This window comes from Zootoca vivipara, chromosome 6, assembly GCF_965207765.1.
Source record: "Zootoca vivipara chromosome 6, rZooViv2.hap1.1, whole genome shotgun sequence".
NCBI classification, from domain to species: domain Eukaryota; kingdom Metazoa; phylum Chordata; class Lepidosauria; order Squamata; family Lacertidae; genus Zootoca; species Zootoca vivipara.
In genome coordinates this window covers 46,399,611-46,602,024 of record NC_142589.1, presented here as the reverse complement: position 1 = coordinate 46,602,024, position 202,414 = coordinate 46,399,611, and the positions used below count along the sequence as shown (strand labels likewise).

The following is a 202,414-nucleotide window of genomic DNA, read 5'->3' as shown; positions in this document are numbered from 1 at the left end:
TCCATATAGTGTCATGGTAGAGAGCGTGGCTTGCTGTCTGCAACCCTAAGCAAGAAAAGCAGGGGGGGGGGAGTTGTACATGAAATGCTGTTGCTGGTCACTCTTTGTAGTAATCTTCGCCAATTTCTCTCAGCACATCATTTGCATCTTCACTTCTCTGGAATCGGCGTCCGTTGTTCATCCACTTTTTGCTGAGAGTCATATAACATCCTTGCCAAATTTCTACAGTCCATTGTTTTCTGTGTGGCCCTCTTGTGTTCTTTTCAGACCTGACTTGTGGTGATTGGTGGGGTTGTAAAAAAATACAACCAGAGCAGTTTGTCCAGTGTCAACAAGCAAAGTGCTATTGAAGCTTTTAAGGGCTACTCCGCCTGTAACCAAAAGCTTTCTGTTTGCAGGTTGGGCCTGTTTTATTGTTTATTGATTAGTACAGCTGCAGGTTTAGTGATGAATTGTCCCTTAATTAGTCAGCTGCTGTTCCCCCTCAGTCTTCCTGTGTGTGCTTTAGTTACTGGCTTCCTTGCTTTGCCCCCCTTTTCCCCTGAAACAAAATTATGCTCTTTCACTATATAAGAAATAAAAGGAGGGAAATAATGAAAGAAAGCAAGTGATTAAAGCACACACACCCGTTACAAAAGACGTCAGTTGACTAATTACAGTAGAGGGCAATTCACTCCTAAGTACCCCAGCCACATTGAACATGGAGCAATAACATGAACCGAAGATGCAAAGAGAAAACATTTAATTAGCATTTCAGGGGAACTTTGCTGAATAGATGTCTTTAATAATAAATATGGCAGAAGGGTTTTGACCATAAAGAAAGGCATTGCTGGATAATAAAGGGCGTCCATAGAACAGCCATTTGAATGCCACTTCGTTCTACTGAGAAAAGCATAATTGTTTCTAGAGAAAAACAAGCCAATATCAGGAATATTGCACAGGCACAACAAAATGATATTAAAATACAGAAACATGGCGCAAATATTTAACAAGTGACATCCTTGAAGAGGAAGTTTTCCATCCTCCTTTGGAAGGTAAGCAAAATCAAATGAGTCTCTTTAGGGATGGAATTTCATGACTGTGGTGCTATAACAGAAAGGTTTGCCACTTCTCACAGCTTCCAGCTTAGCTTTACAAGATGATGTCACACTGTGGAGCGTGGCCTCCACAGAAGACCTGAGATTGTGAGGAGGTTTAGTGGCTGTGAAATAGCTTAACAGAGATCAGCTGAATCTCACTGGGATAATAGAAGAATGAGCTGAGCCAGATAGATATTTCTCCTCAAAAAGGAGAGACTCCTGTTCACACTGGTTCAGCCTCTCCTAAATTGGACACCCCACCTTAAACAGGCCCACATTTCATTGGATCCCAAGACTGGACACCCACTTTCCTATCTGTCCTACACAGAGGAGAGGTTATGTCAGTGAGTGAGTGTGCAGTGACTGACATAGGTGTCATTCCCCCCCCCAACTTTGATAGGGCAGCTGAGTGTGGGCATTCTCCTCAATTGTGTCATACTGCCTCTTTTAGATGTGGCAGCCATCATGCCACGCACCCATGGCAGCCATTTTGTAACTGCCCCCATGGCAGCCATTTTGTAACTGGCTCTCACAGCACTTCCTCAAAATTCCAAATGTGCCCACTGGCTCAGAAAGTTCAGCAATCCCTGGTCTACAGAATAGTTGTGAACCCATTTGCCGAATGTGGATCTTTATGTAGCAAAAATGGCACTACCCATGTACAAAAGAGGTATCAGCAGGGTCAGGGGAACACAAAGTACAAGCAATATTTTGGGGCAAAGCCCTAAGGGGGCAGGGGCAAGACTCAAAAATAGCACAACGAAGACTAAAAGTGCTCTGTGGGCATGGAATGCTGGATGACTGGGTGGGTGGGAAAACTGAGAAGGAGGAAAATGGAATAAGGTATGTTGGAAAAGGTCGTGGCTGGCTGGAACCCTGAACAGGAGCACTCTAGGCTATACAACAAAATTTTGCTGCAGCCCTTATTTGTGTTCAAATAAGAACAGATACAGGTATAAGTAAAACATTAGCCTAACATATGTTGATTCTTTCATTTGCAATGCACAATTAACAAACGAAGGGAGTATGCATCTTTGACCCTGTGCTGTCAACTGTGATAGAATGGCGGGACAGCAGGACCTGTCTGTGGGGAGGGCCCCAGGATTGGAGTTTAGGCAGTGAGAGGGATGGGGCTCTGTCCTGCCATCACAGAACACCATGAGGGAAAAGTTGGTTGAGTCAGTCTCTACCCTGCCTTCAGAGAATGACCTTCCCAAGGGAGCTGAAAAGCTGGTTGGCCAATGGATGGAGGCAGCTAGAGGACTGGTCCGGTCTGGACTCAAGACCCTGTTGCTGTTCTTTGCACTAATGTGAACAGATCTAACAACCGCCAAAGAAGCACTTGCTCACAGCTTAGTCTTTTTGCTTAGCATAAGAACCATACAAATAATGTACTCTGCCCCACTCTTTAAAAGTGGGTGTGTCAGCTGTTGGGAAGATGTCCTATAGCTCTGCATGTGTCCGCGCTCTGAGCAGAGGTTCAGACCGTGTGCTGATTTCTGAAGTAAAGCTTTCAGGTTTCCTTGAGCCGGGAGTCCAAGTACTGTGTCTCTGAGGGCAGGAGCCAGAACAGCATGTTTCTTTCTCCTGGGAAGAGTCGGAGCGTCTCCCTCGTGTTGCCTTGCTCTAGCGAAGGATCCAAACAGCACACACATTCTCTGAGCCTTCCTGCTTTTTGACAAAGAGGCGGGTGATTCCCATTAAACCAATTCCAGCTCTGGCTGATATGTATGCCAGGCAGAACTCGGAAAGACCTAACAGAAACCAGATCAGTTTCTTTCTGGTGGGGAAGTAGCGTGGAAATCCCGAGAGGATTAGCAACCTAGAGATGAAAGTCTGTCGAGTGCGTTTCTGGACATTGCATAATGATTCCTGGACTCTGATCTCAGCGACGAGCATGGCAGGAGTATATTTTTTTTCTGGAAAGCTCCATAACCTTTTGCTCATCTCTGGCACTTACATGTTGCTTAGTATGAATGATTAATACCAGTTGCTGGGAATTGCAGGTGGGCAGAGGGCCGTTGTGCTCATCTCCTGCTTGCAGGCTTCCTGCAGACATCTGGTCAGCCACTGTGAGAACAGGATGCTGGGCTAGGTGGGACATTAGCCTGATGCAGCAGGCTCACTTTAGGTTCTTATGCTGCCAGCTTTCATCACTGCATCTCCAAGATCCCTTTGCTTTGCTAATTGGGCATGGGAAGGAAACAATATTTCATCCCATATAAATTGTGGGTTCCTTTTAAACATAATAACTGACTTTCTTGGATGATTCCAAGGACTAGAAAGCCCAGCATTTTCTTTCCAACTTCTTTCTCACAAGGGAGGCTTAAGAATCATAGGATAACATCTGCTCTATCAGTAGACATAGCCTTATGCATCAATAGGATAGAATGTACACTTCCAATATCCATCAATTTCACTATAAAAATCAATATCTGCAAATATCTGCACTAACATAACATACATGTTAAATTCTTAAAGCAAAGTACTTTTGCTCCCACCTCCCAATGCGAATAAAAGGGTATAGTAGCTAGGGGCACTTTTAGAATGCAAAGGGTGGAATATTTAGAAGTGCAATTAGTCACTGTAATAAATACATGATCATAGTGATTAACTGCATCCTTCTGGGATCTAGAACAAACTTGTCTGAAGTGCTGCCTGATGCTTAAATATATATACGTATATATCCACCAACTTGGATGCCTTTAAAATCAGATAAATTTAATGGATGATAGATTATCACAGGCTAACAGCCATGATGGCTGTGTTTTACCTCCACTGTCAGAAATGGTATGGCAGTTGCTTGGGAACCACAGGATAGGGACAGACCAACTTGTAGATGGAGCCAGATCCAGTGACAAGCAGAGCCAACTAGAAACATAAAATCACAGGGCCTCTAGATTTACCGTAGCTCCTTTCACAGCTCCTGTGCAACAGGGTTTCCCTCCAGATGCTGCTGGACTACAACTCCCATCATCCTTGACCACTGGCCATGCCAGCTAGGGTTGATAGGTGTTGGAGTCCTACAACAACTTTTGTAAGACTACAGGTTTCCCTTCTCCGACCTAGAAGCTAAGAGATTTAGTGGGAGGACGGAGGCCTTTTGTCTGTACCACACATCCATGGCAATACATGCACGTGAACACACATAAACCCCAAGGAATCATGCAGTGCACAGCCTGCCATTTCACACACTCCACAGCTGGCTGCTAAGGTACATTTTGAACTGTGGGTAAAAGATTGTATGACAATTGCCACACACACTCGCCACCGCCAAGATATCATTTCCCAGATGAACAGACACCCTCTGAGCTTTGAAATCAGTGGAGGATACGTGTTGACAAAGTATAATGCAGGTGGGACAGAACCTTCTGCAACTTGCAATAGTGGCCATGCTTGCTGGGTTCAGCAACATCTAGAGGGTCAAAGGTTCCCCGCACCTAGCTTGGGGGAACTGACAGGGTTTAAGGGAGGAAAATAGGAGTGAGTGGTGCAATAGAATTCCTGGAAAGCAGGAGCACTTCATACTGCAACATTATGTTGCAGCTCTCACTTATTACCTGCTTCCGTATACGAAATGTCAGAAGTCAAGGTATACAACAGGTTTAGGGAACCTCCAATCCTCTCTGTCTAGCTCTCAGGAGTCCCCTCAGTCAACAGCCCCTCCTCAGCCACACCTTCTGTTGACCTTGCTTTGCATCTTCTTTTAGAATTTTTGCCTGGCTGCAATTGGTCCTTGAACTCTGACACAGCTTTTTGCTTATCTAGATGGAGGATAGAGTATAGAGTGCAGTCTGTAGAAACTAGCCTACTGTACAACAGTAACATGTGCATTTGTTGCTCCGCCCACTTTTGCCTCCAGCCCATAGCTGCCAAGTTATCCCTTTTTTAAAGGGATATTCCATTATGCTGAATAGGCTTCCTCGCGAGAAAAGGGAAAACTTGGCAGCTATGCTCCAGCCCCACCCAGCACTGGCATATTACCCCTGGAAAGGAATGCAGCCCTTGAGCTGAAGGGGGTCCCTGGTATACTTGTACCCCATCTAGATGCAAAGGCTGGGAGGTGGACTGATATGCAAGTAAGAAACACCCCCACCCCCAGGGCTTTCGCTTTGCTATTGCTTCAGAAGTATGATTCAGAGCATTGTTTTCAACAGGAAACAAGTTTGGCCACTGAAGCTTAGATTGTGGGAGAGGGGAAGGAGGGGTGTGGTGTTACGCATGTAAGGCAAACATATCCAGCCCAGGCTAACAGTTCTTTGCAGTACCCAAATTCACTTTCAGGCGTATTTAAGGGGTCCAAACTTCTTTGAAAACTCAGCCACGGTAAACACAACTAGCATACCAACCAAGGTTTGGTGTTGGTTTGCTAGTTGTATTTAAGGGGTCAGCATGATCTAATGGGACGACATAAGGTTGCTCAATGCTGCCCATCAACACTAAGGGGAAGATTTTAGCTTTTGCACAACCAGCGGCAGGACTATGGTGGTATAGTCAGCTATGATGGTACAGTCAGATTTTTAATCTTTAAAATGCATCTCCTATGTTTCTGTGCTTGGTATAAAGACATGAGAGTGGTGCAGTGGTTAGAGTAACAGGCTGGGAGCTGAGAGGGCAGGGTTTGAATTCCCAGCTGGCCACGAAACTCGCTGGGTGACCCTGGGCCAGTCACTGCCTCTCAGCTCAATCCTACCTCACAGGGTTGTTTGTGGGGATTAAATGAGGAGGGAGAGAACCATGTATGCCAACTTGAGCTCTTTGGAGAAAAAAAGGGTGGGGGTGTAAATGCAATTATAAATCAATAAATAAGAAGAGCCTGACTGATCAGGCCAGTGACCCATCTAGTCCAGCATCCTGTTCTCACAGTTGCCAACCAGATGCCTATGGGATGCCAGCAAGCAGAGCCTGAGCACAGCACCACTCTCCCCTCCTGTGGTTTCCAATGACCTACAACAACAAAGGGAGAACGCAGTTGTCAAGGTTAGCAGTCCATGGTGTTTCTGTTCTCCCTCCACAGTTGGAGATAGTGATAGTATGCTTCTGAATGTCATTTGTTGGAAACTACAGCCAACAGCAATTGTTCTGTGGTAGTTTCACATTCAGTTTTCAGCTGGTTTTGGTCTTATTGGTTTGACTCTGGGGCACCTTTAAAATCATTCTGTAGGCCTCTCCCCTCCCTCCCTCCCTCTCTGTGCATCAAGAGAAGAGACTTTATCAGGCATTATCTTCAAAGCCTCTCCCGCTTATCGTGATCATGGGGTTTTATGCTTCTCACAGCATCAGAAAAGCGTAAATACTAATTGGCCATGGACAATAGTAACGAGTGCATCAGGGTTGATAACTATGAAGGCTACAGAGAGCAAGCCAGCAGAGAGAGAAACTTGTTTTGACTTGCAAAGGGAGTAAACATGTCAAAGGAATGATGGCAGTCATACAGGCCAGCAAGCCTCCGTAACTCTTCGTGGCCAGAAGACAGTAAACGCAAATCATTCATCTGGAACTAAGTCAGTTTCGCAACTGGCTTTTGAAGGAAGAGGTACAAAGGGATTGGGCTGGGGGACTGGAGGAAGGCAGGATCAGAAACCCTTTTGAGAAATTCTGCAACAACTTGCCAGGCATGGTCTACTAAAGCCGCAAAGAGACTGGGCTGCAAATCAGGCTGTCACTGGTTCCAATCTTAGACCCAGCAGACACACAACGCACCTCCCCAATTTGCTAAATGATAATATTAGGAGAATATTTCCAACTGGTAGTTGCCGCATCACTGGAGCTACATAATTTACTGGCAGGGCACTCTAGTCCAGAGCTGGAGAACCTTTTGTGGTCCTAGGGCCAGATTTTTATCTGGCCAACCTTTCAAGAGCCAAGTGGACAGGCCCAATGGAAGGCAATTTAAGTAACACACACCATATTCTTGAACTACTCTCCCACGCCATTGCTGTGTTTGTGTACAGGATTTATGCCTTTGGGATAGTAATGGATAGTGTACTTTACTGCAGTTTGTTTAAACTTGAGGTGAACAAAGAACTCCCCACCACCAATAAAAAGAAGACAGACCCTACCCACAGACCTATGGAACTTAATGGACACAACTAACTTGTGCCCGCTTCTTTCAACAGGTCAATTCTGAGTAGAGCTTACAACCCACTGGTTTCAGAAAATTTGGTCTATTGTGACATTGATTGAATTAACTTATTAAAGGAGAGCACAGATTTTCTAGCGAAACAAATTCATGGAAAGATTGTCTATACTCCTCCAAGAAACTCAGAGCTGCATGTGTTTTTCCTTCCCATTTTATTCCCACAAAAAGCTGTGTAAGGTAGGTTAGCCTATAAGAGTGACCAGCTCAGTGAGATTTGTGGCTGAGAAGGGATTTGAACCTTGTTCCTGCTACCTAAAGCCTACTATTGAAACTTTCTGTCAAAAGCAGGTGCTTGGCCTCAGCCCCCAGTTCAAATGAAATCTTGAGAGGTTCACATAAGGTGTCATGCTAATCTTCCTTCTTACCTCATCTGAAACAATCAGGTGCGATAAATTGTTAAAAGGAGAGGTGAGTTTCCAGGTAAGCAGCTCACCATCATCAACATGGATTAAGGATGATGGAGTTTCAGCCATAATTTCCACCGATAAAGTTATGGGGGTCATAAAGATACCTTGTGATTAGAACACACCTGAATCATTAACCTAGAGAACCATGTGGGTGTGGTTCTGAAACTGACAGGCATTGCGTATGGAGGGCTGGAATGCAAGTGGATAAAGGTGCTGTGTCTCTGATTCATAAAACGTCCCGGGGCTGATGCAATGTCATGAGTTGTGCTAGGATGCAATGAGCAGATAGCGCAGCATTTTTCTCCCCAGTGAAAAGTGCTTGCCCTAATAATAATAATTTATTATTTATACCCCGCCCATCTGGCTGAGTTTCCCCAGCCACTCTGGGCAGCTCCCAATCGAGTGTTAAAAACAATAGAGCATTAAATATTAAAAACTTTCCTAAACAGGGCTGCCTTCAGATGTCTTTTAAAAATAGGATAGCTGCTTATTTCCTTGACATTGAAGGCCCTCTGTCTGGTTCCCTGTAACCTCACATATCGCAATGAGGGAACCGCCAGAAGGCCCTCGGTGCTGGATCTCAGTGTCCAGGCTGAACGATGGGGGTGGAGATGCTCCTTCAGGTATACTGGGCCGAGGCTGTTTAGGGCTTTAAAGGTCAGCACCAACACTCTGAATTGTGCTCATAAATGTACTGGGAGCCAGTGAAGATCCTGTAGGACTGGTGTTATATTGTCCCGGCGGCCACTCCCAGTCACCAGTCTAGCTGCCGCATTCTGGATTAATTGCAGTTTCAAAGGTAGCTGCACGTAGAGCGCATTGCAGTAGTCCAAGCGGGAGATAACTAGAGCCCTTAGCCCTTAGCAACCTACACCTGAAGGGGTATTGCAGAATGCTCCCTTGTGCTGCTCTCGCTTCTAAAAATGTGGGCAGTTACACAATACACAGCAATCTGAGTTTTGCTTCTGTTTCACTTAAACAAGCCATCTATACTCTGTCTCTCTGGCTGGAGGCACTGCATTCTGCTGCCGAATACCAGTTGCTGGAAGCTGCAGGAGGGGATGGGGTTCCTGTGCTTAGGTCCTGCTGGCACGCTTCCTATGGGCATCTGGTTGGCCACTGTGAGGACAGGATGCTGGACTAGATGGGTCATCAGCCTGATCCATCAGGCTCTTATGTGGTTTAGTGGTAAGAGTGTTGGACCAAGACCTGGGAGAAACAGGGTTCAAATCCCCACTTGGCCATGAAGCTCATTGGGTGACCCTGGGCCAGTCACAGTCTCTCAGCCTAATGTTGAGATTAAAATGAGAAAGAGAGAAACCATGTACTTGAGCTTCTTGGAGAAAATATTGGGATAGAAATGCAATAGGTAAGTAAGTAGGTAAGTAAGTAAGTAAGTAAGTAAGTAAGTAAGTAAGTAAGTAAGTAAGTAAATCAGTAAGTAAAATGTTCTTATCTTACCATTTGGATTTCCATTTGTAATAAGAAGTTTTAAAAAGGAGCCAGGGACATGCTGATATTTCTGCTCTAGTGATCATTTTATCACCGAGTTTTTCTCCTTTTCTCTTTCAAGATGATCAAAGGAAGAACATGGAACGACGTGGGGGTGGGGAAGGATCACACACACACACACACAGACACACACGGAACTACAAACTTGATCATTGCTGCTATTATTGGACCCCAAAGGAAAGGGTTGCATTATTTTTCACTCACTGTTTTTGTGTATGTGTGATTTAATAAAAAAGAAAATCAATGTTTTCTCCCCTTTAAAAATGAAATAATGCAATTTAAGCATTGGTCAGATCCCAGGAAAAGATAATCAACAGCCAAATAATGAACCAATTTCCAAAGAAATAGGGTAACATCCTAGCCAGCTGTGCTTGCTCCAAACTTCCTGTATATGTCCCAAGAAGTAACATGTTCTGCAGCCTCTCTCCCAGTTTGGGGCTTTAGGAGTAACATAAAGACGTCTCCTCAGGCAATGGATGCCAAAGGGTTGCCATCAGTGTCGGATCTGTGCACAAGCTACCTAAGTAAGCTACCATGGAGAACAAAAATATCCTAGCCAGATGGATGGCAAAAGTCAGGTCTGTTTTATTGTTGCCACCTTCCAAACATACTGGGTGTGGGGCGGCACACAGAGAAGGGCTTATGGGGGGAAAGGGACGCATAAAGACTTTGTTTGACTAAAAATAAGAAGGAAATTTGTCTCGCGGTCCGTTAAAAAATGGCACCGATTTGTGAACGAGGTCTCTTTGTGAATGAGACGTTTGTAAGTAGAGCACATCCATTTACAAAAGGGACACCTCACTGAGAAAATGTTAGAAGCTTATGGTTTTGGCAGCCTCTCTTTCTGAGGAATTTCACAAGACCTAAGTGAAAGGAAGGCCAAAGAGTTTACCCCTCACCGTCTCTGACCTGCAGTCCTCTGTCTAAAAAGATGCTGAGGAGAAGATGCACAAGCCAAAACCTCAAAACCACCCCATCATTTCCTATACAGGCTGTTGGAACTGAGAGAAGGGGAGTGGGGGAAAGGGTTTCTCCCCCACTCCCTGCCATGCAATCCCTATCAGGATACCCAAGCAGAATAGCTGTGTGGCTTCTATAAATAACCATAAAGCTATTTTTAAGCCTCTGGCGGGACTTGCAATTCAACACTGTGCTTTGAAATGCTAAATCCTGTCAGAATGAGGATCTGGGCTACAGGGAGTGCATCGCTCTAGCTGCAGCAACTCCGCGTGCAGAGGACTGTGGCCCACTTCCTCACATGTCGAAAGGAAGCTCAGACGCAGCTTGCCTGTCCTTAGACAACTCCCAAGTCTCTCTCATTCATGTCAAAAGGAGCTTTGCCTTGTTTCTTTCCATTCATCCCCTTCATTCACATTTCTTCTTCACTTGTCTGGAGAGGCAGAGAAGGCGAGAGGGGTGGAGGGAAGAGGGAGAAATCATTTCTCCATCACGACCCACGGGCAATTTCCACACCAGCGGTTTCACAAAGCTCTTCGTGGGCACATCACATTCCTTCAAGCTTGTCTGTCTCGTGCAACTTTCACCTCATATGTTATGGACAAAATGGTTGCTTTTGCCCAAAGGGAGGAGGGTGGCTATGCTTTTAACTAGTGCCTGGTGATCTGGGCAAATGACAGATGCATAGTCTAAGGTAGAGTTACCAGACGTCCACAGTTCCCGGGGACAGTCCCTGGATTTGCAAATCTGTCCCCGGACAAATTCCGTCCCCAGAATTGCAAAACTGTCCCCGGGAAACGTGGCAGCGGCAGCCTCAGCAGCCCAGAGCCAGCCTGGTAGCGCAGTTGGCTCTGGCTGGCTTCAGGAGCTGCTTGCTGCCGTGGCGCCCGCCATTTTTCCTCACTGGAAGTCCCCATATGAAGTGTCTTGTGCGCAACACATCATATGGGGACTTCCGGTGAGGAAAAATGGCAAGCGTCACAGCCGTGATCAGCTCCTGAAGCCAGCCAGAGCCAACTGTGCTACCAGGCTGGCTCCGGGCCACTGACTGCTGCTGCCGCTGCCAAAGAGGGACCGGGGACGTCTGGCGGTACAGATCTCCTTCCCCCTTTGTTTTGACTGATTGGGGGAGGCTCAGGAGTTGCGGGCGGACGGCCAATGCCCAGGTTTTTTTTAAAAAACTGCACATTTATGTTTCACAGGGTGCGAAAGAAGGGCTTTGCACCTTGCCTGGCAGAGAAACCGCTCACCTTGCGCCCCTCCTGGGCAACGCCCACCCGCCCCGAGCCTCCCTCGATCTGTCACAGGGTGCGAAAGAAGGGCTTTGCACCTTTATACAATATACATGTGTGCTTGGGCCCTGGGTCTTTTGCCTCACCATCCCCACTACTGACACCCTGTTGCTACTCAGTTTCAAAAAAGAAGAAGAAGAAGAAAAGTGTGTCCCAGGATTCACTGAAAAAAAAATCTGGTAACCATAGGGTGTGGTGGAAGCTCAGTGGTACACACAAGCATTACATGCAAAAGGTTTCAATCTCCATGTAGGGTTGGGAAAAGACTCCTGTGTGAAACCTTGGAGAGCCACTGGCAGTCGGTGTTGGCAACATTGAGCTACGTGGAAAAATGGACTGCCTTGGTATAAAGCAGTTTCCTATGTTCCAGTTAGGACACACCTTTGCAGCATTCAAAGGCATTTGTTGTTGTTTTTCTCGAGAGGCATTTGTTTTAAGGAGAAAGCATGCACATTTAACAGAGTTCCATTGCATTACAAAAAGGTTTGTTGCCACCATTCAATTACCTTTATTTTGTTGTTGTTTAGATTTTGACTGCAAAAAGATTTAGATTTGAAAGACCCCGGAGTCTCTGGAGATCCCAAATATGGAGAGCTAGGCAGACTTCAGTATGTGTACATCCTCGGCTGAAACCAACTGCATCATAATTCTTATGCAGTCTGTCCCTCCAGCATTTCAATGTGTACCTCCACATTCTTACTCAACTAGCCACATATTTTACAGGTGGAAACAGATACCAATTGTTCACACATGTGCAGAATGAACACGTGGCAAACAATGTAGTATTTTAACCCTCAAATTCCATGGAAACTTTTTGTAACGAAATAAGAGGCCTTGGAAACATGGTCCCTGATACCGTATCTGAGACATCTGAATGCTTGAAAGGTGTTCAGGGGTAATTACTATCATGAGTCTTTGTGCTTCCACAAATATCAATATGGGGAGCTTCTTGGGCCAAACCAGCCACCAGAATTGTGCATGTGGTCCCCTAGCCATCATTTCTAAATTGAGAAGCAAAAGGTAAGCATGGTAGAACAACTTCTGCGGCAATGCCACCTGGCGGCAGACCACTCTGTGGCTGGGCAAGGGGCCATGTTCTGCAAGCTTCCGCTTCCTTGTCAAAGCAAGCCACAGGCAAAATCAGTTGCTGACTGAGATCTCACAGGTATACACTAACCCAGGCGAGGTCAATGCAGTGGTCTCTGTGTGTTGTCGGGCTCCAACTCCCATCAGCCTCAGCCAACATGGCCAAAGGTCTGGTCCGATATGACCTGTAGGCCAACATCATTTGGAGGGCACATGTTGGCTACCCCTGCACTAACCATTCATTGAAAGGAAACCTCCTGCTAAACACCTGACATGCCAAACAACCCTATCTATTCAAAATCCACATGTAATCCCCAGATTATTCTCATCTCATTTCTACAGCAGAGTAATGGCTGCTTGGGTCCCAGGTTTGCACTCAGTGATGCTGAGCTCTGGTGCCATCTTGAGGAGACGAAATCAATAGGCCCAGTTCAATGGAACAAAGCACAGTAATGGAAGAAAAGGCACAGACTTTTTACGGTCTTAATTGCCACAACATTTTTAAATTGTTTTAACTGCTATGCAAAAAAAATCAGGATTGGTTCTGGATCACAGGAACTAATAACAAAAGAATAGTAAGAGATATACACTCTGAGAATGCCCAGATTTAAATATTTCTGGTATCATGTGAACGCACAGAGCTTACTACTCCTGTAATTTCCTGTGAAGTGAGGTGAAAGGAGGTTTCTGTTCAAGAAGCAAGGATCTTTGTGGGATTGAGAATCATAGAATTGTAGCGTCGGAAGAGACCCTGAGGGCCATCTAGTCCAACCCTCTGCAATGCAACAATCCTGCCCCCAGTTTTCCCTGGGTTGGCTCGTACAACCAAACGTTCTGGTTAACAGCCAGATGCACTGACCCTTTGGGCCACTATTATTTCTCTCCCTCACCATTGCACACACAACTGTGAACACACCAAGCAACAGTACTGTATGTCTCAAACTGTGCGTGTATGGAGAGTTGAGATATCAGTGGAAATCAGCACTAAACATTAGTGTCGTAATTCTATTGAATATCCTGCATATCAATGCTGCTTCACACAGGTTATTTCAGGAACTCGGTTTGAGGGGGGGGGGGAACTGTGACAACTTTGATTGGTAAAACCTTTATTTTGCTTACAAGTGTAAGCAAGACACAACCACACTCCATTTTCCTAAAATAATCCAGCTGTACTGTAACAGGAAAGCTGTGCCAGTGGGAATTTCAGATCTGGGGAACGGACTCTTACCCTTTTCCCAAGATATAATGTTCAGCCTTTCCTGCTGATAAAAAGCATCCTGATGGATAAACACCAGTGCAGCAGTTTCTTTTGCTCTTAAATGATTATTGATCATTTCCCCATCTTTACCCACAACTGACAGTAGGGTGCTCCTTATAAATTGATTAATCTGCAAGTTTTCTATGTAATGCTGTGGCCAGGCCTGAGCACGTGTGCTCCTCAACTATGACATGCCTATAATTAGTGGTGCTGACTTGATTATACAGGTTTTAGGACACGTTGGGGAAGCTGTAGCCCTCCAGATGTTGCTGGACTCCCACCACTAATGCCATGATGGCGGATGCCAATGGGAGCTTGAATCTATTAACATCTGGAAGGCCACAGGTTCCCCAGTCCTGCTTTAGGAGATTGAGAGGCAAAACACACTTCCGTTTCCCGGAGCAAGTAATTGAAAATATCAAAACTGGTCTCCAAGAAGATAGATGCTGGCCATCTCTGCACCAAATTATGGGAAAAACTGATTCTACAACCACTCTTTTCTTGATCAGGGTGGCTCTCTACATAACTTCAGCTTCATTTCAAGACCATTTTAACTGTATCCTTATTTTTTAGTAAAAGAAAGAAAATATTTAATGCAAGAGACAATAAATGTACGCAAACCATAAAATGTTTATTTGGTTAGTTCAACTTTAAGACAATTCAATTTTGGTCTGCACCCTTCTATAAAATAGTTCAAGTTTTCAACAAACCTCCAATACATAAAGCAAAGTGACTTTACCGTACACAGATTTCAGGTCAAAATACAACACTCTTTTTCTTACATTTTATAAAACCCGGTCAATACAAACTACATTAAAAAATATCACACACTTTCACCTGTCCTTAAAACATCATTATACCAAATTTACACACAGTGGCTACAAAGCCCCTGGAGCACAATTTATGTGCTTTAAATTAAAATAAAAAAATAAAAGACCCTTACTTGCCCAACATTATACTGAACATGTAAACAAAGTGCTACTTAATCCAAGAACTGTTTTGTATCCCTTTTTTGCATCTTTACAATATGTAAACCTCAAAAGTATTACCAACAAGAATTAAGGAATTTTAATTTTTAAATGGCTGCCATGCAAAGCTATCCATGAAAACAGATTGATGGACAAAGGACATGTGAAAATGATCCTAAAGCAAATAAGCTCAGATATTCAGCATGATCCAACACCCCATAAACTCTGATTCACAGACAGGATTCTCTTTGATGACTGAAGGCTGACATAAACTTTGCAGAGCAATGAGCATGTGTATTTATCAGTTTAAGGCTTTCGATGGCTACTAGCCCTGATGGCTATATTCTATCTCCACTGTTGGAGGCAGTATTGCTCTGAATACCAGTTGCAGGGGTACACAGGTAGGAGAGTGCATCACACTCATGTCCTGCTTACAGATTTCCCATTGGGTGGCCACTGTGAGAACAGGCTGCTGGATTAGATGGGCCTTTGGCCTGATCTAACATGGGAGAAGGGTTGGGAGCATCCAAACAATCCAAGCATACAATTTTCCATCCCAGGGCAGGTGCACACAGAAAAGTCCTAGGTGAACAGTGCCAACTGGCTAGTATTTGAGATGTCACCAACACACTCCTTTCTTCCCCACAAATTCACTGTAGCAATACTGCAGCTGTTCATGAAATATTTGTAGTTTTGCTTTAGATAAGATTAAGATATGGGTGAAAGACCTTTTGTGACCTTAGTTCAAATGTTACATCTATATTTATTCTAGGAAGAGAAACACATTACGAGTATAAGGCAATTTCCCACTGGGAGCAGAGAATTCCACTGGTCAAAGAATGGGAGAAACCCCTGTACTTAAGTGTTACGTGTGCGCATCACATTGAATCACAGCCACTGTTTTTTCTCAGCTAATTAACAAAGTTGAACACAATTTCTTAGAAGCACAACATTTTTTAAAAAGAGGCATTGACAAAACACTTGAGAAGGATATACAGATACGGTAGCAAAGACAACACTACTTATTAATTAATTACGCATTAATATCATATGTTCCATTGCAAAGCCCATTTTTCATAAACTGATCACAAAGTGCTTTCAGAATTGCACGTTTTTCTTCTTCTTCAAACATAACCGTACAAGTTAGCATGCTTAACATTCAAATTAGCCCAACTTCAGCTGTTCTTACATTTTTATTTTTTAAAAATTAACCCCCCCTTCAACTAGCAAGAGATGTGGGATCCCTTACACAACAAAATCAGGAAAAAACAAGCCATGCATACTTAACGATGGATTTGTTCAGATGCCATATGAGTTTACCAAGAACCTGCTGGAAGCTTAAAATCACTTTGTCATTTGGGGGAAGAGCAGCTATGGGGGAAGAGCAGCATGACTGAGGGAGCCGGGAACACCTACTGCAGAGTAAATATATTATACTCACCAGCACTGACCGATAATTGAAACACAAAGGGTAAGCAAGGAATAAAAAACATAGCCAGCAGCATTCCACTAACTTTTTTTAAAAAAAAATTAAAGCAACTTCTTCTGCCTGGCTTTGTATGTAGATGCAGATGTGGTATGGTGGAATGTTGGCTAGTGAGGCTAGGAAAAAAAAACTGAGCCCGAGGTGATGGGAAAGTTGCTAGTGGTCCAAGTCTGGAGCACTGGGCCCGCTAGCTCAGGATTGACTCCACCCAACAGCTTTCAATGTAGTTTCTAGCCATATCTGCACATCCTGGTTTGGTTTCATCTTCTGTGCCATCTATTCAGCACAGGAGGGGGTTCCTCAGAGTGTCTTGTGGAGACATATGATATCTGAACAAACCCAGTTGACCGAGCAGACAAAACAAAAGTGATCTTGGAGGTCCACTAGTAAACACTGACTTCCCTTATGGTTTGCAGAGAATTGTGAATTAGCATCGACAACATCAAGGATATTAATATTATTACTGCTATTATTTTTTGCAATCTAAAGGCCTTACTTAGCATTGCAAACACTCCAGTGGAACTGCATAAATAACTTAAGGGACATTTACATCCCATTTTAAAATCTAACCCAGAAACCTATTCTTGTATGACTCTTCCAATTATTCAGTTTGCCAACATTTCCCCTAATGCTATCTAGTAGAATCCATAGACGAAAGCAAACTGAGCACTAACCAACAGAATATATGCATAGATAATTTTGTCTGATTCTATTCTCATACCATTAAAATTTCTGGATTTTTCATGTTAACTGTCAAGATGGCAATTACAAGCAGCAGCTATAGCAAGAAAAATAAAGTTTTTGGAAATGCAGGTCAGCCATAAACATCAAGAACCAAGTATCATGAATTTTAAAAAGGATAGAAAAACATTTGTTAAATACATTTTCCCCAAATTATACTCAGTTCCTATTTCTGGTGCCTTATTTTGTTTTTGTGTATCATCATTTTATTTTATTTTTATGGCCAGGGGTCTCAAAAGCTGGGAGTGGCCTGCATCCCCCAGGCTGGTTATGTGTAGTGATAACGTCTTATTTTTGCAAATTGCTTGCGTCTGACAACTCTGAAGCTTCTCTCTTCTTCCCCCAAGGGAAGACATCATACATTTATGAGATAGTTCTGTACATCTAGGGTCTTAAAGCTGCACTTCATGTCTACGATTCACTACTGTACCTTAATTTTGTAAATATACAAACTAAGTGGATGGAGTTAACAGCCTTCTCATAGACATCTAACAGCCCTGATACTTTGTAAGTCTCATATTGCATGGGAGGAAGGAGCTGGTCCATTCCCTTCACTACTAGGGAATAGTCTTTAGAGAATACACATGCCACTGTAGACTGTGGGGTTGCCCACAACATATACAGAGCCAAGCAAAATATATAATGATGGGAATTGTGGAATGGAGTATTTTGGATTTTGCCCATTATGTCTACACACTTCTAAACAAAAGAGCATATTATTTTGAAAAATGTATACAAATTCTGTCAATACAATACGAAAAAAGTTCCTCTGAAATTATACAGCTACACAACGTTAATCAATGTACTGTGTGCTTCCTCTAAAAAGGCCACTTTGACAAAGTACAAAAATTGTATGTTTCCTTAAATAACCTGCATTTCTGTTAACACACACTGTGGATGTGTCGGAAGAACAAGAAATGTATAATTACCTTTTGGCTTGGCTATACAGAGTCAAACTACGTTTAAAATCCTAGTATCTAATGCATTTTTCAATTAAGAAAAGAAACATTGTATTTAAATCTAAGTTCTCTTTGAGATCATTGAAAGAAAGCTGTGAGCACAATCCACAGAAAATTAGCTGCACTGAAGTCCTGTTGAAACAAATGTTGCTATAAATACAGGGTTAAAAACAGTGTTCTCCCATTTATTTCAACAAAGCTTATATGCATACAACTTTCTCTGGAACGCAATTTTTAGATTAACAAGAAACCACAAAAAATCAATAAATTTCATTTGTGCTAAGTGAAACAGTGAAGCAGCTCAAACACCACAAATGACGTGAAATACTTGCTCAGAGGTAAATGGAACACAAAAAACCACTAGCCAGTCTGCCTGCATTTCTGAATGCATTTCAGCTGAAATAAGAAACCAACTCCCTTCCAAATATGGACTAATCACTTTGACTGGAGATGCTAAATAGCCAAATGAGGTGAGGCAGAAGGCATTTCTTAGCACAGGTATTTAGAGAGAAGTTAGAGGTTGTTGCTCTCTTTTGTCTGCGTAGCCCTTTCAGAAGAGCATACAAACAAAAGTTGCATAGCTGAGCTGAACAAGGTGGAGAGGTGGTTATGGTTTACTAACCATAACCATGGGGTCACGAAGAGTCGGACACGACTAAACGACTAAACAACAACAACAACAACAACAACTTCCTCTTCACAGAAATGCATACAGTTCTTGTCATAGTTTTGCCCACTATGGATCTGTATAGGAAAAAAGAGATTTACCTGAATGTGCTATAAGCTGGCATTAGCTTATAAAGATAACATAAGTACGGTAGGTCTTTCTAAAGTTGAATAAACATCTTAAGTTCCAACTGGAAAAGAGAGGGTTGAATTAGATGCTGTATTTAAAACATATGCAACAGGCACCCAATAATACCCCCCCAATACACAGCTGCCTAGCAGAGGCCTACTAAACCTTTTTTCTCTGAAAACATGCATGTTTATTTATCATTAAATTGGGCCCATATTCTTTATAAAAAAAATTAAACCACACAATCTGTCTTTTTGCTATGATGTCCTCAGACTTTTCTAGTATTCAGGATATTTCATTTTTGTATCCAGTGGTTGGATGGATGCAAATGTGTAGCTGAGAATAGCAGGCAGCCTTACAGCACAGAGCAAACCAAACCTACACTGATGAAATACAGATCTGGTGGGAAACATCCTGCCAAAGTATGAACCAGCCTCCAACTGGTGGGGTTTCCTGTGCCAACCAGGAATGTATCTGTGCTTGAAGAAGACAAACTATAATTGCTATTGATAAAAACAAAGTTTCAAATCCCGGTGTAAAAACAAAAAACAAAAACCTAGTCAGAGAGGTGTCAATAAATGAGAGGCCCCACTAAGAGGGTTCAGAACACATGAACAAATTATTGATCCATGTTAAGTTCTAGTTCTTTCTCTCCCTTATCAGGCAATGATAAGAAAGTTACTAAAATAGCAGCCTTGCCTTGATGCAGTGAAATTGCAAGGACAACCTGAGGACAAAGAAGGAATCAATTTAACTGTATTGTGTTTTTCACCCCGATGGTTATAACATCTGGTTAAAAAATAATAATAATGAATGACTGAAAGGTTTTCCCCACACCGAGCCTACCCGGGGAGATCATAAATGGCATGGAAGATTATATTCATGTTTCTCCACTGTCACCAAAATTGGGAAGGGAACCTAAAGTACTGCTGCCTGCTTTTATCTTACCTCTACAAAAGCCTCCCTCTTCCTCAACTAGGCATAACAGGCACAACTTCCACTCAACTTCCTCCAAAAGAGACAAGTCACTGTTGGCCTGCCCTTTCTCCTTTTTAAGAACAGCAGCTACAGGTAGGCTTCAATCCAGAGTGGGACCATTATGCAAACAGGGGGAAGTGGGTGGGGAATAATTTTGCCACCAAAAATCAACCTGCCTAAAACTGCTCTGGACACGTTCCTTCCCCCATTGAATAACTTCAGAAAACTTGACGAACTTTCAATTTTCCACGCATTAATATCCTACCTTCACTGTATTTGGGGATGGGCAGCTTAACTTTCCATGATTAATTTGGTGAAATGGTATAGGACTTCTCAAAAGCCTACAAGAGGAAGGTACTGTGCATTCAAAGTACCAGTAACTTTTTTTTTTTAAGAATCCATCAGGTAAATGTTTCATACTTATCTGACACCTCCTGGGAACTGGATGCATCTCAAGAAAACTATTTTCACAGGAATGAAATACATGAGGAAAGATTCCTCATGTAAATTGAACACTTCAACATTTTACAGCAATACTTAGATAAAAGCCTATTGTTCAGTAAAGGGCAGCTATTTTATTCCATGAAGAGTGTAAGTATGGACAGTATAGAGGCTGTTCACAGAGAAAAGTTGTACATTAAATATGGACAATTTCCCTGACCTCAACTAAGAAAGAACAAAGGAGCAACCGCTCACCATCAACTGATAGCTAACATTCAAGTAAAGGATCAATTCAATTTTTTTCAAGCACAGTGTTAAAGAATTCAATAGTTATGTCAAAATAGCACCTTTAAAGAATAGAACAAGGCTCTTGGTATCAAGCAGAACAAAAACACAACTGACTGTACCACACAGGGTAAGCAAAGGTTATCTTTGCACACATGTTAAGCAATCGTTCTGCTTTTCCTGAGAAGCAAAGGCTGGAAATTCCTGCTTTAGCCTGTTGGTTGTTTTATTTTGCTATAGTTAATAGTAAAAATTAAAGCTATGACATAACACTAGTAATTTTTACTTCAGTGCAGTTGAAGTCAAAACATGATATGGAGCAGAATGCTGAATTTCATTTTTACACTGTACAGCTAACTATAGCTTTTCAGCTTACCGAGTTATATTTATACCCAACCACTTTTCAGTCTCAGTTGATTAACAAACTACTGTAGATATAACACAACTGGGTTAATGGAAACGGAAGGGCTCTCTCCCCTTTTTGCAGAGGGGTTGGTAAGTGATGGAGACTCAGAGAAGAAGGTCTGGATGGCAGCTGGAGCAGAGAAGTAGAAGAGGATAATGGCACAGTAACACCAAGACCTCTCTTCTGGGTGTCCTGCACACTGTATTCCTGGCAGGATTCAACATCTATGTGGTTCTGCACCCTTTGGAATATGCAATGCCTACTTTCACACACACACCACCACCACTATAATGACGGGCCTTCTGCTAGCTTCTAAAGAAATAACAGAAGAAAAAATGCCACTCCTCAATCTTCTTCCTGTTAAGCTAAGTAGCTGTTCCTTTTTGTGTTACTAAGAGTATTAAAGGGAACCCACAGGCCGCCTATAGAGAAATACCCAATTAACACATTAACTATCCAGCAAGAATACTTACAGTGCAATTCTATGCATGTCAACTCAGGTGTAAGGCCCACTGTGTTCAACGAGGCTTACTCCCTGGTAAGGGCTTATGGGACTGCAGTGTTAAATGCCAATGATAACTGGCATTGCCAAGCTTGTCCCAGGTGATTCAAACACACTAAATGGTTACATTAGCCAAAGCAGTATTAAAATGGTGAATTCTAGCAAAGAGGGTAAGGAATGTTTTATTTGGAGAATCTAGTGTGCATTAGGTATGGAATCTGAAGGGACAGCTAAACTTTCATTCCTAGTTAACAAACTTTCAAAACCAACCAAGACTTTAAAATCAGTCAGTATGATTTTACAATAAAAAGGGAAAGACCACAACATTAAAATCCTATGCATATCAAGTTGATGGTCAAACGGAAGACCGACTTTAATGACTCTGGATTGCACCCACATCAAGTAAAACATTTGTAATTTAAGCAACCAGACAACAGATCCATCTGGTACTTTTATACCAGATAAGTTGGATAGAGACCACTTGATAAAATAAGTTAAGTAACAGTTAAAAAACCTACCTTCCTGTTTACTATTGAGCCTTCTTTAGAAGAAAAATACCTCAAAACTATTTTAAATGTTGACAATTTCATAATGTTAACAAGTTAATAACAGGCTAATTTAGGATTAAGAACAAATTGCAGTTCTTTTCAGTTCCTCATTTCTGCTCATACTGATATTGCAGTGGAAAACCAAGGCCAATAAATAAATAAAATAAATATATAAAATCAAGACACGACCCCATCTCCAAATATGCCAGAACTCTCTGGAAGCATTTTCAACGTCTGACAATCAGGCTAGGGGAGAAGCACAATGATGCATACTCATTATGAGGTCTATGAATCTTATAGTTGATCCGTACTTCGTGCCCCTTTATGGTAACTCACATTTAGGGTTACAGAACCTGAGATGCGCAACTTTCCTTCTGTAAGCAAAATCAGTTAAAATAAATTGCACTGGACATGATCTGTTGCCCAGTGGAAAGAGCTGCAGATTCAGGAGGGGACTGACATGGGGATCAAGAAAGGACTCTCTTCTTTTTCGCTCTTCCTTGGCGTATGTGGACTGCTGCTCTCAGCCATAACCTGCAACGAGAGTCCTGTATGCAGCTCTCACATACACATCCAGCCACACCTCTCTTCTTCCAAGGGCCCTGGCCAATGAAATACTCATTGTGAGTAACAGGCTCTCATTAAGAGCAATTGCTGGCATGCCGCAGAGCACATGGAAAGGAGATGGAGAGAAGCAGGCTGCACTGAGCCCTATGATGAAGCCTTCCCATGAGTCCAGATACACCCACAGGGAATGGATCATGTTCACACTTTTAAATATTTATACGAAGTTAAAAATAAAAATGGTCAGCTGCCATTTACTATTTAAAGGCATGGCACTAGAATACCAATGGGGCAGTAGAGTGCCCATAGGCAGCGATGTTTTCTGAGGCAGTTTTGGAGTATAAATTAAGACAAAATAATAAGACCCTGCAGAACTTTGATTTGAACAGTTCTAAGATGTGCAAAGTTTCTTCACTAAAGAATTCCACCATTCTTTTTGTCTTAAACATCCCTGCACTCTAATGGATGAGATCCATAATACCTGCGTAGAAAGAGGGCTCTTGGCACTTATTTTCGTTATTGCATACTGCATTATGTGCAACTAATGCTTTCAGAAGCTTTATATTGACAAATGTATCAAGGAGAGAAGCTGTAACAAACAAATAAATAAATGTTTGTACCACTGGCTGTCTCTTTAAGGATTCTGACATACATCCCATTCTTTGCAGATTGCGGCTCATATTCTCTCCACGCTTAACTTTTAAAATTGTGAAGATAAAATTGATTATAACTGTATTTTAAATCAGGATTCAGAGATGATTCCAATCAGATTTTTAACAGGCTTTGATTGCTCTTTCCAAACTGAACATAAAGCAGTTTGCATAAGATAAACAAGTAGTTTTGATTTACATCCAGAAGCACACCTATTGTACGATGCTAACTAAGGCTTACTTCACAATCAAAATGAAGCATAAATAGTTGCTATGCAACCAAAGCACAGATCAAGCCATCATTGTTAGTGCAGGCAACATATGCTAAACTCAAAACCAAGGATTGGATATTATTCTGTGCAGGGTCCAGTGGAATAAACAGAACCTGCACCCTAGTCTTTAAGGGACCAAAACTAGTACCACAAGTAGAAAACCAACCCCTTTTCCAATGCCTTTCTCCTTGAAATTGCTTCTCCCTAGGAGAAAAACACACAGAGAGAGATGATGGGGGGAGAAAAGGTGGGGGCAGGTTACTTTCTGCCCTCACTCCCCCCAGCTTTAAGTCACTGCTACAACACCACTTTATGAGGCAGCAATCCAATTCCAAAACACAGGTCTGCTGTCACAACATCTAGTTTGGCTCCAAGATCCAAGGTGGCAAAATGTTTCTACATACTGACATGGCCATGATGGTAGACAGAGAAGCTTTCCTTGTGTAGCTAACTGTAGGATCCCAAGGCTGGCAAATGAGACCAGTTAGTCCTACTATACTAACTCATCAGCTGGAAGTTCCTCTAGAAAAGCTCAAAACCAAATATTAGGTACCTAAAATTGAACTGACTTAATTGCTCTGCAGTGACTGTCAATGGTACCCGTGTATGCAACTCATTACTAGTCATTTCCCAATCAGACGCTGCCTCTTTGTTCAACTACATGCACCCAACAACAGCTTTTTGTCAACGCTGGTTTGAGTGATTGCAGTCTGCAGTTACGGTAAGTGTGCTTTAACAATCCAATACATAGCAGTAGCAGCATCTCACCCTAAATATTTCCTGTGCAGCAGCTCAAAAGCAAGAAGACTAAGATATCTTCCTTAGGTATAAATTATGTTTTCTGTTTCTCTTTCAACAAGAACCTTGCATTTATTTTTTATTTTTAAAAGAAAACCAACACCAATGTTAGCGAAATCAAAATGAGATTCCTCCTCACAACATCATTAGATTCACCGTATGGAATTTTGTTCCTTAGTAAGGTGCAATAGCATTTCACTAGGGTACACATGGACAGGGCAAGGACAGCCTCTCCAAACAATTAGCAACCCCTCTCTCCAACCTGATGCCCTCCAGATTTTTAAACTTCCAACTCCCATCAGCCTGTGGCAGCTAGTCAAGGATGATGGGAGTGTAGGTCAAAACAGTTCCAAGGATGGCACTGGAAGGCTCAATTAGGATGTTCCCTGCTGCTTGGGGAAACTGGCAGCCTTGGGCCATGGAAAGGAGACTTCTTGGGGTGGTTTGGCCACTCCTGCACTCTTCCCAGTTTTTAACTTCCAAAGGGACAGACATGCAGAAAGCAAATTTAAGAGGGCAGAGCTGCAAACACACCAAAAACTCCACCCAAAAGAGCATGAACGAAAACAGGAAGTACCCTTAATCACCTCTAATGAACCAGCTTCTCACGAGCTAAGCAAACAATACACACATCTCTGCCTTTGTCAGTTGTCTCCCTCTTACTTGTACATAAACTGGTCTTCTTTGGTCCAGATGTTTAGACTGGAGTGCATCTCAGTTAACTCCAAAGGGAGGACAACACACAGGTAAGGATTCGGTTGGAAACTGTCTGCTAAGTTCCCTATGCTGCCACTCCAATAGGATCATAAGCAACTCAAGATTATCCATCACTAGTCCTTTGTTCTGCCTGAAAATGTTTGAAGAAGCCCTCAACACAAAAGCACAAAGCATAACAGGGTGGGGAATAGCGGCCTGTAAGGTATAAGTAGCTGCTACAGAAGAAGTTGGCCACTTGCTGATGAGGGGGGAAATTGGGAGACTGTAAAAGAGGGTGGATTAGTCAAGAATGGCAGCCTTTGGATTCTCTGCAAAACTTCTTAAGTTGACGAGAAAATAGTTTATAGTACAGGGGTTCCCAAACTAAGGCCCGGGGGCCGGATGCGGTCCAATCGTCTTCTAAATCTGGCCCCCGGATGGTCCAGGAATCAGCATGTTTTTACATGAGTAGAATGTGTCCTTTTATTTAAAATGCATCTCTGGGTTATTTGTGGGGCCTGCCTGGTGTTTTTACATGAGCAGAATGTGTCCTTTTATTTAAAATACATCTCTGGGTTATTTGTGGGGCATAGGAATTTGTTCATATTTTTTCCAAAATATAGTCTGGCCCCCCGCGAGGTCTGAAGGACAGCCCCCTGCTGAAAAAGTTTGCTGACCCCTGCTATAGTATTATATGAATGCACTTAGAAGCATCTCTCAGCTCCCACTGGGGCAGAGTTGTGGTTCCATTGCTTGCGTGAGTCAAGCCAAATGTTATTCTGGATTGTAACCTCTGAGCAGAGTCAGAATTCTGATACTTCAATTTCTGAATTGTATCCCCAATGGCACAAATGCATAGAATACACTCTATGTGTAAGTGTGACATGATTGACCTATCTTATTAAAAACGAATGCCATGATCAAGCTAACATGCAGTGGACATGTTGAGCATGTGCTTAAGGCTGCAATTTTTAACACAGTTACTGAAGAGCAAGACCTACTGAACTTAATGGGACTTATTTCACAATAGACATGCACAAAATTGTGTGGTAAATCTCTTCTCTTGAACTAAATGAGGCTTAAAGGGTAAAGGTAAAGGGACCCCTGACCATGACCGACTCTGGGGTTGCGGCTTAAAATGTGCTTAATCTTGTCAAAACTTCCTAGATTCTGGAGTGTCTCTTCCAACAGAATTAATACAGCATTGTTGTGTGGTACTAGTTGTCACTTCTCTTTCAATGTTACCAGAACAACAGGCACCCCTCTGGGTTCATGGTAGCGTAAACAAGAGCAACATCTGGCCCTGCAACACTGCAGTGCAACAGGCACAACTGAGGTCCTACAATTTTCCAAAGTGGAAAGCACTAAATCTTATAAGGATATAGTTTGCAAAGGTTGTAGTGCAAGACTGTGCCCTTTTCCATTTCGTATTTTTTTAAATTATTGTGTTTCACTAACAAAGTAACAAAATAAAGTTTAAGTAGTGAGGTAAACAGTGTTCTACCAGCAAAAAATTGCTATCAATTAAATATTATTATTTGTGAGCAAAAAGTTACAAAAAAAACCCAGAAAAAAAATCTTCACTATAACTGCACTCTAAAGTTCAACAGTACTCAGTAAAACTATATCTTAGAAATAGGTCATTTGTACACCAGCTTTTGATCCCAATATAATTCTCCAGAGCAAGTCTGAAATGTATTACTGCTTAATAGTTCCACCCTCCCCACAAGTTAAAAATCAGTCTTTTACATTCCTCACTTTTTGCACTAGTATAGGTATTAAAGTTTTCAGCCCTGTAAACCTGCAGCAACTTTCAAGTTGTTTGGAAAAATACTCCTTATTGTATTTCTCTTAAAAAAGAAAAGAAAAAAAGAATCAGAATCAGATTTGTGTGCTGCGTAAACTGGCTGATAGTAATAGCATGGCAATTCTGGAAAGCCCAGCCTTTACCTACCCACCCACCCAACCTCACTCACTGTTTTTCAAGTGAGTGGTTACTGCAGCATGTGGCTTTGTGCTGGTCCACATATGACACATCATCTTAGATCATTTGACATACACAAGGTTTACAAAAAAAAAATATCTGTGTATCTCTGTTCTCTACTGTACCGAAATCTTTAGCTCAGTTTAGTCCATTTTAAACATGTTTTTAAAAAGATTATTAGGAGTGAAAACACACTGAAAAGTGACATATGTACAATTCTATCCTTTCAGGCACAGGCCTTAAATTGTCAGGAAGGCCTTGAAGTAAAAGGTGCAACTGCCCATCTTTCTCCACAGTAGAGTTAACAGTCTCTTTTGGCATACTAGTGAGATCGGTTTTCATACAGGATTTCCTGTGTTATCAATGTCATCTAATGTCAACACACCATAGTTATTCATAACAATTCTCCTTGATGAAAATGTCCCTTACTGATTCCCCCACTGTCCCAATTTCAATAGGTTTCATTTTTTAAAAAGTCCACTCCTCCTGATTTGAAGCAAAGGAACTGCTTCAATAGCATGTTTTAGTATCTTTAGATAAACTGAACTTAAGATACCTCCTCAACCATGTTTCTCAATGTACAATGACTTGCCCCAAAGCAAATGCTGAGGCTTAAGCATTTAAGCAGTTAAGAAAAACAGGACAGATACCATACCAAAGCCGAGCATACAGTTTAAGTTTCTGCCGCAAGATGTTTGTTTCTCCTTTATATAAAGCTATATTGTAATGGTGGAGTGCCTCTCAAATTCTTCCCATCTCCTTTGTTTTCTGAAGTTCTCTCAAGGAGAAGGAACACGGATGCGGAACAATCCTTGCTGGAGCTGGAGCCGGAAAAGCTTGCAGTTTGCTATACGCAAAGCTGCACATCCAGTACGGCGAAGATCCGATGGAAAGAGCGGCTTAGTATGGTGCCAAGTTCCGGTGCTTCTTTTAAATTCTCGAACATAATCATAATTGGTACCTATTAGGAAATATATTTTTAGCTTTAGGATTTAAACAACACATGGGAAAAGATTTACTCAATAGCATCAGTGGAATTTGAAATGGAAACTTGTTGCCAAACTGGATTTCCCTCACTTTAAAAAAATGCAAAGCAATAGCAAGTTCAGAAACAAATGCATTTTGCATCTCACACTATTATTATATGGGAAGGCTCTATTGCAAATATGCAGATTAAGGTTATATTTATTTCTGACATTTTTACCCGACCCCCTCCCCTACTCGCTGTGCCCTAAACACACCAAGAAAGAAATAGTTGTTAGTTGTAAAGTGATATTTGAGAATACAGAATGTGGTATTTCAATGATGGACTATTTAAGAACAGGAGCTACCAACATATAAACTATTCAAATCCTAAGGACAACCCCTCCCCATTCAAGTTTGTATAGCACAGGTCTGAAAAGGTTTTATAGCAAAATGTTAAAAGGCTAAGATGCAACAAATGCAACTCTTGAGATGACATTTGGGCTTGTCTTTTGGGAAGAAGCCAGACAAGTGGTTTAGCAGTCATACTGCAGAAGGCTTCAAGATTTCCTTTTATGTCATAGTTTTCAGTGACTGTTTTTAAAGACGTGAGGAAAACACTGGATGGATGAGTAAGGCTGAACATGACCAACGGATGGTTTTTGGAGCCTATGTTGACTCCCTTGCCAAGCTGATGAGAGAATCCTGATATCCTAATCCTTTGGCCAGATTAACTGCTCTGAATATACAAAAAAAAAAAAGGCCTTGGCCAAAACAGATAAATGAATGAGGCAGATAAATGCAATTCAAGTAGTACATGGTGCTTTCAAATCCCAGAATACGCATTATTGTGCAATGAGTTTTCATTGACCAGAACCAACTTTATCACATGAGTCTTTTGTGAACTACAAGTGACAAAAGCCCATGCCATAACAAATTACTTAGGCTTTAAGAAGTCACAGAATGGTCATTTTTTGCTGAAGTGAACTAACTATTTTTTCAAATAGACTCAGGGCAGAGATCAGTAGCAAAAGTGAATTACCCTGTTTGGTTGAACAAGTCAAGCTTATTAGAACAAAATGCATGATAGAATAGAAAGAAAGCTAGGTTATACTTATTTTAAATAAATGAAAACAAGATAATTTGCTTTCCCAGCTATAATTTCACATCAACAATGTTCATGAAAGTGAAACACTTAGCATGGTTGCTCTCAAAAAGGCACTCAGATGGAAAGGTGATGAATGAAGTCTCCTCCTCTAATCTGCCTTATATATATTAAATGTGGGATGTAATTTTAAGCAAGTGGAACAAGTTACAAAAGAACTAAAGAATTAAACATGGAATCACAAAGTGTTTCATACTATCAGTACTCCAAAAATGTAAGTAGCAAAACTCTTGAGGAGCATATTAGCAACCTCTGCCTTACAGAATGTCCTCTGAGAAACAAATACATACAATAAAGGGAAAAAACACAAGATATATTGTTTAGAATCTAACCTGTATCAAGATCCCCAATCACATAGATACTAGCCCCAATGGGCACAGCTCCATACACAAACGAAGAACTGGCTGGGATGCATAAGTTCTGATCATTCAAGTAGATCCACCTGCAAGAAAAGGCAACCTTTAAAACATAATTTGTAGAGGGCGTTTCACAACCAAGAGACACATAGATGCCAAAGATATTTGCCTCACAAATTTACTCACCCCGGGCAAAAAAAATTGAATGCAAGTCCATGGATATCTTAAGAATATGATTTCTAACCTAATGTTGTGTTACACCTCAAGGCGTACCTCCCTATTCATCTAGGTTGGACCTTGAATGCATACCAGAATCCTTTTCAAGGATAAAGCAGGTGGATGTCAAAATGTCCATACAAGCTGTCTTTTGTACAATTAGTACCTGAAATACACAGTTTCCTGTGTCCTGCCCTTGTCAGTGCTCCACTTTTTTAGTGCAAATATTAGCAACTTATCTAACAGGTGTCAACCTTTACATGATGGGAGGCTTCATTACTCAGAGGATTCCAAAGGTCCTAGGTGCAATCTCATCTTCAAATGAAAGGATTTCAGGTGGTATGACAACTCCATCTGAGAGCTGCCACCTGTCAGAGCAGACAATGTGTTAGGCTGACCAGCAACTCAAACAAAATCTAAATATAGGATGATTCAAATATTTGTATTCATTTATTTCTTGCAATGTCTCTAAGCCTCACTGTTGAGCCACTCTTCCTCCTCTGCTATATTCACTCCAGCAAGTTTGTTGGCATTTGTTTAAGAGCAGAGAGCTGCTTGAGTAACTTTTAAGATGTGCACGAACAAAAGAGCAGCTTGCAGTTCCAGTATAGGAAGAAAGCAGGGACACAGAAATTGTTGTCTGGCACACAATTATACCAAGAGAAAAGAGAGCGGCACATCGAAAAAACAGTCCATCCTTGTAAAATAGCACCATCTTCTGGTTAACAGATGTAAACAAGTAGAACCACATGTCTAGAAATATTTACTGAATGCAGACATGCTCCCAGAACAGGAAGATTAACATTACACAATTAGTATGGCACCACTGCTAAGTATTCAGTCTTGCTTATTATTTCAGGCATAACCCACAGAAGCAAGAACTTCGAACCAGTTCTCATGAAAACTATGCAGACGCAGCTTGCAGGTCAAGTTAAGATTTAAATGAAAAACCAAACAAGGCTGGCATACACTAATACTTCATGAAAATAAATCTATTATTCTATTTGGAAAAAATGCCAGCGGTTAGATTTACTCATGCAATAGGGCACAGTTTTTTTTCCCAAAGGGGAGAGACCATAACTCAACAATGGAGCCCATGCACTGCATGCAGATTGTCCCTCCCTGGAATTTCAAGCTAAATAATATCAGGTTACAGCGTTGGAAAATATATATGTCTGGCAGCACCTCTGCAAACTCTCAGTCAGAGCAGACTGTGCTGGGCCTGACTCAGAAAAAGACAGCCTCTACAGGGCACCTCTGCACGTGCAGTCGCATTACAACTATTCAATTAAACTGTAAGTGATAAAAAGGTCAACAGCTATTTTAGAGGCTGTAAGATCATGTTAGTGAGCTATCTTAGCAGTTGTTACCTTTTAAATTCATCGTGATAGAATTCTGATTTACACGTCACCATCTCACTGGATTGATTGTCATCACGACTTCTCACTCCACCAAAGACATAAAGTTCTGAAGCAACTCCACAGGCCACAGCCCCAAACCTTTAAAAAAAAGATAGAAGAGGAATCTTGGGTGTCCAGGTTACCTCAGAATTCCTGCTCTCTTGACATTAAGCAGAATTTGACAGAGCTATTAACATTTTGAACTGGCACTTGAGGAGTGATTTAAAACAAACAAACTATGGCCTAATGCAGGGGTTCCCAACAAAATTTTCTCAAGGACCCCTCATCGAGCCGCTATTGTGACAAGGACCCCCATTAATTCCTAATCCTAAAATTAAAAAGTGAGAGCCAAATTAACAGTCTTTTATATTTTATATTTATACGTTTTTTACAGTTCTTCCTCTTCATCTGTAGGCCTTTGTCGTTTTAACAAACCACTTTTTAACCAACGGTCCATTTTTAACTACGCGAACTGTAGCTTCCGCGAAAAACAACGCTTTGTTTACAAACACTACTGTTTTGCAAAGAGGCAGCGCGCGCCAGGGAGGAGGGAGGGGAATGGAGAAGACAGGGTACCTGCGCAGTAGCGCACAAATGAATCGGACGCGCGCAAAGCATCTTGGGGAGGTGAGCGTTAGTAGAATGCGTGCACTGCCTCTTTGCAAAACAGTAGTGTTTGTAAAGCGCCACCTAACGGCATATAGCAGAACTACTGCCTCTATCTAATTCTAGTTTTGCGCTAGACTCTGCTCATGCAGGAAGCGGCCAAAACAAAAAATCTGTTATCATACGAAATATATTTAATATATTTTTTATTCTAATAGCATCTTGCGGACCCCTCTGGCATAGCTCAGGTCCGCGGACCACCTGTTGGGAACCACTGGCCTAATGTAATGAAATATATTCTAAAAAAGAGAGAGACCCCATCACTCGGAAAATAAAAGCAACATGAAGTCAAGGAAAATAATACATGCTGTATAGGTGAAGGCATGAAAACCAAAGAGGACAGTATGATCTCAATATCACACACATGTAAAAGCCACAACACCAGCTACCTGAGCTGACAAACCTTTCGCACTTGCTCGTCACCATTATTTTAATCTTAAAAGTTTACTGATTTTTTAGAAAAATATAACTATTTGTTAACAATACAACACTGTGGTTCTAAGCTGCCTTGCCATCCCCATTGTTCATCTGTCTCAATCTCATACCCACTGAAACCTACCATAACTCCTGAGACCTAACAAGTTCCTCCTTTGGTAGCAGCAACTTAAACACTAAGAATTATTTGCAAAGATGAAATTCAGTTTTCCAAAAAGGGAATAATCAACTACAAAAACTACGGACAACATCCCACAGATATAATCTACAACCATAACTGCCCATCAATAGACAGTGTTTTGAGTTGCAGCTTACACTCTGAAATCCATTAGTTCTTATGATGTTGCTGTTATGAGACTCTGTATTTTATTACATATTTCTTGTTATAATAATTTATATAATTGTTTTGATTTTCACATTGTATAGCTATCATGTTATGAACTTTCATTTGCATTCCATGTTGTAAACTACCCTGTTTGATGGACGGTATATAAATGTAAATTAGTAACAAAAACAACATCAAAAACAATACTGTGGTCAGTTAGGTAGACCATGCAAAGAGGAGGAGCCTTCAGCAATTGGGGAGATGTAGCATCTCAGGAAACTATCCTTGGTGCAAGAAATAAGGGTGGTTTATAAATACATATAAAGGTAAACGTAAAGGGACCCCTGACCACCAACTCTGGGGTTGCGGCGCTCATCTCGTGTTATTGGCTGAGGGAGCTGACGTACAGCTTCCAGGTCATGTGGCCAGCATGACAAAGCCACTTCTGGCGAACCAGAGCGGCACATGGAAACGCTGTTTACCTTCCCGCTTGGAGCAGTACCTATTTATCTACTTGCACTTTGACTTGCTTTCGAACTGCTAAGTTGGCAGGAGCTGGGACCGAGCAATGGGAGCTCACTCCATCGCAGGGATTCGAACCACCGACCTTCTGATAACCAAGCCCTAGGTTCTGTGGTCTAACCCACAGCGCCACCCGGGTCCCTATAAACACATATATGTGCCTCTATTTTCACCTGTGGAGCACTGGATGGTATGCAGGATTAAGGCAATGATACGTGTTACTAGTAATTTACTAACCTCCTCTCTTTTAGCGGACAGATAGCTGTCCACTGCTGGATCCTTGGGTCGTAACATTCAACAGACTCAAAAAGCTTGCCATACGAACCCCCGCCCATTGCATAGATCTTCTTTTTCATAGCCGCATAGCAACCAATCTTAAAAAAACAAAATCCGAAGCTATCATGCACCGTTTGTCACCTGGTTAATGTATATGTCACACAGTAATAATAGTAAGAAAACAAATAAAGTGAAGCACGAGCCATTTAAAATCAACATACTTCTGGGGGGGAGGGAGTTCTCTCACACATTAACCAACATATAATAAGTTTACCGTTCCTAATGCAATTTAAACAGAAAATACAACAGTTGGTGAGGTTAATGTTTTGAGCCATTATCTGGCTCAAGATTGCTCTTCTGGAATTCAACCTTGCTCTGTATCAGCTTGAGATTTAGCCACCTTTCTGAACTTAGGAACATGGGAAAGAAGTGTAGAAATGAGCAACCCAGTCAAGCAACATTAAACCAAATGCAGCAGTTTAGAAACAGTCTGAAAAATACCACCCTGTTTTTGCTTAGTTCCTACCTTCCTAATCATTGTCAGGTCTGGTTGCTTCGTCCAAGTCCTATTATAAATGTCATAGCACTCCATAGAGATGAGTTCCCGTTCTCCATCCTCGCCTCCCAGAACATATAACACTCCATCAATCTCTACCAAGCCAAAGTTGTGCCGTGCCTATTAGAAATAAGTAGAGTAAGATGAGGAGGTCAAATCGGTCATGATTAAATAGGCGCAAGATAGAGGATTGGAAAAACTGTGGAAAATATATTTGAAATTTACAGATTGTTCCCTTTTGAAGGAAAATTATATGAAAATGATTTACAGATGGTACATCACACCAGTAAAAATGGCAAAAATGTACAAAACTGGGTCAAATATATGTTGGAAATGCAAGGAAAAAGAAGGTACTTTGTATCATATGTGGTGGGAATGTAGAGAAGTGAATTGAAAAAAATGTTTAAAATTACATTTGTAAAAAAAACCAGAAGCATTTTTGTTAGGGATTTTAGGAAAAGACCTGCCAAGGAAAACAAAGAACTTATTTATGTATGCTACAACAAAGATGGAAGACTGATGAAATCCCAACAAAAGAACAATGGCAAGAAAGACTGATGAGTTATGCGGAACTGGCAAAGTTAACATACAAACTACGGGAGAAGGACAACCGTGACTTCAGGGAAGAATGGGAACTTTTTACAAATTATTTAAAAAGACAACAGAAATATTTTGACTCCTTGGCAGGTTTTGAATAAACATCCACAACTTTATTACTAAAATAGATGATAGATAGGTTAATGATATGTACAAATTTATAACATGCAGAGAACAATATGTATAAACAAACCAGAGAGGGGAGCTGAGGGAAGTCCATGGAGGGTGGGAGAGGGAGGGGTGGGAGGGAATAAAGGGGGGAATGTGATTGGATATATTGATTGTGAAATTGCTTTGGTAAATTTATTTTAATAAAAATATTTTTTTAAAAAGAAATAAGTAGAGTAGCATTTATTAAATTTACTTACAAAAGAAACTGAAGAATTTAACAGAAATAACTATCCTACAAAGATCTGATCATAACAAAACTGCAGAAATTGGGGTGGGTGGGGGCGACGGCTAATAAAAAGGCAGACTTGCCTCATTCATTGGTGGTAAAGAACTCCATGAATTGGTATCTGGATCATACTTTTCTCCAGAGTTTAAAGTGGCTTTATCTTCATCTTGCCCTCCAAGTACAAACAGGAACCCTTCTGAAAAACAGACCACAAAATGATTTGGAAATGCAAGTTGCACTGGTGGCACATCTAGCTGGTATTCATGAGAACTAGGAGCCTAGCTGGATCAGACCTGAGGTCTATCACCCACAGATGCCCACAACAAGGACATGGACGGCCATAGCCCTCTTCTGTGGTTGCTTCCCACCAAGTATTCATACTCCCTTGGAACATGGAGGTTCCAGAAAGCCATAATCACGAATGACCATCATGACCTTTTACCAGGTATCCAGAATTAGGGCAGTTACAGGTCCAAATCAGTGTTGATATTTCTTTCTTTTTGCTGCTTAGTATTTATACCTTATAATATATGTATTGCAACAGGTGAAAGGTGGCTTTATGCTTTATTTATTCTAGAACACTAGTTTGTGGTAATTATATTCCAATGAACATATAAAAATAAAAATGTTAAACTGGGAGCAGTTTTATTCTTCCATTTAGGAGATAACACACAGCAAGATTCCAGTTGTTTTAAAGCAGAACATTCTTGTAAGAACATGTTTAACAAGTTTCTACCAGATACCGAACAGGACTTCTAAGCTTATAAGAATACTTCAAAGCCATGGGTTTTGATACCAATTTTAAACCAATTAAATTCTTTCTTTCGATGCTTGAATATGTGGTGCAACACAGAAAGTCTGGCATGAGTGTAGTTTTCCTATTGCCAAGTTTGACAAATTTTATTTTATTTGTATACAGTATATACTATATGAGGAAGTTCCAAAGAAGTTGATAAAGATATGTTGTTGTTGTTTTGCCAATGTTATCTTTTGGTGCCAACACTTTGTCTCTCATGGAAAGTTCCCTGAGCTTTGGGGGGGGGGGACAAACGATAGATGCAGGGTCTACCAAATGTGTCACCAATCTTGACTTTAACTGAGTCTCCACCCTTTGGTTGTCCTCCAAAATACTTGAGAACATTGAGTATTTCACAGGTTATTATTCTCCACGGCTGTGATCCAAAGAAGCAAAACAAACAAACAAACAATAAATAAATATTGGCTTTGAAAACACATGGGTAGGCAAACTAAGGCCCGGGGGCCAGATCCAGCCCAATCGCCTTCTAAATCCAGCCTGTGGACGGTCCGGGAATCAGCGTGTTTTAATATGAGTAGAATGTGTCCTTTTATTTAAAATGCATCTCTGGGTTATTTGTGGGGCACAGGAATTCATTCATCCTCCCCCCCCATATAGTCTGAGGGACAGTGGACCGGCCCCCTGCTGAAAAAGTTTGCTGACCCCTGAGTTAACAGAAACAAATAACTTTCCTACCTGCTGAAAGCACACCATGATTTATCCTAGGTGTACTTAAAGGAGCCAGTTCTATCCATAGCTGTCTGTTAGGGTCATAAAGAGGGCACATACACCTCATTACTGCTGATGGTTTCCGGGATCTGAACAGGAGAAAAAGGATAAATTAACTTAGCAACCTTGCCCATACAGCAAATCTTGATTGGAACCCAGCAATGCAGAGGAGATGGGGTTTCTACTTCAGTGTAGAAGCATCCATTTGGTTTGTATGCTTTATGCTGACTTTTGTGTGAGATTTAAATCCTTTTTGTGTGTGTGGCAGGAGGGTGGCACAATAGGTCAGGCAAGTCAGGAGAAGCTCAGTGGTAGAGCACATAGGTTGCACACAGATGTTGTAAGTTCAATCCTTGGCACTTCCAGGCCCAGCTAGGAATGTCCCCAGTTGGAAACCCTGGAGAACCTTGAGCCAGATGTTATGACCTGCTAGAAAAATGCAACCTGTGCTGTTGATAAAGATAGTGCAATTCGTACAGCACGTTGGCAACAAATATTCACAGTTGTTCAGAAATAATTTTACACCATTTATGTAAGCACTATGTTAGCACTAGTAGACGCATCAATGGCTCGAGACTAGACTGTTGAAGAAGCCCAGAAAACTGTGCTCAGGGAGTGTGCTATCCGCCAACCCCAACAAATCAGCCCCACCGGGGGCGAAACAGCAGCCTCTAAACTGCATGGACGGCTAGGGCGAAACGGGGATAGAAGGCTGGCACCCTGTGGTTCCTGACTTCTTTATAACTTCATCCGCTGGTTCATCAGCACCTCACAGCTGCTGGGAACAATGCTGAACTTTCCTTTTTCTTGAATCTTCTTGAACTTATTTAAAAAACAAGAAAAATGAAAAACTGAGTCAAGAATTTGTAAGAACCTAGTAAAATCTGATATTACAAGTTCACTTTATTTTAGGTAGTTTGTAAGTTTTCATGGCACTTTGTAAGTAATTGTCTCTTTCTCACAAATTTGATAAATGGTGTAAAATTATTTCCTGAACAACTGTGTGAATTTTGTTGCCAACGTGCTGTACAAGTTGCACTACAGATGTGATGACCTGGCATATCTATTCTGTCAAGCATGCATGTTTAGACCAGGTTTGTAGAGAGCCATAAGTCACTTGTGGTAAGTGACAAATGCCTCTAAGCAACAAGTCACAGAAGCTGCACATTTCCCTTCTCTTTTTTAGGCTACTGTACGTACAAGTACAGTGAGCAGGCAGTTTTTGTAGACATGGTTGCAAGGCTATCTGGTACTCCAGCACGGTGAGATATGGGTTATGCAGTATTCCTATAGAAATAAAACATGATTTGTTCCCTCTTAGTGTTTTGAGGAGGTGGTTTTCCACAGGGCTTCATACATTAGTGACTTAGAGAATAATTCGTCCAAATATATGAACTCTGAATAAGTCAGTCACCTTCCATGTTTTTCAGCTCACATACCTCTGTCTTTGGCCAGTTTACAAGTTCTTTGTGTTGAATGGATGTTATAAACATCTAAATGGTAGTATGTGTAGTATGCATGTCAAAGGCATATGACCCTTTGCTTCAGAAGAAAAATGCCCGTTTCCTTGCACTGGTAACACTGCTAATGGGCAGGATTCAAGGAACAGTGGGCAAGAAGGATAATAGGTGCTAACCCTGTTGCACAAACATTTGCACATTAACTTGCGTAAGAGTGCACAGCACTGTAGCAGGTAGGCTTTTGAGTAGTTTTCATGCATCCACTTGTGCAAGAGGTGGCATAACAGAAGAACATATCTGGAATTGGTTTATTTATTTTCCTTGGTCCAACCACGAAACTGCTCTTTTGGTGAACAGAAGAAACCTCCCACAAATGGAAGTGCATCTTTGGACACAACCCATAGTTATGAGGCATACAATAAAAATTAAAGCACAATGTAGTTTTGCAGCTTAATCTCAAATATAACCAGCAATAGGACACTTACTCGAGTATCATCCCTCTCCAACCCCCATCCACTTCTGAAATAGCATGCCTGAGCCACTTACACTCTTTCTTCACCACCAACAGTGACAATGCACTCCGAGTATCCTCTGGGTTTAAAAGAAGCTAGCATTGCCTCCCCCTGCTGTGGCGGAGTGAGTGGAATGTTGCTACATTCTTTGACAATCTCCCGTACCAGTGGGTCATTCATCATTTGCTCACGCAAGTAGGTAGCATCTAGCCCAGATACCCACACAGCTGACATTACATCCTTCATGTGAACCTGAAGAGGCAGAAAGATATTTCAGGCAAACAAACAAGCCGAATCATAAAAAAGCGACAAGAGCATATGGCTTTGTGGAAAGCTTATTTCTCAGAATCACTGCTTATACAACACCAGGATATACTGACTTGGAAGAGGAAGCACTGACATGAAAATGCTACAGCATATGCATTACTTTGGTAATAGTGGTACCTCGGGTTACAAACACCTCGGGTTACAGACTCCACTAATCTGGAAGTAGTACCTCGGGTTAAGAACTTTACCTCAGGATGAGAACAGAAATCGCATGCTGGCGGTGCGGCGGCAGTGGGAGGCCTCATTAGCTAAAGTGGTACCTCAAGTTAAGAACGGTTTCAGGTTAAAAACGGATCTCCGGAATGAATTAAGTTCGTAACCAGAGGTACCACTGTATAGAGGGCTGTCTCTATTCTGCAATAGCACATAATATCACTAGGTGCACCAATCAGCTTCCTTTAATCTAATTTTTCATTTTAAAACAAGTTCATAGTCCTTATGACTGAGAAAATAGGCTAGAACGTGAGTGAAGAATACCTTCCTACATCTCAGAATGCCAAGGGGCAGCTGAATAGTTGGGGCAGGACAGGAGTCCTCTATGCAGCAACTTGCTCCTCTCTATGACTAGGCATTGATAGAATTATACAAATTACTAAAATGTAGAATGAATTAAGGAAAATAATGTAAATAAAATATGTAAAGTTCATTGGCCAGCTTAATCTATATATGCTGCAGAATCCAGCTTTTCTTGGTGCAGAATGTCTGGGTACAGACAGAATGATGCTGGTAACATCAGTAGTCTACAACATGGACCCAAATCCCACAATGCATTGCAATTTGAAGCACCCAAGTACAATGAAGTGCTGATTATTTTTTCTGAAGCAGCATTACATAACTTCAAATTCTGTACCTTTCTTAACTCAGGGTCATGGGAGATCCATCTAATAACTGCTTCAAAAACATGTCTTTCATTCCCAACATTCAGCTTCTCCAAGGACAGTACTTCTTTTGCTCTCTGAGGACTCAGTTCCAGAAACTCCTCCGTACTGCTAACATCCCGGAAGTGTGTTTCCAGATATTCGGAGGCAAGATAATGAACATGACGCAGACAATAGTGTAGTGCAAAGTCCCGGATTCCAATACAGTTCTCAGCAGCAATGCAACCTTCCAGAAACTCACAGCACAGAGTTTTCAGGTCTGTGAGCAGCAATAAATCAGCAGCCTGCACAACGTCCTGGATGGTGTCTTCACTTAGTTTGATCTGCAAAAGGTTTATTTTGGAGGAGAGGAAATTACAACTAGTTCAGTTTCAAGTATGAAAGTGCATCACTAGTGTCCATTACTGCAGCGTTTCTCAACCACTGTTGAGAAACGCTGGCTGGTGTGCGGCGACGTGCGGCGACGAGAAGGGCGATTTGCACAGCGCTGACCCACCGGAAAGCAATATTTCTCCTCCTCCTCTTTCCCAAAGCTCAGTGCAAACGAGCCTGGCGGCCGCCAATACACCACACTAGCCCGCAGGAAAGCAATATTTGGCAAGTGTTTCTTACAGTCATAATTATAATATAGGGCGGCACAGAGTTAAATTTTTTAACTTTTTTAATGGTGGTGTGCCTCGTGATTTTTTTCACGGAACAAGTGTGCCGTGGCCCAAAAAAGGTTGAGAAACACTGCATTACTGCAACTAACTGTCTTCCCCCTTCATAGCTTGGTGGAGTTTTGCCTCTACTTTAGTGAGAAGGTTAACAGCACAGCACTGGAGAGGGAAGTAGAAGTGTATGCCATACTTATGCCATGGGCCTTCTTTCCTCCACCTTCAGTATACTGCCTGTGTCACTTGTCACACATTTACATATTGATCTCTGATATAAAGTGACTCCTGGAGTCAGAGGTAGGATGACTTCAGTATGATACTGAAATTTGCTTGTTGCAATATGTGGTGAGAGCCACTTCCTTACATGGCTTTAAGACGGGGATCAGAAATGTTCATGGAGGATATGTCTGTCAAAAGACACTAGCCATGACACCTAACCAAAACCTGCAGGTTGATAGGTGGAATACTTTTGCATACTAGTCATGGGGGAAGAAACATGAGAAGGCATTTGCATTCACATCCAGGATTTGGACTTCCTAAAAGCTTCTAGCTAGCCACTACGAGAAACAAGATGTTACACTAGTTGGATCCGTGGTCTCATCCAGCAGTCTTCTTGTGCCTTTACTGTATGTAAGAGCATGTTCACAATGTCTCAACTGTTAAAACACAGCAATGTGCCCTCTTGATAAATAACGTATGGATCAGCTTCCACCTCATTTAGCAAATTTTGCAAGAATCTCAGCAAGCAGCAGGGATGAGATGGTCCATGGGAAACTAGTCTGCAATCCACTACAAGTCCACTTCAGGAGTAAGGAACCTCCGGCCTGTGGACCAAATTAGGCCTGACGATTTGGTTAACAATTTGGCCTGCAAGGCTATTTCCCCCAAACAACACCCACCCACCATATTTGACATTAGGTGTGGGAAAGAGGCAGATGCAGAGGAACCATCAGGAGGCTTGAAGTGTCCTCTTAATTGCAAGTGAGGCTTGTTATCGATGTGGCTGATTGGCAGTGAAAGCAAACCCCATGGGATTGGCTGTGTTATTTTGGATCACCTGCAATTAGGAACTTTGTAGCACAGATCATCTCTGCCCAAAGCAGGGCTTCTTATTACCATTGACCTGCTGATTGGAGTTTACAGGAAGCCCCACTGGGATCAGCAAACCCCAAAGCTTGGACTGAAGCTGGCGATATAAAGGAACTCTTTCTGTTAGAACAGCTCAAGCTGCACTTGTCTTGCATGAGAATTTTTTTACTTTGGCTGGGATCTGACCTGCCACTCAGATAATACGTCCTGCCCCAATCTACTTTCTGCCCATTCTACTTAAAGGGTTTTTTGAAGGTGTAGATTATGATTAGAACTGACGTACAGATATGTAGGAATAACCTTGGAAACACAAACCTGACCACTGAAGATGTAGTCCAAAATCTCTTTCATAATATCAACAGATATCCCTTCAAGTTCAATTTTATATGTGGAGCCATCATCCTTTGGAGGATTATAGTTCAGCTTTGTTCTGAAATCAGAAAACATAGCTGTTTTTACAAAACGATTAGAACAAGACATAAACAAAGGAAGATCACATACGAAAAATTCTCAGCTTTCAGAATAGGTTTTTCAATTACACATGAACACACACTACTAAAGAGAGGTACTAAGAAAAGGAGAAAGCAGCTGTTTAAGTCTGTAGTATCACTTAATGGTATCAGCCTCTGGATGTTTAGTGCACAGCATAAAATTATTTCATGCCAGCTGTTAAATATAGGAATTTAACTCTGTTTTCTTATCAGGAATTTTGATCACACATTATTTCTTATTTGCTATGCATATACTCCCTAAATCTGCTCAGTTCACAGCACAGGATTTGTACCAAATTATTTCAAGTGATAAAAAGATAAAGTTTCCCAAATCCAATCAGATATAAACCTAAGGTTGCAAAACAATTCACACATTTCCTGGGAAACAACATTAATTAAATCTGCTACAGTGGAAATGACCACACACTAATCTGGATGCCTAAGGGAGACCTCACTTTGCCAGACACGATGAAAGGACTGGAATAGGGAAAGGCGTAAGTTGTACTGGAGCAGATATAAGGGATAGCCAGAACAAGAACATAATATACTTAGCAATGCCTGAATTGAATAGTCTTGATATATGCTATACTGAGACATTATTATCCATCCATTAGGGGCATGTGAAGCCTTAGGTCTGTGAGCTGCTGGCTGCAACTGGGTGTGGGTGTGTGCATTGTGAATCAGTTGGTCCTTGATTTAACCCAGAAAATCAATGCTCATTCCCACATGTCCTTTTTGATCTGGAGACAATGTCATTTTATTACATTCATATCTCATCTCTCTTCCATGGAACTCAAGGTGCACATGTGTTGTCTCACTATGTGGTCCTCACAGCAACCCTGTGACGTAGGGTAGGCTGAGAGGCAGTGACTGGCTCAAGGTCACGCAGTAAGCTTCAAGGCTGAGTGGTGGTTACAACCCCAGTCTCCCAGGTTTCAGTCCAATACTGTCTCTCAGTCATGTTGCAAGTTCCATCTTATCACAATGTTGAATCTTGGACAGTTTATGACAGGGCCTTTGAGGTTTTATGCCAACAGGCCTCAGCAGTAATGAAGTAATCATCTCTGCCTGAAGAGGCCCATGTAAGCCTATTCTCAAGGAGCTTTCAATGGCAACTGAAAACAGCTCAGGAAAACAAAACAGCAAGGAGAAAGAAATGCACAGCAGGAAGAGTTTCCCCCTAATTTATTCCCATTTCATTTCTTTTAGGAGTAAAACTGACTTGAAGGTTTCCAGATTTAAACAATAGGCTTGGTTGCCTACTGGCCAGTAGATCAACTCACAAGTAATGACCTGCATTCCACTTCAAGCAGAAAGCTTACAGAGGGTATGGTCACAAAGTTAAATCCATGCAATCATTTTGCTGAAAGTTTAACAAGTCTTGTTCAAAATGGCCTTTGTTTAATATTTAACCTTTAGTGTCTGTATATATAACATGAAGTGGGATTTGCGTAACACAGAGCTACAGGTGGTCTGTGAAGTATCTTTAGGAATCTCTCTCTTTAGCTATCTCTCTGTGTGTATGCATATAGGAAGAGTAAGCTATACAGGTATACTTCTGAAATTATATCTCCTTATTAAGGAAAGATCAGTTACCAGGCAGGATATCAAAACACAAAGTAAAAATATCAGATATACAAATCTATTACAAATCACTCAAGTAAACATTGAGTCAGCAGAATGCTACTGCTTAAGGTTGAACAAAAGAATGGTATCTTTTTCAGTAAACACTGTAAACAGTAAACAGGCACAAATAGGACCTGGAATGAAGATCTCATGCCTATATTCAAAGGCAGCATTAGCCACTTTTGGAAACACCTCAGGGTCTGTTTAGATGTTGCAATTTAAAGAGAAGTCTCAGTCTGATTTGCGTCTCAGGCACACATACACCCCACTCCTTTACCACAGGGAAGAGGTAATTAATAATCCTGCTCTGTATCACGTGTTATCTTACTAATGATAAAGTTCAGGGCCCAACTACACTTGATGACAGAAGATACACAGCTTTAAATGACAACCTGCCTCAATTACAGTATACGTAAAACAATGGACAGGTATGGAATCGAAACTACAAAAGGAACACAAAGATTGAGGTGCTAAGCTTTCTCCACTTATGCCACTTTTACCTCCCCCTGCCACCTACTGTCCAAGGTCTCCCCCCCCTCCCCAAAAAACTAAGAATACAGGAAATTATCCTAGTCTGAAGAAAATCACCTTGAGGGGGCTGAAGGAGGGGCGTGAATAGCACTCTGTGCCAATGTTAGCCTTTTGCACTTTATATCTCACCCCCTCAGTTATTATGGGGGCAGATCCACATTGACACACACAGATCCAAAGCCATCAGGTACCCTTTGCTGCAAGTCAATGTAAATGACTGCAGATTTCTCTACTGCTGAAGTCTTTATGGTAGCTTTTGGTCTCAACCAACATGGCACCAAGACACAGTTAGGTTAACTTATTTCTATGAAGATTTGTGATCTGCCAGAAAACCATCCCCATGTTAACCTAATGAAGTATTGCTTAATTGTATTATATAAAAGATGACGAGCCATCATTATTGTTTTTATACCTGTAATGCTTCCTTGCTGTAAATTCTGCCTTTGGCTCATGAAAATGTTTCAGGGAGTATTATACCGTTATTCCACATCAACATGATACAGCACTTTAAGGTTAAACCCCTTCCCCATAAAGTTTTGTTCAACAAATTAACAAGGGTTTCTGTCTCCCCTCACCTTCTGTTCCAGGTCACACCCTAGCCCTTTGGCAGTGCACATTAAAGATATCAACTTTCACCACACCCTGCTCTGAGTGGCAATTTTCCCAAAAAAATTGCTTACGTATTTGTTTTCAGGTGCTCTGTACATGATGAGCAACTTCAGAACTCAAAGGAAATAAAAATAAATCCTTGCAACATCTCTGTATAAAAACCAGGGTACTGTGTCTCTATTTCTTCTCCCTCTCCATCCCTATGCTTCACTGAATGCATTGAGTTGATAATGGAATATTAAAAACCAAAATGCATGCAAAAAAGCCCTTTCTCCCTCCCCTTTTCAAAATTCAAAATGTAGCAGCTTGGTTGCTCTAAGGTGCAACCTATTATAAATATGTGACACCTTTGCTGAAATAATTGAATAGGGTGCCTATATGCTACTGGGCCAAGTCTAGGGTTTTACTTTATACAGTTATTAACAACTTGGATCTTGGCCTCTACATCCGTGGTTGTCTCTGCACTCAGCTGGTGGGGCCTTCCTGGCAGTGCCATATGTTCAGTATGGTGTCGTCAGAATTATCTTTTTTTTCTTCCCACTCGGCCCTTTCCAAGCTGAATTACTGTTTTAGTTTGCAGCTGATAACATATATGATGGATTTTTATTATGTTTTGTCATTCTGCTTCATTATTGATTTTATGTATTTTGTATACTCTTGTTAACTGCTTAGTTTATACTAAACAGCTTACAAATTCTTAAAATAAGGAATAAAAAAAATGGTTTTCAACTGGTGGAAAGCCAGCTTTTTAATCTTTCAGAATTTGTGAAGTCAAACAAGGTACTGTATTACTGTATAAAGTTTGCAATTTGTAGCATTTAATAGGCCAGAGCATGATGGCAACTTCACCTGGCAGCATATAATGGGTGAGACTTGCTTGCGCCTTACCTTTCTCCTCCTGCTTCCTCCCTTTGCACACTGGGTGCTGACAGCAGAGGGAACTGCAGCGGTTTCACCCAGCACCTCATGGGGCCAGGGCAATCCTCGTTGTTCCACCCTCCATGTGCTGGGCGCTGGCAGTGGAGGGAGGAGGCTGCCAAACTGAACAGGTATGGTCAGCACCCCACATGAATGACCACCCTGCAACATTCATCTAACCCCAGAATCCTCTGCCATGGAGCCCCCTGCATATTGCAGACACTAAAGGCATGAACTTGGAAAACCTGTTGTGTTCACAGCATGAAAATATGGTTATAGCAAATTAGGGTAAGAGCAACAGAGAATTTCTATCAAGGCCACGGGGTACATTCAGTGCAGCTAATGCACTTTCAATGTCATAAGAAAATGGGACTAGGAATTCCGCACAATTAAATGCACAACAAACACAAGACCTGCTTTTCTAGCAGGGCAGGATAAAACAAGAGAGATCAGCTAACACCTTCCTAAATTGACATTCCTTCCATTTGTATGCTGTAATTTCAGGGGCCACCCTGGACATTTTTCACAACTGAAACTGTATATATTACATGCAGGTCTCCCTTTCTGAACACAATGAAATTCCCAGGAAATCAATCATTAGGCAACTGTTCACATAATGAGCTGGCAATTTCCATTATTTCCTGTGGAGACATTTCTAATCCGTTATTTGTCCAATCTCTCCCTCTTTCATGGTTTCTTTCTGAAAAGGCTGCCGCTGACCAGCAAGGAACAAAAGTTTATGTTCAAAAGTAATCTTGAACAAATGTTCTTAGCTATATTTAAAGGATAAATAGGGGGAGATAAGTTTGTCTTTCAGATATTAATGCAAATTTGGATAACTAGCTCAAATAAAAAGGGTCTGTCTTCATTAAACAAACCACCACACAAAACCTCTGATCTATTAAGTTTTTTAAAAGTAATTATGCTATTTGGGGGTTTCAACTGCAACAGCCTACAAATCACATTAAAAAACCAAAATACAACCTAGTATGCCAAGATGTAACAGAAATGGTAATTCCACATATAAAGACAGAAGGGAATGTGCTAACCCATGTTGCCTAACACTTCCATTAGCCAAAAACACTCAAAGTAACAGCACGACTACCATTATTACTCACCCAGTTATGTTCTTACATAATCTCCAGAACTGAATTTAAATCTCACTCAGTCATTAAAATTAGGAGCCAAGTGATGCACACCACCAAATTTATGCAATGACTAAGGAGCTTTAGTCATCTGTCTTCTCACAAGCTTCAATAAAAACCAATCAAAATGCTATAAAAATCAGACAATGCCAAGTAGAAAGAAGAAAGAAGTCTGAGACAGAATAGGCAGGCCCACACCCTCTTTCAGGCACAGCAGATAGCAACAACTTTAGATCTATTTATGGTGCTTTTATGTTAGTATGTTTTTAATCAAGTCTTCTAGGAAGACATTTGTACATCAGAAATAACAAGTTTACAGCACAATTACGGTACTCAAGAATCATTTGAGCATTTTGGGCTAATAACAGGACAAAAACATTACATTAAGATGTAGAAATATTAAATCTATCTTTTAAGTATCAAGCACCTGTAAAAAGGCTATTTTAGGATCTTGGCAATAGGAATTTCACTAAAGAAGATATTTCCCTGACCCTGCAAACAGCAGCATTGTTAACTGTGACACTTGTGTCTTGAATGTAATCATAGTGTATTTGTAAACCTGATCTGGAAGAAGTAGAGGCATGCTAAAATTGTTATCACCTCTTTGCAGAACAATGCAGTTAGCAAGTGGGTTATCTGCAAATTATAAGCTACCACTTGGGCAATGATCATGAAGTAATTAATTGATATCATTTTTAACACACATGCTCTGTAGAAATGCTGGTTGTTTAATCATTCAGTTCTTGAAACATCAGATTTTAGAATTGTAATCCAAACAGTCTTACTGTACAACAAATCAGTGGGAACCCATGTTACTCTGCTCTACAGACCCACACCTAACAGAAATAGGCCAAGTAAAAAGAAAAAATGAAAGTCACCCACCCACCCCCCTCAGACAAGGCTCTCTATGGATATGCTAATATGCCGACTCATTGGCACACTCAGTGGTATCCAAGTCATATCAAACATATTTCCAATTTCTCAGAATACTTGAAGCACTGATTTAATATATGGCTAGATGTCTTATAAAATGAAAGAAAATTATTCTTATTATATCTTGGATATCTGAATAGTTTACACAGGATAAAAATAGCCTGAATTGTATTCTATTTGCCAACCACTAAACTCATACCTGCCCCTTTAGGATGTATGACAATACTAATAATTAGCATCCGTATAGCACATTTGAATGTTCAAAGCACTCTTTGCACATTAGTTTCTTATAATTCTTACCACCCAGGGTGGTCCATTTGCCGCCTAAGGAAAAAGGGAAAGGTGCCCCCCCCCACTCCTCCTAAGACTTGCTTACTGGGGTCACACAGCTGTGGCTTCTGGCAAGACTCATGGAACTCTTGTGAGATCTCATTGGAAGCCACCACTGCAGCTGCAGAACCATAGTAGAGGTGGGAGGACACCACCCCACAGGTGGCAGAGATGAAACTAGAACCTGGCTGGGACTTACTCACTGGCTGTGTTTGTACCTTCACACTAAGCCTAACCATGGAGTAGTACAAACATGCTGGTTCCTGAAAAGGAGATCACATTTGTTTTACCCCTCCCTGGGCTTTTTAGGCCAGCATAACACAACAACTAAGCCCAAGTATTGTTTGAACCCAAGATCATGGTGATGAACTTTCATCTTTAACCACTATCTGTAGCCAAGATTTGTTCTATGGTTAAGCAGGAGAGAAAACCCCCAGCTTTGGACAGCACACTAAACCAAACTGCGCTCACCTGTTGTCTTGCACTGACCTAGAGTCCAGGGAGAAACAAAGTTGGTGTGAGCTCTTCTCTGGGAGCCAACACATTAGCACAGTCATGGTAAGCCACATTCTATCTTATTGCAATATATGAACCAGGACTGTTATTTTGGGTTGGATGATATGGTCATATTATCTTGGATATAAAGGGAGGCTGTTATAGCCATAAAGAAAATAATGAAATTATAATGACAACTAGGCTGAGATTATCTTGCAAACAAATATGGCTTGCTTACTCAATCTAGATCCAGCATTAATCGCAGAAGGAGCATCCATAGGTGACTAATCCATACATCATTTTGCTGACTATTCCAAGTCATTCACAGGTACACATACTTCTCTACAAAACTGTGAGCTACATCAACCTTTCCCTTTGTTTTTTTTCAAAAACAGTAACAAACACACATTCCAAAGTTCACTGATCTTGGGATGAAGAGAAGGTGTTCTTTAAAAAAAAAAAGTCATTGCCAGGGGTTCTTGATTCTCTTTTGATTCACTTCCCTTTCTGAATCAAAATTTTAAAATGTAAACAAATCCAAGCTTGAAGTAAATTCAGGGGTGTTGTCCCAGGATGCCTAACTGTATAAACAAGTGTTTCAATTAAAAATTATAATGTCTTATTACTGTTGTTGTTGTTGTTGTTGTTAATAATAATAATAACATAGAAAACCAATCACTGAAACAGTAAAATGTTAATAGAATTAAAACTATATGCATATATAAAATCTGTTTAAAACATACAAATAATTACAATAAAAACAGCATGGCACCAGTCCTTTCATTAAAAGCAGTCAATTCTTCCCAGCTGAATCTGAAAACTGTTGTTCTGCATCTTTTACCAGCATCTTTGCAAACCTAGCCATTACAGTATCATAGGTACAGACATATCTCTATCAAGTCCTTATGATTTCTAGCAACTGTGCAGCCGGGATTTGTTCTCAGGCAATTTTAATTCTCATTCTTGTCCCCTTGCTTCAGGCAACAGGCTTTTTGTCTGGTTCTGGCCTCTCCCTTTCTTAATTAGACATGTGGGCTGACATTCATTTTTCATCCATCAGCATTTCCATTTCCCCATTATGTCCAGGGGCACATTACATATACTTTAGCAAAATGCCCTATTATAAAACATATCTTCAGGAGGAAAAGTTTCCTTACACAGAATCCTGATGCATTAGTAGGAAACCCTTTTGGTTTCAAATATGCATAATGGATTTCACTGCAAAAATACCCTCTAAATTATGCACAGTTATCCTTATTAAACCAGCGCTACCAGAATACAATAACCTTCTAAATAAAACCCTTCCTTATAATTTAGTAAAATCTATAAAACACTAGTTTTAATAATCTAGCTAAATTTAAATCTTATTTCTGAAATGGGAAAACAAAACTCTGAACTAACTTGAAAATGCAGGGGTTTTCTTCTAGCCTGGGTCCTTTGCAGATAGAATCATAGAAATGTAGTGCTGGAATGGACCTTGAGGGTCATCTAGTCCAACCCCCTGCAATGCAGGAATCTCAACTAAAACATCCATGGCAGATGGCAATCCAACCTCTGCTTAAAAACCTCCAAGAAAGGAGAGACCACAAGCTTCCAAGGGAGTCTGTTCCTCGCCTTTAAAGGACATTGTAAATATAAATGATATACAGTAAAGTAAAACTTAAAATAAATAAATAATTCATATGCTGCATTTCTGTTTGCCACAAACAATTAAAGGAATAGGTCCTCTGCTAGGCCAAAATACTATTTACTGTTCAATGAAATTTGCTTTAGTTTAGCTACTTTCCATGTTTACAGCAGGTAAAATCACATGTTATGATTTGTTGTTGTTTAGTCGTTTAGTCGTGTCCGACTCTTCGTGACCCCATGGACCATAGCACGTGTTGTGACGTGGGGTTTGTGATTTCAGCTCTCTTCACATAACATGCTGGAGACAGTTCTCTAGTAACAGCTCTTTATTAAAGTGAACAAGACTGAAGACTGAGGAGAGGAAAGCTACATTTATAGGGACAGGGGACTAGCTAGGAAGGGATACATTTTGGAGGGAACAATATCAAGCAATCACAGTGCTGCCTTTTGGAGGAAACCAATAAGACAGAGGATCCAAATACAGCAGCTTAAATGAACCAATAGTAGCTGTACCCTCTGGAACCAAAAGGCAGTTACTTTATCCTAATGCAAATACAGACAATAATAATACAGATATAAAATCCTTTGACTCAATACACAACACCCCTCCCCCCCTAGTGAGCACAGCAGACGTAATCCCTCAGGTACTGTGGGGTCCTACAACTTCTACCTGATCTCCTGACAACAGGTGTTGCAGGTTCTGGATTGGGTGTTACCTGTGGTGGAGGGGCTGCTATAGGGGTTTCATCAGGAACAGATGGAGTCCCAGACATCTCAGGGTCCCCGACCTGTACCTCGACATCATGAGGACTAGCAGACCCTGGTTCATTTGCTGAAGCCCCTGGTGACTGCACCTCTGGGCCATTTTCACTCTGGTCTCGCAGCTGTGCGTCATTAGCCAGGGATGAATTATCTGACTCCTCCCTGCTGAGCGCCCGGCGCCTCAGCTGATCTATATGTCTCTTCCAAACTTGCCCATTTTCCAAGGTCACATAATAGGACACAGGTCCACTAGCCCGGGTGATCACACCGGCCACCCACCGCGGACCTCGTGAATAGTTCCTCACCCAGACCAGATCTTCAGGGGCGAGATACCTTGTTGTGTCAGTCTCAGCCTGGGGGGTTGCTCTTGAATTACGGTTTGGCATTTTATCTGGGTGGACATAATCCAGCACCGTTACCAGTCTTCTACCTAAGAGCAGCTCGGCTGGCGACTTGCCCGTCGCAGTACACGGCGTCGCATGCTGCAAAAATAACATTCGCGCAATGCGAGCCGACCAGTTACCCTCCATTAAGCGCGCAATGGATTCTTTGGCTGTTCTTACCATGCGCTCAGCCTGCCCATTGGAGGATGGGTGAAAGGGCGCGGATGTGACCCCTCTTATAAAGTTATCAGCCAAGAATGCCCTGAATTCTTGGGATACAAAAGCTGCCCCATTATCTGATACAATGGTCTCAGGTAACCCGTGGGTAGCAAACAGCTGCCTCAACACCTTGATTACGGCAGCTGATGCCATGCTAGGGACCATCGCCACTTCTAACCATTTGGAATATGCATCAACGATAACCAAAAAGACCTTCCCTTGGAATGGCCCAGCAAAATCTATGTGCAGCCGGCTCCAGGGAGTCCTGGACTGCTCCCACCAGTGGACTGGTGCTCTGGCCACTTCTGGCCGCACCTCTTGGCATGCCTTGCATGTTCGTACCCATTGTTCTAAGTTCTGGTCCATTCCAGGCCACCACACATAACATCGGGCTAGCAACTTCATCCTGACCATTCCCGGGTGTCCCATGTGAAGCGTCTCAAGAACCCTGTTTCTCAGTGGTGCTGGGATGATCACCCTATCTCCCCATAGGAGACAACCCTTATGCATGGACAATTCGTGCTGCCTTGTCGCATAAGGCCTGAATTTTTCTTCATGCGGACCACCTGGCCACCCCCTCCCCACCCAAGTGAGCACACGGGAGAGAACAGCATCTTTCCTAGTTTTCTCAGCTATATCCGTAGCTGTTACAGGAGCCCCCGGAAGTGTTTCTAGCATCATAATGTGCTCCGCCGGAGCAGGATCCTCATTGCTCCCGCCAGGAAGGGGCAATCGACTCAGCGCATCAGCATGGCACAACTGTTTCCCCGGCACATGGGTCAAGGTGTACTGGAACCCATTCAGGAATATTGACCAACGCAACATTCTGGGGGAGAGAATTAGTGGCGTTTGTTTGTTTGGGTTGAACAACCCTAACAGTGGTTTGTGGTCCGTTTCAATGGAGAAATGGCGACCGTACAAATAATCATAGAACCTTTTGATTCCGGACACAATAGCCAGTGCCTCTTTATCAATTTGAGCATAGTTGCGCTCTGTGGGCGACAACGTACGGGAATAGAAAGAGATGGGCTTTTCCGACCCATCCGCTTCCCTATGACTCAGCACAGCCCCCAGACCGTATTGAGAGGCATCACATGCCAGGACCAGCGGCTTTGACTCATCATAATGAGCAAGGACGCTCCTGCTACTCAGCATTCCTCGCAAGGAGTCAAAAGCCTTCTGCTGCTCCCGCCCCCATCGCCACACATTCTTTTTCTGCAATAGTCTATGTAATGGTTCAGCTACCGAAGCTTTCTGGGGTAAGAACGAATGATAAAAGTTAATAAGTCCCAGGAATGACTGCAACTCCGTCTTGTTCTGTGGTCGTGGTGCCTCGATGATGGCCTTAATCTTAGCATCTGTGGGGTGGATGCCTGATGCATCAATTTTAAACCCCAAGAAATCCACAGTTGGCACCCCAAAACTGCATTTTTCTTTTTTCAGTTGCAACCCCACCTCCTTGAACTTGAGCAACACTGCACGGACACGCGCAACCAGTTCCTGTGGGTCTTTTCCAGCAATCAAAACATCATCAAAAAATGGCAAGACCCCCGGCAGACCTCTTAACAGGCGTTCCATGAGCCCTTGAAAAATCCCTGGGGCCACACAAACTCCGAACTGTAATCTGTTAACTCTGAACGCCCCTTTATGTGTGACAATAGTCTGTGCTTCCGCTGATTGTGGGGTTACTGGCAGCTGTTGGTAAGCTTGTGCCAGGTCAATTTTGGCGAACACCTTGCCCCCAGCCAGTTTAGCCAACAGATGTGATACGACTGGAATGGGGTATGAGTTTCCCCTGAGTGCCTTATTGATAGTACATTTGTAATCTGCACATATCCTGACTTCCCCATTTGCTTTAAGGGGCGTGACGATTGGAGTCTCCCACTTAGCAGAGTCCACGGGTGAGAGAACTCCCTGCTTGACCAATTTATCCAGCTCTGCCTCGATCTTGGGTTGCAGTGCAAATGGCACTCGCCTTGGTTTGAGTCGGATTGGAGCCACCCCGGGGTCCAACTCGAAGTCAACTGGGGGCCCTTTATAACAACCCAGTTTTCCATTAAAGAGACCAGCAAATTCCTTGCATAATACCTCGCTCATCTCAGGGCAGGTTTGGATTGAATTAAGCCCTGAGATACTCAGTCCCAGGGCAGGGAACCAGTCAGTGCCCAGGAGACTGGGGCGACTGCCCTTCGCAATCACCAGTTTGAGTACAGCCTGTTTGTCCCGGAACTGTACTCTCACGGCACACATTCCCATAACATGGATGCGGCCTGCTGAGTACGACTGCAAGGTTGCCGGAAAGGGCTCCAGAGGGGGCAACTTACCCCTGGGGAAGAATGTCTTCGCGGTCTGGTCCGACACGATGGTGAATGCGGATCCGGAGTCCACCTCCATGTCGCACTGCTGACCCTCAATCTTCACCTTGACGTGTGCCTTGCCTTGCGCTGGAAACTGCACGGCCCTCCCGTTGATCTCCGTTACGTAGTGGCAGTCCTTTAGAAAACGAGTTGCTGTGGGCGGTCTGCGATGCTCCAGTCTAGGTGCTCCTGTCGCTCCCGACGCCGCCGATCTACAGACCCTGGCGATGTGACCCGTCTTTCCGCACGTCCGGCAGATAGCATCCCTGAAACGACAACTCTTCCTTTCATGGTTTCCGCCACAACCTGGGCAACTGCCTCGGCGATCTCTGTGCACTGTGCAGGCCTGACGCACCGACTCGACCCCACAGACTGGGCTCTGGCTCGGAGTAGCCTCTAGCTCGTCCATGGCATGCGCAACTTCTATCTGTGGCTTAGTGGCCTTGCGACTGGCATCAAGCTCCTCTCTTTCATAATTCTCCGTGGCGGTGGCCTCCTTCAAGGCTGAAGCAAGGGTAACCTCTTCTTTAGCCACGATGCGTCTTCTGGCTTTCTTGCTGCTCAGACCACCAATAAACCGATCCAGGAGAGTCTCTTCCAGATTTTGGAAGCCGCAGTGCTGAGCGAGCTTCCGGAGTTCAGCCAGAAATGTGGATACAGACTCCCCAGCATGCTGCTGCCTCTTATAGAACTCCATCCGCCGGGCCATCTTGGTCTCAGTAGGCGCCAAGTGGCTTGTTAGGCAGGCAAGAATATCTTTGAGAGATGTCTCACTCAGCTTCGCTGGAGCAAGTAATGCCTTGGCCAGCTTGAAGGTCTCGGGCCCACAGTAGCTCAGGAATGTGGCCCTTCTTTTGCTGGCATCGGTGATCCCTTGAGCCACTGCAAAGAACTCGAAGCGTTCGACGTAGTCTTCCCAGGTGTGGGGCTCTGATGGCTGGAAGGGCTCCAATACCCTTGGACTCTCCATTGTCCTAGCGGGCAGGGTCGTCTTCTCAGCTGGCCAGTGAGTCTTGTTCTCAGCTGCAATCCGGACTCTGAGGCAGGGTTGTGTTTAACCGCTCCTCAGCATTCCGGATCCCACCTTCGTCGCCAGTTGTTGTGACGTGGGGTTTGTGATTTCAGCTCTCTTCACATAACATGCTGGAGACAGTTCTCTAGTAACAGCTCTTTATTAAAGTGAACAAGACTGAAGACTGAGGAGAGGAAAGCTACATTTATAGGGACAGGGGACTAGCTAGGAAGGGATACATTTTGGAGGGAACAATATCAAGCAATCACAGTGCTGCCTTTTGGAGGAAACCAATAAGACAGAGGATCCAAATACAGCAGCTTAAATGAACCAATAGTAGCTGTACCCTCTGGAACCAAAAGGCAGTTACTTTATCCTAATGCAAATACAGACAATAATAATACAGATATAAAATCCTTTGACTCAATACACAACAGCACGCCAGGCACTTTCCATGTTTACAGCAGGTAAAATCACATGTTATGATAAGCAGCTATTTTTAGAAAAAGTAGCTACACAGGTCCTAGATCTGGCCTGGGACTGCAGCCCATGATAAAGGGGTTAATCCTTTCCTCTCACATCATTTCCATCTGAAAATCCCAGCCCAGTCGCACAACTACATGCAGTAGAAAGCACCTTCAGAAGAAGTAGCAGAGGTGAATGTGGTTTTGTAAAGGTGTGGCACTGAGGGGAACAGGGTTGAAAGCTCTTCTCTGCATTCCTGATTACCGTAGGTTCCCCAACAGCTCCTTTTCTTACACTACAGGCAGTGCTAAAACACTTTAAAAATGTACACCTGGCATCAACTAACATGCAGTCTGACTAAAAATATGCATTTCTGTTCCCTTTCCAGTTACCATTCCATCAAATTAAAAAAACAAACCCTATGCATTAAAAAACACTTGCACACTCCTGCACCCACAATAACTCATTCAATAAAAGATCTTATCTTGTCCTTCTCGAATTCTCTGGAACAAATGTGGATACAGATGCCTACAACCATCTACAAATATTTTATTTGTTGTTCCTATTGTTGTCCCTAAAACTACTGTGTGTGTTGTGCCAATAAAAAACTACAGAACTCTTTATTTCACTAGGCATCAATACTTTAGCTCACTAAGGCTAAAGCTGAACAAGTCCCACTAGATAAACTAACTTTTCATGTTTCTGGACCGATACTGATTATAGTGAAATGTTTTTATATATTGTTATAATCAATTATTGGCTCATTTCTATCTGATGCTAAAATACTGTCAATTAAAAGACTGCTTATGCTAGGCATAATGTTTTTGATTTCTCCTGTGAACTCAAGCTACAGACTACCACAGTGGTTAAGGATTACTAACTGAGGCTTTAGAAGACACCCAAATACTGTTTAAGGTCAACACTAGTGCATTTTAGAGCATTTAAAACGCAGCAAGGTTGTTTCCTCCTGCTTAATTTCAAGTCTCATTGACATGCTGCTGTACACACCAGAGAGGGGGCAGGGATGTCTTCACCTAATGCGTATTACCCATTTATTTCTCCATGCCTGCAACACACACCCCACCCTCCTATTCATGAAGCTGTCATCTGTGCATGCACAATGGCTGTCACAAATGTACACACCTCAGCTTAACAGCTGGTTTGAGTGGAAATGCATCAAACAGCAGTATTTCTCAAGAATCTACAAAACAGATACGTATTGTGACTGATGTCATATGTAAAGGTAAAGGGACCCCTGACCATTAGGTCCAGTCCTGACCGACTCTGGGGTTGCGGTAGTCATCTTGCGTTATTGGCCGAGGGAGCCGGCGTATGTCATATGTACACAGCTTTAAACACTGGCAGTGGGAATGCACTAGAGGCAGAATTATCGGTAATGTGCACATGGCCTCGGTATCTAGGCTGCATATTCATTGGCAATCAGCATAACATGACATCAAATGTGTTGGGAACAAATCTAAATACAGTAATTTTAAAGCAAGCTTCTTCTTTTTCTACACTTAAACCAATAGTGGCACCCACCCTGTGGAATGCCCTCCCACTAGAGGTCAAAGAGAACAACAACTACCAGACCTTTAGAAGGCATCTCAAGGCAGCCCTGTTTAGGGAAGCTTTTAATGTTTGATGGATTTCTGTATTTTAATGTTTGATGGATTTCTGTATTTTAGAATTTCTGTTTTGTTGGAAGCCGCCCAGAGTGGCTGGTGGAACCCGGCCAGATGGGCGGGGTATAAATAATAATTTATTTATTTATTTATTTATTTATAATAAAGGAGGATAGTAACTGCCCTACAAGCTGCCAGAACCATAAACTATGTGATGAAATGTCAGTTGTCAAAATACCAATATTTAACAAAGCTTATTTGTCATAACACTTCAAAAAGAGGCAAAGTGGCCTCAATGCAAATTATGCAAAGAGTGATCATTAAATATTCAGCATGCATTTGATCTGAAACTACTTCCCTACTATCAAAGTAGGGAAAGCAGAGAACAATCTAATGCTGAAAATGTTGCGGACAGGCCTTTCCTGCTGGGTCAGGCAGCTGATGATGATGAGCTTATTTATTATTTCCTCACAAGAAGGAAATAACAAAGCACCACACACTCTCTCTAAGGGTGTCACTGTATTGTGTAAACACCAAGTTGCATATTATAATGAAGGATATCATTTTAAAGTAAAAATGTCCAGTCAGCTTTTAGACAGGTGTGTGTTGTTGTTTTTAAAGCATATTTAAAACATGTATTTAAAATGAAGCACAGGAAGTACATAGTTAAAATTATAAAGACAGCAACTTTAACCTTATGCATAAGTAGTGCATTTGCAAGATATATGCAACAAATTGTGAAACTCCCATCTCTACTATTTATTGTCATTCTTAATAATGTCAGTTTTCCCTTCTATAAGCATAACAGAACTTTTTAACACACAAAGCATGAATCTCCCAGGTGGCTGCCTTTCAGTTAGTAATTTCAAAATCACCCCTCACCATGAAAACTGCCACTTTCTATTTTTGCAAGAATCTGTTTATCACATCAAACAGGGGATTGATGACAGTGATATCAATAAGTAATGTCGCTAACTTCCTGTATACCTCTATAGCAAAAGGAAGCATACACGGCTTGTGAGCATGAATTTGGCAATAACCTCCTGACTGTGGCAAGCACTCACCCCCAGAAGGTACACACCTGTGGAATAGGTTCCATGACTATGCTTCTGCCTCCCTTTCTGAATCATAAAGTACATCTACATGCTTTCTCCTGTTTACAGCACAATGAGATTAATGTGCTTTTAAGTAGCTCAGAAATTTGTAAAAGGCATGAAACACAAGATGGGGTCAGAATGACAGCGCTGAGCTACCCAACTCTGTGTTTCTCTGTATGGATATATTTGGTGTTTTATTAAAACAGTCAGGACTTTGTCTCTACTTTTTAATGTATTCTCTTTCTATTGTTGGGGAAATGTGTGGATAAGAGGAAAACAGCAGGCCAGGTCAGGGCTGGGGAGAGAAAAAGGGAGTGAGTAGCTAGGTTGTTAGCTAACCAACTGGGTGAAGAAGAAATGAGAAAACCCATGAAAACTAATAAGGAGAAAGATTTGAATCCATAATGTGGTGGGTAGTTAATAGTCTTGTTCCTGTTACAGCTCCTTTTGCTGTTTTAATCATTCATATACTCTTTATCTAGTTTCCCATGGTCCCTGGGCATAGTTTGGAGGAAGACTGAGCAGTAATTTTGCAGAAGTTAAGCAGGTCTGGGCCTGGTCAGTGTCTGGATGAGAGAGAAAAAATAGGAACTGCAGGTCTCACTTTAGTTCTTTTGCAAAGCACTGTGACTCAGTGGGAGAGCATCTTCAGCGATCCCTACTTGAAACCCAATGGAGTTGCTGCCAGTCAGTGCAGACAGTATTGAGCTATGGTCTGTCTAAGGCAGCTTCCTATGTTTTACAATGGAAGGAGGTAACAACATCCCAAGATTACTAAATATGGTCTGTTTATCTGTAAGGAGTATTAACTATCCAGAGTGGTTAAGAGAGTGTAAAAAAAATTCTTCCACCTTTTAAATGCATGCTTAAGGGAAAACAAGCCAGGAAACACTTTCTGTCTGTCATATAGCAGTTTAAAAAAAGAGAGAGAGAGCTGGCAATGCAGTTTCAAGAAGAAGTCTTTGTTCTGTCAAAAGATATTGGGCTCAGCCATGGGGTTCAAGCCATCTTGGAAGTCTTAGTTCTTCAATCCTGAAGATGTGTTTGTGGCAGGTTGCAATTCATCTGTGTTAAGAAAGGACACTGCATATTCTCAGGAAAACTTTCCTCATAGTCAGGCAGAATATTTTAAAAGTTGTTTATAATACCAATCATATCTAAAGGAGACCTCCGTTTTTCATAAAAAGTATGTTCTCAGCATGCACGCACACACACACAATTAGAGATGGCCATCACTACCATCACCTACTTCTGAATTTCCCAGAAAACTAACTGAAAGCTGTTGTCAACGGTGGTCAAGAAGCTACATGCCTCTGCGAAGCTCACAAGCAGGAACACATTTTAAGAAACCATGATGAATCCTGTCGGAAAGATCAGGACTTGCAGGTCAAGTTTCCAGAAGCATCTGGTTGTTACTGTTGGAAACAGGATGCTGGGGCTTGATAGACCCACCCTGGTTTCATCCAGCAAGGCTCTCCTGCTGTCCTTAGCAAGTACTGCCTTAAGCTACAATTGGAAGTCCCTGGTCCAACAAACCAACTGTTTGATTCTTAAAACTAACAGGTGCTACCTGGCAGGTTCCCAGAGACATCTCATCACCCCCTGTTGCTGACAGAGAGCAGGACCAAGGACTCCTAGGGCTCAAGTTCCTTACTGAGGAGCAGAAGGTTCGCTTTGCATGTGTCCAAGGCAACCTTCCTCCTTTCATATTTCTTGTGCTTACATCTTAAACTTTCCTCCAAAGAGCTCACTGCGGCCTACATGGTTAAACCTCTCCTCAAAATTTATCCTCACCACCTTGTGAGATAGCTTCGACTGACTGCTCCAATGTCACCCGCGGTGCTTCGCGGCCAAATGTGGATCTGGACCCGGGTCCCGCCCCTACGCCCCCAATTTTAGGCGGCCGCTCTAACCGCTACACCGCGCTGCCTCGAGCCGAGCTTGCCAGTTAAGGCCGAGGTGGTGGTAACAACAACAACAACACGCGTGTCTTGCGCATGTGCAGCCAGGAAATGCTCTCCCCCTCCAAGCACACCCGCCTAGTGCACTCTGCACATGCTCGTGGGGTCAAGTGAGACCCAATGAAGAGGCCGTGCCTCACCTGATGTAAGGGCTGGCGGCCGCCAGGATGTTGGTCTGCACGGGGATCTCCTCGCCCTCCAGCACCAGATGGGCGTCGCAGAAGCGGCCCTCCTCGCGGAAGGAGCTCAGCGCCCTCAGGAGCCGGGCCGGGTGCTGGGGGTCCGACACGGCGCTGCTCGACATCGCGGCGTCCCCAACCGGACGGAGCCCAATTCTTAGCAGCAGGAGTTATGGGGTGGTGGCGGGGGGGGGGGTGGTCGCCGATGCCGCCGCCGCCTCCTCTTCTCCCTTCGCGCCTTTTCCTTTTCTCCTCAGGGGCCTGACTCCGCCAGGCCAAGGCGGCCTTTCTCCCGCTCCTCTTCCTCCCGCGCCCAGCAGGCCGGAGCTGCCTCCGGCGCCTCGCGTCCTCTCTCTCGCCTCAGCCGCTCTCCGGCTCCTCGCATCCGAGCCGGTGCCCCACCATACATCCCAGCCCCGGCTCTGGCCTTGACATCATATCCTCGCGCCGGCCCATCCCGGCTCCGCCTGCCGGGGAGGAGGAGGAGGAGGAGCCGCCGGAGCCGCCGCCGGGATGGAGGGGAAGGAACTGGGCAGGCTGGACGAAACGGAACACCACGCGGGATGACCGCAACAACTACAAGGACATCATATACGCTTTATCCTCTCTACTGGCGCGGGCGCAAAGCAGGGCGGGCGCTCTGCTTATGGTCAGAGGCACCAGGGCGACTCTCCATCTGCCTTGCGCTAAGCTTGCTCGTTTAGGTTATGTGGGGGGAGCCATAACCTGTGGCCCTCCGGACGTTGCTGAATTACAATTGCCCAATTGACTAATTTTGGATATAATGTAAATGGAGATTTGGGATATACTGTAATATACAGTAAATGGAGATTTGTAAAAGATGCAGGAGGAAATGATTGACAATAGGACCCACAAAGGGGAGGAGGGAAGTCCAGGAGATTCTATGGAATATTGTCTTTGTGTTGTATGTTGTGATCGTAAAACTGTAATTTGAAAAAAACAAACAAACAAATATATACACAGTATATACACAGTGTGTGTGTGTGTGTGTGTGTGTGTGTGTATAAATTACAAATACGATTGCCCCTGAGGCCGTGTTCGTGAGATTGATGGAAGCCCAGCAACAACATCCGGAAAGCCATAGGCTATTATTTATTTATTGTAGTTGTTTCTAAACTGCTTAATATTCAGAATCTTTAAGGGGCATAAGATTAGCCAGCCATGCCCAAACTCCTGATGTGTGGAGTGAGTGGAAGATACACTCTGAACATGCTCATAGCATTAAGCAACAAATAATGTTCAGAGATTTGCAGCACAAACCTATGCATATTTACTTGTAAGTAATCCCCATTGAACTTAATAGGACATACTTCTAATTGTGCATAGGAGTGTGTTGTTATATGCTGAGACTATGCATGTATTCTTTGGAAGAATGCTGTTGTAAACATCAGACCTGGATTAAATGGTGCCTGGTGTCTTCAGCGCCTCCATCCATTTGCTCGACTTTATTTCAGAGTTGGATCAATGTTTTGTATGCATGATTTATCTTGCCATGTAAGACAATGATTTTTCATGCTAAAGTTATAAAAATCTGTATTGTGTAGCATGAACCACTCCATTTCATCACATGAACGGTGGTGAAAATTGCCGCGGAAAATTCACACTATTTCCCAGGTGAACAGGACTGCAAACAGATTTTTTAAACATAGAAATGAGTGCTAGTTCCATTCGATTCCACTAGATTCCCAGATGTGACTTTAGCATCATGTGAAAGATAAGATAAAATGCAGAAATTGTCAGGTAAGGAAATGTTGGAAAAAGGGAATAAAGTGCTGTCTGAATGCAGCCCAAGTAATTTCACAGTAGACTCATTGAAATGAATTAACAGGTTCATTCTTTTCAGTGGGTGCATTCTGCATGGGATGTAGTTGAATACAACCCAATTATTACACTGGCCCCAACCAGAAGTTGGGCATTTAGTATTGCTGATCCCATGCTGTGGAACACGCTTCAAAGAGACATTTGGCAGACATCTCTTAAGACTTTTTTTTAAAATGTGGACAGGCCTATGCAGCCAATTAAACTTTTCTTGAGTAGCCAGTCTTTTTAATGATTGTTTTCTGCTGCTTTTATTGGTTTTAAAAATGTTTTTACATTGCTGTACACCACCCTGATGTTTTATTAAAGGGTGGTACATATGTAAATAAAACCTGTGTTTGCATTTGGACATGTAGGCCCATACTGAAACTTGTACACATAAAGGAGGAGGGATGCAATCCTCACCCTCAGGCTCATTCCCAAACATCAAAAGCCAGGGGATATTGTTGTTGCCCAGGTGAAGTCAGAAAAGGAAGCCTTTTATTTCATATCTATAGCCAATGGCCTGCATGGGTGCATTGGAAGTTCAGGAAGCATTTGCTGCCCTGGGCATGCTGTAACTCACAGGCCTTATACCTTGCCACATGGGCAACAATGCAGAGATTTGCAAGTTCTTAGTGCTAGTTCTGGCAGCTATCACCATAGCGCACCTAGAAGTTGATGTGGAGTGATTTAAAGTTTTACATTTTGTACCATTTTTATCTTTTATTTTGCTTGTGAGCTCCTTTGGAAAGGCATTTGCCCAGAAAACCAGCCTAAAATATTTTAAATAAAAAGAACAATTAAATAAATCCTAAGGCTCATCCTATATCAGGGCAGGGGCTATTTTTTAGCCCAAGGGCCACATTTCATTATGGAAAACTTTTATGGGGGTCACAAAACTTTTGTGAGGCCAGTAACAAAAATGAGTAGATTAATGTAAATTTAGCTTTATACGGAAGGCTGGTTTCTACACACTCACACTCACCCCTCTATCTTCCATCCAAGCAAGCAAGAGCCATTATCAGAGATAGAGGACATGTTGCAGCTAACCAGAAACACCCAAGGATGGTGAGGGATGTAGCTGGGGAGTCAGTCCCAAAGGCCAGATAGAGAGGCCTATAGATTCCCCCACCTAGACCTGAGATTTCCCCACCTCTGTCCTAGATTCTGAGGCTGGGTGTTGGAGTTGACCAGCTTTTAGTATTCTAGTTCCCACCATAAAGCGCGAACTTTGATACTCTGCATCTGTCTATAACATTACAAGAAGCAGACATTAGGGGCAGGATTCGCCTAAAGAGCCCTGTGCAAAGATTTTGGCTTGTGAAATGGGGCTTTCCCCCTCTCCTTCCCCAAAATTGGCTCTGGGTGGTCAGGAAGACCCCCCCAGAACAGTATTTAGGGATTACAGAGAGGGGGAGGTAATTCGATCAGGCAAGCTGAAATGCTTGAGCAGATAGAACATTTGGCATAGCACAACACTGAATTACACCCTACATATGCAATGCAATGATTTCCTTTGGGGGTGGGATGGGGTGTGCTGCACTGAATATGATCTGTCCCAGTCAGCCTGGAAGAGAAAGAAATGTGGAACAACCCAATGCCTCGTGCTCAATAAACTCCCAAAGCTGAGGACGCTCAAGGAACTGGACCTCTAAGAAGGCCTGTGTGTTTCTCCATTAATACAGCTGCTTTGGAAATTTCATAACCAAGGGAGTTGTGCTTTGACTGCATGTAATGTGAAAGCCAGTAATTTGGGTGACCTTGTCTTAATTAATTCAAGTAATTTGTTTCTGCTGTCACCTGTTAATAATTATGATGTAAGGAGGCAGAACTGTGTTTTTGGTTTTCCCTTCAACTTGTAAACAATGACTTGGCTTCTCAAGTCACCTATCTAGGTCAACAAGGAAAGCAGGTGATGTAACAGATGGATCAAGGAAGAACAAACCTAGATGCAAAAAAATGGGAAAGAAGCCTGTTGAAAACAAAACAGGAAATGGCCCAGCCATCCTCTCTCCCTTCAACCCTCCCTCCAGGAGAAAAGAATGGAAGGGTGAGGACTGAAGGTAGGGATGGGAGAGAAATTCAGTTCACAGTTACAGGTTAGTCTGTCTAATTCTCACTTTCCAAAACTACTTGAACCAAAGCACAGCTATCCTTCCAAATTTGCACTTTTCCAAATTTTCTCCAAAATTTAGATAGCAGTTCTTAAAGGTTGACCAGCTGAGGTGGATATAGCTGAGAGAACTGTTTCTCAGTAGAGCTGATTGAATGGCCTGGATTCTTTTCTCTTATCTCATTCTGCTACAGCCTGATGGAGCTGCTTTTGCTAAGTGACCACTGAGGAAAAAGGCTTGTCTGCACTAACCTTTGCTACATGCTTTTTAGGCACAGGTCCAGGCTTTCCAGGTCCGTGTTTGAGCAGGGTTTGTCGTCCGTCTGTCCCCCGGTCACTTTCTCTTGGGAAACCAGCATTTTACAGCGGAATCGGAGCACATGACAATCTGCGGAAAACCCTATTGCCAACTCAGGTTTTCCTGGGGAAAGTGCCAGGACAAAACAAAACAAAACAAAAAACCCCACTGATCAAACCTGAATCTGGAAAGCCTGGACATGTGCCTAAAAATGCAGCCCATAAGCAAGTGTGGATGAGCCCAAAGGCTCTCAGTAGATCTGATGGAGTAGCTCTGCTTTCCTTCTCTCTCTTTGTAACAGCCTACTGCTGTAGGCTATTGCTAGGTGACAGCCGAGGAACAGGAAGTAGGTAGGTAGGCGAGGAAGCCACTGTCCATAATAAACCCCAGCATTACACTTTAAATGCAAGGATGGAGTTGGTAGGGAATGTGTGCGTGTTTTTTAATGACCCATGTGCAGGAAAAACATCACATGTGAAGTAGCTTGCACTGCAACATTTGGGTCAGAGGGGAAATAGAGTCGTCCTGTTTTATTCATGCAAATTAATGTCAAGATCACCTGACTTACCGTAACTTTAGGCTAGTCATTGCAGTGGCATAGATTTGGTGTTAAGCAGGTTGTCCTGACTAGCCTTGCCCTGCTCCACAAAAACATACACACCCTTTTATATTGCCTGCCTGCAAGTGACGGTATGTTTTCAGCTTCACCCTGATTTTAATCCTCTGCCTGAGATTTCTTCCAGGATATTGGTGTATGGTGCAACTCCTTAAGTGCTTGTATTGATTTCAAGAGCCCTAATTGTATACTGAGCTTTATGTTCTGACCCGGCATCCCTAAAGACAAAGATCTGGCCATTTACTTCAGTGGCAATGGAATCAAGGCTCTAAAACAGACCCAAAGCAAGTTAGTCTGACAAAAGCTTTCAGTAGAAAGGGATGTTATTGGACTTAAGACTGTTTACATCAGCAGAGTGATTTGTGCTGAAAAGACATGACTTCCCCCAAAGAATGTTGGTGGAACTATAGTGTGTTAAGGATGCTGGGAATTGTAGTTCTGTGAGGGGTAAATTACAGTTCCCATGATTCTCTGGCATGTATGGATGTGACCTTGTGTTATGATGCAATCACTGATCTGAGGAAAGGCTGGATGTAGGGCTCTGGCTGTGATATAAGAGAGTAAAAGTCTGATGTTGCTGCAATACTGGCTTTCCACCAGGTGCCTTCAACCTGGATTTTCCAATTTCTTTATCTTATTACCCTACCTATCCTCTGCTTTCTATGGGAAATTGCTTCAGGACTGCCTTACCTGCTGTCCCAGCTCTTTATGCAGCCAAGGAGAGGAGAGGTTAAGAGCACACCAGCAGGAGTGGATTTAGGGCAGTGCAAGCGGTTGCACCGGGCATGCAACCAAGAAGGGCACCTTCTCAAAGCCTGGTCAGTGCTTGCCTGGTTTCAGGAAGGAGGCATGTGGGCTCTGACAGGGTCCAAGAGTGCTCCTTCTACCTTCCCAAAGCCATGCAAGTTCTTACTGGGCTTTGGGAAGGACATAGGTGGGCTCTAGGACCCTGTACCTCCTTCCCAAAGCCCAGCTTAAGCTGGTACTGTGAGTGCGTCAAATGGCCTTGCACAGGGTGGCATATTCCCAAGGTCTGCCCCTGACATCAGGTAGCCATCTGCCATAGAACACCACTTTTGGCCCACCAGTGTTGATTTCTAGTAGTACCTGCAATGGCACAGCTTCAAGGCCATGGTCGGCTGAGCTCAACTCCTCACACTTGCATTGAACCTGTTGGTTAGAGTAGCAGGTTTTCATGTTGCACAAGTAGAAAGCCCCAAAGGCCTGTAAGATCCAGCATATCCTATGGGTGTATGTTAATAGTCAGATCTGGGTAACTTGAATTCAAAGCCCTACTTAACCAATAACTCAGTGAGAATGATGTGGGGCAATGTCATCCATCCCTCTTTGGTCCAGTTTCCATTTCCAAAGCATGGAACTTCCAGGCAAACTGTTTATTGAGCATTATCTTTATTTGTTTGCAGGGGAATTAGATGGCACTGGCTATTTAATTAGCATTCATTCTGATTTGTTTGGAGGAAGTTAGACAATGTTGCATCAAGCAAATATTATCCCACATTTTCCTGTGCATTTCCCCATCACTTTACGTATTGCAAAAATTGAATCTTTCAGGAAAGCAGGTTTGTTGCATTAGATCTCCAAATTAGCTTCAATTGTGCAACCTACATTTTCCCAAATAGCATGTCTGGAAGTGCCCTATGTACCCAATTTTATCAATTAAAGGCTCACTCTCAGTATTAAGAACAAAATAAGACATTATTAACACTCAGGAGGAAATTAAAAACATTTCCTGATTACCCAGGATTTTGATGGTTGAAAGATAGTGGGTTGTCTCCAACTAAGTTTTACTCATAGCAAACCCATTGAAATTAATAGACCTAAATTAGTCATGGCCATTAATTACAATGGAACTACTCGGAGCAGGAGTAGTATTGGCTACAACTTACTGTTCTCACCAACCTTGAAATTATATGTGGCTATTTTAACATGTTTTAAGATATTCTTAATTGTATTTAATTGTTCACAACATGTTTTATCTTAATTGCATTGTTTTTACTATTTGACCAAACTGCGGGAGGCAGCGGAAGACAGGAGTGCCTGGCATGCTCTGGTCCATGGGGTCACGAAGAGTCGGACACGACTTAACGACTAAACAACAACAATTTGCCCATTGGGCTTCTTTGGGAGGAAGAAGAATGGGATAGTAAGAACCCTGCTGGACCAGAGCAAAAGTCTATCTAGTCCATAATCTAGTTTTTATTGTGATCAACCAGATGCTGGTTAGAAGCTCATAAGCTTTTTAGGGTGCTGTACACATGATGTCGCAGCAGTTTTTAGCCTTATGCTCCATGAATATTGCTAATTCCCTTTTAAAGTCATTAAGTTGGTAGCCATCACTACATCTTGTGGAAGCATAGTTTGTAATTTAACTATCCCTGCATGGTGAAAGTATTTCCCTTTGCCAGACCTGAATCTACCACCATTCAGCTTCTAGTATGATGGCAGGGGGAGCAAAATAGCTATCTGAGTGCTTCCACACAGCAGCTTATTGTGGATTCGGTGCTTCTCATGCATGAAAGTTTTACACAGCATTCACATGAAGTGATCCTCAGCAAAAATGCCATCCCATATGCTTTCCCCACTTAATCCAGATTTAACATAGACACATAAAATGCAGTAAGTCAAAACAAAACAAAACAAAACACATGGAACTGGTAAATCCAGAATGAATTGGGGAGGAAGGATGGGGTGGCGTTTTGAGAAAGACAATGTATTGTGGATACTGCAAAAAAGCTACCTGTGTGAGCAATGCAAACTCCACTATAAAATGCCCTGTGGAGGCATGCTCTATCCACTTCCTCCATAGTCCATGATGCTTAATTTATATACTTGTACAGTATTTCTATCATCATGACCCTTCATATTTGGCTTTCTTCCCATATGAATAGGAAGGCTACCCCCAAAACTATAACCTTCTTGATCTGCATGTTAACTCCTCTATTCCATCTATGGTCACATCCAAAACATTTAAAGCACATTCAACACACATTTACAGCACATGGGTTCCCTCAAAGAATGTTGGGAACTACTGTATATTGCGTTCAGGGCCGTCTTTAGCAGATGCGGCACTGGGGTGCAAATATCTGCTCAGCGCCCCCAAATTACCACGGATAGTGCGGGGGAAGCTGCACACTGCCAGCCATGGGGGGCGCAACTCCCCCCCATGCCACTGCGGGCCACTGACGGCCTCCCCTTTCCCTGCATGCCTGTCATATGGCTGGCGGGCATGCAGCTTCCCTCCCAAGCCTCCTTAGGAGGAGAGCAATCCCCGTGGAGGCTTGGGAGAGAAGCTGCATGCCCGCCAGTCATATGGCAGTCATGCAGGGAAATGGGAGGCCGTCAGCATAGCCATGCAGCTCCCCCACTCGCTGGGGCGCTCCTGAGAGGCCGGCACCCTGGCGCGATGCACCATTAAACCCTATGCGAAAGACGTCTCTGATTGTGTTAAGGGTGCTGGAAATCATAGCTTTGTGAGTTCCCCAGGGTTCTTTAAATGGATGGTGTGGCTGTGACCATAGACTGTTTTTGTTTTATTTTTTTAAATCGTGCTCAACAACATCTTTTCTCTCTCCAAACTTTCCTCCCTTCCAAATTTGTTTTGTCACTTAAGAAAACACAAAAGCTTGCATACTACTTCATGTCTCCCCCACCATTGGCCATCATAATGAAATTATGCTGCAGTATCGATATATACATTTTCACCAAATGAACTGACATAATTATCTTCATTTTTTTAAAAAAGTCTTACTCATTTTAGTCATACTCCACAAGGAATTGTAAATCTTGATAAGTTATTCTGAGAAAAAGAGACCCAAGTGAAACGAGCTCAAGCTATGATGCTACCACAAGCTTAACAATGGTTAAGGCTGAGCATTGAAACTGGGACTCTGCGAGTCGGGGGAACACTTGCACAGACCTTTACCTTTGTCACGTGAAATTCTAATTTTGTTAAAAAGCATTGAAGGATTGTGCAAACTGCCCTCAGTTGCTAACAGTCTAAAATAAACATATTGGTTTCTATTGAACATACCTGGGATTTTAGCTTCCCACCAGAAATTCCCTTGGTAAAAATACCATGCCCCCTGGAGTTAATCAGAACAAATGAAGCAAGAACTGCGTGATATTTAACTTAATTTCAATGGGTCTGACAGCTTACTGTGTTTATACACATTACGGTGATTTCCCAAATCATCTCTGGTCTGAAACATTCTTCAGCTCCAAAGACGTTTATCGAATTCTAGGGGGAGCCAAAGTGAAAATTAAGCTAGCATGAGACAGAATAATGCAATGGCACCTGGACTGTAATCTCCTTGCACCATGCCAAGTTCCTTGTTAAGACAGAATTACTGTACGTTTGATTTCTGTCCATGAATGGCCACCCAGTTAGAATATAGTATCCGAATCACCCTCCTTTCCAGATTGAGGATTCATTTGTTATGATACAGGCAATGTGCTTTTATTTAAAAAAATTGGCACGCTACTCTTATGGATTGGTTTAGGAGCCGTAGTCCAAAAACACCTGGTGAGTGCCATGTTGAGGAAACCTGGTTTAAATTCCAACTGTATGCATTTTTGTGTATGCAGCAGTACTGAGAGAATGAAGATTTAATAACAGCAGGAGGAACCTTATCTGCCTTCCAGAGGCTGTTTGGGAACATAAGAAACTGCCAGATACACTCAGTACTTTCTACACTGAGTAGCTGTGGCTCTCCAGGATTTCCTATGGGGGTCTCCTCTAACTCTTCCTGGAGATGCCAGGGTATTGAACCTGGAGGAAGGAGAGAGTCAAAATATAAGAATGGCAACGACCCTGCCACAAAATGGTGGCTTTCAAATGAGAACAGGAAGAAGTGAGAGCTATGTGTCCCTCTGCTGTTTTCCAAGCTTTATGGCTGTCACTTTTTTTGCTATAGAAAATGGGCAGTGAGTTATTGAATTAATGTCCATAATTTCAAAGGATCGCAGACAAATCAACTGCTATGGTGGCAGAATGCTATTCTAAATGGCTGGATCTTGTATAGTGCTTAAGACTGTATCCTTCTGAAGGATCAAGTACACTGATTACAGTGAAATTTACTTCCAAGTAAACATGCATTGGATTGAGCTCTAAGGAGGGCAGCGGGCTGGAAGAAAGAGGCAAAGGCTATTTCTCTACTGTTTCACCCACCTTGAAATTGGCTGTTTTGTTTTGGTTACATTTCAGGGGCATGAGGTGAAATTCTGGTTGAGGGGGTGGGTGGGAATCGGAGCAGTCCCTGTATTGCTTCCCATAGAAAACTATTCTGAGGTGCTTTCTGAATTTGGGGGGGATTCAAAATGGCTGCCACCTTTAAAAATGGCAGCCTTTTTGCCACTCATTTGGGGTCGCTCTTACAGTGGACAGCTGTTGAAAGCCTTGCCAACTGGCTGCTTCAAGACTGGATTACTGCAATGCGCTCTATGTGGGGCTTCCCTCCCACTTCTGCAGTTAGTGCAGAATGCTGACAGGTACGAGGCCGTGTCAGCCCATAACATTTGTGCTCAGAGATCTTCACTGGCTATTGATTTGCTACTATGCCAAGTTCCAGGAGCCACTATTAGCATATAAAGCCCGTAACAACTTGGGACCAGTTTACCGATGAGATTGCCTTATCCCACATGTGCCCACTTGACCACTTCAGTCGGTGAAATTGGCACTACTACAGATGCCACATAGCCTACCTATTCTGCCTTTGCAAGAACTTGATTGTTTAGCGTTCTCCCTGCCTATCAAGATCAAGTAGGCGTCTTCACTATACTCTTTTAAGAACCTGCTAAAACAAGCCTATCCAGATGCTTAGAAAGTCGAGGTAATTCTAATGTGCTTTAGTAATTTAACTTACACAAAAGTTAAATTACTAAAGTTTTGAAGTATGGTTGTGAATTTCTCTCTCTCTCTCTCTCTCTCTCTCTCTCTGTCTCTCTTTTTGTAAACCGCTTTGAGGTTTTTCAGAGTATATAAATTTCATGAAGTAAATAAATAAAGCCCACAGAACAACACACACCCTTTTACAGAATGGGTGAATAGTTTTCCCAGCAGCTCATTTTCTTTAAGAGGTGCAGAGTTAAATGCTCTTCGAAAGAAAAGGCAGTGGTTGAACTGTAGGCGGTTTGTTGCAGAACAACTAGAAAAATGCTATTTATGTTTGGCTACGTATTTGAAAATAATAACAAAAAGACGTGCCAGGGGTGGGGTGCAGTTGGGGGTGAAGGGGGATCTGGGATTAATAGTGCAATGCTCTTTATATGTATTCAGAAGAAAGACTTCTGCATGAGTATTTTACAGCTCACAAAATAACAGAAGATGGCGTTTGTTAAGCATTTGTGGCAATACTTGCCTATCAGGACCTTTACTTTTTAAAATCAGACATATTTAAAGTTGAAGTCAAATCATATTCTGGTTTCTTTTGCCCTTGGCTTCAGAACAGTGTGTTTAGCTAAGGTTATCTTTATTATATTACAATATTTTGCTGAATATACCTTAGGGAATACCATATGAGACAAGTATTTCTGTCTGCGCATGTAAAATTACTTTTGTCACTACTAATTGTTAGGTTCTTTGGACACAGTGCTTAGTCTTAGCTTGGTTATATTTCTCTTAAACAGACAAAAATATACGAACACAATCTCGCTTCTGCTGAAATAGCAAAGTATAATTCACTTATGAGACAGTAAGGACAGTAAGCCCACTGAACTTGTATTAGAAGTTCTTAAAGAAAAGATCTAAAAATAAGTACATCTGAAGGATTCAAAGGAAAAAGGCTTGCTTTAAATATAATTACAATATAATTAAAAATAATATAAAAGCACTCTGGATTTAAACATTTTTTTCCACACAGGAAGGAGGATGAGCCTTGCCTTCTTTTGAAATAATACAGAATGTCAGGTCAAGAAATCGTTTAGCACCTTAACTTGACATTTCACTTTGGTCGTTGGATTTAGCAAATGAAGCACCAAAGTAATCAGCTGACAATGAATCACAAATGAATTGCGATCAAACACCAGAATTTCTGACAAACTCAGATTATCGGGGTTTTCTTCTTCTAATTATGTGCTGAACACAATCCTGGAAGATTTCAAACTTTGGAAAGTGTGATTCATGTTGCACACACCACATTGTAAACACACTTTGTTCAAGCAACTAAGTCATATGTTCATTGCACAGATATCTTGCAAAGCTTGGCAAAAGCACCCAGGAAATACTGCAGACAGCTTGCACCATATGCCAAGAACCAGGCCATTAGTCCAGCATTGCAGGTAAATATAGAGGTGCATGTGCTGAGGACTGGAGTATCACAGCATTTTTTTCAGCAGTGTGCAGCAAGACTTAATGTTCGGATTATAACATGAAACAGTCTATTTTATTCGTGTTCGTTGTCCGAATCTGCCTCAGGCTCCATTTTCAAATCTTTCTCAGGTATGAAGAGGCCATGTAAGTCCAGGTGCAGATCTGTCTTGACCATGGCCCGAGCTATTTCCTTTAACGTTTTGGCATCCAGTATCAGCAGGAAAGGTAGCTTCTGGGGATCTGACGTTACGATGGATGACAAGATGATACCTAAAGTTGCAACAGAATATATGCTAAAACAGATTTTCCTGAAATAAGGCTTTTTTTGAGAAGATGGGGCAGTGGGGGCATGGAATGGATATAAATTTATGCTTAAATTTTGGAGCTTGCCCTAGCACAGTGAGTTAATATTTTCCCACTAAACTGCAATGAAAATGAAAGCACTGTTGCTGCATGGAAGAAATAGCCTGCTGGCCACTTAAAAAGCTAAAGAATTAACTGGAAACAAGCCAACTTTTATTATGTTATTATGTTGATAAAATACGAGAAAGCCAACTACATCACCCTGGGCTTCTTGAAAGATGTGCAGGGCACACATGATAAATAAATGCAATGGGGACAGTTGACAAAGGAAAGTGACATGTGTCAAAAGCCACAATGTGTGGATGTCAAGATTCCCAATTAAGTCAGCATTACCACGAGTATATAATGGTTCCATGCAGCTTCTTGGAATGGTTTCTCAACATGTGTGCAAATGCTGAAGCACTCACGTAAGCAGGAATGTAGCCCTGATTATAAAGACTTGTTTTCAGACTACATTAGCCAACATGCCATGGACTAAGTGAGTCATCAACAAGCCTGCAAAGTTTAAATCCAAAGAGTTGCAGCCTGGGACATTATGGTGAAGGGTAGGAAAGAAATTGAATTAATAATAACAACAATAATACTTTATAATATTACTTAGGAGATTTGAACCCATGCAAAGTTAATGGCACACATTATTATTATTGTTGTTGTTGTTGTTGTTACTGTAGTGGTTTTCAAACTCTCTAGCTTCAGGGGCACTTTGTCTGGCAAAGAACCCCTTGCACATTCCAGGGTTTGTTCACCCTGATAAGCTTCCAAGGACCACCTTCAGTATTTCGCTTGAAAACTGAAGTTACTGAAATAGGTAGAGAAACTATTAACTATGACTTTTCCTTATAATCTTGAGCAGGAACTTTTGTTTATTAAACTGGATGTTCTCACATCTCCATCAAAAAGCTCCTATGTTGAGGTTTTGTTGGTTTTCAAACATTTACATGTAATCGGTTAAATGAATATATAACTTAAAAGGCAGATATTGTCAATTAAAATATATTCAATTAGTTAACAGCCTTAGTTACTTATAGCATATATTTATGTCTTGCTCCTATCGGCAGTTCTTCCAAAACAGAACTGGCGGAGTGTGATGAAACAACTGCTGTTGTGCTTGCTGACTCTGCTGTTTAGCTTAGACAAAACAGCCTTAATCTCCAGGACTCTATTACACAGTTTAAGACGGGGCCCTTTGATGATAAGCCATTCCAATAGGCTGCTTGAAAGATCCATTGTACACGCCTCTGTGCCTGTCAAGGCGAAAAGTAGCTTTGCTTTGTTCTGAGTTGTGCAATGTCAGTGGATAAGTGGGTTGCATTGTCGAGAAATTTCTATTGGTGATACAAACAAGGTTTAGGGGCTGTTATGGAAGGATGACATGTGCCAATCTAGTCATTAAAAATCAAATTCTCCATTTGGAGTAGGTACCTTAGTACAGTACAAGCTTTGGGGAACTGCTCATAAATTCAACACTTCCTATTTGAAAGAATATCAGCTAAATCCCTCTGCCTGAGTTTCCGGACACTCATTGACTTGCAAGACCGGAAGATAGATTCCCTCTCCTGCACCTAAGAGTTGGTGGCTACTCATCATGCTGGTCGTATGCTGCATCCAGGATCAGAGGCAACATGTCTCTGAGTACCAGGTCCTATCTGCACTATACCTTAATACAGTTTGTACTTTTGCCATGATGACCAACATATTTTAACAAATAAATCTGGCTCTTGAGTTGGGGTTTTGTTTAGGGTTTTCTTTTTTGGCAGGAGGTTGTTGCTGTTATTGATATTTAATTTTTTTGGTATCTTTATTTTTAGATCTTAGGATTTATGTGGAAATTATTTCAATTTGGTTTTGTACTTTTCGATGTGTTTTATTTATTGTTTATGACTATGTTTGTTAGATTTGTAATTTTTTCCCCCCATGTTGTAAGCCGCCTTGAGCATGGTCTTCAACTATAAAAAGGCAGCATACCGATAAAATGGTGTATGTATGCATTTGAGATTCCAGCAGAATTTGAGCAGTTTCTTCTCCCCCAACAAAACCAGAGAGATAGAAAGGGAGAGAGAAAGCTGGCTGTCTAGTCACTGGTTTTGCAGGTTTCCGTAATGCTTCCAAAGCCTCCCAAACTTGTTTGACCAGAGACAGCAGCAGGATAATAAATGAGCATCTACATCACAATAAGGTAAACAAGGCCTGTATTATACTGCCTTCAAATCCCTTTTTAAAAAAACTGTTTGCCTCCATTCTTGGGAAAGCAGCTTCTTAAAGCCTGTTCTCTTTGTGAAAGAGAAAGACTTTAAATAAAAACATTGGTTTTTTGCAACTAATGAAATCCCATTCCCTTTAAAATGTGTCTTAACTTTCGCAGCTCCTGCCGACCTAGCAGTTTGAAAGCATGTCAAAGTGCAAGTAGTTAAATAGGTACCGCTACAGCGGGAAGGTAAACAGCGTTTCCGTGCGCTGCTCTGGTTCGCCAGAAGCGGCTTTGTCATGCTGGCCACATGACCTGGAAGCTGTACGCCGGGTCCCTTGGCCAATAACGCAAGATGAGCGCTGTAGCGGTCCCTTTACTTTTACCTAACTTTCGCAAATCTTCACACTTTCCCTCATTAGAACCATTATGTCATTTACCATCATCTTCCTCTTTGGCATTAGGACTAGGAACGAAGATTGGTTCAGCTGGCCAGCAATGTTCTTCCTCCCAATGAAGTGCCGTCTTCGTCAGAGTGTCAACTTTAACTACCTAAGTGAACAAAGAAGAGGGGAAATGCATTCTTATGACAGAATTCTTCAAATGTTTTCCTGATTTTGATTTGCATGCCTCCTCAAAATAAAATTAATCCCCACTCCAACTGCCTGACTCAGAGGGAGAGATGCTACAGCAAATCCCCACCCCCTTCAGCGTGTCTGGGGACAACTGAGGGAGATGCGAGACAGCAATGACTTCTCAGTTGACCTGGCTGGAACCTACAGTTACTACCATTTTGTTCCTCCCCTTCCCAGATCAAGTATTTTTCTTTTTCTTTTTCCCATTTTTATTTTATATTGCGTCTATTAGATTATAAGTCATGATTTTAAACTGTGATCCACCCTGAGCAGAAATGGGGCATATACAAGTAGTAAATAAAAATATATAGTTTCTTTAAATATACTGTATTTATTATTGTTCTAATATTTCATTGTGAGTCACCTTGGAAAGATTTATATCCTGAAAGGTGAGATTAAAATTACGATTGTAAGAAATAATCAAACAACATAAACATTTAACTTTTCTGTCCAACATCCCCATTATTATTTTTTTATGTGTAGAAATATTGAGATTGATTCAGATTCACATTCAAAAGTGAACCTACCTAATTTGCACTTCCTGAAGCAATGCACAAACTGAAACATAAGCATCCTTCAAAGTTTGCACTTTTCTGAATTTTGCAGTGCAGTTCTCAAGCCAAGTAATGTGTAGAAAATACACATATTGGGGTAAAGTGTGCATGAAATTGCATATTTTACATACAAAATGCATTATATTTGGAAAAACCGCTTCCCAAAAATGTGTGTATTATTTTTATTAAGGCAAAATTGCATATAACGTGTCAATTCGATGAAATTTGAACTAAAATGCTGGTGAATTTTCATGAGGACTTTAAAAATACACACACTCACAATTGAAAATTGAGTTGGAAATGTGGGGAACTGAACTTAAGATTGGAAAAATGGGAAACTGAGAGAAATTGAAATTGACAGATTTGCCCATCCCTAGATATTATATCTGCCATATATCTGGATTTTCCCAGACATTACCAGGATTTCAAAGGCAGAATTGATGTTTGGGAGGAATTTCCGAAAGGCAGCGCTTTGTCCTGGATCTTAGGCAAGTCAATTGAAAAATGCTCAACAACTTTGGGGGTTGTCTTAAAAAGCTCAAAAATTTTGGGGGGTGTCCTGGTTCATACTTTTGGAAATATGGGAACCCTAAAATGGAGTCTAGAATACAGGATATGGTCCTGACATAAGGATATTACTTCATGGTCCCACTTCCGTATCTCTGACTTGATAAATAAATATAGAATGAAAGTCACATTTCATGTAACTTTCCAAAGTTGCCAAAATAACTTGGAAAACTTTTGAACTCTGGGTCAGATTTGCTGCTGAAAAAGGAAGTCTCTTCTCAGCTCTATTTTCACCCTATTGTCCTCCTACCTTGACCTTAACTCAGGAAGAAGCAACAACCTTAATTAAGGGTTAACAAAACATGCATGTCAAGCAAATTTAACTCAGGCCTCTTTGGTTGTTGCTAAAGCTGTGATCTATGCATATAATTGTGTTGGGTGGCATCATCCATTATAAGAGAAATAAAATAGGCCACGGACAATAGAAACGGACGTGATTCAGTAAAGCATCTAAAGCAAGGGTGGGGGACCTGTGGCCTTCCAGATGTTGTTGGACTACAGCTCTCATCATCCCTGACCAATAGCCATGCTTTCTGGGGCTGATGGGAGCTGGACTCCAAAATCTGAAGGGCCACAGGTTCCCAACCTTGAATCTAAAGCACTTCTGTGGAGAACCTGAAAGGAAGGAGGTGCCACCTCCTCTTTAGGCAGCTCATTTCAAACTCTGCTCTGCTTGTACTTAGCTCCCTGGCCTGCAAATGGCAATCGGAGTCTCTTGCGAAGTTGGAGGTCAGAGGAAAGGTAGCCTTGGCTTTAAACAGATTTTGTGTAATAAAGGTCAGTATAATGTTTATTGGCATTGCACAATGACATGTTATAAGAGGAAGTGTGCTTTTAGACAGCATACCTGTGTGGGAACTGGACTCCATTTAACTTGAGTGGCATAGATATATCTGTACTTTTTGCCATTGTAGTCATAATTGATGCGAGGCAGCTCTATTCCTGCAAGGGAAGTAGAACAATTTGTACTCATAAACAAACAAAAAAGAGGAAAACGGAATCACTGCTGATATAGGGGTAAATATATTTAAAGAGACTATAGTACTAAATACAGTAAGACTGACTTCCTGTGTAATCCCTCTGCAACTGTGATCATATATGGAGTCAAGTTCCTAGAGCAGGGGTATCAACATGGCACCCTCAAAATGTTGTTGGACTCCAACAGCCATTTCCCATGGCAACTGGCCACGCTGGCTGGAACTAATGGAAGGGCACTGTCAGGAGCCAGGCCCCGTGACTGGTAGGGCCTTGCAGGACTGGGGCCTTCCTGAGTTTGGCCTGGAAGGGCAATGCTTGACAGAAGACTCGTAGCTCCTGGTGGCAAGGGCCGGGAGGGGTATATAAGACCAGTAATTCTCTCTGGCTTTTTGCCACAGCAACACACTACCCACCTAGCCTTGCTTTGGCTTCCTAACCCCTGGTATCCTGACTTTGGACCCTTGGCTTCCCGACTCCTTGTTTCCTGACCCTCGGCTTCCTGACCCCTGGACTGCTGACCCTGGACTGCTGGTTCCTGCTTCCCAACCTCTACCCTGGTCCCAACGTACCAAGCCGGGACTCTGACTGCTTGTAACCCAGACCATGACAGGCACCATGTTAGCTACCCCTGTCCTATAAGGTCGCCAATCATTTCAATGGGCATTCCACAAGGTAGCTGGTGGGATATTTTCAAGCACAGTCATATTTTATAGATCCCTGAATAGAAGTTATGAGACTTAGAAGATGCAATGTGGCTCCCTCCCCACTGCCTAAACAATGTCCTCTCACCTTCATATATTAATTCAGGCTGACAGTAGATACTTCCATCTTTTTCCTTCACTGCAGTTGCAGTGGTGGATGGGAGCTGGACCAAATTCGAGCCTACTTCTGCCTCCTGAAAGACATAGTGCAAAGGGTGCATTTCCAGTGCCAAATGAATACATAGGAACCAAGGAAGCTGCCTTCTGCAGAGTCAGACCATTGGTCCATCTAGCTCACACTGACTGGCAGCATCTCTCCAGGATTTCAGACCAGAGTTTCTTTCAGCTTTACCTGGAGATGCTGAGGATAAAATTCGGGACCTCCTGCATGCAAAGCAGCTGTTCTACCATTAAACTAAATGTAAAATTTGCACTAGGGTGTATTTCATAATAGAAAACAGCTCACAAAATTATGAATCAATGGATGGGAAGCAACTTGGCTGCAACAATGCCAATTTCAAACACAGAGATGGGTTATTTTTAGTAAACCCAATGAGGACTGAGCATGCACAGTAACCCTGGAATGCTGAGTGTCACCTTAAAAAGAGAATATAAACTGACCTGAATCCTGTACACATAATCTGAAGCCATTATTCGTGTGCCCCCTCCACAAGAGGTCCTGAGAGTAGCAACATGAGAAAGGGCCTTTTCTGCAGTGGCTCCCCATTTGTGGAATGCTCTCTCCAGGGATGCTTGCCTGACACCATTATTACATATATTTACGTGCCAGACAAAACCCTTCCTCTATAACCAGACACCTGGCTTTAACTATTTAAGTGGGTGGGATGTTTTTAATGTATTTCTCTTTCCTTTTTGGTTTTAATGTACCTATGTAGGGTGTATTGTCTAGTTGGTTGGTTAGTTTTAAGTTGCTTTAGGACCTGGTTGTCCTAGGCAAGGTAAGTGACATAATAAATAATAATAATAGTGATGATGATGAAACTGGGTCAGGGATGGGGATGGAATGGCTTGCAGGAGGGAGGGGCCTGGCTGGCTAGCCAGCACCCTAAACAGGATTTTTATTGAGAGATGATAATACATTAAGACAATGTGCTGTAGGATCCACTTGCCATAGTATAAAAGATTTGAAGGCATTGAGATTTGCTATGCAGATTTTTAAAGGGAAAATACTAAAAACAGTTCACTTTTGCCAACCCCAACCCCCGCCCCCATGCCTTTCATTCTTTACAGTTCAGGAAGGAAGAAAATATTGAGGGAAACAACTGATGCAATCTCAGTTATTAGTACAGAGCTGTGTTTTCATAGCATTAGTATAACCCTGTTTCAAAGGCGTAGCAAGGAACACTTTCTCAGCCATTCCACAGTGTGGCAGGCCAAAACTTGCCAGACAGGTTGATGGGCAGAATGAGTTACCCCTACAAAAGTAAAGTGTAAAGACAAGACAGTTTCAGGGCTGCTTCAAATGTGGTGGGATTCTTGACAAAGGTAGCACTTCCCTGTTGGAAATCATGTGTATGTCACATGAGATCTGCCAGTTAAGACTGTGAACTGGGAAATGCCCAGGGCAAACCTCACTGCAGCTGTGAACTCAGTCGGTGACCTCAGTGGTGCCATTGGGGGTGGGGGTAGAAATCCAGGGCTCCACTCAGCAGAAAGAGCACGAGGGTCCCAAAACCCAGCTTGGGTGGCTTAGTAAATTTTAAAGAAAGAGAATAGAAACATAGAAAGCTGTCTTATATGATGTCAGGCCCATCTAGACTGGCAGTGCCTCACTAGGGTTTCAGACAGGGGACATTCCCAACACTGCCTGAAGAGTCTTTGGATTGATCCTGGATCTTTGTGTGCAAGGCAGATGTTGTATCAACATCTAAAGTGGGGTGGCAATAAGGCCATTAAGCCCTGAGTCTAAAATTTCCAAAATGCACCATCATTGTATATCCCTTGATAACAATGCTGGTTGACCTTACAGGGGTGTTTTGAAAGCTACATTAGATAGTGTTTCAGCGCTCTGCAATGTCCTCCCACTTTCAGCCCTAACCTAACTCCTCCTCTTGCTTGAAAGAGGAAGTGCTGCAACTCAGGAATAAGGCATCAGCTTTGTATGCAGAAGGTCCCAGCTTCAATCCTCATCTCCTGGTAGGCTGGGAATGCCCCCCATCTGTAATCCTGGAGAGATACTGTCAGCCAGTGTAGACAGAACTGAGCCAGATGGTTCAATGGTCTGATTTATACTGAATAGGACAGCTTCCTATGTTCTGATGAAATTGGTACTAGATGCATAGAGGAAAATGTACACTTCAGTGGGAGGGGATTTAATACGGGAAACCAGCTCAGAGGCAAAGGGTTAGACTTCTCTACTCCCACCTCAATCCATCAACCCCTGCCTGCAGATACTTTTTAAGAAACAAAGAAACACAAAATTGCAGGGCATTCCGGTCTTGCAACCACCACGCAACATGCAGTTTGATTCTGGCGATAATAAATGCTGATAAATTTTGGTGAAGTGTTTTGCACTCCCTCAAGTACTATAATAAATGCTACGTAGTATTACATCATCGGTATTTACTTTGCTTTTCAGCTGCACAGGCACATGTAATAGATGTTGCAGCCGCCCTTGTTTGCCACAGCCCACTGAGGTTCCCCAGCGCATATACATGCAGCTAAACAGGCACATGTGCATTTGTTATGTATGACACACAAGCCACTCCCATGCCAGTGCTCCACCCCCCATTCTTCAGAGACATGAAGAAATACATTTCAAGTTACCTTAGAATTAACCAAAATGTGATCTTATTCCCCCTCCTCATTCCCATACAAATGGAATCTGATTCTTAATAAACAATTTAGAAATAATGAGCAGTTTTTTTCATGAACATACCTCACATTGCATTCACTTAAACTCATGTTTTTAAAAATAAATCTGTTTTCTGGTGTTGCAGTGTGCAATGCAGCCGAGTTACCTCTCAGAAAATGTAATTCTCAAGCAAAGTAGAGAAAGGTCACATCCATATTATAAGACTGAAAGCACATGGCTTCCCCCAAAGAAACCTGGGAACTGTAGTCTACCACTCATGCAGCTATAATTTCCAGCATTTTTAACAAACTACAGTTGTCAGGAATGAGGGGAGGAATAATCTGCTTTGAATGTATGGCATGGATGTGACCTTGAAATAAAACATGGCACAATGGACCAGCCCTGTTAAACAGGGCAAGGCGGCTGCCTCGGGTGGTGGATGCTGAGTGGTGGAGGAAAGTGGCAACAGACTCCATCTATCCTTCCAGAGGCCCCTTCTTCCAGCCATCTGCCTCCATTGGGAGATGGAGCTATGTGGGTCACATTTTGCACCTTCTTAACTAGACTGCTGCCCTTAAGCACTGTGGTGGACATTGTCCCATTGCTAATGTTAGAGTAAGGTTCAACTACAAATCTGGTCAGCTTCTGAACATGCAGTGAAGTGCAGTGATGTCTGTGGCCCATTGGGACTGGTAGATCAACAGGCAAGGAAGCCAGCAGTAGGTGGAGCCAGAGCCACTGAAAGGCGGAGCCAACTATTTCTAGTTCTGTCCCCATCCTCCTCTCTGCTGAATTCTACAAGGGGCACCTTTGAGAGTAAGCTGCTAGGAAGTGCGGCCCACTGGACTGTGCACAAGTAAGAAGGCAGGCATATAGGGGTTGGCTGAGGGTAGTCTGAAATTAGGAGGTCAATGTCCCATTAACCCCAGTGGATCCGGCTCCAGTGATGGTGAGGCACTCTCTTCCCTTCTTGATCCACCCCTCCCTGCACCTGCAATTCACTTTTAAAAAACGGTTCACGCAGTTATGAATGTCATGGATCGTATGTTCCTTTGGTGCTTATGGTGTTGAGACCTGGGAAGTGGGACCTGGGACCTGGGGCAGGAGGGAGTGGGAAAGAGTGGAGCTAGGATTTTGTGGGAGAGAAAGCCAGGCAACAGAGACTGCATGGGGAAAGGATATTCTCCCAAGTTGGGCTGATGGGTATAGGTGTGATTTCCACGTAGATCAGCCAAAACATTGGCTGCCAGAGTTATACAAACACGTTGCGCAGTATAAGTAAATAATGCAATGAATTAATTTCATTATTTGGCTTACCTGGGTTGTGCCCAGGTCATTCAGAAGGCAATGTGCTTCTGACTGTTTTCTTTTGGCTGACCCAGAAAACAAGCCAGGTCAGCTGGAGATTGTGGAAAGAAATGCATACCGTTTCAGTGATTCACCCACAGAGCCCAGGTCTCAAAGCCAGCCCAATACATTTTGTTGCCTGAGGCAAAGGACAATATGGTTCACACATGCACCCATTCTACATATAGCAGCAAATCCTATTTCAGGACTAGCAACCGGGCACTGCTCTACCCTGGAGGGAGATTAAGCGGGGTGGAGGGCAAGCTTTGTGACACACAGCTCTCTTCTCCATCAGAAGGGTATGATCAGTGAGCTCAGGAGGAATAACTTGAGGGCCACCAACTGCCTCCCAGCATACTCACCTCACTCTGACTAATCATTGACCTGGCCCTGCCAGGTCTTAACTACCAATGATTTGGGGAAGAAGTGTAATGTAAGCATTATCAACTATGGTATATCAGGCATGCTGCCCCTTTAAGAGAAATAGCTATGGCCCAGAGTCCAGCTCCCAGAGAGCTGATTCAGAGGTGTGGCCTGGCTGGAGAAATTTGTCACTACTCTCTGCAGTGCCCCAGGCCTCATCAGATTTTTTTTTTTTGGTGCTACTATTAATTCAGCTAATAGCGAGTTTCCATGTAAGCAGCAGAAGACATTGCAGGGAGCACCAGAAAGTTCTATATAAGACTGTTCCTGGGGAAACATGACATTCTAGAAGAGTACTGTTATCTAAGGTTGCATCCAGATAACCTGTTTATTGAGCATTCATCCTGATTTCTTTGCAGAGAGGTTAGATGACGTGTCAAGCAAAGATGCATTTTCCCATCACTTTGCTTATAAAATATGAATTTGTTGTGCAAGGACTCCAAAACAACTTTGATTTTGCAACCTGATTTTTACTGTATGCGATTGAATCCCATCCCAAAATAGCAATAGTCTGGAAATGTCCCTACTCAAACTATCCAACATTTAAGTTTTGCATTGCCTTGACAAAACTTGCACTCTCTGTTCTTATGCTTGTAGATGCTGTGTTCACCATTCACTATGTGAATCAGAACCAAAAGATAGTTTAGATTTACCTTGTCATACTGCAGAGGAATCACAAATCGCTTGCAGGCTGGTATAGAATTGAGTTTGGTGCTGTTTTCAAAGTTACCGCCCAGGTTTTTTAAATAAAACATCTGGTACAAGCTATTGTCTTTATAGGAGATGATGTCGAAAACCACATGGTCCTCCTCCTCGTAAGCATTCACGTGGTGAAAGAGGACCATGGCATCTGTGCAAAACTTGGCAGACACCGGTTTCTTGGTCCTTTTGTCAATAAGGTGGATCCAGGTCTACAAAATGGCAACACAACTTCTGGTTAAGAATGTTGCTGTCATAAAAAAATTGGAAATTACATTACTCAATCAGACTGAAAAATTCTGTATACAGTCATACCTCGGGTTACAGATGCTTCAGGTTGCGTCCTGCGCCAAACCTGGAAGTTCCCGAACGGGTTACTTCCGGGCTTCGGAGCTCGCACATGCACAGAAGCGCTAAATCGCTCTTTGCGCATCTGCAGAAGCGCTGAATTGCGACCTGCGCATGTGCAGACCTGGCGCTGCGGGTTGTGAACACTGCGGGTTGCGAACGTGCCTCCCGCACGGATCATGTTCGCAACCCGAGGGTCCACTGTATTCATTTTAGATATTTTGTTTTAAAAACTGTATATGGATTATATTATATTTTATGTTGTCTGCTGTTCTAACCCAACCTGGGACTGCTGTTTGAAAGGCAGCATATAAATCTCAATAGTTTTTATTTATTTATTACATTTATATCCCATCATTCCTCCAAGAAGCTGAAGATGTGTATATTGTTCTCCCCTCCCTGCTCTGTGCTTACCTTGTAAGGTAGGCTAGGCTGACAGACTGGGACAGGCCCAAGGTCATCCAATGAGCTCAATGGCTAAGTCAGAGTTTTAACACATGAAGAATAATGCCAGATTAAAGAGAGGAGTGGAATACAAGCTGACATTTTAATGCCAATGACATCAAGTCTTGGCTGGGGCTAATGGGAACTACAGTTAGGGATGGATGAAAGTGTCCATTTCAGCTTACCTCAGCTTCTCATTTTCCCAATCTTAAATTCACTTCTCTGTGTTCTCAGCCGTTTGTAATTATTATTTTAATCTTCATGAAAACTCACCAGCATATCTGATTTTTCTGGTAATATACACATTTTTGAATGCAGTTCTGAACATATACTGTATATATTTTTCATGAAAATGTGCATTTTAAATTGCACACTTTCCTGCAAATATATGCATTTTTAAAAAAAACATTACTGGGTTGGAGAACCGCATTGCAAAATTCATAGATATGTGCATTTTGAAGGATAATTGTGTTTCAGTTCATGTATTGGTTTGCAGAGTGCAAATTAGCTGACTTCCCATTAAAATGCAAACGGAATCAAATCTCTTCTCCATCCTAAGTTGTAGTCTAAAACATCTGAAGAACATAAGGTAAGGAAAGGCTGTTTTAGTCAGTGTTGGGCTTTTTATATTGTTAGCAGCTCTGGATATATAATTTTAAAAATAAAATAATGGAACCCAATGCAAGGAAATAAACTTCCAAATGTCAGTTAGACAACATGCAGATGTGACCACCTTATACTGCAGAGGTTACAGCCAAGATTGTGTGAATGTACTTCCAGAGGTTTGTTGATTTCCGAGTCATCACATCAAGAAAACTCACATAAGCAAACACCCTGCAAATTGTTGCTAGCCACGGTCTCATGAAAATATGGGCTTTGGCACCTGCAATTTAATGCGAGGTGTGGCATTCCAAAATAAATGTCCATGCTAATAACAATATGTTGGCTGGAGTAAGGGAGATGTATAAAACTAATAGCTAGTTACAGAAAATTCACTACTGTACTGCTGTACTCAGCAAGAAAGGAGGGGGTGGGGGAAAGGTGTATATATACCTTGTCATCCTTATGGAACACGAGGCAAGAGGCCCAGTTCACCCCTCTGATGTAGGCTGTCGCCATCTTGAGTATATCAAGTTTGAAGGGCTGCTCCATAAAGACGATGTAATTTTCCGAAAGGCCGAAGCTGTGGTAATAGCTCGGGTGGAGCAGGGAGCGAGAGGGGATGGAGCACATGACTTCCAGGTGTTTCAGGCACGACTTCTTTTTCCTCTTTTCACTTGCTAAGTAAATAAAAAGAACACATACACCGAGGGTCGTCAACATTTTGGGGCCTCTGAGCTCTTGTGCAAACCAGAGAACTGCCACACCAGTTCTTCCCTTACAACTGTACCCCCTGCCCTAATGAGACTTGAATAATGCTTTCTATCAGCTACAGAGGTTTTCTTTCAAGCATGAATTTGGGAGGGGAGGGGGCCAGGAAAACCACCCTTTAGTAGGGAAGGAAGAAATCCGTCAATTTTGGTTTCTCTCAGTTTCTTATTTCCCCCCAATCTTAAGTTCAATTTTGTATGTTGTTTTCACAATAGCATGCATTTTTAAGCATACTTGATCAAGCACGTGCATTTTTGTACACACAACAGCTGGAGAACTGCACTGGAGAATTCAATAAAGTGTGAATTCTTAAGGATGGCTTGGTTTGAGAAGTGCACATTAGGTAGTTTCCCTTTAAAATGCAGATTCAAATTCATCATTCACCCCCTACACCAGGCATCCCCAAACTGCGGCCCTCCAGATGTTTTGGCCTATAACTCCCATGATCCCTAGCTAACAGGACCAGTGGTCGGGGAAGATGGGAATTGTAGTCCAAAACATCTGGAGGGCCGCAGTTTGGGGATGCCTGCCCTACACACACACACACACACACACACACACACACACACACACACACACCCTGCTCACCCACACATCATTTTTTATTCATAGACCACCTACCCATACAACATGGTTGTTCCCTTGCTATGATCCTGGTTAAAATCCCCTCCCCAAAGCTGCTATTTCTGTTAGGAGAAGAAGTGCCCCTGGTGTTCTCTAAGCACAACGTGTTGTACAAATCCACCTGATCCTGCTTTATTTTGCATTAATAAGGACCTCAGAGATTCCAGCTCCTTGTGCCTCTTACCTGGTGCTGAAGAAGGGATATTAAAGATAACATATTTTGTCTTCCCCTTATCCACAATGGAGGTACCCATATTGAGAACATTTCCAGCACTGTCATAATGGGGGTGGGATGTTGACAGATTGATGGCCACGTACTTGGTGTAGTCAACCTACCGCAGGACAGCAAAAGAAGACAGAAGGATGGAGGGCTGTGTTAATGATCATCATTCACATCCCAGAAAGTGCTGGTACCTTTGCTAAGGAATCTCTTCACGGGAGGCTGATCCACTAGGGCAAATGGAACAGTGCCCCACCAGACTCACGTCTACCCACATGCAACTCCCACCTGCCCCCCCCTACTTAACTAACAGTTCAGAGGGTGGCACTGGCTGCTGCCTTCCTCTTCCTTAGTCTCAGTGTTGCCCTTGTAGAACTCAGGAGGAATATATTAGCTCTAACATTGGCTTTAGCTCCACCTACTGTTTGCCTCCTTGCTTTCTGTCCTACCAGTCCTAATGAGCACCAGCCTCCACTGAACTTACTGAACTTAAGGGACGCGGGTTAACTCTGTGGGTTAAGCCAAAGAGCCTAGGGCTTGCTGATCAGAAGGTCGGCGGTTCGAATCCCCACAACGGGGTGAGCTCCCGTTGCTCGCTCCCTGCCCTGCCAACCTAGCAGTTCGAAAGCATGTCAAAGTGCAAGTAGATAAATAGGTAGCCCTCTGACGGGAAGGTAAACGGCGTTTCCGTGTGCTGCTCTGGTTCGCCAGAAGTGGCTTAGTCATGCTGGCCACATGACCCGGAAGCTGTATGCCGGCTCCCTCGGCCAATAATGCGAGATGAGCGCCGCAACCCCAGAGTCGGTCATGACTGGACCTAATGGCCAGGGGTCCCTTTACATTTACTGTTTGCCTCCTTGCTTTCTGTCCTACCAGTCCGAATGAGCACCAGCCTCCAATGAACTTACGGCTACCCTTGCCAAGGATTCTGTTGGGCAATTGACCAGGAAGAGCAAAGACTAAAATAATGGCATTTAACCGGTGGCCTAATTTCATGCAAGAGGAAAGGACGGGGGGGGGGGGGAGAAGGTGGGATGGGGGGGGAAGAGAAGGAATGGCCTATCCAATTTGGGCTTTGGCCTCATCTAATGCTAATAGCTAAAGCACCAGACATTTTACCCCCAAGGGAATGCAGAAGAGATAAGGTTGCCCACCCCAGACTAAAGCATTGGTTCAGAATTATACTTCATTCAGATCCTGCAAGTTTAAGAGTCTGCTGGTTTCTCTTTAAGGTTTCCAGACTCAAAAGAGAGCAGGGCAATTAAAGGCACAGAAGTCCTGTCCTCTATCGAGTCTGGCAACCCTATTTGCTGGCCTTTTGCCTTATGAGGTCTACTTGTAAGACACCAATGCTTACCTTCTCCAAGGTCTCCAGAGTCCGAGGATTGATTTTCCTAATGAAATTAACCTCACTTGTAGCGTAGTAATCGTCACCATTTTTCATTATGTTGATGAGACAGTTGTCTGTGAACTCAGGTATTGTGTGGGATAAATAACAGAATGCCCTGTGGTCAAGGGGAGGAGAAATTGCACCACAGTGATAGTCTTTCCTATCAGCTTCACCAGGATACATCTTTAAGTGCCAAGAAAATGTGAAAAACTGGTTTGGTACATATGCATACACATTATTTGTAGTTACAGGTAGGTAGCCATGTTGGTCTGCCGTAGTCAAAACAAAATTTTAAAAATCCTTCCAGTAGCACCTTAGAGACCAACTAAGTTTGTCATTGGTATGAGCTTTCATGTGTATCTGAAGAAGTGTGCATGCACACGAAAGCTCATACCAATGACAAACTTAGTTGGTCTCTAAGGTGCTACTGGAAGGATTTTTAAAAAGTTTGTTTGCACATTATTTGGTTAGACAATGTGTGTTAATCTGCAGCTGAACTTGTGAATACACCACATTCCATAGAATGGTACTTCAGGCAGCAACTAAATTCTACCTATGGCTCCAGCCTCATGCTGCTCAGATGTTTTGGACTATGATTCCCACCAAGGCCAATGGTCAGGGATGGTGCAGTTGTTTGTCCAAATCATCTTGAAGACACCAGGTTGGGGGGGAAGACACCTGTGATGGGTCATTCACACATGCAAGGCACCACTTGTGCAATACTCAAGGGATGGTGTATTTGTGAATTAGGCCTATTGGTGGATTAAATGTCATAGATTTTATTTATCATACAATTTTTACACTTAAAAAGTGTCAAATCGACTTGATAAAGTAAAAATACAACAAATAGAAGCAATTTAAGGCCAGAAAAAATGAGAAACACTGGCAATGTAATATACATAAGATGCTAATTCAAGGACCAAGGAGCACCACCATAGGAGGCAACATCAATTAACCAAAGGCCTGGGTAAACAGAGAGGGCTTAGCCTAGCACCTAAAAACTGACAAAGATGGCACCAAGTGTGTTGAGCTAAGAACAGCAATCAGTAGATACTCTTGTGTGTCCTGTCTGCCATGTTGCTAGTATCTACTAAATTTTTGAAATTCTGAATAATGGAGTGTTGGGTAGCTAGGATGTCACATTCCTCTACTAACAGCAGCAAAATGCATGTTGTAAAAAAGCACCCAGGTATCTTTGTAATGCTGAAACATAAACACATATTTCCCACTCTTCTTTATGTGTTATGTTACATGTACTTGTAGTCAAAGATAGGGGAGGGGTCAGGAACTTCTGGCTCAAGATGTGACCCAAAGGGTCTCCCCCTCCAACTCACAGCCACTTCCCAGGCCTGCTTCCTCTCCTCCATCTGCCTCCCCTCCTAGGCCCCCTTTTCCTTGCTGTTGAACTGTTTCCCTCTGATCAGCACAGGTGGATTAGTAGAGAAGGGAGCTGTAGACTTCTCCCCACCACTCAGCTGATTAGTGGCAAATAGTATTTGTATCTGACAGGTACGCAGGGCTTGCCTTACAATTTAATCATTGTGACCTGGGCAAAATTGCATACATACATACGCTCCGATTTATGCCAATGCTGGTTTTGCAAGTGATATGATTATGTTAATTTGACTAAACAAATTCCTGCATTTGCTTATGTATGCAGAGGGAGGTGGAGACCTCTGAGTCAATGAAGGTGGGAGAGGAATCCTGTTCTCACGTAGGTATTTTTAAGGTGTCTGGACAACAATTTCCTTCGTTAAACCTATAGCTAGCAGTTAATACCCCATAATGGTTCATTGTGGTTCACCGTCAACTGAAGGAGCAGTCTGTGTCTATGTGAAAAACAGCACTTTGTAAGGAGGCATTATATTTATAAGTAAGTAGAATAGGGAGAGTAGGGACGAGTGTGCCAACTCTGTGCGGCGACAGTGTCCTGGTTCACATGTAATGCTAAGCCGTGGTTAATGGTTAATAAACAACAGTTTTACATAATGTTAAGCAATACTTTAATAAACCATAGTTTAGCATTAGGTGCAAACCAGGCTAGTGTCAACTTCCGTGAGTTGTGAAGTTGACCATCTGCAGCTTGCTGTAGCTCAGTGGCAGGGCATCTGCTTTGCAATGAAGAAGGTCCCAGGATCCATCTCCGGCATCTCCAGGTAGGCTGGGGAAAGACTATTTGCCTAAAACCCCGAAGAGCTGTGGCTAGTCAGTGTAGATCAGGGGTAGTCAATCTGGTCCCTACTGCCCACTAGTGGGCGTTTCAGGATTGCAGGTGGGTGGTAGGGGGTTCTAAGGCACATGTTACTGCAGCACTGGTGCGCCGTAAGGAAATTTTACCATCAAGAAAGATGCATTAGTGGGCGGTAGGTATAAAAAGGTTGACTACCTCTGGTGTAGATAATACTGACCTAGAAGTCTGTCTCAGTAAGGCACCTTCTTATCTTCCTATGAGCCTAGAAAATCAGGGTTCTATATTGCGTGGGGCGTTACCTTGAGTACAGGAGGCTCTGTGTTGCAGATGGCTGCCCTCCCACTCATGCCAGGTAATGGGGACAGTGACAAGGGGGTGGGCAGATGGCAACCCTGGTTTCTCCTGAAGGACCTGAGAGAAGCGGGACTGAGGAGCTAGGCCTCAAGGGAAGCAGGGAAGAGCATCACATTGTATATAGAAAGAATTGCTTACTTGGCAAATATATTTTTGCATGGATCTGGATAAGCCATTGTTCCAAATTCTGACACCACGATTCTGTTTGCCTCAATATTGCAATTGTATGTGTCGCTGCGGAGGTATTTACTTCGATAGAAAACTTCACCTGATAAGAAAAGAAAAAGCTTTATATGCACACGTAATCACACACATGGATCGATTAATTTCCCAATTTCCCACTTATTATGTGGACTGAATTTGCCTTTTGTATAAAAGGCACACCTTAGTTTGACATCAGCAGACATAGTTCTAAGCATGATTTTGGGACCACATATTAAGAACAGGAGAGGAACCCTGTTGGGTCAGGCCAAAGGGCCGTCTAATTCAGCATCCTGTCCTCACAGTGGCCAACCAGGTGGCCATGGGAAGCCTGCAAACAGTGCTTGAGCTAGTGGTAGGGGAGAGATTCAATGCACTTCACATTTAAAGGTGAGCCAGATGTTGTTGAACTCCAACTCCCCTCAACCCCAGCCAGTGTGGCCAATAGGAACTGCAGTCCAACAATATCTGGAAGGCCTCACATAGGCCAGGCATCCCCAAACTTCGGCCCTCCAGATGTTTTGGACTACAATTCCCATCTTCCCTGACCACTGGTCCTGTTAGCTAGGGATCATGCCTGACATATCCCAAATATTTGCCATGAAAAATACAAAACAAATCTCATGGTGCAGGACAAGGGTTAGAATCATAGAATTGTAGAGATGGAAGGGACCCTGAGAATCATCTAGTCCAACCTCCTGCAATTACAGGACTATGCAAATATCCCATATGGGGATTGAGCCTGCAACCTTAGCATCAGCACCATTGCATGTCAAGGCCCTGAGCCCTCCTCCATTTGCTGAATAATAAGACACACCGCCACCAGTATTTCAGGTTGATGGGATAATTAAGGCGACAACTTTATTGGTTACAGAATGTGAGTGGTATCGGCTTAAGCATTGGAATTGAACCGACTATACAGTCATACCTCGACATCCGAACGCTTCGACTTCCAAAGGTTTCAACTTCCAAAGTCGACAACTCCGGAAGTCTTTTCACCATGCGGGGGGCTGGCGCATGCGCAGAAGTGCAAAATTGCGCTTTGTGCATGCGCCGACCATGCGCTTTGACATCCGAAAACCTCGACTTACGAAGACGGCCGCGGAACGGATCATCTTCGTAAGTCGAGGTACCACTGTATCTGCCTCCTGCCCACCATGCAGGTAGTCTAGTAAGGGTCAACCACCAGTAGGGGGAGCCCTGTTGATGTACATCAACTGAGAGCTCTCCCAGGGTCCCAATGGGGTCGTGGCATGGCCCTAGCTCATACCCGGGCTTCGGAAAAGATCCACACCCCCGGATCCCTTTAATGGAATACCCTTAAAAAGGAGGGGCATGTGAAGGCCACAATCTCTCCTCCATAAACCAGGTTTGACCAATGCCTAACCGCAAGTTGCGAGCGAAGGCGACTGGCTGCTCCAGCACCCAAAAGAGGCAGAAACAAAGAAAACTACCACTTGTTTACGCAGTGAAGCGGGAAGCTAAGGCAAGCAGAGCAGGAGCAGCAGCAGAGATCCGATGGAGGAGGAGGTAAGAAGGGAGAACCCCCCAGCCTCGCAGCTGTTTAAAAATAGTAAGCCACATCCCCCAGTTGGCTGGATTGGTCGACCAGGGGGCATGACACAGCCGGTACTCCCTGTGATGCGGGCGGCATCACCACGTCCCCCGCTGTACTGTCTGCAACACCGCTCCCCTGGGAGGGGGAGCAGCCTACTCTAACCGACTGAGCTATCCAGGTTGTATAAGAAGGTACTGGGTCTAGAAAAGGTTAGAAGCTTTTATAATCAAAGCACACAAATGCATTTGTTTCAGAACAAGGGAGAAAACCCATAACAATTCCAGATCTGCTGGGCCTGCCAATGACCCTGATTAGAAAAATCAAACAAACTTCACTTCACTGGCTGCATTGTAAAAATGCAAATTGCTGAAACACTTTTGCAAACTAAAGAAAACACCAGAATAAGAATATGATAACAGTGAAATCCCAAATAAAGACAGCATCTGCTGTGCTGGAAACACACAAACTCTTCAAGCTTGTGCTGTGTTAAACAGAAAGCTCAGAGTGGTTACTTTTCAGGTGTTCAAGATGGTGGCAAAGTTCAGAGAAGAAGTAATTGGGAAGGCAGAGAAAAGGATCATGTGAACTATTTGCTCCTGACCAAGCCAAGGTCACTTTGTTTTGGCTGCTGCTACTCCCCGTATTGGGGTCATTCATTACTATATAATGAATAGGCTGAAGAGTGAAACCTGTTTCACAAGTGGCCTACTTTTGTGCTTGGCTTCAGAAGCTAAAAAAAAACTGCAGAAGAGCAGTTTAAATTGTTTAAGCCAGTATGGCCCAAGGTCAGGGATGATGGGCAGTATAGTCCCAAACAGCTGAAGAGCTGTTCAAGACTGGAAAATTAATGACCATCCCATCACCCCTCGGCCATGCTGGCTGTGGCTGATGGGACAGGGGTCCCACAACATCTGGAAGGACAAAGTTTCCACATCCCTGTTTAAAATATTGCACTGACTTTCAAACTAAAAGGCAAGAGCAGAGAAAATGCTGTGCCTCTTAACATATGCGGAGTTTCACTTCCCTTTATCACGCGGAAGTGAAAGTCACTAAGTACCTTCCCACCATCACATGTAGAGTTAGGAAGTTGTCTTATTCCAGGTCAGAATATTTGTCCTCTAGCCTAGCAGGCAATCCCCAGACCAGCCTTTGCCAACCTGGAGACTTTCAGGTGTTTTGGACTATAACTCCCATCAACCCCCAACTGATGGCTGGTAGGATCTCTCTAGGGTCTCAGGAAGAGGTCTTGCCCATCACTTGCTACCTGAGCAAATATCTGAAGATGCCAGGGATCGAACCTGGGCCCTTCTGCACCCAAACAAGCTGTTCTTCCACTGGGTTGCAGTTCCTCCTTTAAACTGCACCAGGGTGTAAGGAAACGGGATCTAAGTCGTGAGCCCAAACAGTGCTAGATATTTATAATATATGCTAAAGATAGGGAGATTGCTATCACTGGATCTGAAGTTGAGAAGCTGTCCCTTTGGATTAGATCTCAGCTTCTCCCCTAAGCTAGCATTCGCTGTCCAACAGTGGCTAGCCAATGCCTCTGAGAAACATCCATGCAGAGCTTGACAGAGATAGCCATGACCCACAAAAGCTTTAGCACATTAATTATGGCATGTCTCTGGCATCACAAATGACTAACGCATTTATCGTGGCATAAGACACCTTGCTGCTCATCTCCTGTGGTGTGTCTCCATCCTGTGGTAACTGGAGGTAAAATCTGCCTTTTGAGCACTCACTTTCCATTCAGGTGCATTGCACACTTGTTTGCAGAAGGGCTCAGTGACAGAGTATAAGCTTTGCATGCAATGTCCCAGGTTCAACCCCCAACATCTCCTGATTTGTCTCCTGTCTAGAATCCGGGAGAGCCCTTGTCTGTCAGTGCAGACAACACTGAGGTAGATGGACCAATGGTATGATTCAGTAGGAGACAGTTATGTCCCTCTTCAGTTTGACTATTAGCTGGTGGTGGGGAAGAAGGGGGCTTTATCCAACATCTGGTTGGACTTTGTTTTTGCAAAATCACTCAGTGGCACTCTGCCTATTTATTAGGGATAACAAAGATATTGTATTATACAGCAGGCTATGTTTTGTTAAAACTGGCATTAAATGTTTTTGTTGCTGAACTTGTATTTTGTGATATGGTGCAGAAATGTGGGATAACCCTAATAGAGGAATTCAGTTTAACCAAAAATAAGTTATGGTGTACACTAGTTATAGTCCCACACTGTACACCTGAGACATTATTCAGAATGGAAGTTGGCCTTCCTTCTTTAAAAGCACATGTTCATAAACCCATAAGTTATATACTGGACAAAACCCTTCTCCATGTCAGCCCAACACTTCACAAAACTGAATATTTTAAACCTGCAGAAAAGAGAAGGCTGGTCACAACCTTGTAGGCATTTGAGTTATTCAATTTTACCTGTATGGCATCTCAGGATCCCTCTGACTATAAGATCCACGACATAGTTTTAGTTGAAGATACGAAAATGGACTTTGAATAGATAAAGAAGGTGATACATGAAACCAGGGATAGTCAATAGGGTGCCCTCCATTTAATAATAATACTAATTAAACAACAACAATAATTATTATAATAATTATAAAATAGATTTTTGTACTGCTTCCGCCAGCCCAGAAAATACCAAGATAGATATGCCTTAAACTTATGCCAGAAAATACCAAAATAGCTTCACATAAATAAACAACACAAAATTCAATAAGAACAATATATTTTAGTAAACAACACAGTTACCAAAGGCAACAGGAACCCAGAGAAAGCCTGGATGGACAATAAAAAAATTCCTTCAGTAGCACCTTAAAGACCAACTAAGTTTTTATTTTGGTATGAGCTTTCGTGTGCATGCACACTTCTTCAGAACATAAGAAGTGTGCATGCACACGCAAGCTCATACCAAAATAAAAACTTAGTTGGTCTTTAAGGTGCTACTGAAGGAATTTTTTTATTTTACTTCGACCCAGACCAACACGGCTACCTACCTGTAACCTGGATGGACAGATAGGTTTTTACTATTATTATTACTACTACTAATAGATATGCAATACAAACAAGCTTACCATTTTTAATTGTAAAACTGTGCAACAAAGCCATGCCGTCGAACCAGTGATTGTATTGACTTTCCCCGATTGTATGCATGCCTGGACCGTTACGGAGAAGGATCCCCTCCATCCAGCTTGGGATCTCACCTGGAAAAGAAAGGGACTTTTTGCAGTTGGATATTCATTTCCACCTCAATGGAACTCCTGAAGTATTTCTGTTGAATGACCCCCAATTGCCCAGCCCTCACTCCTGCCAAATTAATTATGGCAGTCTGAGATCAATTTTGCAACATGTCAAGTTGTTTGGTGATCTTAGAAATGTAAGGATGCTACCAGACACATTAGGCATAAAAGGTGTATTAAGTCAGTAGGGTGGTGCCATCACAATAAAGAAACCATTCAAAAACCCCATACTACTCAAACTTCTGTTTCTCCCAACTGTTAGGATGGACCTACAAACTGCATATACTTCTGTAAGTATGTTTAGAGCCACTGGCAACACAGTCTGAAGTGGAAGATCACTGGAAGGGAGGCTTAACCCTTGAACCACTCTCATCCAGCTGCAGTCTGGGGATTAAAGCAGTTTGGCTGAGCAATTATCATGGATTACACAAATTTTTAGAGGGTAGGCCTATAATCTCTTCTATTTCTGATGTTGTGGTTGTGAGTGCCATTGCTTATATAGCCAACATGGCACCACCCACATGCAAGAGGGAGTTATCAGCAGAGTTGGAGAAGCCAGAAATTTGCAAGTGTAGCAAATAAATATTGAGAAATAACCTCAAGTGGGTGGGTGGGTGTTGGGGAACTATCTAAAGCGGACCAATGAGAACTCGGCAGCCACGGAATGCTGACTGGTGGCTGCAAGGCCAGGGGGCAGAAATGAAAAACCAGGGGGAACAGAATGAAGTGGCTGGAATCCTGAACTGTTTGTTGTAGGTCCTACTTGTTACCGTATTGGCCTGAATATAAGCTGCACTTCCCCCCCGAATTCTGACCATGAAAAGTTGAAGTGCGGCTTAAATTCGCTACCTTCCAAAAATTGACTTTTTTGATATCGCTGCTGAAACAGACATACGGTAAAACGTATGTGAGGGTGTGAGTGCCTGCAGAATTTTAAGGGAGCGGCTTATATTCGGGCCAATACGGTAACAAGTATGGATCATGCTGGCTCTATGAACTTTCCGTGTTTAGAGGCAGTGGTGGTGGACCATCCCTTATATATACCATTGGTCCACCATGAGAAACTGGATACTGGACTAGACAGGAACATAAGAAGCTGCCATATACTGAGTCAGAACCTTGGCCCATCTAGCTTAGTAATGTCTATACCAGGCATAGGCAACCTTGGCTCTCCAGATGTTTTGGAACTCCAACTCCCATGATCCCTAGCTAACAGGGCCAGTGGTCAGGGATCATGGGAGTTGTAGTTCCAAAACATCTGGAGAACCAAGGTTGCCTATGCCTGGTCTATACTAACTGGCAGCAGTTCTCCAGGGTTTCGGATGAAGGACATTCCCAGCCCTACATGGGATTAAACCTGGAACCTTCTGTATGTGAAACAGAGACTACCTCTGTAGATGTAGCTGACACCAGGAGCACTCCTCTTTACATCCTTACTTGAGTGGCAAATGGGGAATTCTCTCTTACTGTAAAGACAATCACACTGTCCATTTAAATCCACCTATATAATTTAGCTCTGTGTGCATCTGTAGAAGTGGATATCAACACATTTCACAAAGGCACTCATGCCGATGTGAATCCCAGATGAGCCAAGTCACAGTAATCATGCCAGGGCTAGACTTAGGATGCACTGACCATGGCAGAATTTATGACAGCAATATCTTCAAGCCGATGGTCATGTCAGAAAAAGGAAACCAGGATCCAAAGGCTCTGAAACTAGGCCAGTGAAACTCAAGGGAGCTTTAGATAATTCCCCTCCTTCAACAACCCTCTTCCTCATGCCACATTGCAAAGTGCTTTTGAAAATGATGGGGAACTTGGCTGTTCAAAGGAACAAGTAAAGAAGGAAAATAATCCAAGGGAGCTCGCTTCTTCTTGGATCTCACTCAGCCAGCCTTCAGCAGCCTGGTGCGCTCCAGATGGTTCAGACTACAACTCCCAGCAGCCCTCAGAAATACTACATATGCTTACTTATCCTGTCTGGGTTGCAAACATTTCCAATGATGTCAATCTCATAACTTGTGGGTCCCCCTAATTATTATTCCTTTTATAACTTGAGGCAACTTTTCTCTTACTTAACTATCCTTAGTGCCAAAATGTTTGCCCTAATATTTAACCCGAATCAAGCTACCCTCTTACAACAGCAACATATTTCTTATAAAATGGCTTCATCTAATCCAGTATAAATGCCTTACGAAAGAGCTAGGTTTATCTAACATGCTTATTTGCATTACATGATGATTGAAAGTGAAAGGCGCGCGCACACACACACACATACCAAGCAGGGAGATAGGAGGCAGGCAGGCAGAGAAGATGCTGTTCTTCTGTTTTTATATGGGGATTTTAGCCACATGCACAAGGCATTTATAGGGAAGGGCAGGTGGCGCTGTGGGTTAAACCACAGAGCTTAGGGCTTGCTGATCAGATGGTCGGCGGTTTGAATCCCCGCGACGGGGTGAGTTCCCATTGCTCAGTCCCAGCTCCTGCCAACCTAGCAGTTCGAAAGCAGATCAAAGTGCAAGTAGATAAATAGGTACCGCTCTGGCAGGAAGGTAAATGGCGTTTCCGTGTGCTGCTCTGGTTTGCCAGAAGCGGCTTTGTCACGCTGGCCACATACCCAGAAGCTGTACACTGGCTCCCTTGGCCAATAATGTGAGATGAACGCCGCAACCCCAGAGTTGGTCACGACTGGACCTAATGGTCAGGGGTCCCTTTACCTTTACCTAATGAAGTCCAGACTGCAGGATATGTTGGTGTTTCAAGTTTGAAATGCCAAACTTAGCTTTATTCTTGTGAGAGTCCCTGATGTGGATTGGTGCTACGGTTGGTGGGGTATCTAATACTTTCTCCCCACACCAGATTACCACCCCACCCCTATTAGCTATGGAGAGGAAGACACTCAATACAATATCAAAATTTACTAATATAATCCTGCCTACATAGCCTGCATGCAACCGCGTGTCATGATGCATGCGTCATGACACGCGACGCATGCACGCGACGTTCACCCCGCCCCCTGGCGGGGTGCCTTCGGGTTTGCCACCCCGGGCAGCCAGGCGGCTAGCTACGCCACTGCCTATACCTGTTGTCTAGTGTGTGTTGTTGGTTGTGTAAGCCAGTGCAGTGTACCAGTTGGCAAACCATGATGTGACTGAGGTTTACATCCCCAACTATATCTTTCACTGGGTGTCCTTGAGCCCCCCAGCCAGCCTCTCTCCCTCTCCCCCCCTCTCTCTGTGTACACAGCACACACAGAGAGCACACATTGAAAGCACATTACTTCCTCAAAGAATCTAGGATTCTCTTATCACAATGTGAGCATTACTAGCATCTTTAACAAACTACAGTTCCCAGAATTCTTATATATCAGCCTCATCTACCTCTCAGGTTTGTTGTTAGACAAGGATCACATCTGGATGGGTGAATAATCATGTATTCTGCCCTGAACTTCTTGGAGGAGCAGAGTGGTCTGGTTTTTGGGGGGGGGGGGGCGGTAAAGAAAATGTAAGGAAGGAGAGACCTTTCACTTCAATCGTCTCGCTAAACTTCTGCACATGTGTAAAACGTCCTTAGTTATTCCAGCGGGAATTTGAAGGTGATGAATTTTTATTCTGTGTGGTTTATTTCATGTACATTGCTTAGGTATATAAATGACTTAGAAAAGCATTTAAAGAAAAATGGAAAAATGGAAGGGGTGGGTCTAAGGATCTCTAGGTGCAAGCTTTGAGGAAACGGCCACTTCCTGACTAGGCAGATGAAAGCTCAGAGAGGCGAGGGGGAGGAAGAACCACCACTAGGGAAAAGTGAAAGTCCGGTCCCCTCCCCCTATTTCGCTCCGAGGAAACCAACCTGCCCCCAGCTGTTTTGTTTTGTTTAAATGTATTTGGGCAAGAGTTACGCCACTTGTCCACCTCAGCCGGACCTTGAGGCACAAGCCCAAGGGCAGTGAAGCCACATTCCCTCCCAGATGGTGATAGGAAATGCTCACAAACAGGAAGTGGGGAGAGAAATGTTCTAATTTATCTACGATCCCTAAAGTGCAATCCGAGATCTGTTTACTAGGAGGTGGACCCTATTCAGCTCAGGCAGACTTGTCTCTAAGTAAACCCGTATAGGGAAAAAAAATGAAAAAATAATAATTCAGTAGCACCTTAAAGACCAACTAAGTTTTAATTTTGGTATGAGCTTTCGTGTGCCTGCACACTTCTTCAGATACACTTGAAACAGAAGTCGTATAGGAAAAAGAAGTCTTCTCTGGAGAAAGGCAACGGAACACGCCCCCCCCCCCAAACTTAGTTCCTTCGCAATTGGCTAGCTGCCTGTTGCACTTACCCTGCACTTCTGCTCGGAGGGGCTCCGGGTGCTCCTCTTTATTTCTGGAAAATATCGCTTCCATCATCCCTACAGGTGTTGCCATCGTCCCAGCCGGCGTTACTGACGGTGCGATTTGCAGTTTTCCTTTCCCATCTAAGGGTCTGGAGAAGGAGGGGGGACCCGTCGGTTGTTCTGGTTATTTATATTTACGGGGTAAAAGAGTGAAGTCCGCCCCCAGGCGACTGCTAGTGGCTTAAGGGTGACCATGTGGTTTCTAAACGGCTGAGAATTAATCCGCAGGACTTTCTTTACTTTTCTGCTGAGCTTCACACTTTCTCTGGAAAGGCTAGTCTGGGCGCCCCGAAGTTTAGGACCACCTAATTTGGAGGAGAGGAAGTCCCTCCCAAATCGCCATTGGCTTCTCCTTAGCTTGCGAAGTTTGCTTCATTGGGCGTGTCTTGTCTCCACTGCTTCGATATTTAATAGATTACTACTTCTGCTATAATAATACTTTTATTTGGCAAGATTAATATACCACATAGTGGTTTACATAAAATGGTATTATTAATTGTTATTATTAGACGTGTTAGTTGCTTGTTGCATAAAGGTCTCCAAAGTTACCTGCAACACATTTAAAACAAATAAACATACATTATATGAGAAGAGAAGAATCCTTGGAAAAGACCCTGATGTTGGGCACAAGGAGAAGGGGACGACAGAGGACGAGATGGTTGGACAGTGTTCTCGAAGCTACGAACATGAGTTTGACCAAACTGTGGGAGGCAGTGGAAGACAGGAGTGCCTGGTGTGCTATGGTCCATGGGGTCACGAAGAGTCGGACACGACTAAACGACTAAACGACTAAACAACAACAACAACAATATACATTATACCACAACAATGGAACAAAACAAACCCCACAACAGCCACAGGAAGCTTTGGGAGTACACCAGTAACAACTTCATCCCCCAGCACCCCTTATCCTACTACTCTATGAAAAGCATTATTCAGTATAGCAATGTGCACAGCCCACTAAGGAATATAATAACACAATGAAATTCAAAACAGGAACCATTATTTGCACATATTCGAAATCCAATTAAAACTATGTACAATAGTTTAATTGATTCAATTAGTTTAATTGATTCAATTAAACTGATGAACTTGATCCAGGGATACCAGCTTTTCAAAGTTTGATGTCATTGACACCTCCAGCGCCCCATGCCGCCCGCTTACCTCTTAGCGCCTGCCTGGGTAATCCCACAGCACCACCAGTTTTGGGAACCGCTGTCTTATTGTATCAAAAGCCTTTGGGGGGAGTGTAAGCCTTTTCTTAGCACTGGAACAATGCCAACGATGGTGCCAGCTGGAGGAGAGCATTACACAGATAGGGGGGCCACCACACAAAGGGCGCTGCTGTCCCTTGTCACTACCCTCTGAGCCTCCCTAAGCAGCGCTGAGGCTGGAGAAGGGCCTCAGAATAAAATCTAAGGGTCTGAGTACATTATGTTCATATCAAGAGAGGCATATGAAATATCTATTTTAAAAATAGCAATAAAAACAGACTTTAAAAACAGCAGATAAAATCATCAAAACATAGATAAAATTAACAGTTTTAAATAAAAACACAAATGTAAAGAATTAAAGTACGCACCTGGGTAGGCAAGTTTTTAGCAGCCATTAAAAAAGTAGTGTACAATGAAGTTACCTGCCTAATATTCCAGTGTATCCCAGAGAATAGGAACTGCCACACTAAAATATCAGTTGCTTGCAACTGCACAGCAAGCATTATTTGACATTTATAAAATGCCTATTCTGCACATCAAAGTGGTGAAGTGGGAAACCTGTGGATGTCCAGATGTTCCTGAACAACAACTCTAATAATTGGCCATACTGGCCAGGGCCAGTAGAGTCCCACAGCATCTGCAGGAACCAGCCCTGCCTGGAGATGCCAGGGACTTGGTACCTTCAGCACGCAAAGCAGATGCTCTACCACTGAGTCAAGAACCTTTGGCTGCCTTCAGCTGGCAGTATTGCAGCCACACATTTGCCTGGCCCGTCCTCCTTAGTCTCTGTGCTTTGGCTATTGCTCAAGTCTGGGGTCATGAGACCAGATCCGTTCTACAAGGAAGGTACCAGCCTAAGTGGGTGAAAACAGACAGTTATGACAGGGAACAGGAAGCGGAGGGAGATGTAAGGGAAACTGAGGCAAATATGCGTACACTAACAACTTTTCAAAATTTGGCGCGGTCCCACCCCCATATCCATCCAACAGCGATTTACCAGTATTTTGTATCAGAAAATAGAAGATAGTCACAACAAAGGCTTTCAAATGATTAATAATAATAATAATAATAATAATAATAATAATAATAATAATTTAACTTTGAATGCTAGTCAAAGTAGCTCTTGTTGACACTTACACCTCCTTCTTTCCCTTCTGAACCTTCAACATCGCTAACTGTGAGGTTACATGCTCCACATGAAGACTCTTTGCACAACTCATTGCATCTCATGTGAATTAGACTTAGAAAATCAGAAGCTTATTAACCCCTGTCCCAGAATGTGTTTAAATCCCTCTTAATAACCAATTAAGCAATTAATATATATGTTTGCTAGAACTAAATGGCAATTTTTACTGAATAAGGCTCTTGCTGCATAAGTTTGAAACTAGGTCCAGGAATATTTTAGATCTGCAAAATTTGTTCCTATGTTGTTGAAGGGCAGAGCCACATATTATGCGAAAACCACAGGAGCCCTAATGCTGATCTTTTCCTTGGGCTGTAAAGTCAAGGCTAGGAAGATATGTTACTGTAGAAAATGAGCAAGTGGGAGCATCTCTGCCGTTTACAGAGAACCCAGGCAAATTTACTGTTAGTCTGTTGCATTTCTGCACTTTCTGTGTTGTCCTCCTGCTTTTTACACCCCCCCCCCCAATCTGTGGCAATGAATCAATATGTAAGATACACTCACAGCATCAGCCTCTCCAGTATAAACAAAACACTATTTAGGCTTTCACAAGTTATAGAATTCTGTCCATGGGAAGCTGACAGACTTTGTCTTTCTTTCCAATTTTATATGGTGTTCGAATATATTTTTATTCCAGGGGCAGGGGGGTGGGTGGTTTGCTGGTATTTAACACATCTGTACGTCTTTATTTTTTTGTTATTTCTATGCAATATTTTATTGTTATATTTTGGTTTTTGGTGGAAGTTGCTTTTGGGAAAAGCAGAGCACAGTGGTACCTCGGGTTAAGACCTTAATTCATTCTGGAGGTCTGTTCTTAACCTGAAACTGCTCTTAATCTGAGGTACCACTTTAGCTAATGGGGGCCTCCCGCTGCCACCACGCCATTTCTGTTCTCATCCTGAAGCAAAGTTCTTAACCTGAGGTACTATTTCTGGGTTAGTGGAGTCTCTAACCTGAAGCGTCTGTAACCCGAGGTACCACTGTAGACATAAAGCAAACAAGCAATGAACCTGGGACATTTTGCATGCCATATTTTAAAGTCGAGCTATCAGGACCAGTCAGTGTCTATAACAGCCTAATCCTAAAAATCATATCCAGAGCATGGCAAAGAAATGGAAAGCTGGCAACCTGTTTGGGTGCCAAAGGTGCACAGCCCTCTTCAGTGCAAAACACTGGTGGTCGGATGATGGAATGGAAAACGGAGTATCCTGTTTGGAGATCTGAGCAGGAGTACTCTACACTGCAACCTTTTTCTGCAGGTCTTACTTGTTCATTTCTTGTTCTATTTATCATAGTCAACAGCAGTTACATGACAACAGGTAACAGCTAGCTACCTTTGAACCTGCCATTTATCTCTGTTGCTGTATGGAGCAGAGGAGACTTAACTGTTTTAAACGTGGCTCTCTTATCAAGTGCACTTAAAACTGCATAATCCAGTAGTAAAAGCAGGGCCTGTGAATAAAAGTATTAGCAAGCTTGTTGCATATATGAATCTGCCTGGGCAGTGTGTTATGAGCCAGCAGATGCAACAGCAAAATTGGTAAGTTCAGAATATAGCAATATATTTACTGAATTGATTGGGAGTTGTTATCTCCTTGTGCCAGGAAATGCAAGGTCTAACCATTATCTTTGTTAGAGATTGCCTTGTGGACGTGATATCTGTTTGCAGTAAAGTAGAAGTTTATCTAATAGCTGGGGGCTGATCCAAGGTTCCTGATTTTGCTGAGGGGTTTCTGCGCGGACACTTAGGAACATCAGAAGACCCCTGCAGAATCAGACCAAAGACCATCCATGAGTCCAGCATCTTTTTCTCACAGTGGCCAAGCAGATGCCTATGGGGAGCCCGCAAGCAGGACCTGACTGCAACTCTCCCCATGGTCTTCAGGGCCATCCTGCCTTCAAGAGTGGAATGCTTGTACACACACAGGCTTTTTTTCAAACAAACCTTCAAACCTTCAAACAAACCCATGCAAAACCACTCTGCTCTCCAAGCATGCACTCATTCCACCCACAAGAGTCACCGGAACAGCTCTTTAGTAAACAGATCGTATATTTATGAGGCTCTTGAATCTTTCAATAGACAGCTAAGCAACATTTCTTTATTTATTAGCATTTATTTGCCACACTTTGAGGGTATGTGTCTAGGAGCTGGGAAACCACTCAGCCATTAAGTTCACTAGGTGGCCTCAGGTCTCAGCCACAGTCTTCCAGCCTAACCTACCGTTGCTAACTTTGGGTGCATGTACTGAGAATGTGTTGGTTTTTGTACCCAGTCAAGATAGCTTATCAACGGAAGGTTTATTACATCTTACCAATTAAGATAAACACCCCAATAACCTTGTGACAGCACTAGCTGGAGCAGCTGACTCAGCTTATACAATGCAGAAGAATGTATATTGTGAAACGAGCTTTGAGGAATCAAGGAAATCTCTTTGCTAGGGGGAAAAAAGGGACACGTTTCAGCACGGTGCCTTGGAAGTGGAGGGCAGGGGGGACATTTTGGGTGAATGGGAACGTGTAGAAATGAAAACGGCTACTACCAGTCCCCTTGGCTGTCTTTACCTTTTCTGATCCTCTCCTTAGGTGGGTGGATTAGCCTAGTTTCCTTTTGGTTAGCTAACATGGAAAGCTGCCTTATAGTGAGTCAGTCCATTGGAATAATTTAGCTCACTATTGTCTACAATGAATAACAGTGGTTCTTCAGGGTTTCAGACAGGACATTTCCAGCCCTGCCTGGAGATGCTGGAGAGTGAACCTGGGACCTTGTCTTTGTAAAGCAGGTGCTCTGTCACTGAGCCACAGTCCTTCCCCTCCAGCAGGAATAGCCAAAGTAGTGCATTCCTTCTATTGTCCAACTTCAACTCCCATCAGCCCAAGTCAACATGCCCAATGGTAAGGATGGTGGGAGTTGTAGCTAAACATCATCGGGGGGGATGGGACAAATATTGCCCACCCCTGCATAGAGGGATATAGGAAGCTGCCTTATATCAAGTTGGTTTTTCTAGCTCTGAACTGTCAACACTAGCACTGCAGGGGATTTTTACCTGCAAGGCAGGTGCTCAACCACTGAGCTATGACAGTTCTCCTACAAGAAAAAAAAGCAACAACTCCCATCAGCCTCTGCCAACATGCCCAACGTTCAGGGATGGTGTGGCTAATGGTTAGTAGAATAACAAAATTGTAAAACCGTAGAGTTGGAAGTGACCCTGAAGGTCACCTAGCCCAAACACCTGCAATGCAGGAATCTCAACTTAAAGCATCCGTGACAGATGGCCATCCAACCTCTGCTTAAAAAGCTCCAAGGAAGGAGTGTCCACCACCACCTTCCTAGGGAGTCTGTTCCACTGTCAAACAGCCCTTACCGCCAGAAAGTTATCTCTGATGTTACATTGGCCTCTCCTGTCTTGTAACGTGTATTCATTGGTTCAGGCCCTACCCTCCAGAGCAGGAGAAAACAAGCTTGCTCAATCCTCAATGTGACAGCCCTTTAGATATTTTAAGGCGGCTATCCTATTTCCTCTCAGTCTCCTCTTTACCAAGCTAAACCTACCCAGCTCCCTCATAAGGGTTTGTTTTCAGACTGTTGATCATCTTGGTCACCCTCTTCTGCACATGTTCCAGCTTGTTAATATCCTTCTTAAATTGTGGTGCCCAGAACTAGACATAGTACTACATGTGGGTTCTGACCAAGGCAGAATAGAGCAGGACTACTGTATTCCTTCCCTTTATCCTGGATACTATACATTTGTTGATGCAGCCTAGAATAGAATTAGCTGTCGTTAAGCTTGTGGTCTATAAAGACCACAGATCCTTTTCACATGTCCTAGTGGCAAGCCAGGTTTCTACCATCTTATATTTATGCAGCTGGTTATTCCTGCCTAAATGTAAAACCTTACATTTGTCCCTACTGAAATTCATTTTGTTAGTTTTGGCCCATTTCTCCAATTTGTTAAGGTCATCTTGAATCCTGATTCTGTCTTCTGCAGCATTAGCTACTCCTCCCAGTTTGGTGTCAGATTGATTAACATCCCCTCAATTCCTTTACCCAAGTCTTTATAAAGATGTTGAATAACAACGAGCCCAGGACAGGACCCTGTGGCACCCCACTTTTTTCCAGGATTATGAGCATTCATTAATGAGCACTCTGGGTTCGGCCAGTCAAACAGCTACAAATCCACGTAACAGTTACCTTGTCCAGCCCACATTTTACCAGCTTCTCAGCAATACTATCATGAGGGATTTTGTCAAAAGCCATTCTGAAATCAAGATACACTATGCCCACAGCATTCCCCTGATCCATCAAGTTAGTAACTCTATCAAAGGAATGAGATTCGTCTGCCACAACTTGTTTTTGAGAAACCCATTCTGGGTCTTGGTAATCACAGCATCCTTTTCTAAGTGCTCACAAGCCAATCGTTTAATTATCTGTTCTAGGACCTTTTCTTGTATCAGCGTCAAGCTGGCCAGTCGGTAGTTACCTGGGTCTTCTTTCCCCCCCTTTTGAAGATGGAGACAACATTTCCCTGCCTCCAGGACATATGGAGCTGCCTGAAACAGAGTCTGCCCAAGACTTCTTCCTTGACATCTCAGACCAGGAGTGTTTCTCCTTTGTGTTTTTCACAACCTACATGATACACCAGTAGCTGACACAAAACATTTAAGTATGCAAAGCATGTGTTCTGCCACTGAGCCATGGCCCCTTCTGGCTAAGGGAACATAATGAAAAACATACCAGGAGTCTACCAGCTAAACAATGCATGCCTGTGTACTGTGATGTGACTTACAATATAATGCTTTACCTTAAAGTCCCTTTGTCCTCTTATGCCCTTTTGAGCTGGCTGGAACGGGGTGGTGTGAGACAGTCCTTCCATTGAGGGCAGTCTATACCATGAGCCAAGAGGCTGTAAAGTATAATAAGAACTTGTGGGGAATGAGGAACCCAATTTCTTTGGGACTATTTGGAGTAAATGATTTCAGAACAGCAGGTGTTAAGTCCTGAAAAAATGCTCGTTCTGTGTAAGGGTCAACTCACACAGTTGCATATCCAAGGGGGTGATTTCTTGAAAGGATAGAGACATATGTAATATGAAAAAAGGATCTCAGTTATGAATCCTTTGGGTATCGAAAGCTTATTTTAGTTGTTGACTCACAGGAGCCATCATTTTATTTTTCCAGAATATCTTGTACATTTTGTCATTCCAGGATACAGTATTCTGAGAGGAAAATAGGATTTGCCACCAAAAAAATGGCAGCACTGACTAATGGCCACCATTCTGCCTCTTCCCTCATTTTCGGTGCTCCAGTGATTGTATATTCTAAATTTCGGAAAGCTAGAGAAGAGAAGGGAAGCATGACTAATAGTGGATGTACCCATGCAAGGTCAATGAGGGTAGATTTAGGCTTCTGCAGAGTTAGACTCAAGGGTGTCTGTACAGCAAGCCTTGATTCCATCCCTCAGCAGAAATAGTATTATGATAATCACAGAAGGCTGATCAAGCATTTAGCAGTCCCACCTAAGTTGCCAGCTGCGAAACTGGTTAGGAGCAGCACAGCTATAAAGACATTATGAGAGCTTAGCATCACAGAAGCATGTTATGTTAGGATGACAGGTCTGGTAAAAAGTATAACAACCACCAGGCTAGTTATCAAGGCAAGGTCAGAGAATTTCTTGTAAATACTTGTCAGTACCAGTATGTCAGAGGCTGAAAGCCATATAGGATGATACATTTCCTGTCACAGCGTGAGTCCATCTTTTGAAAATAATCTTCTTTTTTAACCAGTTATTGGTAATCAAAGCATCCTCTTCTAAGTGGATAAGTACTTGCAACCAAGTAGGAACTGACAAATCTGCTAGTTTCAGTTCCTCCCAGTTTCTCATTTTCTAGTCTGAGGTTCAGTTGATCAAATTCCTGCATCAGTTAGTGTTGTTCCCCCTGCCCCAATGTCACAAAACTATTCAAAAGCAAAGGTTTGTGTTTTTTTTAAAAAAAAAACCCAAAACACACACACCCATACACAAGTTGAATGTTGGGTTGACAACTGAATGTCATCTCTCTCCTTATGCATTTGATGGACTGTCTAGTTCAGGCATCCCCAAACTTCGGCCCTCCAGATGTTTTGGATTACAATTCCCATCTTCCCCGACCACTGGTCCTGTTACCTAGGGATCATGGGAGTTGTAGGCCAAAACACCTGGAGGGCCACAGTTTGGGGATGCCTGGTCTAGTTCCTCACTGGTGCTGGTAATTTCATGGGCACTGGCCAATACATCCCTACCACAGTTACAACTGGTATCAGGGGAGGAAATTGTCTTCTCCCCAGACCATCAAGCAAAGCCTGCATAATAAGCTTATTGCAGCCACCTCTCAAAATTCACACCTCTCTGAATTTTTCCATGCAGGTCTTCACCCAGGTAATATGTACAAAAATGCATATACTGGGGTGAAGTGTGCATAAGCATTGATAGTGAAAATAGCACGGAAAATATTAGGCAAAATTGCATATAAAATGTGTATTTCATGAGAAATTCACACTGAAATGCTGGTGAATTTTCGTGAGGTCTTCAAAATAAATAAAATTGCAAACGAATGTGGAAATGTGGAAAACTGAAATTCATTGGGGGGGAAACAAGAAGCCAACATGGAGGGATGCACCCTTCTCCCGCGCATGCCCTGGTTTACGCACTGAATGGAAAAACACAACTCCAATGTCTCATTGCAGATACAGAATTTCTGGCTGATTATTATGGTGCACCAGCTTTCTGAGTTTGTAAATGGTTATTTTGAGGTTGAATGCCCAGCTGCTAAGGTACAATAGCTTCTTTTACAGGGTCCTTTATCTTTGGTTGCCATATGTCCAGTGGGTGTGTATATCAAAGTAATCTTCTCTACTCACATGAAAGGCTATAAATTAAAGCCCACTGTGACCGTCTTTATTTGAACAATTGTACAATGGCCTGTCTCATATCCATTGGCACATCTTGGCATTAAGAAAAAAAAATGTTTTCCCCTGTGCAGTAACCTTTGCTTATTGGGAGCAAGCTATTCCGCAGAGCCATTGCTGGTATTGTCCAGGGAAGGGAAGGTTGAGGCGAGAAAAGCATATGCCAGAGTAGAATGACACCCCAAATATCTGCAGAAAAGGTCAAAAAGAGTGGTGGTCTGCATCTGTCCCAAAAGAGGACTTGGTAAGCTGCTGAATCGAACATGCAGCTCCTCATCATAAGCCTCGTCATCCCTCTTGTCGTCAGTTCTACTGCAGAGGATTTCTCCCTCGTGGAGGGTATACCATGTTCAAAATTCCAAGTGGCTTTCAATAGCTCATGCTATGAGTTTGTAAGGCTCCAGCGCACTTTCACGAGTGCCCAGAGCTGGTGTGAGAGAGGAGGGGGCCATCTGGTCTTTATTGAAAACGAAGAAACCCAGATGTTTCTGCAGGAGCACATCTCTCAGGACATCGAATGGTGGATCGGCATAACCTACAGTTCTTCTTCCAATGAAACTACTGAAGGTAGGAAAAAATAGTATCCCTGTTTTGTGAAATGTTGAGCAGGGGGACATGTTAGCATAGTGCGGTGCAGGGGTGGGGAACCTTGTAGTCCTTAATAATAATAATAACAATAATAATAATTTATAATTTGTACCCCGCCCATCTGGCTGAGTCTCCCCAGCCACTCTGGGTGGCTCCCAATAGAATATTAAAACAACACAGCATTAAATATGAAAAACTTCCCTAAACAGGGCTGCCTTTAGATGTTGCTGGACTACAACTCCCATAATCCCAAACTATTGGCCATGCTGGCTGGGACTGATGGGATTTGGAGTCTGACAACATATTCAGGGCCGTAGGTTTCTCACTCCCGGTGTAGAGGTTAGAGTAGGAGTAGCCAGTGTGGGATCCCCCAGATGTTGCTGGAGTACATTCCCACGACCCTTGGCCATTGGGGTCCCTTCCAACTCTAAGATTCTATGATTTTATGATTTGGAGAGCACCATGGTTGACTGCACCTTGGTTAGTTAGTGTACCAGACCAAGACTATGGAGACTCTGGCTTCTATCTCTGTTCAGCCATGAAGCTCGTGGGGTTGCCTTGGGGCAGCTAGTCACACTCTTTCAGCCTAGCCTTCCTCACAGGTTTGTTTTGAGGATAAAATAAGGGCTGAGGAGAACTTTATGTTGCTATCTTGAGATCCTTGGAAGAAAGGTGGAGTGAAAATGTAATAAACAAGCATGCTGCATTTATGCTAAGATTTTTTTCACTGTACTACTGGTGAGATATTAGCCAACTGGCGACATAGTCCTATTTGAGCTGAACCCATAAGATATGCAAAAATGTGACTACCTCCCACAATCAATATCTAACTAATGGAAAAATGCAGAATACTGGATATTTCCACTTTCATCTTATTTTCTTAAGGCAAGTTTCTGGTTTTAATGGTTGAATTTTAAAATTGAAGGGGGGAAAAACCCCCTCAGAAAATGCATATAACAGTGAAGATAACATACAAAAATGCATTATATTGAGGAAAATTGCTTGCTAGGAAAAGTGCACTGAAATGCTGACAAATTATCGCAATTTTTTAAAAAATTGCACCGTTGTGCAGAAATGCGCTAAACTGAATTCAGGACTGGAAAAAAGGAGAAAATGAGAGAAACATAAATTGACAGATTCGCTCATCCCAGTTGTTCAAGTAGGAGGGGCATGTGCACTCATGACGCAGCTTCCTTCCATGCAGGGTCCATGGTTTGGCTCGATACCTCGAATATCACCTACAGCAAATGGCACCAAGACCTGCCTTCCGTTCTCTCGTCGTCGTGTGGCTATATCCTGAAAAACGCCGGCTATGACTGGGGTGTAACAGAGAACTGCAGCCAGGAGTTTGACTTTATTTGCGAGTTTGGTAAGAGGTCCTGAACTCAAACTTAAGGGTAACTACTTGCACTACACATCACCCCAAAAGAGTTAAGATTTGCACAGAACACAGATCTGCGGCAAAACACATGTGCTTATTTATAATTATAGGTGCAACATAGGACACCAAATATAGCAGGCTGTCCTCCGTAAAGCAACCTAACCCATGCATTTGAGAATGTATATTTATAGCTCGCTTGATTAGTGCTACGGTATTTCCCTTACATTTGTTTATTAGCAGTTTCAGTGTGTGCACAATGCCATGCTCTCATTTCCTCCAATAATGAACTCAAGTGGGAAGTGTCAGCAGTAATGGGCCAAATCAGGCCCATTTCAGCATGCTCAGGTGACCCTGGGGGCTTGGAGAAGCACAAAAGAAGGATGGAGTCCCATTCAGTGAGCTTGGTCAGTGGCCACAGAACCTTTGAATGATTTCTGAAGAACCCCTCACCCAAATCAGGGGCTGCAGGGGATGTGGGATGAGGCATCCTGCAAAAGGTTTGTACCCTGAACAGAAGCATTTTACCTGTACACTGTCTGCAACATCTTGTTGCAGGTCTCACTCGTGGTTGCTAGAATTTTCTCTCCTGGTTCTTTTCTGAATCTTATTCATGCCACCTAGAGGATCATTCTGGAAGTGCTCTCAACTCTGAAATTCCCACTCAACTTTTTGGGAAAAGTAAAGGCATGAGATTCATCGTCTGGGGCAGGGAAGGGTTAAGAGGAAAAATAATGCTAGTGTGCTTTTCTCCAGGATTGTACACATTTTTAAAAATGGTCAGCTTGGAGCAACCCATTTAAATTATCACAATCCCATAGAGCACTATTTTAAAAGTTTTACTGATTTTATATTTGTTTTTAATGATGATAGTTCTATGTATGTTTGTTTTAACGGTGATGGCCTTGCTTTTAAGTGGACTGTGTCTTTAGCCAACAATGCCACACATGGTGTTTCTTGTATGTGTGCACAGAATCAGGCCAAAGCATTGCCTGCGACAACTTCAATGCCACAGTGCAGTGTGGCTCAGGAGAAGTAATTCAGATTGGAGAAAGCTTCTATGGACGAAAAACACCTCACTTCTGTGTGCTAGAGACACCCCTACAGTTTGATGTCGAAGAGGAATGTAGCTGGATAAGTGTAAAGGATGAAGTTGCAGGTAAGGTTTAAGGGACTTCAGTGTTTTGAACACAGATGGGGGGGGGAGAAAATTGATTCAGTGTGCATGTAAAGGCAAATATGTGATTTGCGCTTCCCAAAACAAGGCGCTAAGTGAAACACAGCCAACCTTCAAAACCCACACTTCTCCAAGTTTGCAATCCTGTTCTCTAGCCAAGTAATGCATATAAAATGCATACATTGTGGTAAAGTGTACATTGAAAATCATCATATTAGCGAAAATGACATACTGTTGCATCAAACCTTGCAGGGCAGTGCCATGGACTCCAGGCATGTCAGGTTGCAGCTGATGGGACCTTCTTTGGAGATCCTTGTCCAAGTTTGGGAAGCTACCTATCCGTTCAATACCACTGCATGGAAGGTAAGCAGCAGCACTTTCTCCACCCACACCCACAGGTACCACCAGCAGGTTGGGAAGCATCTTCCAGTGACCAACATGCACCTAGATGGACCAGTGCAGCCTGATTCGGTACAAGGCAATTTCACACGCCTGACCTCCCCAAGGATGCAGAGAGGTGCTATTATTCTGTGCACTATTTTACAGGCTTGCGACTGGCTGTGACAGAGGAAAGCTTTATCTTTGAAAACATCACCATATCAGTGAAGTGGCTACTCTCTCCTTATTCTGGCAATCTCTCCTGCATCATTAGCACCGGAGACGGAAACACTATTGATCCATACTACCCTCCAACGTAAGTCTAAGTTTTTGCAGCCAGACGATAAGGAGGTGAAGGTTTTGTTGTTTTCTTATTTGATGATGGTGATGATTGAAGACACCTTTCGAGTTGTCAGTGATGCCCCAAATCAGGAGAGCAGAACCTCATGCTTGGGGTCTGAATTCCCAACTGGTTCTCGAGACTCTCCCTGTCACCCCAGACCTTACCTCTGACTGGGATGTGTCTTTGAGATGTCAGACTGCATCTTCCTTGCCCGGATGCAAATGGAACGGTGTATGTTTGTTGAGACATCTTGCTTTTGCATGGCTGTTATGTAGCCCCCTGTACAAAGTAAGAGTCCCTTCCATTGCTCCGCCCACATTTGCTTCTGGCCACGCCCACCACCAGCATGCAGCCCCTGGAACATCAGAAGGATATAAAGTGAAGGGGATGGAAAGAAGGATGACTGGGATGTGAGTGTGAAGTGGAGGGGCCAGAAGGTATAGAAGCAGCTTCAAACAGCTCTCTTTTTCCTCTGCCTTGGTCTGCCTGTTCCATTCACCTCCCTCCTTCCCACTCTTCCCTTTCCTTCTCTCACACTTCTCTCCCTACTCTGTCTGCCTGTTGTCCATTTCCTCTCTTTCATTCCTTTCCTTCCCCTCTAGCTTTGCATGCTACAGCATGCTATATCTCATGTCTCTATGGGGCTCCCACATATGCCTGCATTCTGCATGTGCCAGGTAGGGTGCTGGCATCAGTTCAGCCAAAAGGCTACAGCACAAGCAGGGCAGAGTGGGCAGGCTGAAGCGCTGAAGCCCACCTGAAAGTGGACTGAGGGTCACTGGTTGGCCCCTGGCTCACAGATTGAAAAACACCGTTCTAGGTAGAAGAGAGAGAGCAAGGCTTTCCAATGTCACAGCAAAAGAATGAAATGAATGCTTTAAATGCTACAAAACTGATGCAATTTTAACTTGAAAAATGCATATATGAGCATTGTTGGAGAATGGAATGGATTATCCTGGAACAGGGTGTGGTTGCTGGTTGACTAAAAAATCCTAAACAGGAACACTTGCGCCGCAACATTTTGTTGCAGGTTTGGCTTGTTCTGCTTCTAACATGTTCCATTATGCACCTTAAGCCTGACTAGCAATGTGACCCATCGCTTCACATCTCCTGGCGAATTCACCATCTTTGTGGAGTGCACAACCAGCGAGTGGCACGTCACAGCTCAGAAACTGATCACCGTGCAAGACAAAATGGATGAGCTTTTGGTGACTGGGTGCTTCAGCAAATATGAAGTAGGGAACACTTCACATTGCAGGACTCTTTATGAAGAGGTGTTATGGATTCAAGTGGAACTTAATGGAGGTCAGAGCCATCACTTCATTTTTGTTTATATATTATTTTGCAGATCAATAGTAGTTTGAACAATGTACTTTCAGAGCACATAGGAGAGACTTCTGCTGGAACTGTCCTTTTAAAAAAAACAAAACACCTTTCATGCTTAGGGAGAAATTCAATTCAGTTTGCATTTGAAGGCAAATCCATGTAATTCAGACTTTTTTAAACCATACACGTCCCAAAGCACAGTCTTCCCTTGAAATTCACACTTTTCCAAATTTTGAAATTGGTTCTCTAACCAGGTAAGGTCCATTGAGTTCCCATTTTAGACAGGTGCAGAAAGCAGTTTTATTCCCAAAGGCATGTTGTAGCTGATTTCTGTCATTTAAAACTGTAAATTTGATGGATTTTTTTTGCTTGTTTCAGCGCTGCTGTGTTTGACATCTGCCTCTGCTTTCTTTTTAATCGGTTTTATTATTTTTATATTTGATTCTTTTGTAATGCCATGCACATGGATGGTGGCAAATAAGTAAATAAACCACATTGCTAAAGTATTACGGTAAATAAACTGATATAGTCTTTAGTACATACTGTAAAGGTTTAAATGTTTTGCAAAAGGATGCGAAACGAGATATAATTTACACCACATTTTGGAAACCATTTTTCCTTTTCAGGTAGTGGAGTGACCTATACCGTGCTGGCTGACAACAAAACTCTGATGGAGTCCAGGGTGAAGGAAGGAATTGCTCCTCACAATCTCACCCTGGATAGCGTATCCCAACGGCTGATTGGTCCTGGTGTCCATCATCTTGAAATAGTTGCGTCCAGCAACACCACGGAAGCAGATGTTTCAGAAATCCTGACGGTTCATTTAGTCGAAGCAATCTCTGGTCTTCAGGCCATATTAAGCTCCCACTCTGTGGTTTTAGGAGAAGATCTGGAGATAAAAGTCTCTGTACATCATGGGTCTCCTGAAAAACTGAGGTTTGAGGTGACCGGGCTGAATGAGACCTTTTCCCACTTGAAGGACTTCACCGAAGGAGACGCCGAGACCTACAGAATCCCAGTGAAGTCTGAAGGTACTTCCACACAAAAGCACAAACATGTAACTGAGAGCTAGATGAGTCTTCTTTTAAAAGTATGAAAAATGAGAGAGAAAGAGAAGGGAAGGAGGAATTTGCAGTGTACCATACATACACCACATGGGGGTGAGAAGGAGGAGCTCCCATTCCCTTTCCCCCTGAGTGGTTGAAGGAAAGCAAGTGAGCAACAGCAAGGAGGAGGACTGGGCCCACTGGGGGCATCTGGCACAAGGGGACCCCAAAAACTGAGGCTGGCCCTGAGACTGGTCAGATGGCCAGTATTTGGGACAGAAGATCAGAACCCAGCTGGATGAGACCAAAGCCCAATCTTATGAAGAATGGAGAACCATAGGAAGCTGCCTTATAATGAGTCAGACCACTGGTCCTTCTAGCACAGTATTGTCTCCCCAGCCCTACCCGGAGATGCCAGGGATTGAAATTGGAGCCCTCAGCTTGCAAAGCAGATGCTCTACCACTGATGTACATAGCTGCCAAGTTTTCCCTTTTCTCGCGAGGAAGCCTATTCAGCATAAGGGAATTTCCCTTAAAAAAAGGGATAACTTGGCAGCTATGCTGATGTATGGCCCTTCCCCACCCCTTGCTTCACTGTTCCAAGGGATGAGATATTTGATTTGTGTTTTAATTCATTATTATTATTATTTTACTGCCAACGTTTCACTGTGCGTTGCCAACGTTGATACGTTAAAAAATAATAGATATAGATATCACATAAATGAAAGCACCCTGTTCACTCAAAGTGCTATAAAATCATGGGTGAAAGGGACTTGTCTTGTACTAATATTTTTGGCTCCATTTTTTTCTCTTTTTTTGTCCATCAAGGCACATGAAGCCATGTCGCCACCCCCTTTTTACAAGGCGCTACACTTCCCTGATTGGCACCAATAGGTGTTCTACCTCTTAATCTGCCTGGCTCAGTGGCTCTTTGGTTTCCAACTTCTTATTCACCCTTATTTACCTTTTCCCGTGTTGTCTTTCCAGGTACTTTCCAGGTCAAAGTGTTTGCTATTAATGCCTTCTCAAACATGAGCACTGATGCAGGAACTGTAATCGTCTCATCTAACAGTTCTCACGAAGAAGGTAATAGCAGGCTCTTGATTATGCCAAATGATGACTTCATAAAATGAAGAGCAATCATAATTTTTAAATTATACTTCTGTCTTCTTTTCCTTTGCGTTTTATTCATACTGTTATGTGCTTCCCACTTCCAAGAGGTAAGAAGTCACAAGAACAGCATTACAGGATTTGGTATCCTTTTGATGCTCCTGCCAATCTAGCAGTTCGAAAGCACATCAAAGTGCAAGTAGATAAATAGGTACCGCTACAGCGGGAAGGTAAACGGTGTTTCTGTGTGCTGCTCTGGTTCGCCAGAAGCGGCTTAGTCATGCTGGGCACATGACCTGGAAGCTGTACGCCAGCTCCCTCAGCCAATAACACGAGATGAGCGCCGCAACCCCAGAGTCGGTCACAACTGGACCTAATGGTCAGGGGTCCCTTTACCTTTATCCTTTTGATGAGAGGGCACCACAGACTTCTGCTGTCTTTTTATTATTGTTTTAATTACAAGTACAGTGGTACCTTGGTTTATGAACTTAATCTGTTCTGGAAGTCCATGCTTAAAGCAAAACAATTCTTAAACCGATGTGCACTTTTCCCAATAAGGCCTCCTGCTGCCGGTGCCCTTCCACCATTCAGATTCCATTCTTAGACCGAGGTAAAGTTCTCAAACCAAGACACTATTTCCGGTTTTGCGGAGTTTGTTAACCAAATTGTTCTTAAACCAGACTGTTCTTAAACAGAGGTACCACTGTATATACTGTATTTTTCTGTGTATAAGACACCCCCATGTATAAGACACCCACTACTTTTGGGGACCCCAAATTTAGAAAATGGGCATATGCACTATCCGTGTAAAAGACGCCCCCAGATTTTTAACCTTAATCTAAAGTTTAAAAAAACCCTAGTCTTATACATGGAAAAGTACGGTAATCAGAGGACAAGGGAAACGAACAAGCACTCCTGCAGTTGGTAACATATCCCTGTGGAACTAGTTTCACTTCTGGTTTGATATGACACTCCCAATGTTCCCATTCTCTCTCTCTCCACCCCCCCCCCGGCTTCTTGCACACATATGCCTCACATCAGTGTGTGGACTCCAGAAGGTTCCTAACAAGGTAATGTAGCCACCAGGCTGGAAAAGGTTCCCACCTCAACACACTGGTTGAAAAGGGTTGCCCCTCCCCCTCTGCATTTGGCTAGGCATAGATTCCATATAATGGAGACATGGGACCAGATGGAACAGCTGGGTGCTTAGTACAAGGCAGCATGAGGCCCTGATAAATGAAGTCTTTCTCCCTCCTCCCCAGGAACAAACTGAATCCTTATACACTGTGATGCTTCGGGGAGCAATTTCTACCAATTGCTCTGTAACTTTCACACAGACCTGGAAAAATAACCTTGATTTATACAGAAAAGGTCAGCATGGCATTTGCAGGTGCTATTGAAGCCTTCTGATTTATTCTTTGTGTTCAACAGATCCCCTTGAGGACAAAGAGCAGTCCAATGTACATGGTGAAAAAAGAGTTGTGAGTATCTATTAAAAGAAAGAATGAAAATAACTGAAAAAATCCTTTTGAAAATATTTCACAGGGATTAATGAACGGCTTTTCTTTCTTCGTAATGTGATGACATGGTTAAGACACTGGATTTATTCAAGATGATACCTTATGCCCTCTTGCCTGAGGGTAATCCCCACTGAACGCAGCGGGATTTACCTTTAAGAAAGTATGCATTTGATTGCGCTGTTGTTGGGTTGTATCCAAGTAAGTTGTATTCAGAATAGATCCAGTGACATGAATAAACCTAAGTTAGTCGTGTCCATTAATTTCAGTGGGTCTACTTGGAGTAGGACCAATGTTGGGTATAAGCCACTGTATTTATTGAGGCTACAATCCTAACTATGCCTACTCTGAACTCAATGGGACTTCTGAACTCAATGGGACTTACTCCCAAGTGGGGTTAGTATTGAAGCCTACGTTTTATGTTTGGCTGTGCTTCGGCGAAACTATTAGGATGGCATCAAAGACAAAACCAACCAACCAACAAAACCAGTTAATAAAAGAAAATAGATGCCTAAAAAATTCCTGCATGTCTATGAAGTCGCTACGGAGCCTTCGGAATGTCCATTCTTCCAGCCTTCATTCCCTGTCTGCAATGTGGGACTGATAATGGCTTATATCATGACAAGATTTTAAAAAGGGAAAGTTCTCACCAGACATCAATGAGGCGAGAGGTACTTAAACCAAGGAAAACCTGTCCCAAGATGCAACACACCTAAGAATAAGACCCTTCTGGATCAGACCCTCTAGCCCAGCATCCTGTTCCCACAGTGGACAACCAGCTGCCTCTGGAAAGCTCACAAACAGCAGCTGGAATTCAGAGGCAGGCTACCTCCAACAGTGGTGGTAACATACAGCCATCTTGGCTAGTAGTCACTGATAGATTTATCCTCCAGGAACCTGTCCAACCCCCTTTTTAAAGGCTCCCACGTTGGTGGCCATCACTTCTCGTGGGAGCGAATTCCATGCTTCAGCTATGTGCTGAGTGAAGAAGGACTTCCTTTTGTCTGTCCTGAATCCCCTGCCAATCGGTTTAACTGGATAGCCCCAGATTAAGGTACCCTCCATCTTATTCACACCAAGCGTAATTTTGCACACGTTTCTCATGCCACTTCTCATAGGGGAGTTGCTCCAACCCCTTGTTCATTCTGGTTACCTCTTTCCTGTGTCTGCTTGCACATGGGAGATGCAACTGCTCTGACAATTACTTTTCTGGTTTAGGATGACAAAGGGAAAAACAAGATCTACATTAAGCCCAGCCGCCATGCCAGCCTCTTCACAACACTCATTCTTGGCTGGCCTGATGACAGCACTAATTCTACCTACACCTGGTCTTGCGGTATGTACGTTCTGTTTCACTGCCGTCTCCCCTTTACAATTGTGACCAGAACGCTCCATTCAAAAGAATATGAAATCTTCCTCATGTTCTAAGCGAGCTGATGTGTTTGGTTTGTTTACCCGAGTTTTGGGCTGGGAGATCCATTGGATTCAGTTCACATTTAAAGCGGAACCTACTCAATTCACACATTTTAGTATGAGCACCAAAACACAGTCACCCACTGACATTCTGACACCTCTGAATTTTGCAGTGCAGTTCTCCAGTCACACAATGTATACAAAAATGCATATATGGGGGTAAAGTGTCCAATATAAAAATACAACACTGGGTGCTGGGTTCTCTCAAATGATTCAGCTGAAAATTGTCTTTGAAGGTTACTGCTGGCCTGAATGGGACCAATGTGTGCAAGAGCATTCCATCCTCACAGACCAAAGAGAGATCCGGATCCCACCGGCCTGCTTACCTCCTCCCAGCTCTGCAGTGACGGTGAAAGTTACAGTCAAAAGTCCAGCAAAAGAAGAAAAACAGGATGAGCAATGCCTCTACATTACAGCAAAGCAGGATATGAACCTGCAAATCAGGTGTGCTGCGCTTTATTTATTTCCTTGTGCTCTGAGGTTCTGACAGTGTCAGGTGAAGGCCTCACACAGAAGCTGTCTGAGGCAGTTTGCTCCTGAATTCCACTTGCTGGGAATCTTAACTGACTAGAGTGCCAATGTGCTCAGGTCCTACTTGCAGGCTTCCCATTAGGGCATCTGGCTGGCCACCGTGAGAACAGGATGCTGGACTAGATGGGCCACTGGCCTGATCCAGCAGCCAGGCTCTTTTCTTAGATGCATGGAGAGGGTGAAGGGTGGCAAAATGCCACCCTTACAGGTCAGGTGTGCTTGGGGAAGCCAACTAGGCAACAGTAGATCTCTTCAACAGGAAGACATTCGAGAATCCCGGTTCTGAGTATCACAGATGCACAGCATCTATATATAAAAAAATGTAGAAGGTCCATGTTTGTTAAAGCTGACTTTTCTCCAAAACCGCTTGCCTGATCGCGTTCAAATTTGGCCACAATGTCACATGTGAATATGCAAGTGTTTGCATGCACTTACATTGGACAGATGTCACACCTATGGCAGGTAAAGCAGCTAAAACCCACTGTTCCCAAACACAAAACTCAGACAGCCGGGGATGCTGGGAGCACAGGAGATGTTGAAAAACAGCACCCCTAGCGACAGCTACACTGGTACAGCAGCTAGGAACGCTTCCCTCTCCACACATCTCGGCTCAGCTTTGCAGACTGTGCCCTGTAGAGGTGGGGGCTCGCCTGGGTGGGGGAGGGGTGGGATAGGTCATGGGTTGTGACAGGTGGGGCCAATCACAGGGATGAGCTGGGGGTGAGCGGAGGAGGGGGCGGGATAGGTCATGGGTCGGGACAGGGTATGCCCAGCCACAGAAATAAGCCAGGGGGTGGGGGGCGAGGGGACGACGTAGCTCATGGGTTGGGACAGGGTGGGAACAAGCACAGGGATGAGCCGGGGGGAGGAGGGAGTGGGATACCTCACGGGTTGGGACAGGGTGGGGGGGAGTCACAGGGATGAGCCTGTCTAAACAGAACACGTGTAAAACATTTCAAAAAAATGAAGGGGGACACTGAAGGTGAGGGGAGTCTGAAGGGGGACTCTGAGGGTCCATTTAACAGACTGAGCCACAACAACATGTGGCCGGGCCATCTAGTTGATTATATAATTCCACCCAAAAGCACAGAGCTAATTTGGTAAGCAAACACAGCAAACTCCCCTTAGCTTGTTCCTTGAGCTTGCTAACTGCATGTCCTGCATTCCTCCTAGCTGCAATACGAACTGCAAACCAGTGAATGTTACTGAAGATGTGACGCTCTTAGCATCTGTGGGGACAGACTCAAAGGCTACGCTGTACAAGTGGTACTTAGATCATACATTCCATAGAAAGGTGAGCCTGTTGCCCATGTCAGAAATTCTGTACACACACAAAAGCTGAATCAACAAAATTTGCACTTTCTGAAACAACATGAAAAACAAAATACAGCCATCTTTCAAAATTTATACTTATTTGAATTTTATGGTGCAGTTCCCCAACAAAACAATGTTTACAAAAACTCACTATATTAGGAAAAATTACTTGCAAAACTTCATTAAAAATTTGTTTATTTGGAGAAAATTGCATTGAAACGCTAATGAATTTTCATGAGAATTATTTACAAAGAAATCTGCAAATGGCTACAGAAATATGGGTAACAGATTTTAAGACTGTAAAAAATGAAAAACGGAGAGAACGGAAATGGACAGATCCATCCTGTGTGTGAGATGACACTTGCTTCGACATAACATCGTCTAACCTTCCCACAAACAAATCAGAAGGATGTTCACTAAATAGCCAGCAGCAGACAACCTGCTTATTGAGCGTTTGTCTTGATTTGTTTGCAGGAAGATTAGATGACATTGGCTATTTAATGACCATTTTATCTTTTAGCAGGCCTATCCAGACACATGATATAGTTACATCTCTTTTTAAATTTGTTTAATGTTTTTATTGTGCTTTTTGTTTTTGTATGTTTTCAGATGCTTTTAATTGTTTTTAAATGTTTTATATAAATATTTTTTTTAAAAAATACTGTATCATTGATGGATTTGCTGCCCCTGGCAAGATACCTATTTAATAAAAAAAAATTAAAACTCAAATTTTGATTTCTCTGTGAGGAGGCTAGATGACCTGAAATTAACCACAGTCTGGATGTGCCCTTAGAGATAGAAGGCAAGACTGTCGAAAGCTGGTTGTCCTTTTAAAAGGGACAGGGGAGAGATTAATGCAGCTGTTTGAGAGCTAGGTGAGAACTTGTTGTTTGAGAACTAGACATAGTAGAAAGGTGACCACAAACCCATGTTTTAATCTATGTTTCTTCTGCTTTTTCTCTCTCTTTCCCTTGTGGTTTATTCCCCTCACCAGCCCAATCCACTTCCACCATGCTGTAGCTTGCATGCTTTCCCACAAAGCTCCCTCACTTTGCTTCAGAGTGGCACACCAATGTTGGTGCTGAACAGCTCCTTCTTACAAACCCAGGGAGAAGCTTTTCGAATTAAAGTAACAGGTGGGAGAGCCAGAATTTGGATAATCTGCATTTACTATGGATTTAATAGTAATTGTTTGCTTCCAGTTGGTAGTTTTGATACTGCATGCTATTGAACTTTCTTTGTTTTCTACCTGTAAGCTGCTCTAAGCACTACGGAGTATTATTTTTATTATTAATTACCTGCCCTTCACTCTAAGACCCCCAGGGCAGTTTACAACAATTGAAAGACAATGTTTAAAACAGTTTAAAACACAGAAATCACAGAAATAAGGTGGGTACATCTCAGGTGTCAAAAACAAGAGAAAAGAGGTGTGCTTCAGCATTCTGGGGAGGGAGTTCCACAATTTAGGGGCTGCCACAAAGAATGCCCTACCAACTGAACTTCTGAGGGTGGTGGAACAACCAAGAGGTCTCTTCTGCCAATCTATAGGGAAGGAGGTTGTGTTTCAGGTTTTGGGGGGCTGAATCATTTAAGGTTTTAAACCATAAACCTGTTAATACATTGAATTGAGCCTGGAAATGAACCGGCAACCAAAGCAGCTGTTTTAAGACAGGGATTATGCAAGAACGGAATGGAACCCCAGCCAGTAAAATGGCCGCTACATTTTTAACCAATTTAAGTTTCCAAGACATCTTCAGGTAGAAGATTAGCATATTATTAACAGCATTATAACAGCAACAACAAATGTGCAGTTCAGAGTTCTCCGTGGCACAAAGAACGGCAAATATTTCAAAGCCCTGTAGGATGAAACCTACGATGGGCATTGAAACAAACTCTTCCAGGGCTCCAACCTTTTTCGGAACTGTGGGGACATTTGGAATGGCTGCTGGGAGATGTCTAGGCATAGCCAGGCAATGCATTTTGGGGGTTCTAAAATAGCTGCTAGCTGACACGGATGGGAGCCTGTATACAAATGCTGCTACTAAGGTGTGATTGGTTGGGGGGGGGGAGGCAGGGTGAAGCATGGCCACTGCATGACCACACAGGTGTTGCTGCAGTGCAGCAAAATGTATAAGTAGTATTAATCCAAAAAGCCAAGTGCTCCTTTTATGTCTCAACAGTATACAAACCATAGCAAACTCACTTTTGACTTGTTTTCTTTCTGAATTTGCCAGCTATGAGTGAGGACAAATATGGTGAAGACACCTATACTGTGAGCACGTTGCCTCCACCTGTAGCCCCAGTATGTACTGTATCTCCTGCTCAAGGATCAGTGCTCACCAGCTTCTCCATCTCCTGCCACTCTCCCTGTCTGGTGGATCAGTGCCTTCCAGCTGACAGCTCCTCACTCACATACTGCTTCTACCTGGAGACAAGTAAGAGTCAGGGGTGGCTGCTTGCATTCCCTGTTTGTCTTAAGGTTGGTTCTGGTCCACATGTTCTAACTGGAGGCACCTCTGCTCTGTAGCTGTATATTCTCATAGGGGTGGCATGCCAGTGTTTAGTGGGGTTAGAGGCAGAAGTGGTGTAGCAAAAAGGGTGCTTCTTACCTTTATACAGTAGGTTACATTCCAGTAAAAGGCACGTTTTGGGCATCCATCCAGGTAAGCAAGAAGCATTAAAAATATATATAAATAACTGAAATAAATAAATAAATAAAATAAAATAAAAAACATTCACAATTCAATGACACATCCCAGCCTGGCAAAATTATCCTAGAGGGTGCAGAGCAGGGGCAGGAGAAAGTGTGTCCTAGGAAAGGGGTGTGGCCTAGAGGGAGTCTCGAGGGCCAAATAGAGCAGCTTGGAGGGCCACATTTGGATGCTGGGTCTGAGGTTCTACAGTCCACAAGTAGCTTGTAGTAGCTAAGCTACTACTAAAGTGTGCAGAACTGAAAATAACATACGGAAATGGGTCATATCAGGGGCAATAGTTTTGCAAAATTGCATAAGAAATGTGTGTATTTGGAAAAAATTCACACTAAAATGAATTTTCATGGTGAATTTAAAATAAATATATCACAAGCTGATGTGGAAATGTGGGGAACTGAACTTAAGACTGGAAAAATGAGAAACCGAAACTGAGAAATCTGCCCCTCCCTACTCAGTTGTAGGGCATTGTAGTCCAGCAGCAACAGTAAGGCCACAGGCTTCCCACCCCACCCTGTGTTAGAACCATTGGATGTAAATAGAAAATGTGCACCTGGCCATTGCAATCCAAGTCTAACACGGATCAAGAAATGCCCTGCTGCTGCTGCTGTCAAACTGGGCCATGGAAAAATTGGTGCCCCACTCTGTCACCTGAACCAATCTCCCTCCCTCCCTCCAGATTCTCTTCTACACTGCGGACAAGAGCCTGTCCTACCCTCAGTTTACCTTCCACTTGGAGAAGCAGACAATAACTTTCTTTTATGGATTAACATTGGTGTGAGCAACAACTATGGTGACACCGTTTATACCAATGCCACTGTCAGGGTAGGTGTGACTTCACTGGCTTCTGCTGTCTGTGCCTAAACTTTGCTATCTATGTTATTATTATCACATTCTACTATGCAGCCGTCTTAAGGTGATGTTCAATAAACACAGTTAAAAACAAACAAACACACACACACGAGTAAATACATTTAAAACAAAACCGGTGCCATACAAAATAGACACTCAAGGCAAAGAAGTCCATTCACCCTTGCGGTGTTGCTAGACGGCAGAGTCTCCCCCAAGGAATCCCAGGATTGGCCTACTGTCCTGATGGGAGGAAAGGGTGGCTAAGGTGCTCGCTGTATTCTGGGGCCAGGTAGGAATTTGTCCACCAAGCAAATTGTCACCAGCTTGTTGGTTTTGCCTACCTCATAGCAATTGCCACAACTTGGTTGGGCATTGGGGCAATATCAATCTGGGATAGAGGGGAGGTTGTAGTCTCTGCCTGCCTCTCCATCTCGTTAAAGGGATCTGAGGCAGGGAGTGGCCATGAGGTGTGGATTGACCATTGCTTCACTTCCGGCAGGCAGGCTGGACGTATTTACTTGCCCCATGCCCAAGCCAAACCTCTTTCATCTGTATTCAATAAAGTTGTGGCCTGTTTCAATCCATAACCAGTCTCAGTTGTCTTTCATTTCTCGGGGGGGGGGGGGGAGCGCACTGGGGAGAACGACGACTGGGCCTGCAACCATTTATCCAGCTGGAATATCTTGTCAAAACAAAACTGTCTCCAATTGTTTCCAGAAAGTGCAGATAGTGAGTGGTTGTCTTTTCTCCACAGGAAGGCTCTGCCACAGAACAGATAATCCAGGGTGACGAACCCACACAGTTCAGGGGCTTGATCTGGTCCCCCTGAACATTTCCCCCCAACCAATATTCCCAATATCCCACCTAATATCCCTCTCAATATCCCACCAATTTTGATGGTGGGATGAAAAGAAAAGTAAAGAAAGTAGAGGTGACACAGCAGGTGGGTTTTTCTCAGAAAGGAAAATTCCACCTGCGGTGTCTCCTCTGTTTTATAGAAACATGTTGTCAATAGCCCATTTAAAATACTAAGCCCCTATCTGAAAACTTTCTTATTGCAAACTGCAGGTATTGGGGAACTTAAAGCCTTTTGCTGAATATCATGGTCCTGACCTGAACCGTAAGCATCTGCATCTGCTATTTGTTTTCTAGCCACACAAGGGCTAAGAGGAGGAGACCAAGACTAAGAATAACAGCACATCTACTCTGGCATTCAGCAGCAAGAATGTCCTTGGTGGTTATGGAATGAACAACTGTGTGCATTTTCTCCTTGCTTTATCAGGTTCAACATCAGGACATAAGCAGCGGAAACCGGACCTTGCAAGCCATTATTTCAGAAAAATCGAACACCATCCTCAAAGGCGAGAACAACAGCATGACCCTGTTCCAGCTGTACAAGTCAGTCTCTTCTGTCCTTAATCTAGAAACAAAAGAAGAGAGTGTTAATTCATCTCTGCGGACAGATACACGGAAAGAGGTTAGCTGCACATATTGCCTCCTGGAACCATTTTTACTCAGGAGCCTTGGGTGTATAAGCAGCATTTGTATACTTTAGCTACTACAAGCTACTTATCGAATGTAGAATCAGTATCTTCTGGTGCCATTGCTTGATCTGGGCAGACCACAGGTGCTTCCCCTGCCTCTCAGCTGTGGGGGCAGAAGGCTGTCCACACCCTCTGTGACATCAGTGCATTTTGCCCAATGGTAGTGACCCCTATGTAAACTCCCACTCAGCTAACAGCATTAAGAGTTGGGTAGGAAAGAAATAATTGCTTTAGCTGTTTACAACCTTTTGACCAGCCAGTTATTTTAATGATTACTTTGTTGTTTTTAATGGTGTTGTACACTGCCCTGATATTTTATGAGAGGGGGTACATAATTACTTTTATAAATACATATACATTTTTTTAAAAAAACACACACCAGTGGGCCATTAATTAAAAGCTAGCTGGAATAAAAAGTCCAGCAGATCTCCACCAGCAACCCCACAATCCCAGCCCCAGCACTGAGAAGGCACCTTCTCTCTTGCCTGCACACAGGATCTCGTATACAGGCACTACAGAGAGCAAGGTCTCCAAGGCCTGGCAAGCTCATGAAGGAGCAGGCAGTTTCTGAAAGGCAACCTGGCCTTAAGCTGTTCAGTTTTAAAGGCAATACTCACACTTGATGTTAATCCCGGAAACAAATAGATAACTACAGCAGGTGAAATAAGTCTGGGTTTATATGCTCTGATCTTCACATTTTGCACAAATTGAAGCTTGGGGTTTATTTCCGGAGTTGTCCCCGCATAGACACAATTGCAGTAATCTTGTATGGAATAATGAAATTACAACTCGTCCTGTTAATGTGTCCTTTGCTAATAAGCAGGATATCCCTCAGATATGGCCTTGTTCCCCAGTTCCTGAAGCATTCTTTGGGTTTGGAAAGCCAATTGTCACAAATAGGGTTTGTATTCTTTTAGTGCTTTGGGGATCCAAATCCTCTCTGGCACTGCCAAAATGCCTCTAGATGTCCAAATAAAAGAACCCAGAGAAGTGTAAAGAATTGTTTAATTGGCATTAATAATGATCATTTTGAAAGTCACAGGGAAGCTGGTACTTATGCTCAAAAAGGCTACATGTTCATCTCACTGGGAACTCTTGTTATTGTAAATGGATTTATTCCACATTCATAAATTCCCTTCACTCTCATGGAGTTAATATATTCCTCTATTTATATAGTCAACTGGAAGGTAAACTGGCAATTTGCAATTAGAGTGGATGTCAACTCAGATTAGAGAAAAAAACCACTTCCCACCCTATAATTTACAGTAGGGGTGGGCAGACTTTATTATTTTTTCCCCCAATCAGTATATTTTTTATTAATCGTTTTATCAACACACATCAACAAAGATACAAAATACAAAAATACAAATACAAAAAAACATCAAAATACAAAAATACAAAAACACTTTCAAACAACATACAACAAAAAAAATATATCATCCACAATCCATTTTTATATTCATTGTCTTCTGGCTTCCCCAGTTCCCCACTATCTGATTTTCCATTTTTATAAACTTCTGTAGCAGTTTCTAAATCATCTTTCTTACCCATCATGTAATCCCTTTAACACTTCAAAATTTCATCTTATATATCATCTACCATAGTCTCTCGCTTTCAATTTTATATTATCTCCCTATTGCCTTAACTTCTTTATTTTCCTGGATGTTCAAAATCTAATTGTCAAATACATTCCCTATATATATTTTAAATTTCTTCCAATCTTTTAGAACTTTGTCACTTGTTTGGTCTCGGAGTCTTCCTGTCAATTCTGCCAATTCCATATAATCCAACATTTTCATTTTCCATTCCTGCCTCGAAGGCAATTCCTCTTTTTTCCCAGTACTTTGCTATTAAAATCCTAGCAGCTGTGGTGGCATACATAAACAAATTAACATCTTCTTTGGGAATTTCTTCCCCAACTATTCCAAGTAGGAAGGCTTCCGGTTTCTTCAAAAATGTATTTTTATAAATCTTTTTCAATTCATTATAAATCATTTCCCAGAAGCCTTTTATCTTAGGGCATGTCCACCACATATGATAGAATGAGCCAACATCCTGCTTACATTTCCAACATTTGTTATCACTTTTGTGGTACATTTTAGCTAACTTGACCGGCGTCAAATACCATCTATACATCATTTTCATCAAGTTCTCTTTCAACACAGTACATGCCGTAAATTTCATACCCTTCTTCCACAATTTTTCCCACTCCGACATCATCACATTATGGCCTAAATCCTTGGCCCATTCGATCATAACCGATTTTGTTTGCTCATCTTTCAAATGCCATTCTAGCAACAAATTATACATTCTGGATAGATTCTTGTTGTCTGTCTCTAATAATTCCATTTCTAATTTCGATTTTTCTGATTGGAATCCAATTTTTTTATCTAGCTTGAATGCTTCATTTATCTGCACATACTGAAACCAATCGCTCAGCCTATCTTTCAATTGTTCATATGGCCTTAACTTAAAGTGGTTTCCCACCTCCATCAGAATATCTTTGTACTTCAGCCTATTCTCATCCATATTTGTCATTTTAGGTTTCTTTGCCTCTAGTGGTGAGATCCACCTAGGAGTTTTTCTTTCCAACAAATCTTTATATCTAATCCAAACATTAAACAATGATTTCCTAATTATATGGCTTTTAAAACCTTTATGCAACTTTACTTTATCATACCATAAATATGCGTGCCAACCAAATGCGTTATCATGGCCCTCCAAATCCAACAAATCGTCATTATCTAACAGAAACCATTCCTTTAACCAACAAAAAGCTGCGGCTTCAAAATAAATCTTTAAGTCTGGCAAGGAAAATCCTCCTCTTTCTTTTACATCAGTCAAAAGTTTATATTTAATCCTGGGTTTCTTCCCCTGCCAGACAAATTTAGACAATGTCTTCTGCCACTCTTGAAAACATTTCATCTTATCTACTATCGGGAGGGCCTGAAATAAAAACAACATTATCGGCAATACATTCATTTTAACAGTTGCTATTCTGCCCATTAAAGACAGTTTCAACCTTGTCCATACTTCCAAATCTCTTTGGATTTCCTTCCATAGTTTCTCATAATTATCCTTATACAAATTCAGATTTTTTGACGTCATATTAACTCCTAGGTATTTCACCTTTTTCACACACTTCAGTCCTGTGCAGTCCTCTATACTCTGTCTCTCTTGCATTGTCAAATTCTTATCTAGTACTTTAGTTTTCCCTTTATTTAGCTTGAAGCCTGCCATTCTGCCAAACTCTTGAATTATCTGCAATACTCTTGCAGCACTTTGTTCAGGGTTCTGCAAAGTCAGTACTAAATCGTCTGCAAAGGCTTTTAATTTATATTGTTTTGTACCCACTGTAATTCCTTTAACTCCTTCATCGCTCCTTATCATATTCAGCAAAACCTCCAGGACAGAAATAAATAACAGGGGGGAGAGTGGGCACCCTTGTCTTGTTCCTTTCTCAATTCTTATCTCTTCTGAGACCACATTATTTACAATAATTTTAGCTCTTTGCTCAGAATAAATACCATTAATCCCATTAACAAAATTTTGGCCAACCTCCATTTTTGCTAAATTTCTTTTCATAAAAATCCAAGAAATATTATCAAAGGCTTTTTCGGCATCCACAAAGATTAACATAGCTTTGGTGTTTATTTTCACTTCCAATCTCTCCAGAATGTCTATTATAGTTCTTACATTGTCCTTCATATGTCTTCCAGGCAGGGGGGTGGGCAGACTTTAAGCTTGGCGAGGCGAGGGTCTACTTTTTCCTATTGGGACTCTGAGGTCCCCAATTGATGCCAAGTGCAAAATATCGGCTCAAGAAGGTGCACATAGAATTGCAAGGCAAGATGCCTCTGAGCACATGCAGAGCTCAGGAATTTGTTTTCAGTAGCAGAAAACGGCTCGCATCCTAATTATTTACCCACGAATCTATTCCTGCTTTCTTAAGCATTCTTGATTTCTGCAGCCCAAATGAAGGGCGTGGGAGAGAACGACTTTTGGTTGTTGCTATTGTTAAACCACTGGGGGCCGGAAATTCTGTATGTATATTTTTATTTAAAAGTATTTCTAAACCACTTAAAAATCTTGAAGCTGTGTACACTATGTACAATATAAAAACAATATCCATTAAAACAAAAATATAAGCTAAAATCAATAGAAAGATATAAAAATATAAAAGCATTTAAAAGCAGATTTAGGAGATTCATACACAAAAATCAGGATCCAATCTTATGGCAAACAGGGTGTGCAAAAAGGTAAGTCTTTGTAAGACATCTGAAGGAGGAGATGCTTTATGTATGGCTGGGGGACAGACATTCCACAGAACAAGGGCAACAGCTGAAAATGCCCATTTTGGAGTCACCATCCTATGATATTCAGTAAAAAGGTAAATGACTGTTAGGTCCAGTTGTGTCTGACTCTGGGGTTGCGGCGCTCATCTCGCTCTATAGGCTGAGGGAGCCGGTGTTTGTCTGCATATACCGTGTTTCTCCCAAAATAAGACGGTCCTCAAAAATAAGCCATGTCAGGCTTTTTATTAGAAGAATAAATATAAGACATCCCCCGAAAATAAGGCGGGGGGGGGCAGGTCGGGATGGTGCCAAGGAAGAGGAAGAGGAAAAGGAAAAGGAAGTTTCCTGTCGGCGCCCGGAAACGGATGTTCCTGCCCCACCAAATCGCCCAGCAGCGTGTCCCACGTGGAGTCCAGACTGACCAGGAGCCGGCAAGAGCTGCAGCAGGACCTCCCGAGAGCCGACCAGCAGGACAGCGCGCTGAGCCCAGACCAAGCAGGACCCCACGAGGGCCGACCCAGGAGAGCCGGCAACAGCGCGCTGTGCCAATCCCCGAACCAGCGGGACCCGGCGAGCGGTGTAGCGCGAGCCACAGGAAGCCCCGACACAGCGGGACGCGGCTAGAGGCGCAGCGCTCGCCGACCCCCGACACAGCAGGATCCGGTGAGAGGCGACCCCCGACTCAGCAGGAGCCGGCAGCAGCCCCAGCAACGCCGCGCCGCACCGCTTCAAGCCCCGGGACCCAGCAGTGGGCTCAGCGGGCGGCGCGCGAAGACGCAGCAGCCGGCAGGAGCCGGCAGCAGCCCCAGCAACGCCGCGCCGCACCGCTTCAAGCCCCGGGACCCAGCAGTGGGCTCAGCGGGCGGCGCGCGAAGACGCAGCAGCCGGCAGGAGCCGGCAGCAGCCCCAGCAACACCGCGCCACACCGCGTCAAGCCCCGGGACCCAGCAGTGGGCTCAGCGGGCGGCGCGCGAAGCCGCAGCAGCCGGCAGGAGCCGGCAGCAGCCCCAGCAACGCCACGGCGCACCGCGTCAAGCCCAGGGACCCAGCAGTGGGCTCAGCGGGCGGCGCAAGAAAGCCCCGTACCATAGTTAAGGTAACAATGCTGTACCATGCTTAATTAAAAAAAAAGACATCCCCCGAAAATAAGCCGCGATGTGGTTTTTTATAGGAAAAATGAATATAAGACGTGTCTTATTTTAGGAGAAACACGGTAGCTTCCGGGTCATGTGGCTAGCATGACTAAGCTGCTACTGGCAAACCAGAGTAGCGCACGGAAATGCTGTTTACCTTCCCGCCGGAGCGGTATCTATTTATCTACTTGCACTTTGACATGCTTTCGAACTGCTAGGTGGGCAGGAGCTGGGACCGAACAACGGGAGCTCACCCTGTGGTGGGGATTCGAACCACCAACCTTCTGATCAGCAAGCCCTAGGCTCTGTGGTTTAGACCACAGCACCACCTGCATCAGTAGCATGTTGCAAATCACAGGGTCACCAGTGTGCAGCCTCCAGATGCAGTGGTGTTCCTGAGGTCTTCGTCTGGTGCCTATGAAACTCTGAGCCCCCAATTTCACTGTCCACCTGATCCTTTAGTGGCCAGGGTGATTAGCATTTTCTTGCTTGAAAAGTACATAGAGGAGGAAGATGGAAGGGACACCCTTTGCCACTTTCTGATTTCCCCACTATGTGCTTTTCAAGGTTCAGGTTAATTCTACTGGATCTGATGTTTTAGTCAGATCACATGGAAATGTGAAATGTGTCTCTGCACTTTCTCTTTTTGTGTGTTCGGTAGGGGGGGCGTGATCCAGGGGGAGATAGAGGGAAGTGATCAGAGTGGATGGTACCCACGGCACTCACTCAAAAATCCAAATGTGCCCATGGACCTAGAAAGCTTGGCAACTTCTGTACTAGCTGATCCTGTTCTGCCCTGCCAGGGTCTATTAGAAACACGACCATCAATAACCAGTATTTCTATGGTCTCTAATGATCTGTCTTTGCATCCCCAGCTGCGAGAGCTGATGCTGACAACCCTTTCTGGTGTAAATGTAACATCAATGCAGACGGCTCTTAAGATGTCAGAGGTGCTCAAAGAAATCACTTACAGGAGTGAAGAGCTCTCTTCCTCTGCACAGGTGAGTGTCTGGGCGATGTGCATTTCTTCATAACTGCGTGTGGTCCATGCAAAGAGGCAACTCATGTATTGACAATGTGAGAATCTGAGATTAGGGGTGCTTTTAACAGACTGGTTAGGGGGGTTGAAAGTGGGGTGGAGGGAGGGAAATTGAAGGAACTATTCTATGATTAATTCTTAGAGAAAGGCAGTACTTATAAAACTGTCGGTCACCTCTTTGGTGGCCTTAGACAACTGGAGTGGGACAGAAATTTCACAGGAAAAGGAACACACCTATGACTGATGGAATAATAATAATAATAATAAATTTATTATTTATACCCTGCCCATCTGGCTGGGTTTCCCCAGCCACTCTGGGCGGCTTCTAGCAAAACATTAAAATACAATAATCTATTAAACATTAAAAGCTTCCCTAATCAGGGCTGCCTTCAGATGTCTCCTAAAAGTCTGGTAGTTGTTTTTCTCTTTGACATCTGGTGGGAAGGCGTTCCATAGGGCGGGTGCCACTACCAAGAAGGCCCTCTGCCTGGTTCCCTGTAACTTGACTTCTCGCCTTTAGGGCTTTAAAGGTCAGCACCAACACTTTGAATTGTGTGAATTGAATTGAATGGAACCCTCCACCTTGTACCAAACATAAGAAGACCCTTGCTGGGTCAGGCCAAAGGACTGCCTAGTCCAAAATCCTGTTCTCATATTGGCTAACCAGGAGCCAACAGTCCTCTCCCCACCTGTGATTCTCAGCAACTAGTATTATCAGTAACATACTGCCTCCGACAGTGGAGGTAGAACATAGCCACCATGCCTAGTAGCCCTTGATAGCTTTATCCTCTATGAATTTGCCTAGTCTTTTAAAACCATTCAAATAGGTGTCCACCATCACAGCTTTTTGTGGGAACAGATTCCATAGTTTAACTATGCACTGTGTGAAAGGCTTCCTTTTCTTGGTCCTGACTCTCCCAATGTTCAGTTTCATTGGATGGGAGCGGAACGTGTGTATGTCGAGTACCCCCTGGCAGAGGGCCCTCACCAATCTACAGTGGGTTTGTGAGAGGTCATTTGCTTATCGCCTGAATTTGGGAAGAAGGGAGCTATGAAACACCTGCTGGTTTGTTCTCTTTAGCCTGGAGGGCTACGTGCGCTTAGAGGCCTCTTTTCTCGTTCAGGTGGAAGCTGGCAATACTTTGAAGGATGTCAGTGAATCCTTGCTGATTGTGAATGCTGAAGATGGCGAAGATGACCTGAAGCGCAAGGAGGCTGCCGGCTACCTGTTCAATGCAGTGAGCAACGTCCTTGAAGCTGCTGTGCGGAATGGGACAGAGGATTCTGCTGCACCAGAGACTGCACAGGTGGGCGCTTAACTACGAAAGGTCAAAGACCTATGGCAGGCAAAAGTGTATATATTATAGCATATTGTGGCTATGGAAGGGTGTCCTGGACTGGCTGGACACACAGAGGAATAGTGGGAGGCACCAGCTGTGGAACCCCTAAAGGAAGACGGTTCAGAGTGTGGTTTCTTTCTTCTTCATAGAGTTTGGTGTCACTGCAGCTTCTAAACACCATTGAAAACCTCCAGAGTGCTCTCTTGATTGGGAAGTTGCCTGACAATGAACCCATGGTGCTCACAGCCCCTTCTGCGGCCATGTACATCAACCGGTAAACAGATTTTGCTATACTGCTTTTTCATCACCTTCCAGGAAAAATGTAGCATAACTGCAGCAACTAGCATCCCATTGACTATGTGGCAAAGCAGCAACCCCAACAACAAAAATGACTTTGAATTTTCCAGTGGGGAGTGTTTCATTTGTAAGTCAGTTGAAAGATTGGAGTCAAACAAGGTTACCCAGAAGGAAATGTAGTCCTCAGGCTAAGAAAGGTTGCCCACCTGTGATGAAGACAATATAGAGCTAGATGGAGCAATAGTCTGACTTGGTTTAAGGCCGCCTCCTATGCCTTCTGCATTGTATGCAGGAGGTCCTGGATCCAACCCCCAGCATCTCTAGCTAGGGCTGAGAGAAACCTGCCTGAAACTCTGGAGAGCCACTGCCAGTCAGTGTAGACAATACTGAGCTAGATGAACCAATGGTCTGACTTGGTATAAAGCAACTTCCTATGTTTTGGTTCCTACTTCTGTGTTTTTTGTCTTCTTTGCTTTCATCTTTTCTGACTTTTTTCTCTGGAAAGGTTGCAGACGGACAGCGCAGACAGCACATCCATTCATATCTCTGACTCCAGCTCTGCCAGCTTCACTCTGCCCTCTGCCTCTTCTCTCAGCATCTCAGGAGACAGAGACGAGACAGTGGACATCAGGGCAAGTGTCGCGTTTTTACTGCGCTTTAGCTTGCTCTGGGAATTCATTTTCTTCATTTCTTATTTAGGCTTTTATTGGCTTTAATAACAACATAAACAATGGGACTACAGAAACTGACCCACCTGTTCCCCACCTGCCCTATAAAGGGTGGGAAAGGGGGGGGGAGGAAAGGTGTAGGGAACTAGAACAAATAGAAATAGGAAGTACATTTTATAAGGCTAAGTACAGAAAAAGAATACTAAAGAAAAAGTTCGGGTGCTTTGAGAGGCAAAGAAGAAGTGAAGCAGCAGCAGAATTTTTTATGCATTTGTATTTTGTAGGAATTTCATATGGTTTTGTATAAATGTGTTTATATTATATTTTACTTAATGTTTTTTAAAATGCTGGAAGTTGCTTGGAGACATCTGTGTAACAAGCAACTAGCAAGTAATAATAATAATAATAATAAGTAGTAGTAGTAGTAGTAGAAGAAGAAGTTGTTGCAGTAGTAGTATATTGGAGGTTTTTAAACAACGTTTGGATAGTCATTTGCATTGTGGTGGGGTTGTGAGGTCCCTACCAACTCTACAGTTCTCTGATCAAATCTTTTTGGTGCTTAAAAATCTCTTCCTGTAGATGGTGAGCTTGTCTGTGAACCCCTTTTCCGCAAGTGACAGCTTTGATATCCATGGTGCTGTGGGAGGCCTCTCCCTCACCAGCCTAGATGGACTGGTTATTCCGGTTAAGAACCTTACAGAAGACATTGAGGTAATTTTCCTTGCGCATTTCTGTAGGGCAGGAACATGTGCTTTTCTAAAAAAATAGGCCAGTTCATTCATTCATCATTACTAACGGTATTGTGATGAGGGGGAAAGCCCAGCCCATCAAGCACATCCAACATTAGTCTTACTTAGAATAAAGCCATGGAAATTAGTGGACATTATTAATGAAGATCTATTAATTTAAAAGCAAGACTTAGTAGACTACAAACCACAGTTCCCCGCCTCTGGCCTATGGTCAGGGTGATGGGAGTTGTAGTCCAGCACCATCTGGAGGTCCACAGGTTAACCACAGCATCCAAGACATGGTCTTAAGGTAGAGCTTTCCAAACTTTTCATGTTGGTGGCACACTTCTTAGTTATGCATCATCTCGTGACACAGTGATTCAGTTTTACTAGGAAATCGGAGGTTAAATTGACCTGTTTCCAGCCCCAGGAGGAGCACAGGGAACATTTACGCAACACACCTGCACATTGCAGCCAGCATACTACTCTGTTGCGACACACATTTTGGAGAGCTCTGTTTAAAGGTATTGATGCAGGCACCTTGCTGAAGCCAAACAAGTCTGAATCTGGTCAATGCTTGGCTTAAGACCGACTGGGAAGGGGAAACCCCATTAAAGACATCTGGAGTTCCATAGAAAGAAGGGGGGGTAGAAATGTAATATATAAACACACACACACACACACACTTGCATTTATACTTCAGCTGGGTCTCCCTGCTTGATGACAGCATAGGTTTTTTAAAAAATTTCTCAGGGTTTGGGGGCATTTCCAGAATTGAATTGTTGACGTTAAACGCAGATAATGCTGCCAAGGAATTCAGCAACCGACAATGACCTGAGTGTGTTGAATCTGGGAAACTTCAGTGCTCTCCAAGTCAATGTGACTTCCGTAAATGCATCTCTAGTGATCCATCTACAGCTGGACCAAGACATTCCACTTATCCTATATTTGGGATACGGCTATCACCCCAACGAGACTGACTATGAATTGATGACACGCCTTCCTCTCAACAGAAATTCAAGAGGTAAAAATAAACACTCTGATAGAGGTCTGGTTGCTTGCTCATCAACCAAAGGGTGATGTAAGCCTGCATAAAAAACTAAAAATCTTGCATGCAGGTTAGTTTGAGAATTAAGGGGTTTGTTTATAAAACCTTACTTGTCTGGGAAACCAATTGGAAGGTGGTAAAGTGAGTGTCCCAATGACAAGGAAGACAGCATTCCAAAAAAGGAGGAGGAGCTGCAAGTCTAATGCAAGATTCTTTAGAGAGAATGTTATATTGGGAGGCTGTTTAGTCTGAGGAAAAGCTGGGTGCATTTAACCTCTTTATTCCACTGGACTCTTATTGGTCCATATGGGGTTTGCAATGTGTACGTGTAACCTTTCTTCATAGCTGCCAAGTTTTCCCTTTTCTCGCAAGGAAGCCTATTCAGCATAAGGGAAAATCCCTTAAAAAAGGGGATAACTTGGCAGCTACGCCTTTCTTATGTTACAACCTTTCCCCCTAAGAACAACCTGTTAATCTTTTTAGTAGACTTTTAATCATGACTTATAAAACCTTTGTGGTCTCTTGTTAATGGTTCAAAGCCGCGTTTTAACCATCCGGGCTGCAGAGCAGCGTAAAAATGTTATAAATAAAGAAATAAGCATTGCTTAATATTGCTTAATATGATCATACTTCCCTAGACTTCAGCTCAACCTCATCTGTTCCAGATGTTGTATATTCCTGGATCCTTCACCCAGAAGACCTTATTTTTGGAGAAGGGACCTACTATTTCATTGTGAGACCAGAAACAGAACTGGATTCCATGGCCACCCATGACATAAACGTTTCTGTCACTTGCTTTGTCTCCCAATGTGTATTCTGGGATGAGCACCAAGGGAACTGGAACAGCTATGGATGCCACGTGAGTAGACAGTGCAGTGGAGGGGCATCCTGAGCCATGAAATTTGGGGAAGCAACGCAGCCTAGTGGTAGAGCATCTGCCTAGCATGCAGAAGGTCCCAGGTTCAGTCCCTGGCATCTCCAGGTAGGGCAGAGGGAGGCTTCTGCCTGGAACCTTGAAGAACCACTGCCAGTCAGAGTAGACTGTACTGAGCTAGGCAGAACAATAGTATGGCTCAGGATAAGGGAGCTTCCTCCATTCCTGTAAGGGAAAAAAATCTACTCACAAGGTTTGCACAAAGTCACAAGCTTGTGAGTGGGTGTTTTTGGATTCTTATAGGAATGTAGGGATAGATAGGTGGTCATAAAGACAACTATTCCTTGGCTTGCAGGTTGGCCCCAAAACAAACCCCAATGGCACTCAGTGTCTCTGCAACCACCTGACATTCTTTGGGAGCTCCTTCTTTGTGATGCCAAACTCCATCGACGTCAGCAGAACGGTGGAGTTGTTTGCCACCTTTGTGGACAACCCTGTGGTGGTGACAACTGTGGGCAGCATCTTCCTCGTGTACCTGCTGGTTCTGATCTGGGCCAGAAGAAAAGACATCCAAGATGATGCCAAAGTAAGTCTTGTTCTCAGTTAGAACTTTTCTCCCGCAATATGAAGCTGTTATCACCTGAGAAAGATGTGTGAAACAAGACATTATCTTGAAGCTGTTGGTTGCTTAGAGATTCTTCAATTGAGCATTCTTCAGTATAGTGGTACCTTGGTTCTCGGAGTCCATTCCAGAAGTCTGTTCAACTTCCAAAAATGAAACCAAGGCACGGCTTCCAATTGGCTGCAGGAGCTTCCTGCACTCAATTGGAAGCCACGTCAGCCGCGTTGGATGTTTAGCTTCCAAAAAACGTCCGCAAACCGAAACACTCACTTCCGGGTTTGCAGCGTTCAGGAGCCAAAACATTCGAGTCACAAGGTATTCCAGAACCAAGGTACGACTATACAATAATAAATCTTTTTCCACTGTGTGGCTCTTTGTCATCCTTGCTGAAATGTACACTTTGCAATTGTAATGGACTTTCGTCTACTTGATCGTAAACTTCCTCTCATTATGTTGATGTTACAGTCTTGTGCCTTTTCGGCACATTTTTGTACTTGTTACATAGAGCTGTGCCTTTGTATATGACTTGTTTTCATACTTCTTTAAACTGCTCTGAAATCTCTTGATGAAGGGTAGTTAAGAAATATTTTTAAAATATATAAGACGACTGGGCATATAAGGCAACCCCCCAACTTTTCCAGTTAAAATATAGAGTTTGGGATATACTCGCCGTATAAGAAATACGACCTGGCATATAAGACGACCCCTGACTTTTGAGAAGATTTCCCTGGGTTAAAAAGTAGTCTTATACGCAGGAATATACAGTATTTTTGAAGTGGTGCAAAGATGAAGAGGTAACCAGCATTCCATTTGAAGACCCTATGTGTTTCCTTTGAGGTGTGAATAAATTATGGGGTGTGGTGGGGAATCGGAGTTCATTCCTCAGCAAAAAAACAACAACCCACACCTGGTCCTATTTCCAGGAACATCGTAAATTCAGATCTAGTAATCATTCTCTTCTTCCCTGCATTACATATTTTCATTCATCATTTGCATGTCTTTGCTGATGCTGCCATAAAATCTCCAGGTGAAGATAATGGTGTTGGAGGACAACGACCCCTTTGCTCAGTATCGCTACCTGGTGACTGTTTTTACTGGACACCGTCGAGGCTCAGCTACAACCTCCAAGGTACCAATGGGGTCCTGGGCATTGATGCACATGGGTAAGGAGCTGTAGCTCGTGCCTGAAACCCTGGAGCCTATAAATGCAAATCATAAATCAGTAAATAGTGAAACAGCCCCTGGACGTGTTCATGCATTTGCTCCGTTCAGACACCTATTCACAGCTCAGGATTTGGTGGCCTGCAAGTACAAGCATGAACAATTGCTATTCCAGGTGACTCTGACCTTGTACGGCCAGGAAGGGGAGAGTGAGCCACACCACCTGGTGGACCCCGACATGCCAGTCTTTGAGCGAGGAGGAGTGGATGTCTTCCTACTGTGTACACTGTTTCCTCTCGGGGAACTGCAGAGCATCCGGCTGTGGCATGACAATTCAGGAGGCAGCCCGTCCTGGTATGCAAGGGGCACCCTTTAAACTAGGGCTGGGAAAGAGGAGCCAGCTGATAGGCTGGATTCTGAGCTCCACCATGGGCAGTAGCAGTCACTGAGGCAGAGCCGGGTCAGGAGACACTGCTTACCTGTTTTCCCAATGTGGAGGTTGCTGCCGGTAACTGAGAGGGAGAGGGGTGAAGTTGGCTTGGTAAATCATGGTCAAGAGTGGATTGGCTAGGGTGCCCAATTGCATAAGAACAACCACCCATGGCACACAATACTGCAATGGAGGCTCTGGTACACTTGTGTTGTGCGAACCTGTCCCAAGGCAGTGCCTCTAGCTTCTTTCTGTTGTTTTTGTTCACAGGTATGTGAACCGTGTGCTGGTTCATGATGTGGCCACCGATCAGAAATGGTATTTCCTCTGCAACTCTTGGCTAGCCATTGATGTCGGAGATTGTGTCCTAGATAAAGTGTTCCCCATAGCTACTGAGGAAGATATGACGCAGTTCAGGTATGTTAGGCTGGACCAGAAGGAGCAGTTTCCTCTGGCTGCTTTGGCCCTACCAGAAATGCTTCCACTTGTTATGAAGTAGAGATTCCCTTGCACATGGGTTTTGTAGGTAATGCAGAAGTTTGTGTTTGTGTGTGTTTGTGTAAATTCATAGGGTAGTGGGGTTGGTATGAATGCCATCTTTGTGTCCCCTGCAAGCCTGTAGCTTTATATCTGTAAATTATGGTTCTAGAGTGGAAGGAACTACTGAAGCGGTTAAGTTAATGGCCACCAAGACTGTTAAACATCTTTTTGCATGACTGAAGAATTGGCCAAGTATAGGTTTGTTGCCATACAAATGACTAGTTAGTAAAACTTACAGAAGGAGGCGGAAGGTCTTCTCCCCACTCCCTGGCCCCCTCTGGCTGGAGGTCGTTTCTCCCTAGGTGCAGGAGAACAACAAGCCAGGGGCCAGTCTGGGAAGACAGGTGCTCCCCACCCAGCTGGAGTTTATTAACAGGGTGAAGACTACAAGTCAGACCAGAATGATTTATGCGACTCTGGTGGTTTCATTTGTCTGTGTTGTCATGAAGCCATGTATCCACAAAACAGTCTTAAGTTTTAGCTGCTCTTCAGACTAGGTTTCTATTAAAATAAATGTTACTTGTGGTCCAACCTGACACCTTCTTTGCTCCTCTGCAGCAATCTGTTTTTCATGAAGACCTCAAAGGGTTTCCGTGATGGGCATATTTGGTACTCCATTTTCAACCGCTCGCCACGCAGCTCCTTCACGCGAGCCCAGAGGGTATCCTGCTGCTTCTCCCTGCTTCTGTGCACCATGCTGACCAGCATCATGTTCTGGGGCGTGCCTAAGGATCCAGCTGACCAGAAAATGGATTTAGGTAACTGCATGTCATCCTCACCACTTGAGTTGGAACTGTGGTGAGAGCTAAGATGGAATGCTGAACAAGGAAGGGGTTTTATAGATCTGAAGGGTTCTTCTTGCTTTGGATTGGCATCGCTACTAGGTGACTTTAAGCAGGCTGCTACTTTGTTCATTTCTTCGGTCATTTGGGAATAACCATACTGGCCTATTCTGCAGGGCTTTTGGCAAGATTTCTGAGAATATCCATGTGAAGCACTTTGAATGTGTGAAACCTGCTATATAAATGCTTACTAGAAAAGCTTTCCACCATGAACGGCTCAGCTTCTTAAGCAAAGCACATGGATTCATCAGGTCAGAGTGTTGGCACCCCAAATTTTGCAAATGAAATGCCTCTGTAATGAACCACATTTGGGATTTGTATTAGGAAAGGAGGATAGTTTGCTTGGAGTATGGAATGCTTGGTAGGGAGGAATGTTGCATATATGTTTGGAATGCTGGGACTTTAATAGGAATTTAGCTGGTTGCTGTTGCAAGAGGGTGGAGAGTAGAGGGAATAAGCAGGATGAGAATGGGTTTAGGAAAATATTAGTTCTAAAGACTTTCATCCCGGTCTTCAGTTTTCTGTGAATTTGTTTTCATTCCTGAAAGAAAGACTCTGTTGTTCTAGAAGTACATATTAGGTAGTTTCTCATTAAAATGCAAAGAAAACGAAAATTATAACTGATCCCTAACTGCAAGGCCTCTCTTCTACCTAATGTTGCCAGGTAAAATAGAGTTCACATGGCAGGAGGTGATGATTGGCTTTGAGAGCTCCCTCCTCATGTTCCCCATCAACTTGCTCATCGTCCAGATCTTCAGGAACATCCGGTCTCAGCCTAAGAAAGAGAAGAAACCAGGGAAAAGTGGGCGAGTGTCGCCTGACCTGCCTGCACCTCTGCACCAAGCTACCCAGAATGTGTCACTCACTCCGGAGGCTGTTATCAAGGCAAGCCACGTGACTGTACAAAGCTGCCTTAGGCTGAGTCAAACATGCTTTGCCTACAGAAGGTGCCATCTCCACTTAGAAGGGTCAGGGAAGGACAAAAGCAGAAGGTCGCAGTTTCAATCCCCGGAATCTGCAGGTAGGGCTGAAAACAAGCTCCTGCCTCTGGAAGCCACTGCTAGTCAGTCTTGAAAATATCAGGAAGCTTCCTATGTTCTCTGTTTGAGACCCTGCCAGTCTGAACAGACAATACTGACCCACATGAACAAAATAGCCTGACCTGGTGACAAGGCAAGCTTTCATGTTCCTCTTGCTCCACCTGACACTGGTGACTCTGATGAAATGGTTTATAAACTCTTCTAAATTTAAATAAACAAACAAACAAGACTCTGGGCATGACGATTTTATCCACACGCGCCCCCATTCTTCAAAGTGTAATGTGTATTTCTTGATTTGAAAATCTGGTAAACTGCCCTTCTGGTTTTGCAGACTGCCTTCCCTCTATCTGCTGAATGGGGCCTGGGATTTCTGCCCCAAAATCCTCCTCTGATGGCTCCACTGCGCCTGTGCAATCAAGGACACAATGCTTGAGCAGTATAGGCTCAATATCATGATCATGATAATATGTAGTCACTCCTCTCCTCCAGCATTTTATTTCTTTGGAAAAGGAATTAAAGTTTATATAAAGACCTCCCTGTTCTCTCCCTCAGTGTCTCCTTCCCTCTCCTCCTTACAAATGGTATATAGCAGGCACGTCCAACAGGTAGATCACAATCTACTGGTAGATCGCGGGGTGTTTCTGGTAGATACTGGCCAATCTCTGGCTTCCTAAGAAAAGCTGAACAAATTTGCCTCTCCCAAAAAAGCTCAACAGCTTTTGTTTTCCCAAGAAGCTCAACAACTTTGATCCATCCAATGACAGTGGGTAGAGCACGGTCAGTTTTTTTATACCGTGAGTACACTGTAGTCTATTGGGAGTTGGACGTCCCTGGTATATAGGAACAAAGGAAACTGCTTTATACTGAGCCAGATGCAACAGTCCATACAGCACAGTATTGTCTACACTGACTGGCAGCTGCTCTACAGTGTTTTCAGGCAGGGTTCTCTCCCAGTCCTAACTGGAGATGCTGGGTATTGAAACTGGGGCCTTCTGGATGCAGAGCAGGTGCCCCACCACTGAGCTATAGCATGTCCCCTAAATGCAAGATTCTGTTCGTCTTTCTTTTTAGGTGAGAGGGGGTGGTTTTTTAGGGTTTGGGCCTGGATCAAGGTGGGGAAAACCTTGCTTGTTTTCTGCATGAAACCAAGACATTGGGCATTTTCATAATTTTGGCAAATTTGGATTTTCCCTCCCATTGCCACCATATCTTTTGATTCCATACAGGATATCAGGCGAATTGCCAACTCCTTGTTCAAAACCCTCAAGGCCCCACTGCCTTCCCCAAACCCTGATTTTGGCAAATCGACTGACATCAACAAGCTCTTGGCCTTGGTTGAGGACATTATCTGCCAGCAGAACAGGATTGGACAGGAATTTTATGACGAGAGCAAGAAGAAAGATGATCCAATTATCATTACCCTTGGCTTGGTGGATTTACAAGGTAAGTTACAAGCTGGCAATTTCAGATGCGGCAAAATTCCGGTAAGTGAAGGTGATAACAGCTCCCAAGGACACAGAACCATCTGGCAGGCAACACAGTCCTAGCAGCTAATATTCTCACTCTCTGAGACACTTCACCAGGGCCAGCCTGAGACATTTTGCTGCCTGTTGGGGCAAAAAATAAATAAATCTTAATTTCCCACATATGTTCATTGGGTTGGAACTGCTGGTGGCTGACCAGGAACGAGACCTTGGGATTCTAGTGTGCAGCAACTGTGAAAAAAGCAGCAACTTTCATGTTAGGAATGATTAGAAAAATAACTGAATATAAAACTGCCAATATCATAATGCCTTTATGCAAATCTATGGTTTGACTGCATTTGTACCGTTCTGGCCACCTTATCTCAGAAAGCAAAGTGTAAAGTTGGGAAAGGTTCAGGAAAAGAGCAACCAAAACAATCAAGGGGTGGAGCAACTCCCTATGGGGAAAGTTTGCTGTGTTTGGGGCATTCCAGTTTACAGAAAAGGTGAGTTAGAGATGATATGCAGGAATCACAGCTAAGGAATCTCCCATAAGTAGCCATCCAACCTCTGTTCAAAAGCCTCCCGTGAAGGAGAATCCATTCCACCATCAAACAGCTGTTACAAATGATTGTGTTCTTTTAATTTCCAAGCAAACAAGTTTTAGTTCTCCCCTCCCTGTAGAAAAGACAAGGACTCCAACTCCAGAAAAAGGACTGGGTGAAAGGCTGAAGCATCGAGACTACAACCGCTGCCTCTACATGCAGCTGCAGCATGTGGAGCTGGAGCTGGAGCTGTTGGGGCCTCATAGATTCCAGAACCCACAAAGCTACTCCCAGGCTGTAAGGCAGGTTCGGCACATGAAGGACTTCCTGGAAAGCCAGCTGTGCTCCGCAGCATCCATCAGCGAGAGGTAAAATGATGAGTTTGGGGAAGGTCCGGGGCCTCATGCCATTGCCCACGCATTTATCTTACATAAGAGCATTTACAAGCTTTATCTTGTTGGCTTTTTCTCACAAGACTCCTATGAAATAGGTCTGTTATTCCCAGTTTGGGGAAGGGAAAATTGAGGCCAAAAATCCACCATAGGGCCATGGGTTGTACTCAACTAAGCTTTGCTCAGACTAGACCTACTGAGATGAATAGACCTAAGTTAATCATGTCAATTGATTTCAATGGGCCTACTCTGAGTATGAACAGCAATAGATGCAGTCCAACCAAAATGTCACAAAGTAGCATGCAAGTTTTTGAGTTCACTAGAACACTTCATCAATCTAGGGCAGGGGTAGTCAACCTGGTCCCCACTGCCCACTAGTGGGCGTTTCAGGATTCTAGGTGGGCGGTAGGGGGTTCTACGGCACAAGCTGAACCCTCCTTCCATCGAGCACTGGTGGGCGGTAAGGAAATTTTACCATCAAGAAAGATTCATTAGTGGGCAGTAGGTATAAAAAGGTTGACTACCCCTGAGCTAGACAGTAAACAGAGTGGGGGAGGGAAGCAGGTGGGGGAAATGAGAAAAGAGTTAGCTGATGTGAAGTCATGGAGTTTGCAGGATGGAATTAAGATGTTTTAAGATGGAATGTGGACGAAGGAAGCAGCCATTCAAACCCCTGTTTTGAAAATATGACATTCAATAGTTAATCTGTCAATTTTTTCATCCAAGGCCACACAGTGAGTGAATGGCTGGGGGATGACACGGACCATATCCGTAGGATACTTTTAAAGCACTTGTTATCTTTTTCATTTAACACTCTGGCCCCTCCCAGTTAAGATGCTTGTTTAGCATTTTTTTCACCACTGCTTTGAGCTGTTGCATATGTCGTGTGACCCCACTGCCCAGCTTTCTTGCTTCACCAGTGGCTCGCCAACTCCCAGCGTTCTCGGAGATGGCAGGAAGGAACCAACACCCAAAGGCCTGCCCCGGTGGTGTGTCTTCATTGGCTGGTCCCTGGTGGCCATCACCAGCGGCGTATCGGGATTCTTCACAATGCTGTATGGGCTGCATTATGGGAAGGACAACTCCATCAAGTGGCTGATCTCCATGGCCATCTCCTTCTTTGAAAGCCTTTTCATCACACAACCCTTAAAGGTAGGCTCCCCTAGGAACATTAGGCAGTGGTTCTCCAGGGTTTTGAGCAGGGGTCTTCCACAACCGTTCTTGGAGATTCTGCATGCAAAGCAAATACTCTACCACTGAAGACTGCCCTTCCTTTTAATCACAGGCTCCATTTACATGTGTGCACACTAGTGGAATGTCGGTGAATGGTCACAACAGGATATTCAGGGCTTGGAAATGAAGAGGAGATATTGCTCACCAAGGGTTTTGTTTCTGTGGTCCACTTGCAGAAGGGATGCTATGGGCGCCTCTGGATATGCACTTTCATTTATCTGCTTTTATCTGCTTGTTCCTAGCCTAAGGCCAAATCAGGGTACCAAGAGGCCATCTAAATATAGGTGGGAAGAACTGTGGGGCTTTGTTTCATCTTTTAATTTAATGTCTATACTACAAATGTACCGTAAACTGGTTTCAAATCTCTTTAAGCATGAGTCCAAACAAAGAGAAGCCTGCAAATTGTAGTTATTGGTTTAACTACAGAATTGCTGGCACCTTCAGAAACTATAGTTCTAATGATGCATTATCTTAATTTGATATGTGCACGGCTGCCTTCATTAACCAGTGGCATACCATTTGTGCCGTCTTCAGAAAGAGTGAAACAGATTCCTGGTGGCCAAATTTCCCAATATTTCACGGGCTTCATCTGCATTTAGAAAACACAATATATTTTCTGCCAATGCAAGGTGTCAGAAATAGATACCGTATTTTTCCATGTATAAGACATGGGCGACTCCAAATTATTTTGGGGGACTCCAAATTAAAAAAACACCCCTCAGCAACACCTGTGTATAAGACGAGCCCCAATTTCAAACCTATTGTTTTTGGTAAAAACAAACAAACAACAACAACAACAACAACACATAGCCTTATACACAGAAAAATGTGATATTTTACACTAAGCTTATCTGTGCCAAAATATGTTTCTAGATCTGCAATAACTGTTTTCCAGGTCCTGGGGTTTGCTGCTTTCTTTGCTCTGGTTCTTAAAAAGGTGGAACAGGAAGATGAGGAAAACACATCTATCAATGGCCCATTGTCTGCCCCAGGTAACTTATTGAGCTATTTCAATAACATGGCCTAGAATAACATTATCCTTCCCTAATCTGGTGCCCTCCAAATGTAGCTGAACTATAACTGTCACCAGCCCTGGCTACTAGACATGCTGACTGTGTCTGATGGGATTTGGTGTTCAAAACATCTGGTGGTTGGGGAAGACTGGCCTATAATTTATTTCCCCTGGCTTTGCAAAATGTCATGATCAGGCTTTGATGGCAGGACAGAGAAAGCTAGAAGTACTGTAGTTGTAGTTCCAATTTAAAGCCCTCCTTCTGTTTGCCACCCATCAGACTCCCAAAAGAAGGGGACCACAGAGAAGGCCTTCTGAGGACTTTCTTAACAGCTAGGCAGGTTCATACGGTAGACTTGCCCCTGAACGTCTAAAGGATTGAGGAAGAGCAAAGTGTGGAATAGGGGCAAGCCTACTGTCAGGGGGACTCCCTACAGGGAGCCTCCCCCAGTCATCCTGACCAGCACTTCGCCCAGCAACAGCACAAGCAGCGAGTCGGGAGGAGGGAATGAGGAATGGAGCAGTTTGGAGAGAGGGCTCAGTGAGGTGTCTGAGCCCTGGCAACGCTATGGAGGACAGAGAGTGCAGGAAGGGCTAAAAGACATGTCAGAACCCTGGCACTGCTCTGGTTGAGGGTCAGCGGATGAGGGACTCAGCGAGACATCGGAGCCCAGGTGCCGCCCCAGCCAGCAAGAGGGGAAACCTCTCCTTCTGGCGCCCGAATTGAGGTGTGCGCCCACACACAGGGGGAAGGGGCAGCGTTTTGGGGTGCCCAGGCTTTTATGCTGGCCGAAAAGCAGGAGGCAGCCATTGCCGGGTTCTGAATCGGACTAGGCGGTCATGTTCTCTTGTTATCTCTGCACTGCAAATAGTATGCACAATAAAACTCTTAAAGACAGTGCGGAGTGGAGTGTCTTTACTCGAGAGTAGCCGCAACAATCCCCTGACACCTACCAATAACTGCACAATTTGTGTTGCCTGCATATGTAAAGAGTTGCACGCTCATTTTATTCACATGTAATGTTCAATTGATGTACTGTCTGTGTACCTATGCACACAGTAGCTGAGCTGTACAGATCAAAAAATGTGCCTTCTTTCATGCAAGCACTGGAACACGGGTAGAAACGGTTGGAACTTGTGTTCAGTACACCATGCGAACAAGCCTGATATCAAGGGACATCCTCTTCTGCAATTTGTGGACCATAAGGGGCAACCAGGACTCAGGAGCATCAGGTTTCCCTTGTGAAATTGCCTCTCGTCACATCAGTTTCACTGGCAAAATTAGCACGCTGTACTGGACACCTGCCCAGTTTCCTTGTCATCTTTGAAAAGTGGAAGTTTCACTGCCTGTACAGCAGAGCTCCTCGCTCCACTTAGGCCCTTTTCTCGCTTGTGCAGAGATCTATTTTTATCTCACCTTAAGCCAAACATATTCTCTCCTGCCCATTTCAATAGCCATGATGGGTGTTAGATCACATGCGTTGTTTGATATCAGTGACCTTTTCTTTGCTCCAGTCAGTCTATGCTTTTTTGTCCATAATCCAAGGAACTAGGTAAGTTTGTGCTATTTTCCATTTTTTTAAATAATTCAGCTTCTCTATTGAAGTTCCTAAAGGGATTTTTTAAAATGTGTATCCTTTGTTTTCCTGGTAAGAACCCAGTGCAGGTTACATAAAACAATTGTCTCAAATAAGCATCTTAGCCTAAAACAGAACTGCAGCCAGCATTAAAAATCAGCTTACGGTTGGTGATGGAAGACTGAGTATTTATAGAGAGTTGGTTTTTTAAAATCAAACTATCGTTCTGCTGTTTTATAATTAACAATATACTGATAGATGTTGTGGGGGGCAAAGTGCAATCTAATCCATGTTTATCTGGAGGTCAGTCCCATAGTGCTCAGTGGGGCTTTCTCCCTAGTAAGTGCGTTTAGGATTGCTATACATGCTTAACCTAACAGTGAGTCACACCCAAGTCATTGGTTTCTCCTTCTGAGTCGACAAACATATATAAGATTGCATTATTAATCAGCTAGTGCCGGAGGGGGACGGGGAACCTGTTACTGGACTCCAGCTCCCATCATCCCTGACCAGTCTACTGGGGCTGGTGGGAATTGCAGTCCAACAACAACTGGAGGACCACAGGTTTCCCACTTGCTGAGGAAGTGACTGCAAGGAGATATACAAAGTAGCCTGCAATCCTTCCTGTCTGGCTGTCTATAATTGTGCCTGGAAATGGTCAAGAAACCAAAGAAGCTTTCATTGACTTTGTATTTGAAGGTTCTGGCCTTGACACACAGAGCTCTAAATGAGCTGGGTACCTAAAGGAGCTTGGGGCACATTGTACTGTTGCCACTAAAATGTATTTTATGTAGCATGAAAAATAAGTAACAACATTATACAAAAACAACCACCAACCCCGCCCCCAGACTGTTGCTATTTTGGGGTGGGATTTGATAACTAGAATGTGCCTTTGAGCTCCTGATGATGCTTCTTGCTTGCCTGGATAGACAGGGATGTGTGAGCATTGTTGCTTCCCCCACTTTTGCTTCTGACCCTGCCCACCACTGAAATGTGACCATTGGAAGGATACCTAGAAGAGAATGATCCATCAGGCTGAAAAAGTTGCCCGAACCCTGATGTAGGCTATCAAAACGAGCTCTAGGGCTAGTCTAAATTAGGCTTTCCCAATGGAAACTGCACTTTTCATACAGCCAAGAATGTGCTACCTGAGATTGGTGACATGGGCCTATTGTCATTGATTCACAGTCTCCAAATATTGTCCCTCTCCTATTGTTTTCAGCTGATAAATTCCAGGCTAGTAATAGGTTGCTGCCTCCTCTTCCTGTACAGGTGACTCAAACCCTATCTTTGGAGCCCGCAGGGACAGCGGAAGCAACATCTACCAGCCTCCCCCTTCTACCGACATTGAGAAAATGAAGAATAACCGTGTCAAGGAGCAGAAAGCATTTGCCCTGATTAGAGAAATATTGGGTACTTTTATGATTACATTCTAAACATACTGTGAGGGGGAAGAGAATGGGCTTTAAAAGAAGGTGTGAATTGGGTAGTTACTTATTTCCTCTTCAAGAAGAAGGGGACAACCACTGATTCACATAAAATTTCCTTGTCTAATTTATTTGTATAGATGTACATTCAGAAATGATTACTATAAACGTAAATAGAAATACAATAATCTCACCATGGGGAAGACAGATCAGGTGAGCTGTGTTGCTGGGTGGTGCTGTGGTCTAAACCACCGAGCCTCTTGGGCTCAATTGGAAGGTTGGCAGTTTGAATCCGCATGATGGGGTGAACTCCTGTTGCTCTGTCCCACTTCTGCCAACCTAGCAGTTCGAAAGCATACCAGTGCAAGTAAGTAAATAAATAAATAAATAAATAAATAAATAGGTAAAGTAAACGTAAAGGGAGTGGGTGGCGCTGTAGCAGGAAGGTAAACAGCATTTCCATGCATTCTGGCACTCGTTGCGGTCCTCCATGTGTCAGTAGCATTTAGTCATGCTGACCAGATTGTTGAGATATTCCATTCCACCTTAAGAGCAGACATGGGGTTGTTGCCATGTCTGCATAACACACCAACATTGCATGCTGGAACTTCCATTATGTGTATAACTTTCTGTTTTGCTTTGGACACGAAGGAGATCAGACATGTTTCCTTTTGTCCTGACTTGCGCTTAATAAACTGCTTGGAAATATGCTACCACAGTCTCTCTCTCTGGCTACTTCTGTTGCGCAGTGGACTCTGCTGATAAAGTGTGCCCAGGCTTCTGAAGCCTGTGTTGCTGTTTTTTGCTGCACCAAGGATGGAGATCACCCAGCAGGGCTGGAGCCAGCTGGGGGCCTGCCAGTTGCCCCCGTTTCCTTGGTTGCATGCCAACACAGATGACCCAGAAAGCTGTCTGTGGGCAAACTCCAGCTCCCTTGGCCTTGAAAAGCTAGATGAGCACCGCACCCCATAGTTGCCTTTGACTGGACTTAACCTTCCAGGGGTCCTTTACCTTTACCTTTTTTACTGCTCACTGTTCATGGACAACTTTCAATGCCCCCTTCTGCCATGAAACAAGGCCCTCTCTTCTTTATAGGGTTCTTTATCTTTAAACTGGATTTGGCCTGGGTAATAGGGAACTTTTCAAAGAATGTCCTCTGGGCCATTAAAAACAAACCAACAAGGACATGCCCAGTTTAGAGAAGCTATCTTCTTAAGCAGTCCACAAAGTAAACATGGGGCGTTATCTTAGGGACTATAAGCACAGTACAAATTTGTGTGTGTGCAAGACCTTAGTATTTAAAAATTAGAACCAAAAGGAAATGGATATTGCCCCTCATAAAAACATATGCCACAATCCTTATGCCGTAATCCTAACCAGTGGAATCTTAACCATATCTACTCAGAATTCAATAGGACTTACTCCTAGGTAACTCAATTAGGATTAGGGTAGCAATGTTTGCTGTTGTGTTCTTGCATACTTCTTGAATATATTTTTTAAAGGAGTGTTTGCAAAGGTACAGAAAAACCTGTGTTTGTGCTACAGTTGCACAAAGTAGAATGAGCCATTTGCAATGTATTAACCCCTGTCTGGAAGCACCTTTGGAAACCTAGTGGGTTTGTTCTTTGCTTCCATATTGCTTTGCTCTCCTCTCCCCAGCCTACTTGGGCTTCTTGTGGATGCTGCTTTTGGTTGCCTATGGGCAGCGAGATCCTAACTCCTATTACCTGAACAAACACATTGAGAACAGCTTCACAGATGGATTCCAAGACGTCTTCAGTTATCAGGACTTCTTCAAATGGGCCAGAACCACCTTAGTCAGCAACTTGTACAGCTCACACCAAGGTACAGAGATTCATTTTGTTTCGTTTCATTTCAGTTATTTATTAAATTTCTATACCACCCTTCATCCAAAGATCAGAGGCAGTTTACAATCTAAAAACACAGAAATGCATAACAGAGTAACAAACAGGAAGGCCATATATTGTTTAATTAGCCAAAGGCCTGGGAAGAGTTCCAAAGCCCAGATACAGAGGCATGGAGGGCTGCATTTGGCCCTCTGGGCCTTAGGTTCCCCATCTCTGCTTTAAAGGATCTCCTCTTCCAATACACTGTACCCCAAAGTCATCAGTGGAAGCCATTCTGCAAGTACCCCCTGAGAAAGTGGCTGTAAAAGAGAGGGACCTTCTCTCTTGTGGCTCCTCTGTTATGGAGCGCTATATCTTGGGATATTCACCCGGTGCTTACATTAAATTATTTCTTTGGCACCAGACACTTTTCAGTTCACCGAGCTGTGTTTTTTTAAGGGCTTTCTTGTTATAGCGTGGACATATTTTTAATTTATTACTGGAATAATTTTAGGCTCAGCTGGCTGTGTTTTTTACCCTTATGGTAACGATGGGGGAGACTCAAACCTAGGGGCCAAATGTGCCCCACCAGGGATCTCTGTCTGGCATTCAGACTCTGGCCTAGTAGGAGATGTGGCCCTTCGACTGAAAAAAGACCTGCCTTTTTAAGGATTTTAGCCTTATGAAGTTTTTATACAAGCAAATACAGTTAGCATTGCATTTTGTGCTGCCTCAGTTTCTGCTTCTTAGTCTCTGTTTGTTTGCATCTTGTGCTTTTGTTATGAGGGTTTGCTTGTCACTCAGACGACACTCTGCCATAAATAGAATAAATAAAATGAGTAAATATAAAACTGTTGGTGGGGTTCAAGTTAACTTCGAAAGCATTGCAAATGATTGTGGAAGGACCTGCCTTTTCAAACACTTTCTCTCCCCCTCCCCCCTTAAATTCCAACAAGGCTTTATCACAGATGGCAACTCCAAGCTGGTGGGCAGTGCCCGGATTCGCCAGGTGCGAGTGAAGGGCAACACCTGCCCAATAGATCCAAAACTGCAGCTGACGGTTGGCAAGTGCCATGCTTCTTATTCTTTCGACACAGAGGACATGGCAGACTATGGAGCACACTGGAACATCTCTTCCCTTGATAACTCATCAGAACTCAGTTCTGCATGGCAGTATCAGAGCCAGTCCAAACTGAGAGGGCACCCAATCTGGGGCAAACTGGCTGTCTACAGAGGTGGTGGATATGTGGTTCACTTGGGGACAGATGGCCACAATGCCTCCAGGTAGCTTATCTCTGCTTATTTGTGCCTGCACTGTAGTAGTGGTAGCAGCAGCAGTAGTTTAATCAGTTAGATTCATTCAGGGGTTGGGAATCCTTGGCCCCACCTGGTTCTAGGGTCCCATCCCACCCATTAGCGGTTCAATGGGAAGCAACCAAGCGAGAGAAGGTAGGGTGTTGATGTTTTGCAAAGCACGCAGTTGCAGCTCCAGATTTGGTGCAAGAAAATCAAAGCAGATTGGGAAAAGTCTTAGCAGAGAGGTGAACTTACGTTTCCTTGCAAATATGCCATAAGTGTTTCTGCATTTTCTAATTGCATACATGCCATTACCTGGGTGTGACTGCATTTTGAAGTGTGGGACTTTGAATAGCTGTTAGGCAAGGCTTGCATTTCAATGGTGTATTGATATTATTTGCATTCTTCTCTATAGAGAGTTCTTTTTACCTTTTGCACAGTCAAGCCAGATAAAGTGGGGTTGGGGGTGTCTATGCTGGCTGTGGCTAATGGGAGTTGTCTTTCAAACCATCTGGAAGGTGCTAGGTTGGGAAAGGCTAGTTTAGACCAATGGCTGTTCTAAGGGCATTTCGAATGTTCTGGATTGAATGCTTTGTTAGTGCAGGAAATGGGGTTCCACCCTCTTTTCTGCTGGATCTTCAGATTGGATTTGGCAACCTCTTGACTCCTTAGCATCTTAACATTTTTAGGACCACAGCATGTGATTGCACATTCCTCACTTTGTATTTTGGCAGAATCCTCCAGTACCTCTTCAATAACGTTTGGCTGGATACATTTACGAGAGCTGTGTTTGTTGAGTTCACTGTCTACAATGCAAATGTGAACCTCTTCTGCATTGTAAGCCTCATGTTTGAAACCAATGCCTTAGGTAAGAGCCTGACACCTGCTCCAGTGTTTTCATGTAAGAAAAAAGCAGTGTCTACATTACTCTGGGAGTTTGCCTGGCACATTTTGTCTCCACATTACTGTACTATAGTAATTCAATACCAACCCAGCATATTACATGGAAGTGAGCCAGACAAAGGAACAGGGTTCCCATACCTTTAACAGTGACAGTACATAGAAGAGGGCATTTCAGCTTTGTGCAGTTTGTCTTAACCCTCCACAATAAGCTGTACCTGCTGTCCGGCAGAACAGAATACTGACTTCTGCTTTGATTTCGCAGGAGCCTTCTTCACGCGGTCTGAGCTGCAGAGTGTCCGGCTTTATCCATACACAGACGGTCTGCATATCTTTGTGATAGCAGCAGAAGTCATTTATTTCCTCTTTGTCATATACTACATGGTGGGACAGGTAAGGATATCAGACAAGCCCTGCTGGATCAAGCCAATGGTCCATTTGCTCCAGCATCCAACAGTAGCCAGCCACATGCCTCTTGGTTCTCAGCGACTGGTACTTAGAGGCATGGTTCCTCTGAGCAGTAGAAGGCATTCTCTTCCACCCTGAGCCAGGAAAGCGAACCTTGTTGGTGATATGAACCTGGAATTTCTTGTGCCACAATTTAGAACAATGTTGCTAAACCAGCCTTCCTCTAATTAGTCCTTCCAGATGTTTTTAAGGGACACTCCCACCATCCCTTGGCCATTGCCCATATTCGCTGAGGCTGATGCTGGTTGGAAGTCATCAACATCCGGAGAATACACAGGTCCCCCATGCATTCTGGAGACCAGACTCCCATATTGTTTGGTCACATATGTTCCAGGGCTTGTGAATCCTATCAGCAGCCCTGGCTGCCACCAGCCCTGGTTCCTGATTATTATAGTGCTTGTAACTCCTGCTGCCAGTCAACTGCCACACCCTGATGGCTCTTGCTCTTGCATTAAAAATGCAGGCAGGGACTAAATAATTCAGACAGTGTAAATGTAAAGATGTCTTCTGAGATATAAGTCCGACACTTAGTTCTATGGGACTTTGTCCAGGTAGGTGTGCAGAGGTCTGCAGCCGAAGACTCGTAATGAGACAGCTGTCCTCCTTTTTGTGACCACCCTGAAGTTTTGGGATGCTGTCCTACAAACTGATTGGCTTTTTCTTTCTCATGTTGATTTCCGTGTTTTATGTGATCTTTCACATGAAGTAAAAGCCACTTCTGGAAAACAAGTGGGGAATCTAGAAGAAATTTAGTGCCTTCTCCTTCTTATTTGGTTCCAGCAAGATTTTATTTGCAGCCATGTTAACCCAGGAAATTGCATACAGTCCCTACTTGCCATTTAAAATTGAGGCCACCCCAAGTCTCTGCACTTGCATCGTGAATATGGTTGGGAATAGATAACAAACAGTTTGCAGAGCAGAACGTTCCTTGCTGAATAGGCTAGCCATCAGAAGTGCTTTCCCTAGCTTCTTTTCCATGTTGATTGAATCTCTGCAGGTCAGGCAGCTGTTAAAAAGCAGAGGCAGCCACCAGCCAGAAAAAGCTGGAAACCCTCTCTGCATTCCAGCAGCTCTCTCATTTAACTGACTGTGTGATCCTTGGATATGAGGTCATGCTTGGCTAGTCATCGAAATGAGGTTGCATTGTAGCAACACAATCTGCCTTTCTCCCTGATGGTCACTTAATGCATTCTTTGGAACTGAACACCTTGTTCCGGCAGGGAAAGCTCATGCGGGCTCTGAAATGGAATTACTTCCGAAGCAAGTGGAACCTGTTAGAACTGGCCATCATTTCCATCAGCTGGAGTGCCCTGTTGGTGTTTATAAGACGGACAATCTTGGGCTCGCGGGACATCAGCTACTATCAGGAGCATAAGGATGAGTAAGGGCATCCTGCCACTTTGCAAACTCTCCATCCCAGCAGGGGTAGAAAACGGAAGAATTTTTAAGCAGCCTTTGTGATCTGTGGAATGCTCCCTGTGGAATTTGATGTCTGCGAATTCCGATGCCAACTGACCTGATTTGCATCTCCCAAATATAATTATCCTTTGATTTTGGAACTTGTATAAATGCTGCAGTATAGTCCTTGGCATTAAAGAGTACCAAAATGTATTAAAATAAAAATGTATGGTTTCAGATAAAAGATCTTTAGAAAAATGTGGATTTAGATTATTATTTTTGAAAAAGTATTGAAATACAAGTCTTTTATATAATTTTTTGGAGGTTTTTTTAAATAAAAAAACTGCAAGCTCAAAATGGATGGGATGGGTCACATGAAATTCATATAGACCTTTTTTGCAAGGCATTTTTTCAACTTTGTAATAGCTACTGCTTGCATCCATAAAGATTATATAAAATACAATTAATGTGCAGCTCCCAGGTTTTTCCTCTGAGAGAAGCTGTCCAATTTTTAAGGACTTGTGTTTCAATTGAAAAAGAATGGATTGGTTGACTTGCCCAACTTGACCTTTCCTCCAAGAAGCAGCTCAAGGAGACAAACGTGATTCTCACATGCCATGTGAAGCAGATCAGACTGAGAAAGAAAGAGACTTGCCCAAAAAAATTCAGTGAACCTTGTGGCTGAGCCAATATTTGAACCCAGCCTGACACTCTAACCACTACACAACACTGCCTCATTGCCGGTGCTAAATAACAAACAGACAATCATGGGAATGTAAGCAAACACAAAACATAAACAAAAAACCATGGCAATAAACAATGAAAATATATTTATATGATAAACAGCTGTGAAAATAAATACCGTACTACAAAATACAAAATGTAAATGCAATGGCCTGACATATATGCTCAATAGTGCATAAATGCTACTAACAAATACTAGCCCATAGTGCAATTAAACACATAAAATTCATCAAGTGTTCCAGGTGGATGTAAAATTGGTGTACTATAGTATAGACGAGGGATTTTACTTGAAGCAGAATATTATAGTACACCAATTTTACATCCACCTGGAACACTTGATGAATTTTATTGCACTATGGACTAGTACCGGTATTTGTTAGGAGCATTTATGCACTATTGAGCATATATGTCAGGCCATTGCATTTACATTTTGTATTTTGTAGTATTTATTTTCACAGTTGTTTAGCATATAAATAGATTTTCATTGTTTATTGTCACGGTTTTTTGTTTTGGTTTTGTCTTTTCTTTCATTACCAGTGCTAGATGGGACTGGTAGAGGAGAAAGCAGGGAGGTCAATGACAGGCAGAGCCAACTAATTCTAGTTTAGGGAAGTTTTTAATGTTTGATGTTTTGTGCTTTTAATATTATGTTGGAGCCGCCCAGAGTGGCTGGGTAAACCCAGCCAGATGGGAGGGGTATAAATTATTATTATTATTATTATTATTATTATTATTATTATTATTATTATCCTCTTCCCAGGTGAGTTTTTAAAAAGCAACACTGAGACAAAAGAGGAGGAGGAAGCTGACATCTAGAGACAGTCCCTGGACTGGCTAAAAGGAAGGAAAAAGGCAGGCAGGCAAGCAGGTGGAGAGTAACTAAGGTTGGTGGAGCCATGCTCCATGTGTCATAACGATTCCCATATTCCTTCAGGTTTGCAAGCTTCAATCAGACAGCGACTGTTGATGCAGTTCTGGGCTACCTGATTGCCTTCCTGGTGCTTCTTGCCACTGTGAAACTCTGGCATCTCCTGCGGCTGAACCCAAAGCTGAACATGATCACCTCGACTTTGAGGAGGGCCTGGGGGGACATATCAGGATTTGCAACTGTGATTATAATCATGTTCCTTGCCTACTCCATAGCGGTGAGTACCCATGTCTTCCATTTATTCCCAATTGGTTTTCTGTCTCTCTCTCTTCCCCCGCCCCCTACCAATCCTCCATAATCTGGATTAGTTTGCTCAATTTGTTTTAAGAGTCCTGTCTGTTATACAGATGTAGTCAAAATGGTACCTTCCAGATGTTGTTGAACTACAACTCCCATCAGCCCCAGGCATCAAGGATGATGACAATGAGTTCAACTTACTACACACTCGTCACCCTAAGGACCCAGAGCAGGTTACAGCCATTTAAAAACAGCTTGAAAGAAATTACAACCAAAAGGTGGTTTCTTTCGGGGGAAGTCATGACTCTTAAAGTGATATGAGTGCTTTAAACATATGCAGAAGCTGAGACCTAAAGAGTGGGGGCTTGTGAAAGCAACTGGCAGCAATAGTAATTATGTTTTCAAGCAGGGCTCATTTCTCAGCTGCATCCTCAGCTTTAACCTGTCCTAAACCTTCATCTCTGCAGTAGTTAAGAGACGCCAACTGCTCCAACACACCCTGTCTAAGCAGAAAAATAATCATGTTTGTTATGGAGAACCTAGTCTGCCCAGTGATCAGTGTCACTTGCTAACTGGCCTTGTGATTTGTATAAAAAACTGTTTTCCTCCCATTTTTATAATTTGCAGACAAACTTGATATATGGCTGGAAGTTGAACTCTTACAAGACCCTGTTTGATTCTGCGGAGACAATGGTCAGTCTTCAGCTTGGAATCTTCAACTATGAAGAGGTAGGGTTTATCCTTCAGAGGTTTTTTTCCTGGTAACTAAAGTTCAGTTAAATGAAATGAACCACATATCTTATTTATTTAGCACCACCCACACACACAGTTTTGCCAACCTCATCTTAAACTATCTATATTTGGCAATGCCGTTCTCCAGGCAATAGGTAAAGGAACCCCTGACCATTAGGTCCAGTCGTGACCAACTCTGGGATGGCGGCGCTCATCTCGCGTTATTGGCCGAGGGAGCCGGCGTACAGCTTCCAGGTCATGTGGCCAGCATGGCAAACGCCGTTTACCTTCCCGCTTGGAGTGGTACCTATTTATCTACTTGCACTTTGAGGTGCTTTCGAACTGCTAGGTTGGCAGGAGCTGGGACCGAACAACGGGAGCTCACCTCGTCGCAGGGATTCGAACTGCCGACCTTTGGATCGGCAAGCCCTAGGCTCTGTGGTTTAACCCACAGCACCACCTGCATCCCTTCTCCGGGCAATAAATTTGTACAAAAGGCAAATGCTAGGGTAAAGTGTGTGAGAGCATGCATCTATCAGCAAAAGTAACTTTCAGAAATCTATAATATTAGGGGACATTGCCTTGCAAACGTGTATATTAGGGAGAAACTGCATATAAAAATGTGTCTATTATATGGGGGGAATGCAGTAAAATGCTGGGGAATTTTCAGGACTTTTTCTTTTTTAAAATGCAAACTAATGTGAAATGTGGAGAACTGAACTTATGAAGAGAAAAATGAGAAACGGAGAGAAAATTAAATGTACCGATTCACCCATCCCTGGTTATCAGAAGACAACCTTCCTCAACCTTGTTTGATTCCCATCTCCCATCAGCCCCAGCCAGCATTTATGGGAGTCCGAAACATCAGGACGGCAACAAATTGGGAAAGGCAGTGGATGGGTATTGGGACTAAGTGGTTTACCAAAGTCTTCATGAACAGGCGAGTTTTGAGCAAAGCAATAAAGGTGAAATCACCTTTTGGGTTTTTGAAAAGCAGTTCTGGGTATAAAGGAGAAGAAAGGACGAAAGTTCACTAAGCAGGAAGAGACCTTTGGGTGGGTGAGGGGGGTGGAAAAGCAGGAGCAAAAGTCACAGGCAAGGATGCACTAGGATGGGAGAGGCAAGAGGGAACACATTTTTTTTTACTTTTCATAATGCTACCCCTGCTTCCACTGAAGTACAGTAGTATAAATTGTACATAAAAAAACAGCAACACATATCTTAAGCATTACTTATCCTCAAAATATACAAGGAAACACTCTCTTCAGTATTAAGGCAGAGTGCATTTGGGCAAACACGATGCTTACACAAGACACCAGCAAACTGAAGTGTTTAAATAATTCACAAGTACTGTCCCTGAAAATGATGTTCTCTTCCCTGAAGAAGATAACAATATCCCTTATTGCAACATATATGTCTCTTTCAGGTCTTGGACTACAATCCCATCTTGGGCTCCTTCTTAATTGGCTCCTGCATCATTTTTATGACGTTTGTGGTGTTGAATCTCTTCATTTCTGTGATCCTTGTTGCTTTCAGTGAGGAACAGAAACATTATCAGGTTTGTCCACAGAAGTAATGTGAATTTCCCCATTTAAGGATGCCATCTGGCCTGGTCTGTACATGCATATGTATACTGGGAGATCCCACTAATCAAGGACCTGCACAGGGCAAGTTCATATGTAACACTAAACCATAGCTTAGTACTACGTACATGGACATCAGGCTTGCCTGCTCCCCTTCCACTCCTCCCATTACTTTCACTTTCAAAGAATGCCGTCCTGTTTTATGAACCAGGAAACCTGCCATACAACAAACTGTGGTAAATTTCAGAACAAGCCAGTTTCAAACTGTGGATTGTGATGCTGGTTTGTTTAAGTAACCGGTTTGTTTAAAGCCAGGATTCCTGGTTCATACAACAAAACGAACAGATATTCTTATAGAACAAACATCTGTAGATCTCTGCCTACTGGCTGTGCAGGAGGAGGAAAGGGGAGAGTCCAAGCCCAATTCGTTACTTGGACTCACCATAACTCATCCACATGAGACTAAACCATGGCGTTCGGATTAAGTGTGGGCCCCTGGCATGGTTCACATGACACAGTAATCCATTTTGCTTCTCCCCAGGCTTTTTACTCCTTCCTGCACTAAGCTAAGCCACGGTATGGCTCAGTGTGCTGTCCAAACCTCAGTTTGTGATTAAGCTTGCTAACTATGAACTGGAACTAAGAATACCACCCCCCGTACATTTTCCTGTTTGTCGTCCTTTCTTTTTGCAGTAATTTTCAGTATCTGTCTGCAGCCTAATCACATGCACATTAATCAGCAGGTTTAGTTGGGCTGAAACTCATATTCTCCTGGCCGCACTACAGTTTACTGCAGAGTGCGCTACTACAATGTTTAACATGACTGTTTTGTGTTCTACTTTTTCCTGCCTGTAGTTATCATCATCATCACAAATTCTACACAAGCCCAGGATGCAATTCACTGTTATGTCTATACTCATACAAACTGTATTTTGTGTGTCTCTGTGTGCTTTTTAGGCTTCTGAAGAGGAAGAGATTGTTGACCTAATGCTGAAGAAAATTTGCAGCTTCCTTGGAATAAAATGTAAAACTGACCAGAAACTTGAAGAACCTGTGATGACCAACTAACAACTAGTCTTCTTACCCACTTCAACTTACAGCTGTTGCAGCTGCCTTTAGATATTGTGGCTTCCATGTTTGTGAAATGTTGTGGCAGACAGCAGGATTACTTTCAATGACTGAGATCTTGATGTGCTCTCCAATAATTGTACTTTAGATACTGGCCTTAACTCTGTACTGATAGATGTGAAAATGAGTGCTTGACAGAACTATAGAACTGGTGGTTGCTTGATTATGCATACTGCTTTATTCTGTACTTATTCCACAGTGTAGTATAATAAAAGCTAATAATCCAAAGCGTTGTTCAGCTTCATTGTTTATAACAAATTATAAAATCATTACTAGTTCAATTCATAATTTATTCTTAGAAAATGCTTTATTTGGAAATGTATAAAATTATTCATGGTGTGGAGAAAATGGATGAGGAGGAATTAACCTCTCTGAGTACTACGTAGAACTTGGGACCATACAAGAAAGCTGAATGTTGGAATATTCAGGACAAAAGATAATACTTATTTACACAGCACATCATTAAATGGTTGAATCTGCTCCCCACAAGATTGGCCATCAACTCAGATAGCTTTATTCTCTTTGGATTTGCGCAATTTTCTTTTAAAGCTATCAGTGTGACTATTAGCCACAATGGTTACTTTCACTTTCCAGTGTCTGAGGCAGTACCACTCTGAATATCAGTTGATGGGGTGAGCACTGTTGCATTTATGTCCTGCTTGTCAGCTTCCCATGGGCATCTGGTTCACAACTGGGAGAATTGTTGCTGGACTAGGTGGGCATTTGGCCTGGGGAGGGCCATTAGAGAGGTCCAGAGAGCTACGTTTGGCCCTTGGGCCCAAGGTTCCCTGCCTCCGTCCTAAAACATTAACTGAGGAAGTGGTGTCCACAGAGCATAGGAAGACACAAACAATAATGCTACAACATGTAGTGATCACACACAGAGTTTGCATTTCAATGTATTACATTTATACGTATCTCACCTTTCCTTATGAGCATGCTTCTCCCCCCCCCCCATTTTATCCTCTGCTGCAAACTTGTGAGGTAGGTAAGCTGAGAGACAGTCCAAGGTCATCCAGGCTGCGGAGGGATTTGAACCCTGGTCCTTCAGTTCTGAGTCCTCACACTCTTAACTACTACACCACAATGCTCTTTGGTGCATACGTCCAGGAGCATGTTTGTGGTCGGCACACAGCTGCCTGCATTTTGGAACTCTCGTTAGGGGGACACAGGGCTGTATGGAGCTTGTCACGATGGGCTCCGAAAGTGCAAAACGTTCCACTCCTCCACTTATTATGGGATGCACTCCTCTAACTTGTTTCCGGTGGTGACAGGAAAAACAAAACTCCTAAGGTCTTTCCAGAATCGTGTTTAGGGCTTGAAACAAGCCGTTCTTTTTCAATGCTGCTGTTTTAGACGGATTACGAGCTGCTTCTGTTGGCTCTTCCTTCTGGGGTGACTGATTGGTGCTGAATGTTGTGTTTTAAAAAAACAACAACACGCCACTTTTACTTTTTTGCAAGCCGCCCCAGAGGAACACGGAATAAATGTCTAAAGTAAAATAAAGCAAGCAGCAGCTGCCGCAACAGCAGCCCCCTTCCCGCCGCGCTCTCCTCCTCCTCCTCCTTGCCGGCCAGGCCAAGCCAGGCCCCCTTCGGAAAGGCCCGCCTCCCCCTTGTCCTCCGCCGCCGCCTCCCTCGCCGGCTTGTCCCCTCTGGCCCCGGCCGCGTCTCTGTGCAGCGGCCCCGCCATGGCAGCGGCACTGGCGGCCTTGCGAGCGCTGCGGCAGGTCGGGCCTGGCACGGCTTCTGCCGCCGCCGCTCCTTGTGCAGCCGGCTTGGCCAGGCCCCGTCGCGCCTTAGTCGGCTGCTCCCAGGCCGCCTGGGTCAATAGCAGCAGCGGCAGCCAGGCCGCCCCGGCTCGGAGGCTCAGCACCAGCCCCGCGTTGCTGCTCGCCGGTGAGTCGCGGCGGGGAGGAGAGGAAGCGAGGGATGAATGGGCGCCGCGGGGCACCGGGGCGGAGTGGGCGGCGGAGGGTGCAGTGCAAGGGGCCCGATCCGGAGGGAAGGTCTCCTGCGCATTATGAATGGGAGCTGCGGAGGAGCTTCAGTCGCTCTCGTTGGGTGGAAGGAGGGGGTGCTGCTGCTGCTGCTTTGCAACCCAAGCCTGCGCGTGCCTTTCTCGGAAGCCCCTGAGAATCGAGAGGCGGCTTACTCCCATGGAAGCGTGCCTAAGAGTGCAGCTGGGCAGCCCAAACTTGTGCGGGTTTACCTTACTTGAGTTCAAAGTGGCTTATTCCCCCAGCATCCGGTCATAGATTTGCAGCTTGTTTTCTGCTACACACCATGCATAAAGCACATCTTCACCCCACCCCCAATGAATCCTGGGAACTGCATTTTGAGCGGAGCTACAATTCCCAGCACCCTTAACAAACTACAGTTCCTGAAGTTCTTTTTTGGGGGGGAGGGGAGAGGGATATGAGTTAAATGTGTACGGAGCCTCAGAAACTGCAGTCCTAAACACACCTGGGTGTGAGCCCCATTGAGTTCAATAGGACTTACTTTTGAGTAGACAAAGTTAGGATGGAGCTTTTCAGTACTGCAACCCTGAGCACATTTATTGGGAGTAAGCACAGTTGAACACAGTGGGACTCATTTCTGAGTAACATGCCTAGGATTTAATTATGCAAAACTTAACAGTGTTTTGTGGGTGTTACGAGATTTTGGGATATTTTACCAAGCAGGGTCGGAGGGAAGGGATTGCTTTGGTTGACCCAGCTGGGGTGTTCAAACTTAAAATCTGTCTTGTGTGCAATACAAAGTTTGTGTTCTTATTGGCTCATATGCTGGCTTTATGCACTCTTTACCCTGGATTTTTGCAGGATTTGAATCATGCTTCCTGCATGCCCAAGACCTAATCAAGGAATAGAGGTCAGGGTTGCATTCCTTCATTACCCCGTGAATGTTAAACATCCATGGAAGTACTGTTGTCTGTACAGGGTTAATTTTATTGCAGTATTTGCTTGGTTTGCCATTCATATCCAGTGACACTCCCATTCTGATTGGATCTGAATCTTTGGACTGGGTTTTGTGTTTGTTGCTGTGCAGCATAGTAATTTATTGCATTGCTTGTCATTCCCTATGCACCCTCATTTTTTCTCAGATTAAATTATGCAAGATGGGGATAGTGGTTTTTTTTGTCCACCCCCCCCCCCAGCAGCAGCAGCAGGCAAATGGAATTAGGGTCATGAGATTTTACACCACAGTAAATGTAACGTCAGGCCCAGGTGGCTGAATGTGACCCTCTATGCCTCTCTGTATGGCCTTCAGGGCTCTTTCCAGGCTACACCCCTTCCCTAGGCCGCATCCCGCACCAGCCCTGCTCTGTGCTGTTACCTGCTTGTAATGAGTCCTTGAACTCTGATAATTCCCGTTGCTTGCCTTGGACGGAGCAGGGGTGTTTATGTGGAAACCTCTGATGGCTGGAATGTAGCCTACTGTACAAAGGTAAGAGTTGCATCCATTGCCTACACCACTTTTGCCTTTGAACCCACCTGGAAGGTTGCCCACAAGGCAATGCAGCCCTTGGGCCAAAAAAGGCCCTGCAATCCCTGTATTATTTAAGGTGCTGCAAGGCTTCATTCCCTTGAGTGGTAGATTGTGCTGCAGAACTTCTTTCTAGGTTGCTCCCAAGTGGTGTATGCATATTAGTGGGGCCACTAAGTTGTACTTGCTCATGGTGGGGGAAAAGGGGGAGAATGGTTTAGGGAGAGGGTCCCGGGGGGGGGGGGACAGCTTTACATTCACAGAAGATTGGGCAAAGGACTCTGTAAGATTTCAAGGGTACCAGGCATGCTTGCCCAGGGTCTGTGTTTCCTTTTGGATAATGAGGTGCAGAAGAGACTGTGGTGTCTCGATCAAATGTGGTTTATTTACACATATATACAACCTGAGTCTGGGGGACGCGGGTGGCGCTGTGGGTTAAAACCACTGAGCCTAGGGCTTGCCGATCAGAAGGTCGGTGGTTCGAATCCCTGCAATGGGGTGAGCTCCTGTTGCTCAGTCCCAGCTCCTGCCCACCTAGCAGTTCGAAAGCACGTCAAAGTGCAAGTAGATAAATAGGTACCGCTCCAAGCAGGAAGGTAAACGGCGTTTCCGTGTGCTACTCTGGTTCGCCAGAAAGCGGCTTAGTCATGCTGGCCACATGACCTGGAAGCTGTACGCCGGCTCCCTCAGCCAATAACGCGAGATGATGAGCGCCGCAACCCCAGAGTTGGTCACGACTGGACCTAATGGTCAGGGGTCCCTTTACCGTTACAACCTGAATCTAGATAGAGGGAGTTCCCAGCATTGCACTCCAAGGGGGTCTCTTGCTTCTCTCATAGGGGCAGGAGCAGCTCTCCTGTTCCTGTCACGGCTGCCATGTTGGATCCAAAAACTGCCAGCAAACATTCTACTTGGCCTCCACTTTCCTGCTTGCCAAACCACAAGCCCACCGCAGTTGTGCTTGTGCCCCTCCCTCCCGAAACTGGGCTTTTGTCTCTGCTAACTCTCTCTCACCTCAGGAAGGATTTTCCCATTTCTTTTCCTGCCCAGAGAGTCTCTGTGAATAGCCTCTTTGATCAACCATTTCTTTGTGGTCTTCTAATGGTCCATCTCTGTAGGCAATTACTTCATCAGGAAGGCAGTCTGGCTTATTTTTTTTAACTTGGCTTATATTTTAACAGGCTAAATTAAGTGTTTGGCACCCCAGATTTATAAAGGGGGTCCAGAATTAGAAGGGGAGAACCTTTGCTCTCTGCAAAGGAACCATGTAATTTCTTAAATCAATCAATCAATCAATCAGATTTTATTCGACCGTCAGTCAGAAATAAACATTTATCCATACAAAATTTAAAACATCTAAAGGAACTTAAAACTTAAACCGACAATAAGAAGGAGGCTATACATTTAGATTTCTTAAATGAGATCGGGATGGAAAGTGTCATCCCACAAACCTATAGCACTATGGACTATTTTATGATATTTGACTGTGGTGTGTTGACTGGAATCCTAGCTTTTCTCGCTTGTTTTAATTAACTGCAGGGAAGTGCAAGCAATTCGTAGATGGGCGTTATCCAAAGGAGCTTCACTCCTTAGCCCTTCTGGTGTGTTAGTCCTGAACAATCATAAAAATCATCCCTGCAGAAATAAATATGTAGTAAATCAAATGTATTGAAATAATATGCGGCAAATTGCTTCTAAGACTACCAATTCAGACTGCAGGTTGGGATGGCTCGGGAAGTTGGATCTTTTACTTCTGCCCCATGTAAAAAGACTCATCCACTCTGAACACTGCTGTGCAATTTCCTCCTCTGAAATTGGAGCAGTTGAAAGGGAGGTGTGCCTCTATACCAGACTAAGACCTGGGAGACCTGGGTTCTAGTCCCCACTTGACCATGAAGCTCACTGGGTTACCTTGGGCCAGTCACAGTCTCTCAGCCCAGTCTACCTCACAGGGTTGATGTGAGTATAAAATGGAGGGGAAAGAACTTTGTATAAAACCACCTTTACCTTCTTGGAGGGAAGGTTGGATATAAATGTACTGATGAATGAATGAAATGGATGCACAGCTTGGATTTGGGAGTGGGGTTTTTTTGTACTTGAAATAGGAAAGCACACTATCTTTTTCTAATTCCTGCTTGCAAACTTGGAACTAGGAAATCAAGTGCTTTTTTATGCTGACACTTTGTAAGGTAAAACATTGAGGCAAAAAGCAAGGTGTGTTGAAATGTTCTGTTTGCTTCATTCAGCCCGTCGATTCACAGACAAGCATGAATGGATAACAGTTGAAAACAGTATTGGAACCGTAGGAATCAGCAACTTTGCACAGGTACTCTCTCTCTCTCTCTCTCTCTCACTTGGCTTTGTGCTGCAAAATTGACATCTGTTGGCCTTGGTCTTTGGCTCCTTTATTGCCTATTCTGCATGTAGAGCCAAATTGTAGACTTGGAACTCCATCATTACCGGCCACTTTAAACCATCATCTCCCCACTTCAGCAGTTTTGCTCTGTATCTTACACTTAGGACTCAGTGGGAACCTTGGCTCAAAGCATTTATTGCTTTTTGTTTGTTTAATTGTTGATCATACTTTTTAATGCAAGTGTTTATAGGGCTGAATACGTCCTTGTAACAGGGGTTGGAAAAAATCCCCAGGTGCTTGATTAGTTCCCTATGCACCTAAATATTTCAGTAGGGTCTATGATTTTGCAGACAGAACAACAACAAAATGACTGTGTGTGTTGGAGCCTAAGAAATAGAAATGTTTATTGCCCTGCTTATATATTTATTGCCTCATTTGCAGTGGTGGTGGTGATGGTGATGGATAGTACCTGAACCTTTGCTCTCTGCATAGGAGCCATGTAATTTCTTAAATGAGATTGGGACTGCAAGTGTCATTTGGTCTGCATCCAGCTTGGCTGGTCGCAACTCGTACTAAACCCAGAGCAGAGCTTTGCTGTGTCAAAAAACGTGTACAGAAATGCATATACCAAGAAAAAGCGTGCAGAATTAGATGTGTTGTATCGGTGAAAATAACATAGAAAATGCATCATATTAGGGAATATTGCTTTGCAAAAATGTGTATATTAGACAAAATTTTATACAGAAATTGGAGGAATTTGTGCTAAAATGTTGATTAATTTTCATGAGTACTTTTTTAAAAATTAAAAACTGATGTAAAAATGTGGAGAGCTAAATTTCAGAAAAACGGAGAGAAAATTGACGCATTCACCCATCCTTAACCAGCAGACAGGCTGCCAAATAGACAGATCCTTGCCCTATGCCTACCTTTGCCAATTTTGTGCCCTCCAGATGTTTTGGACTATACCCGTGGTTGGGGCTCTTGGGAGTTGTAGTCCATAACAACTGAAGGGCAACCAGTTGGCAAGGGTTGCCCTATGCCAAAGCCAGAGATACTGTAACCAGCAAAGTTATGGCCATGTTTAGTAAAGGGACCCCTGACCATTAGGTCCAGTCGTGACCGACTCTGGGGTTGCGCGCTCATCTCGCATTATTGGCCGAGGGAGCCGGCGTATAGCTTCCAGGTCATGTGGCCAGCATGACAAAGCCGCTTCTGGCAAACCAGAGCAGCACATGGAAACGCCGTTTACCTTCCCGCCGGAGCGGTCCCTATTTATCTACTTGCACTTTGATGTGCTTTCGAACTGCTAGGTTGGCAGGAGCTGGGACCTAGCAACGGGAGCTCACCCCGTCACAGGGATTCGAACCGCTGACCTTCTGATCAGCAAGCCCTAGGCTCAGTGGTTTAACCACAGCGCCACCTGGGTCCCCATCCACAAATCTTGTGGTGTTTCATTGCTCTTGCTCGTCTAAACCTAGATGTGCCTGGTGCACAACCTATTATTTATTTGTTTTCTCGAACATTTATAATTCACAGCATAACAAGGGAGCTTGCAACAGGTTAAGTAAAATCAGTCTCTAGCTCTCTGTAAAACATTTAAAAGTCAGTAGGTGCTGGTTGGCTTAAACAAAAATTCTTACAGCAAAGGCCTGTCTGAACAGTGCAGTTTTCGGAAGACATCTGAAAGAAGGGACGGTTCTTGCTGAACCTCTATGGGTGGGCAGTTCCACAAAGCAGGGACCCTCAGGGTCCCTTCCCACTCTACAATTCTATGATCAGAGGTCTCAGGGATGAAGGCAGAGTACAAGTGATCAGGCGGTCCCTAAGGTACCTTGGGCCCAAGTTGTGTAAGGGCTTTATGAATTAACACAAGAACCTTGAAGCAGGCCTGGTGGCAAAATCAGCAACCAGTGTTGCTCTCCTTGGGACCCTTGCAGTCAGTTGTTGCATTACAAGAGGGAGGTTGGAGCCATTGCTGCAATACAATTCACACACAAAGGAAGTCTGGAAAAGAGGGCCTGGCCCTTCCCTAAGAACAGCATGGTGGTAACATGGGTCTCTCTCTGTGTGTGTCAGGTGCTCCTAAGCTGGTGTGGCTGAGAGACTCCACAGCTGCTTCTCTCTCCATTCATCACCCTCCAGTTTGACTTGGCTGTGTTTGAGAAGCCAGTCATATTATCCTTCAGAAATCAGTCATATTTATGGCTTGTTTGTGATAGTTTGTTTGCCAGTCTAAAGCGTATTCAGAGACAAGTGTGGGAAGCTTTGCAGCCCATGTTTGAAATGGTTCTTGGGAACTGCAATAGGAATAGTGCCACCAGCATCTCGGGTGTGTGGATTATAACGTGGTGCATTTGTGGATTCCAACTTTTTGATAGCTTTCTCAGTTAATGATTCTTGCTGATGTCTGTTTCAGGAAGCACTAGGAGACGTCGTTTATTGTAGTCTTCCAGAAATTGGAACAAAGCTGAACAAACAGGGTAAGCGATTTTCTTTACTTTTTGGCACTTTTCACATTGCAACATTGGCATTTTGATTTAAACAGTAGTGTCTTTCTTAGATTAGAACCCCAAAGGTTAATTTAGGTATTTTTCAACAGCTTTGAGCATACCAAGTTGTTTGTGTGTGTGTTTAAGGACTTTGAATAGAAGGCTCCGCTTCTGTTTCCCCACCTCCCATGTTACGGCACAAGCAACGTTTAAAAGATCGTTACTTTGGAAACTTTGGAAAATTGGGGTGGGGTGGGTGGTGTCCTGCTGTTTGGAAATTACATCTTTGGACTTGCTTACGCAAGCAGATCTAATTGTGCATTCACTGAGATCTAAGCCTTCTCCTTTCATAGCCTCCACTCTTGTAAAGAGGGAGAGGAAACATAGTTTTTTCTCCTCTAATGTTGTGTACAGATTATACCAGCTTTAAAACAAAGTAGCGTTGTTTCTTTCCTGCTGCATTTCAAACCACATTTGGACATCATTGCACACATCAGCACAGTTGTACAGTGGTACCTCGGTTTACAAACACAATTGGTTCCGGAAGTCCGTACTTAACCTGAAGCGAACTTTTCCATTGAAAGTAATGAAAGTGGATTAATCCGTTCCAGACGGGTCCGCGGAGTACTTAAACTGAAAATACTCAAACTGAGGCGTACTTAAACTGAGGTATGACTGTATGTGTTGCCAGGTGTCCTGCTGTCTGTCTGCACTAATGGATGGAGAGGGGATGTGGATATTTTCTAATTGCTTATGCTTTTCTAATTGGATCAAAGCTGGCTTGGCGGAAAACACATCAAAAGGCAATATTTCTCCAGAAACTACAGGATCGTAGCTAACGCTATGTGTACACGGCTTCACATAGGGAGTGCACTGGATGCAGAGTAAATGTGTACACCACCTAGGCTGAAATGGAGCTTGGATTTACCTGAATTACTAATCTTTTAACAGTGGAGCTCCCTACCTTTAGAAAATTATTGTGGCAGCGCCAAATAGTTCTCAACTTCCTCGAAGCCCAGTTAATGCGGTTTCTAAATTAAATGCTTTGCTCTCTTCAATTCTGTATTTCAGATGAGTTTGGTGCTTTGGAAAGTGTGAAGGCTGCTAGTGAACTCTATTCCCCACTCACAGGAGAAGTAACAGAAATCAACACTGCCCTTGCTGATAATCCAGGACTTGTCAACAAATCTTGCTACCAAGATGGTAAGGGAGGCATCTTAACTTTGCAAGTGTGTTCCCGCCACCATCGAGTTGGAGGGATAACAGTGGAACTTGTTTAGTATTGTTTTGTGCTTGCGGCAGTGAGGTTTATTTGAAAGCATTTTTATCCCATTCATCGGATGAAAAATGCTCACAGAACTTCTTAGAAATATCAGTGATAAGGTAGTCCCTACTCTCAGGCTGACCGAAAAGGGATAGGGAGAAAGGAGGAACAAAGCAAACCCAGCACTATTTCTTAGGTCCAGAGTTCTTTTAATGGCCATTCTGGAAAGATTGTAAGGAAAGGGAGAGCCAAGAGTTGCTGATATTTCAGCAGAGAGGCCCTGGAGTTCCATGTATCTCCCTTTCTCCTGTAGCCACGAATGGAATGGCGCTATATTCTCATCTTCAATAGTGAAAAGTTACCTATTTCCTATGAGACTCTTATGCTTGTCGACATGAATGGAAATTGCTAGGGTCAAGAGCCAGCATTTTACTGGAGCTCCAAGGAGCTGTGTGTGCTGCTGCTGCTGCTGCTTCTAATTGAGTTGCTTTTATGCTCCTAGGTTGGCTTATCAAGATGACTGTGGATAACCCTTCAGAATTTGATGAACTCATGAGTGAAGATGCATATGAAAAATACATAAAATCTATTGAGGAGTGATCCAAATGTTAACAGTAAACCAACGCAGACCATTTTCTTCACTGTAGATTGTCCTAAATTAGTGGTATACAGAAGGTTCAACTCTGAGCAGCTTATCCAGGAAATTTTCAAGGAAAATATGCTGCCTTTGATTCAAATTGTGCTGATCTATGCCCACAAGTGACTGCAAATCAAAACATTTTCATTTGGGGGGCAGGTGTCTGTCTTCTAGTACATGGTGGTTATTGTTTTTTAGTCGAATAAATGTAATTATAGGAGGTCAAGAGTCTGAAGTTCATAATTACATCTGGAGTAGAATAACCTTTGTTCCTAAAATAAACCTAAGCATTGATAAAGTAGAACTGTAACAGCCTTAATTTCACAGCACAAACTGTGCTTCTCAGCTCCACGGGTTTTATTCCCTCCCCAAGACAGCAGCCTGCTTTCAATCACGTTTTGTAATATTAAGGCTGCATTGCTGCCGTCGGAATTAGTGAAGGTTCCAGGTGATTAGAGCAGAACCAGATTTCACCTTTTTAAGTGAAACTGGGGGAGGTGTGGCCATCCTCTACAGATAAGGCTCCCTGCTTTGCAGTGGAACAGATAACAGAAGTTAATAAAAAATCCTGACTTTACCAAGTGTGTTTGCTGTTCTTTTTGTGTGTGTTCTACAGTAGCCTCTCTGTGGGATTAATATTTAAATGATGGGATTTTGGAATGTGCTGGATCAATCTTGCAGTGTAATGCATTTGACTGATTGGAGTGTCTGCCGTACATGTTCTAAGCAGTGTTTTAAAACTCTCGAATGAGCTGGGTTAGGTTATCCGGGGAACTGAAAATGTCAGTTAGTGTGCAGCCTGTAGTGGAATTAAATGGCAGTCAAATATATGTCTAATAATCCACAGGAGTTAAGTTTTTAATAACTGTTGTTGAAAGCATTCTCCTTGACAAAGATGCAGTGAAGATAAGGGCCAGGCAGTCAATCCGCAATGAATGGTACTCCCAACTGCTTGGGATGTCAGCTGTGTTAATGGCACTGATAAAGCAGCATGTGATCTGGGACATGTGCCCGAGGATCCTTTAGAATGTGCCTACCCACCTCTGACAGTGCGAGGGATTTTTGGATAGGTCTCTTGAATTTCTTGGGCAGCAGACTTACATGGCTTAGCACCTGCCCAAGATAAAGAACACAGCAGGAAAAACGGCTTTCTGAAGTCTGGGAACAGATGAAACAGTTTTTCATTTCCCTCAGTGTATTCTTATTTATGATTTTATTTACTTACTGTATTTATATCTCACCTTTTTCTCAAGGTGGTATGTATGGTTCTTCCCCTCCACATTTAATCCCCACAACAACCTTTGGAAGTAGGTTAGGCTGAGAGGCAGTGACTGGCCCAAGGTTGTCCAGTGAGCTTCATGGCCGAGTAGAGATTTGAACCCAGGTCTCCCAGTTCCCAATCTGACACTCTAAATACTATACCACACTTGCTCATCTTTCCTTGGCACATCAACATTACTCTCCTTGACACATCAGCTCTGCAAAGTGGGGTTGATGCATGGATTTTTGTTCTTCCTCAGTAACATTAAGAAAGAGGCAAGAATGGGCGGGCTCCTGTGTTATCAACCCCCTCCCCTTAAAGGCAACCACTTGGTGGCCATCACTACTTCTTGTAGCCAGTTCCAGAGTTTTAACTACGTGCTGTGTGAAGAAGCACTTTTTGGTCTGTCCTGCATCTACATTAGGTGACCCTAGTATTACGAGAAAGAATCACATTCTCCATGCCTAAATCTCTACCCCTCTATCATGTCCGTCCTTCCTTGCCATTTTTTCTAAACTAAAAAGCCTCCAGTCTTGTAACATTTCCTCAAAAGGGGAGTTGCTCCAACCTCTGGAATCATTTTCACTGTCGTTTTCTGAACCTTTTCCAGGTCTACAGCAGCCTTTTTCAGGTATGGGGAGCGGGGCTCTGCCCAGTGTGACTGCACCACAGACAGATTAGTATAATTGCATTTATGACACAGCAGAGGTTTCCATGTTGGTGACACTTTTAGACACGATCATTTCACAACACAGCAATTCAGTTTTACTAGCAAACAGGAGGTTAATTTGTGAACCGCTCTGAGACCCCTGGGTATGGGGTGGTATATAAATTCTAAACCCTCCCCCAAAACCTAACCCCTTTCCAGCCCCGGGAGGAGCGTGGGGAGCAGTCACGTGACACACCTACACACTGTAGCTGACACACTTAACGTGTTGCCACACACAGTTTGGAAAGCTCTGTGATAGGGGGTATGGGATTTTATTCTCAGTCCCTTTCAGTAATGATCCCTAATGTTGCCTTTTTCACTGCTGCCACACACTAGGTTGATGTCTTCATTAAGTTTATGCTCAAAGAACAATAAGAGCAAAAACACCCACAGAGTCTTCGAAGTAATTAAACCCATTGCAGACAAATTCAAAAATGCCCAAGAAGCATCAGTGAGTGGGACAGGAATGGGATAGGCACTCCTAGAGCATTTTTTGGTAAATCCCAACTCCCCCCCATACATTAATAAATGGGATGTCCCAACAATTTGTCCAGGTCTCCCTCAAACCTGGCTCCAGCTCTCACAGACTGTTTGAAGTGATGTCTAAATGTACCTCTTGCGAGAGGCTGAGATGATTGCCCCTGTCAGTGACTTTGAGCAGGTCATTCACTTGCTGCAAATGTCGTAAGGAATAGGAATGTTGGCAGAAAGGCAGGTAGGTTGCCTCATCATTTTCAGGCTGCCCTGAGGCCCACAGGAGAGAGGATTTAGGGAATGTTTCATCTCCACTAGGGCACTAGGAGAGGGCACTAGGAGAAAGGCACTAGGAGAAGGGGACGACAGAGGACAAGATGGTTGGACAGTGTTCTCGAAGCTACGAACATGAGTTTGACCAAGCTGCGGGAGGCAGTGCAAGACAGGAGTGCCTGGCGTGCTCTGGTCCATGGGGTCACGAAGAGTCGGACACGACTGAACGACTAAACAACAAACAACAATCATCTCCACCCAGCAGGATGAAACGTGGAGGGCCACAGGTTAGCTACCTCTGGCCTATTTCTTGTTCAGATGTGTGAGCCCTTTTCTGATGTTCTGTGAAATGGACACAGGAGGGGTGCCCTGGATGTGCATTCATTAGAACGTCTGAATGGGGACCCCCTGCATATAGCTATACACACACTGGGCTCTATCCATGCAGTTGAACATGTGGCAGCACTGGTTTTAGATACTGTATTAATCTGATAATTTGTCAAAATTTGCCCATCTATGATAGAGGACCTTGTGTAAGCACATCGGTTCAGTGCAGGGATAGGGGAACCTGTGGCCTTCCAGATGTTTTTAGCCTCCCAATTCCCATCAGCATAAATAAAAATAGTGCACTGAAACGGAAATGTGATCAAGTAGCTGAACACCATGGTCTGTAGCCTAAAACCTTGAAAGACACACTCAGGTTTGCTTAACGCATTCCAGTGCTTTGACCCTTTGCTTCCATTGCCCTTTGAAATATTTGTGATGGCAAACACAGGAAGTCAGAGTGTCCCACTAGCATCCGTCAGCACATGGCACCAAGCACCAGAAACTGGGCACAAGATGCCCTGCAACTAGTCACCCATGAGACAATTCTACTCCGTACATTAAAAGTCAAGGTTCCGAGACAGTTGGAATGCATTTTTGGAACTCTTCATTGAGTAAACAGCCACAAGTTAGAAGCAGTGGGAGACACAAGGCAGGGATGGAAACTTCCCCAACTTAATGGATGCTAATCTAGACTACAGCAGAACATTAATACTTACCCTAATCCTTATTTGAATGTGCATAACTGAACACTGTAATAGTATGCTAAACAACTGAATAACAGAGATGAAAATACTGCAGCTTAAAAAAAGAAAAAGTGTGAGGTTGGAGGATGATAATGTGAAAAAAGCATGGGTTTTTAAAAAGTGCATGTTGCACTCCTTCCAGTAGAGGGTGATGGTGCTTTGCCAAGCAACAGGTTTGTGCGCAGAGGGACATGAGCAGACAAATGCTCTTTCCTAAGGAACATAAACCAGAACACAACACGGTTAACATGCATACATAGGCCTGTTGATCTTACTGTGTTTTTAATAGTGGATTGTAGCATAAGGCTATATTTTGATGATACTGTTTGACAGATTTGAGGGCAATATTGTAAAGCTATTTGGGGTTTCTTCCACTCTGCCATGATTTCTGGACAAATTCATTTTGGAGGATTACATAGCACTGAAAAGTCCCCTGGAAAAACCCAAAGCTAGCTCCCCTACGGGTGCCTACTGAGCCTACATACAACAGTGTCCAACCATTCCAAAGTATGTTTAAAGGTTTGAGTAAGTGAAAGGATAGATGCCATTCTATGTACCTAACGAAAAGAGTGCATATGCCCTATCACTTGAGAGCATTTCCTTCTGTTTGAAAGCTTCCCCCAGGGATGGTTTTGACTGCACTAGATATCCATTTGGTATGTGACTTTTTGGGGATGTGGTATAGGACTTGTGGGGGTGGAGAGAAGTTCAAAAATGAACAACCAGGTTTTCCTTTTCCTCCACATTCAACAAGGCTCCTGTTCCTCTACCAGGTACAGCCAGGGTAGCCAATGTCGTGCCCTCCAGATGTGGTTGCACGCCAAATCCCATCAATGCCAGCCAACATGGCAAAGGAATAATGGGAGTTGTAGCCCAGCAACATCTGGAGAGCCACAGCTTTCCCATCCCTGCACTGAAGAGAGGAGGGTGGTTTCAGAGTTGCCTGATAACCAGAGATGTTCCATGGAAAAAGGAAATTGTAACCTGAGAGTAGTGCACACTGTCCCTTTAGAACAGGGGTGGCCACCTCCCAAGAGACTGATCTACTCACAGAGTTAAAACTGGGAGTGATCTACCCCCTTTTGGGGGGTTCAGGTCAAAGCTGTTGAGTTTTTTTAAGGAAGGGAAGCCCTGTTTTTTGGGGGTTAGGTCAAACTTGTTGAGCTTCTTTTAGGAGGGAGGGAGGCCCATTTTTGTTTAGGGCTTCAGGTCATAGTTCAGCTTTTTGTAGTGAGGAGGAAAATTTTGGGTGAGCTTTTTTTTAGGGGTGCCAGGGATCTAGCAGTGATCTACCACAGACATCCAGTGATCTACTGGTAGATCACAATCTACCTGTTGCACGTGCCTGCTTTAGAAGAAGGGTGGAAACCTGTGGCCCTCCAGATATTCCTGGACTATAAGTCCCATTAGCCCCAGCCAGCAAAGTCAATGGCTAGGGATGATGGGAGTTGTAGTCCAGCATCTGGAGAGCCACAGGCTCCCCCCCTTCTGCTTTAGAATAATGTAAGTATCCTTTGCTTTGGCCTTCCATCCAGGATGCAGCATGGGAAGAAGGGCTGTGGCTCAAGGGTAGAGCATTTACTTTGCGTGCAGAAGGTCCTAGGTTCAGTCCCTGGCATCTCCAGGTGGGGCTTGTAGATACTCCTGCCTAAAACTCTGGAAGATCAGCTGCAGCTCAGTGTAGACCAGGCATCCCCAAACTTCGGCCCTCCAGATGTTTTGGACTACAATCCCCATCATCCCTGACCACTGGTCCTGTTAGCTGGGGATCATGGGAGTTGTAGGCCAAAACATCTGGAGGGCCGCAGTTTGGGGATGCCTGGTGTAGACAATACTGAGCTAGCTTGACCAATGCTCTGGCTCTGTATAAGAGAGTTTCCTATGTATCCCCACGCAGCAGTATGCTGTAGCCTAGTACAATACATTGTCTGAATAAACATGAGGCACTTCCTTTGCGGAAGGACGTATCTTTCCTTTGATAACCTTAATTTTCAATCAGTCAGCTGCTAAACACTTGGGGCAGCCTGCTGGGAAAATAACAGGCACAACCGACAAGGCATTATTTCCAAGCTGCTTCCTGGGGAGAGCATTCAGGAACAGCCATTGTGTGTGCTTGGGCCTTTCTTTTTAACACAGGCAACAGCTTAAAGAAAGATATATCCAATCCAGGTATCCAGCACTCCACTGCAGTCAAGAAAGGTGGGTGAAGGAGCAAATGGGTAGGGTGACTGTGGATCAAAGGACAGTCTTCTACAAAAAGGCATTCTCTGTTTAAAGGATTGTCCAGTCCAAGTCTGGGAGCTGGCATGTAGGGCAGTGTGTTCCCCCAAAAGAGGCCTATCTAGTTCAGCTTTCACAGTGGCCAACCACAGCTGCCCAAGGGAAGCCTGCAAACAGGACCAGACTGCAACTCCCAACCACTGGTAGATAGAGGCATACCATGGAGGTTCAACATAGCCATCATGACTAGTAGCCATTGAAAGCCTTACCTTCTGAATTTGTCCTAATCCTCTTTAGGAGCAAATAGTTTAACTATGCAGCATGCAGAAAAAACCATTTTACAGTACTGTCCCGAATCTTCCCCAATGAGCTTCGTTGAATGGCCCCAAGTTCTAGAATTATGAAAAAAAATGCCAATCTACCAGCAGACTCTGTCTTCTGCCCACACTAAGCTTGGATGGTGTATTTAGCAACAGATTCATATGATGGAGTCATATTGAGTTTGTAGGGGGTAGAACATAATCAATTACATATCGTTTGCAAACAACAAGGACAGCAAATGCCGATTGCTTTCACAGGATAGATTTTTGTTATGGACATGGGATGAATAAGCAAACAATGGCAATTTTCACTCCTGTTTCTGTTGGAACTCTCTATTGCCCCTATGCCCTCCTCTGTTGCACCTATGGAAAAATAAAAGTAGATCTGGCAAGCCAGAAGCCTGTCCATGCCCAAGTTGCATCATAGATTAGGGATGGGCATCCTGTCAACACAAAGGACCATATATTTGTCCATTCCATGTGGGTGGAGGATTTGAAAAGCAGCAGGATTCAACCAGCTGGGATCTGCTTCTCCAGGGCATGCTAGGGATGCCTGGCTGCCACTTGCCCAACTCCTCAGCCCAACAGCCCCAGATCACTCTGGGCAGTCTGATCCTTCTTCTTCTTCTTTGGCGATCACTCGTAGCCGAGTAAGATTGTCTTCCATGAACACGGTCTTAGCAGTGAGTCCATAAGTGACTGTAGAGGCCAATTCTGGATCCACACGTCCTTCCACAGTGGGGACATAGGTTTCCGTGTGGGAGTTGATCATGGTGAGGGTTTGCCAAGCGTGCCTTCCTCTTAGCACCTTTCTCCCTTTTTGTCCTGAGTTTGAGCGTCTTCAAAGCCCATGACATCTTTGGTAAAAGCTGTTCTCTAACTGGAGTGCTTGCAGGCTCACAGAGTTGTCTCCACCTAATTCAGTCAAAGCCTGGCTCCCCTCAGGTTGGCCTGATTCGGTTTGAGCTTCGGTCAAATCCAGTGCATGTCCTTAGAAAACAGGTGAAACAAAAATGCTATTTTCTGCACGTGGCACCCAGGCTGTCTTACCTCTGCAAATCTTGCTATGTGTGGAGATGGCCGAAAGCACTAGAGTCCCACTCGAGATGAACAGGGGTGCTGAGCGACTGGTGCTGAGTGGATTGCCCCGGCCCCCCCCACCAGCACTTAACTTGTTAGCAGGGTCATTGAGAGTATCAACGCAGCAGCCTCCCTGTGTCAAATTAAATTAGCAGCAAGCCAATTACAGCGACAGCTTTGTCGGCTAAGCTGACGGTGGCTGGCGCATCTCAATGTCTTCATCGCAGAATGAGTGACAAATCTGGCTGTCTCTTTGCCTGGTGCCTCTGCTGTCAACTGACAGAGGATAAAAGATTCTCTTTCACTTTCCATCCCTTGGGAGACATGGGATTTACAATGGTCTCAGATGGCTATCTCTACCACGAGGTGACAGCAGAGTAATCAAACCTGACATTTAAAGGACACAAAGACTCTATGTATCGCTGGGGCAGGTGGATAAAGGCAGGTCATTGCTTTGGCAGCCCTTGGAAGGTGGAAACATGAGATCTCCCCTTTGCTGAACGGGTGGCAGGAGCCTGGGAGCCAAAGGCAGGCAGGCAAAGTTTTTTTTTTTCTTTTTCTTTTTTAATCTTTATTGAATGTTACGATTAAAAGTACATATGAACAGTTTGCCCATACATCACATATAAAAAAAGCTAACAGATCATATATACAGAAATATATATCACAGAACATAAACTAAAACGCAGAAGATAATGAAAGAAAAGACAAAAATTAAGAAAAAAGAAAAGAAAAAAGAAGTAAAGAAGAAAAGAGAGAACAAAAAAAAAAGAAAAGTGAAGAAAACAGAGAATTCTACAAGAAAAAAAAAACATGACTCCCACCGCTTCATCGTACAGTAAATAATTTACCATTTTTCCAGCTTGTCTGTCTTTTTCTATTATACTCTTGTTTTGAAACAATTTTTCCCTATATCTTTCTTTATTTTCTTTCGTTTTTCTTTTTCGGCAAGGTTAATCCAAACATAGCCAGGTTTTTGATCCCAACCCTTGTTTCCCCAAATAATCGTTTAGGTATTTCCACTGATTTCTCACTAAATTTTTTGATTTGTGGTGTATTACATCTGTCAATTTAGCTAGCTCCAAATACTCACACAATTTGTTAATCCATTCTCCCTTTGATGGGATGTTTGTACTTTTCCATTTACCCGCAATTAATATTCTGGCTGCTGATGAGGCATACATAAATATATTCACCTTTTCATTGGCAATCTCGTTGTTCTGAATACCTAGTAGGTACATTTCTGCCTTTTTGGGGAAAGATGTTTTTAATAATTTTTTAACCTCTTCATGAATTAATTCCCAAAAATTCTTGATTATAGGGCAGGACCACCATACATGAAAAAAGCTGCCCACTGCATTGCTGCATCTCCAGCATTTATTGCTGCAGGAGTTATTGATTATCGCCAATTTGCTGGGTACCATGTACCAGGCAGGCAAAGTTGAGTCAGGTCTCCTACCCACTTTTCACACTGCACTCCAAGGGTTTGTCTGAGCACGCTGACCCTTCCCAGCTGCCCAGCTTTAGTTCCGGTTCTGTCGAGACTCATCGCCTGAGTTTGCAATAAGAAGGAACGATATAAATAGCATTCCAGTCAATATAATAATCAGCACATCCATATCAACAAAATATTGAAGGCATAACGTAACATGTTAATAGAAAATGCAGAAACAGTTCAAAAACATTTTGGTTTTTGAAATATAATAGCAATAATTTTAAAATGATAGACATAACATTTTTTTTAACCTACCATGTCTAGTAACAACTGCCATTATAGTAAAGCTTTAGTTTTGGGATGTCCTCCAGGGCTTCACACAAGACACATTTCGTGTGATTGGTTGAACACTAACTCTGGTCATGTAAAAAGTGCTGTTAAAATGAGATAAATTACAGGCTGAAATGAGGGATAAACCTGGCTCTTACTAACTATGGGTATAAAACTGAGGGAGAAGGGGAGTAATCTTAATTATAGTTTGACATACAGTACTCTCAATTTTTATATTTTCCAATCTTGACCGTATTTGAGTACCTGCTTATCCATTCCTCTGCCTGCCCCAAAAGGCTGTGTTTCCACTGCGGAGGATGCTTACCTGGGAGAAATTGCTGCAGTAAATGCCCTAGAGTTGGCAGCACAGGTGTAGTAGAGAAAACCTTCTGGGACTGTCAACAGACTGCAAGAAATTAGCCTGGGTCTTCTGTTCCAACAAAAACAGCAAACCTCTGCTTGTAGTCTGTATCTTGCCGAGTACAAAGCTTCCCTTTCTGCTCTCGAGATCCCAGTGGGTTTCCCGTGGCTTCCATGTGGTCCCTGGACTGTAGGAGTTTCAAAATAGCAGTAGAGGCATTGGTTTTGTAATGTTTCTGAGCTCCCGCTTGCCTCTGTGACTCCAAACAGGAAGGCACATGCTCTGTGAACGTGGATGCAGGCAGCACAGCTGCCAGAGAAACGTGGGCTAACAGGAGACAAGGCATCGTCCTTTGCCTCTGGGAGAAGTGCAAAAAGCGAGTGCTGTGTTAAGATTTTAAAAAGGAGGGAGAGGTAGCACAGCCCTGAACTCCTTGTAGCATCTACTAGTAAGATCACATAACATTGGCATAGCTGCCAAGTTATCCCTTTTTTTCAGGGATTTTCCATTATGCTGAATAGGCTTCCTCGCGAGAAAAGGGAAAACTTGGCAGCTATGAACATTGGTCCAGCTGGGTGAGGCCAAAGGTCCATCTATATCATGTGATCCTTGACACAAATTTCACACACATCATGGTCAAAACTTTAAAGGGCTGCAAGCTTGTGTGCAAAAATAAAATAAAAAAACTGTCCTCCCCTCCCTGCACACAGCAAACTTAGCATGCCCAGACAGTTGGGTTTGGCCACTTGCCCTGATGTGCTAGGTATCCATGTAGGTGTTCTCCCCACTACCACCAATGGCAGATAATAGAGGCATCAAATACTACAGTAAAGTCATACCTAAACAAAGGTGTCACAGATGATTCATGATTGTATCTCTGTCACTTAATATTGTATTCTTTAAAAGGAGCCATGGAAGGGAGGAGTGAGTTTGTTTGGAGCAGTAGCCATAGCAGAAGGAGTGTTTAACCTTCCCCAGGACCACATCACGTTGGCCAAACTACTTTACGTTAAACTGAGCCTTATTGAACCTGGTGCTCTTCTCTCATCAGCTCCAGACAGTATGACGGGAATTGTAGTAAAAAAATGTGTCGTCCAAAACCTGACAGCTGTAGTCCATGCATCGGTAACCTTGAGGCTGGATTACTGCAATGCACTCTGCGTGGGGCTGCCCTTGGACCTGTTTTGGAAACTCCAGCTGGTATTGAATGTGGCTGTAAGATTGCTGAGGGTTGCATCTGGCTGACAACAGGTGACACTGTTGTTAAAGCATCTGCACTGGCAGCCCATCTACTACTGACAGGTCCAAGGTCCTTGTATTTAGAAAGCTTAGGTCCAGGGTACCACAGGAACCCTTGATCACTGAGATCATCCGCAGGAGCGTCATTGGTGTGTGTTCATTTGACAACAAGAAGCCAAGCCTTTAGTCATCGGCCCAGTCCTGTGGAATACTCTGCAAACAGAGGTTCAGCAGATACCTTCTGTTTCAACTTTTCAGCTCCTGCTGAAAACTTTTCTATTTTGCCAGGCTTATGCAGGCAATTAAGAGCACATTTTTCCACAATAGCTAGCTTGATTTCTGATTCTATGTTTTGAAATATGTTTTTATTGCATTGTTTTATGTACAATTGTTGTAAACTGTTCTATTGTGGGTTTTTTTTAAAATGAATATGGACATACAGTAAAGGTAAAGGGACCCCTGACAGTTAGGTCCAGTCGCGGACGACTCTGGGGTTGTGGCGCTCATCTCGCTTTACTGGCCGAGGCAGCCGGCGTTTGTCCGCAGACAGCTTCTGGGTCATGTGGCCAGCATGGTGAACCAGAGCAGGGCACGGAAACGCCGTTTACCTTCCCGCCAGAGAGGTACCTATTTATCTACTTGCACTTTGATGTGCTTTTGAACTGCTAGGTTGGCAGGAGCTGGGACCGAGCAATGGGAGCTCACCCCGTCGCAGGGATTCGAACTACCGACCTTCTGATCGGCAAGCCCTAGACTCAGTGGTTTAGACCACAGCGCCACCTGCGTACCTGAACATTGGCATATAAATAAAATAAATAATAAAACAACTTGAGGACACCAAGTTAGGGGAAGGCTGTAAATGTGACCACACTTTCTCTCTCCCCTTTCCCCACTCAAGGGCAACCTGGGGTGAGGTGGGGAGGCTCATTACGATCAGCATCAGCTTTGTGCCATGCAATCCTGCGGGGGGGGGGTGTTCACCAGCAAAGTTTGCTGCAGGAAGGAAGCCAGTGTAGTGTAGTGGTTAGAATATGGTTACCGGATTTTTTTCAAGGAATCCAGAGACACTTAAACATTTTTTTCAAGAAGAGGGTTTTTTTGGGGGGGGGAGATCGAGTAAAGGCGCTCGCTGGTCTTGGGAAAACATACATTAAAACACACACACAAGGCTTTGTCTCCATCTCGCAACACAGCACAGCTCTTTTCTAGGCCTCTCCTCCTCTTCTTCACCGCTTCAGCGCCTCACTCGCTCTCCCCAACTCGGGTGCACAGAGCCCGCAGCAGAAGAGCGCTGAGGGAGGTTCTGCGTGATTTCAAGGCGAGCGTTGATTGAGGAAGTGAGCCAGAAGGAAGTTCTCTGGCTTGCACCTCAGTTTAAATAGCCCCCCCCCAGCCAGCGGATTGGCTGGCTGGAACTCTGATGTAGCCGGCACCTCTGGTGCTGTTCGCTGCCATGGCACCCGCCATGTTGCCTCGCCGGAAGTCCCCAGGCATAAATCAGGGGACATTAATTAAAATCCGGGGACATTCCGGGAACAGATTTTGTCCAGGGACAAATTGGTGAATCCGGGGACGTCTGATAACCCTAGGTTAGAATGCAGGACTAAAACCTTGGAGACCAGGGCTCAAATCCCTACTCAGCTAGGAAGCTTGTTGGGTGACCTTGGTCCAGTCGCTGCCTCTCAGCCTAACCCGCCTCACAGGACAGGGTTCTTGTGGGAATTAAACAAGGGAGAGAACCAGATATTCCACCTTGAGCTCCTTGGAGAAAAAGGTGGAGTATAAATGCAATAAATGTGTCGCAATACTGTTGAAAGCTACTTTAAAAAGACAACGGGTATGTTAAATCGCTCATTTAATTCTTTCTCACACAAACTGAACTGCTGTTAGCCCTGCTGGGGCATGATATATATGTCTTTCTTCCAGCAAGTTTAGTAGTTCTAGGGCACAGATTTTAGCAGGTTGAGGCATCAACCTCTCCTTGCCCCCAGCACTGCTGCTCCAACTGAGAGCATCCACAGAAGAAAGGAGTCAGGAGATCCAGAATGGACCTTCCATCTTTTGGAGGGTTCCCACGGCGTTCCTTTGTGCTTCCCTTTATTACAGGAAAACAGAAGTTAAAAAGAGCAGCTCAGGATTGGCGTATGTGAAGCCCCCCCAAAACCACTCAGATGTGACAAATTCTATGGATGGTTGTTGTCTTTATGGTGACATTTATGGCTTGCATTTATATATATATACCGTATATATAAAACCCAATAACAACCCTGTAACGAAACGTCTTTTCTTTCTACCCCTATGTTTTCCTCCTTTATGGTTTTTGACTTGGGCCTTTTTAAAAACGAGGCTGCATTTAAAATTTTAAATGTAAATTGTATTTTAACCTGTACTTTAACTAATTGTTTTTTCTTTCTTTATGTCTTATTGTAATTTTACTGGTGTCAGCTGCCCTGAGCCCCGTTTCGACTGGGGAGGGCGGGTTATAAATAAAATATTGTTATTATTATTAATTGTTATTATTATCATCCATTTCACATCTGTTTTGGTGCACTGGGGACCATTTTTGAGGCTAGACCAATGTTCAGTCAAAGTGGGAAATTGCCAGTTTCATTTCACAGTGCATACCAACTACAGGACTTGTGCTTCATTAGGCCATATTTTATTTAAGAGCTTCACTGGGCTGCAAGCTAGACGATGCCTTTTAAAGTTCCTGCTCCAGGAGTCCTTGCTGCTGCTTAAAGCACAGGCTTTGAAAGAAGGGGTCTTCCTTGGCCCAAACATTTCATTCACAAATGACATTTGACTGAAGACAACTATTTAAGAGACCTGCCTTCAAGGGAATAGCAGTAACCTCCACTCCTCTTGCTTTACTTAAAAAATATGAGAGATGATTAACTAAAAGAAGGAGGGCACTGAAGTTCTCTGAATAAGATCTGATATTATTAGTAGCTCACGTCTTTCATCCTCCGCCCCCCAAAAGGCTTTGAGAGGGAAGAATTGTGTTAAAGCAATTAAGTAAAAGGACACCATAATTAAAGTCATTGGAGCTCAATCACAGAGCTTTTCCTATTACAAACCAGGACTAAAAAGGCATGGATACTTCTTTTAAAGATGACCGGGGGGGGGGGAGGAGACCATGTGGGGAGGGAAGGTGTGTCACCCTTATCCCCAAAAATGTACCTAGTGCTATTCTGCTTCAGACCATGGGAAGGGGGGAAGGGGGGGCAGGCGGAAGAAGGCTGGCATTGCACTCTCTGGGTGATGAAGTTGAATGCTCAGGGGAAGAAAAACAAGAAAGATTCCCAAGTATTTGACTTCAACATTCAAGGCTGGCAATCTATTTGGAAGTGGGGGGGGGCAGCACTTTGGCGCTTCCACAACAACAGCTGTGCTTACGTTTCTGTTCATTTTACTGCTTTAATACATTCGATTCCCCCCCCCCCCGCATTGTTTTTGCTGATTTAGCTGTTTTTATTGTTAGCTGCCCTGAGAGAGAGAGAGGAAAACACTGAAAGGCAAGATGTAAGCTAGCATAAGAAGAGCCCTGCTGGATCCGGCCAAAGGCCTTTCTAGCCCAGCATTCTGTTCTCACAGTGGCCAAGCAGATGTCAGTGGGAAGCCCCCCCCCCCAGGACCCTCCTCTCACTTGTGATTCCCAGCACGGGAGGGAAGGCAGAACACAAGCATCATGGCTAGCAGCCACTGGTTGCCTTTCCCTCAGGGAATTTGTTTGATCCTCTTTTGAAGCTATCCAAGATGATGCCCATCACGAGGCCTTGCTTTTTTATATAAATGGACAGTCTCTGTGACAGGGCAACCTGAGAGGTAGTGTGTGACTAACCCAGAATCAGCCAATGAGCTTCACAGCTGTATGCAGGTCTCTTCTCAGTGTGGTAGGATCCAGATGTTTGGGGCTACAATTCCCATCTTCTGCCCCAGTCAGTGCATTGGGGAAGACTGCTCTGGTTCCAGTCTCAAAGTACATATATCAAAAAGGACAGTCCCTCCCTGGTAGGAAAATAATAATAATAATAATAATAATAATAATAATAATAATAATAATTTATTATTTATACCCCGCCCATCTGGCTGGGTTTCCCCTGCCACTCTGGGCGGCTTCCAACAAACATTAAAATACATCAAATATCACAGATTAAAAACTTCCCTAAACAGGGCTGCCTTTAGGTATTTTCTAAATGTCAGGTAGTTGTTTATCTCTCTGACCTCTGACGGGAGGGTGTTCCACAGGGCGGGCGCCACTACCGAGACGGCCCTCTGCCTGGTTTCCTGTAGCTTTGCTTCTCGCAGTGAGGGAACCGCCAGAAGGCCCTCGGCGCTGGATCTCAGTGTCGAGGCAGAACGATGGGGGCTCCTTCAGGTATACTGGACCGAGGCCATTTAAGGCTTTAAAGGTCAGCACCAACACTTTGAATTGTGCTCGGAAACGTACTGGGAGCCAATGTAGGTCTTTCAAGACCGGTGTTATGTGGTCTCGGCAGCCGCTCCCAGTCACCAGTCTAGCTGCCACATTCTGGATTAGTTGTAGTTTCCGGGTCACCTTCAAAGGTACCCCCACATAGGCCCAGGAGGTAGGGGGTGGAAGAAGGAGGAGGCCTGTCATCATCGTTCCCCTGCCTCCTTCAAGCGAATAATATTGCCATCATTTTTATGAGGCATTAAAAAAACAGGCGAGGATAACAGATGCTGTTATGGGTTTGTGCAATTTGATTACCGCTTTGCCTGAAGTGCCGCCTGACAGGAGTCAATGATTTGACAGAAATACCCTTAATGTTCCTTTAGTGGCAGTCAGTGCTCTCATGAATAAGCAAAGTGTGGCATCCGAGACCAGCATTTTGCAAGGCTGCAAGAGAAAAACAGGCAGGGCTTGTTTTGGTTTTGCACATTGAATTTTGGGGACAGAAAGACCCGAAAGAGGTTTAGTTTGGCTGAAGCCAAAGCTCTGTGAGGTGAAATGGATCTCCCACTCTCTGGGGATCTGCTGCTTCACTGTAGGCATCCCTTGCTCCCAATATAATCTACTTGTCTATTTAGTAAACAAAGTTATGAAAGATGGTGTTGAAGCTCTACAGAAGTCTTCGCCAACCTGGTGCCCTCCCACCAGACGGAATGTGCTGGCTAGGGCTGATGGGAGTGGTAGTCCAAAGGATCTTGAGGGCACCAGGTTGGCGAAGGCTGCTGTAAGACTACAGTGGGGAAACTCCAGGCCTGCAGATGTTGTTGGACCACAGGTCTCAACAGCCCCAGTCGGCATTTACAGTCATACCTCGGGTTGCGTCTGCTGTGGGTTGCGTTTTTCTGGGTTGCGAACGCGGCGGACCCAGAAGTGTTTGCAAACGGCACCCCAGAACAGATTGGGTCCGCAACCCAAGGTACCACTGTATTCAAGACATTTATATACCACTAAATTAATCTAAATGGTGTATCTTAAAACAACCCACAAAAATTGGGACAATTTTTTTTCTCATAAAGGCAATTGTCAGGGAATGATAGGATTACAGTCAAACAACATCTGGAAGGCCATAGGTTCCTCATCCCTGTTCTAAAGATGTCTCAAGCCCTCTCTGCTACCCAGAGAAAAATGCTGCACAGAAAATAAAACCCTCTCTACACAAAAATTGTGAAATGGCACTCCTGAAAGGACAGGAGGGTGCATTTGAACTCCTTCACGTGACACGGAGCTGGCATGAAGAGACATTTTTCAGTTAAAACTGACATACTATCTCCCTTGGAAGACAATAACAGAGTGAAACAGTCCAATCCTATGCATGCTTCCTCTGAAGTAAATCCTGCTGGAATCAATGGGCATTAGCCACAGATAATTGTACATAAGATTGCAGTTGAAGTCATATTATTTACAACAGCCTTCAACTAGCCTGGTGCTGTCCATATGTTTTGGACTACAGTTCCCCTAAATCCTTGGCTAGTGGTGATGCTGGGTGAGGCTGATTATAGCTATTGTCCAAAATGTCTGGAGGGCATGAGGTTGTATCATGCCATCAAGGACTACCAAAATAGAAAGCATGCAACAAGAGACATAATCTCAAGCATTTTCAAGATTCAGATTTTACTTAGGTGTGAAAACACACACAGAGAGAGAGTTAATCTCGACAATTTTTAAACATCAAATGAAAACTGGTTTTAAAAATGTCAAAGGAATAGGATCGTTCAACTTCATCTTAAAGTTTTTGCTTCCGGCAAAATTCAGTGGCAACTACTTCCTAATCTACTGAATGCATCTGGGTCAGGATTGTAAGAGCAGGAGGGTTGAATAAGTACTGGTAACCTCAACATGCATTTGCAGAACAAGCACATTAGGAAAAAGTGGCACCTTAAATGCCATTTATTATTATGGCATATGCCAATGTGGGTTCAAGTCTTCTTCGTCAGACTCAAGTAGACTCCAGCCCATGAAAACTTATGCCATAATAACATTTCAATTTTTTTTTGGTCTGCTGCAAAAAAACTTAACGCGAGTACCCCTTTGGGATGAAAAAAAGAAGTCTTTAAACAGCATTGTATCATGTCAGCATAGCCTATGTTAAGTCAACGAATACGGAAACATATACAATGTTCTGTTTTAAAAGGAATGGGGTGAGGAAGGGTCTTGATAGGAGCATAAAATATGTCTGGTATACACTGCAAAAGCCAGCTCTGAACACGGAATTTGCATAAAGGGTATCAGGATGAAAGCAGGTGGCAATGTGGTTATATAGCACTGAACTAGTGAAGCAGATCTCTCTCTCTCTCTCTCTCTCTCTCTCTCTCTCTCTCTCTCTCTCTCTCTCTCTCTTGTGTGTGTGTGTGAGAGAGAGAGAGAGAGAGAGAGAGATCCTCAAAGCAAAGCACCTTGGGAAGCCTCCATTTTATTACTGCAGAGAATGAGTCAGGAATTTTATAGGCTACTGCAGTTGCTTGTTAAATCTCTGCATCTGCCATTGTTGCCTTAACCGCAGCACACAATGGCAAAAATTGTACTTGGGGAAAGGAGGAGCAATGGAAAGTGCTCTGATCTCACCTTTGGAGAAAGGGAAGCCTAAACAACAGTGATGGTGCTGCCCCCCCCTCACTGCACCCCACACATAGCCTACACCTATGGGAACTCTTACCATTACAGCTCAATTCATACATCACATCAAATCATGCTTAAGGAATCTTAACTATGTTAAGAGTGATGCAATGAACTGACAAAGCGTATTTGCACACAGATGTATTTGCAAATTAGGGAGGGTTTGCAAAGTGGTGGGTATTCATTGTGGTTTGGTGGGGAATACGCATGAGTGGTCACAGCTGTTGGTTCTGCTTCCAGAGCCCACCATACCTACAGACCACAAATGGAATATTTAAAGGAGAAGAAAAAACCTGCCCTCATAGTTGCCCTGGGAGAGCAATTTTCCGGATGATGCTGTGGTTGGGAAAGGATAGCCCTCCTCTCTCCCTGTGTTGAGGATATAATTAAGACCAAATGGAGATAATTAAGCGTAACATATAGTTTCACCCTTAGACAGACATCAGACTAGAACCAATTGCCAGACACAGCACACTACTGGTCTTCAGTGAGTGGGATATACATTCAGCCTCCGGGGCTGAGGTTCCCCACCCCTGCTTTAGAAATTCTGACCAAGAGAATCTCTGCCTTCCACCTAGAAAGTTTTTGCATGGATACTTTAGCGAGAAAGGCTAAATATAGATGTTACCCATGAACGCAGAACGCCTACAGAACAGATATTTTCTCAGGATCACACTCCCATTTTGCACCATTCAAGTTTAATGACAATTAGTAACGACACATTTATAAACTCTACTTTTCACCATAATAGTACAACCAGTGACTGGCTAATGCTTTAGGTAGACAAGATATGTAATGTTGTCATAAGGCAAGATATATTACATTTGTATTCACTGGCTTCAGAAAGAGAAGAAGGCATTAATATCAAATGACATGAAGTATTTCTTTTTTTTACCAAAATAATACCAGTAATCAGAAAAAAACTACAAACCAAACAACATCTCAAGTACAAACATTTCAGAATTCAAATACTAGTTCGCGTCCAGCAGTTAATACATAACTTTGAAGAAAGTCAAGATGTGTGGAAATAAATAACAAAAAAAGTTATACTATCACAACAGGAACATGTTGCTAAATAAGGACTCTTCTCCAAGAGCATAACCCACCCAGAGGTTTTTCTGTGCAAATCCTGCTGAAATAGTAGCTGCAGGACTGAACCTGCTCCTGTACACACTTACCTGGGAGTAAGCCCCAGAGGACCCACTCTTGAGTAGACCTGCACACGATTTCAGTGCTATGATGACTAGTGAGATAACTACTTTAAACTAGGCTAGTTTGGCTTCAAAAAGCAGAATGTTGTCCTCAACCCCAGAACTGAATTACTGTGTTTATGTAAATAAAACAAAGCTTTCCGGTCCAATCCTATGGATGAACATTCAGAATGACATCCCACTTACTTCACCAGAACTTATAGCTGCTGTGGGCATGGGACTGGATCAGAAAAATTCACAGGGCAACCTTATACCTGTGTACCCATAAGGAAGCCCCTTTGAGTCCAATGAGGCTTGCCTGCAGCCAGGTAATTGAGTACAGGATCACAACCTTAGCTTTGTCTGTCAAATACACTTTTGTAACCTTGGGATAGGCTTGCATGACTTAGCCTGTGAGGCTGGAGTAAAAAAGAACAAAACCTATTTGTCCGATATAAAAGTGTTCAATATTAAAATTATTAATTTTAGTCATTGCTACAACAGTGGATGATTGCCAGATTATTTTTGTCTAGCATTAGCACTATCCACGGTACACACAAACACACACACACACACAGGGTATAATAGGACTATAAATCCATATTATCAAAAAGGCAACAATGCATTTTGCATTGTAGAAAGGATCTCATTTAACTTTCCTGGAAAAATAACAATCAGTTTTCTACAGCACCCTACTGGTGCCTGCTTGAGTGTTAAGACTAATTGCGCTGCTATTAATCTTTCTGAACCCTTTGCTGTAGGGAATCACAACACAGAAACACTTAACCCCTTGTCAACTTCAATAAAATAAATTTAAAATGTAAGTTCAACAACAGAACTTGCTGTACAATTGTACGCATGTTTACTTAGGAGGGTGTCTCCCTGAATTCAATAGAACCAAGTATACATGGACAGAGCTGTAGTCTTAAAAGTGCTTAATTGCAATAGGGTCATGTCCTTTTCAAGTTCTCTCTCTCTCTCTCTCTCTCTCTCTCTCTCTTAATAAAAAAAAACTGAAACATAGAAGGTGAATAGATTATTGCATGGAAAAATATGTTTTCATTTTTAGAAATGGTATGTTTTGTGGGACTGTGTTTAACTAGAACAAAGGCCAAGCATTCTAAAGTTGCACAAATCACGTTTAAATGGAGAAAGGGGTACCTATGCTCTTTGGAACTGCTAGTGTACATACCATATTTCTAAGAACATTTACTCTTTTTGCATGCTAACTTTTAGTCAGTGACAAGACAATGCTAATGTTTTATGGTTTTGTGTAATGAACTCTTTACAGAAAGTTAAGCTAATCACTAAAGAAATATCCCCCCCAAAGGGCTACAAAGGACAAGATCACAGCTACCACACTTGCAATGGGCTTTGTGACAAATGGACTTGCGATTCAGCCTTTCCCACGACACACAGGGTGCACACAAGACACACTTACGACAAAAGTTTATTCAAGTTTTGCATAAGAGCCGTGCATATCAATGAAAAATGTAAAAGCAAATTCCTTCAGAGAAGAACTTCCTCTTTGTGTGAATGCTAAAAAATGTGCAAGAGAAATAATAGCCATCCAGGAGTGCCAATGCAGCGTAAGATTAACACACATTTGTAAAATAAACTCTGCACAGAATCAACCCCATAAAAAGCGAGATTTGATTACACATGTGTGTGTGTGTAAAATTACATCTGCATAAGAGTTGTGCAAATATATATTATGCTATGATCTATGGTCATATTATTATTTTTTATGCTCAGTATATGAATGTGGTTTATAGAGATGCACAAAAAGACATTTCTCACTGCTACATCTTTCACTACAATAAAAGCAAAAGTTTAAAAGCCCATTGGGCTTTTGAAAACACTGGCTCAAATGTCCAAAGGACATTGTTCTGACAGCAGGATGGGGGGAAATGCTAGACCAATTTCTGTGTTTATGATATAAACTCCTCCTGAAGCCATAAAACATATTCTTTAAGAATTAAGAAAAGCATTTAAGGACCACATCCGATGTTGTAGTGATTATCCTTGGAAGGCACCTAAACAATCTGAATTCACTGCGGGTTGACTTCTTTTACGAGGATATAGATTTTGCAGATTTTTGCCTGCCAGCCTCATCAACCCATGCTTCAGCTGGCTGATAAAAGAACAATCTTATGCATGAACAAACATTTGTTCATGTGGTAGTTTATGAGCAAAAGCAACTGGGTAGCTCCCTTTTCGATAAACAGCATAGGGGTGCAAGAGCAGGAGCTCTCAAATCACTTTTACATAGCTAAGAGAAGCTCATGTTAAACAGCATAATTTATATAGGGAGGTAGAGAGGGGGCACTCTACATTTTAATCACTCTTTTAAAAGCAATGCTCATGGGTTGACAATACATTTAGTTTAAAAAGGAGCAGCTAAAATCTTTACCTGAGTGCTGTATTTGTTGAGAGCGTTACTAAAGGTTTTCTATACGGATGAAAGAAACCACGTGAAATATTGCACATTTCAATAAAACATGGCACATTTCATAAAGCTACATCATTATGTTGGCAGTAAGCTTATGAACACAAAAGCTAAACTACAAAGCATCTACAACGAGGAAACGCACACACTTCGGCTACCTGATAAACCCATGGATTTCAAACATCCCACCTTCAATATGGCACATCTCGCAACCGTCTATCACAGAGCCCCCACTTGGCTACAAAAGGATTCTGGAACATTCTCTAGGGCACTCACACATTCAGTCGTCGCCAGCAGTGGTGCAGTTAGGTAATTTCAGACTCTGGACTTAATGGAAGTCCACTATAGAAGGAAAGTGCATTACTTCACACTGTGGTGAGCCAATTGCACCTGCAGTTTGAGACCTCAAAATCCTGCCCTGACAGCTCTCTCCTAGCCAGATATTTTGGCCCTCAACTTCTGCCCCTCATGGGCTGAGCAACATACCCAGCATTCCTCAGAGGCTCTACGCTGTGTGAGTGAAGATTAGTCATGGTGAACAAGCTGTCTTTATCTGGGAAGCTTGCCTGCTATTGCTTCCTCTTCACTGAGGAACCCCATATAAGCTTCCAAGGAAGCTAAAGGGTTTCACAGATTCAAACCACTGCTCAACCTTCTGCTTTTGGAGGAAGACATTCTAATGCTATGAGGAAAGGATGATTGGAGTGCGCTGGTTTGTGTAAAGATTAAGACAGATACAGCAGACAGTTTCTCTAAAAATATATTGCATTTAAAAACACTCATGTTTCCTCCCAGGGGAAAAATATATAGATCTATTTAATATATATATATATATATATATATTAGACTCTACCTTGGCAATATACAGCTTTATAGCTTTGCTTTATGAGATTACTGTACACATTTGGTTCACATGAATCACTGGCTCGTACCTGGGTCCACAGAAGTTACAGTCAATGAAACCAGGTTTAAGTGTAGCTCCTTGAAAAGCTGTCAATATACAGAAAAGTGCTGCTTGTGTAGGTAACACCACTGAGTTCTAGCTCATTTATCTATCACAGTGCTAGGCAGCAACCTCTTGTAAGCATTTGACTACATACAGACTGTAGCGATATACATACACACAAACACACACAGAATTTGTTTTTAAAAGTGCTCCTTGTCAGTGTTACAGGGTTCTTAGCAGTGCTTAAAAGAAACTATTTTACTAATGCTCTGTATACAAATAATAGATCGTTTCACTGATACAATATATGTTAAGTACAGTATTAATGTTGCCGGCCACCTTTGGTCTCCTTGTCTGGAAAGTAAAGGACAGATCTGCAGCAGTTCCCTGCCTGCTGCCCTGAACTTGAAGGTATACAGACGGTAGCTAGCAGTTACTTTTAGTCGTTTTCCATATATTCTCTTGGAAAACTGCTGGTTGCAATTTACATGCTGGGAACCCGATCCTGAAAATGTTTGCATGTAGGCTTAAAAATATAAGCATGGGCTCAGAGCATGTTCGAGTATGAAACCAGTCCTACCAGCTCACTTACTAAAAAAAAAAATTGCTGGGAGATCAGGAGACCCAATCCAGATTAAGTAACCTAAGTGGTCTGAGGACTCTTTCTGGAAGAAAAAGGGGAGGGGAGGAAAAGCACTGCCACCTCCTCTGAATACAGTTAGCACACAAGTTTAAAGCATGTGCTGGACCAAAAGTCAAGTATCTCAAAAGAATATTTGTTTCTAGGCTTGCTCCACGTATTAGCATGCACACATAAGCCCACTGACATTTGGAAAGCCACTGTAAGCATCGGGGAGATACTGATACTTCAAGTACACAAGCAGCGGGACTCTCAAATAGTGCAACCCTTCCGCCCCCTTCCTAGTGTTGCTCCTGAGCCTTCAGAGTTCAGAGAAATTAAGCAGTCAAGCTGTACCTCTCATTGCATCAGGATAGGATATCACTGGGCATTTACAGTACTAGTGCCCGTGTCCCAGTGGAAGGCCCAGCCTCTGAATCCTCCTTGCTGTTAGTGAGGGAGCTGGCACTGACTAGAGCAAAGGGAATGAACAGGAACTCCTGCATGCCCCTTCCAATATGGTATACACTGGGTCCAGAGGGAGCTGCAACTGAATGGGCAGAGCGATTGCGGTGAAGAAGTGGAGAAGGGGGCTCACTAAGAATATCTAGTTCAACTGCCCCCCCCCAACCTCCAAACCCCTCAGAAACAGACTGCTGCCATGCCAGGAACTGTACCACTTGCTTAATTTCTTATTGGTGTTAAAGGCACAGGCACAAAACAAAAATAGGCGACAATGCTGCTGCAAGGATACCCTTTAGAAACACAGAATTTAATACAGCGGCATGAAGCATAATTGTTATTTGCTGGGCATTAACTGACTGGTGCAGTGCTGCGATTTTGCATTCAGTCTTCCTGCCCAAAGCAACAGCTGTGAGAACGGCTGTTTTTCAAAACAGCTCCAAAGATGCAGCCGAGCTCAGACTACTATATTTTGCCTTTACAAGTTGCTTTATATCCCTCTCATAACTGCAAATTATTCGTACCATGTGTAGTATTTACTGCTTAAAAGCTTACATTAAGCCAAAAGCCCTCCCTTCCTAAGAACATTGGTCCTGATATGAAGAGGCATATCAGCAGTCAAAGGTGAGTTTCAAAAATAGCAGCATTAGGAATATTTACAAACTTATTTATTATTATAGCCTAGGAGCATAGGAAGCTGCCTTAGGCTGAGTCAGGTCACTAGTTCATCCAGCCCACGACTGTCCACAATGACCAGCAGTTGCTCTCCAGGGTTTCACACAAGGGTCCCAGCCCTTCCTGAAAATGCTGTGGATTGAACTAGAGACCTTCTGCATGCTAAGCAGATGCTCTGCCACTGAGCTAACACAGCAGCCTGCTGAGTGCTTGACTTTTTCTGCAGTTCAGGGCAAGCAGCAAGATTGGTTAGCATCTCTTGGGCTGCTGCACCAACAGAAGTGGTGCCGACTTGGTCAAAGGCCAAACAACTCTCCCTTCCATGAGGAATAGCTAGTGAGTTGCACTGAATAAGGGCTGAAGAAGTTCCAAGGAGAAAAGAAAGGAGATGGCTTGCAAAAATAAATAAATCCATTAAAATATACCATTAAGTTTGCTCTCTTGTCTTTAGGTGCAAAGAAGTGACCTAAACATAAATAAATAAACACAAAAAGACCCAGGCTACAATCTGCGGGAGAGTTCAGCCCCGCTGAAATGTCTCCTGCATCTCTGAGGAGTGCAACAGGAAAATTCCTCAGTGGATTATTCTCCCTCTTGACAGCTTCAATGGCCCAGGCTCTATGTGTGGATATATTTTGTGCCCATCCATTGTGGGAGGGATTTTGATAAGGGAATAAAGTCAACACAACCAATGTCCATTGCAGCTAAGCCAATGGATTTAAAGTGAGCTTTAGTTCTCACTTAAATTTATCCACCATCTTGCAACACACCTGAATAACAATCAAGATAAGGCCTCTTTTCTCCAGAAAAGCACACATGATTCACCCCAAGCAAGAAATCTCACTTGAGTCAACAGGATTACAATGCATCACATCCCTGATAAGATATAGGGCAGGGGTGGCCAGATGTTACTGACCTCTCTCTTCCATCAACCACAGCCAACATGGCCAATAGTCAAGGCTGAAGGGTGTTGAAGTTCAACACCATCTGGAGGGCCAAAGGTTCCCCATAAAAGAAACATCTGTTCCCCATAAAAGAAACATCTGCACCACCTCTGTACTATACTGGGGGGACACACACTGAAAATTTAGCATTTCTTCTATGTGTCCTTCCACACATAACTAAAAACAAAGAAAGAGTCTGATTCTAATTTCTAGAGGGGAACAGGGTACAGCTAGAGTATCTGGTATCTGATGGGAAAGCCCTTGTCTAAAGAAAATTCTGATTCAATTCCTTTTCACTCTGTTTTCCAAGACTTTTTCATGTATCCACATAACTCGGACCTGTGGTTTGAGTGTTATACTCCCCTATCCAGTTCACAAGTAACACAAAAACATGGCTTTAGCACTATGTGGAAGAAATTCCATGAGCCCAAGTGAAATATTGGGTCTGTGCACTCTCCCCTAGGGATGAGCAAGTATGTCGATAGTGCTTTCTTTCAATCTCCTGCTATACTGCATTCTATGTTATTTTCATTAACAGATGCACTATACCCTAGTATGTGCATGTTTGTTCACCTTACTTGTCTGGGGAACTGTTCTGCAAAATTCATTGAAGTGTGAATTTCAAAGGATGGCTGCATTTCGGTTCGCAGATTGTTGTGGAAAGTACAGATGAGGTATGTTCATCTTGAAATGGATTTTGTCCTCATCCTACTCTTCCACCATGTCTCTTCTTCTCCCACACAGGTGGGGGAATTTTGCTGAGTCTTGTTTTGCCTCCATAGAATCTCAGTTCAGTGTTATGTACAAACCAGGGACCATGCTTTACAACAAATGATAGAAAGTTAAACAAGCAAGTTTCATAACCAATATCCTTGGTTGGTACATAAAGATAAGCCAATGTTTTGTTTGTTTGTTTTTTAAAAGCAAATCTAAACTTGATAGAACTGCTCCTTCCAACTGCAGGGGTGGAAGATAGGGGAAGGGAAAGTGCATGAGCATGCTGCTTCACTCTGGCTCATAGAGACTCATATCCATGTAGCACTAAATCATGGTTTAGTGTTATGTGTGGACACAGCCATTGTTTCCCATTCAACTTAAACATGGCTATACTGCATGCATTTCATGATAATAGTGGTTCACAGCACACAGAAGCTTCAGCAGTGACAGAATAACTCAAATACATATTTACAGGAATACCAGTGGCTCACCAAGAGTGCACATTTTGATGAAGCCAAAGACCGATGCACACGCAAAGAGAACACCTAGGTTTCAGTGGACTTTTAATATGTTGATCCGGAAAGCAAGGCTGGAAAAAAATATTTCAAAATCGTAAGCAGTTACCCAAACTGTTAGGTGCCAGTCCTGAGAGAGCTCAGGAAAACATTCAGTTCCCAGGGTGCCAGCATCAGATTCCTGTGGACAAGTGTTCAAGCTAAGAGGAAGCCATAACACCATCGGCTGGGTACAGGATTTGTACATGAATCTCTAGTCATTTGGAATCAGCAGAACAATTGTTGGAGCACACATGCTTTCATTTTCAAATTCTTGGCCTAAGTCTGCATGCACACTGACTCGAGAGTAAGCCAAAATGCCTTCAGAACACATATACTTAGGTCCAGGTTGCAAGTACAGCCAAAAAGCAGGTTAGGCTCTATGCTTTTTTCACCATTTCCCTTGGGTGTCGTATCCTTTCTGATGCAGAACACTTGTTTGCTTTTTCAGGCACAATTGGGACAATCTCAGGTAGCCCTAAGCACTTAGAAATTTGAAATAATTATTCAGCCATCTGCAGCACCAGTGCCTCAAAATTTGATTCCAGCACCTAAAAATGGTAACACACTTAGGAATTGGAAATAGTTTTCCAGTTCTGCGCCGAACACCTAGTCAAAAATAGTATCAAGCCACTGGTTTACACATCTTGTCACTCTGTTACAGTCTGGTGTAATATCCTAGTTTGTTATACTACAAGCAGCTGTTTCATAACAACTGAGGGAAAAAAGGAGGAAGCTTACAATGATAAGAAATCGTTGCCCTAGCAAGTTATTACAACACTACTTTCCCGTACTTTGCCTGCAAGTTGTTCCTCTGACAGAAGCTTGAAACAGCTCCTCCCCTCCCCTTCCCCCAATACATTTCTCAAAATATAAAATATAAACCATCTGTATTTAACCTGGAAACACACAATTTCAAAAATATCATCTGGTGGAGTATATAAATAAGGGAACATCTTACAATTCAAGACACAGCAAGTGAAGAACAGCAGAGGAGAAGGTACCCGCATGAGAACAGGAGACAAGGTTTCGTGGTCCAGACCAGCTTGAGGAAGAGAAGACTGTGGGGCTTGAGTAAGTCTTCCCTGATCTAGAAAGAAACTTCACTGCATAACCTCTCAAAAGCAGACACTTACAAAACCCTCAGTGGAACTGAGAGAGCAGCGCTGTGCTCTGCTGAATTCTAGACATGAACAGACCACATCCCAAGAGACTGGGCTTTCTGTGCAGATTCTTCTCACATCATGGTGAACTGAAACCACCCAGACCTAAACACATTTAACTAGGCAATAAAAGTGGACGGGCAGATCATGTGTCGTCCCCCCCAACCTCCCAGCAGCTTGAGCCTGGCTCACCCCTTCTCCCCCATTCAAGATGCAGACAAATCAATTGTACTGATTCAGTAATCTGCATTGCCCTTTCCCACTGCTTCAGGCAGGCTACCTGCCATCTTTTGAAAGATACTGCTTGCACATTGATTAGCTTAAATGTATATTCACTCCCTCTTTCCTCTTTTTAAAAAGAGATTTGTTTCTTTTTCTTGCTGAAAACCTATTCCAGGGAAAAGGGGAAATGTGGGCTAGTGATGTCACTTAGCCTTCAGCCAATCAGCACTGTGCACAGCCAGCTCTTGCTGCAAATTGCAGGCTGGTTCTCCCTGATCCGGATATGGGAGAAGATTCTACACTTAAGCAAAATGCAGTGAGGGAGAGTTTCTACAGCGAGTTCTCTGTTTATGGTATAATGTATGTCACCTACTCCTCACTGAGGAAGTTAACCTGTGTCTGGGCTGGACAGCCTCAAACTGCGGGAATGTCTCATATGATGGAGTGTCTTTTTAAAATCCCCACACACAGAAAACTAGCATGTGGGAGGGCGTTGTATTATAACCTTCCCTCTGACATGCCAATTTTCATGCTGGAGGGGTTTCTTATTTCTAAAAGAGGAGCATTCCATCAGGCCTGCCTTCATTGCAGTACTAGGTGTTACTATACCCAGAGATTGCTCTGCCTGAGTACTAAGCTGGAGTTGTCATGGTGCTTACCTACCGTTAAATCTCTAATTAGAACCGCAAGCCTCCTTGTCAAGAGAGATTTGATCAAGGCTGGTTGGAGGGCAACTTAAAGGTGGTTGGAGATGGATAAAGTAAGCCACAAACAAACAAAGCTATTACCTATTGCAATCCAATGGAGGTTAATTTGGGAAGGGGACTTTTGGACTCTGTTTTCCACATCCACTGGCCATAAGGAAAGATGAGCATAACAGAGAAGAGCCACCCCACGGCTCAGCCTTTAACGACGGATCATTTTCCTCCTCGGTCCTCACAGTCCTCACGTCCGACCATGCGCCCTATCCTAAAAGAAACTCTCCTGTATGTCGCCATATCTGTCGAGGGAAAGGAGCCTGCGGCTCTCCGCCGCCGGATCCCGGTAGAGGGCTCTGGCCAAGGTGGAGAGGAGGCCCCTCGAGCCGTCGCGGAACCTAGGCGCGCCTCATTCCTCAGATGAAGTGGATCCAGGCGCCGCCGCCCGGTTCGTGGCCCGAGGCGGCCGGCGGCCTCTGCCTGGCGCGCAGCCGGTAGTTGTGGCCGTCGTTGTTGTCCCAGTACTCAGCGTCGGCCACGCGGTAGCGAACGGCGAACTCCAGCAGCGTGGTGCCCGCGCCCACGGGCAGGTGGAAGGCGAAGCGGTCGCTGAGGCCGTTGGGCGGCGGCGGCAGGTAGGCGGCGGGCATCTCGTTGCAGCTGGCCCAGCGGTTGAGCGTGTAGCGCACAGACACGCTCTTCTCGAAGGCCACGTTGAGGACGCGCACGGCGCCGCGCAGCCCCGACGCCTCGGGGCGCACCCACTCCAGCTTCACCTTGTGCTGCCGGACGCGCTCGCCGAAACCCGCGCTGGCGCCCGGCTGCGGTGGGAAGAGGGGCTCCAGCACGGGCGCCGGAGGCCCGAAGAGCACCGGCTCCAGCTCGCCCAGCGACGGCGGCTTGCGCGTCTTGAGCAGGTCGGCGGCGCGCGGCAGTGGGAAAGGCGAGGCGGCCAGCGGCGCCGCCGGCGGCACACGGGGCACGTCGGCCTGGCAGAAGTGGCGCACGGCAATGAGTTCCAGGCCCAGCGAGTCGGCGAAGCGCACCGTTTTGCGGCGAGACGGGCTCTGCTGCAGGGCCGGCCGTAAGCCCCGCTCGCCCGGCGTGGGCAGAGACTTGGCTCGGCGCCGGAGGGTCGGGCTGGGAGGCACCGACGGCAGCGTGGGCTCCCGGCCGCGGGAAGACGGCGACGCGGGCGGAGGGGAGGTCGGCGGCGACGGGGAGCGAGGAGGGGGCAGCGGGTGCGGCTTCTGGGCAACAGCCGCTGCCACCGCCTCTCGGGTCACCGGCGGGGAGGGCGGCGGCGGCGAGGAGCACGGCGGTGGAGACGACGACGACAGCGGCCCCTCGACGGTCTCGGGCTCCGGGCTGCAGCCCCCCTTGCATTGGTCGGCTAGGCTGCCGTAGAGGCAGGCGCTGCAGCTGAAGTTGCGCGGGAGGTAGAGGCGCGGCGGCGGCGTGGGCACCGACGTGTGCACGGAGCCGGCCTTCTCCATGGCGGCGGCAGTGGCGGGACGCTCTCCTCGGAGGGGGCTGTCGGGCAGGAGCCTCCGTTGACGAAGCCGGCGGCGGCTACAGCCGGATCTCCGGCGGCGCCATGGCGCGCCTGGGCACCTTTCCCGCTACCTCGGGGCTGGGCGGCCGCCGCTGGTCTGCTTGGCTCAGCTCACCTTGGCCGGCTTGCAGACGCGACGGGTCACGATGCAGCTAGGAGCCCAGCGCAGCGCCTTTCCTCTCGCTTGGTGCTGGGAAGACGTTCCTCTCGTTTCCGGCTGCGGGAACAACCGAGCGCGCACGTCGCTGCTGTGACCGTGAGTTGCCCGCTGAGCTCCGTGTCTGGCGGCGGCGGCGGCCCTACTCCCGCAGACCCCGGCACTATGGAGGGGGAGACCACCGTGACGCGCCGCGGCTCCCTGGCTGCTGCTGACGTCGTGGAGTCATGCAGCAGCAACAGCAGCAAAATATACGCATCCCGGGCCTCGTGTCATCTTTCCAATTCATCACCGCTCTGCTCTCCGCCCCTTCATCTCTGCCTCACCCGCCCGCTCCTCTTCCCCCGTCGCCTCCCTCCTTGTCATCTCGGCTCGCGATCAACCCCCCCCCCCGCAAACTGTGACGATTGTGCCACCCGCGACCGCCTTCCTTCCTCTTCTTCTTCCCCCTCACCCCCCCCCCGTGTCCTTAAGTACTTGATCCCAAAGCAAAGGGAGGGGGCGGCGGGAGGGATTCCCCCGGAGAAGCCTCCCTCCCCGCTCCAGTCTGTTACCGGAATAGCAGAATCAAAGGCTCCCTCCCTGGGAAGCATAAGACCGCGGCGGAGAGGAGATGCAGCAGGCTTGCGCGCCGGATCTGGCAGTGTAGATTTAAAAAGGAGGAAATCCAGTTTAATCCCATGTAATGCATTTTCAATAAATCGGCCAC

At 43.6% G+C, this 202,414-nt stretch overlaps 5 protein-coding genes and 1 long non-coding RNA gene across 9 annotated transcripts in view; 2 read left to right on the top strand and 4 right to left on the bottom strand.

Annotated features, from left to right (window-relative positions):
* Nucleotides 1-26,260: 26,260 nt before the first annotated feature.
* Nucleotides 26,261-62,076, bottom strand: GAN (gigaxonin). 2 transcript variants are annotated; one of them, XM_035119938.3, is made up of 11 exons: nt 59,857-62,076; nt 41,444-41,558; nt 39,356-39,706; nt 38,213-38,430; nt 36,174-36,295; nt 34,765-34,877; nt 33,658-33,807; nt 33,093-33,229; nt 30,878-31,006; nt 29,268-29,377; nt 26,261-27,768 (listed from the first exon to the last, which is right to left on the bottom strand). In XM_035119938.3, exons 1-11 carry the CDS (start codon nt 60,018-60,020, stop codon nt 27,587-27,589), a joined length of 1,791 nt encoding a protein of 596 aa, XP_034975829.1. In that variant the 5' UTR covers nt 60,021-62,076; the 3' UTR covers nt 26,261-27,586. The 2 variants fall into 2 exon arrangements, with proteins under 2 accessions (XP_034975829.1, XP_088528149.1); XM_088672023.1 differs by having other exon boundaries at nt 34,765-34,874.
* A 9,138-nt stretch (nt 62,077-71,214) lies between these two features.
* Nucleotides 71,215-99,962, bottom strand: BCO1 (beta-carotene oxygenase 1). Of its 2 annotated transcripts, XM_088672022.1 has the most exons (12): nt 99,620-99,774; nt 95,123-95,251; nt 94,467-94,538; nt 90,418-90,547; nt 87,702-87,849; nt 86,309-86,456; nt 85,183-85,409; nt 83,292-83,549; nt 78,142-78,247; nt 77,222-77,316; nt 75,059-75,170; nt 71,215-72,340 (listed from the first exon to the last, which is right to left on the bottom strand). In XM_088672022.1, the coding sequence occupies exons 4-12, from the start codon at nt 90,453-90,455 to the stop codon at nt 72,144-72,146; spliced, it is 1,329 nt and encodes a 442-aa protein (XP_088528148.1). In that variant the 5' UTR covers nt 90,456-90,547; nt 94,467-94,538; nt 95,123-95,251; nt 99,620-99,774; the 3' UTR covers nt 71,215-72,143. The 2 variants fall into 2 exon arrangements, with proteins under 2 accessions (XP_088528148.1, XP_034975271.1); XM_035119380.3 differs by lacking the exon at nt 94,467-94,538 and having other exon boundaries at nt 99,620-99,962.
* Nucleotides 99,963-106,163: 6,201 nt separating this feature from the next.
* On the top strand, nt 106,164-161,492 carry LOC118087369 (polycystin-1-like protein 2). 2 transcript variants are annotated; one of them, XM_035119947.3, is made up of 43 exons: nt 106,164-109,579; nt 110,805-110,969; nt 111,952-112,137; nt 112,408-112,518; nt 112,702-112,849; nt 113,952-114,181; nt 114,829-115,233; nt 116,236-116,334; nt 117,790-117,839; nt 119,094-119,211; nt 119,585-119,792; nt 121,053-121,173; nt 122,188-122,329; nt 123,428-123,628; nt 124,581-124,726; nt 126,036-126,230; nt 132,601-132,726; nt 133,889-134,071; nt 134,254-134,378; nt 134,907-135,033; nt 135,649-135,780; nt 136,596-136,821; nt 137,511-137,704; nt 138,075-138,305; nt 139,369-139,470; nt 139,678-139,856; nt 140,203-140,349; nt 141,031-141,230; nt 141,979-142,199; nt 143,581-143,797; nt 144,502-144,730; nt 145,675-145,906; nt 146,883-146,979; nt 149,849-149,989; nt 151,663-151,848; nt 152,807-153,134; nt 153,881-154,014; nt 154,312-154,439; nt 155,735-155,895; nt 157,591-157,801; nt 158,449-158,550; nt 159,980-160,111; nt 161,094-161,492. In XM_035119947.3, exons 1-43 carry the CDS (start codon nt 109,276-109,278, stop codon nt 161,202-161,204), a joined length of 7,431 nt encoding a protein of 2,476 aa, XP_034975838.2. In that variant the 5' UTR covers nt 106,164-109,275; the 3' UTR covers nt 161,205-161,492. The 2 variants fall into 2 exon arrangements, with proteins under 2 accessions (XP_034975838.2, XP_034975836.2); XM_035119945.3 differs by having other exon boundaries at nt 137,484-137,704.
* A 1,422-nt stretch (nt 161,493-162,914) lies between these two features.
* Nucleotides 162,915-172,072, top strand: GCSH (glycine cleavage system protein H). The gene is made up of 5 exons (XM_035120461.3): nt 162,915-163,162; nt 166,996-167,075; nt 169,522-169,585; nt 170,666-170,797; nt 171,361-172,072. Exons 1-5 carry the CDS (start codon nt 162,955-162,957, stop codon nt 171,456-171,458), a joined length of 582 nt encoding a protein of 193 aa, XP_034976352.1. The 5' UTR covers nt 162,915-162,954; the 3' UTR covers nt 171,459-172,072.
* Nucleotides 172,073-175,310: 3,238 nt separating this feature from the next.
* On the bottom strand, nt 175,311-181,498 carry LOC148685328 (uncharacterized). Its single transcript, XR_015950544.1, has 3 exons — nt 180,993-181,498; nt 180,653-180,771; nt 175,311-175,495 (listed from the first exon to the last, which is right to left on the bottom strand). It is a non-coding gene; the product is annotated as an uncharacterized LOC148685328 (long non-coding RNA).
* A 17,935-nt stretch (nt 181,499-199,433) lies between these two features.
* Nucleotides 199,434-202,414, bottom strand: part of LOC118085942 (protein phosphatase 1 regulatory subunit 3E-like) — a 3,909-nt gene continuing 928 nt past the window's right edge. The window contains exon 1 of the mRNA XM_088672020.1: nt 199,434-202,414. This exon is cut by the window's right edge and continues 928 nt beyond it. Coding sequence (XP_088528146.1) covers nt 200,410-201,489 — 1,080 coding nt within the window. The 5' untranslated portion in view covers nt 201,490-202,414 and the 3' untranslated portion in view covers nt 199,434-200,409.

What these genes read in the sequence shown, in the direction of transcription:
- GCSH (XM_035120461.3), top strand. Translation starts at nt 162,955, where the DNA reads ATGGCAGCGGCACTGGCGGCCTTGCGAGCGCTGCGGCAGGTCGGGCCT. An exon ending in GAATCAGCAACTTTGCACAG is followed by an intron (nt 167,076 to 169,521) that starts GTACTCTCTCTC and finishes TGTCTGTTTCAG; the next exon opens with GAAGCACTAGGAGACGTCGT. An exon ending in CAAATCTTGCTACCAAGATG is followed by an intron (nt 170,798 to 171,360) that starts GTAAGGGAGGCA and finishes TTATGCTCCTAG; the next exon opens with GTTGGCTTATCAAGATGACT.
- LOC118087369 (XM_035119945.3), top strand. Translation starts at nt 109,276, where the DNA reads ATGCAGCTCCTCATCATAAGCCTCGTCATCCCTCTTGTCGTCAGTTCT. An exon ending in CTGCTTCTACCTGGAGACAA is followed by an intron (nt 123,629 to 124,580) that starts GTAAGAGTCAGG and finishes CCCTCCCTCCAG; the next exon opens with ATTCTCTTCTACACTGCGGA. An exon ending in TCCTTGCCTACTCCATAGCG is followed by an intron (nt 157,802 to 158,448) that starts GTGAGTACCCAT and finishes TATAATTTGCAG; the next exon opens with ACAAACTTGATATATGGCTG.
- BCO1 (XM_035119380.3), bottom strand. Translation starts at nt 99,704, where the DNA reads ATGGCAACACCTGTAGGGATGATGGAAGCGATATTTTCCAGAAATAAA. An exon ending in TGCAAAAATATATTTGCCAA is followed by an intron (nt 87,850 to 90,417) that starts GTAAGCAATTCT and finishes CCTTGACCACAG; the next exon opens with GGCATTCTGTTATTTATCCC. An exon ending in TGTTCCATAAGGATGACAAG is followed by an intron (nt 83,550 to 85,182) that starts GTATATATACAC and finishes GCCATTTTGTAG; the next exon opens with ACCTGGATCCACCTTATTGA.
- GAN (XM_035119938.3), bottom strand. Translation starts at nt 60,020, where the DNA reads ATGTCGAGCAGCGCCGTGTCGGACCCCCAGCACCCGGCCCGGCTCCTG. An exon ending in ATGACCCTGAGTTAAGAAAG is followed by an intron (nt 38,431 to 39,355) that starts GTACAGAATTTG and finishes CTGCCTCTTCAG; the next exon opens with GTTCACATGAAGGATGTAAT. An exon ending in GATTGGGGATCTTGATACAG is followed by an intron (nt 27,769 to 29,267) that starts GTTAGATTCTAA and finishes ATTTCCTAATAG; the next exon opens with GTACCAATTATGATTATGTT.